The sequence below is a fragment of the Thunnus thynnus genome, chromosome 1, assembly GCF_963924715.1.
Source record: "Thunnus thynnus chromosome 1, fThuThy2.1, whole genome shotgun sequence".
NCBI classification, from domain to species: Eukaryota; Metazoa; Chordata; class Actinopteri; order Scombriformes; family Scombridae; genus Thunnus; species Thunnus thynnus.
The window spans coordinates 11,812,734-12,101,091 of record NC_089517.1 but is presented as its reverse complement, the minus strand read 5'-3'; the positions used below and the strand labels follow the sequence as shown (position 1 = coordinate 12,101,091).

General features: G+C 40.4%; 11 protein-coding genes across 18 annotated transcripts; 5 read left to right on the top strand and 6 right to left on the bottom strand.

Moving 5' to 3' along the window:
- Window positions 1-71,113: 71,113 nt before the first annotated feature.
- On the top strand, window positions 71,114-91,956 carry sema6d (semaphorin 6D). 5 transcript variants are annotated; one of them, XM_067584751.1, is made up of 20 exons: window positions 71,114-71,291; window positions 77,757-77,928; window positions 78,493-78,604; window positions 79,768-79,828; window positions 80,052-80,114; window positions 80,242-80,343; window positions 80,598-80,688; window positions 80,924-81,043; window positions 81,386-81,474; window positions 82,303-82,520; window positions 82,616-82,747; window positions 83,399-83,554; window positions 84,124-84,297; window positions 84,655-84,795; window positions 85,044-85,121; window positions 85,246-85,304; window positions 85,898-85,954; window positions 86,485-86,667; window positions 87,730-87,971; window positions 88,067-91,956. In XM_067584751.1, the coding sequence occupies exons 2-20, from the start codon at window positions 77,805-77,807 to the stop codon at window positions 89,195-89,197; spliced, it is 3,333 nt and encodes a 1,110-aa protein (XP_067440852.1). In that variant the 5' UTR covers window positions 71,114-71,291; window positions 77,757-77,804; the 3' UTR covers window positions 89,198-91,956. The 5 variants fall into 5 exon arrangements, with proteins under 5 accessions (XP_067440852.1, XP_067440868.1, XP_067440877.1 ...); XM_067584759.1 differs by lacking the exon at window positions 71,114-71,291 and adding an exon at window positions 71,968-72,271; XM_067584767.1 differs by lacking the exon at window positions 85,898-85,954 and having other exon boundaries at window positions 71,115-71,291.
- Window positions 91,957-111,359: 19,403 nt separating this feature from the next.
- On the bottom strand, window positions 111,360-114,326 carry LOC137179775 (RING finger protein 148-like). Its single transcript, XM_067584726.1, has one exon. The coding sequence runs from the start codon at window positions 113,842-113,844 to the stop codon at window positions 112,780-112,782; it is 1,065 nt and encodes a 354-aa protein (XP_067440827.1). The 5' UTR covers window positions 113,845-114,326; the 3' UTR covers window positions 111,360-112,779.
- Window positions 114,327-118,410: 4,084 nt separating this feature from the next.
- slc24a5 (solute carrier family 24 member 5) lies at window positions 118,411-125,221 on the top strand. Of its 2 annotated transcripts, XM_067584807.1 has the most exons (10): window positions 118,411-118,610; window positions 119,417-119,464; window positions 119,800-119,979; window positions 120,986-121,069; window positions 121,351-121,454; window positions 121,699-121,799; window positions 122,374-122,657; window positions 122,810-123,016; window positions 123,968-124,069; window positions 124,492-125,221. In XM_067584807.1, exons 3-10 carry the CDS (start codon window positions 119,898-119,900, stop codon window positions 124,812-124,814), a joined length of 1,287 nt encoding a protein of 428 aa, XP_067440908.1. In that variant the 5' UTR covers window positions 118,411-118,610; window positions 119,417-119,464; window positions 119,800-119,897; the 3' UTR covers window positions 124,815-125,221. The 2 variants fall into 2 exon arrangements, with proteins under 2 accessions (XP_067440908.1, XP_067440900.1); XM_067584799.1 differs by lacking the exon at window positions 118,411-118,610 and having other exon boundaries at window positions 118,617-119,464.
- Window positions 125,222-125,815: 594 nt separating this feature from the next.
- On the bottom strand, window positions 125,816-135,443 carry myef2 (myelin expression factor 2). The gene is made up of 17 exons (XM_067584818.1): window positions 135,254-135,443; window positions 133,583-133,785; window positions 132,770-132,822; window positions 131,768-131,775; window positions 131,579-131,672; window positions 130,990-131,181; window positions 130,730-130,883; window positions 130,589-130,638; window positions 130,441-130,501; window positions 129,457-129,558; window positions 128,729-128,773; window positions 128,518-128,613; window positions 128,317-128,415; window positions 128,058-128,102; window positions 126,895-127,079; window positions 126,420-126,471; window positions 125,816-126,198 (listed from the first exon to the last, which is right to left on the bottom strand). The coding sequence occupies exons 1-17, from the start codon at window positions 135,361-135,363 to the stop codon at window positions 126,035-126,037; spliced, it is 1,713 nt and encodes a 570-aa protein (XP_067440919.1). The 5' UTR covers window positions 135,364-135,443; the 3' UTR covers window positions 125,816-126,034.
- Window positions 135,444-139,393: 3,950 nt separating this feature from the next.
- Window positions 139,394-142,627, top strand: ctxn2 (cortexin 2). The gene is made up of 2 exons (XM_067584738.1): window positions 139,394-139,678; window positions 140,664-142,627. The coding sequence occupies exon 2, from the start codon at window positions 140,733-140,735 to the stop codon at window positions 140,976-140,978; it is 246 nt and encodes an 81-aa protein (XP_067440839.1). The 5' UTR covers window positions 139,394-139,678; window positions 140,664-140,732; the 3' UTR covers window positions 140,979-142,627.
- A 4,006-nt stretch (window positions 142,628-146,633) lies between these two features.
- On the top strand, window positions 146,634-160,170 carry slc12a1 (solute carrier family 12 member 1). Its single transcript, XM_067584696.1, has 26 exons — window positions 146,634-147,095; window positions 148,623-148,763; window positions 149,177-149,252; window positions 150,835-150,930; window positions 151,358-151,497; window positions 151,600-151,710; window positions 151,800-151,911; window positions 152,045-152,172; window positions 152,437-152,521; window positions 152,797-152,957; window positions 153,043-153,150; window positions 153,297-153,420; window positions 153,635-153,736; window positions 153,961-154,116; window positions 154,217-154,316; window positions 154,445-154,556; window positions 154,915-155,055; window positions 155,675-155,781; window positions 155,904-155,986; window positions 156,557-156,679; window positions 157,413-157,541; window positions 158,020-158,131; window positions 158,346-158,432; window positions 158,562-158,697; window positions 158,836-158,903; window positions 159,002-160,170. Exons 1-26 carry the CDS (start codon window positions 146,838-146,840, stop codon window positions 159,132-159,134), a joined length of 3,129 nt encoding a protein of 1,042 aa, XP_067440797.1. The 5' UTR covers window positions 146,634-146,837; the 3' UTR covers window positions 159,135-160,170.
- A 920-nt stretch (window positions 160,171-161,090) lies between these two features.
- On the top strand, window positions 161,091-164,141 carry dut (deoxyuridine triphosphatase). Of its 2 annotated transcripts, XM_067584708.1 has the most exons (7): window positions 161,091-161,277; window positions 162,023-162,176; window positions 162,456-162,547; window positions 162,697-162,741; window positions 162,859-162,933; window positions 163,802-163,872; window positions 164,007-164,141. In XM_067584708.1, the coding sequence occupies exons 1-7, from the start codon at window positions 161,154-161,156 to the stop codon at window positions 164,061-164,063; spliced, it is 618 nt and encodes a 205-aa protein (XP_067440809.1). In that variant the 5' UTR covers window positions 161,091-161,153; the 3' UTR covers window positions 164,064-164,141. The 2 variants fall into 2 exon arrangements, with proteins under 2 accessions (XP_067440809.1, XP_067440815.1); XM_067584714.1 differs by lacking the exon at window positions 161,091-161,277 and having other exon boundaries at window positions 161,315-162,176.
- Window positions 164,142-164,490: 349 nt separating this feature from the next.
- On the bottom strand, window positions 164,491-230,626 carry fbn1 (fibrillin 1). Its single transcript, XM_067584685.1, is given in 68 exon segments — window positions 164,491-166,147; window positions 166,590-166,773; window positions 166,852-167,083; window positions 167,693-167,812; window positions 167,909-168,037; window positions 170,675-170,791; window positions 171,392-171,514; window positions 171,745-171,870; window positions 172,997-173,203; window positions 173,924-174,049; window positions 175,007-175,138; window positions 175,679-175,801; window positions 175,888-176,007; window positions 176,169-176,288; window positions 176,367-176,429; window positions 176,515-176,667; window positions 180,169-180,294; window positions 181,061-181,180; window positions 181,277-181,402; window positions 181,520-181,636; window positions 181,734-181,859; window positions 183,186-183,308; window positions 183,457-183,582; window positions 183,674-183,745; window positions 183,852-184,010; window positions 184,138-184,260; window positions 186,182-186,307; window positions 186,424-186,492; window positions 187,827-187,994; window positions 188,123-188,245; window positions 188,484-188,606; window positions 191,601-191,726; window positions 191,832-191,954; window positions 192,452-192,574; window positions 197,417-197,542; window positions 198,142-198,267; window positions 199,231-199,353; window positions 199,473-199,598; window positions 201,189-201,314; window positions 203,339-203,467; window positions 204,765-204,890; window positions 205,016-205,243; window positions 205,396-205,521; window positions 205,629-205,679; window positions 205,783-205,920; window positions 206,370-206,489; window positions 206,610-206,735; window positions 206,849-206,974; window positions 207,132-207,185; window positions 207,726-207,878; window positions 208,928-209,050; window positions 210,216-210,338; window positions 211,161-211,286; window positions 211,372-211,491; window positions 211,586-211,738; window positions 212,481-212,687; window positions 212,789-212,941; window positions 214,124-214,249; window positions 215,913-216,038; window positions 217,139-217,336; window positions 223,464-223,559; window positions 225,403-225,498; window positions 226,378-226,476; window positions 227,977-228,059; window positions 229,841-230,101; window positions 230,103-230,127; window positions 230,349-230,432; window positions 230,435-230,626. Coding segments are annotated over 68 exon segments (8,961 nt in total). The 5' UTR covers window positions 230,532-230,626; the 3' UTR covers window positions 164,491-165,760.
- Window positions 230,627-245,537: 14,911 nt separating this feature from the next.
- On the bottom strand, window positions 245,538-259,475 carry LOC137189312 (SHC-transforming protein 1-like). Its single transcript, XM_067599096.1, has 12 exons — window positions 258,915-259,475; window positions 256,128-256,198; window positions 254,166-254,226; window positions 253,935-254,054; window positions 253,064-253,117; window positions 251,744-251,795; window positions 251,500-251,626; window positions 250,458-250,650; window positions 249,396-249,468; window positions 246,955-247,045; window positions 246,488-246,635; window positions 245,538-246,384 (listed from the first exon to the last, which is right to left on the bottom strand). Exons 1-12 carry the CDS (start codon window positions 259,473-259,475, stop codon window positions 246,256-246,258), a joined length of 1,680 nt encoding a protein of 559 aa, XP_067455197.1. The 3' UTR covers window positions 245,538-246,255.
- A 1,902-nt stretch (window positions 259,476-261,377) lies between these two features.
- Window positions 261,378-278,272, bottom strand: secisbp2l (SECIS binding protein 2-like). Of its 2 annotated transcripts, none has more exons than XM_067584663.1 (18): window positions 278,017-278,272; window positions 273,552-273,763; window positions 271,321-271,648; window positions 271,030-271,168; window positions 270,150-270,373; window positions 269,254-269,278; window positions 268,976-269,091; window positions 268,157-268,267; window positions 267,958-268,068; window positions 267,693-267,860; window positions 267,340-267,481; window positions 266,792-266,967; window positions 266,481-266,622; window positions 266,210-266,372; window positions 265,091-265,311; window positions 264,755-264,909; window positions 264,329-264,548; window positions 261,378-264,226 (listed from the first exon to the last, which is right to left on the bottom strand). In XM_067584663.1, exons 1-18 carry the CDS (start codon window positions 278,035-278,037, stop codon window positions 263,607-263,609), a joined length of 3,294 nt encoding a protein of 1,097 aa, XP_067440764.1. In that variant the 5' UTR covers window positions 278,038-278,272; the 3' UTR covers window positions 261,378-263,606. The 2 variants fall into 2 exon arrangements, with proteins under 2 accessions (XP_067440764.1, XP_067440774.1); XM_067584673.1 differs by having other exon boundaries at window positions 268,976-269,088.
- A 2,931-nt stretch (window positions 278,273-281,203) lies between these two features.
- Window positions 281,204-287,990, bottom strand: cops2 (COP9 signalosome subunit 2). The gene is made up of 13 exons (XM_067584647.1): window positions 287,827-287,990; window positions 287,219-287,332; window positions 287,035-287,112; window positions 286,815-286,940; window positions 286,618-286,707; window positions 286,445-286,522; window positions 285,980-286,154; window positions 285,685-285,863; window positions 285,389-285,441; window positions 283,851-283,948; window positions 283,662-283,744; window positions 282,674-282,732; window positions 281,204-281,838 (listed from the first exon to the last, which is right to left on the bottom strand). Exons 1-13 carry the CDS (start codon window positions 287,878-287,880, stop codon window positions 281,694-281,696), a joined length of 1,332 nt encoding a protein of 443 aa, XP_067440748.1. The 5' UTR covers window positions 287,881-287,990; the 3' UTR covers window positions 281,204-281,693.
- Between the last annotated feature and the right edge of the window lie 368 nt (window positions 287,991-288,358).

The window sequence follows — 288,358 nt, the reverse complement described above, 5'->3', positions numbered from 1 at the left end:
CTGGGGTAGAATTTGTGTTTATAGAATTTAAATCATGCTGTTAATCACATTGTACAAAGTGTGAGCGCCAGCAGTGTTGATGCACCACATGACCAAGCTGCATTTGGAGCTCTGAATAGCTGTACCCTGATGTACTGATCTCTCAGGGACTGTCTATTATCTTAGAGTCAAACAGACAAAGACGCACACTCTGTCTGGCTTAGACTGCCAATTTCTGTAGCTGCACTGTGTTTAATGTTGAATTTTCACATGGAGAAGTGTGCCACACCACACTGTGAGCAACCATGATCAGAACATGGGATGATTCCAGTGTGATAATGATGACAATAAGTCGGAGGTTTGAGGTTGTTTAAATTGTAATAAGCATTTACTCCTCTTCATGCAATCAGTTCACCTGGGACTGCATTTTCCTTTAATACCTCTCAATATTTTAAAATGAATATTCTCACCACTGTGACAAAGTCAACACTAAAAGCCTGGCAGAGGTTTTAATATGAATCAGTTGCAGAAATGGTGAGACTCCTCTATGAGGATGAAGTAAAACACAGAAAAACTGCTGAAGACTGAAAAAACAGCCAGTTTTCAAGAAATGGTGCCTTCCCTTTCGTTGGCAGGATGACCACACTGAGCCTGTGAGTTTACAGTTACATTGACACCGCTCAGCTGATCTTGGGAACGTGTGCGGTTAAATAGTGAGTCAGTTATGGTTACAACCTGACAAAAAAAACTCATCCTAGATTGGAACATGATGAGAAGAACTGAGCTGAGCTGGTGTGGAAATGAAAAAGGGTGATGATGCTGAAGCACAAATTGAGAAAAAAAAGAAGATGGACATATATAAGCAATGCTGTTAGGGAAAAAAACATAGAGCAGACTGATGAAAACTGCTTAGAGAAAAGGAAAGAAGAGGAAGAAGCGATGAAGAGGAGGACAGGTGATTTAATTGGCCATTACAGCAGTGATACAATGGGGACATATTAGTCCAAATTGGTGTTTTTCTTCTTTATCAATGACCTCTTAGTCCCTCAATCAGCAACTGATGACAGCCTTACACAGGTTTGTGTGCATAACAGTCCGAGTGTGTATGTGTGTGTGTGTGTGTGTGTTAGTGTGTTTTCATGTGTGTGTGTGTGTGTGTGTGTGTTTTAGACAGCTTGCTATAATTGGATGATGCCTCCTAACCACAGGATCTAGTGGTATTCTGAAGAGTTATTCATTATTGTAAGCCAAACACACACACACACATGCATACACACACACACATTTGTGTACTTCATCATCAGTACAAGACGAAGGACTGAAATGTATTACACATAGGGTGGTGTGACAGAATGAGGACCAGGCCACAGCAAAATTGAGCAAGACAGATTTCTACATCCTACCTCCATCTCCTCACCAACACTAATTATACTGACCCTCAGCATGCACGCACACGCATGCACACACACACATAAATACAAGTCTGTGTTTGCCAGATCCCCCAGTGCTGAGCATGGTGTGTTTGAAAAAGGCAGCCTGTTAAAGTGTCTGATTAGACCTCTGTTTGAACAGAAAGAGACAGCGACCTATCAGCACACGACAGGGACCAGCCAATCATTGCAACGGCTCATCTGCTGTGGGCCTCTGCATTTAGCAGGCTCACACACTTACATCATGCCTGCTTACACAAGGACGAACGGAGAGACACGCTATCTGACACAATAAGAAAGATATCTAGACAGAGAGGCAGACGGACACACCCACACACCCAGCAGGTTTCCACCCATAATGCATTTAGCTGTTCTCAGATGGGTGCAGAGAGAAACACCCAAATTACAATGATTCGATTGACAATGACCTTCCCACTGTGTAGCAGGTGCAGGTCACCATGGAAAACAGCTGGCAGGCAGGGAAGTTGAATATTGAATATTTTGAATATTTCTAATCAATCTGCACAGATTTTTTTTTTTTTAAATCAGTTTTTTTGTTGCAATCAGACTAATATTGAAATGAGGTACAAAATTAAATCCCAAAGCATGCAAGCTACAATTTGTATTTGAATGCTCAAAATGGAATTTGTCCAGACAATAAAAAAAATCTTACATTTGAAACAGCTTTCAGAATTTTAGCACCCATGGCAGCTTGGCCTGTGTCCCAGACTCATATGTTTGTCATCATGGAGGTGGCAGCAAGTAGAGCAGATGAGGCAATAGCAACTGCCTCTGACATTTTTGTCCCTCTTGCCTGTGCTAATGAAGCTCTCACTAATACAAATTAATCAGCATTCAAATGACATAGACTGATAATATGCACAAAAACAGGTGACACCTATTGTTATTGTCTTTTTGTTATTCCATGTGGGTATTTGACATGGTTTACATCCTAGATTGGATGACAAAAGTCATAATATATTACAAGCATAATATAAGCAGTAATTTTTGACTGAGCAGTCTTTGCCATGTGTTCAAATGCAACTGTTAATAGAAATAAATTAAAGGTGATGTGAGGTGGTGCAACCTCTCCAACAAAAATGTTTATATACTGTTAATTTGCTTTGCCAAATACTTTTGGGATGAATCTGACATCCTTATTTTGCAGAGGACATGAGGAGGAGCTCAGGGGGATAATCAGCTGTATAAAGCACAAGATTTTGACACCACAGACTGGGATTCATGTCCTGCATCTCACATGTTTTGAGGCTTAGGCTACTGAAATAAAGTGCATCCTGTTTGGTGCTGTCTCTTTATTTTATTTTATTTTTTAAGCTTTTTCTTTATCTTGTCAATATTATGCAAGACCATGATCTTTCCCTTACCCCTTACTAAGTGCTTTTATTTGCTTAAACAATACCATAAAAATGTTAATCATGCTGCATTGCGTCTAAGTAGTTGTATTTAAATGTAGTTTTTAGGAGACAGGGCTGGACATGAGGCCATGTGAGGCGGGGCAAAGCTTTTGATCAGTTGGCTTTGGGTAGCAAAGTTTCTTTGAGAGTGGCTTTGCGTGTCAGGGCCCCTAAAAGGCTGCCTATTGTCTGCATGAGCCTTGGGAGGAAGAATCCGAATGTTGGGGGTTGGAATGACTTCTCCTTGACTTCCCCCTCCATCTTTGACAGTCATCTAGACCCGCGGCTGAGTCTCTGTGTGTCCCTAAACTCCTTAGTGCAGGGGAGACAGACAGTCTGTCTGTGTTAGCGGATGCTGCTCCATTCTCAGCAATGACCCTTCACATTTAGACAGACCCTTTCTCAACCCCACACCATGGACTTTTACCTCTGTGCCCCTCTCACCTCCACAAACACACCCACGTACATACCAAGTTGCTACTCTGTCCACTGCTCTGCTCTTTCTTTTCCTGTCACAAAGTCACCCCACCCTTCCCTGTCACCCTTGCCTGTACCCTATTGTTTTTTTTTTCCTATCTGCCGCCACTGTTCTCCCCCTCTCACTCCCTCACTCTCCTCACGTAGCCACAGCTACATAATTAGGTGTCATTTGACCAGAATGGAATAGCACTAACAGTCAGTGTGTATCCTTTTCTGAGACTCTTTCAATCTTTATAAATGGAAAATCACTCACTTATTCAATTTGTGCGATTGTCACTTGAATTGCAGACCCTTTCAATGCTAAGGTCATAGTGCTTGCAGTTTTTGCTGAGCCATTTTTCTTTAAGGTAACTGATCACTCTTAGTTCACTGGGGTTGCAGGGGTGGAGAACTAAGCTAATGACTGATAGAAATCCCTTTGTTTTGCTCTTGTAACAAACTGGCTTCAGATGCAGGAGGAGGGATGGCGTGATGAGGACCAAGCATTGCTTAATAACAGAATGATTGACTATCAGTGGGAGAATAATCACTGTGCTTTATTCAAGTCCTGCATTTACAGGTCATTTAAAACTTTATCTGATGGGACTAATAGACAACAGGCAATGGAGGGGTACTAATTTCATTGAATAATGTGCATAATTATGTTTTAATAAGGAAACTCTGCACATAGAGTTGCTGAGTGATTGCAGTGCTTTCTCTTTTGTTATGCACATACATTAGCCATTGCCTCCAGAACTAGACATTTTGACAAGTACCTCTTGAAACATTTGTCTTAACAAAAGGCCACTTATCATGAGTGCGTGCCTAAATTTGACCTCGACTGGAGCAGGCTGCAGCTGGGAGGGAGTGACAGACGAGAGAGCAAGCAAGGGAATTCTCTACAAAACCTTGGGGTGGACTGCATTTACACCTACTGTCACAAATCAAGCCTTCATTCTTTTAACTGCTGTTCTCTGAGTTCATAGCATGCCTTGTTTTTGCTGAGTGATAGTTCTCTTTTAAAAATGAAAGGGTTGGTTCATCTAAGTTACAAAAGAGCAAGCTTTCTTATTCATCTCTAGTGGCATCTATGCCATGCAGATAGTTTAGATTTTAATTGCCCAGATATCTAACTGAGAATTCTGTCACCACCCCTGCACAGTGGAGGTTTATATCATCTGTGTTGCTCAAAGAATTGAAAATTGACATTAAAAAATCTGCAGCTACTATGTCTCCTCCCCGTAACTGTGTTCCTGTTACTCTAGAAAATCCACAGAACACAGTAAAAAGTTTCCCTGGGGGACTATTTCTTCAGTAGAAAATACTTTGAAAGAAAACTTTTGACAGTGTGTTCTGTGGATTATCCAAAGTAAGCTGGAGATTCTTTTCGAGCCTGTGAGCAACAAAAACAAAGTTCCATTCACCTCCATTGTATTTGGGTGGCAGCAAGACTCTCAGAGACAGATCTCTTAAAACCTGGGCGAACAAAACAAAAAAATATCCCATACCTGCAAGCAGTCCCGATTTTCACGGGAGTCTCCTTATTTTTAACCTGTTCTCCCGCTGTGCTCCCAATTGGTAATTTCTCCCATCTCCTGATTACAAAGTGATACAAATCAAATGGGTGTTTCTCAGTTTCTGTGTGGGATATGTGTCGTAGTACCTTAAACCAGTGCGCTGTGGTTGTGTAAAACAAACCAGCAGTGGACACCACTAGAGCAAAGTGAGACAATATGTAGTTTGGTTTAAAGGATAGGTTCACAATTTGTCTGTCTGAAAACAGGTCAGGTCAGGTGTCCATATTAACATTGAAAGAGGTTTTGCTCACTGTGAGCTTTCCTCCTGCTAATAATGGCCGTTAAAAGTTTTATTTTCTTTTTAGAAGAAAATTGCCTCCTTTTGTTTACCATGACAGTATTTCCCTGTTGAGTTGCAGTGGAAGCATAGTAACAAAGACTGGGAATTTGGCACTAAAAACAGTGTAACTTTGAAAGATATCCACTTTTTAGACACTTTACTTTTTTAGCTTTGGATAAACTTTTAAATCCAGTTTTTCACTGAAGGAGGGCTGTGAATTTTGACCCCCTTCACGTACATTGGAAGCACATTAAGAAAGGATCTCTTAATGGCTGGTATAAACAGGACGAATGATTACAGTAAGAAAAACCCATTTCAATGTTCATTTGGGCACCTGAATATTGTTTTTAGACATGAAAAATTCTGAATATGTCCTTTAAAATAGAATATATTAGACAAATATAACTGATGAGCAAAATATAGCTGCTGTAAGCACTGACAGTGATCACACTATCTGAACTCGTAAAGAAAACAAAAGAATATGTGCACTGTGAGTGTGATCTTTACACTCGCCCCCCCAATCACCACCAGCCACAGGCGAACAGAGGCCGACATTGTGTACCAGCTGCAGCTGCTCCGAGGAAGGCAGTCTTTTTGTATTTCTCCTTCATCAGTAAGAAAGAGAATTTGATACTGGTTCCCACAAACACTGACACACTCCTGTTCCTGAGTCTCTTTCAACCGCAGCACATACCCCACCCATGCCCCGCACTAAATATCCTCCATTTCCTCAGCTTGCATGTCCCTCCCACTCTCATCCTCCCTCCTACATATACCCTGCACATGCCCTTTTCTATCCCTCCCTGTGGTCATCTAAACTGCCCATGCTGAGGAGTTGGAAGCATCTCTATATTTACTCCATCTCCACCCTGCTTCCACCTCGGCAGGCAGTGCCATGCATCTTTCATCTGCAGGGCTGGATGACCTATATTCTCAGTCTGGCCCCATGCAGCCATAGTTCACCGCTGCTCAGCTCTGTCCTGCTGCTCTTGCACTGGCCCCAGGCAGCAGCTGTGGGTGTGGCAGCCAGGCTGAATTAGAATGGGCACTGCAGGCACAGGCTGACTCCCATTCAAAGCAATCTATCTTGGCTGTCTGGAGCACCATGAATTTCAAAACCAAAATGACAAAACAAAACCATATTGCACTGTGAAGGAGACCAGGATGGTGGAATGGGCCCATACTAGTGGTGTGATAAATATTTCAAAATTCAACTGTTTGGGAAGAGTTGCTCTTTTAGATACTCAATGCTACTGAATATAGGTCAAAGCAGCTCTTACTGCACATGACCCAGTTTACCTGTTTTTGCAACAGCACGATTATTGTATGCTCGTATATGAGTCAACTAATTATCCATTGTAATAACGTTTCTGTAGACTTATAAATACACAGGCAGAATAGTTCAAACAGAGCATGAAGAGGATTCTGTAATGAAGCTCATTTGCTATTTAAGAATGCATTCTTGATTCACTGCTTATTGTCCTTGACACGTAAAGTTGTTTTTTTGTTCATCAGTGAATATGCAATCATATCCCCACTAATCCGGGTCAGTAGGCTGAGATTGTTCTGCGCTGCTGCGGAGATAATGCTGCTCCACAATACCTAATCATTGTTATTACCCTTTGTTCTGGAATGGATCTGAATACGCTCAGTTTTACACAATCTTAAAAGGTACCACCCACATCACTCAATAAAGCAACAGAGTAGGTGAACTATGAAATTCAGGAAATTTACTAAGTGAGGCTGGTGACATTTGAAAGTGCATTAAATGCAGTAATCATGTTTTTAAATGAGACAAAACGTATATCCCCACTGTTTTCTGTTCTGCTACCTGACCAAGATCCTTGGAAGAGTCAGTGTGAGCACTGACACACACACACACACACACATATATATACACATGCTGATGCATAAGCTTAACTTGTTTATCCATATGCTAACAGGGTTTAATCATTTACTGTTAATCCACAAAAGCTGTTTAGAGGGTTTCTCTTTTTTTAACAGATGTCACCACACTGTGCCCGCTTATAATTCTGTCACCACATAACTCAATGTTCTCTGTTCATACAACCACTCATCCATTCATCCATCCATCCAACCATTCAAAAGCTTTCCGGTGAGTTCAACCTTGTGGAAAACAAGGGAATCATGTAAAGTGGTCACTAGATAGCACAAACGACTGCAGGCAGGCTCCATCTCAATGGCTGAGTAGCACAAAACTATTTCTTAAGTGTATACCGTTTCCACATGAGGAGATGAAATTGCTGTTTGTCGATTGTGGTCATGATGTATTCAAAAGCTGCTGATGAAAACAGAATAAAATCAATCTCCAGGGTAACAAGTGTGAGAAGCCATATTTATTTATTAAGAGTCAATGTCCATACAAAGTAACGCCATGGCACCAACAAAAAAGGATGATCGCATTCTCTTTTCCCTATTGTATGAATTTGTATTGCTAATGTAGCTGCCCTCTGCAATGGGCATGCTGAGTCACGGTCGTTCCCATACCCCAGGAAAATGACCTCTCTTTGAGCTGGAGACAGGTGTCTGCCCCTTCCCCCAAAGGCAAGACCCCTAGTCGGAGTGTCACAAACTCAGCACACATACACACACATACACACACACAAATACAAACACACAAGGCTGCTTCCAGGTTATAGGGTCACTCTGACATGCACAGGCCAAGCTGTCATGTCAGGCTTTATTAAGAGCCTGAGTGTCTGGGAGATTTAACTAGCTTGGCCTGTATGAGGTAAGTCCCTTGTGCTGAAGCATGCTAGGGCCTGGAGTAAGGTGGGTTCTAATAATATGTCTCTGACTGGAGCAGATCTAGAGCCGAGGCATGCTGGGTTAAGACTATGAGCGACTAGTGACCTACTGGCCTGGCTTTCCCAGTCTGGATGTCTTACAGACCACCAATGGCCAGATAGGGATGGCCAAGAGTTCACGAGGCAAGGTGTTACTATGTAATTGTCCGAACAAGTAAGGCTCAGATGTTGATGAAAGTTAAGACAAACTCAGTGAAATACTGTATATTGAGTATACTTACTTGTTAACAGACATGCAGCCATCCTTTCAAAACACACTGAATGAGCAAACAGATAAACAACAATTACATTTCTTCACTGTGAAACAATAAAGTTTCCTCACTACATGTTAGTAGACACTAGTCTTGCTAAATAAATTCAGCCATATTTTTAAAATTTCATTGACTGGCTAAAGGATTTGTTCACCCAAATTACAAAAATCGTATTTCTTTATTTACTTCTGTAGCTGTGCAAATGTAGTTTTGGTTTTATTTCCCCAGGAAACTGTCGCCATGCCAATACAATGGGGGTAAATGGGATTTTTATTGCTTTGCTCACAGCACTAAAAAATTGCATTTTAAATATTCAACAGTATATCTCTCTGGAAACAATAATGTGATTACTCGGTTCCCCAGTGGTGAAAGGAGTTACCAGACTCCATTCGATCCTCAGAGTCCCTCTAGATCTTTAAGAAAAAGACCCAGTTCTTTTGCGAACACCTTTGCACCTGATGGACTGGGAAAAAAAATATTATCTGCATCTATACACTCTATGCATTGCCTCTATGTGCTTCCTGTTGGCACCCACATCCTATTGGACCTGAACTTAGCTTTATGGCACTTAACTCGCAACTCCCAACTAAATCCTTCCTTCTGTAAGTGTAACAAAAGTGTAAGAAAATAGTCACTATTTTCATGACATTTCCTGAGCATTATAATGGAATTATAATCAAAATTTTTAAAATAAATGTGATATTGCACAAAAATCAAAAAAATCTTGAGGGTCTCAGTCATTTAAGCACAGCCTTAAAGACAAGCAGATTGACCCAGTGGAGATTATACAAATGATAAATGATGAATTCTCCGTCCAATTTTCATTGAAACTGATTGGCCCAACAGTTCACATATTAGTGCATTTTGTTTTGGTGGTCAAATCTGAAAAAATTAATGAAATAAAAATCAAAATACATTTTTGTGTCAAATCACTATAGGTGAACAACATTAGCAGTAGCAATAACATTTTAATACTGGTATGTCCAGAGATTGTGGGCATATTCCAATCCTAGACTTGACCTTCACCTTTTAGCTTCCTTTTATCTCATCGAACATGTTTTCTGGCCATTAAAAGCTACATCTTAGTGCATTTTGGTTGCAGCTCCTGCCATTCTGTTCCAGCTACCACAATGATATTGTACAACAGAATGTGTTATTGCAGGTGACGTGTCTGAGTGTATAACACACGGCTCTCCAGAGACAACTATGTCTTTGATGTAGCTGCCAGCCAGCTAGTTGGATGACTGATCAGCTGTTTCTGAAATTGGGACGAGAGGCTATCAGGGATTTTAGCTCCACAGCCACAGGCAGATGGTGTTGTGTACACACACAACACACACACATACACAGACACACACACACACATACACAAACACACACATTGGCATAGACGTGCATTTCGAGAGGCTGCAGAACCAGTTACAACATGTATGCACGAGCACTTGCACACAAAAGCATACAGAGAGACATACACACTCCCATACTAACACACACACACAACACAACATCTCTGTCAAGAGGCAGTAGGTCCAGCATGACTAATTAAACACACACACACAAAGACAGCACCCTCTTAGACATTATAAATTACTGTAGCAATGATTGTATTACTCCAGTAAGTAAATTAAATGGCTGCATGCTTGCAGGCTCAGCGGCAGGACAAGGCACAGGTCTCTCACCAGTTAGTATGCTTTGATGCTGGTAGCCCTCCCATTCCCTGCCATGTTGTCGGCCGCTCCACTGTCACACACCATTACCTGCAACTAGCTACCATCTCACAGACACACCTACACATGCATACACACTCACACGTACAACACACACAGACCCTTGTAGTTTGTTTCAGAAGTTTATTGTACATTTTCTTAACTGTGTCAAGATGTAATTCAACAGCGCATGTATTATTCACAGCTCTTTGCCAGCTTGCCTTTGTTTTTTCTGCTGTAGCTACATACAACTTACTGCACAATACCTGAGAATACTAAGTAGGCAGCCATGCAGATACAGTACAGATGGATAATGCTATAGCAAACTTGCCTGTTTGTTATTCTGTAATGTCTACACACAAACACACACACACACACACACACACACACACACACACACACACACCGGCAGGTGAATGGTAGTAAGCATAGACAGCCGGGTGTAGGTGTTGTAAGCTTTATCTACGTCAGAATCAGGAGTCACATCACGTCAGCGGTGCTTCAGGTCACAAGCTGAGGGGCTTAGCCAGCTGGACACCTGTGACCTGTTAAACAGCTGATAAGCCCTCTCAGCAAGTAACCTGGTGAGCTTTGTGCCCCTTACAGACAAGATTGTTAAGTATGAAAACTTACAATTATGTTGCATTTTTCAAAAGCCTTGAAAGATGGACAAAATTTAACAAACTCATACAGTCATATGAAATTTAATACAACAAAACTGCATTACAAAATACAAAGTAATGTATTGCAATGCATTAGACTGTACAGGTGTTCATATTGTTGTTCAACACTATGCAAAATTAACTAACCAAATATCTGCAAATTTACTGTATTGTGCAACATAATAAAACACAGAATATAGGCACAACAGTCAAATACAACATACTGTATTAGAAAGACATATTAGACCTACCTCAAGGCCCTATCCTTTGTCATACCTAATTGAAAAATTTGACTCAGATTCAAATCATCCTGATCATAACTGGCACCAACTGAAAGCTGTGAATTAGCCAGTTCACTTCTAAAAACAGAAATGAAACTAGTTGCAATCAATCAACAGGACGACCAATTCACAGCACCTCTCAGCAAACATCTTTTTGTGCCACCCAATAGATAGAACAGGGTGAACATATTGATTTGAAAATGGAGGATAATGGTCGGAACTAATCAAACAGAAATTGAGCTTTTCGGGATGGGGGGTTGAGCTCAATATCGGGGAATGAAAGCCATCTATATCCAAGGAAAAATCCATACAGTAGGTAAGCTAATGGGAGCACATCGACGGTAGCCCACATTTCTGCTGTCATACTGAGTTGAACAGAGGTCATGGTACAAGAACTGTCCAATCCCATTTAGTCACGGGGATCTAGGCTACAGACATTGTCAATGCACATGAGCTGGAATTAGATCAAACCAAGAAAACAGCCACAATTACCACCACAGCCTGACTTGGCATCCCTCCGGATGATTATAGTGCCATCTGATGCAGCTTGAGGACAAACAGCAGAATATATTTTGTCAGAAGAAGGGAGTTGACTTGGAAATAAGCCAAAAAGTATTGATTGAATGAGGTGGTATTTTGAGATGTGGCAGCTGGGAATAGCTCGCATTGTTTTCAGCTAACTGCTACCTAGGAGTCATTATATGTTGTCTTGCTAATAGACGTTTACACAGCAGCAAGATCAAAGAGAAGGGCTTTCTATAAAGACAGCCACAGTCCAGGAGATAATATTTAGGGGAAATGATTGCTAAACTTTACTGAAAACTCTATTCTCTCCATGGAATCTCATTTAAATTTTTCTTCTGGATTGTCTCCTATGGGGGGATGGAGTAATTTATGCCTCTTGTTACTGGGCTGTCTGCTCCAGTTTTGAACAGAATATGCTGTTGTGGTGTCACTTTCTTCCTACTGTGTGTGCGCGCGTGTGTGTGTGTGTCTGTGTGTGTGTGCGTGCATGCATGTGTGTGTGTGAAGCATCTGAAGGTGTCTTAATGCCTGCGGCAAACTGGCACACTCAGCAGATGGGAGAGAGACTGATCCCCTGTTTGTTGACAGTGCACTTAAATGCGCATGTTTGTGCATGTGTGTGTGTTTGTTTGTGTGTGTGTGTGTGTCTGTGTGTGTGTGTGTGTGTGTGTGTATGCATAAAACCTCGCATCATAAACCAGCTCCGGTGAGTAGTAAATAAATCATAAACAAGTCGCTCAATCCCAAAGACCAATCAGATCCTCTCCCTTTCTTATTTGTGTGTGTGAGTGTGTGTGTGTGTTTGTATGTGTGTGTGTGAGAGAGAAAGAGAGAGACGGAGAGAGAGAGTATACTGTATGTACGGGCTTTGCTCTTCGTAAGTATTGAGGTTAATACATGGATGAATTATTAACTTCCATTGGCAGCATTCAATCTTTAGGAGTCAGAAAAAAAGAGAATCTGATTGGCTGTAAGGGTTAACATACACACAGGTGAGTAATTTTAGACGCCTGAAATTCATGCTTCTACCTACCCAGTCAGGCACATAGAGAGATGGAGACAATGATAGAGACACAGAAAGAAATGACGTCGATCATAAATGTTTCATAAAGCTCTCAGAACTGTGAAGAATTCATCAAATCCAGAGGGAGGTCTCTGGCCTTCGTACCACTCCCTCCTCTTCAGTTCCTGGCATCTATTCTCTCTCTCTCTGTCACTTTTACACACACACATACATACAAGAAGGTTATATATGGGCATAGATAGAATCAGCTGCAGAGTTATCATCATCTGGCTTTTCATTTACCAACCCTATTAGCCCCATTACCCTCTCAGCCAGACCCTCTGCTTGCCCTTCTGCTCTCTTTTCACAGTAAAACCATGATTATCCTTCTGAAACTCAGCTATTCCAAATGTATTCAGCTGCTTCCCGCGACTTGAATACTTGGCTAAATGTGTTTTCCACTGGCTGACATGCTTGTTTGGTTTCTGGCTGGCTGCTGGACAACATGGCTTGCTGGTGGCTACCTGGCCCGTTGGGTCATTCAAGGTGCCTAAATTATGAATTCCACTCTGGATGAGGAGCAGGCAGATGGCTTGGATGGCTTAGATGGCTTCCAACACCATCATGCGAGTGTTGGGTGGAGGAGGGACGTGAACTGACAGAGGGCTTCTATATCACTGCGCACCAGAGCTCAGAGCAGCGTGCAACAGAGCACGGTCCAACACACATACACGCATAGCATACCCATACAAACACACACACACATACAAAACAGAGAAGAGATTATGAATAATTATGTTCGGAGGTCCTTCATGTAGATCAAAGCAAGCTGACACCAATTTGGTCACGTTCATTAATAGCCATGTTTAATGCATGTCAGATTTTTTTTAACAGCGCGGTATGTTAACGAAGTGCTGCATGTTTGGACTACTGACAGGATACGGCTAATTATAATTTCAACATGTACAATAAAAGTGTGAGTGTGTTTATGTACTCAATGATATGTAATTTTAATCGAGCACTTCAAATGTAGTCTATTTCATATTAATCACATGTACTAGTGTTTGACAAAGAAAACACACCCTAAGTGTAATGTTGAAGTGAAAGTGAGGAACAACAGTGGGATCTCCCGCAGCTGTGATGAGACTGATGTCTCCCCTGACAATAATGCTGTTAACTTTCAGTCTGGCGGTGTAATATGCTATTGCTCAACGAGCTTTGCTGACACGGGTTTATGTAGCAGTATGTTTTTTTATCCTGCAACAAGAAATACAGAAAATGGAACATTTTCAGTGTGTTTCTGACAATGTATCTAAAGAGAATGTAGTTAAATATACTCCACAAGCCTGAAATTGGCTTTTCATTTTAGCCAAGTATCATAACAATTGGTTAGGATAATTGATATTTGTTTATATTATATGTACAGTATATTATGCCCAATCCCAATGCAGGAAGTAGTGTGACCTACTGTATATGTAGGGAGGCAGAAAACAAGGGTGGTGTGTAGCCATTCCAACTTTCATACAGAAGACTAGAGCTTGTGTCTCGTCACAAAACTGCAGCTAATATTTCCTTTTAATGAACCTTACCTTAAAGATCCCCTCCAGACATGTATTAAGACATCTCTGCTTGGAACAATAAAGTGTGTCTGATTTGGTATGGATATGGTTTCCCACTCTAAAGTATAATTGCCATTTTAAAATCCTTAAAATTACACCTCCTCCTTCTCCCTCATTGAAAAACCTAGGATCTATGAGTATATAAATATATTTTATTTCAAAAATGTAACTGCTGGACACAAGATGTGTCCTACGTCATTGAAAAGTCCATTCTAAGTGTATGTGCACTGGAGGCTTCAAGTTTCCACATCACGCTTGTGTGATGTTGAATAATATTGGGTCAAGATTAGCTTCCAAACAATAGTTGTGATGTCACAAATCATGCTTATAGGCCCACCCTTAAAAAATACGTTTTCAGTGAGCACACAGAAAATTTCCCCTTTCAGCAGATCAATGAGAAAACAGCCTTCTAGTGTCAAACTCAGCACATACATCATTCTGCAAAGTAAATCTAAAACATCCAACTGTAGGATTAAAAAGAAAAACCTATTTGTGAGTGGAGGTGGACTTTAAGGGTTTTGTGTGCCTAAATATGCCTTAAAGGAGAGGGTCGCATCTTTTTCATTTATAAAATGAATGATTTGTGTCATGATCCCTTTGCACAGCTCAGCAAGGAAAGGAAAAAATGGAATTGCACATTGAAAAATGGTAATTTTGGAAGATGGCTAAGCCTCAAATTAGCCTCAGCTTCTGCTGAATGTGGACTGATTGATTTTGTCCCCTATCTCTTGCATTGGAAACCCATTTGGAAGGGATTACTTCACAGCCAGTATGGACAGGAGAAATTACTACAGTGACCAATAACTCTTTCAGTGTAGATATGGGCAGGTGAGTATTATGTTGAGACAGACTTAGAAATTGTGTATGTATGCTTTAACCATAGTTCACTGCAATCTTTCCCTGACCTTAACCATACTCTAGTTGCCATGTGCAGGAAAACAAGAATTTGAAAAATGTTGGATTGCATGGAATAAAAGCAGAATGTTGGCATTAAATGTAATCAAGGGTTTTGTCAGTGTACTTGTCTGGTGAAAGAATTGTTCATTTTCAAAGGAGGCTTCTCTCAGGTTTAAGGGTATAACATTTGCTGTCTAGATGTTGTGGTCCAAAGTGAGTGGTGTTATCAAAGTCAAGCCGAGGGAAGTGATATCAGATCAGAAACAATAAAAGCAGTATGAAAGCAGCAAACACTGAGAAACAATAGGACCATGAAGCAAATACACGGACAATAAAGCCTACATTTCCAAAACACAGGTGACCATCAGAATTGACTTTTTTTTAATATTGTAGAGCAGGTGTGTTCACCATCTGCTTCACCTGTAGTGGCTCTACTGCATGTATCCTGTGTAAATCAGCCCTGGGCAAAAATGCCATTTCAAGGTAGACAGCTCATCAAGATGATTGACAAGTATTAAGACATGAACTTGACCATCTGAGGGGGAGGAGGTCAGGAATAAAATTACACAATTGTTGCCTCAAGGCAAAAAGTTGCATATTGTACCCTTACAGTATGTGCACACTTCCTCCACGGCCCCTGAATATTCCATGTATCCCTGATGAGAGAGGATATTGAAGAATGACGGCTCAGGGCTACAAATGAGAAGAGGACATGACCTCGGGTAGATTTCACATGCAAAACAGTGTGAGAATGTGGATAGAATGCTCTTGTGTTGCACGGTCAATTAGGATCCTGTTATGTAGGCAAATAAATACACTCAGTTAAATCTTTAATGGAGACAAGTACAGTTATGTTGCATGTGACTACCAGATGACCAAGACCATGTTGTTCCCTCTGAAATGAGCTATATAAACATTTAATTTAACTAAACATTGCCTGTCACCCCCACGGCTGAAAACCTATCCTACAGACCAATAAAATAAGCCAAATGTCTTTTAAATGACACAGGATGCTTTGAAGGACAATAATAGCCTCCTTGAATGTACAAACGGACAAGTCTGATGGAACCTGGAGATCAATAATAAATTAAAGACTGCCCCAGCCACTTCACACTAAAATCACTCCCTGGAGGTGATGCCAACAGAGTCTCTTTATCTCTCCTAAGGAGCTACCCTCTTGATTTTATCTTTCTTTCCAATAAGCTGTATTCTTGTGTGCGGAGACTTACAGTGTTGGAAATGTTACAGAATACGGCACTTTCTCAAATAGCGGCAGTGATTGCATGAGCCATCTGACTGACATTTCTCAAGGTAGTATTTACATAAGCACTGCATAAAATCATCAGATTAAGGTGTCCCATTTAGCTACTCCACAGTAAAAAGTCAAAAAGAATCATTCTCACAGGCGGACTACACTGACTCCAGCACTTCACCACAGGAAAATTTTTGAAACAAGATTGACCAGCTGCGTGCTTGTGGCACTATTATTGCTTCACTGCTGTGCTTTTTGTTCTGAGCCAACAGTATTATCAGAATATTTTACTCCCAGTTATTAAACAGAATACATTTTCTTTATCTCCCAAAACCAGTAAACATCACCTATTGAAAGATGGCTCCCCTGAGAAAGACATGCAACTCAGACAAAGTGGTAGAGAGCGCTAGTAAATGACAAAGAAAGAAAAAGTGGTGCATCCTCCCAGGGGAGATTCATGTGAGCGAGCACATGTTGAAATAATACAGATTTTCCTAAAAGAAAAAGCAATCAGAAAAGAGTGTTGACAAGAATTGGCATGAAGTTCATCCTTTGATGGGATTATAAAATGGAAAGAAAGAGAATGAAATTTCTTTTGAAACAGCCACTTTGTTCAGAACTCGAGTCAATCAGGTATTTTTCTCATGATTGTGCTCATATTAAGATTATTGGTGGAATTAGATTCTCTGTTTTAACTCAGCACATGCCTCTGACACATAAAATATATTTCTAAAGCAAATATTTAACCTGACATTTTGGTTATATGTTGTTCTCCCTTTTCAAAATTTTGAACTGAACTAAATTAGTGTTTTGAGACGGTACGCTGAATGATTTAAAGATAAAGAAAAGCCAACTCCCTGATGATGTAGTTAAATGTTTACTTATTCAGACACCTAAAATAAATCCCTGACTCATTTGCTCTCTTGTTCATGGCCACTTTATCTGCTAACCATTCTCAATCAATCAATCAAACATTCATACAGATTAGTGCAATTCAAAGTGCTTCACAGATGACTGACAAGCCAGTAATAACACAGAGCAAATGTAGACAGTAAACAGTAATAATGTAATAAAATAAAACAGATTTGAAAACTATAATAATAATAAAATAGAGTGAAATGAAATTAATTAAATTAACTAGATAACAAAACAAAGACAAATAAATCAAGGAGTGAAAAATAATATTTATAATAAAAAATAAAAGATAAAATAAAATTTTACAACATGAATACAATAAAATAAGTGAATAAAATAAAGTAAATAATGTCTATAAATCATTTTTAATCAAATCCCAGGCTAAAGAGGTAGGTTTTAAGTTTACATCTAAAGATATCAACCCGTCAGCTGCTCTCACATCCTCAGGCAGACTGTTCCAGTGGCTCTGAGCATAAAAGCTTCTCGTGCCAGAGGACCTGAGGGGCCATAATTGTTCATACATTGTAAGCATGTGAGACATGTAGGCCGGTGCAAGACCATGAAGTACTCTGAAAACAAGTAAAAGAATTTGATAATCAATGTGGAAACTGACAGGAAACCAATGTAAGGACTTTAAAACACGTGTAATGTGTTCTCTCCTTCTGGTCCTGATCAGCACTCGGGCAGCAGAGTTCTGCTTCAGTATGTTTCTCTCTCTTCTTGCCTGTTTTCTGCTGTGGACGAATGTATTTCTTTTATGGTCTTTGTGCAACTTGTCTTGTCTTGGCTGTTGGCCTCCCTCCAGGTCAAGTCACTCCCTGAAGATGACAACAGGATTGCAGGGTAGAGTGGATGCGGCCAGGTGGCCAAGCGAGCAGGGACGAGCATCTCTGAGCAGGGCTGAGACAGGGGCTTGCTCTGTTATTTGCCAGACTTATTACTGTGGTGTTCGGCATGTGGTCATGCCAACAGTTTATTGTTCACACGGGTCAAGCAGGCCACCCCAGTCCCGTCAAGTCCCTGCCAGCTAAGCATGCCACATCTACATGAGGCTAGAGATAAGACAAATGACAAGGGAGGTCATTAAAACAGGAACAACATTGCTGCTCTCACTCAGGCTGAATATGAATCATGCAGCCAACTTGGATATGCGAATGTGCAGACATATATAATTCTCAAGAGAGGAAGCCTTTGCCTGTTGCTTGACGCTTTGGCTCTCTCTTTTCTGGCAGGAACCATTGAAATGCAGACCAAGGGGTATGGATAATGGACTGTCCCACAGTGGCACTGCGCTCCACACACTCTCAGCCATTCCCTCAGACAGCCACTCCTGCTGTAGTCTGCACTACACACCCCCTCTTTTCAACCCCAGGGAGGTGCTGGCTAGTGGCCAACCATCACTGAGTGTGTGTGAGTGAGTGAATATGTGCGCGTGTGTTTGTGCGTGTGTTTTTGTGTGGGAATGTAGGAAGCACTTGCTCGCCAAGAGCCATGCTTATTAATGCCCTACAGACTAAGTGCTCTCCCTTTTCTCTCTTTTGCTCTCTCCTCCACTCCTCCCCTCCTCTGCCCATCTCTCTTGCCTTCTGAGTGGTCATTGCTGAGAGAGAAGGAGGAGGAGATGCTGGGGGACGAGATGGGGAGCTGGAGGGAAGTACACGAACAAAGCAGAATATGAGAGGAAGTACACTAGTGGGCTTCGTCAACGCTGAGCCCTCCCGCTGTCTCCCAGCTGCCGTCTCTTTTTGATGCTTACAGCAATCAATATACTCTACTCAGAGCTACGCCTCAGATTGTCTCACACTAACCACATACATAACTCACCAACTTTCACCATATCCAACAATAATAGAAAACAGGACCACTGCCAGGCACACCTGGTTACTTCTATTCAAATACTCATTTCACACACAAGATAACATGAATGAGTCATAAACCTTCCCACAGACTGCAAGTGCTTTCTTTTTTGCATCGGTGGGATTTACCAAAGGATCCCTGCAGTTTTTACACATAACTGATATTTTGTTGCATGCATTCACACATAAGTGCCTCTATAACCTTGTGACAAGAACAGAGAGCCAAGACATAGAGAATTTCTGTGGTTGCTTTTGTGCTTGGGCCTAATGTTATTCGAATAGTTCAGCTTACACCAGCTGAGAGTGTCATAACTCTATATGAGTCTGTTCTCTGAGTGTGTGTTAAGGTGGCTGTGTAATGAGACACCTGGGATGAGGCATAAAGAGGCCCATAGCTCCTGTCTGTGAGACGGAGGGCAGAGAGACCAGAGCTAGTTTAAGCATATTTAAGGGGACCATAAAGAGAGCTGGGCCTCTTCCATCTTGTTGAAATACAGTGCAGGCAGAGTCGTTGTTGTTTTCCCTGGCTTGACTTCCATCCTCTCTTGCATCTCCCTTTCTGCCACATCCATTCATATCTTCCTATCTCCCTTTCTGTAATTCTCTCCATTCTGCTGGGCATGGGTGGCGGCGTGCCACTTTGCCCTCTAGGCCTTCTTGTCTGATTAAGGAGAAGAGGTTTTTGTGGCCATGGCATCTGGCAGGGTCAGCCCACATATAAGAAACAATGCTGTATACATTCTCCAGCGCTGAGCAAACAGAGAGAGACGCTCCTACTGGACCTTACTGAAAGAAGCACATGAATGCAAACAGACCCAGTACTGCAGAGTGAACCCCCTGAATGAGGGGTCCTGTTTGATTTAATCCCAGCAATGCGCCCTGAACCTCACGCACACACAGATTTCACAGACATTACGCGGGGCCGCTGTTTGCACTGAGGCTATAGCACAACGCAGAGAGGTAACCCACTGAGGATGCCAAAGGTTTGGATTTTCCCATGATAGCAACCACTTTCACTGGATAGAGGGTGAGTAACCAGGAAGGAATCTGTCCCTTTTCAATGGCCACTGAAAGGAGAGCTGTGAAATTGTCAGAAATTTCGCTGTGTGTAAACAGAGGACTGAGGGGGGAACCCAGAGACCCTGCCTGGGCCAGACTAAACTGCTTCCCTGGACCCTTTCTCTATCTCTCTTTCTCTCTGTCTGTCTTTGCCCCTCCTCCGTTTTTCACTGGCCGTTCCTGTCTCAAATTAATTTTCTTTCTGTCTGTCCCCCTCCCCACTGTGAACAAGTCCCACACTGCGAGGACACAGGAGCGTTTTTGCACGCTATTCTCAGATGGCATTAATTAGTTTTGATCCTTTCTTATCGAGAGACAGATGCTAAATACTTAAATAATAGACAGAGCGCAGACTGTTTACCTCCCAAAGCAGAATTTTGCCTTATGAATAGAGATCAAGGAATGACAAGACACCTGTCGACGATGTACAGTATCTTACTTTATCTGACACAAGTGCTCTAAAGTGTGAGTCTATTGCTCCACTTAAACAACTAGATTCGTCTTCAGCTTTGTGTGAGCATGACCACACACAGGAATTTCCCTAAACTTTTTGCTGGTTGCTAGGTGACCGCTTCAGTTCTTGTGAGCATGCCGTGTGAATGAGGAGGGGGTGACTAATGTCCTCACCCAATGGCCACGCTCTCAACAGACTGCTCTTGTCCAGTTAAAAAAAACATTATGCTACTTCCTCAATGTAATCAAACACAGTGCAGTGCGCACACTGAAAAGCCCTAATACTCAACATGTGTTGTCAGATGTATTCCAAAATGAAAAACTCTAACAATCCAACAGCCCCTAAACATGGAAATATCAAATGAAAGTGCAATCAAACAAAGAAAACATCTTTTTTAACAAATCAATTAACATTATTTTGTCATAGTTTTTAAAACAAATGAAAGAAATTTGCCAAAGCAGTCAGTTTCCTACACAGATTAAGCTGTTTAAAGAAATCAGAGGTTACTTTCTTGATATTAGTGATACAACAAAGAGATCTTAGAAAATAACTGCAATTGTATAGGATATAATTGCCACATTTTGCACAATGAACAGAGTTTGGCTTAAGATAATATGTGATTTTACAAGATTTTATGGACATTTTCCTAACTCAAGGACAAACAAAGAAGCAGAGAAACACAGAGGAGCATAGAGTGATATTTTCTCTGACAGGATGCAGTCTGTGGACTGAGGTATAGTTGTGTGACATAACATACCACTGCCAGAAGGCCTTTCCTCAATGACAGGATTTGATTACTCACACACAACACACGCAAACACACGCACGCATACAAAACAATCTCTGCCCTCTAACATCCAAACCTGCTCGCAACATCCCCCCTGGTCCATGGCTCACTGAAGTCATCAGAGAGAAAAGGATAGAGCTCAGAGCAGCAGAGAGAAAATGGCGCAAATCCAGAGAGCTCACTGACCTCAGTGACCATCATGGTCTCCTACCATCATCCTCCTCCAGTTTAAAAACAGCTAAGACCACTTACTATCAGTACAAGATCTATGGCGCCACAGATGCTCGGAAAATGTGCTCTGCTTTTAACTCACTCCTCAATCCGCCTCCTCCTCTGCCCTCCACTCTGCTCACTGCAGACATGTTCGCCTCGTTCTTTATTGATAAGGTCTCTGCCATCAGTAGCCAGTTTTCTGAGCCTGACAAACCCAGTCTGAAGCTGCCAACTAACAGGGCCACACTCTCCTCATTATCCCGTGGAGGAACTTCTGATGGACTCTCATCCCACTACCTGCTCACTGGATCCAATACCATCCAATCTTCTACAAACCATTTCCCCCGCACTTAACTCCACAGTCACACACATCATCATCTCTTCGCTTACAACAGGTGTGTTCCCCAGCACATGTAAGAAAGCTGAGGTCACCCCATTGTGCAAAAAACCTACACTCAACTCAGCCAAGTTGAAAACTACAGACCAGTTTCACTCCTGCCCTTCCTATCAAAAATACTTGAGCACACAGTCTTTAACCGAGTCTCTGAATTCCTTTCTGAGAACAACCTATATGATCTGAACCAGTCTGGCATTAGACTAGAGTCTAGACTCTACCAAGACTGCACTCTTGTTAGTAATGGAATCATTGCGTTCAGCTAGAGATACTGGTCAATCCTCAGCTATATTGCTGCTGGATCCGTCAGCTGCCTTTGACATGGTTACCCACCAAATCCTCCTTTCCACACTCACTGAGCTTGGTATTTAAAGATCTGCCCTCCGCTGGTTCATGTCCTGCCTCTCAGGGAGCTCTTTTAGAGTATCTTGGAGGAGAGAAGTGTCCGAACTGCACGGCTTACGTATCCACAGTGGTTCCTCAAGAGTCAGCACTCGGTCCCCTTCTCTTCTCAATATACACCACCTCACTTGGTGCAATCATCCACTCCAATGGTTTCTCATACCATTGCTATGCTGATGATACCCAGCTCTTCCTATTGTTCCAGCCGGTAGACCATACAGTTGTCATGGACGAAAGAATGCCACCATCAACTTAACCTCTGTAGAACCAAGCTCCTTGTCATCCCAGCCAGTCCCTCTATACAACAATAGATCAGTGTCCAGATCGAATCAACCCAATTCATCCCCACAAAATCTGCCCGAAACTTGGGTGTCATGATTGATGACCAGCTAACATTTAAGGTTCACATGGCCTCAATTTCTAGGTCGGGTTGATTTGCCCTGTACAACATCAGGAAGATCAGACCCTACCTGTCTGAGCATGCAGCACAACTCCTGGTAGTGGCTTTCGTAATATCACGCATTGACTACTTCAACTCCTTACTGGCAGGCATCCTTGCATTTTCGTCCAAACCTCTGCAGATGATCCGGGACGCAGTGGCACGGCACGCTGTTCATAACTCTGCCCACATCAAATTCAAAACCCTGATATTCGCTTACAAAACAGCAACTAAAACAGCTCCCGCCTACCTGAACTCCCTCATGCAGGTCTACGCTCCCTCCCACACATTACGCTCTGCCAATGAAAGGCGCCTGGTATTACCACCACCACAGGGCCCTAAGTAGCTAGCCAGACTCTCTTCTGTAGTTCCGTGGCAGTGGAACGAGTTACCAAACTCTATCTGATCCGCAGAGTCCCCGTCAATTTTTAAGAAAAGACTGAAGACCCAGCTCTTTCGCAAACACCTCCGTACATGATGGACTGAAGCAAACAAAAAAATCTGTTTTACCTCTGTGCACTGCCTGTTGGCACCTACATCCTATTGGACTGGAATTTAGCTTTATGGCACTTCCTTGTGTTGTTATCTCCTGACTAGATCCTTGTTTGTGTTATATCAACTCTCAGATGTACGTTGCTTTGGATAGAAGCATCTGCTAAATGAAATTGTAAATTTTAATTGTAAATTGTAAATACAGTATGCTTACACACATTCTGAAGATATACACAGGCTGTGAAAGAAACTCCAAGGAGTGAAACAACTGGATTTCAGTGAGAGGAATAAAAATACCTCCCTGCCAGTGTGGTATAGTGTCTGCTATCAGGCTGCCTCTGCAGAAGCTCCCTCATCTATATTCCTGACAGACCTGATGTTTCGCCCATTTGCTTTAAAACATACATTTGTGTCAAATGAATGACGCTATAATCAATCTCTCTGCCAATGTCAGAGCCAATGACAAAACCATCCACTGCCTATTTCAAACTCTACTATTTACCATCAGAGAAAGGGATTGCTAAATAACCACTCATAATTTGAAGCATGGCAAGGCACCCCACTACTCAGTTTATTTCCTTTAAATGCATTTAATTCATCTTAACGGAATAAATATGGCAGGGAATACGAGAAATGACTCAAGAATTAGAGCTGTGCTTCACAGCTAAATCATATTTTAGTGCACTTACAATACCTCTAAAAGCCTGGGTGATATGCCCTCACAGCAAGAGTGATGGCTCGTGGGACTGTGGGGTAGAAAGAACAGCTTGAGACTGCTATTTACAAACCTTTAAACCAACCTAAAATACCAGATGCTCATGCTAAAATCCTCCTTTAAAGTGCTTCTGCCACCACTTTTTTGTTCCAATGCTCAGATGTCTGGCTGAGAAATGTAATATCCATACTCTTAAGTTAAATATACCTTCAAAAAGTGAATGCATTAATGAATTTTGGTTATACTGAATGGACAACATTTCCACTTTTCTGTGTTTCGTTTTTATTTCGAAGACAAAATACCTTTTAAACTGATGAGCAGAAAATGAGACATAAAAACGCTCCTGGAATTCTTTGTTTCTCAGCATCATTTGGATGATAGTGGTTCAGTTTGTCTGCTATCCAGTCATTTCATTTATTTTGTCAACTACAATTTGTCTGGGCCTTGTGCCAGTAATCGTCGATCCTAATGGCTTAATGCAGCTGAGAGCATGAAGAGCAAATGTGAAATGTCAAGATTGCCTGTTCCACATATCAGATTTACATCTTTTTTTTTTATTGTGTTGTCATTTTTGTGACTAGAGATAAAATAACACATGAGGTATGCCAGTTCAAATCTTAGTCACTCTTAACAATTACAGCCATTTATTGCTACATTGACCAGTTAGCTATATATTAATCTCTTGCCTTGCCATTGCATAAATATTTGGAAAATCTGCCAAAACAACAACTACTGCCACATCCCCTTTGGTCGGTTGCAGTATAAGGTTTGCTCTTCTTTGTACCTTGAGTGATTTTTCAACAGTTATTTTGTGGCAATCCAGATGATCTAATTCAGATATCCAGCAAATGACAAAATGTCATGAAAGAAAGGGGCAGAAATATTGTCTCATTACAGGTGTGGATGGCTGTCATCCTTTAGCTCTAACATAACCCAAATAATGTGGATTTCTTAATCAACATACAGCAACAGATATCAATAAGTATAGTGTGCCTTTCACCATCTTTTAGTCTGTAACTCAAAATAAATCATATTTAGAATGAATATTTTGGATTAGACCTATCTTTTCTGCATTCTCTTTCACTTTCTTAAAGAGGATTTTCCCATTTTCTCTTGACAAAAACTGTCAGAAAGAATCTGAAGACTGGTGATGAACACACATTCCTAAGGGACTAATGTTGGAGCTTATAAGTAAGGTTGAAGTGAGTGTCATTAGATATCTCTTCAAATTCACACTGTGAGCTGTGTCAGTTCATTTTTAGAGGATTTAAACGCCCAATCAAGGGAACTGTAGACAACATGGTTCTTTTTGTCATGTTGGCTGTGAGGATATAGCCTATTGATATTGCATTTGCAATACTATGTGAACTCAGATGCTTGTTTGTTATAACTTGGTTTAAGTGTCATTGTCTGAAGTGCTAACAAGGTTTGTCAGTATCATCCTAACTTCTGATTTGGTTGCTTAAAGCTCTGATGATTCTACATCTCCACACTAAAACATGTCCTCCGAGGGCTAGTATGGTGGCCACATCAGCTTGACTTTAATCCAGACTCCTCCTCTAACTTCTGATACGGTTATTTTCCCTGCTCTTATCTGAAGAGTTGTTCACTATAACAACATTTTTTTAAAAGGCAGGCATTAAGAGGCTTAGCGGCAGCAGTGCTTTAGCAGCCAAAAGGTCACTTTTGCAAATTGGGTTCATTAATCTTCTGGTGTATGGCAGCCCCAATGGGACACTCTTCATACACAGACGCAGATTAAAATGGGGAAAGCGCTCGTAGATTAGCCTGAAAAAAGAAACTCTTGGAATGATAAAGACTCTTCAGAAGTTGAGACTTGGCTCTCTAAAGTCAGATTGCCAGTTTCACTCATATCAGAGAGAGAGAGAGCTGCACAGTCGTAAGAGAGGGGGGATATATGAGCCTGGAGTGGAGTTTGACTGAGCTATGATTATACCATCACAGATGATTATAGTTAGGCATTCCTCTGACCCAGTACATGACAGAATCTCTCACTTTCCTCTCTCTCTCTCCTCTTTTTTTTCTCTGCAGATCTCTGGGTGTGTGCCAGCTCTCCTACAGCAGAAAAACACCTGCTCAGGCCTCAAGAAGATGATATGAGCCCCTAGCTGGTACTGCGCAGTAGAGGTAAGGATATCTTCTAACAGACCTACTATAGGCTGCAGAGACAGTGCCAGGCCTCGGTGTATTACCTCAGGCACAGTGACATCACTCTGGTGAAATACAGACCAAAAGAGGGAGAGGACAAAAAACAAAGGACACCAGAAGCCAGTTATATGGATAAGGTTAGAGCAGTGGTTCCCGATCCTTTTTCGTCTGACGTTCCCTCACATCCCTATCAGGTGAGCTCAATAACCCCTGTGTTAATTTCAGTTAATTGTATCATGGATGTTAAATAAAACTACATGGAAGTGAACATTGTTACAGTAATTGTTTTATAGAATTGAACTGTCATTGTTTAGGTAAGCTCCTTCAATCATTTACCTGCTGCTTTTAGTTAAGTATTTCAAATATTTATCCATCACTTTTTTTCAACTGTTCATAAATTACCTTTATCTAATTATTTTTGTTGTTTATCCATTCATTTTGAACTTACTATTTCAGCTGTTTATAAATTATTTTTGTTTATGTATGTAACCATTATTTATGTAACCATTTAAACCATTTACCCATTAAATCATTCATATCATTTCAGCTATCTATTTTGACTTCTCTGCCTCCTTACTAATTAAACATTATACATTCCCAATGTCAACATGTAGCTTTAGGGTATTACAGCTGATTCAAGTTTGTATTGTTCAGTCTGCCATATTGTAGCTGGTAGATTACTGGTTATTGTGACAATAAATCCATTAAAGATCAGCATCACACCAATTTGTTATACTATTTGGTTGTTTATTTTTGTTCATAAAAAATATGTGGATATATTTTTTGATCAAATCATAGTTTCTATTTTTCAAATTAGTTAATTGACCCACTCTACAGACTTTCCACATATACCCCAGTATCTGCAGAAATACCCTGTGGGGTACAAATGCTCCTGGTTTGGAATCACTGGGCTATAATATGAACCAACTCACCAGCATTGTTGTTATCGCAAGACAGAAAAAGATTAGTAAAGATGGTACTCTCTCTTTCATTATTCTAATAAACCTAATCCAACTCTATTAAATCTTTACTATATAATAAAAGTGACGCACATTATCATAATATTGTTATGACTATACTTTGAACAGAGTAGCTCAGAATCTAAGAAAGCCTGTATCTGCACCATCCTGCCAGCATGCTAATCATGGTCTTGAACCCAAGCACTCATGGGGAAATGGAAATGAATGGCTGTGTAAATTAGATCTAGACCTACTAATAAACTTAATCAAAATTTCATTTATCCATTTTGTTTTGACAAACCATCCTCATAGTCCAGATGGCGTTGTGTGTTTTCAGTCTCTGTTCTGCCATCATGATGCTTATTAATAATTTATGTCTCATAAATGACTTAATGGCGCCTTCTCCACTCGTCTTTCCTCTCAGTTCCTTCCTTCTATGTTATGGTCCCTTGCACGCTATGGAGCGTTGGCCAGCGTTGGTCCCTTAAGCCAATGAAAATGCATGACAGTCCGGCGGCTATAAAATTCCAACTTGGTAATAAACCGCCGGTTTTGTTGCTTGTGGTAAGGCTTATGTTAGACTGGTTATGGTCACGCACCTGGATTTTATGTAAAGCCACGTTTAAGATAGTCAGCTAATGTGTTTTCTGTGCACATAATAAAACAAGATTCAGGCTATCACAAACTAGTCATCACTCACATAATGAAAATGATTCTCACCTAAACATTGTCATTAAGAAGAACTTTAAAGGCTCTAATGAAACTAAACTCATAAAGACTTCCTGTAATGATCAGCGAGGGTGCAGATGGGATTTGATGCTGCTCACACCCCCCGCATACACACGAACACACACACGCACACACTCAAATTCAGAATTCGTATTTCATATTCTATCCACTGGGTGTGTAATGACGCCCGTTATTAAAGCGGGTAATTGTCTTACAGTGGTGCTGCGTTATTGGATCCGGGGGCAGTTCTGCCGACACAATCGGAGGCAACTGGATGTAAAGTTGCTGAGCAGTGAAATAGGGAGCAGGGCTGAGCAGACACACAGAAGATGGTATCAGCATCAAAGGGAGATGCAAGCATTGTGCTGTCTGACCCTTGTGAATGGCACTCAGCCCACCTGTTACCCTATCCCCCCTGAGACTCTTACTGACTCTGTCTCCTTGCCTCCTGGAATCAGACACTCGGTTTACTAGAAAATCTGATAAAGACCCTGCACAGCGAGATTCAACCATCAAAGACATCAGGCACAGAGGCACAAATACACTGTACCTTGGAGCAAACTGGTCCATGTGATTACAGCAGTTTTTCCTGCTGAGGTCTGCGACAGATCATACCCGTACAAAGACATCTAAGGATAAATAGCTAATCCTCTCTCTTGTTGTAAGACCAACCCAAAGTACAGGTCATTATTCACAAAGGAAGAAAAATGCTCGTCTTCTTTTCCAACAGACATTTTTCATGATTTTTTATGTAAGTTGAGTACTGAGGCTATGTAAAGAAGAATATATCCCCCTGCTTTTAGACAGTGCTTTTAACTCAACTCTCCAGTCCGCCTGCCAGATTTGCCATTAGGCTGCTGTCATTACATTTATAATCTTCTCTGCAACACTTATCCTTGTGTTTCACATCTCAGTCATTTAAAAAAAAAAAAAAATTCAGCCATTTTCACACTCCAATACAAACCTGCTCAGAGCATTCATTCTTTCAAAACAACACAGTGAAAACTAGAGTGGAAAATGGAGATTCAGTTATGAAAGGGAAATGCAATGTCATATTGTAGATACCTTACACACACACACACACACACACACACACACACACAAATAAGATCAATAACAAGTTCTTTAAGTGCACTAAAGTAAAATGAGATTAAGACAGTAAAATTTATAAGCAACATAAAAAGAAATCTGAGAGTGACACAGGTAAAAGGACAAGATAAGACAAGTAAAAATATATAATAAAACCAGCCATGAAATCATAATTAAATATAATACAGTGAGGAGCATATGATGATGAAAATTAAAAGCAGAATTTTAAAAAATCATCACTGTTTGTCCCATCCCAGAACTTTGTTTATAATTAAAATGTGAAAATATTTAAAATCAAAATGACGATAAAGGTTTTATGCATCATAATTAATTAGTTTAGAAAAACATACTGAATAATATGTGTGTGTGTGTATATGCAGGTACAGTAATGGAATTCTCCCTAAAAGGGGTTAACTACAGGGTAAATCAGTGGACAAATGGATAAAACGCTTTCTAAAATGCAGCAGCTCTAACCAGCAAAATGCTGCTCCTCGCAGACAAATGGGGTTGTGATTTATGAGCATAGCATCATCTGGGATGTACTGTAGCATCATTTAATGCTACGACTGCATTTCTTATTGAACTTTGTGTTGTTGCCTTGTGCACAGATAAACTAGATAAGAAATGAGTTCAACTTAATCTGTTGCTCTGATAATATATGCTGGAGGAAACCTGTTCACTAACATAAACAAATATGGGTACTATTCATAATGGAATATAGTGACAGCTTTTGCAAAAAAAACATTGCATTATAACTCAGGTGTAAGTACCTTAAAAATGCCTGAAAGTACTATCTCTGTGATGATGAAGTTTTACAGTTGGCTGCTAACCAATCAAGTTCACTAGTCATACTTAATTTTCAGTTTAATTAAAAATTATATGAAATGATGTTAGACATGCTCAGCTCAAGAATATATCAAAGACAATGTAATGCATTGATGAGGACCTCAATGGTTCAAGCCAGAAACAAAAGATAGCATCCCTGGGAGGATGTTGTAAGCATGCCAAAATATACCTTTCTACTTAACTACAGTTGCAATTACTCTGATGCAGGGCAGAGATTCACCGTCGCATTCAGATCTGGCCTCTCACTGCCTCTTTGGTTAAACAACAACAAACCTATCTTCCTTTATAGCGCCATTGAACTCTCGTTTAACACTGGCCCCACAAACAACATTAATCTAGTTCCTGTCCAGCTGTGCACAGTGTGAGGCAGAGCTGGCAGGAGAAGGAGGAGGACTCAGACAGTCCCAATACCCTGCGGCCTGCACTCTAGCCAACCAGCTGGTGTCATTGGAGCTCTCCTGACTTGGACCGCAAAGGTGATTGCTCAGTAGGGGCTGGGCATTGGGATAATAGTTTTGTATCTTAAACACAGCTCTTTACTGGAGTCATTTTTATCAGCAGGGTGCTTTCAGAAACAGAGTCCATGGGCATATTGTTACGGGAACAGTTCTCCTAAGGCACAAAACCACACGTGCGCACACATACAAACACACACAGACATAAAACAACATATCTATAGCTATATGTAATTAGACCCATCATACTAGTGTTAGGAGTCCATGAGGAGAGTAATTCAGTGGAGAGCCTGATGGTGTCATATTCTCACTTTTGGGAGGACATGGGGCAGGAAGCCATTATGCCTGTCAAGGTCTGGCCAGCAGACACTTTTGAAACACCACTCTTCCAAAAGTGTGAAATGTGCCCAGAGGTAGCAAACACAGCATCCAATACCAGTGGAAATTTAGAACTTCTAAACATATTATCCAGCAGAACGTGTTTAATTCTCTTTGAGGGCAAAAACCTGGGTGTGGATTAGCTGTGTATGCTCGTGAAGTTAAGCATGCACTGTAAAAACACCATGCTGTGTTTTGCTAAAGCACAGTGGCACACTTCTTCTAGTATTTACATAGCAACTGGAAAAGCCAAGCTATTTCCTCCTTTGCCAGACCAAAGGCAGCCAGGACAGAATAAACAGGCCTTTCAGCCCATCCTGTGGGAATTGTTTTCCTTTTACCAACCACCACATGGATTTTAACATAAAAAAGTCAAAGCCAGGATTTTCTTTTATCCGAATAACTAAGAGAAGGGAGTTTATTTGTCTGCCTTAATATATGCAAAGCCTTAAATAAGACAGAGGAGAGGGGAGAGAGAAAGAGAATGGGGCAGGTTATCAGGGCCGAAAATCTGGATTGTGCAAGGATCAGTAGAAAGCAAGTGTCTGTGTGTGTGCGTGTGTATCTCTATCCAAATATAATGTAAATTGTCAAAACATGTCTGCTACATGAACAATTACAATTGCATATGAATTATTTATAATCTACCTGTGTAGAAGTATCTATCCGTGCACTGTGAAGTTTTCAGGAATCTATGTAATTTTGTCTGCAAAGTGTCTTCCCATATGCTCCATTCACCTCAGTCACATCCTTCACATCAAGCCCCCATCTCTTGTCTCATGAAAGGCAGTCCATTACTGCATATTAGCAGCAGAGAGAGGCAGGGAGATAAGGGAGGCTGCTGATCAAACACACAGACAAATCGCCAGTGACAGAAACACACATTTGTTGCTCAGCGTTTAGCTTTGATCTCTGACTGCCAAGAGCCAAAGAGAGAGGCAAGTCTCAGCCTTTGAACTGGGGCTTTTCAGAGGAGGTCTCTCTCTCTCTCTCTCTTTTGGAGATCTGTATGTACACTCTACATAGCCATCATTTGCAATACTGCTCCATGACTGATAGCGCCTACATATTCAGCAGGACAGTGAGGGGATGGATACAGTACAGGGTGGAGCAGAATATCCACATCGCTGACAGAGTACATGACACAGGTGATGTTGATGCTGATTATTTGAGATCCTGGGCCTCTGGTGGGCTGACAGAGGTCTATTACTGTGAAAGGATTGTCCAGGGTTTAACAGCAGTGTCCTTAAAAAGCCTTCATATACTCCCAAATCACAATTGACTCAGCAGTGGTATCAATAAGTAGTAATTGGAAGACTGAAACATAGTCACAACTCAATCACTCACATATAAAGGTCTGATTAGCCTTTACTATCTTCTAATCTTCTGATCTCTGATTTGTTTTGATATCACACTTCATTTTCTTTATATCCGTGCAATCATGTGCAAACACATGCATGTGTGCGCATACACATACCCACACACACGGGAGAGTGAGATTGTTTTTGCAGCACAGTAATAACAGATAAGTGACTGTTGTGTGTCTAAGCTGTCAGCCATGGATCATCTCATTTCCTGACCAGCCGGCCACGGCCCCCTGTGTGTTATTACAAACAGCCCAGATCATGTGACAGGAGAAGGAGGTTACTGGAGAAACTAATTGAGGCTGCTCTGTGTGTTCTCTGGTGGAGAACAGTGGGGTGACTGTTTGGCCAGGCGGCCTGATATTCGACCCTCCTGTGTCCCCTTCAACCACAAAATGGCCTTTACAAACAATGACCCTGTCAAAGCCAACAGACCTGGCCAGCCTGTAGTGAACCAGATTGCTCTTTTGAAGCTTGGGGATTCCCCTTATCCTGTAGGGGGTGTATGGGTATGGAAATTAGTAGAGCATCCACACACCTGGCTCAACATGTCATCTGATGGCTCAGCTCTTATTTGGTGCAGGTTTTCGGGTTGTGATTAGGCAGGAAACATTCTTTTTGATGTGGTGGGAATCAAACATAAAGCACAAAGAAATATTTTATGGATCTTGCTATCCCAGTGCTGTATAATATATATTCACTGATGTGAAGTCAACCTTGAACACACCACTCTCTGCTTCATCTTTTCCCCCATCCCTTGACCCAGCTACATTATTGATAACGCATGTTGCTGTGACTGCCGTGTACAACAACTGCCAGGGTCATAGCATCACCAGTACCATTCAGTGGTATTGTTGCCTACAGTACAATGGAGCTGGAGAGAGGCCACCAGCAGCAGCTAAAGCCCATTGGTCGTCACACAGGAACAACTGTCAGCTAGCATTTGCTCTGAGTGGAGCAGTATGGCTGTCAAACAGAGCTATTATTATGATACAGCCCTGGGTCGAGCTGGGGCTCCAGGGTGAAACAAAGTGATCCTGTGTCATCACTTTCAGCCCTGATTTTCCATATTACAGAACACTGTAAAGCCCCAGTGAAGACACATTCACATTAAGAGCCACACAAAATCCCTTTTGACAGGATGATATACACATAAAACCATGAAAAAGAAGATGCACACAGACAAGAAAACCATAAAGAGTTGTGGAGGGTATACAGGCACAAGACCTTCTTTTTCAACAACACTTACACAGTGACCTCTAATACACACTGCCCTCACATAGCATAAACAATTACATACACACTAGCACTTATCCGCACATTCCCAAACACACTTCTCGCTGGAGAAGATCCAGGCCCAGGCCAGTGAAGCAGACAGTGGGGGATGGGATCGTGGAAGGAGCAAGGGATTATATTTCCACTCAGGATATGGTCCCTGTGTTTTTATGTGCAGTCGGCCCCAGGCCCAGCCCAACTCCAGCCTAGCCCCAGTGCCAAGGCTAGCAAAGGCGCCGTAGCTGGCTGGACAGGTCTGATAGCACTTTTACTACTGGGAATCTGAGAGCCACTGGGCTTTTAAGGCTTGGCTACTTGTGCTGCATCTCAAATGACATCCTCTTGCCACCAATAAAGCAATAATCTTGACCACTTCTGCAGCAAGTGGCTCTCTGGTCATAAGTAATGCACTATGTGTGAGACTGGGTGATTTGATCAGGGCCCTTGGGAGTGATCACCCTTCTTGGACAGGATTCTGGGGTTCCTAGGGGTGAAAATGGTGATTGATCTCTTACAGTGCAGGTCATCAGGAGTGGAAGCATTTGCTGGACAGCTGACTATTGAATGGTGGCCTCATAAGTAGGAACAAGCCAGTCAGCCTGGCTAGACATCAGCTCTTGTGGGAATCCTCGCTTTGACTCAGTATCTTGTGTTCAGCGGCTGCTGAATTAGTTCCTTTAGAATCCATTCAGGCTCAACTGATAAAAAACTGAACAAAACTGAAAAATGATAAATCTCTTGCTGCACACTGAGCTGCTAACTTTACAAATCACACTGGAATACATTTTGCTGACATTTTTGTTTTTCTGTTTCTGTGTCCCAAATTGTGTGCACCAAACATACTCCCTAACTAGCATTCCTGCCAACCTGGCAATTTGGTGATTTCTCAGATGAGCATAATTATAAAAAATGACCTAACAACATATATAGTGACTGCTAGTGGAAATCAGCTAATTTCCTCTGCTCGCTTTGGCTCTCCAGTCCATAGAATTGCTGATGATTATGCAAGTTGAAAGATACAGGTTCAGTGGACCATATAGTCATGTGTCTGAACCATGAAGCTGTGCTGGTCCATGCCGGCGTGACCAATGACCAATCACTGATATCCACTGTTTGTTTAAACACTGCCATACTTCCCTTGAACTGCCATGACTACACTTCCCTACACTCACACTGTTAAGACTAAACTGATCATCACCAATAACTACCGTATTTAAAGGAGTAGTCCAGTAATTTGTTTTTGCACTTCCATAAAGTTTCGGGACTTGTGAAAGGCAGAATGTTCTTGAAGAATCATCAAAATCAATGCAGCAGAAGCTGAAACATCCTGAGTAGTATGGGTCAAGCTCAAAAAACACTTCCCACAATGCAACTCGATAGTATCTGTCATTACACCCTGTGTAGTAAACATCCATGTCTTTCAAACTCCAAGGCCTTAATTTTTAACATAGGCTTTCTGTTAACATTTACTGCAATAACAATAATATGCAGTTTAATGTTTTAGTGTTTATATATGTACTAGCTACCTTTCACTGAAAAAACTGGCAACACTCCTTGGTCCTTGTACTACTCCAGATAATGTTTTGATTCATGTCACCCAATACTCCACCCAACAATCTCTCACAACAAAATCTCCACCTCCTCCTTTATAGTTTAGTCACGCAATGCCTTCCAGTCTTTCAAAACAGAGTTAAACTCCGGAGCTGCTTTTGTTGCTCAAGTTGGAGGCCATGAACAGAGAGGAGAAAACAGTAGCACATCCAGGGATAATCCCTGAATGTCATGCCACTCCCTGAGTTGCAAGACACCCACAGTTTTTCTGTCACGCACACAGAAACTGTAGTCACTCCAAAACACCTCATTGGTATCATATAATTTCAAATCAAATAATTTCTTATGTGTGGTGTCCACAACACGTTCATCACCATGCCGTGTGTGGTTTTCTCTCAACAGCATCAGCTGAAAAGGAACAGAACTGACAACAGACGACTTTAACACTGCTTAAGTCACCCATCCATTATCCTCTCCACTCAAACCTTCAGAGCTAATTGGTGAATCAAAAAATCAGAGTTAAAAGGCTTGGAAGACACATTCACCTGCGTTGTGAATAATGTTTCCCTCTTACAGCAACATTAATGCACTGCTCCCTATTCCTGACCCCTAACCATTGTTCCCTGGGGCACTTTCATTATCCTATTGATGTGATGTGAAGGGGTTGCTGTTTTACACAGATTGGATGTATTAAAACCAGCATGCTTGTGGATGTGGCACATAAGTGACAAAGGCAATTAGAGCAAATTCACAGGTACAATTCTGATTCATTATGGAATTATCATTGTCATTGACCATTCAGCGGTGCCATAAAAATAATCACACCCCATTGTGAGCAATATTGTGGTGAAGCTAGTTAGTATGCCAGAGCGTAGTGAAGTGAATTTGTTTATTTACGGATGTCTGGCTTTTGATTACTCAACATTTGACAAGAACAAATTCACAGTCATGCCAATTTTCTTCGGAACCATCCAGCGTGATGAAGACAACAGGGCTTTGATGGATTCTCTCAGGGGACTGATCATGTCAGCCAGATAACAGAACACTTGCTAAAAGACACATACCACTTCTTTTGAACACATTTGATTAGGTTTGTAAATTACTTGCATTCCTAGTGGAGTTGCCTTCAGGATACAGAACAACTTGATGTGCAAATGGAAGTCAGATTGTGATTTCATCTTTGCATGCCATTACAGTGACTTGTGTATCTCCTTACTGTAGACTTTTAGGAAAACTGGCATCACTACCAAATACAAAAGTGTCTTATAATGCTGACAAATAAACCCCGCTGAAGTGAAGGCAAAACTAGCTGGTTTAATGGAAGAATCATACAGCCTTGATGTATTATGACTAAACAGCATATGAATCAGGGAGGGAAATAGAGAGTGAATTAGCATTGGGACAGCTCTCCTCCCCCAGCCTTCCACCAGCCTCCCATCATTCATTATGATGATCTATGGCTGCTCTTTATGCCCTGACTTGATATTTCAGACTCATGTGAGGTGTGGATCATTAGGGAAAGCTTTTACCATTAATAAGCAGACGTTGTTTACATGACTAATACTGCAAGAGGCAATGAGGTTGAAGCATTTAGAGCAGGGCATTCATCTTCTCCACACCAGTAAATATCAACCACATGCTATTGATATTTACTAGGGTATAGAGAAAACGACCAGAATGGACAGACTCCATCATGTAAGGCAATGTTTGAGGAAGGAGGGGATGGAGGGAAGCTATAAAAAAGAAGTTTTAAGTTAAAAGAAAGATTAAGCCAGATTTGTTTGTTTAAATCAAAGTGCACACCAAAAGAATGGATGAAACAGCAATCTCAGTACGTGACAAGTGTAAAGTTATCTGAGTATGTTTGAAGTAAGGAGTGACCTCGCTTGGGCTGTTTGCTCAGGGAGTTAGTCTTTGCTGTTGTTCTTATCAGACCAATTAATATCCAACCAGTGGTAAACAGGCCACAGCACAATCAGCGCACTAAGGCAAACTGTTCAGTTGGCTCATGAAATAAACACAAGCACAAAAAACATACTGTATATGCTGATCATATTTTATGAAGAATTACAACTCCAGTTGGATCAGCAAGAACAATCACAAACAGAAGGCTGACAAATTAAAGAAATTCCTGAATAAATGAGTAGAGGCAGCAGACAGCACTGGCTGAAAAAACACAAAACCCCCCTCATTCACTTCAATGAGAACACTATATTGGCATAGCAGATGTCCCGACGCAAAGGGGTTGAGCAAAAAAATACAGGGTTGTCAAGCAAAAATGCTGAACCTAGCTCAGCTTTGCACCAATGCAAGGCAATGTCATTCAGCAAGGCTTTGCATTGCCCAATCAAATGCATTCAAGCAGACATTCCTGGTAAGTTCTTTTGTAACATGAATAGTGTATTTCTACTGTCTACCTTTACTGGGTTGCAACAGAGGATAAAATGCAGTTTTATAATCCTTCTTTATACAGTAGTATTATGAAACACTGTGCCATGTTTTGGTCGCAAAAAGGATTCAGATTACTTTAATTAGCCTTTATGAATCATACTTCATTTTCTCACCAGTACCAGAAACAACATGTCACCATCAACACAGCCCCTTGTGTCTGGGAACAAATCAGACGCTTCCATGCAGGGCATAAGGGAAAACTAAATTGCTTGATGAGTAGGAATAATTATGTGAATAAGTTGCTATGGGCTTTGCAATCACTAGATCTAAACCCAATTGAACATCTATGGGAGATTTTGTGTTAGACAGCGCTTGCTACCACAGACATCAAAACACCCAATGAGTATATGGAATATATTTAGGAAAAATTGCGTTTCATCCCACCAGTAGAGTCCCAGAGAGTTGTTGAATCAATGTCAGGGAGCATTGAAGCTGTTCTGACAGCTCGTGGTGGTCCATGTTGGTTTTTCCTTTAATTTGTCACCCATCTGTACATGCACATGCACAGACTTACACGCACACATTTACACAAATTAAGCCATATGCTGAGTGATTCTGGCACTAATTAAAAGCTCTTGGTGAAAGGTTAGGGTAAGCAGATGCATCACTTGACCTTTTCCAAACATCATCATATCGTAATAACAAAAAGGGAGTGTGAGTAAACAGACAGAAACATTAGCTTCTTCTGATGGTAACATGGAAGAGATGTTAGAGATGTTGATGACAAACTGAGTACTGACTCAGACTCAGCCAATTAAAGGAAAGGGTACCCCTATAAACCAATTTACATGTTTGCAACACAAAAATGTCACTAAAATACATAAAGCATATTCCAAAAAGCCATGTTCAACACTTTCATAGTTCAGACATACACATATCAGTGCTTGCATATAGGTTGTACTATAAAAGCCATGGGAGGAGGCCTTGAAGACCAGGGACCATGAAAACACAGTCATCAAGCTCCCACAAGACACTCATATCTCCTCTGTGTCTGTAACTGTGTTAAATTGCAATTATGTCCTTGTTCATGCTGTAATAGAGCAGGGCATAGGGGAGAGTGAGGGTAGGGCACTGAGGTTGGGGGAGGTGTGGAAAGACCACAGAGGTGAAGCGCTGTATAGGGACATAGTTAATGTTTCCTAATATTCCTGTAGTAGCCGGCAGGAGATGGAGACAGTTATTTTCCCCTAACTGATAGCTGGAATCATCGATGACTGATGACAGTAGAGACATGTCCTTCTACCCTATGGATTATTGAGATTAGCTTTTAGGCCCGCCCCTATGCCTCAGACCCCACCAGGAAAAGAGAGTGGCTTAACTTGTCATCCCTTTAGAGAACGATGTAATTAACAGGCCCTGATGAGCAGCTCAATCTCAACAGACAGGAGGAGATTGGCCTGGTTTTGGAGAAGAGTGTGTGTGTGTGCATGTGTGCAAGAGAGAGGAAGAGGGAGAGAAATAAGCGAGAAGGGAGCCACACCTGGAAAATATGTGCAACATCCCTGATGTTGACTTATCCTTGACTGCAACCTTGTGGGTTTTCTTCTGATTTCTCATGTATTTCTCATTGATTTACCAGTTTGAGTTATCATTTCATTCATCTAAAATTGTAATTTGAGGGTAGGATTCAATATAATGTAAAATGAGTGCAGGAAATTTCCTAGATATCTACCTGTAAAAAGCTTACCAGTGCCAGTACAAACATTTTAAAACGTATTTGACGAATCTGGAAAGGACAAGATCGCATTAGCTTGCTGACTTGTTGGAGGGATAGAGAGGAATGGGAGAGTGCTATCATCAGGACTCCTATGGTGCCAGAGAACAGTGCAGCACTTCCTCCTGTGTACCCTGGGGATAAATATTTGAATCAGATTATCTGCGTTATTTTTGTCTCTACCGGTGACGTTGGCTTTCAGCATCAGAGGAAACACTTTCACACACGGAAACAACATTTCATCTGGAGCGATATATTTCGAAACAGCTGTAGTGATGGAGTGCTAAAGCAATTTATAATGCATGGTTACACAATACATACAGTATTTCCAACCAAACCACGTCATCAGACATGTGTGCGTTGAGGGACGATTTTATGAGCCAGTAAAACATGTCTACTGTATGTGTTCCAGTATATAGAAAAAATACAACTACCTAATAAGCTAACAAATACTGCTAATCTTTCAATAATATCACAATAGTTATATTACTGTACTTAAGAACAATTTTGAGGGGCTTGTTCTTTACTTGAGTATTTCCATATAATGCCACTTTGTACTTGTACTACTTCACAACAATGCAGTTGGAAAGATTGTACTTTTTGCTGCTTACTTTATTTATCTGACAGCAACACTTGCTAGTTATTTTACCAATTAAGATTTTTTATATGAAGTGTGTGTTCAGCTTATGTATTGTTATTGATTAACTACCCAACAATATATAAAATTGCTAATATTACCACCTTGACATACTACATCAAAAAAGCTGGTTACACATTAATACATCAGTTATAATAATCTGATTATATGTGAGTATAACGCATTTTGCTAATAAAACCTGTGTACTTTTACATAGGTTACATTTTCAACGCAGGACATTTCTGTGTAATGGAATATTTTTTACAATGTGGTATTGCAACTTATATAAAGGATCTGAATATGTCTCTCACAACTGACTGTGTTTAAACTGTAATCAGTAAAAAAACAAATGGTGTTGTAGATGTGAAAGAATTTTTAATAAACATCTGGTTCCTGCGTATTAATATTGTTAAGCTGTAAGCAAAGTAGCAAATTGCATCACAATCGAAAAAACAAATTTATAAATCAGAAAAATGTTATTTACTAATTTTACCTTCAGCTGTTTTCCTTCGCATATACAAACATGACAAAATGTTCTAGGATTGGTAGTGTGCTCCTAAAATTCTGAATTTGAAACTACTTTCCATTGAAGACAAAGTTCCTATGAAAACTACTAATGCTATGTGTGTTTCATGGATTACCTAGAGAAACGCTGCCACTGCTTGTGGAAAGAGATGTGGCTTTTGAATTTTTAAATAATATATTCAATGCTGTGAGCATTTCAAAAGAAGTCCACTTCATTTCCATTTCACCTGATGCATGCTGTAAATACACAGTCCACCATGACCCTGAAGGTAACTAATTAGTTATACCAAATAGATGGATGAACGGACCTTGTATGAGCAGCAAGAGATTCTGAGCAACTGCATAAAAGTCAGTTAATTACTGGAAATACTGTGTAGCTACTAGGTCACCATTCCTCCAATTGTCATTTTCAGAAAAACATCTTAAAATTAGCTTTTTGCATTTTGTGATTCAATTTGAAGAATGTCCCTGAGACTGATGATATAATTTATATCCAACCTCACTTGAAATTTTAAGAGGATGGGTGGGCCATTCCCCTTAATAATCTGTCAATATTGAGACAGTGAGAGAACTTAGAGGATGACACAGTTGGGAAAGTACAATAGAAAGTGTTCTAGCAGGGCTTGATCTTAAGTCAGGTCAAACACAATTGCTTCCAGTCATGAGACCTTAACCTACCATGACACTTGTAGTATGAGGAACAACTTAATTAGATGTTCCTCATACTACAAGTGTTGGGGGAGTTCTCATCTTTCTAGACTTATTTCCCTTCTCCGTGCACCTTGGAAGTCGGTGAAGTTGTGCTAGAGACCCTCACTCTGCATCTACAACTTAACCTACCATGTCATTGCTTGTTACTAACTTGCCTGAAGGATTTTAAGTTGTTGTTAAATGGAATGACTATTTGTTACAGCTTAGGCACAATGTGCAATATATAGAAATCCCCTTCATAACAGTGGCTCAGAGGCTGAAGCATTCAATCATCAGTGGTAAAGACCACAGTCAGATATCTGAGTCTGAGCCAGACAGCCAAAAAGGTAACCAAAAGTGAAATGGTTGCTGGGATGAAATAATCTGCACTAGACTGTGTAAACATCTCATAATTATCATTGTCTTTTTGTCACAGTCTTTTTGTTCCTGCTACCCTTAAATCCCACAGACACTTATATACATCTAGGTGAAATATGATTCAGCAAGTTAGAGGACAGGAAGCAAAGAGTAAAGTGGATGTGTATCCTTTTGAATGCAAAGTCACAAAATGCCTCTGCCATTCTCACGACACAAGCCATATGTGACATGATTATTTTTTTGCAATGTGTAGGCAATGTGTAGCTTTTATATAATATATAATATTTATATATTATTTTCCATATTTTTGTAAGTGGATGGACTCCTATAAATTAAATAAGCTATAACTCCACACCAGCAACAGATGGACATGAGCCTACTTTCAAAAAAGGTACAGTGATAAATCTTGTTTTATTGAACCAGTTAAGCTAAAGAAACTGTGAAGGGGTGTACACTCTTGATACGGCTGTAGAGCATCAACTGAACACTAAACTTTATGAATAATGTTTTGAAATAACAAAACCTATGAGTGAGTCAACCCAAGAATTACTGTATACAGTGATCAATTAAGATAATATCATGTTACTGCAAGGTTTCAGTGAAGGAGTAAAACTAATCTCTTTTTTGTAGTCCCATGAAACAAGATATTAAGACTGCAGTAAATAAAATTGTCTCAGAGATTTAATATATGATTAACCAAGTCAGACAAAACTGTGGATTATATTTAATGTTGACATTATCAAATGTTCAGTGCTACTGTTCTTAATTATTCCTACAATATGTGAGCATGGCAACTATAGTATGATTAAGGGATGGCAGACAGGGCAGGGAGGTGATATAAATTCCCAGATTCTCTCACTCTGTTCTTCATTCTCTCTCCTCCAATTTAACATCTTATTACTCCACACTTAAATGTTCTATCACCATCTTCAGAAACAAATAAGTAAAGTTAGCCCGCAGTTAACTGCAATCAAGTTAACTTTCCACTCTAAAGTGTTGTTCTTTCACACTGGGTCCCTGTCCACTAACATCCATCTGTGTCTATACAGCTGATAGTGAGGAAGATGAGAATGTATTTAGTGAGAAAAGACAGTGTGAAGTGTGAAAGAATGAAAAAGATTGACTCATCCGACCTTGAAAGATGTATTCAAAGTCAAGAACAAGCAGCATGCGTAAGTTCAAAGCCTGAAGATCACAGTATACAAGTTGCAAAATCAAAGCCCAAAAAGATTGTTAACAACAACCAACACTTTTACTGATGAAACAAACCTCCACTAAAGTGTCAAACTTTGTTGTATTCACAAATTCACGGGGTGAAATAGTTTCAGCTTCATGTTTCAGCCTGTGATGCACACCTTTATGACAAATTAACTGCTTCTAAAATCCCCAAAAGCCTTTTTTTTTTTGCTCTTTCACCTTAGTTATCATTGTCGATGTTGCTCTCTGAGTTTTTTATATTGCTATTTCTGCTTTCCTTGGGTTGCTGTTACCTTCTAATCTTTGTGCACCCACAGTGCGCTCTCAGTGCAGTCTAAATTTGCAAACAATGTGGAGTTTACACATTGTACACAAATACTTTGTATGAGTTGCTGTTTTTGACTATTTTTATGGGCATTATTTTAGGGCAGGAAAAACTTTTTGCTGGTATCACCATCTTCACTTTTTTCTTCCCAACTCTCTCACTGAGAGCTCTGGCTTTGGGTAAATAAGAGTACGGTAGTTAAATTGGAGATTATATATAAACTCTCAAAACAGGAATTACCAAAACATGACTTTGTCATTCACTTGCTGTGCCCACAGGTTAGTTAATGTTCTCTACAGTTTCATGGTAGCTGAACAGATTATATGTGTGATATAATACTGTAATCTATTTCTGTGCTGTGCCTAAAGCAGAGTTTACATGTACACTGTCCCTTTAGTGGCTATGCGTGTAGGCTTTGCAGTTACATCAAGCCCTCTAAAATTGTGACCACATGTTGGGGCTGCAGCAGCAATGGAGATACCATGTGAGGACCACAAGAACTGCAATTGGCTGCTTGTGTTTTCTCCTCTTCTGATGCTGGAGATGAAGATTGTTGAGATAAAGGCTTCTCTTTTTCAGTAACACATATCTAGCAAAGCTATTGCACTGCAGACCTTTGCTGTGACTGCCGGTTTAAACGAACGTAAACGCAGCGATCACATTATGGAGGTCTCCTATTCAGCTCTAAATCTGTGTGGCAAACTGTCACTCTATATCACAAAGTATTTCAACATAGTAACTATGGGGAATATAATTAAAGCAGAGTACGGCCCCGTCATGTACAATACATGCTTCTAGTGCTGCAGTGGGGAAATCTTTTCAAATATTATCAACTGTAAATTAAAACCTACAGCATTGGTATGTACGGAGAGATTAGCGTTAACTCCTTGCATCAACTATAAATTCAGTTTAGACTGTTTAAAATATAAAGGTAAAGGATATTGAACAATTTTTCAGTTCACGTCCGATGTAAGACCTTGTTAACCCTCCTCCTCCATGACATCATCCTGTCTGGGAGGGAGGTACGTGATTGACCTTCAGATGTCTTCAGACATTACAACATACTCCAGACCCATTCTTCTTATCTTCCCTGCAGTACAACCCCTATGAAAAACCAGCATCAAAAATGATAATTCATTTATATGACATTTTTCTATAATACACGGACAGAGTCCTTGCTACAACTCAGCACTTTCTAATGGCAACATGGTTTCAATCCACCTGGTCTCGACTCTTTTTCCTCTCTGGATCCTCATTGTAGGGCTGACCGTCCCTTTCCACTGAATGCTGACGAAACATCTTCAGTCCTCTGTCATGAATTTAAAACCCATTAATTCAGAAAATGCTTCAAAGATCTCTACTCCTCCTGACTGTTTTTTACTACTTGTAACTGATTTAGTTATAGTCGTATCTTTTGTTCTGCTTGGCTCCCTTTTCTTTACCAAGTGCATTTCTAGTGTATAACCGTCTTTCAAGTAGAGCCGCAGGAATATGTTTTATTTATTTACCATATTTTGAGCTCAATATTCCTCTGTTGATAGAAGATTAGCTTAATGTCTACATTGTCAATATAAGTGGAATATAGGGGGCTAAATGTAACATTTTATGGATGAGTAATCCAATTATGTTATTATGAAAAGAAAGACTGAGTTTTGTTTGTCATACAATAATAGTTTTTAGGCAAATGTAAACAATTGAGTCTAACTCTATGGAGCTTTTAGCATCAACACATGATGGTTATGTGCTCACATTAATATGTTGTTGCAGTAAAACAGAGAACTCTTTCAAAAAATGCTGCACTAAAGGTGTGTAGGATTTTATTAGCCAATGTCCTTCGGTTACCCTTCATTCACAGATGTATCACACTCATTTCAAATCATAAATTTCATGATGCCAGAATTTTAAAATGCTGTTGTTTTGATAGAGTTTATGTCCCACACACATACACACACACAAACACGCACATACTCATACTGTGAGAGTGTACTCATTAGTCATTCTGTCATAAAAGCAATGTCAGCATGAACAATAAACACGGCTCATCCAAAACAAGGCTTTTGTCTGTCTAAAAGAAATAGTGTTGGCAGGCAATGCCTCTAACAATGCAAAAACCAAATAGGCCACACAGACAGTACAGTACTCCATGTAATACAGCAGCACACAACACCTTTAGGCCTGTCTGATTAGGTGATAAAGCAGCGAGAAATTAGCCTATCTACCAGACTATCTGAAGCTAAAGCAAACAAGGAGAAGTAGGACAGAGACACAGGGGGAGGGGGTAGATAAAGCATACAGAAGACCAATTAAAGAGAGATGAGAAAGGATCATCAGAAGAAGGTGGTGGGAGATGAGGAGGAGGAGGAGGAGAGCGGGAAAAGCAGTAAAAACATCAATATTTGCCTACTCCTCCATACAAGGGTGGCGGGGTGAAAGGCATTGCTATACAGGTCAACGGGAATATATTCATAATGTATGCTAAATATAATAAATAGCAAGAAAAACATTGAACTACATGGACAAAGTAAAAGGATGAAGAGGGTGGAAAATTTGCAGTGAAGGAGGAAAGAAAGAAAGAAAGAAAGAAAGAAAGAAAGAAAGAAAGAAAGAAAGAAAGAAAGAAAGAAAGAAAGACGGAGCCTGAGAGAAAAAAAAAAATTGTGGTCAGCTGGCCAACATTGCTCAGCCATGAAATCCTAACTCGGGGAAATATGGACATTTCACACACCTATGAGCAGTGGTGAAGTATCCCATGCTCTGATGTTCACACAAAGCACAGAGAGACAGTTCAGCCTGAGACCAGATGGTTCAAGATTCTCACATACACATGCACACACATACACATACCCAGCGACTGGTGAGCCTGTGATGCTTGTGAATTTTGGGGGTTTGCATGTCTAGACATCACCTAGGCAGTGGCAGGCTGGTTCCAGTGGCAGGCAAGTGTCTGGATGCATAATTAACAGGCGGGTTTGGCACCTGACAGCCTCAGAGGTCATGGTGTCCTCTCCATTAGCTAGGCGCCAATCAGCCTCTGGATCACCTGAGCACGTCCTTGTCCCAACAGCATATTGCCCAGAGGACATCAGTCACATTATACAGCCCAATCAGGGGCTGGGACTCACACAATGGCCTGAGCACAGACAGCTAGAGATAGAGTACAGTGGTGATGTCTCCCAAATGAAGCTGAGCTGCCACTCAGGGCAGATGGGGCACAAGACCAAGCACAACCTGCACAAGGATACGACCTTCCATATGCAGACACATTCTTCCAGTGGCACAGATCAACACAAGTGCAGACTGATGGACACGTACTCATTCAGCCTGACTGATGTTGCCTGTGGCAATTAAATTGGTTTCTTTACTCAGTGCTGGATATATTCATATGTCTTTTAAATCGGATTTGCTGCAGAAATTCCACTGATGGGTGCAAATGTGTTTCTTTTAAATGTCAGTCCCTCGCAGGTCAGTATAATTGTGTTTCTGAAAATGCCACAGCAGGTATCACCAGCTTTAATTTATCTTGGACATTTTGTGGCATTTTGTTGAGACGTGTTGAATAAGTTTTGCGATATCAATAAAAAAAAAAAAAAGATTACATGAACTTTTGTTTGAGCACCAAGACCCAACCTCCGCCTGCGACCAGGTGATAGGATTTAATGCGGGGACCGACGTCTCTGTCATCACAGTCATATTAGTTCTGCTGCAGTAATACTAAATACTTAAGTCAGCAATACCTCCAGTCTGATGGAAGTTCTAAAGCTACTTCAGACCGCTCACCAAACAAAACATTTGTTCCCACTCAGAGTGCAGCTCTAAATCTCTCGGCTCCCATTGACCTGGAACTGGGCCTCAACACAATACTGAAAGACTCCTTTGAGAGGGCCAGTACGGCAGGCAGGAGTAGGAGGGGTTTGAGGGCAGGGAAGCCGGGCTGGGGTACTGTGAGTTGAGGGTCCCTTAGCTCCTGTTTCCCAGCTTAGAGTGATAGGCCCAGGGAGATGAAAGACCCTTAGACTCTGTGAATTGAGCTCTAGACAGGTCTCACAAAACTAGATGGTAACACAGGGCCTCCTTCAAGACCGTAGAATGACTGCTTTCAATTGACAGGCCTATTGTCTCTCTTTAGAAAGCCGCCATTTGACTTCTGATAGGCAGCAATGCAGTGGATATGTGCTATTGTTGTGGTTCAATTGAAGGCTTCATTTGGGAAGTTTGGAGCTATAATGAGATTACAAATTCAACTTCTGTCCCCTTTCATGCTGTTATCTTTGCTTTGAATCAAACTGATGTGACCACAGAAAGATCCCAATTCCAGATTACAATTTCAGTTAAAGTTACTACAAGGAACTTTCATTTTGTGTTGATTTTTGCAGCCCATGTGGACAAAAGTGTTAGTATTTCCCAGAATGAAGACTGCATTTCCCATGAGCACCACCTCCTTGTGTCATAAAGATCTTGAGCTGGCTAGTGCATGTATTTGTTTTGGAAGCGAGCAAAAGAAAGACACAACTTATTTTTATTACTATTTTTCTTTTTTAAACATAGCTGTTTGCAGGATGCACAGCAATCAGGTAATGTGGTAATGTATCTGTTTGTGACTATGTAAGATTAATAATTGTAATATGACGATGGTGAAGCAAAGTAAAACTTTGTTTTAGTACAGTTTATACACCTAGGTTACATGTAAGGCTGCATTCACACCAAATCTGGCGATGCGGCAACTTCCGGTAGGGTTGTGCAGAGGTGTGGGCATGTTTATATTTGCTTTAGAATGTAACCACCATGAAACAATCGGAAAATAACGTTTTATTTCTCTGATTCACTAATTTGTTCTTGCTACCGCTGCTCCCTCTTGTCATTCACTCTTGCTCTTGCTCTCAGCTCATCACACTCTCGCTCTCTTTTTCTCTCATCTTTTTTAAAATGAGTCGGGAAGCCAACAACAAGTCTAACATTATTTTTAACATTATCAAACAAAGAGAAGTGTCTTCCTCGTCCTCCCCTCATCCTAGTAATGTCTTTGTACTCCCTCATGCTATAATGCTACATGTAAACATAGACTCTTCTGGTCTGCGTGCTGTAAATCGTTTCATCTGATTTCACGAGTAATCTGTTCCGGTGGCAGACTTTTAGAATAACTAGATAGAAATAGCCAATCTTCTCACTGATGGTCTTGTTTGCTTAAGTAGGTCATATAGAGACATCAGTATTAAATTGAGACTGTTTCATAACCAGTTAAAAATTCCTTGTAGTTGCTTTAAGAGTCTTTAATGAAGAGGAAAATTTCTTAAAACAAAAAGGGAGCTTTAGGTTCAGTGAGCCCATAGAGGCCCAGTTTGATGAACCAAACAGCTGTCATCAAAGTTGAAAAGACTTTTTTGTACCTTAGTCAAGGGTGAATTTTTCTACCTATCCTTATTACAGGCAGAACTCTGGTAAACTAGATGCTTGGGTGGTGTTTTCCTGTTTCTTGGCAGGTCATCTGTAAGCATTTTGTGCTACAAGGGGTAAGTAGGAAACCAGACTAATATCTTTCTGTTCGTGCTGTCAAGCAATGCTCTCGCTACTGAAGCTAGAGACACTACCATGCTACCTACGAGCTGTATCACCCATTAGCAGAACACGGGGGAGGACTGAATGGTGTGCATCTAAGATCACGTCCCCACTGAGCCGAAAACCTCTTATCTCTTTCTGTGACAGCTCATTGATCAATGTATCAATGCAGCCGTAATTCCTGTTTGCTTCATTAGCAGTAGCATTTACATGGCTTTCTTTGTAACGTTAACAACGCATTTACTGTTTACCTTGTGATTGTGTAAAATCCTGTATTATAAATGTGTTTAATGTGGTTAAAACAGAAATGTCAGTAAAGCAGTCTCCATCGATCTATAAATAATACGGGTGATTCTTGCAGCATCTGTTGTCCACCACTGATTTATACTGTATGAAAACCTTCTCCTTCTGTTCATTAAGTCTCTGCAGCCATTTGAAGGCAGCCAGACAGATATGTGTGATAAATCTGCAGCTTCCAATTTGAGAAGTGCCTTGCTGGAGCACAGTACCATTACGCACGGCCGTCTACAGTGTTTTACTTAATTAAATTACCTGAAAACGACACCAGGCTGCTACAAAACAACCCCACACACCTCTAAAGACATTAGACTGCTAAGTCATAACTTGGTATTCTGCCTTTTTGTGAGACACATTGGATTCATTCAGGGCTCATTGATCCTGTCATCCCTGTCTTATTTTCAATTTTATTTTTAGTAAATGTTTTATATTTTATTCTTCAAATGCATTACGGTGCAAACACTGATGTGTCAATTAAACAAACTAAGCATTTACGACATGACATACAGTACAATTCAAACTGAAATCTAACTGAACAATCATACAAACAGCTCAACTAACATTTTTTGTTCATTTCTATTACAATTTACTGTAAAACTAAGATGTTTTTGGTTTTCAGAGTAGAGGGCAATCTTGACCTGAAAACCCTAGTTTGTCATTTTCACATATAAACTGTGTTTTCAGATTTATCCGCCTTTGTGTGGATGTAGTTTGAATCCATTTGCATTTGAAGGCTTTTGTGAGCTAAAGCTCATCTTTCAGTGACTACCAATGTAACAACAGCACTATATGGCATCCCGTTATGTATCCTCACCTTTGTGGTGGCAGGAAAATCGATTCTGGACCTGTCATTGCCCACATAAGCAAAATCATCACTGAGCAACAAAGCAGAGTGGACCACACAGCCCCTCTGGCCTCTCTGGCCTAGTTTCCCTTCACTTTCCCAGCCAAGAGTTCTTCACAGAGTTCTTCACAGAGCTCTGCCCACGCTTCCATCCTACTTGTCTGTCAGCTAGCTGTGGAGGTTTTGTTTTTAGTTTGAAAGTGCCTTTAATCCTCTCACAAGTCTGAAAGCAGTTGGCTGGTCAGTCTTGATCATGTGATGAAGGGTCTTTTTGTTCCTCTTTGAAGATATAGATGTGGGTTAATCGTAAGTACAGCATAAAGAGGTTGGCTGTTAAAATTTACGTAAAGAAACTGATCTGAAAGAAGGATATGCTTCACTATAGAACTTAAACTATACAATTTGCACAATAAAATTGTGTTTTGGTGGTGACAGTTCTCTCCAAAAGACCAGGATCTAAGTTAAATGAATAGAGACTTTACATCAGTTAACCAAGTTTAGACATCTGCACTTAGTTCACACGTTAGCACACACACACACACACTCACACACACACACACACACACACATTGTCAAGTTAGTTGCCGTAGCTTTTGCTATTGACATTCCATCAAAGGCAACTGTCACTCTGTAAAATGGAGACGCGGGATGATCTTCTGTCTCAACTGCCTTCTCCCTTCTCTCACTCTTCATAAATAAAGAGAAACAACACACACTGAAAGACAGATACATGCATTCACAAATGCACACATAATAAAGAACAAAGACAGTAAAAAGCAAAGTAGCTAAAAAGCATAAATACTCCAACAATCAATACTCATTTTGCAACACTCATCAATGCTTAACACATTCCAGAGAGACATTGACACAAGTTAAAGCAACTCTTTTGTTAACTCTTGCATTATTCAAGTTCAGTACTTCATAAATATGAATTAATAGATTTCCATAACAAGTCAGAGTACAGAAACTGCGATTTAGGTCAATCAGTATTCTATATGTGTTTGACGGAAAAATAATATCACAGCCAAAGTTCAGACATTTGTATCTATTTAAATTGAGCAATTCAGTGATAATAACAGTCTCATCTATCCAAAGACATCAAGGTTTTCATTCTAAAATTACATAAAAATGTGGACATTTTCTATATATTTTTTTTTTTACAAGCAGAGATACTGCTCAACCCCATTATGTATTTCCAAAGTCGCCGCCACCTTGTCAAAGCAATTTTAAAACAATTCCAAAAGTGCAAATATCAGAGAGAATCTAATATCAGACAGTAATGGAAAACCAAATGCCTTAACTTTTGTAGATGTGTGATTCTTCAGTCAGACCCGTCCAAAAGACAGAAATGAATGGTAACAGATGGAGAAGATGAAGTAAGTTTTTAAATATGAAAAAGATTTAAAAGAGTTTTAAAAAAAACAAATCGACAAAAACTAACTAACAAACAAAGGTACAAAGTTCATATTAGATCCTATTTGGATAACAACGTTTTATGTGGTTGAAGATTATTTTTGCTGATACTTGTGTTGACAGTCACTCTTGGCTGAATTAGGTTCCTGATAATGAGAACACTATTAAGCTAACCCTAGTTTATCATTGACCAAAACTTTTTAGTTTTGTCAAAGTGAAACTTTTAATGGAGAGCTTAATAATATTCAGTAAGAAAAAGTGGACTGCTGTGATGATAAAGTGGCTGAAATGTGCATGCTGGAATAATTTATAAACTGTCATTATAATGCATAAAACAACTTACTTTTTTATTTTTTTTATTTTGTTTTATGTTTTTGGCCTCCCAAAAACTCCTCCTGCCATAAAAAGGATGAGCACAGTTTGATACCAACATTGCCCCATACTCATCTGCTCTGTGACATGATTGTAGAATTCCTCATTTATTTCTCTATGTGTGTGTGTGTGTGTGTGTGTGTGTGTAGCTGTATGTGTGGCTCTTCTGAATATATGTTGTGTCACAGGATCACCTCCTGGGCCAGGGCTTTATTTACTGACCGAGTTCGGTGTGTGTAGTGGGACCACAGACGCCACAGATCACTACACGACCTTAATTATGTTATCAGTCAACTCCGGGTGTAAATATCCCAGAGAACGTATTGGGCCCAGTGGGAAACATGCACACATCACAAAAACACACACACACGGCTGGTCACAAACTCTGTCAAATTCATCCAGTCCTTTAGTCAGCATCAATCACATTCTATTTCTGCCATCTGACTGATATGTGTGTAATCAATATGTCTAAGGAGGTACAGTTCTTATTTACAATCTGAGCGTCTCACCAGGTCTCAGACAAAGAAAGGGGAGGGCAACAAAAACCTCACTGCAAAGGATAGTTACAAGGAAGAGGGTAAGACAGAGACAGATAGACACACACTGGGTGAGGAAAAGGGGGAGATATGGAAAAAAAGACAGTTCAATCATTGAACACAGTAGCAGCTCCTCAAGGACTGCTCTAGGCAGAGCTGCTCTGTCACAGATTTAACATTTATCACACATATACAGTACACGCACACTCACACATGCGCTTATAGACACATCTTGACATACTTCAGTGCAAGTAGCAGGATTGTCAGAGTCAGTCCTGTTTATCCATGTTGAATATATGAAATATGGAGGATGGCTATAGAGCAATAGAGCCTGTATCAGTGGGATAAATAAACGTCTTGTGCCACAGAGTTCAGGTTTGTTTTCAAAGGAGTCTCCAGCCAACACTGTTGTTTTGGCTCTAAAGACCTGCCTGGACCCATGCTGCAATAATAACTCACTCTTGAGATAACTTTCAATATTTTCACCTCCACTGTAGAATAGCAAACAAATGAGGGAGCCGAGTATAAGGTATCACAGCGCGCTTGCCATTTGGTGCTCCTTTGGAAGTCAAGAGTTCAAACCCCATTTTAATTTAATCCATGTCATTTATGATTTATTCCTCAAGTCGATCAGTAAACTCCATTCCGCAGCTGCTCAATAAGAAAAAATGTGCAGATTGAATGATCTATTCGTTGCACCTTCTTTATGAATTTTTCAACACATCACTGGCTTCTGATATCTTACCTGACACAAACCACCACTGACTTCCTCACAGTGTCGACATGCCTGAAACTATGTATTTGTCTTTGTCTTAATTGTGCGTATATTTGTCTCAGTGGTGTGCTCGTTGATCTGTAGCTAGTATTTTAGTGTCACTGGTCTCGCTGCGGTGACAGAGTAATTACTATGTGTGTGACCCTCTCCCATCCTGTGCTGTCCTGCCTAATTGTGGTTGTCACCACGACTTCCATTTACCTCCAGATAAGAAGCTGCTTGATGCCGGTACATGCAGACTTAAGTCCCTTTTCACAGAAGGCACATCCTGAAGAGAAATGTGTTTACTAATAAGTCTTTCGTAGCTTCTATTCAGGCTGTTCAGTACCTGCTGGCTGGTGACTCATTCTCATCAGCACAGGACAGGCAGAGGTGTGATATTACAGTGGTGTGTAGTTTGGTATATACAGTGTATAGCTTGTAATAAAAGAAAGTGATAGAAAGGTTTTGTGCATGTTTTTATGGAGACAAATTTGACTTACAAAATTGTGTAACCATGCAAAAAACTGATACTTGAGATCATTATAGCTTCCAGTCACACACCAGACAGTATTCACTGACTGTGTGAAGAGGGCCGAGTTGTGTGTAAATGCATATGTGTGCTTAGAGTGATGTATGATGAGTCCTTTGACCTGTTATCACGAGTGAGCTCTATCAGCAAAATGCACCATTGAACCTTGTGATTATATAAAGAGACTTACATAAAGCCCGGACCTAGCTAAAAATACAGAACCCAGTGGTCTCAAGACTATATATAGGTCTACCAGTGAATAATTCAATACAAGTGAAGTCTGACAAAAAAGAAAATACACAAATTTACGCAACAACTCAACTCAAGTACTCTGCTTGCCTGCCTGCTGAGATTTGAGGTCACCACTGTAAAGTGGTTTGAGCAAAGTTTGCAGCTGTAGTTTTTAGTAGGCATTAGAAGGCAGAGAGAGGTGAAACAGAACTAGAGATAAGCTGAGATGTCTGGCTGTGAACAAGAGATAAAAAACAGATTCATGTTTTGTTTTCATTTTTCTGTTTGGTTCACTTTGCACTTGGTAAATTTAAGCGTTGGTGGCTGTCTGTGATGCTGTCGATACAAAAACGCTTTGCAGTCCAATCTGTGACCCCTGTGTTGTCTGGAAGAATGAAGTATACATGTTCAGTTTTAGATCTTCTTTTTGATCTTCAGAGAAATGGACAACAGCAGAGGGAGATATGTGTTCTCAAAGTAACTGCTCGACCTTGCTGCACTGGTGAAGAATACATCAGCTGTTGGCATTTTCTCAGCAGGAGCTTTCTTTTATGCAAACGTGAAGCTGTGCCTACAGGCCACCATGCCACACAATGCCATCGACTCATAAACACACAAACACACACACACTAGAAAGGAATCATTACATAGTTATTGGAACAGGTGAACTATTAATAACACAAACATGTTATCCTTTTATCTTTCACCCTCTCTCTCTCTCTGTCTCACACACTCACTTATGCAAATATTAACACAAAATAAAAGAAGGCCACGCCTGTCCCCACACCTTTTTTTTTTGTTTTTTATTCAGCTACTATTACAATTCAATACCCTTTCTTAGTCTAAACTGATAACACTCTACCTTAGCAGGAAAGTCAAACAGACACAAAACCCCAACTAGGATATCCAGACTCATAATAGCAGGAGACCTTTTACCTCACAACACTGATTGGATAACAGCTTGAGTTAGTGTTGTTTATGGGATTGAGAATGTTTTTGTGAACAGTAAGCTGACTCTGGATCTGTGTCCCATACCCAGAGGGGAGCTGATGGATGGGTTGAGTAGTAGACCACTTGGCCAAACTTGAAAGCCTTCTTGTTTGGACCCTAGTGAGTCTGTTTGTCACAGCTCAGAACACTCAGTTTGACTCTGTTTGGACGTACAGTATGAGTTTGAATGTGTGTGTGTGTGTGTGTGTGTGTGTGTGTGTGTGTGTGTGTGTGTGTGTGTGTGTGTGTGTGTGTGTGTGTGTGAAAGAGTGTTTGTGTGCATGCTAAGATCCTGGCATGAGTTTCCTTATAACCAAAGATTGTGGATTTGGAGAGCTCCTTTTGATCTGGTTTGTGGTGGTGCAATGAGACATCCAGGGGAGGGTCTGGGAAGGAAGAGAAACAGTTCTCCTCTTCTCTTGATATGAGTGACTCTGCAGGTAATGCATGGTCCTGATAGTCCGGTCTTAATGGAGGCATCTACAGTACTGTAAGTCTTGATACAGCAAAGTGAAATGACTATTTGATGTATAGATTTAACTTATTTTAAGTCTTACTATTAACAGTAGTAGGAGTACACAACTTGCCACAGTGAGTTAGCCTCAAAGTGTACATTGCTGTATAAAACTATCTTAGAACACAAGAGACTTTGGGAGAAAGAAAAAAAAACATTTTGGGAACATTTTAAGAACCATAATAGTTAGCAGAATGGGCAATTCCACTGAAATTTTCCATCTGGATCTCATCACTGGAAGGCAGTGAGTGGCTTGCTCTTACTGCGGTGACTGAAATTACCACACATACACACACACACACGCACCCATACATACACACACACACACAATGACTCATCCTTGACAGGAAAGGGAAGTGGTGTGCAGCTAAAACATGTATAGCTGTACCTAAAATTAATTGTTGCATTCTAAAAACATAATTCAAAAGTCCTAACCATGCATGTACATTCCTCTGTCGGGCATGGCCCCACTGATATACAGCGTGGCTACCATCGTATGCCATGCAACTGGCAAACAAGTACCTCATTCATATAGTCATGAAAGGAAACCTAAGTTCAGTTTTTTTGTCCAATCTGGTACTGGTGAGAGAAGATGTTCAAATCAATGGTTGAGGGCATGGATAGCAAAGTGAAATATCCCCCTTTTCAAGTCTCTCAATTAATAAGATTTCTTGCCTCTACTTTACTCTTTCACTTCATCCTTTAACATCCCTGGCTTTGTACCTCTGGCAAAATTATTTCTACCTTAATCCTCATTAAGGATTTTTGGAATATATCAATTATACCAGAAACACGGAAACACACTTTGGTTCTCTCCTGGTGGGATTTTACCCTCACGGATCACTGTATGCTGGCTGGAACCATGAGATCCAATGGTTCTGTAGCAACCTGGCAATTTATTGACCACCTGTTATGCTGGCTCCACACGAACAGGCTCATATATTTTAATGAAGATTATATTTGTATTGAGAAAAATGTGTTTTGTCAAGTAAAAATTACAGGCAGTTTAGTTTTTCATTTCACCAGCCCATAGCATTTGAACAATACATTGTAGACACAAAGTGCAACATGTTTACATGTCCATGTGCATGCACAACACATATAAAAAGTGGCTAAATATAGATTCCACTGTGCATTCCTCTGTGATCTTGGAATGAAAACAATTTGTCCCCACTCAGTTGCAGCCACAGAGAGGAATAGCTGGTATAAATCAACATTTATCAGGAATAAATTAGAGAACAGAAAACAAGACAGGTGGAAAACATCACCTCTATTTGTTCTTTACCCAGCCACTTGACTTCAGACAGCACACTCTGCTCTCTTTTTTTATAGAAGGCCCCTACAGAAAGATAAGAAGGAAGATAGCGGGGAAAACACTACAATAAAGCTGGAGTGCGGGACTTTTACATATAAATGAACATCCGTTAAACTCAAGCCCTTGCCAAATGAGTTCACACAATGCTGATTAAGCCTATCACTGCGAGGTAAATCTCTCTGTATTTCACAGTATAGCACAGTTTTGAATCTGGTGTCTGTGGTGACATTCCCACACTGGCGCAATGGTTGTGATGTGTTTTACATCAACCAGCAATGATTGGTTTGCCAGAGCTGAAGGGTGCCCATAGAGCATGCACACAAGAGACTTCTGCCAGCCAAGCCAGCTAACTTCTGGTTTAGCCCTCCTCTAACTTGAGCGATAAAATAGTTCAATTGTGCAGCTCTTCCAGACCTTCCAAATGTTATCGTACTGAATGGATCAAATTCTGATAGTGAAACAAGTCATTTCATGGGGGTTGTGATGCTCAAAACAACTTATCCGCCATTTTACAGCCACAAGAGTAACAATGGGAACCGGCTCGTGCATGTACTCGTAAAACTGTAGTTACATCCAGGTAACTACTATTTACTCTCACTGCCAGAAGGGGGAGACAGAAGCTCCACACTGCAGGTTTAATTTTGCAAGGTTTTGGTCTATGTAAGTAGCAGTGAAATACACCAGAGAAAGGAGAGGAGGAAAGATGCTGACCTCCTCAGCCACAGTTTTTCCCTGACAGAAATATAATTGTATGTACCATCAAAGGGTTCCTTCCCACTCACTTCCTGCTTGCTATAATTAGACCTGTGCTGTCTCTGGCAGCCACAATCAACTTTGGAAACCCTCTCTGTCTGGAGCTGACACAGACACTGGTCTGGGGTCAAATTTAGATCTTCCCCTCTTGATGATGATGAATTTCTTTAAGGAGAGAGCTCTGATCGAGCATCTCATGCCTAAGGCAGGGAGTAGAGTGGAACTAGCTAGTTGATGGGAACCTGGGGGACTCCAGATCAGCACTGGCCAGCAGTCATTAGGAAGGTAGGAGAACTGTAGTGTGAGGTGGAAAAACACTCAAAAAACACTCAGCTAACAACCACATGGCCTCAGTCACACAGATCTGATCCAGCAGCCCTTTCTGACCCCTCGTAATTCATGCATCCACTTATACAAACACACACACACACACAAACACACACACAGTCTTAAAGAGGGCATAACTGCCCAACAGTTTGGAAAAACAACTGTGTGAGCTGCAGCAGAGTAAATTCTCATGTATCGAATGTGAGTCTGTTTGTGTGTGTGCATGTGTGTGTGTGTGTGTGTATGCGCGTGTACGCAGGCATGCACTTGTGTGTGAGAGAGAGGGGTGGAGTTGAGGCTTTTCTATAGAGCGAAAGCAAACAGTCCATAAAGAGGCCCTGCCACTCTCCCATTTCAATGTAAATGAGTCTGACTCTGTTAGGGGGTTAAAGAACTCTCTAGGGGCCTGGCGACTACCACCGCTGGGGTCACACATGCACATGCAAGCACACACATACACGCAAACAGAAACACACAACACACAAATGCACAGGCACAAACATGCACGCACGCACACAAATTCTGAGGCGAGAGGCCCAGATAAAGAGCTCAGAGAGCCTGTCAGAGTGTCAGCTCCCATTAGGCCAAAGGCTGTTGTGTGTGTGTGTGCAGGCAGGCGTACTGCTTTTTACATTTCATTCAGCACACACATTCTCTTTTTCTCACACACACATCCTCCCAGAGCCGCCCCGCCTGGCTGACATGCTGTTTCAGACAAGACACACAAAAGACAACGGAACCCGCCTGAAAAGACAAACATCTCCTACATTTCCTACATCACACACAGCAGGAAAAAGGAGAGGAAACAAAACAAGCTTTAAATGATTTTAGATGAGCAGAGGTTGTGCTGGAAAATGTGGAAGCTTTCAAGGATTCCCTGCATGATTAACCTCTATAGCAAATAAGAAAGGAAACTTTTACAGCAGTGCCGCATTTTAAGTTTCCAGTTTCAAACATCGGAGTGCAGTATTTATTTGTCATGGCAATGTAAACTGTGATGTCATGCATTATTATACAGTAACTGAGTGGAGAGCAGAGAGTAAACCACATCACAGAGATGGGGGCGGAGGCAGAAAGGGTAGAAAGACTCAGAGAGGCTGCATAACCTCAGTGACCTGCACAATTAGCGCTGCACTCCCTGGGCTGCCTGTGGCCAGCAAGGATGGGACTGTTAGGACACAAACACAGAGTACAGGAGGGCTGATCTCCTCCCACAGAGCCTTCAGAAACATATTACAATCTGAGGAGGAGGGGCGACGACAACAAGCTAGAGGGGGAGAAAGATAAAGAAATAGAGAGAAAGCAAGAAGGAGGAAAAAGCTTTTGAGCCAATGTTCAACCCAAACACTCGTAAATAAAGATGTACACACCCACATGTCTCCAGTCGCGTGTTCACTGACTCAGCTGAGTAACACGCCCTCATAATGAAGCAACCACGTAGGTCGATTGTACGTGCGCTCCAGAACGACCCACAGGAGTGTTTTCTAATATGTCACCTCTATCTGCAGCTATCATAAAAAATAATTATGTAATCCTGTAAGAAGTCGACATTTTATGTTTCCATGCTTTTATTATGCATCTTTTATGTTCACTGTTTCTGTTTTTTTCACTGTGTATTTTTATTACAGATTGTGTATTTCTCTGTATTTCTTTGTGGCATCATGCTCATATAAAGCACTTTGTGACTAATGTCTGTGAAAAGCGCTATATAAATAAATTTTACCTACTTACTTTACTTACTTTTATGCTGTGGTAACACTGTAGTTAAGGTTTGGTTAGGTTTAGACACAAAAAACACTTGGTTAGGGTTAGGGAAAGATCATGGTTTGGGTTGACCACTTGAAACATGGTGTGGGTTAAAGGTAGAGTCAGCAATTCTAATCCTATACCCTATTTGTCAAATTCAGTGAATATCTCCTTACGGTCCACTAGCTGTCCCTTCAGTGTGTGCACTGAAAAAAAATCTGGTGTCCATACACAGCACTGGATCTGTAAATGGGTATGTAAACATGGTGGCTCGGAGCGAATCGCACAACACTATTCCAGCCAATCAGCAGGGGGCATTTGAGCTCGTGCACAAGACAGGGAGAAATCATCAGAGCAGTTGTCTGTGTGAGGACATGACAGTGGGGGAGAAGGGCTGTGGCATATTCACGTAGAAAGTGTTTTCTCACGGAACAGATATGCTTCCATTTTATTAAATGTATCAATCCACACTGGATGCAAGACAGTCTCACATAGACCTTTGCAACATATCTATACATATCTAGCCATCCATCCAACCTACCTCCTCCTAATATGAAAATGTGTCACTTTATATTGATGTTATCTCAATTGCATCACTTCCCTGGGTCATAATTACTACAGCTACTAGATGGCGTCTGTCATTCAAATGTAACAATAGGTCGTTATAGCCGGCTGAATTTTTGACCTATATTGTCATTTTCCTAGTGAATACGGGCTAGTCAGGTAGGTGTGTCAGTGTGTCTGCATCACTTCCCCAAGTTATAATTACTACAGCTACTAGATAGCGTCTGTCATTCAAATGTAACAATAGGTCGTTTTAGCTGACTGGATTTTTGACCTATATTGTCGTTTTTCTAGTGAATACGGGTTAGTTGGGAAGGTGTGTCAGTGTGTTACACTCTAAAGCACTGACATGCTCAGGCAGCAATATCAGCTCTACCCTCATAATCAAAAGTGGCAATGGTAAACAAAATAGCTGGAATGAGCTGAAGTCTCTTTGTACTACTTTTTTTGTTTGGACTCTTTAGATCTTGCCCTTATTGCCTTCCATCTCAGTCTTTTATGTCCAGAGTGCAGGCTGACAGCTGTTACTAAAAACAGTCATTTGAAAACAGTGTATGTGATCTAGGGGGAACTCCAGCCACCACAGAATATCATCCTATACTCACACACGGCTAGTCATGCTACTGACACATAGCGCAGTCTGCCTGACTAATCACTCCTTCTGTTCAAAAGCTTGAAACCACAGCCCAGACCCCCTTAGGCAAGAGACTGATTCGCAAGCATACAGTCAGAATCTTTCTCGTACACAGGCTCAGAGTGCTCATTACTGACTTCGCTTTTCACCCACATTCATCTTCCCCAGACTAGGGATTGGCCGTGCATCAGTCATGGCCCAACATGTACACACAGGCTCAGACCGGTGGGCACACAGAGAAACAAAAACACAAAAAACAGTCTCATACAAACAGCTTATTACGGAATCTGCTGACTACATGTTCACATGGGCTGAGCAATACGCGTGCATGTGATGCATTGACTTATCAGTACCCCGCAGGTCTTTCTCAGGATACACCCGAGAGCTCAGGAGTAAGTCAAAGAGGCCATGTTTGGCCATGCTCGCTCATACTGATTCAGTACTACAAATAAAATAGGTATTTGAAAGTGTTTTCGCTTTCCAAAGTCTGGCCTCGAGATCAAAGAGCCTACAGTAATAAAGCTGGCAAGAGCTCACATAAAATCTTTAAATATAGCTTTTCAAATTTAGAATTAGAAAACATGCCAATTTAGGGTTGTGTCACAGAGTAGAGTTGAATGTATCGAAGGAAACATTTTATACATGTAGAGAAATGGGAGAGCGGTAACATAGATTTAGATTTATTTTAAAGTGTATTTTCAGATGAGATATTTATAGACTTTGAATAAAGTGACGCGTGTCCATTTTATCTGCTACAATTTCTAAAAAAAGAAAATGGGTTGAGATGGGTTACATGGGTGATTTATCTTGGAATGCATACCTATCATACCTATGTCAAATATAGGTACAGTAAATACATTTGGCCCAAACATATATTTATGTGATTAACTTTCTAAATCTGCCTGAAATTCTAGTAATACACATGCTTTTTTTAATTCTCCTCCCTGTCCACAGTCCTCCATTCTGCTCTCCACAGTGCCGCTGTGCTAAACCACCTCTAAACCCCCCTGTCACACAATACCTGTTGTTTCTGCTATTTGGCTGCAAACACAAGGACCAACTACAGCAAAAAAAAGGCTTCCATTCAACTCCGTTCGTAACAAGGGTGAGGCTGTTGCTGTAAGAAAGCGTCAAGTCAGCAACATTTACCTCTTAGAGAAATGAAAGCCCGGGGCACTGGCCACTGGCCCAGGAGCCCCCTCGCCTATGAAGTATAGATAATTGTTTTGAGAGCCCCTGTTGAGAGCTGCTGCCTCATTTTCATATCTCCACAGTGGTGGATATGATATAGTAGCGTGGATACCATGATCCACTGAAAGTGGCAGACTGTATAATAACCCTCTGACAGCTACATGCTGGTTAGTTCTTCTCTATCAAACAACAGATGTGGGAATTAGCAGGATTTCAGAGAGATAAAAAGAAAGAGAAAGTGACTGAAAAATAAAGAGGTAAAAAAAATGCAGACAGACATAGAGAAGGATGTCAGAAAGGGAGACAGATAAATGGAGAGAAGCGCTGAATATAAAGCACGATTACCTAGGATAAGGCTCATTGGTATGACTTATCATCTGCTAGTATCCATGACTGCAGCTGTAACCTTTGGTAAATGACTCTACTTAGTCCACGACACGGCCACCAGCACAATGGGAGATAAAATTAACATCCCACAGCAACAGTGCACAGTACACACTTAAGTGTCCCTGCAGAGATAAAGACACACACATAACATACAGTATACAGGGAAAATATTCATTATTTGCCTTCATCAGAGAGAATATTCACTGTTCCCTTTTAATCACCATACTCAACAAACTGGGAGGACATATAGCATGATGTAGATTACTGGGATACTATAATTTAAGAAATGATCCCATTAACAAAGCCTGGATGAAGAGAGGGGAGGAGGCAGAGATATGAAGCACGCATGAAGACTTGATTTAACTTGAGGAATGAGGACCACAGAGGAGGGGCTCAGATGGGGGAAAGACTTTATTTAACATGCAGGATACCACTTGTCTATAGCCCCAGGTAGGATAGAAACACAGAGCTAAGCTACTTCAGCACTCTATCCACCAGGAAAAGTGCAGAGAAAGGGTTTTCCCTCTAATGGAAGCCATTAATTATCATATACCCTTATACTTTGCAGTCATCACTATGTTAAGTTAAATCCTTTAGAAGGGAGTGGGTATTGTCAAACATAGCGTTTTTCTGGACTGCAAAGAGTCTGTCTGTCTGTCTGGAGTACATTTAATGGCCTGTACACGCTGGAGCTTTCTTATGGAACTGCTTGATGTTATCAACAGATGAATGGCCATACAGGTCAAAGGTCAAGTCCAGCTCTGTTGTTTTGACTCTGAAACCCAGTGCGTTCACTCTGCTTCCTCTCCTCTAATCCCCACCAGCTGCGTGTGTGTGTGCGGACATGCACTTATATGTGTGAGGCTAATACAGAGATAAAATAGGAAACGGCAGAGTTGTGTGATGCTGCTAAAGCCAGAGGACTTAGCAGGGAAATGAGCTAAGTTTACTTCATTTAAATATAATCTATCGGTGGGAGACATAAGACATTATTTTTATTCAATGACAGCTGGCATCCAGCAGGGGCAGAGAAATCTATCAAAATATTCATTTGGCGCAACAGGAAAGAAAAATCAATCCCATAAAAACAGAGTACTTAATAGAGTTCCATTAAACCAACTCTTAGAGTCGTACAGAAATGGCCACACCACTGCAGGGAGGGCACTCAGAGGCCACGCAGTTTTCACCAGGCTACAATTTAGATTGAATAAAGTCATGCTCCATTTTCAGCCAGTCCTGACAACTGTTTTTTTAAATGACACCTGATACCCTCATACCCTCGATGCCCCCCTACCACCATTCAGCTGGAGACACACTTAAAGAGGGGCATGCGTGGGAGGGGGGGATGAGAAATGGATGAGTGGTGTTTTGGAGGCATGTGTGAGGGGGTCAGACGCCAGGGTTGCACATCTCAGTCCCACCACCGCACACGACTGTCTCCACGTGTTTGTGGCAGTGTGTGTTTCACATTCCACCTGGTTGGTGACAGTCAGAGTGAAAGTCTTACACATATTTCCAACCCTTCGTCCCAGTCGAGAAGTGAGGCCGGAGTGTCAATGTGGAGCTGTCAGCTCAGTGTTAGTGAAACATTTGATAAATCTGCTTTCTAAAACCTTTCAGAGAGACTGGTCTTATTTTCATAGTCTGATTTTCGGGGGTTATTTTTGTATTTTTGGCCATCATTCCTATAGGTAATATTAACACTGTACTTACACCGCTATGCTCCGGGAACACAGACAACATCATTAAAAGAGGTCGGACAGATCATTCAGGTTTTTTCTACAAATCCCCTGGTTAGACAAATTTATTTTAGAAGACAAAATAAAGGCAAACGGTAAAGAAAAAAAAACGATTGTTAGGGACTTAAGGTGTGTTCATTTGTTTTAATTTATCTGTCTAAACTGTTGGCTTGTTTACAATTTGTATGATTGTCTAACTGCTCGTTTCTGGGCCCATGTGACTTCACTGTGGCAATGTCACCAGGTCTCAGCAACTACTTTGGTGAGTACTTTTGGCTGCTCTTATTAGCAAAAGGTTAATTAGGGCAGCCAAAGGTGCAAAGATAAGACCAAAATAAGTAATAAAGGGGTTTTATCATTTAAAGTAGTACAATGGAAGTGAATGGACCTTTGTTTTTGGTGCTTGCAGCATTGAGAAATTTCCATAAACGATGTCCTCAGAATAACCCACAGACCTGACTGTGAACAGTTTTTGTTAGACCTCCAAAGAAATGGTCTCTTTGAAAAGTATTGACTGTGTGTTTTGCAGTGGATAGGGATACGGTTTCGGTTTCCTTGTATGAGTTCAGTGAACTTACCCTTTCATAGCAAGGCTGATTTTAAAGAGCGTGTGAAAACATTCGGTCTTAAAAGAAACAAGATCGACATAAAACAGCCACACACAATCAAGCAAATTTCACAGGAAAAAAGTAATCCTGCATCCTGTCTAATCCCATCTACCAGTCATCTATCTCTTGATCTGAGGAGGTGTGACACAGAAGCCGGGAATCAGGAGCCGAAGCATGTTGGAGCTGGTCAAAACCCCAAGTGTGGAGGCTGGAAAGTATTAACCCTGCAACGGCTGGCTGGAGAACTGGGTGTGCGCTGCAATATGGGTCTGGGAAGGAAAGATTTCCCTGTTGGTGTGTGTTAATTAGGCTAGAGTTAGTGGGGCCTGCTACAGCTTGTCTGATGGCTGACCTGGAGAGACGGGATTACCTTCTCCAGCTGCTCTCCTCCCTGCTGCCTCTCCTAATGCCACCTTTATTAAAGGGACAGGTGATTCTGCCTGTATCTCTCAATCATCACAATTGGGCTATTTGGTAATAAGGTGAGTCACAACCAGCTGGATGTAGAACAGGAGCCAAGCCACGTACTTCAAGTGAAATGAAAGAAGACTCAGCATTTTTACACAATATTCCCAGATAATAATCACAATGTTCGTCAATCAGTATGTCACAAACTAACTGGACTCTGCCTTTACACGCTGGATCAGGTAATGAGCGATAGTGCAACTGATAACAGTATAATAACAGTAAATGGAGAAGATACAATGGGCAGAGTCCATAGTGAGGGATGAGTGTTTGGTATGAGAGCTTATAATCAGCCATGATGTGGGTGTGAGCATAAACATTTGCTCTGCAGTTGAGAGTATCTGCATTCACATGAACATGTGATAAGAGCTGAAGACGGTCCATTGAATTCCAGCATACTGGTCCTCCTTGTAAAGCCCAGCATTTGCTATTGTCATGCAGGCGAGGCCATTCTTGTCATTTCCTCTCTTACACATCCATACACACAAACACACACCCCGGCCCCCAGCTGACTATGTGTGGACACCTGGTCTGGATCTAGAGGCCAATAGCATTCCCAAGGGCTGGGAGCTTAATTCCTCAGATTAGCCTATACAATCCACCCAAGGGTTAACCAGCATGTGGCACCAATGAGACCTTTGCACACACCCACACACATAGAATTGCCTGCATGGATATGAAAATGTATGTTTACAAACAAAGATGTAGCATAAAAATAAATAAAAAAGAACTATAAAGAGAATATTAACTTCAAGCTCCACAGTCCTTCTAAAGATTCATTTCACTCATAAACTATACGCCGTGTACTTGCTCTCCCGGAAAAGTTTGCTTACCACCTTTGAGAGGCAGAAAAGATGCCATTTGCAGCATTTATGGTGTTTTGCTGACATGAGACATTTGCTCGCCCCAGCCTGTAGAGAAAGTCCCTGGATAAAGGGCTTTTCCTTTAAATCCCTGATAGCCTCCGAGCTCCAAGGAGGACTTAGCTTGCGACTGACAGCCAGGATGGGAGGTAGGACCGGGTGTTGATGCTTGAGCTTTAGACTGGAGCTGGGGTTGGGGAAGGGGGTAGGTAAATATTTGGGCCAGCAGTGGTGGTAGAAGTGCTCCCTTTGGCAGTTTGTGGGGCTGGTTGGAGTCAGAGTGAGGGTCACGCAGCTCCAGATATATGGCTGTGGGAGATTCCTTCAGTTTCAAGATGGTCCCACGGTGTGTTGGTGCGCATTGTTTGGTCTTGTTTTGATTGTGAATTCAGTGTTTTGCTACAGTACCCGGAGCTCTTTTACCATAGAGCTCATAAACATCCGAGAAAACATTCTTTATCGTAAAATTTAATTTATTTATACCACCCATCTTTTGTGGTATTTGTAATTTTCCTCACTTTGTATATATTTGTTTTTCTCTCTTATCTTCCATTTTTTGATTGTTATGCACCACTACACTCAGACAAACACCTTGTATGTGAAAACTTGCTTTGCAATAAATCTGATTCTGGTTTTGGGATGTGCAGCAGAGGCAGGGTCATCTTGCTGTGAACCCAAAGGTAAAATATCATGCTGGAGACAGTGAGTTCTGTGTGGGTGGCGCAGTTGGCTTTGAGGCCCTTGAATGGCACCTTGCAGCTGCCCCAGACCTCTCTGTGTCTGTCTGTGTCAAATGCTGCGTCCGGTGGTAAGGTCGGAGAATGCAACAGCTACCTCCCAGTGCGCCCCGGACAAGCTCCCACACACAGCTGTTCAGCATACAGTCAGTCCCACACACAGCACCTGTCTGTGTGTGTGTGTGTTTGTGTGTATGTCTGTCTGTGTATGCATGTGTGCTAGCCCGATCGCACACAAGAATAGACCCATACTTCAGAGCGTGTGAACGGAGCAACCTCTACGGCTCTTCCTTTCCTGGTCACACTTCAACCTCAGCCTGTTAAATCCCACTTCTATCCTCTTCCACCCTAAATTAAGTCATATCCTTCCTTCCTGAAAATGTCGACTTCTCAGTTAGCTCATTAACTTCATTACTGGGAACGTGACAAGGTCTTGGATCATCCGCATGTTTGACTGCTATGTTTGGAGCATTCATTAACAGAGCTACAGTGATGGATTTTAGCAGAGATGTTATGGGATCAATGCTGTAATGAAGGGCATAGTGTGTGGGAGGAGGCATTTATTATCATTATCAGAAGTAATAAAACTTTTGCCCCCTAACAATGGGCTCCCTCCCACACAAAGTGAATGTCAGTGTTAGGCCTGGGCCAGGAGTACGATCCTTAATTGGTAGAAACATTGTCCTAATGGTGTCAAGGTGGCATTGCATTATAGGTACATCGTCATTCATTTCATACATAAGACAGAGGGCAACTGTGTCACCCATCAGTTCAAATCCAGGAACATTTCGTATAGCTCTCCTTCGTGAGCACTTCGATAGCCAAGCAGATTAAAACATTTAGATGGGAACTGAAATGGGATCAATAAATAATGAGTCGAAAATGTCATGTGTGTCACTCAATCATCAGCAGTTCACATTGATATGGCAGCTTATCGCTTGCTGCAAATTACCCACAGCGCTGGCTATGAATATGATTAGCATTCTCATTTTCCCCAAGAAAACCCTAATAAACACAATTACATTATATCAGAATTTATTTCATACCTTTCCATGCATTTCCTTGAGTAAATGTGGCAGTCATCAGGATTGCATCAAAGCAAAGTAGATTCTGTAATTTCCTTAAATTTAAAACAGAAAACAAGTTATGACAAAATAGATTTGCTTCTCTCCTTCCCTCATCTACAAAATAGTCTCATAAAAAAAAAAGGAAGCTGGAGGAGCAATATGGGCAAACAGAGCACAGGTCATTTCTCTGCAAATTACAGTTATATGTTTTCCTACTACATCCTGTGTTTATTAAACCACTGGCTATAAACTTGTCACCTTTCTCTGACCTTTGGTTAAGATACAGTTTCTATAAAAGCGGCTAATGAAGACAGCATAATTGTCATATTTACAATCTGTGACAGCTCACCTCAAGAGCGGTAAAAAATGTTACTTTGACATCTGGATCCAAACAGTTATGAACTGTAGTTAAAATGAAATATGAATTTTTGTGCAAGTCAAAATAAACTAATGATAACCTGCTGCAGCTGTTCTGTTCATTTTTCCATTTGTTAAAAAGAGAGTAAAACACTTTTTGGACATATTAGTGGAAACAGCATCTAAGCTTTTCTCATGGAAGCAGTTTAAAAACATTTGAGGGTGATATGCTATCAACTTCTGTGACACGCCACTGACTGGAGCAAAAACCCTGTATAATATAATACAATAATATAATAAATATATAATACAAGGTGTTTTTCCTCTTTTTCAACAAGCCCATGTACTTTTATGTTCTGCAATTTATGACATTTGTTCCTTTACACTCAACATTTGGGCGGACCCATCACGCTGTATAGTTTGTGTTCCTCTTTCTACATGGAAGGTAGTTAACCTAACTCGCTAACGTTGTTTACTCATTCCCACTTGACATTACTTTTCATTCATGTTAAATCAACACGGCCTGAGTCTTTGGCAGCTCCCGACACTCAGTACTCAGTTCCACACTACACAAAAGAAGGGGTCTGGCTAGTGTTAGCTGTCTCTCTTTTATGGGTGCAGTTGTGGTGTCCAGACTGTCAGAACTCACAGCAACGAGTATTTCTTAACCTCAGTACTCTTGTTTATTACCATGTATTTCAAATCACAATGCGGAGTAACTATTCTACAGAATAACACGCTATCACAGCAGAAGAGTAAATACAATTTTTATTTCTTCAGAGACATATACATACTGATTTCTTAGAAAATATACATATAATTTCAGTTAAAAATCCAGCAACCCCAGATAAATACAGTAAGATATCACTTGCAGAGAAAGTATTTCATGAACATGTTATAGTATTAAGTATTATTTTATCATGCCATTTGGTGTTTACTCTAATCCAAAAGGCGGAGCACCAGAGTGAGTGAACAGATTTTTGACATGGGTGGCCCTAGTGGATCCGGCTGAGTTGGGGATTTAGCGAAAAGGTCTACATGTAGATTGGAGGACAAGAAGCTTCTCAACAGGGCTGCACAGTCAGGTGACAAATGGTGCCCCAGGCCAGCCAAGTGCCAGAAATGGCCTCTTAATCAATCAGAGGTCACCATGAAGGCTCACTCCAGACTGCTCCCACCCTGAGAGGCAGCCATCTGATGGAACACTCAATGCCAAACCACAAAGCACACAACCTTTTCTTCTAGTTAGCACACTGCTGCTGATGCAACTGTCATCTTCTCATTACTTCTGAAAACTGGAGCACACGCAGCAGCAGAGATGTCTTTCTTTTGCTTGATCATTATGACAGACAGGTGTAGTCACTTTATCTTTCTTTGGCATGATGTGAGATGGAAATTGAGACATGTTTAAATTCAACTTTTAATCTTTATTCTAGACAAGAGTCCCCTTAACTTGTCCTGTCCTCTGATTAGCTGGTGGGAAATGGGGATGTTGCAGTAAAACATCAAACCCTTTGGTTCTCTGGCCACAGACCCATCCTTAAGCCTGCAACCCCCATTCTTGACACATGGCCATCTGTACTGGCATTTCAGGCAGTAAATAAGGGAGTGGAGGGTGATGCACTCTCTGGTAGGCCCAACCTAAGGCCAAGCCCTCACATTCTCCTCCGCACCCCAAGGCCCACCCTCGCACACCCCCTGGGGTTGACCTACACACTGCAGGGTCCCCGGGGGAATATATCAGGCTCAGCCCTTCTGTCCTCTGTCTACCCCCCTTACTGCATGCATATCACTCTACTCCCACCATCCATCTCTCAATCTTTCCACCATTTCCAACATCAATACATTCATCTGTCCATCCCACTGTCAATCCAAACAGACTCTCAGACCTTTGTCCATCACCCATCTGTTCCGCTTGCACTACTGTTTGTAACTGTGTCTCCATTTAATCATATATTCTCTTACAACTGTTTAATAGATCTTTTTTTTTCAATCAAAATATTTTTTTTAATAAAATTAACAATAATAACACTTTAAAATTCCTCAACCTTGCAACTTCATCCTTTGGTTTTCTTATTTTCTCTGTCTTCCTTAAGTAATTATCATTACATCACAAGATGGGATAGTTTTGGTTGTCATATAAACTGGAAAATCACACAGACTTTGTGATTTATTCTTTTATTAATTTCCTTGGGTCAGTGATAATTGATGATGAGTGGCAAAAAATTACATGACAAGTAGATTAAGAATTGTTAAAGCCAACAGTTGTGCACCAAAACCTATTAAAACCTAATGAAATGGTGTCACATTTCCATTACACCCTTAATAAAACTGCCAATTCACTGGAAAAAAGACAATCAATACAACCACCAATCACCAGACATCCACAGATCCATATATCTAATCACCCATCCTGACACTCAGTACCTGCGTCTGCGCAAACCTTCGACACATTGATCTATCCATCTTCCCCCCTCTCCCACTAGTAGATGCTCGTGCTGATTCAGTCTCCACAGGATACAAGGGCAGTGCACAGAAGTAACCCAAGACTGACAGAAACACTGAGTGGCATGATTGAAGCACAAGAGACAACGTGAGAGGGAATGAAAGTCACATAAATGAAGGACTAAAATCCATCAGCTGAGGTAACCCTGATGAGATTGGAGAAAAAAAATAGAGAATGATAAAAGGATAGATTCTCTCAAATGAAGAGATGGGATATTGAGATGCAACTCAAAAAAAAAAAAAAAAAAAGAGGAAGAGGGTGGGACATGCAAGAAGTGCCAAACAGGGATCAGGCAGATCAGCAGTGCAAACTAGCGTTTCCTGTGCAAGTATTGAGATGCAGATCCCACTTTCTCAGCTCATAATGGAAGCTGTCAGGAGGGTGTGCGAGTGGGTGAGGATGATCATGTGGGAGAGATTCTCACACATCTGCTAACCTGCAGCTCTAATGGGGTGCAAATGGGCCTCCTTTGTCCGGCGTTTTGTAGACCTGGTTGGAATGACCTGACACGTTCGATGACGACTTCGGCTTAGCCTGCATACAGGGACTCACCTATTAATGTTTACATACACATGCACATGCAGAATGCCTGATGCCCGCATGTAGATACAGCTGAAAAAACAAACAGGATAACAATCATTTAACAATCCCACGGAGATTTATGGTGCCTCTAAAGCTTTGGTTTGCTTAGAAATCTATTTGTAGTATGAATGTATATATTAAAATAACAATTTGAAGTTTACATTTCTGTATGCTTAGGTTTGTTTAGTTTGTTGTAATAAGTGCAGAATAAAACTTTTATTCTACACTTTTATGTCTTAGTCCTTAATAATGACTCCACTTTTAAAAGGAAAATCCATTTCATGCTGCTATGCAGTATAATAGAAGGAGATCTGTGCTTAAACCGTCTCCCTCTTAAATCTAAACATTTCTAAAGCAGCCACAACTCAGCTGAAATGATTTTAACTAGGCGCTCTTGCTGACTTGGAGTTGGGGGATGGGGTTTAACAGAAGGGGGGGCAATACGGGGTCACACAGAAGAAGAACTAGGAGGGAGGGAGAGAGGGGGGGTCCGCTTTTCTTTCTCTCCGGGCTCTAGGAAAGAAAGGAAGGAAGCCAGAGCAAAGCAGAGAAGCCCAAACCAACTGAGGAGAGATGGATGGTGGGGGGAGGGACTGGAGCAAGAGCGCTGCTTATTGGTAGGCTGTGGATCTCTCTCTGGATGGATTGACTTAGCACGGGTCGAATTACACCATTTGCCGTGCATTAGTTTGTTTTTCTCTCAGCCAGGAGAAGTTGATTCACTACGACGCGCATAATATTTTTTTGGATTACAGCAACACAAAGGGATACAAAATAACCAATTCAGATGAGGTGAGTTCCTTGCAGATATGTATATGTACTTTGTTGCGCCGCATTACGCAGTGAAAGTCGAAGGGGGGAAACTAGAGAGGAGAAGTCTTTGCTGGGAAACAAAATATTTCTTCTGACCACGTCGCTATGCTGCTCTGCAAAACTGATGGTTGCAGGACAGAAATAGTTCAGGTCTGCACTATTTTTACTTATGCTTGAATGTAACAGACTATGCATTCATTCATTCTTCATAGGACTGGCAGCGTTCATCTGTCCGGTTCGGAAAGCGTCTTTCCAGCGCTTTCCAGAGAGTGAACCAAATCTAAACTGTTTACTCACCTCTTTATTTGCGTGACAGTTTACCCTCCTATCGAAGCTGTCAAATCTTTATTGTATTAAGTTGTATAGTCGCTTTATGAAACCGTCTATTAAAATAATGAATGCAAAGTTGTGACGATATGCCTGTAAGTATAACAAACAGAAGAAGCATTTGTGTCACTTGTAATTTTTTTTTTACACTGGTGGATATGTGCTGTATCATGCTCTCCTCCAGTTCACACGCCTTCTATCGTTTTAACCGGCATTAAATCAATGATTGTACGTGAAGTAAATGCGCGGTGTAGCGAGGATAGCGCGTCGTTAATGTTTATGTCTTTTCCCTCTGGTTTCCAAAGTTAATAGTAGTGGAAGGGGCTGGTGTATTGGGTGTATGAGGGAGGGGGCTGTGTGGTCGTGGCTCTGCTTTGAAGATCAGTCATCAGAGCTCAGGGGCCCGAGGACGGAGACAGAGCAGTCAGAGTCAAAATGCTCCTATGTGGCGAGCGGAGCTGAAATCTGTGCGCAACTGGATAAAAAGCAAAAAAAAAAAAAAAAAGTGGGTCCGGATGGAGCTTGAAATAACAGGAATATTACATGCTGGGTGTTTTTTCTTAAATGGATTACCAAAGGAATATGACATTCAGTCGGATTGCCCCATTCATGAGTGAATTCAGATACTCAAGGTAGGTGTCCTCAGCGATTTTTAATTATTGATAAAGTGTATTTTTTTTCTCTTTTTAGCTCTTTTTTAGGATACGAGCAGTGATGTATTTTTAAGATACATCTCGGATTTAATAAAGGACATTTTACTCAGGCTTCTGTTCTATCCGGGGAGATACTTTGTGATCAGAAATCTGTAAAAAGGAATCGAGCACATAGATTTCGAAGTAGCCTAAAATATATAACATTTTAGATCAGAAAAGTAAACATATATGACGAGTGACCGACAGTAAAATCAGAGTTAAACCAGTGCCGGACCTTAACAGACCTTTCATTTGGAGAAGTGTCCTTATTTTTGTTTCAGTTTCAGTCACAATATCGCACCTCTTTTATAATAAGGTGCTTGCGAGTTGCGTTAAGTGGTTCAGGATAAGAATTAAAGTGTTTTCTGACATTTCGGCTTCATTAAAAATTAGAATTAATGTATTAAACTGCACATGATTGAGCGGACCATGCGGGCAAACACAGTTTTAATAATAAAGACGAGTTGAACGGGCAGTTTGACTTAAATGATTTTTGGATGTCCTCTCTCTGATGCCTTGAATCAATTTTATATATTCCCGATTTCATTACGGTATACCTAGCTATATTGGATAATACAATGCCTTTTAGAGGCAGAGCAGCCCAACCCTGTGTATGCATTTGTGCTGTGGAGGCAGTTAAACGCAGCCCCATCACTGTTGTCACTCCATCGCTGTCCCTTTGTTGTCTTTTGTATGAGTCCTACATGTGGACTAAAGGGGTCTGAAAAGATTTACCACGGATAAAACTTGAATGCCTTTACGCCCCAGTCCGCACAATACAAGCATTTGAGCCCGGGCTGCAACGTGGATTGTGTGCGTAAAAGAGAAACGGAATATGTCAACGCAAAACTTGAAAAATTATCAGCAAGTGAAGTAAGAAAAAACAGGCGAATAATGCAGAATAAAGAAATAGAAATCAGAATGGTTTATTTGTTTTATAAGGAGGTGTATAGGTTAGAGTAGTTTTAGGAAATGTTCTACTGTGTCTCATCTGAGAAAATGAGCCAAATCAAGGAAAATGAACAAAGGGAGATGAACCAAAACAGAAATCAAATGGTTGATTCTAAAGTTGTCACTATTGACTGACCTGGTGTGCTAAAATATTTGTAGAAATGAACAAAAGTGTACAATTATATTTAATTTCAGTTAATTTAATTATTGGTGCCATTTTCTCAAAGGCGTAAAGACTGATCCCTTTACAGAAATGAAGACATAGCTGATTTATTTAAAAACTTGCACCACGTGTTTACATTTCCCTGGAAATGTGGGGTGTCTGAACTCTGTCACACAGATAAGAGAACCCCAGCCTAGTTAACTGAAACTATAAACTTGGTGTTGGCAGGAGCATGCCGCTCTAGCCAGGTTAAACATCAGAACCAAGGTGCATTGACAGCACAGCTGGCTGATGTGTCTCACTTCGCCTCACTGGCCACAGGGTCAGAACTCAGCGACCAGAACGACCACCGTTAACCTCCACTACAGCCAGCTGTAACCCGGAACAACTGCCATTAAACCATACAGTGATCAGTGTTAACCCTTTTACAGCCTCATGGTTGCCCTAAACTGCTTCTTGGAAATCAGTTTATTCAATGCCGAAATGGTTGAGTAATAAAAGTTTGACCCTTTGTGCAGCATTTGGAGTCAACATGTTTATATAGTTTGCTTTGTTACTCCAGAACCCCCTTTTAGGAGCCTCTGAACAGCGCTCCTAAACATAGGGCCACTGACCGGGGGTGGGGCTCTATTGTGTTGACTTGCCCAAAGCCCCTTTTGTTTCTTGGTCACACCTGCAGCTCAGCCCCTTTGTGCTTGACTAAAGCAGAACTACTGCTGAGAACTGCCTTTCTCCTGTTTCACTCCTCCTCTCGCCAAGGTAGAGAAGAAAGGGAGGGAAGCACGGTTTAGGGTGGCACAGCTCTCTGCTTCAGCCAAATCTCTGAAGCAACAAGTCCAACCAAGCCCCTCAGAAGTGATCCTTAGGTAAATAGCAAGCAATTAGGGGTAGTGGTTATTATTGAAGTGGGAAAAGGAGTAGTAATCATTTCTGGGCCTGTGTGGTGTCTGCTCTAATCATCTGGCTGACTCATTCTCCAGTGTGGCTGAATCTTGATTACTTTCTCAGAGTTAAGACAACCGCGTTATAGGACATATCCAGTTTTGGACAGACAGTCACGCATGCTTACACATGCATTGACACATACATACACCAAGTGTGAGGAGTGAAATGTCTGAAACTGAACTCCTGGGCTATCTGATTTCCTGTGCTGTTAGGTTTACAGCTCAGTATGGTGCAGGATGACAAGTCAAGCAGCCTCAAGCAGCAACAGCCATTGTTCTGCTGGGATTACATCCACCCATCACATTCACACACAATTTACAAAACATCACGCACTACTGTTGTTTGCCATCCTTTTATTAGCTCCAAATTCTTCCTAATGGGACTTCCCTGCAAAATACATCCAACATTGCAGTCAAAGAGAGTTTGTGGCTGACATATGCCAGTGAAAGCACAGCTAAAATGAGACTATGTGTGTTAATCTGTCATTTTAAGCTTGGAACACTAAATCTTCAGCTTTAACTACCAGAATTGGGCTACAGACCCCTACACCCACCAGCAACAGAAATAGCAATCCGCCAGACCCCCTTCCCCCCACTTCTCCCATCCCCCGTGTTTAACACCATGGGCCTGAGCCAACAACATCAGCAGGGAAAGTGCGTGGTTGTAGGACATTGAAAAGCCTGTAATAACAGAGGTAGAGTGAGGCAAGGCTGAATGGCACTGAGTTGCGTGACAAGCCCAGCGTCTCTAGGCTTGTTGAGGCCTATATGTACATGCACGCACACACACACATACCCACCCACACACACACAGTCACACACTCACTGGAGGGCAGGAACCAAAGAGCGCAAAGGAATAGTCAATAGAAAACATGCTGGGCTCACTAGAGATTGAGAAGTAATTTTAGATTGCTGACCTCTGGATGTCTTCTGTTTCTGTTTTACATTAAAGTTTCTGAGGAAAGCCTTCGCCTCCGCAGTGTGGCTATTACCATGCAAGGAATCATGGGAGATTGGAGCTGAGCTTCTGCCTCTGGTTGGAGTGTTTTTCTCTTGAATTGTTTAGTGGGAGAGAATAGCAGGAAAAAGCGATGTGTATTTCTGTGCTTAAGAAGAGGCAATGTAGAGCAGGACGCTAAATTCTGACAACCACGGAAATGATTTACCTGTGAACACAGCCAAGTTTGGGCTCGGAGCACAGCCTGCAGCCTGTATGATAGCACTATAGAACTGAAATGCAGAGCTTGGTTTATTTACTTTTCATAGCTCTCCTTTTTTCTATTGTTGTGAGTTTGGTATCTATTCCTGTCCCAGCTTCTTGTAGAAACTCAGCAATTTATTGCTTGGGTTTTAACACAGCACATTTCTTGGTGCGAGTGTCTGAACCAGGCAGTAAAAAAACAGCTGCGGTGCTTTTAAGGAACACCACTGGCTCTCTTTCTAGAGCAGTATCATCACTTCTCGTTTAGATAAAGTTGCTGACAGTTGTTCTTCTGTATAGATCTTCCAGCCAGTGAGCACATATCTGTGTCCAGAGATTTATTTATATCCAGATTAGAGTATAATGACTGCTCCAGCATCATTGATCTTTTCAGTCGTAGGAAGAATGAGATATTCTTTTACCCTCATACAATCTTCCTATTTTGCCAAAACATCAAACCCCTAATTTAACTATTAAGTGGACTAATTGAGATGAAGCACCATTTCGTCCAGGCCTGCATTACTCCGTCATAATGGCATTGCTCTTTCAAAGGCCTCGGTATCCCACAGAGTACTGAATAGGCATGATTACACACAGTTGATGACTAAAACACTGCACTTACTCTGATTCTATCTCACCATCACTTCCATTCTTCTATGTGACACATCATCGTACAGTAACCATTTTGACCAAAATTGGATTATTAGTGCCTGGGAAAAATCTTGCCTGCTTTATGTCAACATGAAAGCTTTGAGGCAGTGGGGCCAATTTCTATATTATGTAATCCACATTTATAGACAAAAGGCTGACATGCTGATATATACTGTTCATGTCAGGTAAATACCTCATACAGGCTTATTTTCTAGTTGACAGCCATGTATGTTATTGATCATTTAATTGTGAAAATGTTTAGCGTTTTACAAGAACAACGTGATCAGATTTGGAGGAGTTTTCACATGGCGACAGTGACGTGACCCATAGATTGCCTCTGCTGGCTGCTGATCTGCCACACTTCCTGTGTGGATCAATCAAAGCACTAATGGCTTGGCAGGCAGGGCTCACAGACAGCACTGGAGCAGGTGTGCTTTGGGGCTAATTGAAAAATGAGTCAATACTGTGTGTGCGTGTGTGTGTGTTCATGTGCGCGTACATGCATCAGTCTTTGCATTACACCATGTGAAAGAGTGATTATGTATGTGCAGCTGTGTGTGTGTGTGTGTTTGTGTGTGTGTGTGTGTATCCCAGTGTGCTCCCAGCTAATCCATCCCTTTGCCTGTGTGACGTCTCCCAGTAAATTGTTTATATCCGTTCAGGCTTTGCCTACATGAATAATTTGTTTGCCTTATAAATATTTGAATGTACACCGATCATTAATATGCACAGACCAGTCTGTCTCTAAAGAACTCCTCCACGCACTCACGTACACACTAAACCCCTGCCACTCCCACAATAAATTGTTACCAATGTAGTTGCTGGTGTATCATGTCTACAATCAGATGCTATACAAACTATTATCAGCAAAAAATTACTACTATGTCAAAACAACTGTCCGCAGCTAGATTCTCATAACACAAAGATGAGTGAATCACTGCACTGCAATAAAGCTCACTGGCCCCAAGGAAAGGCTGGAGCAATAACAGCCAACAGAGCGCTAATAGAAGTCGGCTAAGGTCAGAGCAGAGGCTGCACTAGTGATGGTGATGAAGTTGCAATGTGCTGATTAGTGTTGAGCCTGGCCCAGGACAAACCAATCAGAGCACAGATGTACAGAGACAGCAGGCCTGCCACGTTTCTAACAGAGTGGACTTCCGCTGCATCCAACACACAGCGAGACACCCCACCGGTCAGTTGGCTGACCTTCCCTTAGACAACAGATGCAGGGAGAGGCAGAGGGGAAACGCCAAGCACTGCCACTGAGAGCTCAGTCATCAATAAGCCAGAGAGGGCATTATGTGTGCATTATGTTTGTATTTTACTAACATAGTGGGTATCTGCGAACAAAGAAAACATGGAAAAGTCACAATTCACTGTGGAAATTGGTCTTTTTTTTACAAAAGGTTATGATTTGGCACATAAAGCTACAGTTTTTAGCAGTATAGGACAAATATAACCTGGAATGTGATTACATGTTAAGCAACAAAAGCTTGCATTTGTGTTTGTTTCCAGGTAACATCTCCACTAGTGTGAAACAGGAAGTGTCGTCAGTGAGCAGCCATGGGCCAGAGAGCTGCGCTTCTGCTCAGTGAGCTGCTGCTGCTGCTGCTGACAGCCTCACGCACTCTCCTCGCAGTCAGCTTCCCCGAGGACATCGTACCCCTCGATGTCGTTGACGCACACTGTGAGTACATACATGCAAATTAAGTCAGCAGAGACAGGGGCAGAGATTACAATTACTGTAACATCACTAAAAAGTCAACAACTATCCTTAGTATACACTTTCTACTCACTCCAGCAGCTATGGTGTTTGGCGCAATACACGTAGAATAAAGAGAAATACAGGCAGCCTCCTTTTTGTTGTGTCAGCAGTTCAGACACTAGTGTGTCATATCCATAGTAAAAAAATCAATCTGCTGTATGGTCAGTTGATGCATTAAGTGGATTTCATTTTCATCTCTGTGATGTATTAGAAGAACAGAGAGATGTGCTGACATAGGCAGCCTAATGCACAAACCCAAGACAATGACACACAGATATAATTATACAGAATAAAGATATTTGTACTGTACCATTACCTTAATTGCGGAAGGATTTGTATAAAGCACATACACAGCATATTTAGGTCTAATCAGTACAGTCGAGTTTAATGTAGCAAGAGGTGACTGTGGCTTATCCTTGCATTGGTGTCTGCTGCTACCATTGGCTTCCCATTAATAGTATGTGTGCCCGTGTGATGTTTTCACAGTTTCACGGAGGTACCCTGTGTTCAGAGGCAGGCCCTCTGGCAACGAGTCACAGCATCGCCTTGACTTTCAGCTGATGACCAAGATACAGGACACTCTGTTCATCGCTGGCAGGTAAACTTAACACAGACACACTATCCCCCCCCCCCCCCCCCCCCCCCCCCCCCCCCTCTCTCTCTCTCTTTCTCTCTTTTTCTTTCACACATCCCCCACACCAATATACTCAGTCACTCCTTGGCAGGTAAACAGTGGTGCAAGGGGGAGGAAAAAAAGCTCTTAGTGTTATTGGATCTGTGGCTTCTAGGCCTGCATCTGATGTATATGGCCAGTATTGATCCAGGAAAGACGTCTATCATCCAGGCCTGACGCTCTGTCAGGGATTTCTTGGCATCTTTACATGTCTTTTTGGTATTTATGGGCACTTGGATTAATCTGACCGCCAGCACTAATATTGTAGCAGGAAATCACCTTGACATCTACAGTATAAAACTCCCACCCCTAGAGCCCCTGTAATCGCCACCACATGTATCATTGTTGTCAGGTGAATCCTCCTAGTGCCAGTTTGGGGTATTCGCATGTGTTTACTGAAAGTGAAGCGATATATTGTTTTCTAGGGATTGACTCATTTTATCCCCATTGGGTGTGTTAACTTTTTAAAATAACTGACATATAATCAAAACAGTATGTAGCTGCCGTGTAAAATAGTGTAGCAGAGAGGATATTCAGGTAAACCAGAAGTCACTCAGTATCAACCCCCGCAACACCTTGTTTGTTGTTCATACATTATATTTTTGGCTCATTATTGTCAGTTTTTATTGACAAAAACAAGGTTTTTGTTAACAGAAACCCAAATGCTGTGTGTTTCCTGATGCAAGAAGAGGCTGAGAACATAGTTTACAATAAATGAGGTTCTCTTGTGATGCACACAGCTCTGAAAATCTCCCTACAATAGTGAATAAATGGAGAAATGGGAAAACAATGTAAATGAGCTGCTGATTATGCACCAGGCTCATTTTAAGTATGAACAAAACAAGAAATTGTTTTGGAAATGGTTATGTTTGAATTTGGATCTTAACCTGGATTTTTTTTGTATCATTGATTTCTTAATCCAATTTTTACACTTTTATTACTATTCAAATTAAACACTGATAAACGCCCAGATTTTTGTTTTTGAAACAGATAAACTGACAATTATGAACCCTAATTACATTTTATATACAGTAAGTTTATTCGTAGTTCTGCTGTGTCATGTTTGTTTTGTTACTGTCTGTCCACAGAGACCAGGTGTACCTAGTCAGTCTGAGAGAATCCTACAGAAATGAGATCATTCCTTACCGGGTAAGATTCTCGCCACAAGCTGCTCTCTCAATCCACAAACACAAAAAGGGCTCCATAGAAAATACCGAGCCATTCATCACAAACTGGACAGGTTGTAAAATGAGAGAGTGGAAAAGGGAGGACTGTGTGCGTGTGTAAGTGTGTGCTTGTATGTGTGCATTTAGTGTGTAGTGCCGTGCATGTGTCTAATGCTCCATATTGCTTTTTTTTTTTTTTTTTACAGAAGCTAACATGGCGATCGGGCCAAGCTGACAGAGAGATGTGTGCCGTCAAGGGAAAACACAGAGTCCGTATAAAAATAATTCACCTTGCACCTTTTCTCTCTGTTCCACTACGTGACAGAGACTTAAACTGTGAGTAGGAAAGCTGGCTGGCTCTCAACACGCTGTCCTGTGTTGTGTCTCTGTTTTTAGGACGAGTGCCATAACTTCATCAAAGTGCTGGTTCCAAGAAATGATGACCTGGTCTTCATCTGTGGTACCAACGGCTTCAACCCCATGTGCAGATACTACAGGGTCAGTATCCACAGCCAGGGCCTGCCACATTACTTTAATGAGACACAGATTTGCATGCTTAGATGTGCACATCGGCACACACACAGTAAGACTAGTATTGTGTTAAAAGTCCTTAAAGTAATTTGGGTAACACACCCTAAATTTGACTAGACTAGTTTGACTAATTCATGTGCGTGCTGATGTTTCTATGTGTATTCCTTGCGTCCCTCGACAATCCTGCTTTAATGTGTGGGTGATTGTTATGTTCCCTTCAGCTGGATAACCTAGAGTTTGATGGGGAGGAGATCAATGGACTGGCACGGTGCCCGTTTGACTCCAAGCAAACCAACGTAGCCCTTTTCGCTGGTAAGGGTCAAACACACACACACCCACACACATAGTTAGTCTTGCTGAAGAAGAACTAATGTGTTCCTACTTATGCTCTCATTATCACCTCTGTGTCTTTGCCACTGTAAAACTGTGCCTGCAGCGATAACAACTCAGCCAATTAAGCCTTATAAAATAAGAGAAACAACAAAGCATCTAACAGCAGTGTACCCTAGTTTTTGGTGACTGTGCTCCTTGTCGTCTTGTTTCTTAGAGGGGAAGCTGTATTCTGCCACTGTAGCTGACTTCCAGGCCAGTGATTCTGTCATCTACCGCAGTATGGGTGATGGATCAGCCTTAAGGACTATCAAATATGACTCCAAATGGCTGAAAGGTGAGCAAATGCTTCTTCAACAATCTCAATCTTTATTTCTCTCTCCCCTTGCCTTCCTGGAGATACACGTCTACCTGCCAGATAGCTAAATGCCCATGGTGCCATTGCATGGTGTATGTCTGTATGTATGTATGTATGTGGCTGTCAGAGCTGTTTTTGAAGTGATAGAGAGCTCTCCTGCCTTGCCAATCTCCATGGGGATATGGCCTGTTCTCTCCCAGGCAATCTAGGTCACCCCCAGTCATATACAGTCTTGTACAAATCCCTGAAATATTCAACATGCACAGTGGTGGTGACGGTGCAGAAATACACTTCAACTCTCTGCCTCTGTCTCTCCCTCAGAACCTCATTTCCTGCATGCAGCAGAGTATGGGAATTATGTGTACTTTTTCTACCGAGAGATTGCAGTGGAGCACAGCAATCTGGGCAAGGTAAGACAGTCCACCTGCAGTTTATAATACATTACATATTCTGCACAGATGCAGTGTGCAGGACGTTATCCAAAAAAAGGCTTACACGTCCCTCAGTGCATGCATTTCTGCCACAAATGGCCCCAGTGGTAACGGGGCGATGACTGTACATCGCATTAGAATACACGAGAAAATTTCAACAGTCAGTGTTTGCTGGGAATGTTCTACTAATGTAAAACCATTACACAGTGAGAGGATTTGTCACCCAGAGATTGCACGCTCTGTGTCTGCCTCTCTCTGCAACACATACACACATGCAGAGGGCATTAGGATGTTCTGTGTTTGAGGCCAACTTCAGATTTGACCATGCCTCATCCTGAGCTGGTCTGGCTAAGCCACAGAAAGCCACCCTCCTCCATCAGCCACCACCTAATAAATATTTCAACCCTACTAATGCTGGGGTGACACCTGGCCTCTGATGGAGGTTTGCACTGGTAAATTATTAAAATTGTCTAAGCCAACTGCTTCACACACTTAATTTATACTCTAAGCCTTAGTAATGTGTAGAATCAGACTCACATTCACATGGTGTTGCATTAGGCCAGTCAAGGCCAGTCGGTGTCTTCTGTCTTTAAATGTTTGCTTTAGTCAGGGTGAACAATCTCCACACACAAAGCTAAAGATGAGAGCATGTGTGTGTGTGTGTGTGTTTGTTAAGTCGTCTGTGCCGAGTTGCTACAGGATGGAGAGATGCATTATTCAGTGTGTTGAAGTGTTTTTAGTGACGTTCACTCAGCTGCCTTCCTCTTCCACTCGCTTCTGTCCTCTCTTAAACCCTACTCCTCGCAGGTTGTGTATTCTCGTGTGGCCCGGATCTGTAAGAATGACATTGGTGGGTCACAGCGAGTGCTGGAGAAACACTGGACGTCATTTGTAAAGGCGAGGCTGAACTGCTCTGTGCCAGGGGAGTCCTTCTTCTACTTTGATGTGCTTCAGTCCATCACTGACATCATCAACATCAACGGAGTCCCCTCAGTGGTGGGGGTGTTCACCACACAGATGAACAGGTGAGCCATTGCTGCTTTTAGCTGACTAATCCCAGGATAGCAATAAGATATTTAGAAGTGAAACATGGCCATTACATTGCTATACTTCTCCACAGTATCCCTGGGTCAGCAGTGTGCGCCTTCTCCATGGCCGACATAGAGAAAGTATTTTGGGGTCGGTTTAAAGAGCAGAAGACTCCGGACTCTGTCTGGACTCCATTTCCAGAGGAGAAGCTGCCCAAACCTCGGTAAGGATTTAACTTTTCTTTTCCTCAAAAAATTTCCAAATTCAAAATCTTCCAAGGCAAGAAGTCAAAACAAAACAGCATCATTAGAAAGCAGCTTTAATCTAGAAATTCAGATTTTAAACTGACTTGACTGCAGTGACTTTTCTTGCAGCAGGTGGCACTTGACTCAGCAGCTGTTTACCACCTGTCAGTTTGCCCCTTTTCTTAACCATTCTTTGTCCAGGTTAAACCCAATGAAATTAAATCTTTTTAACTACTAAGAGACCAGGTTATTAGCTATGACCCAGCACACACATTCACCATCTGCTGAAGATTAAATAATTAATTTGGTATAATTAGACACGATGCATATTTAACCTGTTTACAGTCAGCACGTATATTTGTAGCCCTGCCCTGTGTCCTAAACAGAAAGTCCATGAAGCACCTCATTACCCTAGTAAATCATTGATGGAGGATAACTATGCATATGTATATTTTATGTTTCCAGCTGAGGCCTTTTTTGTGATCCTAATAAGCACCTGCTCCTTTCCCCCACCCTCTCGCTGCACTTTCCGTCCATTTCAATACGCATTATTATTACTCCCTGGTGTGTGATCATATGGGCTGCTCTTTGACCTTTTGCCCTCTGTGCGTGTGCACCTTCCATCTTAGACCTGGGAGCTGTGCAGGTCATGGTCCAGCTGCGTCCTTTAAGAGCTCCATTGAGTTCCCGGACGATACCCTTCAATTCATCAAGTCCCACCCTCTCATGGACACGGCTGTGCCTTCCATTGGGGATGAGCCTTGGTACACCAAGACACGAGTCAGGTAAATGGAGAAGTACATGAGAAATTGGTATCGATACTGCTAAAGTAATACCTGAGTTATGGAACTGATACTTACATAAATACCTTAGTTTGAGGAATATAAACGTGTTTCTACAAAGCCATTTTTACTTTCTACAAACATCTCTCACTGCATGTTTAATCATAAGCACCTCTACAAGAACTTTGCCTAAATAAAATAGTGTAAAATTTATTATCTGAACAACAGTAATAATAAGATTAAGTAAATGCAAAATTTCAATACTCAATGCTGACCTTCAAAAAGTATTGAGTTTCAATACCCAGCTTTATATAATGGCTAAGCAGTTAATTATTTACTGCAATTTGTCACACATGAAAACATCAATATTGAAACATGTCTCCTAGCTTACATTGTCCACTGTAGATATATTGTCAGGATGTTGATGCAAAATGCAACACATGGAGTAAACAAAATGTTTGACTTTTAGTAACTGAAAAGCTGAAGTGATTTTTGTATTCAAATGGCTTCTCCTATTTTGCATGGGATAACCCCTGCTGTGAGTAAAACAAGCCTCTCTGCTGCGTGTGAAGGTACAGGCTGACAGCTCTGGCTGTGGACAATGAAGCAGGACCCCACAAGAACTACACAGTGGTTTTCATTGGGGCCGAGTCAGGGATTGTCCTCAAGGTTTTGGCCAAGACCTCCTCTGTGTCCCTGAATGACAGCCTGCTTCTAGAGGAGATAGACGTCTTCAACAGAGCCAAGTAGGCATCCATGCACTTCTTACCCTCTCTGTCTGCCTCTGTTCTCTTTTTCTCTTCCCTTTCTGTCTTCCGGCTGAGGAGTCTGCAACTCTCAACTTAAAGTTTCCTGGAACAGATGGCACAGTCTGTCTGCTTTCTGTGCATTCACCGTATATTTGTGATTTTTTGTGTGTGTGTGTACGTGCTTATTTGTGGATGTGCTCTTGCATGTGACAAAGGTTAAAATCCTGTTAAACTGTGAGAAAAAAAACTTTATGTGACTTCTCCACCTAACAAGTGATTAAATCTACTGAGACTGAAACAGTAGACAGACTTATCTGATAAACATCTGATCGGGTTTCTCTCTTCCCTTTCCAGGTGCTTGTCTAGCCGTGAGGATGACAAGCGTGTCCTCTCATTGCACGTGGACAAAGATGCACACAGCCTGTATGTCGCTTTTTCAAGCTGTGTCATCCGTATTCCCCTGAGTCGCTGCGAAAGGCATTCTTCCTGCCACAAGTAAGTGACGCACTGTTGCGCACGTAGGGGGTTAAAGTGTGTTTTGTACCGACAGTCATAGGTTTGTGATTTTATTGTTTTGTTTTTCAATAAATGTCATAAAGGTAATGATAACAGTTTTATGTGTTGTGGTTAATGTTCAGTCAGTCACAAATCATTATAGTGTTCTTTCCAGAATGATTAAACCCAGTGTTCTAATGGTGTTTGTGTGTGTGTGTGTGTGTGTGTGTGTGTTCGTGTGGCACCAGGTCGTGCATTGCATCAAGGGATCCTTATTGTGGCTGGAAGCCTCATGGAGCCTGTGAAAGGATAGAGCCTGGTGTTTTGTGAGTTCAAGCCTCAGCTCTAATATAAAGTGCAAATATAGATGAGAAAATGAGATGCCAAGATTTTTTTGCAGCTTTTTGATTAATGTCTTTGTTTGTCCCTTGCTCTCTCTCTCTCTTTCAGGACTGGCTATGAGCAGGACATTGAATTGGGAAACACTGCCCACTTGGGAGACTGTCACGGTAAGACTCATCTCCATACCATGCCATCAATCTTCAGACACATAAATACACACACACACAGTTACACAAACACTGACACACAAATGCACACATGTACGCAAATGAAACACAAACTCATCTTCACATACACCATGAGCCTGCACACTCACACCAGTAACCACTCCAGTAACTTGCCCCTACATAAATCTATGTGCAGTATTAACACACACATCTACATACAGTACATGGCCACCTGTAACTAATGCCACATGCGAGGCAGAAACATGGACATGTACAATTGACGGTCATGCTCAGCCGGTGCAAATGGTAGAGGTCTTATAATATCTGATGGCCAGAAAATGTGCCTTTACTGATTTATCTTTAAAACGTCTGTCCCTTCATTTGTACCAACTAAACATGACCCAAGCTGAACCTCAGTATTGATCAGAACCAGAGGGCCTCCAGTGACTCCAGTGAGAAAAGGACACTGCTAGCGAGTGCTTCATATGTTTATTGTTAAACCAACTAAACTGCACTCTTAGTGTCTCTTAGGGATTTTAGTTTTTACCTCTGAATTCCCTTATACTGATTTCTTGTCCTTTTAATTCTTTTAGCGTTTTTGGGCACTACATCAGCGCCAGATTACAAATCATTTGGCGACCCTACCTCTGGTTAGTTTGATCTTTTACTCAAATGGTTTCTTTCCTTGAGTTCAGCATCTCCAACCCTGTCTTTCCACCACTCATTCATCTGTTCTTACCAAACACCTCCTGAATGCTAATGTCACCTGCTTCATTTTCAACGTCACAAACAACAGTTCTACGAGGCAACATTGGTGCTCTATCACAGCACGGATTCACTTCTCCTTTTCACTCATCACTCCCTGTTCCGATCCACCCTCCCTCTTGCATGCCCACTATCATCCCTTGGCATCCTTACTGTTGTGTACCAACTCCTCTTTGAACCTCAGTGTCCTCTTTTTTTCCCCTTTCCAAATTGCCTAGACAAAAACCAGAAATGTACTTGCATTGGTTTGTGAACACAAAATTTTATTTAAGGTTAATAATGATAAGTTTTATTTATTATACTTTTGGACACTAACCTTTAAAATTACCCATTGCCTATGCCTACTAACTGGGATGATAACAGTATGCTTTACCCACGTTTGCACCATTTGTTAACAATTTGTTTGTCACCACAGACATGGAGTTTTCATCAGCGCCAGTCACTGTCCAGCCCAGTGAGCCCATACCCCCCCCAGTACTCATACCCACTCAGAGCCCCAGCTCTGGGCCTGGTCCAGAGCTCTACGGCTCAGGCTTTGTGCAGCAGGATGACCCAGCCACCTCCCATTCTTTAGACTCTATCCCAGGGGGCCAAGAGGGTAAGGCCCGCAGGGAGGCAGCCAGCATGCTGCATTGAGCCCGATCTGATAGCTGCCAGCAACTATCACTAAGCCACACAAACGAGAATCCACACATAGACTCACATATACAAACACACACTTTCACACTATGGCAGCTATTTAGAATTTCCATTGGATAACATGGCAGATTTTAATTAAGTATCTCAATCTTTCTCAAATAGACATTTTTATTTATACTTTCTGTTATTATACATATTATATTTTCATGTTACCATTGTTTTCTTTCCTTTAAATTGTAATAGTGTTATGCTCTTTCTTTCTTTTCTTTCTTTTAATTTCATTATTTTCCCCAGTTCTAATCATTAAACCTTCAACACCACTATTGTATTCTTTCTTTAAAAGCTTTCGTTTAGATTTAACTTCTGTCTCTGCCAAGATAGACCTTTTAACCAAAGCTCTAGTAACAGTTTACCCTGGCTGGTAGATCATTGGCTGGGCCTGCTCTGCCACATCTTTATAGTGGCTGCACGGTGGATGACTAATTCTTTCAATGTCTGTGGTTACTAACAAACCTCCAGTAGAGCAGCAGCTATCTCAACAACCGGAGGGCAAATTTTGCACCTCTTTACTCTGACCAACTTCCTGCTGGTTGATCTCTTGAGCGAAAAGATTGATTCGGCTCTCTGTTTCCGATAAGAATGCACTCTTAACCCTTTGGTACTGGTTAAACGCATGACAGAATGCCTCTAGTGGAACAGTTCTAGTCCTCCTTTCTGGACTAACATAGCACTGCTTCTTATAGATGGTGAAATGGATGTGGGTATCTAACAGCTTCTGCCAATATTCACCATATTTCTTCTTCATCTGGGATTAGATGAATAGAAATGTGTCAGTATTTATGAAATTTGGTTGTGGTTGACTGGCTACATTGTATGAGGGGAGGTGTAAGAGCAGAAATTCATGCATGGTTGTGTTCACACACAAACACGCACATTTCTGCCATTGAATGGGGAGGGACGCTTCACTGAGCGATTTGACTGTTTTCACCAGGGGGTTAACCAGTGCCTCAATGTGTCGTAGGTGTGTGGGATATCCAAGCAGGTGAGACCAACCAGATGGTCCACATGAACATTCTCATCACCTGCGTGTTTGCTGCTTTTCTCATGGGTGCTCTGCTGGCTGGTCTGATTGTCTTCTGCTACCGAGACTCATTCCTCCGTAAGCCAAGACATGTCCACAAGGATGCAGAATCCGCACCATCCTGCTCAGATTCTACTGGAAGCTTTGTCAAACTCAACGGCCTCTTTGATAGCCCTGTAAAGGTACAGCCCTCAGAACTTTTATGAAGAAGAGTGATATAAACATGATGTGAAACTGAATTTAATCTTACTTTTTTGATTCATTGTCATGTACATAGGAGTACCAGACCAACATGGACTCTCCCAAGCTGTACACCAATCTGCTGAGCAATGGCAAAGACCTGAATACACCCAACGGTGACACCAAGACCATGATCCTGCGGGATGGCTGTCAGCCTCCTGAGCTGGCTGCCCTGCCTACACCTGAGTCAACCCCTGTGCTTCAGCAGAAAGGCCTGCAGCCCATCAAAAACCAGTGGGAGAGGGCTCATGGGAAGGCCAGTGGTCCCCGAAAGGAGTCCAACTCATCAGCCATTAGTCCTCAGTTCCTTCCTTCTTCCCCTGCTCCTCCTAACTCCAACTCCCACCACCCTCACCTCGCCCTGGGACACTCCCATATCCCTAGTGCGGTTGTCCTGCCCAATGCCACACATGACCATCCTAACCTTGACAATGGAGATGATACACTGCCACATTCGTCTGAAAAGAAGTCAAAGAATCCAGATTCTAAAGGAAGTAGGAAAGACCAGAAGAGGTCTGTGGATGCTAGAAATACCCTAAATGACCTTTTAAAACACCTCAATGACTCTGTGGCCAACCCCAAGGCCATTCTTCAAGAGGGATCAGGGCCACGCCCGAGACAACAGCTCACACTGGAGCCCATGGAGGAACTGACTGAATTACCCCCCAAGGTACCCAGCCGCGAGGCTTCCCTGTACTCTCCTTCATCCTCCCTGCCAAGGCACAGCCCCACCAAGAGAGTGGATGTGCCCATGCCCACCACTCCCACCACACCAACGGGCAGCTTGAGCATGGGGGACACCCTGGAGAGGCAAAGAGGGGGGTACCAGCTCCACCGGAGTGCCTCTCACAGGCACTCCTTATCCACCTCACCAAATGGGGTAACCATGGGGGTGTCTGTGTCTCGTCAACACAGTATGAACAGAGGGGGTTACATGCCCCCAACACCCCCCTCCAGACTTGACTCCCATGGTGGATTGATGGGGGCAGGAATGCACTCTGCCCATCCATCCTCTGTATCCCGACAGAGCAGTTACAGTGGGCATGGCTCGCTCCCTCGCACAGGGCTGAAACGGACCCCATCGCTAAAGCCAGATGTGCCCCCTAAACCCAATGGGTTTTCACCACAGACTCCACAGATGCGAGTGGTCAATAAGTACAGTTATTAAAAGAGTATGGACACTTCAGAGTGAGCTCTTGGCCTTGACTGTAGAGCTTTGAGCCCTGAGGGCTTCAGATGGGGTAGGGCCCGGTGTGTGTTTGTGTATCGACTTGAGGTGTGTTCCCCCTTTAAATGATATGCACATTCACTCACACTAAAAAGGGAAAATCACATATGTGGCCAAAGATACTCCTTGTGGCTTTTTCTCTCCCTATGTTTCCGTCTCCCTCCCTAGTCATAGTAGCCACAGGATCTGAACAGTGGACAGTGGTGAATCTGCCGCTACCCATTGTATCTGTGCTTGGGTGTCACCCGTTCCCACATTAGGTACGAGGTTTACGGCACCAGCAGTGGCCACTATAGCGTCTGTGCGTGAGGTACCAGGTCAAAAACAGTGGAATACTTGAAGAATGGGTCTCATTTGTTATTGCCCTTGAGCACTGTCTTCCCACTAATGTGAACTGAAACAGAAAGGAGAGGTAGACCATGCGTTTCTTAGTAAGATGGCTGGGGGCAGAGGAGAGGAAACTCAATAATTACAGGGTGAGCGTTGCTTAAGATACATATGACCATAAACAGCTGAATCAGGCAGCAAGAATACAGAGAAAAAGAGTGTAAATGATTGTGTGCGTGTGTTTGTGAGTTGGGTGATTGGAGAGCAGGTTTGTATAAAGGCAGCACACGTGTTTGGCCTTTACAACTGATAATCAAGAGTGGGGCCACATGCAGAGGATACACGTTAAGACCTGTCTAAGACCTATGTCACTATCTCTCATTTCAACTGTGATGTTTCTTCGGTCTTTGTTTTGAACCTATCTGAACCAAGCCTGTGTCATTTTCTGGTGTTTCCGGTAATTAGATTAGGCTGAGGTGAAATTGGTCACACTGGGTGTAGGCCTATACTGGGACAGGGACTTTGTAACTCACTGGGAATTTTTCCTTAATACATTTGCTGCTATTGGTTTTAGACATAGCTGTTTGTCTTCGATGCATCTATTTCTTTACCAGACTGGGACAGCCCTGATATAGGTGTGCAGATCTGCTTGTGTATGTGTGCGTGTGTGTGTGCATGTTATATTGCAGAAGCCAAGAACTACAGTTAAAGCCACCAAACACACTGTTAAAACTGATACATGGTTAAAAAATTCTTCTCTCCTGGACTGAAACCTCTGCCCCTTTGTAGGAATTATACTGGTGGCTCAAGACTTCCTTCTTTATGTAGCAATGGTATTAAGAAAAACGTACATTTCTCATATTATACGATAAATTAATTTTGAATAAAATGATTTGCCTTCATAATGTTTTACTATTTTATTTAAGGAATTTACCATATGAAACTAAAGCAACACCAATGGTTTAGCCCATGTACATGAATTCAACATTTCAGGGCACTTCTGTTCTGTTAAACTTGTGTGTCCCCAAATAAAAGAACACTAGAATTTTCCTCCTACATTAATCCTATTAAAGGTATATTAAACTGACCCTAGAACAATACATGGATGTAACTGCTCTGTCATCTGTCGTGCTGGTTCTGCAGCCCGTGTTCCCTGTGCAGCTTCCCTGCGAGTGGCCAGTGTACAATCAACACAACATTTACCAATGTGTCCAAATGAGTCATGCTGGGAATGACAAGATCCTGTATATACTTAAATACTATAAATAAGGAGTATAAATATTTTTAGGCAAGTGAACCTGAATCTGTGCATTGTGTGCCTTATTCACAAAATGATCTACTACAGTATATATATTGGCAATGTCAATTGGTTCTTTGTATCTTATTGTCATTTACTATATAAACAATGTTTATATGAGCAATTTTAAATTCTGCAGGATATGTGTTGAAAGATCACTACCTAATCTAAACTTAAGTGATGGGGGAAACAAATTGACTGACACATTTTCCACATGTGAATGATAGTCATACAAAAGAACAGTCAAAATAAAATTTGGGGGGTATAAATTGATTTTCCCCTTTATTGCCGGTGTTGAAAAGAATGGTGTTAATCCACCATGTAGAGTTGCCATGCAGTGAATGTATTTTCTTGACAGTGGGATGTAGGGTGGTTATACCTTGCACTGTGGAGCAGTCGGCTCAACGCAGCACATCCTGCCCACAGCCAATGTATTAACACAGTGTTCACATGAAAAGCCGTCTTTTGGCATGGGCTGCGGTCACGCAGAATCTGTAATTCCCCAGGATTGCAGTGACAGGAATTGTTTCTCTTGGCCAGTAGGGACGACTGAGGGATGATTTCTCTTAGCAATGGGTGCATCATTTGGGTGACATCTGCAATCTTATCCGAGTGTCAGTTGCCTGTTTAGCCCAAAGCCACATTTTGTTTACAAGTGATGATTGTATGTAAAGACTTTCTGCCTGTCATCTAACCAGTGTTTGGGCTCTCTTTTCTACTAGACACATGCACATTGACATACACAAACATACACTGCTCAACTGCCTTGTACATTGCAATATGAACTGGGTCTTTCTGTTGCAATCTAAATTGAAGCCTTTATATTTCAGTCTGAGCTCTGTGTATGTGCAGATGAACCGGATTTTGTCATGTAAATTTGATTTAAATACTGTGCAACATGGCGATGCAAGGCCAGCTATATATATGATCTCCAGAGTATTTGAGCTTGTAGATATGTTGTAAAGTTGTACTGTGAATGTGTAAATAATAATGATGGTCTTTGTTTCATGATATTTTTTGTTGATTTTTTTAACACGGCATGTATAGTTGAAATAAAACATTACTGCACAGAAAAGAGTGGTCTTAAGGGATTTTGTTCATGCTATGGACATATATTTCAACTTGGCTGGGTTTCATAAGTCGATTCCTTATGTTATGTCATGTGTTTCTGGTGTGAGAGAGCATAACGAATAGGTGCCCAGATTTAAAAATCAGATGCTCAGTGCCTTGTATATCCAGCCTAAGAGCCATGAGATTTATACGGAACTTACAGCATGACTGGGGTGACGGTAATACTGCTTGTGTCCTAGCTGAGCTCTGTGAGCTGACTATCAGAGACATTAAGAGTCTGCAGAATGATTATGAGCTTCAGACTATTTTTAGAGCTGGGTTGTTTTGAAGTTTGGGGCCAGCAAGGAGTCAACCACACCAGAAAGCATGTGGGAAAGTTTCCAAAGTAGTATGTTCCTGTAGACACCAAACATCTGGACTAACTACTGCTCAGGGCATAAGATCTAAGCCACCAATGAGCTGTGGAGGAATGCACACACACTAGCACATGCACACATTTAGATGCATGCAGCATAAACATCCAGAGCACAACGTTATGCACAGATAGGGCTGTGATAAGATTAGTTGTCAACAACAAAGAAGAAAGGAGAGATGGTTGAAGGATAATCATTTTCATGTGTTTCCAATTACTCACTGATGAATGACGATCTCACTGCCTGCTCAAAAAGACACAAACATACACATGCAAACACAGTGTTTTTATTTTTTTCAGGCATGTGCTTCATAGCGCAAAACATCTGATAAGCATCCATGTAAGGGCCAGGTTATGCTTGAAAAGAACTTCTTTGTACAATGTATTGTCAGACCATGTCAGGCGGTAAGTGTAGCCGGTCAGAACAGCCACACTCGAAGGCAGGATCATAAAGTGGATTTACATCCACCTATTTTTATGCACATTCTGTCATTTGAGGTTTGACTAGCACTATTTTAATTACATAATTTAGTTGTGGCTTCTTCCTCTGCAATGGTTTAATGGTATCTGACCGAAGAATTTGTGCCAACAACTTTTTTCCTCCATGCATCCAACTCCTAATATTCACATAAAAGTACTGAATATTCACATAACTGTAATGGATGTAAACACATATTAATGCAGATTTTCTTTTGCCAATTTTTTGGAAATTCAGTTGCATTTGCACTACATTTGACTATAGAGATGAAGCAAAACACAATAATTTTTTAAATATCGGGATAGCAGTGCACATTTTCAGATAATCTCTCCTGGAAGGCATTCATAGTGTTGCACTCGATTTTACACATGAAAAGTGACAGAAATATTGTGCCAATTGCTTTGTGAAGGGGGTGTGAATGTCAGATTTTCAGTTTTAGAAAAGTACAGAGATTGTCGAAATTGACACAGCCCCCCAGATTGCAACATCAGAAAGGTGTGGGGAGAGGGGGTTTCTGAAGCTATTCAACAAACTGTCAAGCACTTCTTATGAAGCATACTGGCGGCTTAAATCCAGAAACATGCAGAAAAACACAGTGTGAAATAAGACTTGGTGATAAAACATGGAGACAGGAATGCAGATACATCTGTCCAAATGGTTCAAAATCACAAACACTGGATGTCATGATGGCTTAGCGGTCTAACACAGACACCACATAACAGCAACATCCACAGTTCGAATCCGGCTGGGGATCTTTGTTGCATGTCATCCCTGTCTTTGTTTTTCCCATATTCACTGTGTGCCAAGCCAAAAACGCCAAAACATAATCTTGAAAAAAACAACTTTTGGCCATCATATATAATCACTAGTTTGGGTGATAACTTCCTGCAGCAGTTCAAGTCAACAACATCGGAAACATTCAAAGTCAAATGAAGGAATATAAGATCTGTACATAAAGAAGAAGTGCAGGAGGGTTTTGAGGGTGAGGCTCTTGCTTTTTTGCAGGGAGGTGATGCAGCCTTTTGGATGTTTGGCCGGCAGGCTTTGTGGCTCATCACTGCCGTCAGAATGTTGACACAAGTGCTCCTTCATTTGCTTTCAGCAGGACCTCCTGAAAACTCACACCTCCTAGCAACCCGGCTCTCTTTCTCTCTCTCTCTCTCTCTCTCTCTCTCTCACACACACACACACACACACACACACACACACACACACACACACACACACATGCACATACACACACAAGGGAAACAGTCTCCCCTTTGGGTGTTCTAACGGGGGCTGGGGTGTGATTTGGTTGGGAATGGGGAACAACAAAGAGGTGCCTCTTGCTATTCTGATGTACATCCCATCCTCTCAATTTATCAGATGGTCTCTTTGAATTAGTGGAGGCAAATCAAACACAGCTAGTGATTCTGTAGCTGTTTCATTCATTTGTCCATCCGCCCAGCCACACTTAGTCTCATTACTAGCACGAACTGTTCCCACACAAAAAGCATGTGTGTGTGTGTGTGTCCATGTGTGTGTCTGTGTGTTTATTTCAGATCTCAAGGGACAGAGGAAGTGGATGCTAAAAAAAAAACACACATCTCTTAGTTAAGTGTAAGTGGAACACGGCAAGGTCACTCATCTGGATGCAAGAAGATGAAAGTAAATTGCTTAAATAGAAAGTAGAGATTAAAATGTGCTTTGAAATGGCAACTACACACACACCACATATACTGTAGTACATACTAACAGAGAGAGAGAGAGATCTGGTCCATTTCTCTGCTTTTTTGGCTTCCTCTGCAGCATCACTTTAGAAATTTAGGGATGGTGATTAGACTGAAAATCATCCATCTGTACTCCTTCCTGTCCTCTTTTCTTAAAAGCCCGGAGGTGAAACCAGCAATTACATTTACAAGCCTCAGTCATGTAAAGGTGCTTAGAGGGTTTCTTTGTGGGCTTTAGCAAGTGCATGTGCTCTCTCTCAGATGCATTAAAACCTGACAGTGTCCGGGCGATGCTTCATTTTAAAAGTGGAATTAAATGACAGGGAGGGAGCCAAAATTGCTCCGAGTTGGATTGAAAAAAAGTTTTGAGGCTTTTGCAGAACAGCCTCTACAGTCGGAAAAGCCATCAAAATCTAATCCGTGTGTCAAAAACCCTTACATTGACAGTTGGTTAATGGCACACACTGCTTTGAAAAGTGACTTAAAAGGCAGGCAAGTGAAAGCAAGGAAGAGAAAGAGTCTGTTGAAATATGAGGAAATGGAAGTGCAGACATGAATGTACTAGTATTCCCTATGCCTTTATGAAAAGATACAAACATTTGGATTGTGGATAAACTATAAACAAAGCAGCTTAATAAGGGACAAAAAGCACAGCACACTGAGGGACTTTTCCCAGTTATCCTTTACTGAGGCTCGGCCAAGCTCTACAATCAACTGCATTGACACCGAAGAGAGAGACAGTGAGAGAGATGGCAGGAGGGAGAGAACTAGGCTACAGAGATTTTAATTCATCAGTATATTATATAATGGCTGCTAAGATTTCCCTGCAGTGAATGGCTGCTGTGTTCCTACATAACCTTTAGAAAATAACATGACAACCTCTTCTTTCGTCTGCGTCTGTTTAATCAGAAGACATTATTATTAAGGAAGAATGTGGAATGGGATACATATGGAAATAATTAAGCGGACTCCACAAAGACAAAGCATTACATTACGTAATGAAGTCCAGAAATTACTTACAGAGAAAAGAACATCAAATCTATTACTCATCATGTTTTTCTTGCACAGTAATACAGTAGCTCTGTTGCCTCATGTTAACAAAATAAGCATATTAGAATAATGAATTTTCTTGCTTCTTTTTCACACCAGCAGTTGAACACAGCACCCTGCCTGCCAGGCCATGTTTTCTCTTTCAAGTAAGATTCATTGTGATGGATGCATCATCGCATGTTTCATGCTTGTTAAGTTTAAAGTGTCATTTACACACAACACTAAAGTGGTGTGAAATCACATGCTGCCTGAGAGGAAGGGAAAGCCTCCAGACACTAAGAGCAGTCTCTGTTCTGTAAAATGCTCCACAGTACGACATGACTTTGTAGTAAACATGGAAAATGTGTTTCTTCATTAATATAGAACTGCAATTCTGCTGAATAAATATTACATGCTAAATATAAAAAATGAGATGTAACAAGATAGGACGTCTTGCTGCCCTAAACATTAGCATAGCATGCTAGCCACCAGCTAAATGTTTACATGTTAGCAAGATAGGCTAATTTAGAAGCAGTATTTACAACCAGAGGAAGAGAGGTATAGGTGTTACATAAGGTGAACACATCTATTCCAAATACTAACTACACAAAAGTGTGTTGAGATAACTTAACCAAGGTGTCAATGAAACCCTACTTTTAGTTTAAGTCATATTGGACTTAACTTAATTACCAGTCTCAGACTTGTAAACAGTGTTCAGGTTAACACCCAAGTCATAATTATGACTGGGAAACTTAGATTGTTCTGAAAGCCCCCATATATCTGGCTTAGCACTTAATAATACAGCGGCACTTGAAAAGCACTATCTAGCTGGCATCGAGCAACAGCGGTGACTTCAGTACTCAATATGTTTATGATTCCGTTATACAGCTTTGCTTGTGCCAAAAAATCCCAAGGTAATTTTTAACTTTTTAAGGCCAGGATAACGGATATAAGATAAAGCAAAGAGGAGAACAGAGCACAGCCATGTTTGTAGGTATTTTGAGTTAGTAGAAAATTGGACTAGCTTTTATCATTCCAGGCAGCCTGCAAACGGCCCTGACATCACCGATCCCTTTAAAGATACAACCTGCTTCGGGAAAATATATGTAAAGAATAACCTTTTGACGTTTTCCCCCAAGTGTATAGCGTATGTGACCAAATCACAGAGTAGTACACAGAGTGTAGAAGGGCTATAGTGCCAGTTTTAGCTTCTGAATAACTCTGGAAATTTAAGTGACAAGGTACTGAGATCTAGATCAATGTCATTCGGTATTATAATGCATAGCGTCAACCCTGCAATACAGGCCAGTCTGAGAGAAAGAGTCAAGAGACACAGATAGAACAGCGTTAAGAGCAGGAGGAGAAAGTGAGATGAATATCTGTCCTATGTGGTTCTTTAAGATGCACAGACCCTGCTCCAGCACCTGCAAGCAAAGGTGCTTTATCTGTCAGATTTCATCTGCTCACCCTACCGTGTGAGAGTAAAGAGAGTGTTTTGGAGAAGGGGTGGGTGAGTGGGGCCAAGTAGCAGCAAGCCTATCAAGCACACATTCACTTAGAGAGACTGTAAACACCTGACAGAGTCTCACTCTTGTTGTGAGGGTAACACATGTTCAGGTTAAGGATTATCACAACAAAGTGTCCATCTGATAGCTACATAACCCGCAACCTGCTTAGTCTGGGTGGAAATATATAACGTTATTTCTCTCCTTGTCTTTCTCCTGTTTTTCTTTCTTTCCGTTCTCTTTATCCGCCCCCCTATGAAGTCTGACTAAGACCCTTTACAGTGTGGGTGTTCTGGGAGCTTTGTTGGTAAACCTGTAGATTATCCCAATTGCTTTATGACTAAAGCCTAGCCTACTATTACCCTGCTTTGTCATTGGGAAATCATATCTTCCCAGACACGCACCCTGGGACACACCCCGACACACACACCCTACCCCCGAGGGGTGACGAGAACATACACATTGCAGCCAACAGGGCCCTCATCACCTGCAAACCCCGAAGCCTGGGAAAGCCCCAGATGCACAAATGCATACAAACACATATAAACTGTTTCAAGTGTAGACCTGCCCCCAGGCAAATAGCATGGCAGAATGAGCAGGATGCTGTAATAATGATAAAAAGCTTACACCATTTGGGGCAATATTTCTTCATAAAACAAAGAGCCCTTTTAATTGCTGTTCAGATCTGCAGAGCACACCTGCATGTAGACAGACGACATGAATCACAAAAGTACTAAAATATAACTATGTCTCATAGATCAGATTATGCGGGGCAGTTGTAAGTGCAGTACGCTGCCGTTGTTACCAGGCTTAATTGAACATAGCTTGGATCTGACATTGGCTAACAACATGAAGTTAGCTCCCTCCTGCATTAGTGCCAGAGCAAATTAATTCTCCCTACAGATCAATGGGCTTATAGTCTATACACATCAGCACAGAGAGATTTTACAAGCAGGCTGCTGTATCAGCTGCCTAATTTTCTGCCTCTACTCTACAACCATCCCCCAACCAACCTTGTTTATCATTGAGAAGAAATCAGTGCAACACGCAGAGGCCAATACAGAGCCAACAACTCTCTCTTGTTGTTTCTCTCCTTTTCTTCTATATAGATACAAACATGTACGTGGCCTCGCTGCCCTACACAGAGTCCAGATCAATACGTAATGGGCGTCACAGTGAGCAGATGAGCTCTTTCTCACTCTTCCCATCCTGACTGAACACTGTCTCTTTGTGTCGGTAAGGCGCATCTCCAGTCTCGGAGAGAGCGAAGGATTGAAGAAGGGTGGCTGGAAGGAAATAGAGGAGTGAGGACAGAGAGTGACGGAGGGGAGATGATGGCACGAAAAGGAGGGAAGAGCTGAGTGCCAAGATGTTGCACAACAACCCCTAGTCTTTCCAACAGGCAGAATTATCATTCAGGGCAAAAACACATCAACAACGATCCAATACCCTGGACTCACAGGATACAGCTTAGCACCGCCCCCATCCCCAATAGCACATACCCACACATAACCTAAAAGAAGCTTTCAGTCATTTATATGTCTCTATATACAGCTAAAAAATTATATTTCATAATATTCCTATAGAGGTTATAGTAAACCTTAAATCATAAGGTTGGTGTTATTTTATATTTTTCATATTGTGAACAAATCCCATGAAAACTCTTTCCCTACCTTGTGCATGGCTGTCAGCCCCAAGCCTGTTTGTTCCTACTGAAGACGTAAATCTTTAAAAGCAGGTCAGAAATATCTATAGTGTCATTTTTTTTGAAAAATGAATGTAATTTCTCATAACAACTTGGCAACTTGTCATTTTAGTATATGTTACTCAAACAGGACTATATAGTGCATTTGTTGTGAACTATCTTCAGTTGCGGATTAATACACACGGTGCGTTAGTGAGTATTTACAGCAAAATTTCAAAGCAATTTCAAAATAAACCACAGTGCCCATGTTCATCATAACATGTCACCCAGTGCAACAGTGAGCCACACGGATGTGTTTGAAATACTTTTAGATAACAAAAAAGGTCTGTGGCACAGAGAAATAAGCTATATCAGACTTTGGCTACCCAGCAATACTGTTAGAAGAACTGATTCATTGTTGATTTTGGTTTTTTTTTGTTTGTTTACAATAAGAAAAGATATAAAATAACACAAGTCTTTTCCTTTAAATATCAAATATAAAACTAGTTGTACCTCAATAACTGTAGATTTGCATAAACGATTATCTGAATTTGTTTCATTTCTACAAATATGATTTTTCAAAAAGGGTTTTGGAATAAAAGCAAAGGTACAACACTATACAAGGCCACCAAAATTATATATATATTTATATGCACGTACTGGCCAAATTGCTATTAATAACATCAAATGAAGGTAAAAAAAAAAGGTATGGACCTTGCTTCAGATTCAATTTTCTCTCAGAAATTAGAGACCTTAACCCAATTTTAGCACAGGGAAACTGTACCCAGTCAGAACTACCTGCTTTCACAATACTTTTTAAAGCTACATCTTCATGCATCAAGTGCTTTTAAAATCTACATCATGTGGGGAAAATGGCCAAGAACATTTAGTCCCTGACAGTCTGCCCTAGAGTGCTGTTCTTACAATACTGGCTAGTCAGAGTAGTAGCCTTAGCTTAGCGGTTGCGCCTCTGCATGATGTGGAAAGTAAAAAGGCTGTCGTCTGGCCTTAGGAGCACTTCAAAAAGCCCAAAGCAGTGTGAGCTGCAGCACAAGTGACAGACACACACATGGGGTCAATGGCTTGTGTGTGTGTATGTCTGTGTGTACCGTGTGCGTGTGTATTGCTGCATAGGTGCACGTGTGTTTGCGTGTGCCAGTACAAGTGTGTTTATATGTGTGTTGTGTGTGTGGGTGTGTGTGTGTGCTGGGTGAGGGGAGGCCTATTAAAAAGCTGCCTGAGGAGAGGGCTTTCAGTAAGGAATCTATGGGGGGCAGAGAGGATGGCAGGGCCATTGTGTGTCAGAGTTCCATCCTGAGAGCTGGAATTAGAGCCTTTCTCCTCTGCTCGGCTGGAAGACTCTGTACCACCACCGACCCCATGTTTAATTAGAGCAGCTCTAGAGAGACAGCCGAGAAAGAAGAAGAGAGGGAGGAACACGAGCCACAAGAATAAGAAAGAGACAAATGAAAAAAAAAAAAAAACATAATCATTGGGGGAAAGTGGGGGAAAGAGAAAGAAAAATTGGATTCACACCGTTTGGCAATGCTGTGCAAGTTTGATTGGAAGTGTAATGAGGTGTATGATAGCAACATGATGTGAAATATGATAAAAGTTAGCCCTGGCGGTGTCATGACAATCACTGTAGCATGCCACTGATTGGAAATAACAGCTAATGTGACTAACTTTCACAGGGTGTATTCGACTTTCAATTCAATTAGCTTCCACTTTTTCAGGATTCCTCACGTAAACAATGTTGAGGAGCGCACGATATGCCTTTTTGGAGGTTACAGTCCAATCAAATTAGGTAAACAAACATTAATGGATGATAATGAATGTGAGCATTATCTCCAAATAGAGTGGCCATTAATATTTATGATTGTTTTTATCCCACAGCATTGCAAACCAAAGCAACATCAATATTTGTCAAAGCAAATGAGTGCGAGAATGTACATTTATCAGTAATTGGATAACTAAATGGATAGATGGAGGAGATAAACACAGGCTGTTGTCTCCTCTGTTGATGATCTATCCGTTTAGGCTTGTAAGGTTCATTTATGTTAAATGGGTTGATTGTTATGGGAGGTAAACAAGATGTCAAGCTTTATTCCAGAACAACTCATTCTGCTTAACAGTTAATGCTATTAAGACCTGCTGGTAAAATGGTTTGTCTTTGAAAGACCTGCTTGTTTTTTAAACTGGCAGGCGATCAAACCTGCTGTCCAACTGAAAAGACAGATAATACTGCATGTCAGTATGAACGCTGTTTTTGATTTGTAGGTGTGTGTGTGTGTGTGTGTGTGTGTACCTTTAAACTCCCACCTGACAAGACTCCTCACAAAGAAAAAAAGGTTTAGTGATGTTGATGATGGATTTTGTGTGAATCCCATGTCATAGCACTGTAAAGCAATTAAACGGGAAAAAAGGCCTATCATGGGACATCACAAGACTGGGTTTACACACACACACCCACACACAAAAACACACACACTCCCCTAGCGTGAGGTGTGTGTTGACCCTGTCTATATTTGGGCTTTCTCTCTCCAGTGTGTCTTAATCCTGCTGTCTGCTGTGTTCCACCTGATTAGTCTGATCATTCACTTCTGACAGGCCCATTTCTTAACCCTCCACACACACGCACACACACACACACACACAAGGCATACACATTCACACAAACACACGATACATCACACACGCAAACACTCTGACTCGAAGGGCAAGAAAATAAAAAGCCTGAAGAAAATGACGTGTTGGCCAAATCACTCACAAGGAAAATATTCCATCATAGCCTCCAGTTACCAGTGTCACACATCACTTCACATGGCCAGTCGCAAACACTGGCTCATTTAATGCGAGATGCACACACGCGCACACACACAAACACATAATTAAAGCTGATCAACGTATATAAATCCCTTAGGAAAAGGTTTTCACATCAAAATATGCATAATGAACCCACGTCTATTCTCCTCAGGGATTTCAGTGCAGAGAGATAGAGAGGTATGAACTCAGGAGGCTCAAAACGAATGCAAATGTGGGGTAGGACTGTGGGTAGAGGCTACGCTTCCCATACAATGCTGAACAATATTGTCCTTCACCTGCTGAGATCTAAAGCAGCAATCAAGAGGCGTGGAGGGCCATGGCGACTATTTCTGTGCAGGGGCCCTAGATGACTGTGACTGACTCCCTCAGGCTGGAGATAAGAGTCAGCATAGTGCATGTGTGTGTGTTCATGCATGTAGGTGAAGGAAACGTATCCTACCCCCTCTGTAAAGCCATCTCCCTTCCTCTCTCTCTCTCTCTCTCTCTCTCTCTCTGTCGTTCTCTCTCTCATTGATCCTGTATTTCGGGCAGTTCCTCGATGACCAGCCTGCTGCTGGAACTGTTGGTTTGTAGTTGAGGTTGATTTAGTCGAGCTTTCCGTGCCTGAACTCTGAGGAACCATTCTGTTCAGTGGCTGTAAATTACATTTATTTACAAGGAGGATCAAGAGAGGGAGGAAAGTGTGTGTGTGTGTGTGTGTGGGTGGGTGTTTTATCTGTGTTTATGTTGTACGTGTCCAAACCAAGACGGTAGCACATTCTATAAGGCACCTGTTCGAAGTTTATATAAGTTGTATAAGGACTCTAGAAAAATGGATCAGTTGTAAGTAGAGATAAATTATTATTTGATTAATCCATTAGCCGATTGACTGGCAATTATTTTGATAATCGAATAATCATTTTTCAAGAAAAAGGCCAAACATTCTCAAAGTCCAGCTCCTCAGTTGAATTTGCAGCTTTTTTGCGTTCTGTGATAATAAATGGAAAGTCTTTGGGTTTTGGACTGTTAGTTAGAGAAAATTAGCAATCTGAACACGTTCCCTTGGGCTCTTGGAAATTACAATGACCATTTTCCACTATTTTCTGACATTTTAACAAATGATGGATCACTTAATCGGGAAAATAATTGCAGCCAACTTTTGGGTTTCCTGGTTGTGAAATATCCCTTTGCTTGGTGTTTATCCTCCTCCAGCTGGAAACTAGATTTGTCTTTTTAGCTATTCCTCTTTATCTTGAAAAAATTCCCTCCAATGGACAGATCAAACACTTACCCACTGGAAAAGAGCCGCAGAGCATCTGGACCAAAATCCATTTATTAACAACTTAACATTTACAACTGATGTGATGGACTGTTTTCTCGTTTCTCATTTTCTAAAAAGTCATCACGCAACATTAACAACAATCCATCAAGTCTGCAGTTGTATAATACATTGTTAATAAATGGATTGTGTTCCAGATGCACTTCAGTGTTTTCCAGAGTACAACACACACAACAGAGGAAAAGCTAATCACATCTGACAGAACCAAAACTAACAAACATTTCATAAAAGGTTCCTTATAAGATAATGGTACCACTACTTGTAACACAAAGCTCAAACTTTCATGCTATTCCCCTGGTGACATCCTAACCTAACCTAAACCACAAATCCCAGCTCAGTCTAGACCACACAGGAAAACTCTCACAAAGAGCTGTGGCTGCGGTTTGGAGAAGGTGAACACAAACAAACTTTGTCAAGTGATTCCCTCTTTCTCGCTCGCTCTCATCGGTGTAACAATCCTCCTTCAGCCTGGGGCCAAGATCCTCTTTGTTTACGCAGTGTCACATGGTGTACTAGATGACCCTACCTGAAGCTAGAGAGTCATATCTATTTCTCAGCTCCAGCTCCACATCGTCCCCCCACCCCCCTGCTCAGGCCTCAGCTCAGCCACAGACCAGCTATCCCATTGCTTGGACAAAGGAAGCTTCACTGGGATGTAACTCATGCTTGCATATATAGAAAGTCCAGACAAAGCCTGCTATTCTCCTCTAGCAACAACAACACCTTTTGTTTTCTCTTATAAAAGAAGGTACACCCTAAGCATTTGCCAGCATGAACTAAAAGAGTTATAAACAGCCTGAACATTAATTTTAGTTAAATTACACACAAAACACAAAAATAAGCCCTAAAACAACCAATAAATTATATCTTCTTAAATCTAATTTGATATTTTCTAATCCAACCATAGGGGCTGATCAGAAGGACGATGTAACCACAGCTGATATTGTGAAATTTGTGCAAAAATTAGGCATGAAAACCAGGTGAAAGAAAGGTGTACTGGTACTTAAAATTGTGTACTGTACTGTTTGGGGACATATAATATACATCACATAACCCTTAATGTGTAAATACACAAATTATAATTGTTAAAAACTGTTTTTTGCAAGAAGAAGAAAGATGTACTCTTACATGTAAGATTTCTAGAATTAAGCAATCTTATCTCAGACTTTAGTTTCCCTGCTGCTCATTTGGTTACCATGTGATTGCTCTAAAATGTTATTGCACTGCATAAATGTTAAGGTCACAAGGAACAAGTATGATGATAAAGTTGTTATAAAAAACATATAAACAAGATATGGAGGTTGGGCGTAAGATAGAGAGAGGACAGAAGTGTTGTAAAATTGCATAAGCTGTCATAAATTTATTATTTTTGACTCCAGCCAGGAACAAAACTGTTTATCAGTTTGAGAAAACAGGGATTTTGAGTTGACTGGATTTTTTTTTTTGCACACCAATTAGTTAGCAACCAAGAAAAAAATGTTGGAAAACAAGAATATTGGCAGAAAGAGAACGATGTAATTAAATAAACATTATGTCATAGCATGGAGAATTAACAAATTTTTCATACCATTGTGACCCAAACTACAATACACATACGCAACTAATGAGACAAATGATCCCTAACTTCATGAAACATAGTGCCTTCTAACTAAATACTGTGACATACACACACACACACACATACACACACACACACACACGCATACACACATAACCCTGGAGCATCTGGATTAGATGCTTTGTGAGTAGGGCTATATTTGTATGATGATCCCAAACACGTGCAGTGGTAAAGCCTGATATTCTCTATAGTGGAGACTCTGCAGAAAGTGTTGATCTGTGGTTTGGTTCATCAATCTTTTAAAAATCTAAACCACCTTCCTTTAGATGCTACCTATGCTGCAGCTTCTTTTCATTCCTCTCCCATTACCGTACCATCCTCCCCCACCTCTTTCCATTTCCCAACTATATCATTTCACATTGTGAAAGCATCTGCTGTATATACCAACTTAAGCCAGCGGACATAACCCACCCTGGCGTGATGACTTCGTGTGAATACAAATGCAGGGAAACCTGGTCTTGCAGAAGCAAACACATGGCAGACACAGAATACACAGATAGGAGGGTGTACAAATGAATTAAAACACAGACTGGGAAGGTGTCTCACAGTGGTGGCTGGTTTAGTAGCAGACTGCTTACAAAGTCAGACAAAGGTAATCCACCTGGTATGACAAGTTATATTGTTCCACATTACTTATTAACACATTAAAACCAGATGCAACATTTGCATGTATAATACACCAAACATTTCACAGAAAAACAATGAAAACCGATTAAAAACTTAAATGATGAGTCTGTTCTGTATTATTTAGCTCTCATTTAAAGAAATGTTGTCACAGTGAGATAAGGTATAACAGTAATTTCCCTTTTTTTCTTTCATTTTACATTTTAGTATAAATTACATTAAAGATCTTACACGGAGAAGACTTCAACACCTTGACATGACTGAGTAACATTTCATGTGTATCAAATCTATATAACTTTTAGCAACCAACTTTTCAAAAATCCCACCATAGCTGAGCCATGTGCTAGTACTGACCCTTGATGAACAATAATTAGGACAAATCGCCAAGTGACTTTTATTGATGAACCAAATGGCAGCCACAGCTTGTGGACAAACTGTGTAGGAAAGACCAGGCAGGCCTGTGACAGATGGTCAGAGTGACTGGGTGACTGTTGTCAATGTGTGCTGTGTTCAGGAACGCACATTCAGCACAATGACACAGAAAGAGAAGTGAACAACCTGAAGCTTCTGTTGTGCCACATTAGACACATATAAACCCACACACACAATGGATGGTGACAGAGACACACACACACACACAAGCAAGAAGCCAGCAGGACAGAAAAATACCATGCTAGCAGGGAAAGACAAGCAGGGACACATTTGCTGCTAGCGCCATGGGAGTTCTGCAAGCTATATGCTATGCATGCAACTGACATTCATTTTCCAACTCACTCTCACCTGCTCTCTCATGTACAAATCCTAACATAAACATCACATCTTATGCAATGTCTCTTTTCCTTTTCCCTTTGTCCTGCTAGCTCTTTGCAATTAAGCAAATGGGTCATTAATTAATCGCCAGAGGCAACAGGCCACTCAAGGAGTTAATCAGACTGAATGGATGGACTGCTGGGAGAGAGCATGTCACACATACACAAGTACACACACACACATAATCACATGCCCACTTTCACAAACTATTGACATTTCTGAAAAAAAGCAAGCCTCAGTAAGATATGCATGAATAAAATTACAGAAAATGGCAGGAGTTGATGAAAAGCAGCTTGATCATTGATTCATGTTGTCAAACTGTGCTGAGTGGCAGTTTCTTCTAGGAGGAAACTTTGGTTGAAACCTTGCCTCAGGCCATCAACATTCAGAGTGAGACAAGAGGATGTTTTTTCCAGTGTATGATGATACACAGCTCAATCACTGAGTCTGAAGACTGCTGACAAATCATTCTCATGAAGTATATACAAATAGGGCTATTGATGGGAAAACCACAAAGGATTCATACAGGCTGGATTTATACTAAGCAAATTGGTTTGACGAGTGCAGGGTCGGTCCCAGACAGGTGCAGGCTCAGTGCTGAGACATCACTTTAGCTGTTGAGACAGAAACTGATTGTGAATGCAGACATGTTTCTCAGACCTTTTCTGCTTTAAAGGTGTGTTTCTCTTGAGGCACATATAGCATCTCCTTTTATCTGTCTTCCTCTTTCTCTGGTACTCTTCCTCTATCCCTTGAATCTGTGTGTGTGTGTGTGTGTGTGTGTGTGTGTGTGTGTGTGTGTGTGTGTGTGTGTGAAACAGACATGTTGAGGTTGAAATGAGGTTATAACATGCAAAAAATGTTGGGAATGTTTGGAATCTTAACAAGATTCAGAGGAGAATAACAAATGTGTGTTGCACCACAGAGCAGGAAGTGCAAAAATAGAGGCAACATCTACTACTATTATTTACTATTACTTAAATCAAAGTGCGGCTGCCACAAGCAATCCACTGATTATTTTCTTGATTTATCAATGAATCATCCTGTTTAAATGTCAGAAAAGAGTGAAAAACACTCTCTCATTTCCCAGAGCTGCTAACAACTCAAAACCCCAAAATGTTTTATTTGCTGTCATATAAGACGGAGAAAGGCGGAAAATTTAAGAGGCAAAAAACAGGTTTGTTATTTTTACTTGAAATATGACTCAAACTATTAGTCGGTTATCAAAATAGTTTTCAGATTAATTTTCTGTCAATTAACAAACCGCAAAATCAACTAAACGTTTCAGCTCCAAATCTATAAGACACATTACAAGCATCTAATGACCCCACTTTGATGACCACCACATACACAAAACTATATAGACTTGCATGTAGCTCAGTTTCAGGAAGAGTAAATGTAAGACTCATGTGTGAAAGACTTTGGGAATATCAAAGACATCCCACAATTTCTTAATAAAATCATGAATGAAGTGTTTTTCTTGATATCTGTTCAACATAATGCTGTATTTATACTTGTCCAGTTGGTGGCAGTATTAATGCTGTATTAATATTTCTCCAGTTCATGGCAGACTTACAAAACAACCCTAGCCAACACACATAGCCAGACAAACAAAAGCACATACATCATCAGAAACAATAACAAATATCACTAACTACAGGTTCAAAGTTTAAAATTGGCCAGATATTCATATATTCAAGTTTAAAATCCTCTGTAATTCATTTTATTTATAAGGTGCAAAGCAGAGGAGGGCAATCTTTCCATGTTCAGTATTTACCTGAGGTGTAACTGGTCTGGTGAGCAGTAATTTGCATTTGAGAGAAGTGATATACTGAGGCGGTTCTTGCAGGAGACATTTATAAATAAAAATGATAGAATGTAGTTCCCTTCCTGTTGCTAGCGAGGACAAGCCTAGTTTTTCATACAGTGATGTGTATGATATTTATCTCCTGTAATGAAACGCAAAGCACGATGATAAACTGCATCAAGCTGTTTTAAGGTAGAGTGAGCAGCATGACAATAAAGGAGAGGTTTAAAACTTAAAATAGATGAACGGCCTAGTTTCTTTACCTAGTGTGGTCATCTGGATCACTGAGTGGGACAAAGATAACCATGTGACATGTACTTCCTTCCCTGCCATTGAGTTGGGAAGGGAAAAGGCATTTCTTCCTTGGATATCCTCTGTTTTTTGTTTAACCTCACATGCCAAGCTGGATGCCCTTTTACAGTCAGCAGGAAAAAGAGAGCAATGGAGGGTGAGCTGGCCGGTGTGTCAAAAGACAGGACAAGACAGGGCAGTAACAACAATGACACACAGGATGAGAGTTGTTTTGTCCCGTGTATTTAGGAACACTCAGCACTATCTGATGTGTCAGGGGGACGACAGGAAGGAAGGAAGGGCAGACTACATCAAGCAGAAGTTCTGACTCTCACCTGGATGAACCTAAATCACTATTACTGTGAGGGGGATATTAAATATATGCAGACATTTGAAGTAGACTTTTCCTGATTAGATAATACTGGCAGACATTCCAGCATGCTGTGGCATTAAAAAAGCCACTAAGCCACTGACTGAGTCTCCCTAATAATGTGAACATAAACTGATTGGCCAAAAGACATAAACCCTGCAGGGAAGAAGGGAAGGAGAGAAGAAGTTGTGGCTAGTATACTTAATATTTGCACTTCATCACTGAGCCATTGAAAGGCTAAAGATGTGTAGAATGGATTATATATATATACCAGGGTATTTGATCTAATAGTCTGAGTAAGCAGTAAGAGAAAAATGTTTTATGTGGTGCTTGCTGACTAAAATTGATTCATTTGTTTCTTACTGCACTTTTGTAATCAAATTTTCCTCCTTCATTAGGATAATTACTCTGACAGTCTGGGACAAGAGTGCCAGAGACAAGACAAACCACAATAATCTAATTACAAAGTCTTTCCTTACTTTCACTCAGCTGGCGCTGCACATCTGCAGCAGAGACAAAGAGACAGACAGACAGACAGATAGACAGGTTAATAGATGGATAGATAGATAGATAGATAGATAGATAGATAGATAGATAGATAGATAGATAGATAGATCTGTGTGCATGCGTGTGTGTTGAAGATTTACAAGGGGCCAAAGATGAAGACCAACAGAACTCTTAAACTGGGGCATTAAAGTATACAGCTAGTGAAGTACTCTATTTCATTATGGCAGGATTTATTACTCTGTACATCCCACTCAAGCAAGAAATTGATCCAGCATCTGAGACCAAAAAATAAAAGGATGGGACTGTCTGGTGAAGAGTTTTATCTTTGCCAGGACTGAATTCAAATTCAATGCGAGTGGTGTTATTGTCCACCAGGTGGTGTTGCAGGACCATCATAAACATTCACTTGGACACACTGAGTCACAGCATTAAGCACAGGCCTTAAGCTTAGGCATAAAACAATGTCTTCTTGTTTATTTAACCACAAACACAGACCGACTCCTACTCCAGGTTCTTTCCCGCAGAAAGCATGAGATATTTATTGTGATTAGACTGTACAGGGGTAGATAAGCTCTCTGACCACTACAGTAGTTAATTCCAGTGTTTCATTCTTTTCTGGAACTGAAGGTCAAGTGCGGTGTTAGAGTACAGCCACAGACTAGTATGCCATTAAATGAAAACCTTCTGACTCAATTTTCTCTTTAACAACTTCAATAAATCAGAGGAGCGCCACCGCTGAGCAGAGCGTGCCTCTAACCCAGGGCTTGCCAGTTGTTCCCAGCCTGGCCAGTTAGTTCAGTATTGATTCTCTGTCTCCCTGTGATACTACTATAACCATCTGGCCTATGAATGCTGAGCTCACAGCTCTGGCCTGAAATCCAGTACACGCTGCCCTCAGAGGGGAGAGGGAACACCATGAGAAAAAAGACTCAGCTCACCCTCTGATCTCTAGACTTTAGTGCTCTCTCTAAAAACTTCTGCCTTCAGCTCACGTCCAGTTAGTCTATACTCGCTTTAGCCTTTACACCTTTTCCCCCCTGCCTCCCCTCACCATGATGTCTCACATACGTTAGGTGCCAATATGAACATCAAACGAGGTTTTGCTCTCTCTAATCATTCCTCCAGCTAATACTTGCCATCAAAAGATCCCTCCTGAATGGGCTGACAATGGAAGTCATGGGGGACAAAATCCACAGTCCTCATTTTTAGCAAAAATTTATCTAAAAAAGTTTCTTTTTGTCTTTTTGGTATCAAATTCCCCCTTTGCGTTTCCCCAGATAGTATTTCCCTGTTGAGCTGCAGTGACAGGACTGAAACCAAAAGGGGGAATTCTGAACTAAAAATGAAAATGAATTTAAAAATGAATTTTGAAAGATATCTGCTTGATTTGACTAATTTGGATTAATGAGCTTCATATTAGCTTCAGATAAACATTTACATATATTTTGCACGGAACAAGGACTTTTGCACCTCATAATTTACATTCAGAAGGAATCTCCTAATGATCAGTATGAACAGGAGGAATGATTACAGTAAGAAAAAACAATTTTAATGTTCATTTGGGCACCTGAATATTGTTTTAAAACAGAATAATCTAATATATAGCACTTGATTCTGAGTAAATAAATGACAGCACATGTAAAATAAATAAGGAGAGTGACATTATGCTCTAGTGCAGTGGTTCCCAGCCCGGGGGTCATGACCTCTCAAGGGGTCCCGAGAACATTTTAAGGAGTGACAAGATACCTCTAGTTACACATCATAATGTATATCTTTCCTGATGGATTCATACACATCTTCAGGCCTCTGAAAATCCTTTAAATGAAGCAATCTAAGATGGAAAATAACTTTTTGTTTAAACTGCTCACTCAACTCGTGTTAAGACCATAACTTGTACTGAGGTGTCACAAATTCACATGCTTTATTTTATGAAGGTCACAAGACAGAAAGGTTGGGAACCACTAGTCCAAAGAACAAGCTCATTTTACAGTGTATCAACTGTTTATAATGACACTAACTCAATCTGCTCAGTAGCCTCATAAAACTCTTAGAAAGTCTTGCAATTTTGTTACATATATTACTGTAGATGTACTTCTAAAAGGCATTCATGTAAAAAATCTCTCCATTCCATTGCCATGCAGCTGCATATCTCTACTTGCTCAGTCAGGCCCTTCTACTTATGTGATATGATGATTATCCAGCTCAAGCTCAAGGTGTGTGCAGATCTGCTCCCACCTGTGCAGAGGTAATTACACTTTCCCTCCTCTCCAAGAGTCATAGCTATAACCATACATAGACCTGCCTGACGTACAGGAACACACCTGTCTATTCACACACGCTCACATATTCTCAAATATAATCCTACGACCGCCAAACACACAGACAGAAACACCATTCTTATAAGCACATATGCTCATAAAGTTGGCCTCATTTTGAGGGATTTATTGCATTCTAATAAGCATCAATGTGATTTAATACAGCAAGTAATATTCATTTTTACAGAACAATTTAAGACTCTTGGAATCTGTAACACAGTAGTGAAAATGATTCAATATAGAAAAATATATTAAGTACCATTATCAGCATATCCCCACCAGCAAACAAAGAAATGAAACAATTCTATAGCTTTATCATTTACCAAGGGACACACTTTATCACAGGAATTGCAAGAATCGTTAAACATGTGCCAAAATTTACCTATGGGAGAGTTCAGAGGTAGACCACAGGGACTGAATAAACTCCATTCAAAATAATTCAAAGAAAAAACCTGGAAGACCTGCTCGAGAATAAGAATTTGTGCATACACATGAAAATCAGCTGTTTAGAGAAAGAAAGAAATATGTATATTTAATGTATAGCTTTTATATTAACAAGTAGAACTCCATGATTGATAAATCCATCTCATTATAAGATATACATCATTTCAAAAAACAGAACACATAAAGACAATGTTCCCCCATCCAACAAATACAAGTTTTTGCAGTCATATGATCTACAGTTTCATTGATATTTACTACTGTGGGACTTCCTATTTCTCAATAGTAGCTACAAACCCATCATGAAGGAACTAACTACTCTTACTTCATATGTGGTATAAAAAAAAAAAAAAAATTCCATGGATCATGTGTCTAAAGAATCCCAGGCCCTCGGGTGATACTATTTACTCATCGCAATGCAATGTGTGTCATGCTGTATTTCCAGTAAGGGGTGTGTTCATAAGGTATGTTTGTAAACCCAGCCTAGGAACCTGACAATTAAAAGGAGAAAAAAAACATATTCCAATTTAAAAAGAGTAGAAATAAAATCCAAAAGTCAAATTGTTGCTAATTATGGGAGTAATAATAATAATAAATTCTGCTCTGAATTTTAAAAGAAATTGTTAATTTTGAGGGACTGTGACTATCTGTTTGAGGAAACTGGCAACGATTTCAAACTGATATGCTCTGCAGCACTTCCTCCATAACCAGTGTTGTTTGTGTTCAGTATGCAAAACAGTAAACTGATACTGGCATCAGTCCATTACTGCTCACTTAACAATCTATTTTATGAGTAACTTTATGAACACACCCAATAATTGCACACATGCACCAAAGATGGACACAAATAAAATGTAATGGCATCTAAGCTAAATACACAAAGTCCATTAACATTTACAAGTCTGTATTACAAAAGGGACATTGTTTCTCCTGTTAGGACATCATAATTAGATTCCATTGTGGTGGTTCAATCATTGTATCCCAGAAAATATTGATTTCAAACAGGAAATTTGACTGTGTCCTGGTTTGATGTTGTTTAGTTCCCGTTGCTGTTGTTCACTCTCTCGCAGCCTATGAGTCTTACTCGAAGGCCCTGTTCTCATAGATATGCTGTTGTCTCTCTGTGTCAGGGCTCTCTGGGTTAGACAGCGGGACATCGTAGATGGGTTCTCCTCCTGCTACTGTGATCACAGTGACCTCTGGTGGTGATTCATCAGGAATATTCTCTTTTGACTCCTCCTCAACTCCCAAGGCCTTCAGGATGTCGCACTTACACATGGGGCAGGTCCTTTTCTCCAGCAACCAGGGCTCGATACAGGCTTTATGGAAGATGTGATCACATGTTAGCACTGTCACCACATCACCTGGCTTGTAGGCATCAATGCACACAGCACACAAATGGGAGTCAGAGGTAGTTTCCTCATCCCCTGTCTTCAGTTTGCGCACTTGTAGACGCCCAATCGCCTTCTTAGCCTCCGATTTCAGCCTTCTCTCATCGCGCCTTTGCATGCGCAGGTTGTAAAGACGGTTTGCAGAGATAAACACAAAGTAAGCAATCGAGGCCGCTGTCACAATGAAGAAGGCAATGGAGAGAAAATAAATCCAGTAGCTGTCCATCCAGGGTCCGTGAGGGCTGCCTAGATCAATAATCATGTGAACATCTGTTCCATTCTTCACCAAGTTGACAACCTCCATGCCCTGAACGTTGCCAATCATGATGGCCACAATACCAGCTGCATCCGAGTGTGCCATGAAAGTGGTGCTGTTGCCACTGCCATCCACATTATACACGACCACACCTGATGCTCCTTGACGTTTGGCAGCATTTATTTTGTCACTGAAAGTACAGTTGCCCCTTTTAACCAGGGCTATCCAGGCTGGTGAGCTGGAATTGCGGTTGTAGACAGGATCCTGACCACAGCCTTTGGGGTCTCCCTTTGGAAGTGCAACAATGCCTGAAGCTTTCTCCAGGGGAGAGTTACGGCCATACACCCCACACTCACAATACCGGTCCTCAGTCTTATTGTTGCTGTTAACATAGCTTATTTCCACCATAGCCGTCCAAAATAGCACCGCTGCTGAACAGTGAACAAGTCCTGACAAACACAGCAAAAGAAACAGACCATGTTGTGTCTTCTTACCCATGGTAACGCTCTTCTAAAAAAACAACAGGAGGCACTCTGTTAGCTTCTTTAGCTTCTTTAAAAATCCTTTGTTAGACCCAGTTCCTGGTTGTTTGAGCCACAGCGATCTGAATACAGCTATGGTTTCACCCAACCAGCTGTCAACAGTAATCTGATCTCAGTCTTTGGTAATATAACACGAGCTATGCGTCAGCCACTCACCTCTCGTTATCTTCCTGAACCTTGAACACTGAGCACTCTGCGCAGAGGGCAGAGCGTTGGTATTCAACAAGTTGAAGTGCACAAAACACATAGACCTGTGCTGTTTCAAGAGCCAAGGAACAATATTCGAGAAGGAAAGACGCGATAAGATATGATAAGGACAGTTTCATGTGCATGTGTCAGCAAAAAAAGAGTAGTCCTTCTGAGTTCCCTTGTGTAATGATGACTGAAGCAACTAAGCTGGTTTTTCTCGTTTGACTTGTTTCCTTCCCCTATATCTGTGACCGAGATCACTGCTGGTGAAAAAAGCAAACTCACAAGTATTACTCCACTACTTTGTGGTTAAAAGACAATGCAGTCTGCTTTCAGTTCACATTTTAACAGACATGCACGGACAAATTAGAAATTTGTTATTTAAATCGCACAGGATTCACACAGAATCACATGGTAAAAAGTTTCCTGTGTTTGGATTGCTACAGGCTCCAGGTTAAAAGCATACCAGTGACAACTGAGATGGAACAGGGCATTGTCAAGTTTCCATTGTATCTTCTTACACACAAGTGAAAGCCCACACACACATACACACACACACACATACACAAAGACAGAAAGGTTTCCAGTGACAAAAGAGATGGAGAGGTTTCTTGCCAAGCTACTTTACCTTAGTTCTAAACACACACACACACACTCCAAACTACAGTACTCAGGCTTCTGCAGAATGTGCTGTTAAATAATTTATCTCAGTGGAACAAAAATCTGTAAATAAAAGAGAGCCTGGTATTTATTCTTAGTATGGGTGCAGCACACAGTTCTTGATAAGAGGAACAATGGTGCTGCAATGACCCTTAGATTCCTGAAACTGAAATACTTGTCTAAGAGGACACAGTAAAATGCATGAAACTCACTAATATTGTATTAACTAAAGAGGAACAATATTTCGTTTTTCTCCGTACCATGTTAGCGTGAATTTAGGGATCTTATTTTCATCACAAAGATACTTAAGACTTTCTGCTCCTATACTGGCATCTACTGGTTGGTTAAGGGTCTGAGCAGAAGCAATAACAAAGTGCTGCACTAAGTGAGGATTATTTTTAACAGTCATTTGAAAAAAAATTACTCTAAAATCTAAAATCTAATCCTAAAACACTGGCAATAATAACAGCTGAAAGGTGTACATCATGAACATGGATAACTTCATATAAAATATATTTTGAAAAATAAATATGTTGATGAAGAATGTTGGTAGTATTATTCTAGGGCTGTAACTACCGATCTTTTTCTCAATTCATCGATTAGTATATAAAATATATATAATATAAAATGTCAGAAAATGGTGATAAATAAAGATCCCTGTTTCCCAAAGCCCAAGGTGAGCCCAACCTCTAATTTCCATACCAGGGCCGTTTTTGCCTATTTGCATTAGAAGCAACTGCAATGGGACCCTTAACCACCAGGGGGCCACAGTGGGGTGGTGCTTTTGTTTGTTTTTTTCACAGACAGAGGGCTCCCTTAAATGGCTAAAGTGATATATTTTATATATCACTTTTATCCTATATTTAAGGTTAATCCATCTGATCCAGACTGATTTTGTTTGCATTAGTTATCATTGGTTAGATAGTGTAGCAAAGGTTCCTGTTGGAGGAAAAACAATAAGTCCCCCCCCCCTCCCCCCACACTTGGCAGTAAGGAAGAGTGTGGAGGGAGTGAGAGACTCTGTGGATATTAAAAAAGTAGAGCTGCAATGATTAGACGATTAATTGATTAGTTGGCGAATATTAAATTAATTTCCAACTATTTTGATGATTGATTAATCCTTTTGAGTCATTTTTAAGAAAAGAATGTACAAATTCTCTGATCCAGCTTCTCAAATGTGAATATTTTCCAGTTCCTTTAGTCTTCTATGACAGTAAACTGCATATGTTTGGATTGTGGACAAAACAAGACATTTGAAGACGCCACTTTGGGCACTGAGATACAGTGATAACACATTTTTTTACTATTTCCTGACATTTTATGAACCAAACAACCAATCAATTAATCAAGAAAATAATCGACAGATTAATCAATGATTAAAATAATCATTAGTTGCAGCACTATTAAAAAGTTAATAAATGTTATGTAAAACCAGCAGACAAGTGGAGGGACCGAATGACCAATCCAGTGACCTGCGTGCTGTGAGTTATAACTATTCTCATTAGTCATGGTGAGTCAATTTTTCAGCTGAGCTACCATAGCTAACTCTTGCACTCTTCAGCATGAGACAGTCGACATGTGGTACTGCAGGTGTGTGTGTTCTATGGAGAAATGTGTGAGCTACATGTATTATATTTTACTGCTGTGAGATATTACAGTGTTGACCTTAAGTTAAAGGGAAATTTCTGTGGTGTTTACTATGAATGAAAAATTTGTTATGTAAAATGTAGCACATTTATTCTATTTTGCCAATTGAGTACTTTTGCGCTGAGTCATGATGGCATTATGTGTATAACTGCATATTAGTTCTAGTTTCATACTGCTAGTGTGATAAACAATTTTATTTGTGCATAAGAAGATAATATAGAAGTAAATGTTACTGCTATTATAAAAACATGAGGTGTGTAAGAAATTAATAATGTGTACTGTACCTCAGTTCATGGTTAAAATTCAATATGCGAAATGTTATTTCTAAAATGTTAAAATGGTTAAAATATGTAATCATAATTCATGATTGATGTTAAAAACAGGAGAATAGATCATAAAAGAAGATACTGTACAGCTCTCTCTCCCTCTCTCTGCACCTGCCCTCGGACTCCAGATACTGATTGAGTCCTTTACTTATCTTCAACCTTCCCTACGAACTTAGAAACTGGTCCAATATTAATTCAACTACCCTGTGGTAGTTAAATGAATGGGGGATATACTGATACTGATACTGATAGATATTCAGTTTACTATCATAGGAGACTGAGTGAACCAGGAAATTTTCGCATTTGAGAGGCTGGAATCACAGAACTTTTTCTTAATGATTCAAACCAATTAATCAATTAGTTGGCAATTCATTTTCTGTCTATAGACTAATCATTGCAGTTCTGTATTACACATAGTATGCCTGTGTGGTGATAACTTGCATTTTTTAAAAATAACATAACAGAAAACTGTAGCCAAATTCTATAATTAGCAAGAATGTTTGCTGTAAATAAATAAATAAGACATTATTTTGAAAGGAATAAACTTATATGAATGAATACAGAAAAAATATATAGTATAGTACAACCATGAAATGCAAAATAATCCGACAAATTTTAAAAATCAGCTAAAATATTATGTCATTTTTCCACTTTGCGATGAAACTGAGAGCAGCATTATGAAATAAAATGGCAATTGAGAAAAATGACATTGTGATATGAAAACAGACTTTGAACTCAGGAAATAAAAACAGCTGGAATTAAACAAAAAATACCTGCAATAAACCCTGTTATTGTGAAAAAAAAGCATGAGGAAATAACATTTCATGCATTTAAGCTGAATTTTGAAAATGTACTGGCTTATTTCACAACTGTTTTGTTATATTACACAACGTATTTGCCTGCGTATTTGCGTGATTATTTATTTCATGATGTTTTGTTTCCTTTTAAACGCTTTGGGTCTCCACAACATACAGGATGGTCATGCAAAGCTTCGCATTAACCAGTGTCTAAACTAATTATACCACACAGGGGCGCCATTTACTTAATGTTGTCTTACTTGACAGTAAAATATTGTCCTGAATTACTGTCATCCATCATAACAAGAGAAGCAGCTAATTTGGAGAATGTGCCAGGTAGGCTTTTGAGAATATCCCCCTGAGTGGTACCCTTCAAAAAATCTTATCAAGTGTTTTGCATTTATATTACCTGTTAGTTATCAGCACATACAGTTCTCATCATTAACACAATAAATAAATCAACTTACTTGTTTTGTGGGTCCTTATCTGCAGATAATTGACTGACAGTAAATTTAATGTTTCTTGAGCGCGTGGATGGCTTGAAGTGTGCACAGAGAGCGCACGTGCGGTTCACCGGACTGGGGACTTTGAGAAAACTTGGGTCGTGTCTGGATGGTAACCCCGGATTTGCGATAAATCTCGCGAGAGTGATTATTTTAACCCAAACCATGATCATTTCCTAACCAAGTGGTTTTTGTGCCAGCTTGTCCCAGCCAGACCTTAACCACAGCGTTGTCACACCATAAAACATAATTATTTTGTTTGTACAATGACAAATATCGCGCATAATGAAGGAACAACGCCTACAAATCTCGCGATAATTTCGCGATTTATTAAGGTTACCATCTAGACACGACCGAAGAGTTGAGGCATGTCTAAACAAGTTCGACCCCCCATCAGTCCCTACAAACAAAAACAACACAGACACCCGTCTACCTGTAGGTGGTGTAACCAGACTGTGTTATATAGTTTACACTACAGCGAAATCATTTGCCCATATCTGAATAGCTGTAATAATTGTATGTAGAGGATCAATATACCGGTATTGATATTGATTTGATGATGAAGACTGTGATATCCGTGTGAAAGCTCGTAAAAAGCAAGTAAGTGGGTCTTTGATTTGAGATTATTTTGCCACATGCTTTGTTTTCATGTTTCCTCAGTTTCTTTCTTTGCATATTTCCAAAAAGATTTGCAAAAAACATTTCAATATACCAACACTGTTAAAATATATATACATATTGGCTTAGTTAACTAACTCCTGAACTCCTGCGTTCATACTGAAACAACCAGTTGTGAATGACATGTTGTGAATTATGATCTCCCTCCTGTTGGGGGTATGATCAATCAATCAAAGTATCTTACATAGCTGCAGGTCTGTAAATGACGTATCTACTTATTCGAAAGCTTAACTTTTACATGCATGTCAATTGGTGTTAGTTAGGCTAGGTTTCTGAAAAAAGAAAAGAAAAGAAAAGGCAAATTTTCCACATTTAAAGCTGTGGTTGGATCGTGTTAAGGTGGGTTTATCCTGCATTACATCCCTGAGGCGCCTCAAACAGGAGTGTGCTCAAGTCGACCGGAATGACTCACAACTCGTGATCCCCCATTCATGGTAACACCAGGCCTTAAAAGATGCTTTCTCCCCCCCAATAATCTCTCTCTTTGCAGCTTGTAGTTGTAGTGTAGTGTTAGATGCAGCGCTAACACACAGCTTCAAGCCACATTTAATCTTTGCATGCTTGCCTATGACTCCTTAGAATAATTCCTAATTTATCTCTTTTTTGTGTGTGACTCACCATGAATAAGGTTACAGCTCTGCAGAAAAAGAAAAGAAAAGATTTTATTCCTTACTTCCTGGGATTTGTACTATTTTTATATTGCACGGTCCATCTTGTATCATTCACAGCAAAAACAGCTCAGGAAACCCACTTTGTCAGGGTGCGTCGGGCTCTCGGTAAGAACATTTGTCTGTGTTTGTGATAATTAAGTCTATTTAAAGCATTTTTAAACCCTATATATTTCTACAGATTGTAAGTGTAATTGTATAACCTATTCAATGTGTAATTATACATGTCACGGCTCATTTTTGTGCTTTACAAAGTGTGGGTAATCAATTGTGGCTCAGCAACTGTGACAGTGTTTTGCTCCACTAATTCTCATGTCTTATTGGCATGAAATACCATGTAACTGCCATGTAAGAGTTTTAACAATACAGTAGGCTGGTTGTTTGGGATGACAGGTGTTTGTCATTGATGAGCACTGAGCAATATGTGTGTCCTGCTGTTTCAGAGAATGAGACAGAATGCATCTTACCGCAGTCCTCTGAGTTTCCTGACGGCTTCTTCACGGTGCAGGAGAGAAAGGATGGAGGGCTTGTCATTTATTTTATGCTTATTTTCTACATGCTTTTGGCTGTCGCAATAGTCTGCGATGATTACTTTCTGCCATCCTTAGAGGTGATCAGTGATCGTAAGTGACATGAAATATAGGCTATTTGATGTCTGTGTGTGTGTGTTTTAAGGGATTGTGGGGAAGGGTCAATGCATCATTACATAAACTATAACTGTAATGTAAATTGGCATAATAGGATTTAGCCTATAACTTGTATTAAATCCTTAATAGTTTTATATGTATATTCCATTATAACAACTATTAGTCTAGGCTGTAGCTGTTTTAATAAGGGATATTTTTCCAGACTTAGTTTATGTTTTACAGTAGGCCTGCGACTAATGATTATTTCCATTATTGATTAATCTGACCATTATTTTGTTGATTAATCTATTAATTATTTGGTGTATAAAATGTCAGAAAATTGTGAAAAAACTCTGTTATCATTTCTTCGAGTTCATGGTGACATCATGTGTGACATAGAAAAGCTTTAAATCCTCACACTCAAGAGGCTGCAACCAGCAAATTTTAAGCAGTTAAGCTTAAAAAAATTATTAAAACGATAATTCAATTATCAAAATAGTTGCTGATTAGTTTTCAGACAACCAATGAATAGACTAATCGTTGCAGCTCTGCTTTACAGATGCAGTAGGCAGATAGACAGTAATAATATGTAGACAGATTTTGTAAATTTATAGTTATCATTTACTATATTGTATGTTCAATAAAAAATTGAATTCCTGGAAAATACCTTTCACCAGGGTGTGGATGGGTTGTTTCTACCATTCTACTCTGTGTTTCTATTGTTGCTTTAGATGAGGATGTGTGCAGGCTACCTCTATCAGTAGTTATACTACATAAACTTAACTAATAAACTGAGTGGGGGTGAATAAATAAAATACAATGCAGTCTCATACAATAGACACAGTATAGACAAAGCTTTAATTATTTTCAGTTGATGATTTTGAGGCTTTAGTTTGGTTTGTTCTTGTGTTGGATTGTACAGTATATCATCAAGTGCGTTATCTTGTACATGCTGTGTTTATATAGTCATGTGTTCTTTCTGTTTTTTTTGTGTCTCTCTCAGGTCTGGGTCTGACCCAGGATGTAGCAGGAGCAACATTTATGGCAGCTGGGAGTTCTGCACCTGAACTGGTCACAGCCTTTCTGGGTAATCATGCATTAGTATGATAATTACAACCACCATTGTTGATGATGACACTGGCATCATCATCACTGTCGCTGTCTCCTTACCCAACCAGATGAACTGTGACTTCCAACACCAGATGGGAACAGAAAGAGAATGTGGCCTATGATTAGGACATATTTCCTCTAGACACCTTATTTGCTCCCCAGGCCTTTCCTCGTCCTCCTCATCAATGCTGCCAAGTTGTCTCATTGTCTACTGTGCTAAGATGTGTGTTTTTTTTTTTAATGTGTGTGCCGTGACAGGTGTGTTTGTGACAAAGGGAGACATTGGGGTCAGCACCATTGTGGGGTCAGCAGTCTACAACCTCTTAGGAATCTGCGCTGCATGTGGACTCTTGGCCTCTATGGTACATTCTGACACGCACACACAAACACATTCATATTGCACTCATATAAACTACCTGTACATACAATAAAAGAAGCACCTTTACTAGGTCAAAGCAGAAGAATCCTTGTTACAGTGTTTTATTTACTAGGTCAAAGCAGAAGAATCCTTGTTTACAGTGTTTTATTTACTGGGTCAAAGCGGAAGAATCCTTGTTTATATTGTGTTTATATGCTGTAAACCATTTATTTTGTTTCCTTCATTAGGCAGGGCGTCTCACCTGTTGGCCTCTGTTCAGGGACTGCCTGGCATATGGTATCAGTGTTGCTGCTGTTATTGCTATAATATCTGATAACAAGGTGTACTGGTGAGTGTGGGCTGTGACTGAATATGACTTACCTGTAAAAGTGGTTGTAAAAGACAAAGTTGAATACAGCTGTTTATTGCATCTTGTGACTATGGACAACAAAACAGCATAAAAATAGATCAGAGGTAATGAAAGAACTGTGTGGTACAGTGCTGTGACTCACAGACATTTATTGCACTGACAGTATAATACAGTGCAATAATACCATATCATATCATAACAAGCAAATCAGTGTTTATGACACGCTTCCACGTGTACCGGATCAACATAATTTTGGTGAGAGCAAAATAAGACACACTGTTAGCTAAAGAGTAATGTTTTATTATGATCAAGATATAGAGTTTTGTAAAAGCTAAACTAGATATTTTGCTTTAAAGTAAAAAAGAGATCTAATTGAACTGTAATAAATGCACAACAAACAAATTGGTTAACAACACCAAAAAGTAGAACATGTTTGGTTTAATAAAAGAAGAAAGAGAAATCATTTTGTCTGAATATATTGATTTTTAAAAATCACCTTGTTAGACATACAACACTCCTCAAAGTCATTCATACATGTATGTCTTGTTTACAGGTATGACGCTGCCAGTCTGTTGCTGGTCTACGGTGTCTACATTGTGGTTCTGTGCTTTGACCTTCGCATCAGCGAGTTTGTCCTGAGGAAGGTGAGTCCTTGCTGCACCTGTCTGGGCAGAGGGTCTGGGGAGAAGACTGAGACGCAGCCACTGATGGGCTGGAATGACGACACAAGTCTACGAGTCCACAGTCGCTCCAGAACAGACAGTGGGATCTTCCAGGACGACTCCGGATACTCTCATCTCTCACTCAGCCTGCATGGCCTCAATGAGATTCCTGAAGGTGAGATGCACCTCGCAGCGACTATGCACTCAGTTTTTCAGCATTTTCAACCTGATGTGTCCAGCTGTTGACACACACACGCTTGACTTTTATGACCCCCTGACAATATGATAGGACCCTACTCATAACCTGTTTGTCTGCCTGCACCCCAGAGCGTAAAAGTGTGTTTGCTGTGCCGGAGAGCGACTTGAAAAGGATCCTCTGGGTTTTGTCTCTACCCATCATCGTTCTGCTTTTTCTGACCATCCCTGACTGCAGAAGAAGGTTCTGGAAGAAGTGGTTCATGATAACCTTCTTCATGTCAGCTGTCTGGATCTCAGGTTTCACATACCTGCTGGTGTGGATGGTCACTGTTGTCGGTAAGCATTGTTTAGCTAAGCATTTCAGTGATGAGTTTTTGTAAAAGTCTATATATTTCCTTAAGTCTTTTAAGTGATCAGCAGGTGTAGATCAGCCTGTCAACTCACTGAGGTATGGAGCCTTTGTGGATCACAAGTGTTTGAAACTTGTGAGAAAAATGTGTGATTTGCAGAGTAGAATCACATGTTGGTCTGCTGGCTAATTCCTGAGATGCCATTGTCCTGGAAAGTTAAGAGGGGGGTTATTGTAGCTCCAGTGGGCCATGTGCCTAACCAGCCACAGCAGGATTACAGCCTGCTTCACCCCTAAGGAAACACAGTCATGTGAGCTCTGGGTGTATATGCAGAACTACCCACAGGCACAGGTCCAAGAACAGCTTCATCCCCATGTACAACTGAGATGTAAACTATAAAGCTGACCTAAGATCAGGCTAAAAGGGCAGCTTCATCATGTGACAGTGGTAGGTCTACTGAAGTATAATGAGATTATTATTCCAAAGTCATAACATAGGCTCAGATGGAGGGAGAGTTTAGTCTTATGAAAGAGCAGATGTGAGCAGACGTGAGGTTGAGCAGATACAACGCAAACATTCAGTATGTGATTGATTAGGTTTCCCTGTGGCTCTGTTCTGCTCAGTGATAACTCAGTAACATCATACTGCATGATTCAGAGGTCTCCTGAAAGTCTACAGGGAGGATGAGGATTCATTTCAAGTGTTGGTTCAAAACAGCGGGTTAATATTTGGGTCCTAGTTGAGCTTAAGACTGTGGGTGGGGCTCTTCTGGGTGAATGGGGTTTTATTACGTCAGTATTTCTAAAATCCTGACTACAGCCCTGCCTCCAGTGACAATTTATTAACCCTATAGCCACAGTTAAGATCAGCGGTTGTTCTCTTTGTGGCCTGATGATGTTGGAGGAGTCTGACCTTTGTTGGTGTTATGTTAATATAGGTGAGACACTTGACATTCCTGAAACAATAATGGGACTCACTCTGATGGCTGCTGGAACCAGTATACCTGACACCATAGCCAGTGTGATGGTGGCCAGAGAAGGTAACATCAGTGTCGTGTTTTATCAGCTACAGTTCACAATGTTCCTGGTTATAGTAGTTTGAGGACCCCCATAACAAAAAAAATATGAAAATGTTACATTACAATCCTTTACTTCACCACTATTGAGGAAAACTTCTTTAAGTACTTCGTTATGAGCAACACTCCTGATTGATTCTCACAATTATATTTGAATCTGGTAACTGCCTAAAATGGAAGTTTTTAATCAGAGCTTTGCTGTTGAAGTATTGGAGTCTCTTCTTGAAACACATTAAAGTGATAACCATTGACTACTTATTCAGTTTTCTAACTCAGATTCCCATCTGGCATTTTGAAAATGACAGTAACAAATGTAACTTTAATACCCAAATTCTGGGCATGTGCAGAGACTTAAAACCAAACTTATCATTTTCTCTGCTGAACAGGGAAAGCTGACATGGCGATGTCCAACATTGTGGGTTCAAATGTATTCGACATGCTCTGTCTCGGCCTGCCTTGGTTCATCAAGACTGCATTTGTGGACACCAACAACCCTGTAGAGGTCAACAGCACTGGACTGTTCTTCATTTCCTCCACACTCCTCCTTTCAATCGTCTTCCTTTTTGTCGCCGTTCATGTGAACGGGTGGAAATTGGACTGGAAGCTGGGAATTGTTTCCCTCATCTGCTACATCCTCTTTGCCACTCTGTCCATCCTGTATGAGCTGGGGATTATTGGCAATAATCCCATAAGACTGTGCAGTGACTGAGATCTGACCTTCCCAGGACCAAAGCCATATTTACTGAGACTCTTAACAGTCCAAAAACACAAGAAAAAATGTTAAGTCTGTAAGATCTTCAAATGTCAAGACAAGGAAGCATGAGCCCACTCCAACACACATTTAAAGATATTGTGCCACAGAAGACGTGCTGGTCACATCTCAGGAGGAAGATAATCTCTATTATAATATATTTTTCACAAAAGGTGCAGATGTGCCAAAGATCTTGATACTCTTGTGTATACCTATCAAGCCTATGACCTGGATTGTTACACAATGAAGACCCATTATCCATTAAATTCTGACATGTCCTACTAAAGGCACATAAACAGAGAATGTGTTGTCATAGGAGTGAACAACTGACCGGATTGAAGTAATAAAGGTGTCCATTGAACTCATTTCACCTTGTCTTTCCTTCTAAGCAGGCCAGTAAGTCACAACAACAAAAAGAGCATCATCTTCACAACTCTGATAAGGTTTTATGGGCAAGTCCTTATTGCCTGCAAAGGCGACGGCGGAAAAAGCCATAAGTAGTAAAAAAAAACACAAAACTTTCCACTTGTCTACTCTTACCTAAAAAGTAGAAATAGAATTACTTGTTTTTAATCAGCTAGCAACTCTGCAAAGCTTACATGGACATCACACACTTCACTAATGTGTACTGAGATTTGTTACAATGCCAGTATCATCAAAAAGTGGTGATCCTATCCAACTTTAACAAAAACTACTACTGGTCCTGGAGCACTGGAAATTTAAATAGCTTGCTGTCGTTAGAGTTGGAGACTATGCCTGATAAAATTCATGTCCATTCAGTTCTCACTCTTTTCCAGCTGCTGCCTTTGTGCTTAATGCAGAATTTCACCACTTCCAAGAGGCCACTATATGGCAGTGTTAAGCAATAATGTGTAATGGATCAACAGCTCTGGTTCATTTTACACACTATGAAGAACAGCTTTGGGACTTTGATCTAAGGAGATTTTACAACCACCAGGTTTAAAAATTAAAAAGTTTATTTGTTCAAATAAACTGCCTGACAAATTAAAAAGGGTTTACAAAACAAAGATAAAAGAGCTATGTAGTATATATAAACAAAAAATATGAAACAGTGGACACATGGAGATATGAAGTAATAGTGTTTTTAAAACAAAACAAAAGATCATTGGCAAGAGGGCTGAATGTGAAAGTGTGTTAGCTTGACTTCTACAAAAGATCTAGGCGTTACGATCAATGCGGACATCCACCTCTCGGCCGTTGATCTTGGTTCCATTCATCATCCTACAGGCTTTCTCAGCGCTCTCTGGCGAGTCGAATCTCACCGTTCCACAGCCCTTTGACTTTCCGTTCTCCATCTTGATCTCTGCGAACATTACCTGACCTGCAGTTAACATGAACGAGCAATTAATGAATTCTGAAATCACAATGTTTCACAGTGTAGATACATTTTAAACCTGAAATTTTGGCATCCTTGTTTAACTTCCAATCAATGTGTCAACATAAGAGGACGTCTAATATTTGAAGAGTGTGTGGTATGTAATCTTAGAGTTCTGCTGATGCATCAGTCGTAAAAAATTAATTAATACAGAGAAAAAGACGTACCGCAGTGACTGAACTTCTCTTTCAGCTTCTGCCATGTAAGATCGTAGGACAACTGCAACACAGAAATGGATACTTCAGTAAGTATAATATGTACAAGTATGAATCTGATATTTGAGCCTTGGAGAGAAATATTCAAATCAAAAACGAATGCATCAATAAAGCATATGGAACAAATTCATCATAAACAGATGGACTCAAAGGGAAAAAATCCTCCAACTGTTAAAACCCTACCAATCATCAACTACTTATTTATAGCATCATTACAATGTATATGAATGCATGGCAAGCATTGATTGTGCCCCATTAAAACCTCAATCAGTAGGAAGGCATCGATGCAGAAAGAAGATTTATTCATCAATGAATGACTAAATCAGTTTTTGGCAGGTCACAGAGATGGCTTTAATCCTATTTAAACACACAAATTCTCTATTCTAGCAAAGTTGCCACTTGAATCCAATATCTAACTCACACTTACATTTCGCACAAAGATCTGACAGCCTGCTTTGGACCCAGAGCCTCTGTCAGACATGCCTCCACCCATGTGGCTCGGTCCCCCACCTCCGTAGCCTCCAAAGCCACGGTTCATGTCCATCCCTGACATGCCCATACGGTCAAAGCTGGAACCCATCCGGTCCATCGACATATTTCCCATTCCACCACCTGCAATTAACACAGACACAAAATGAGTAAATGTAACAGGGTACTTACTATAAGGAGGTCCCAACACTGCTCTAGCCCTGCACAGACTGATCAGGATGATTAATATCAATAAGATTTTAAGACAATACTTTTCTCCTGATATCAAAAGAGCTGTAAAGAACTGGCTACATTTATGCTGACAGCTGTCACTTAATTAGTCCAATGATGAGTCACTTAAGTGTGTATACACACTGTAAAACTCTCCCATTCGTGCCAGTATCAGTATTTCACCAGAGCAAAACATCAGGTGTCAAGAGTTCAATGTCACTGTGACATTGTTTGTGCAGGAGAAGCATGCTTTGTTCCAGTTTGTATTCTCAGTCATTAAACCAACTCAACGAGGAAAAGTCAACAGAAATGACGTGAATTATCTTGTGAACACTGACATTCTTTTTCCATTTTGTACAATGTGTACAACTGGATGTGTCCAAGATAATGCAGTATTATACATAATGCTGCTGACATAATAATCACAAGACAATATTATTAACAGTATTTCAAAACTAACAATGAAACTAATGTTCATACATATTAAATAACTGCCGGTCTCTAAAAACATGGGAATTTCAGCAGTTTTCTTGTATACTGGCAGTAATTCTGAGGACAAGACCTCCAATCTAGGAATTTACATGGGACCAGGCTGAAATTAACCTGATGCGCCAGATGGTTGGTTACACAGAACCATTTGAGAAGACGTCCTTGGAAACTGTTTGGAAAAGGGCACGCACTTTCAAAAAATACTTGGCAGATAATTGGATGAACCATCTGTCTATCACCGTCTTACCTTGCAAGGTGGCTACAAAATGCTGCTCATCAAGAGAGAAAACTGTAGCTTGCAAAAACTTTAACAGCTAGTGTGTATTTAAAGGGGAAGATAATATGACATATAACTGATACTGGATTCAATCAGAAAACCTGTAGAAGGAATAGCTCATGTACCTAATCCAGTCCCCATGTGCCCCATGCCTCCTCCGAAACCACCACCTGAAGAAAAGAATGTAAGTTATGTCAGACCATGACACAACAATGTCACAACAGAAACAGCCCATAAACAAAAAACAGCACGCGTTACAAAAAGCAATCCCTAAACCACAAACTCGACACCAAACTACAGAGAGGAACGTGCGTAACCTCCACTGTGTCTTATGTTAAAGTATGTATGGAATTCAGAGTTGTTTGAAGTCAGAGTATGGCTTACCCATTCCTCCAAATGAATCCCCAAATCCTCCTCGATTCATGGGCATGTCACTGTGGCCAAAATCGCGATCCATTCCACCCATTCCTGACCGGTACATATCTGAATAGAGAAATAAAATGCAACCTCAGACGTTTTTTTACAGTATAAGATTAAAGAACTGAACCTCATCTCAGCGCACTAGGAGTGAGTACACTTTCTTACCTCCCATCCTGCCAACTGGTGCCATGTCTCTCCCTCCAAAGCCACCCATGTTGCCCATGCTATCCATGCCCCCAAAGCCTCCTCCGCCACTCATTCCTGTCGAAAGCAACACCAAGTTTAATCATTACTTTCTGTTGAGGGAAGGAGAGAACACACAAAGGTCCCGCCACACCAATAATTCACAGAAAAAAAAACATTAAAGAGACCTAACCTGCTCCAAGTCTGTTCATTCCACCATAACCTGGAACATCCATACCTATGTTAATAGAGTGGACAAAATATTAGGAACACCATTCAATATACGCACCCCATTACACCACCACCACCCACTACGACCTCAATAACAAACATTAAGTAGAATTATCACCTTTCTGAAAATGTCAACAAAAACAGAAAATGTGTAAGCTTTGTAAATGTAAAATGTATAGCAGAGCTGTTGTATTGGATTGCACAGGTGTACCTAATGAAGCGGCCAGTGAGTGTATATATAATGGCGACATATCCATTGAAAGATACTGTATGTAGCCTGATGATGAAACACTGTAGACAGGTGACTTCAGGGACGATGTCATTTACATCCTGAACAGTGTAGACATTCAGTGTTTCCAGTAATATCACCTCTGCTTTTCTTATCTCTTTAACCCATATTGAGACAGCTGCAGGGTCAAAAGATGACCCATGTAAATGTAAGCCAAGACTTAACAGCCATATGGTTCACACATTAACTGTGTGAAATGCGTATAAATGGTGTTCAGTTGTTGCTTCATGCTGTGTTGTGGTGCTAATGTGTTGACCAGCTAGTGGAAATGTATCTGATTTCTTTCTGAGAAACATTTGCCTCTAAAGACAGGTTTGCAAGACAGTATGTGATGTACTGTCTGTAGCATGTGTGAGCAGATCCTATCCAACATAACTAAAAATAACTACAAGGTAACTGACCTCCAGGCCCCATGGAGCCCACACTTCCTCCACTGTTCAGACGGTTAGCGTTTATAGGCTGCCCTCCTGGTCCCAGTCCCATGCCAATACCACCTAGACCACCTACACAAGAAAAAAAAAAAAAGGTGAAGAGTTTATGATATGTAATTAAAATACTAGCAGCAATAGCTAAGTGGAACGACATTCATGACAGTAACATTCTCATTGAGAATGTTGTGCAATGAAGACAGTCTTTTAGTGAAACAATAAATGTGTCGAGACATATCTTTACATGGCCCTTTACTGCATCTGTAATGCACCAACCCTCACGGTTCGTACTGCACAAAGCATACTTAACTTTAAGGGTAAAAAGACACATTAACCCATATGTCATGTTGTTCATTTAGTGTAATATTTCTGCATCTTATTTGTTTGTTGTGAGTCTTTACTTTCAGTGCAACATCCATTCCATAAATATGCAAGAAAACCATAACATTGGTGCCTGCTACAACTCAAACAAATTGACTGGTATTTCAATTCAAGAACCTCCACTTTTCACCTTAGTAATGTTTGCAAAGAATAAAACAAGCGTACATTTTGGAAAAGTTACAAATAAAGGAACGAACATGCTGCAGGTTATGAAAGAATGAAACTAATCAGCTCTTTAAACACATGAGAAGCAATTCATCACCATCTAAGTTTTGAGATACCCCATCTCCTGCTGAACTGCTGCAGCAACCACTTCTTATTTTATAATGTCTGTTCTGGTTGCCTTTATGTGTGAAGCAGCACATATCCTGCTGGTAGTAAAAAAGATGGAAGCCACTTCATCTTTACTGTTCCAGCAAAAAATCTTTGCAATTTTATTAACATATGCCATTTGTTCTCAGTGGGCATCATATCTCTGACTTTGACAATGTTAGTGCTATACTCAATTCACTGAGCTCATTACTACAGATATGAGTTTGATATTAACAGCTGACAGAGGGATAACAGGGTACTCACGTGGTAACTGGGGTGTTTTTTCTACTTGACGGAAATCATCAGGGGGAAGAGATTTCTCATCCTGTAAAGCAGCGATAACAAATGTAAAAACACATTTTCACAACGCCTGTACAACTTCAGCACAGTGACGTAACTAAAAATAACATACCATTTTTACGTGCATCTGTCTGTCGAAGAGCATCTGCCCGTTGAACATGGCTGAGTCCAGAGTCAAGAAGAAAGTCACTGTAAAACTGTAATGCATTGCTGTGTGCTTTTTGTTTTATTTCTATTTTAGTGCCAAGGATACATATGGCCTGCACAGCCTCCAGTGACTGCTCAAAAGTCACTGTTCCCATCCCGCGGCTCTTGCCATCCTTATCCTCCTTCACATCTGCTCGTTTCACCACCCCTGCCATGCCAAACACCTCCTTTAACTTCTTCCAGCCCACCTTGAAATCAAGCTGTAAAACAAAAGGAAAAAACACCACCATGTTTAATAATCATTAAAATAATGATTATCAATCATCACTAGCTAGATTTGGGAATAGTTTATTACTATGTCCTCACATTGGCCACAAACACTGTGTTGCCCAGTCGTCCGGCTTGCAGTGCATGGATGACCTCAGGTGGGATGTTGGGGTTGTTGGCAATGGAGGGTGGGATGTTCATCCCACCAGGCCCCATGTCCTGCCCGCGACCTCCCTGTTGTCCTCCTCCCATCCGCTGCAGTACACGCCGGGCATGTTCCCCATCAGGGTCCTTGAATAACAAAAATATTACAGTTTACGTCTCATTTCAGATATCGCAAATGTCAAATTAAGATCATCACAGGGAAGCTGTCAAGTAGGTGCTGTGCAACCAACAGTAAACAACTGTACACTGCAATTACAGTGTAGGCATCTGTGAAAGGGAGGTATTTTGGTTTAAAGTAACATGCAGATTCACATCGTTTAGCTTAGGCTTATTTTATTCATTTCGTTAATTTTAGAATTACACACCACAATAAGAGTAAGACAATAACGCTGAAAAAAAAAAAAACACAATCTAGCTGCTACGAGAAAAATGAGGTGCAAAAAATGATGCCAAAATACGTAGTTCTGTTAATAATATTAATAAGTCAATTTTGCTGTATTCATATATAGCAATTTGCCCTCACCTCCTTGATGTTGAGGGGTCTTCCATTCAGGTCATGCTTATTCATAGTTTCTATTGCCTTCTTCACAAACTCTTCATCTTTGAACTCCACCACACTGTTGAATCAGGGACAGACGCATCCGATGAGTCCATGTAAGTTTGAGATTACTAAAAGAACATTTATGTTTGAAAATGAATTTAAACTTCTTACCCACAACCCTAACCAAGGGTATCATGGGAGTCCAGGTAGCACACATATCCAAAGCAAGGAGAGTAGACAAGATACAGTTAAAATCAAGACAAAGTACATGAACATTGTAAATTTAATGTATGTACATGCTTCTAGTATTTTCTATAGTGCATGTTGGCCATATTTTGTCCACTGGCTTGAGCCAGTAGGTTTATGGTTGTGTTCAAGTGTATTGCAAACCAGATTTAAAGGCCAATGACAGCTTAGTCTCAATCATTATTCAAAACAACATTGGATAATCTATAGTTTTTAAATAATAGTAAGAAGAATGTATCATTTAGAAAATCTTAGGTGCAAACATTTGGAATTATCAGGCACTTAATGCATTTTCATTTAATTTAACTGAAACATTTTAATGTTTTGAACTGGTCATTAATATCAAGATAGTTAAAAAAAAAAGCATTAATAAACGTATTAAGTACATCGTTTAGAATTAACTAGTTTTACCACATCAATAAAAAAATGTGTGGTACACCTATACATCTATAGTATGCATGTATTTAAAATAAAACCATATTGATAAAAAAAAAAAAAAAATACTAGAGGACCTTACAAGACTGTTTTGTTCCTTTGAAGAGAGAGCTGTGCCATATAACAGAATTGTAACATAAGATTTTGAGATGTGAGGGTCAATCAATAGACAAATCACACAATCCACATTTCCCTTTGGAAAATAGCCAAACAAACAAACTTTTACACCAATTGAAATGACAACAACAAAAGCAAAAGTGTACTCTTGGATGAGTTCATTAGGCTACTTTTCCAAAATCAACAGGACATCTCCCTTTCAAATGAATATCAATCATTAGCCATCTACCAGGCTCTAAAAACAACCTACAGTATCTCCAGTTCAGTAACATAGTAAGACCCAAAGGATCAGAACCTAAAAGAGCACTTAGAGATTAATGAGAGCCTGCTGAGGGCGTTTAAAACCTCGTGCAGCAAGTTGGCCACATCACTTACCCTTGACTTTCCTTCTGCATCCTTAAAGAGCTCCACGTATGTAACCTCACCAACTACATGAGACATACAAAGGAAAAATACCAAAAGAACAAAGGAATTTAAGTCACCAATTCTTCAAGTCGCCGTCGGCCTTGGCAATGCCGCTACAGATGGAGATGCCCCATTAATGATCAACAGTCAGCCCAGACCAACATCCCACCAGACAACACCATGCCTTTCTGGGCAGTGACTGAGACACCCAAAGGCCAAGGCCAGAGAGAAACACAGCTACATTAAACCTGGGAAATTCAAAAGACTTCAACATTGATCAGTTGGTCAACAGATTCCATTCATAGCAGTTGAGTTTTTAGGCTGTCCATTCACCTTTCAGGCCTCTAGAGACCCCCATAATTCAGAAAGTAGAATAGAACAATAATTTCATTCATATAATCAAAGTTCACCTTGCAACAGATGCAACAAAATCATACAACAGTCAATTCTACTACAGGTTTGAGGTGACATTTTGAAGCTGACAATGCCATAAAACAAGTGACAAAATAACTAAGTTCATCTTCCTTTTCTCACAGACATATCAGCCCAAACTAAATTAGTGCCCATCCAAAAATAAAAGATTAAAACTCCAATAACCTAATATCACTATGCTGTTTCCCTACTATGTGAACTAGGAACATCCAGAGAAAGGTGTGAACTAAGTGACTACTGCTAGAAGCAGGATGATCCATCTGGTAACAAAGGAAAAGAGGTCAAGATCTTCTATTCACCTGAAGACTCAGAAACAGGGGGAAACACCAACCCCACCACTGGAGAAATTACCTTTCTCACGCATTAGATCTTTAATTGCCTGCCACTTCATATCATAGGGGATATTGCTGATGAACACACGGTTCCTGTGAGCACCCTTCTTTTCTCCACCATGTTTGTCTTTGTAAGGATGGTAGCGGTTTCCTCTTCTGCTTCCAGAAGACTTCTCCTTAGCATCATGTTTTTCTTTTGGGGGCTTGGTTTCCTCAGCATCCCTACAAAATGCACAAAGCAGCAAGTGATAAAAGCCTTATTCAAAATAATGTAGTCTGTACATTAAAAGACCTGTCCAAAAATTTATTAAATAAGTAAAATAACAGGTATTCTCGCCCTATTGTATATTATTTATTTCAGTAGTGGGGCTATACTTTCAGTACATTCAGTTCTATGAATATTACATTAATGACACCACTTTCCTTGAGGACTTACTCAAAATGATCGTTGAGTAGCATAATAAAATATTATAACTTCTATATTTCTATGTAGAACTTTGTATGGTTAAGTCTCAGATACCATGTCTGGTATCTGAGATAAGTATGGAAGCTGACTGTAAAGGGAAGTCACTTAGTGAAGAATGTGACTTTATTATAGTAGTAGAGTAAGTTCGTAAAGGAAAAACGTAATCGTAAAGGTGGTTCTGACAAGCAAACACAAAAAACTTCTGATTCTGATGGTGAGAAAACCAACTACTTTCAGGCTGTACAATGACTCTCCTCTGTGTCGGGAGAAGGGGCTACTCTGACAGTGAAGACAGACTGCTCACCTGGACTTTTATTTTATTATTTATTACATCGTCAATCACATATGTTGTATTTCAGATTCATATTTTCACAATTTTGGGTACTGTCTGTATATGCTGCTGTTATCATATGTATATACTTTGTGTAGATTCTTCAGGTATCAATATGTATTGGGGGTTTTTTTGTTTTGTTTCTTTAACCTCATTGTTGGCTGCTGTAACATCATAATTTCCCTTTGGGGTTAATAAAGCATCTGTCTCTTCCTGAACTAATTGTAACGAAGGTGAACTCAGAAATCAGATAAACTGTTTATGTCGAAATTAAGACTATGTACATCCGTATTTAACATACTCTAGTGTCTTCGTGTTTATAACTTCTCATCTAAAGACTTAAAAAGCTGCCCCGCTATAAAAATTGACGTCTGGTCAGGTGTGAGGGGCAAAGAAAATACTACGTTAGCGCGTTAATTCATTAGCTAACAGTACAGTATAACGGAGCCAGCTGAAGCTAACTTCACGTTGTTGTCACAATGAAACATGCACACCTGAGCTGAGATTGGCTGGGACGCCGTTTAAATGAAGACTAGCCTATTTGATTCATGTAACCAAAAGGTTGCGCTAAATTTAACAAGCGTTGACTTTCAGACTTATGTTAGCGTTAGCACTAGCAAAACATAATAATATTAGAGATTAACAGTTGTGCTAGCTGCCCGTAAAGGTTGACCTATATACCTACAGTGCATCATTGTGAGACTCCAGTTAGAGAAATAATAGCATATTTCTGGCGTCAAGATGGGTATAAACCTATCAACTACCAAAAAGGTCCTTACAACATGGTTTACGAGGCTTCTTGGCTAACAATAGCTAGCATATGAGGACTCCATTTTAGCTAAGCGTGCTAACGGCTGTACACACGAGCAGAACAAAGCGTCATTTACACTCACGTTTTTACGCCATTGGGCGTTTCCTCAGATGTCTCTTCGGTGTCGGACTTGATGGATGCAGTAGATTCCTCTTGCTTTGGCTCTTCGTCAAGAGTCACAACATCTGCCATGTTGAGGTTTGTTTGCCCAGCACAACACAAGATGCCCCTGATGATGCTACGCAGTTTGAAATGTGCAGTGGTGATTTGTGCTGCCAACGCGAGATTTGGGAGCTGTTGCTAGGCAGCCTGAGTGAATAGAATATAATAGAATAGAATTTAATAGAACAGAATAGAACAGAAAAGTGGTCCCCAAAGTGGGGTCCTTGAGGGGGTTACGGAGGTCCCCAGCAAAAAGGGGAATGATTTATTTTCACTATAATTACATCCATAAGTTACACAATGACAGAATTTATGACTATTTTGGTCATGCGTTTCATACACTTTCTGTAATAAAACACCTAAAAGCAAACATTTTTTTCAGATGGGGGACACTGGGACAAAATCTTATCAAATTGGGGTCTATGGTTCATTTGTGCCAGTTTAGGGGTCCTTGACATGAAAAGTTTGAGAACCACTGGAATAGGATAGAATAGCAGTTAGGTAGTTGAGGTTAGCTAGTGAATAAGCACAAATAAAATGGGCATATTTGACAAGATTGTGCATGTGATTCCTCTGTTAGCAGACAGTTTCAGGAGACAGCAGGTGAATGAGAGAAAATGACTGACAGGCTAATTGGCTAATACATGACAACTTCTAATGAGTATGTGTTCCTGAACAGCGACCGCACCTAAGAAAACCACATCTAGCCCTGCACAACCCACTAAAGCAGTTCTGATCAACGCATGTCAAGTATCTCCAGGAATCAATAAATCCTAGAACAGTCTGCAAAATTAATTATGCAAATGATATAGTGCAACAGTACATTGTGTATTTGTTTTGTGATTTGAGTCACTGTAATTCACTGAGCAGTCCAAGTAATACCTGTAACCTACAATATTCCAGGCAGCTTGCTCACAGTTTCAGACAATATATGGCTTGCCTTATTGATCATCATACAGAGCCAAGTCAATTCATCATTCCTGAAACTATTGATTGATGCACTTTTACGCTAGTGGGGTAAATAATTCAATTTTCTTCATACAATATACTTTAATATTTGTAGAGAATATGCTCAGCAAGTCTGTGCAGATGTCACCACTAAAATAAAAACACTTAGAAATTCTAAATCTGGCTTTTCAATATATCACATGAAGTTGAATGTACTCCAATAGAAACCTTTGTCCAGCTCCTAACTGTTTTGAAATAGGACACAATAACCTTTTGATCTTGATAATAATGTTCAAACCATAGTTTTAGGGTTATGTGTCATTTAGACACCTGCATATATTTCCATCTAATAGAAGGTAAGAAAATAATTCCAGTCATAATATGAGGGACTCTAATGGGACAGTTAAATACCAAGTTTCATTTAAATCTTTACATATTCTTTCCTAATGATCTAAGTAAACATTTACAGGTGTTGCTGACAGCTCAGGACATTATCAGGGTCACTGTCACACTCCCAACAAGTTTACACTAAAGCCACATGATTCAGATTGTGGTTTTATGAGTCTGTATCTACAGTATCAGATGCTTGCATTTTAACTATGTTTAAATGCATGTTAAATGTACTGACATTGTGATTTATTTGCTTAGGTGTCTGCAGTTACTTATATCATGCTAAGTCCCGTACCATGAATGGATTGCAACAACTTTAAATTACAACCACAGATCAGTTTCACCTGTGGCATAGAAGGAAAGTTATTCTTTAACATATTGTGCAGTACATCTATTACTCTGTCAATGAAAAATCTGTTCCATAAACTGATAATTCATTTCCTTGATAGCTGTTTTCATGGCAAACATCCAACAGATGAATGCTGCACAACTCATAACAAGAGAAATGACTAAATGACAGTCAACCCAAGTTAGTGCAGAACATTTAGTTAATGTATGAGCTTCAGTTATAAATTTAAACTGGAATGTGACTCCTAAATATCTGAGCAACACTGACGAAAAGGTTAGGTATCTCGCCAGCTTTTTATCTTTTTTTTTTTCGTAAATGCAGTGTAAGTCAATGGATCATATTTTTCACAGAGTAGGTAGCTACTAAAAATACCTCTTTCTAGCGGCTCCCTTGGAAACTCTCCAGACTAAAAAGTTATCCACTCTTTAGACACGTCAACACCAAACAAAGTCACAAACAGAAAATAAATTTCATGCTTTCTCCAACCAAACATAATATGTCAGATGCTATAGCTACTTCTGACTGCAGTAGGATATACTTGTTTGTGGTTATGCTTGAGGAAATGTAATTTTTTAATAGCTTTATTAGAAACTACAGCCCTATTTCCAGGTCAAAGGTGATGATTTTAATACCAATATTGTAGATAATGTTGTAGATGATTATAATAATTGTAAATAGTCAGACCCCCCTTGCAACAGATCATGTACATTTAATTAAGTTGTGGGCCCCAAGGGGGATTAGTAATTGCTGCAGTCAGGCTAATGGGAAAGGTATTTGAAGTCTTTGCAATTTTACTGCATCTGTCTTTGTACTCTGTCATACATATCATATTATGACACTGTAAAACAAGGTGTGGTGTTGAGTTCATTAGCATTAAAGGGGATAGTGTGAGAACAGTTCACAGAATCATTAGTTTACAGTTCTCAATATCAGTTTAGCACTTGGCTGGCTAAAGATAAAAGTCGAACAATCTTTATCCCCGTGTCCTATGGACAGTGGATAATATTTTAAAATGCTGTATGCAACAGGTTTTGATTGTCTCAGCAGTTCTTGTTGTAGACTCAAGTAAGTCCAAAGCACAGCAGCACACGGTGACACACAATTAAAAGCACATAAAAGCTTGTTCCAACTGTTATATAATAAAGACAAATCAGAGGCAAATGTCAAAATGTCTTTGAATGTCTGGTAAATTCAATATGAAAATGTTTAAGCAATCCTTTGTTCACTGTAATAGATTAATAATAATAATAAACTATTCACAGTGTCTTTAACTTGACTTCATCACTGGTGAAGACACACTTTTGTGCTGTTGGCCGCTAGTTTTACATTTTGACCTTGTCTTTGAAATTGACATAAAAGCGATTTCATTGTCTCTTCAGCGTGACTTCTCCTGATCTCCTGATTTATAAGAACGGTCCTTGAAATAAATGTAGAGTTGTGTCATACTAGCTCTTTATAGACAAATACAGCCAAGTATTAACAGCACAGCAAGACTAGAAATTGCTACTAACCCAAGGCAGTTGAAAAGACACTGCAGAGGCTTAAAACTTTGAAGTGAGAGTCAGTGTGAGGGAGGTAATTCACCTCTGCGTTTACATTCTCTCAGGGAGAATTTTGTGCTGTTTACAACTAAAAAAGAAAAATGGGGCTCCCTTTGCCACTTGTAAGCCATGAATTATTGTCACATCACACACCAATGATGACCATCTCCCCTGTGGCATGCCTTATCCTTAGATGTGAGTCACTGCACCACTGTGACAAAAACTACATAGCTGATATGAATCTGCACTGCATAACAACATAACAGATGGCCAGACGCTTCACTGCTGCATTTTGTTACAGTAGGCAGATGACCTGCTGTGTGTTTTTCTATACATTGCTGCTTTCAAATTCACTACAGTAAAAACAGGCATATAGGAAATTCTCTTTAAGCACCTTTCTCATCTGCCTCATCATGTTCATGGAGCTTGCATTTGTAAGCCTTTAAGCAGAGGGGCTAATTCAATTTGACCACAGCAAACTGCACCAATTAAAAACACATCATCAAACCAGGCTTGGAGAATAATGCTGTGCTGTACCAAAAATACCTTTGCAGCAGCATTTACTGGCCAGGAGCAGTGAGAGGCAGCATTTCTCCTGCTGGCTAAACCATGATATTCCTGTCACATTTTAGTGGAGTCATTTTGAGAACAGCCAAATAAGCCAGGGAGGGTAGAAGAAGGGAGAAGAAAAAGAAGAGGCAGATTGCTTGTTTATGCTGCTGCATCCGTCCTGGTGTTGCTGAGGGGGGGAATGTTGTGAATGACTGAGGCAGCAGAGCAGCTGAGTGAGACTAACAAGTGGTTGCCATGCAGCAGGAGCAAGCGTGCGTGCTTCTGGAGGGAGAGATAGAGAAACAGAATGATAATGAGTAGGAGGCAGCAAGTAAGGGAGCAGTATCTCTGAGAAGAGACACATATCATAGCTTGATCCAGCCTCTCCCTTGCCTCTGTTTCGCTCTTTATCTCTAGCTTTTTGTTTTGATGAGAGATTAGCCTAGCACATTCAATATATCAGCAATGGATGGGTTCATGGATATATGTCTGAGGTCTCCAAGAAAGAGGAGTTGTTCGCAAGAAACGGCAGCAACAGGTCTGTGAAGATGGCACGATAATGACGGTGAGACGGCTGCTTTTCTTGCTTAGACATCCACAACAGAAAATCTGTTAATGCAGTCTCTCTCTTCACCCCACCTCACTCCCTCCCTCTCTCCTCTCTCTCTCTCTCACCATGCATACTTGTGCAGTGTCCTCCTCATCATTCTACTTCCTTCTCCCTCGTCTGTCTTTCCCAATTCTCTCTGTTCATTCCCCTGTCCCTGTCTGTATGTACCCTCCCTCTCTCATCTAACCCCCTCCCTTCCTTTCACTCGAGCCACCTGCTGCTTGTGTTCATACGAAAGATTTGGGAGGAAAAGAATGACAGAAGCAGACTTCCACTTGTGTGACCATGACAATTTTGTGATCATGTTTTGTCAATCACCGTCGCTTTCTTGTCTAATGGAATTACACTGTCTGGCAGGCATCTGCTCACACGCAACAGGTAGAGCCTTTTCTTCTAAAACCCAACATACATAACGTCACGTCTTCGTGAGAATGAGTTTTCATTGATACCTTAATGCTATGCCTATGTTTAACAGCTGGCTATGCACTGCGACACATTGTAATTCTAACCCGACTTAAAGAAATGTAGTCATGGCATTGCCTCGTATTCCTGCACAGATGTCCTTTAATTGTTGTGACTAAACCCATCTTCATGCAGTCTCCCTCACTCTTCTGTTCATGTTTGCCTTTTGTAATTTTCTGCAAAATTCCCAGAGGGGAAGAGTGAGAGAGAGATCGAACGGACATCTGTTAGATACCCCATTCAAAAGAGGCTATTTATAGATACCTGTAAACCCTGTTTCATGGTCAGTTCATTTCACAACACTGAATTTTTGCTATTTTTATATTTCTGCTTCCGTAACTGCACTCTTATTTCTCAGTGCATACGCACTATATGTATTAAGTGTTTAGTAATATTGAAGTAGGTTGATTAAATTGATTCTCTCTGCACAAGAGACAAGACAGCACTAATCTGAAGACATCATATAATCTCTGTCCAGGTAACATGCAGGCTTATAAACGCCTGACCCTATCAGAGGAGAGATGAGGCACCTAGATGTTGGTTTACCATGTGTAGCGTCCACTACAACCACTCCCTTGCTGCCATGAGCGGAAACGACATGATGGCGCACTCTTTGACCCTGGAGCAGAAGACAGCATTTGCCTTCGTGGGGATGTTACTGGTGTTCCTGGGACTGCTGATAGTTCGGTGTTTCAGGATCCTGCTGGACCCCTACAGCAGCATGCCTTCTTCCAACTGGGCTGATGGCATCGAGGGGCTGGAGAAAGGGACGTTTGAGTACGCCCTTACTTAACACAGGGACACACACATCCATAGATGCAAACAGAAATGCCTATAGATACACACATGCATTCACATGAACACTAACACACTTGCACACATGCACACACATGCAAACAGACAAAGGCCACAGCCCTGCACAACTCTTGCACCTGACACTGACACATCATTAAGACATCTCTCTGTGACGGACCGAACTAAGACACTGAAGCTGTGTATGTCGTTCAATGTCTTTGCACTGTTAGTTCAGAGCCAGTGTAGAACCTCTCTACTGTATGTGACTATATGTCTGTTGTTGTGTGCGTCTGACTGAGTGTGAGGCAGATGCTGTGTCATATTCTCTGCCCTTCTGCCAGCGGGTGTGCATTTCAGCTCATCAAATTACATGGAAATGGCTGAAGCTCCCTTTAACCCATACCTACAAGTTGAATGTCTGTAGATGATAACAGCAAGAGGTGGACTCTGGTGCGACAGGGTGTGGTGCAGTGGGATTATTCAGAAGTAGTTTGAAGACTCAGGGACAAGATTCCTTATGTGAACTAAGAATGGGAAAAACGAATGGTTGCCTATCTGCACAGCAGAGCTGTTCTGCACAAGAGTGCATATGGCTGGATACAGGGTATTATGTCAAACTAGTGCTTTGTGTGGACTAATCAAACCCAATCTGTTGGTGATTCAATGGGATGCTGCTGCTGCTGCTGCTGCTGCTGCTGCTGCTGCCGCTGCTGCTGCCGCTGCTGCTGCTGTGCGTACAGATTGGTCCTTTCCATGGTGTCTTGGTTTTTGAAGTCATGCAATGAAAGGCAACTGAACAAACTGTGATTTACATTACGGTGTTACTGTTTCTAAATGATGCAAAAACAACTCTCAGAGTTTGTACTGCTGCTGTCTTTGAATGATGGTATACTGTATGTTGCCAAAATTCTATGTCTGAGTGAAAGAAAAAACACTGTTTAAAAAACTGTTTACTTTTTGACACTGTCTGTCTGAGAAGACAAATGATAATGTTGATTTATGGACTGTCAGTTGTTCCGTCTGTCAAGCATTCTGTCTAAAGGTTGGCTGATGCGATCAAGCCAAAGAACTTTTAAGAGAAATAAGGATTAGAAACTAGGAAAGACTCTCTCTCTCTTAGCGCTGCTAGTTTTCTAAAGACAAGGAGAAACTCTCACTACCTGTCTGCAGAGGAAAAGGTCATATGGAAAATAGAGGTGGGATGTCTGTCAGCACTGCACATGAACATCTTTCTCCTCCTTTTCTCAGCCATCCTCACCCGTCCTCACCTGTTCTCTTCCTTCCAGACAGAGGACAGAAGAAGACAGGACCGTCCTAGACAGAGATTCTGTAACATGGCAGACTGGTCAAAGTCTTTAGTGTTCCTTTGCTAATTTTTACGGTCCACGGTTTCTCCTTATTGCTGTGAATCTGCCTTACTGTGACCTTCAATGGGTTTATGTGCCTTCATCTAGAAACATTAGAGCACCTGTTTGTGTGTGTATGTGTGTCTATGGGTGTGAGTGTGTACGCGCGAGTGTGTGGCATATCATGATGACAGATAGTGCGTCTCCTGACCTGTTGCTTGCTCAGCTGGTGGTAGAGATTTCTCATTGATATAGATTTGATTCAATAATGTGAAATAAATAGAATTTCTTCACTTTAAAATATTGTTGGTCAAATCTGTGCTTTTTGGGTCTCTTATTGCAATCATTGAAGCATATGGAATAAAACAATAATGTTTGTGAGATCCGGTTTACAAATACGTTGGATGACAAAGCAGATGCTTTTAAAGTGTGGCAGTCCTGTCTAGTCGTCCAACATCGCTGCTGCACCGGAGAGGGGTAGAGATGGTGTTTTAGACCAATACTGGCAGAAAAAGAGGTGAATCAAGACTGTTAACTGTAACACTGGGATGAGTCAATTCTTACAGGAGTTTGTGATATGTGTGTGTAAGTGCGTCAATGGTCTAGAGAGAGAAACGAGCTAATGCAGCAGCAGAAAGCAATACACACCGGCATCCATTGACAGTCTGGTAATAAGACAGGCTCTGCAGAGCCTACCAGTCTTTCCTCCTGTGGCCAGTTCACAGTCAGAGTCCAGGCCACTGGGCACACCTCTCTTGACACACATCATTTGTCAGGAATGCAATCATTATTGCATCATTATCTCTGTCACCTATGTGACATCCTTATCTGAAATCTATTTTTAGTGGAAAAAAACACTGCCCCTTTCCTCTTCAGCCTACAAGCCCACTAACCTTAAAAGAAAAATCAACCAAACTTTTAACAAGGGTTGTAAATCAATCACATTTTAACAAATGTGTCTACCTTGTATTGTATTTTCATATCTCAGTATGCAGTAAGGTCAGGTATGTTGTCCTAACTGCATACATATGTAAAGTCTATTTAGAATACCATAAATCACTTTCCCCTCTTTTGTTGCAATGAAGGTAGACTACTGTGCCCAGTCTTGTCTTTGGGGAAAAATTTAAAACTGGGCCTACAATTACATTGTGTATATTTCCAGTGATTCCCTTAAATCCTTCTTTACCTAATATTTTTTGGCAAAATATGTGTAAAGCTTGCTGTGACTGGATGAGTTGAGCACTGGACAGTAAACAGATATAATCAGGAATAGTCAAAATGTTTAGAAAAGTTTATCTTTTGGTGATTTTTATTTAATTTTGGGGCAAAGGGGAAATTAGGACACTTATGTAATTACACTTTAGCTGTTGGATTTTACATAAAATAGGACCTCAGTGCTTACAGAATGCTTGTTATATAGTATAGGGGTCAGTCTATACTAATGAGTCAGTCAAATAGTGAACCTTAGCTTTTGGTGATTATCAATCATCAGTTTTATTACTTGTGGTCTTCGGACCTCACAAGCTAATGTCCTTGTGATAAGACCAGAAGATACAATAGCCTTTCTATTACCAAAGCTATCTACAGTAAACTGCTTGCTGTAATGTACAATTAATGCTATGCTATTTTAAGTGCAGTAAAAAATAGCTTGAGACAGTCGAGTCAGTGAAGTGGTGAATATTGTAGCTTATGTGTTTTGTTATTAATTAAAAAGGCTCTGTTTTATGCCTATGACTGTATTGTAGCGTAATTTTTTTTTGCACTACACAAATACAGTTTATCAGTGGTTCGAGCGGAGAATTCTGCTGCCGCTGCTGCTGCAAATACTGATGATGAAGGTGACAAGATCACAATACTCCTCCTCAAATGCCTGCATTGGTTGCTTTCTGTTCTGAAATAAGCTGGAGTCAGTCTAAAATCTTGAGTCGGAGCCCTCATGTCAAATCTGAAGCCTGAGATTTGTCAGATATGACATGAAGGTTCAAGTCAAATCTAATACCTGAGTTAAGGCCGTCTTGGATTTTAGCCTTGAACTTAACTATAATGATCACCTCCAGACGCCTTTATGGATGGATAGGTCAATGATTACCTACCGTGACATGAATTAATGTTTTATAATAGTTTTTAATGATTATAAAGCTATAATGTTTAATAATTCACTTTTAAAAACTGTACTTACACTGCGAAATGATCCTCTGGATACCCGAGAAATATTAAAATTTTCAATTCAAACTTTCAGCTCATCATTTAAATTGAATAAATTAAAAGAAAGTGGGATCAGCCATATTCAAATATCTTATTTACTATGCACACCAGAGAAGTATGGCTTAAATGGTGAATTTGAAACTTCCTCTGGCAGAGCAGACTACAGTTCAGCAGTTAGGTCTTGAGTCCAGAGCCTGAGGATCTATATGCAAAATCTTAGTCTTGCACCTTTTCTCTTGTAAATTTTGGGATTGCTTGTTTTGGTCTGAGATGGATTATTGTATTGTCATGTAAGCACAAAAAACAGTTGATACAATTCATTCGATGAAAGTTGGAGTTTAAAGTCCATATCTGATATTTTCAATACATTTCTTTATAACAGAGTATATAATAGATCTTGTTTGATTGTAGATATTTTGTTGTGTTTCTGATAAACATACGTTTATATATAATTACCAAGGATATATTGACTTGGCCAGCAGCTGAGGTGAGCTATAGGGTTTACCCACCCTTTTAATTATTGCAGCCCTTTAAGATGTAAGACTCCTGTCTGCTGCTGTATGCACTTTTGCACTTAATCACGTCTTTCACATTGCAGAGAGCAGAGCAAGGTTTGATAAATGCTGCAGAGGGATTTTTTCCTGCCTCTTCTGAGCCCTTTGGACATTAAGTAGAGTGCAGATTCCTTGCCTCTTCTTATGTAGTCCATACAAATTGGAGCATATGCACCCGCTGCTAAGGACTGACCATAGGGGCTCAACAGTTCTCTGAGGAGACCTGCAGAATTTACTCAAGCAGAGCAGACAAAAGTCTAGCACCTCTGATATTAAAAAAAAGGAATCACCTTAAAGTCCAGAGTATTGGAGAGTCGGTAGGGCCTGAGGATCTCTAACTGCACTAAGAGGACTGCAATGTAGCGTAAAATTAGATCTTGCTGTGTTTTAAAAACAAAATAAACTCTAAATCTGACAATGAACATGTCACAGGATTAATGTCACCATTAGCAGTTATATTTACGTCTTGCATTCTGAGTGAGATATAAAACAACAAAGGCAGAAGGGGAGTGGAGAGCTGTCATGCAGAAGCCATGACATTCCGTGTGGAAAATTTTCTCTCTTCAGCATGACTCAGTCGGTATAATTCTTGAAGAAAGTGGTAACAACTTTGAACCACTGTCTTCCGAATCTGATAAGCATTGTCCAATTGATAGCTTCCTTTCAATCTTCACATAACAACACGTGCCAGAGTATTTTTCTCAGCTTGCGATACAGCCAAGGTCAGATTTAGAGTCATTAGCCTGCCTTTCACTGTACACATAAATCACTGTGGTATATCAGTAATAAGGAAGTTTACCTGTTAAGAGGTCTTTAAAAGGCACTTCAGAAGTCATGTGGCTATAGAGAAATGCCTCAAGCATGTTCCTGTAATTCATAGTCTCATATTAACTCTCATTCTTCTCTTACAGCCAATCTACCAACTTTCTCTCTTAACACTTTGTGGCTAAGAGTATTATGAGAGATAGCATTTGTTTAATAAGATGTATAACTTTTATGGGCCCAGCATTTAAGTCACCATAAGATTGATTTTCAGCTTGTTTTCACACTGCTCCTATTGATTATATCTTGTTGATTATATATCCCTTATGAAATTTATATTTTTTCCACTTTATCTTTATTGATCAAAGTCATACAAATCATTATGGGTCTGTAACCTTGAAAACTTTCCTCCTTCACTATGTGAGCTCTCTTTAAGTGGGAACTTCTATATGGATGATATGATGATTCATCCAAAGGGCTCATTGGTCTGAGGAAATACTACACATAGCCCCATAAACTGCAACCACAGGACAACATGTGCTGATGCCCTGCACTTCAGACAATAATATTAGTAATCAATTCTCCAGATCTCAGGCAATGAGCGCCTTTATCTCTCGTTTGGCGTTTATGACTTGGTTAATCGTTAAGCAATGCCTTTGTGTCCCCTAGGATGGAGCAAGGACATATCTGACACCCCTCGTCCAGTTTTCTGAGGGTTGATCCAAAGAGTTAGCCAATAGTTGACAGCCTGTGTATGACCCTGGCACATATAAAGGTGGGCCATTTAAGACAAACTCAGTCTAAGCACAAGAAGCTCAGAGTAGCAGAGGAGATCTCAACTAGTCTACATATCAATAAACAAGGATAACCATACCAGTTGATGCAGTGCTCTGCTCTTTTAAAACATTGTTGGATGACTGAAGACTTAAGACCTACACTGCAGTTTCATCCTTGACTTTTTAAATCTGAGAATTTCCTTCAGCATTCCTGATGGAGAGGATCAGTTCTAACGGAGGGGAGTATGTTAACTCCGCTTATGATACGACACTGGATGGGCCTCCTGTCTATGAAGTGACGAGCCTCTCTAACGGGGAGAACCGGGCTGTCCGGTTTTCGGTGGTCAGTGCTTTTGGTCATGACACTTTGGACAGAGTGCCCAACATTGACTTCTATCGTAATGCGGGCAGTGTGAGTGGTCAACGGGCTGTGCGACCTTCCCTCCAGGAGCTCCACGATATCTTTCAGAAGGTGAGTGCATATGTGTGCGAGAGACACAAAGAGAGAGATTATGTTAAAGTTGGCAAATATGAGTTATACACATTCTCATCACTTATGTTCTCTTCTGGTTTTTCTGTTTTCTCTGTACTACAAGATCTATATCCTTTTTTTTCTGTTGTGTTGCACATGTTTGTCCTTCACCTCACCTTCTGCAGAAAGTAGTTTACACCTGATTTCTCTGAGTCCCAAATTCAATCTGCCAATTTTGTAACAGCGCTCTTTGCTGCAGCCTTCCCAGCTCCTGAGCTACACAGACTCAAAACAGAGTGAAATGAGATGTTTTACAGTTTACAGCAGTTTAATCATTCAAACATCATTCACACGGTGCCATGACTTTCAGTGTCCACAGGTCAGTCGTTATCTCTTTGGCTAAAGACTTGTGAAACTGAATAGGACACTTAATGTTATTTCTGGAGCTTAGACGCTTGACACACTTAAGACTTTTAGTGCTTTTTATTAGATCGTTATACTGCCTTGTGTTGCAAAAGAGATGGGGTTAGAGGTCATTTTCATTTTATAGGTGGAATTAGATTAGCATTTCTGAACTTCTTGTTTTCACAGTGCTTTGAAAAAATCACATTTTTAGCAGTCTTCACAGCAATAAATAAAAAGGAAGACAGGTTGCAAGATATGGTGCAAATGTGTAAGGTCTATCACCCAATCATCATTTCTCTCGACAAAAAGATCTTGACCAGTAGCTGCTGGTGATTTATGGGAAGAATCCTCAAATTCATCTGGAAGGATAGGAGACTAGTTGCAACACATTGCTGATGCCAAGCCCATGTTACCTAATTAAACTTATCTGACTCATACTTTTATTGAGAATATAATTAGTTTGATTTGAACAACAGAGAACAACCATGGTACATTTAATTCTGGAATATTTGTCTATCTACACTTTGAATTAATTTGTGATCTTGGCACAAAATTACAGAAAATTCAAATTACTCATAACGGTCATTTGCTGTAATCACAAACACCACGCCACTGCAACTAAAAGGCTACAACTTAGAAATGAAACGCATCTGAGAGGTTACACTACATCAGACGTCAGAGCATAAGCGTCAGGCTGGAGAGTCATTTAACAGTCAGTATTCATCTTCATAGAAAGTTAAAATTAGGTTTGTCTTGTTCTCTCCATTTTTCTCTTCAGTTTTCAAGGACAGACACACACCAGTGTAATCTGCACTGCAAATGTTTTATCAATCTTCATCCAAATCAAACCACATGGACTCTTCTCCCTCTCTAAGTTCTCATGTGTATTACAGAGAAAGCAAGAGAAAGCCAAACACATGTCCCACATGAAAAGACAGCTTGTATCTCTTGTGAGCTCAGAAAACACGGACTTTGCTCCGAAGAGTGAAACGTCATAATAATGACACTTTTTTTTTTTACAATCCAAAAATGCTAAAGGCAGATTCACATGGATGTATCCAAGCTTTTAAGACAAATTTGCATGTTTCTCTTCTCTTATATTTTCTTCTGTTTTCCCAACAGAATGGAGCAATCTCTGTGCCAGACACTGTGGATGACAGTGGCGATGGGAGTGACGGGACCCCCTCTGATGATGTGGAGTCTGCTGAGCCCATTGAGAACAACAGTGGAGCAGTAAAGTTTGGCTGGATAAGGGGTGTCTTGGTGAGTTATGTTGGGTCATGACGGGCTCCCTCTGCTTTATAGAAGCAGGGTCGCTCTGCATGACTGTGACCTGGCAAGTGGAGGCTCCATGTGTCTCGATAACACAGCGGGGCCAAATGGGGCTTTCAAGACCAGAGTCTGGGAGTAATTTGCATTTGCTGAAGAGCTGCTGGTTGATCATTTGTGCTGCTGGCAAGCAGATCAGAAAAGTCCCCAAATGATGTTTTGTGTTGTCTTTTTAATTGGGCTACAGATGCTCCGGTTTGTCATTTAAATTGTAACCGTGGTTTTGACAACCAGTTCAGACAAGTTTGATTTGAAGTGTAATCCAGAGTTATATCATTGGTATGCTACTATATACAATAATAAATAATGACCTTAACTGAAGACTAAATTGTTGTTGTCCTCCATAGGTGAGATGCATGCTGAACATCTGGGGTGTGATGCTGTTCATCCGTCTGTCCTGGGTGTTTGGACAGGCAGGCTGGGGTGAGTGAGACAGAGACACAGTACATCTTGGTCATTTGGGGCAAACAGGGATACAGTGTGAGCTTTGTATTTCAACAAACTGCCCAATCTGTCTGTCCATTTTTTGTACCTTGCATTCTCCACTTATGGCTACCTTCTTTCAATTATTTGCATGTGCTTAAAGGACCAGTGTGTAGAATTTAGTGGCATCTAGCGGTGAGGTCACAGATTGCAACCAACAGAATACCCATCCCTTCCAAGCATGTAAAAAAACCTGCGATGGCCATGAAACTCATGAAAAATGCAAAAGGCCCTCTCTAGAGTCAGTGTTTGGTTTGTCTGTTCTGGGCTATAGTAGAAACATGGCGGTGCAACATGGCGGGCTCTGTGGAAGAGGACCCACTCCCTATGTAGATATAAAGGGCTCATTATAAGGTAACAAAAACGCAACTATTCTTATTTTTATTATACACCCATGAAAACATAATTAGCATATTATATTCTATTTCTGCCAAGTCCGTTCCGCTAGATGACACTAAATTCAACACACTGCACCTTTAAGTTTTTAAGCAAGTTTTTCCTTTTCTTCCAATACAGCTTTGGATGCGTTGGGGACTGTTGCTATTATAGACCTTATAAAGCCAACTGAGATTCTATATGTGACAATGAACTACAATGAACTATATAACTAAAAATTATTTTCATTATCCAGTATTTTCATGATTCTCAAATCTTGTGTTTTGTCCCGATCAGCAGCCCACAACCCAAAGATACTCAGTTTACCGTCCTTTGTAGGAAAAGACTCAAAACAATTGATCGATTATCAAAATAGTTAGCGATTCATTTAATAGTTGGCAACTAATAGATTAATTGACTAATCATTGCAGCTCTAGAACTATACAAACACACTTGATTTGACTTGATTCAGTCTTCCTGTCAGCCCTGCTCCTTTCCATCATTGATGATTTTTTTCAGGTTGATAGTGTTGTCTGGGGCAACAGCAGCCAGATCCTGCAAGTCTGTATTTTGAGGACAAATCAGGGGTGCTGTTTGGCCGCTATTCTCGGGACTATGGACAATTAAAGGATTATAGTCTTCTGCTCGTTAGCAAGAAGTATTAAACTGAGGCAGATTCAACTGAGATAACTTTTCTGAGTTCTGTTAATGATCTAAACTTGCTGAAGTTGCTGAGCCAAACCTCTATGAGCAGTGCGTGTGTGTTTGTGTGTGTGTGTGTGTGTGTGTTTGTGTGTGTGTAAGAAGCAGAGAGAAAGAGGAAATTGTGTGAATGGCTTCATGAGTGTGTTCATTGCTTAATAACCTATCGATCAGCACCAGCTTTTGTTCAGGCGGCGTAACTAAATGGTTTTGAGAAGCCGAGAATGCCACAGGCAATAGGCAGAGCAGGTACAGCAGACGGCCATAACTTTAAGCCTCAAGGCTCGTCTGGGACTTTGACTCTCACTGTGTTTAAATGTGACTGTGGAGAGGAGGGATTCATTTAACAATCAAAATGTTTAATGACTGATCACCAAAATGAAACTCCTGAATAAATTGTAGTTTAGAAACAATTATTTTGAGCTGTTACGTGTGTGTATTTCAGGTCTGGGAATTGTGGTCATCGCTCTGAGCTGTGTGGTGACCACCATTACTGGCCTTTCCATGTCCGCCATTTGCACTAATGGTGTGGTCAGAGGAGGTAAGTCAATGCATTGTCAACTTACATGATAAGACATTTTCATATGCAGAAATGTAGACACTAAATAACTGAAGTCAAGTCTTGACCTACCTTTCTTGAAGGCATTTCGATGCAGCTACTCATAACAGATACTCTACTACAGAATCCCTGTCTGTCAGTGGTACCAACAGTTTAAACATTATTTATACATTTATATAGCCTGAGATAACACACATTCACTCTGACATAAAATCTTTTACTGAGAGAATGGAATGACCAGGAGGACAGTATGTGTAAAGACACAAGGTTCAAAACTGCACCTGAATGTCGCCTCTTAAAGCCGTCTATGTTTTACAGCCTACTTAACTTGACTTGACACAAAATCAATGAATCAGTGATGTGGTGATTAATCATCCACTGCTGTATGTATGTGTTTTGTCATTTTTAGGAGGAGCCTACTATTTGATATCTCGCAGTTTGGGACCAGAGTTTGGAGGGTCGATTGGTCTGATTTTTGCCTTTGCTAATGCAGTGGCTGTAGCCATGTATGTGGTGGGATTCGCTGAGACAGTGGTTGACTTGCTCAAGGTGTGCGACGTTATAATGATCAGGAATTGTGGAAACGTCTCATTCCCAGATATTTGACTAAACACTTACCCATTCCTCTTCCTTCCCTTCTGTCATACTCAGGAGCATGATGCCCTTATGGTGGATGAAATAAATGACATCAGAATCGTCGGATGCATTACGGTGGTGTTGCTGTTGGCCATATCAGTTGCTGGAATGGAATGGGAGGCCAAGGTTAGATGCAAATCATGCTAGTCTCTGGGATTGTTGTGGTAAAACTTCCAACCATAATTTTAATCCATTTAATTCTTTTCTCCCCACAGGCACAGATTGTTCTACTCATTATTTTGCTGGTGGCCATAGTGAACGTATTTGTGGGAACATTCATTCCTGCAACTGAGACTAAGAAATCCCAAGGCTTCTTCAATTATAACGGTAAGGATACTATTAAACTGTAAAAAAAACAAAACAGAAATGTACCTAAAAAAGATTGGATTCATTCACAAAGTTAACCTTATTTTCTCCCTTTCTCTTCATTTCTCTTCCTTCTCTCAATCACTTTTCACAGAAAAAATATTCTCAGAAAATTTTGCTCCAGCGTTTCGAGATGGTGAGAGTTTTTTCTCAGTGTTTTCCATCTTTTTCCCTGCTGCAACGGGAATCCTGGCTGGAGCCAACATCTCTGGCGACTTGCGGGTAACTTTCTCATACAGACATCATTGCATAGGAACCAAGCATAGGAATCATTAGCTGCTATTGAACAGAGGTTTCTAAACAATAGGCTGGAGGCAGAACTGAAACAACATTGTATTTTTTGTACTTCTTATATCCTGAGTGAATCATGTAAAGAAAACAAATTTACGCTCATTTATTTATTAATTTACAGTTTTGCATATATCTTAAACACAGAAACAGACTGGAATATGAAATCTTCTAACATAGATCTGTGTTATTTTACAGGATCCCCAAGCAGCCATACCTAAAGGTACCCTGCTGGCAATCTTAATCACTGGTATCACCTACCTGGCTGTTGCCCTTTGTGTCTGTAAGTACAATAATCCATGAAGTGCACCTCCAAAAAGTAACTTAAGTGATTTTACATTTGTGTTTTTCATATAAAAAAACTACCTCACTAAATAGTTACCTCGATTAGACACAGTTGACACACGATTAAGACACATTCAGCTGTGAGAGCAAGCTAGCTTGACATCTTGACATCACATACAAACATTGGAAAATGTTTTATTTCGTTGTTTATATCGTTGTTAGACTTTTAAAAATTCCTAATCCATGTGTCTGTTCTTCTGTCTAATTGTTCAGCTGCCACTGTTGTCCGAGATGCCACAGGAAACATAACTGACATCATTACCGGCAATAATCATCACTGCAATGGTTCAGCAGTAGCTGCTTGTGAGCTCGGCTATGATTTCTCCTCCTGTGAAGTAGATGACTGTAAATTTGGCTTGATGAACAACTTCCAGGTAAACAGCCTCGAAACTCTAATCGTAAGAGTTCTTTTTTGCCTTTTTCATTTTTAATGCTCTCCTTTCTTCACCTCCGGGTCAGGTGATGACCATGGTATCTGGATTTGGTCCCCTCATCATTGCTGGAACGTTCTCAGCCACCCTTTCATCAGCCTTGGCTTCCCTTGTCAGTGCTCCCAAAGTCTTCCAGGTCAGTAACTCCAGACATTTTTCTAAATGCAGTGGAACTGCAAAGCTACATTTTCAAATAGCTCTCCACTGAGATACAACAAGATTGTGGCTTTTAACTCCTGAAAACAACCAATCTTTTCTAACTCAAGCTCTGTCTTTCCTCAGGCACTGTGTAAAGACAACATCTACAAGGCCCTGCACTTCTTTGCTAAGGGATATGGCAAGAACAATGAGCCAATTCGTGGCTACGTCCTCACTTTCATTATTTCTGTGGGCTTCATTCTCATTGGTTAGTTGAGTTGTTTATCATGGCCTGGCCATAATATCCTTATAACAACTGACATGGTGTACTTTATAAATGTGTTTTATGCTTCTTTAAAAAGTAAAAAATGTGTTTATTGTCATCCAGTTAGCAAAAAAAATATATAAACTTTTATGCATTATAAAAAGTTGAATGCAAATGTGATTCCGATGTATTTATTATCATTTTTTTGTCTCTTTAGGTAATCTCAATGTCATTGCTCCTATCATCTCAAACTTCTTCTTGGCATCTTATGCTCTCATAAATTTCTCCTGTTTCCATGCATCCTACGCCAAGTCTCCAGGTGGGTCAGAAGTGATATATAAATGAAAGTGAATATATAAAAACAAGCTTCTAAATTTCCTAGAACAAACTGAGTTGCATTAGATAATTAGACTTCGGTTTGTTTTACAGTCAAAGTAAGATATTAAGAGTCAATACTACACCTTACTTTTAATGTTTTAAATCACTTTTACAACAGTGAGCAATCACTGACTGTGGTCTTAACTACTGTTATGCTTTTCTTAGGTTGGAGACCAGCATATAAATTCTACAACATGTGGTTATCCCTGTTGGGTGCGGTGCTCTGCTGTGGTGTTATGTTTGTTATCAACTGGTGGGCTGCTCTCCTCACATATGCCATTGAAATCCTCCTCTACATTTATGTGACAGTCAAGAAGCCAGGTGAGCTGTTTGTACATGTTCACATGTTTGGAGGTAAGCCCTACATTCATGATGCCTGTATCTTAGAACTCACCTGTTATGCCTCTTATGTTCTCACCAGATGTGAACTGGGGTTCATCCACGCAGGCAGTGACATTTGTGAGTGCAGTCAGCAATGCTCTGTCACTATCTGGAGTAGAAGATCATGTCAAGAACTTCAGGTAAAAGTGTGCGATGCATCAGTGCAAATATATAATTCAAAACAGTATTGGTATTATGATATATATATATAACACCAAAACATTAAACACAAGACATGTTCAGACTAATATTCCTGTTCCTTTCTCAGGCCTCAGATCTTAGCATTGACAGGTTCAGCACGGACCAGACCGGCTCTCCTAGACCTGGCTCATGGCTTTTCAAAGAACTATGGACTCTGTCTCTCCTGTGAAGTGTTTGTGGTAAGATAATATTGTATTTCCATGATTTGCAAATGCAAACCATGGATATTATCAGGGCAGAATATATAGTCTTTCACAAATCTTTCCTTAAATATCAACCTCCAATTCAAATTGAGATTTGCACAAGTGATTTTAATGTGCAGACATCACATGCAGTAGATATTCAAGTGAATATCAAGCAGGGATGAGAGAAATGCCAACTGTCTGGATATCTTGAGACTAAAGTTTAGGGTCAGTTGTGTCTTATGAATAGGAAAAGCGTGCAGGTAGTGTGTGGGATCTCTTTTTCTCTCATACACACTCACACAAACACATACACACAGTTGTTATAATATAATGTATATTTTGACCTCTCCAGGGCCCGAGATCAGAGGCCCTTGAAGAGATGAATTCTGGCATGGAGAAGAACCAGCTGTGGCTGAGGAAAACCAAACGCAAGGCATTCTACGCTGCTGTGGCCTGCGAAAGCTTCAGGGAAGGGACTGAGAGCCTGCTGCAGGTCAGTATGGTCATGATATATAACACTGTTCTTTAACTAAATAGAAAAACAAACAAACCAACTAACCCAGAAGAATCCAGTCCATTAATGAATAACCTGAGACTTTTAATGACAGATTGAAACACTGCAGAAACCGTTTTTATTGACCAATGCCTTCCTTTCAACACTGAGAATCTATTGCTGTGTTATGACTCTGGCCTGGACTTGTCTTAAGGATCTGGCCAGAAGAGGAGATAATTAATGAGGAGCAGGAAAACAGTCTTATGGCTCTGGCTATCGCAAACTTGAGATAAGGCTTGGTTCATTGTCAGGACTGCTTACTTCAAACAGCGCAGCAGATTAAAAGCTATAATTGATTAACACTGAATTGGATGAGTCCCTGCAGACACGGAAAGATCTGCCGAGTGATTGGTCATAACTTCTGGCAGTAAAACAGCTTCACAGTCTCCTTGTCTGGGACATTTTGAAACTTTTTGGAGATTTGTTTTTTTCTTCCCCAGTTAATGAGCACATCAGGTTTATATAACTGCAGGGTAGCCTGGTGCCTGCGTTTCTTCAGTAAACAGTTCATTCTGATTTTGAGTTTTATCTTTATGCTACGAGTGTTGTGCTTTTACAGGCTTCTGGTCTTGGTCGTATGAAGCCTAACACACTGATGATAGGCTTCAAGAGGAACTGGAGGACTGCAGGCACAGAGGCGTTGCTGAGCTATGTGGGAGTGCTGCAGTAAGTCACAAATAAATACTCACATAAATGCATACATAACAATTTTTGCAACCAATAATTAAACAAAAGTAGGAGATATTTGCTTTAAAGTGGTGTCCTTGTTCTTTTCCTTTTTTTGACAGTGATGCATTTGACTTTGAGTATGGAACAGTGATATTGAGGATGGACCAGGGACTTGATGTGTCACATATTATCGAGGCAGAAGGTCAGTATGAAAAATTATTGAGGCTATGTGCTTTAATCTAAAGGAGCTCCTAAATCATTATGAGGACAAAACACAACACAGGAAGTGGCTTTAAAAGAGCAGCCCTAAATAAATGAAGCAGCAAACATATAAACAGACTCACAATAAATGGATAAATAAATAAGAAAAATCAATTTGTAAATCTAGGTCTTAAGATGATTTCTAAATACAGAGATAGTAATAACTGACCTTAAATCAGCTCAGACTATTTTAAGTTGCCAAAGAATAACCAAATGAATTGTCAAAAACTGCACCACTGCTGCAATGTGTTAACTTTTATTCTTAAAACGACCCACAGTAACTCACTATAATAAAATAATTCTGATAAGGCAGGGCACTTTGTTCCGTAGATTACAAAGTATTTATAAAGGTCAGGTAGTTAACAGATAAGCTGCTAAAATAAAATACCAGTTTACTGCTTCTCTGTCTCTGCAGAAATCTTTACAATAACAGAGAATCCAAACCAATGTAACACACACTCACCATGATTATAGGTTTATTGTCAAGTGGAAATCTGATTGTGTCTTTCAGAGGAGATGCTAAGGGCAGTGAAAGAGCAACAATCACTGGAGACTGACCTAAATGGAAGGAAAGCTTCCAGAGGACTGTTCAGGAAGACCAGAAAGTCCTCGACACAAGTGCTCACCACCAGAGGTATCAACAGTTATTTCTCTCAGTTACAATCCTACCTTACATTTAAGACTGCCATCACAAGCTATGTAAAGCACAGAGATTCTAAAGGTTGCATCAATAGATTAGTATGATCTTGAAATATGTGCAAAGAGGAGGTATCTCAGTATCTCACTCACTATCCCCCACCCCACACACGCACACACACACACACACACACACATGCACTCACATATCCACTGATCCAAAGAATAAAATAACATACATTTAACAAATGAAACCAATAGCACACATCTTTTCTGGAAACTTCTCCACACTCCCATTGAGATATAATTAAATCAAATGCTCCCACTAAAGATGTCTCTGAGGGTGTAATCCAATAATATGGTCCCTTTCGTTCCAGTTTGAAGAGCATCTCTCAAGAGCAGCCCCTTAAACCAGACAGCAGAGTGTTCTTGCAACCTCTCACTCGATCCGTCTCTGTCTCTACATCTCACACACACACACACACACACACCACTGAGCTGCATCTTGGCAAGACAGGGATGCTTGTTAGTATGCAATCTGCGTCCCACTCATTGGAACATTAGACCTGAAAGATGGCTGTTCCTGCTGATGTAGAGTCAGCTCTTAATGTTGGCTTGCGCTAGTTTCCCCATCCAACTTAACTCTCCGTGTTCTGATACATTCCCTCCTACTACTCCTCTCTCATCAAGTTCTCATTTCTCCTATCTTTTTCTCTCTCTCTCTCTCTCAGTGTCAGTGTGCGGCCCTCTGCCCCCGCAGGTTGCCAAGATGAATGAGAGGCTGATCGAGGCCAGTTCTCAGTTCAAGAAGAAACAGCCTAAAGGCACCATTGATGTGTGGTGGCTGTTTGACGATGGAGGTGGGTGCTGCTTCCCCTAGGCGGCTTTCTCTCATGTACCTTGCCTATATATTCCAAGAGAAACCTACACAGAGACACAGCCTCCCTGATAATAATGCAGGCAACCAGCGGACTGAAGAATTCTGATAAAAAAAACAAACACCTGAAGAAATGAAACCCCCGTAAAAGGGAAAAGATGGTTAACTAGAAGTTGTTTGCAAAATGCAAACTGCTATTACCTCTGTCAAAAACTAAGTTTTTTCACAACTTTTAAAACATGCATTCAATTTGGCACCACCAGAACTGAATCAATTGTGTCCTTGCCAAAGCTTGATCTGTCCGCCAAATTTCATGGAAATGCATTGTTGAGATCTCCTGGTGATAGACGAGTAGAGATAAACTGGCATGTGCAAAAACATAACAGAGGTGAAATATAAACTCATAAAACCAGCATATCGAATTGGTTTTACAATAAAACTACTTTTCCACTATCTTTCAGGTCTTACCCTGCTGCTCCCCTACATCCTAACCACCAGGAAGAAGTGGAAAGACAGTAAATTAAGGATCTTCATTGCAGGGCAGCCTGAACGCAGTGAGCTGGATAAACAGGAGTGAGTATAAAAAGATTAATGTTTCAATATCAATTATGGCTTAATCAGGGGGAAGTTATATTAGGAAAATTAATTGGCAACGTAATGTGCAGACATGAAAATTCATGAGCCAACAGCATCACTTTAGAGAAACTGTTCTTTAGCATTAAATAAAAAATATTAAACATAAACATTTATGTTGAAGTTAATCAGTGTGTCGTTATCTGTCTTGCAGGATGATGTCACTGTTGGAGAAATTCAGAATTAAGTACAGTGAGATCATTGTCCTTGATGACATCCATGTCAAACCCAGTTCTGACAGGTAACTGCATTTTTACCAGATGGTACAATAGTAATAGTAAAATGTAATCACCTCACAATATCAGCATATTATATGATAAAAATAAATATTTTCTGCAGTCAGCTCATGTTCTTATCTCCTTTCCTCCAGCTTGAAGAAGTTAGAGGACATGATTGAGCCTTTCCGTCTGCATGAGGGGTCTAAAGACACCGCCCAGGCTGAAGCCCTGCGGAAAGAGCATCCCTGGAAAATCACTGACGAAGAGCTGGAGACATTTGAGGAGAAGGTAAAACCACAAACTTGCAGTAAAGATTTTCAATACAGCATTGATATTATTTTGTATTACTTTGGGTGGAGGTGATGTGTTAAACAACAAAATGAGGTTGAAATTCATTAATAAGAGATAACTGCTCCTGTTTTACAGACCAACCTCCAGGTACGACTGAATGAGTTGCTTCAGGAAAACTCCAAATCAGCCAATCTGGTCATTGTGTAAGTATAACTAACTGTTGCCTGAGTTACATTGAACCACCGAGCTTAATCCAGTGAGGGATGAAAAAGTGTCTAACATATTCTCTCATCCTCTGCAGGAGCATGCCAATTGCCCGTAAGTCTGTCTCTGATCACCTCTACATGGCCTGGCTGGACACTCTCACAAAGGACCTTCCACCCACCCTGCTAATTAGAGGAAACCACAAGAGTGTGCTTACTTTCTACTCCTGAGCACCTTGCAGGCTCAGTAGTAGAGTACTAGGTAGCGTGAAAGGAAAATGAAAGGTTGTACCATAATGATGAACCATGTTCATAAAGCGTACCAGAACCTTGGATGATATTATTCAGTCTTCCAGACCATCACCACTGTGTAACACAATCCACCATTTTTAGTGAAGTCCTGATGAGGGGATTCAAACTCCAAGTCTGATTGGAACAGCCAGTTGTAGTCGTCACACTAAACAATACATACAATACATACATACATACATACAATAAAATATAAGACATAACTGAAAGAAATCTTAAAAGTATTCACCTGGCTTAGCTGACTATGGTATAATAAAAACAAAGTTTCAGTCATAGCGAAATCTTGTTACCAATGTAAACTTTTAACTTCTCTGCTGCACCCAGAGCTCTCTATCAATGCTGTTAGTGATGAACAAGACTGGTCTAAATAAGGAAATATATATTTCTGACAATGAATTAGAGAATGTCAGACAGTCTGAGTGTGAATTTGGGAGCACAGGCGAAGTTTAAGCTTTTCGTAACAATGGACAGCTTCGAACAATAATGTTATACTAAGACAAGCTTATAATTTGGGGTTCAGGCAGGGATACAAGGCTGCTTTCAATGGTTAAACTGAGTGACTGCGTTGCCTGGTGCCGTGATTGTAAAATAAATGTATATAGTAGATGTTTGAACTCACTGCTGAATATTTTTTGAAAAAAAAAAAAATTTCATAAATGATTAACAGCATGATATTGGCTACATTAGTTTTTTAAACAGTGACAATAATGGTAAAATTATTTTGTAAGCTTTCTTTGATATTCACTAAGTTTAAAATACACTGCTATTATAAAGCTGTTTACCTCTTCCACATTATACTGTTTAAATATTGTTAAGGTTACTCTCAGTACACTTTTTGTTTGATGAAAACTAAAGCTTGTAAACTCAATTCCTCTGTGTGTTTTACCTTATCTGTCTTCCTATTTAAATATATAATTGTGATTTACTGATATTAAGAACGAATAAAAGTTGAGCTGTACTTGTTGTCTCATGTCATTTTTTGGATGAAGGCTCAATAAAACATGCCCATATGTTCAGCACTGTGTCCAAAAATGTTAAAAAAAAAATAGAGTGGAAAAAGAAAGAGGAATGTCAGACTGAGGACAGCCAAGAGTTTTATGCCTTTAAAATCAGAAGAGCATAGCGAAACAAACTTATGAGCCATAAATCAAAGTGAATAATGGATTTGGATAATGCAGTCAGCGTAGCATTAAGAAACTGTTATATCTATGTAAATGATGAAAATGAGCATTGCATGAAAATTTGATGGATCAAGAGCACCATTTTCATCTCTTCAGGTCGAAGGCAGAAGTGTAAGTGTTATCAATCAAAATACTTCTACTCTGTAGAAATTTGGTGCGGCCATAAATTAATCTGGACACTTTAATCACCAGCAAATACAAATGTATTTAATGTAAAATGATTCTTCAGAAGTATTTTGGCTTAGAGTGCATTTATAAAAATCTTGACTATGTCAATCTTAATTGTCAACATCCTAAATGGCAATGCTGGTTTATTTCCCATGGGGGGCAGCATGGACTTGACTTCTGGCTGCAAATGTTGGCTATTTGTGGGTTTGCCTCAAACCTGCAAACAGTTTGCAGTGAAAGTGAATAGAACTGAGCTCGCTGCACACTCGAATGGATTATATGTGCCATTACCGTTATTCTATTATTCTATTATGATTAAATCACATGATTACATTATGATCATTAAAAAATAGCCCCCTAATTAAAATGTGTTCCAAATCAAGTAAACGTAAAAAAATAAATAAATAAAAATAATTAACAAAATATGTATGGGCTGATCCAGTCGCAGGGAGGGTGAAAAATACATGCTTTTGTTTCAACATGAACCAAGGTTCTGCTGATGAGTGAAGAGCTGCATCACCGGGGGAGGAAGTGCTGCAGTCAGCTGAGAGGACGTTAGCATTTAGCCGTTAGCCTGCAGACGACTAACAATATGACACACACACGAACACTGCTCAGGCTAAAGAATCTCCAGCAACAGTGCTTTTCGTCATTTGATGCTGCCCCACGTTTCGTAGGAAGGGAATTTCACATTCGGATGCGCACTCACAACAAAGGCAAGCAAGAGCTGAGGATGGATATCGTTACCATAAACAAAATGTCAAGGGCTTGTTGACGTTATAGCTTCGCTAGCCTTTCTAGCATCTTGTAGCTGACTGCTGTCGTTACAACCAGTAGCATGTTGAATTGCAGCTTGTCTGTCGTGTACTGAACACACAAACAACACTAACACTACGCTAAACTTATACTGGTGCAAAGCTAAAGTAACGTTAAGGCGTATAACTCTAAAGATTTCTTCTATTTTCTGTGGTTTGTTGATTTTTTTTTTATTATTATTATTTTGTCGGACGTTGGTTATATCACTACCTATCGCGAGAATAAGACGACACAGCAACGCGAGTCGAAAGGGTTGCCATAGTGACAGAGCATCGTCACTTCCTTACTGATATCAAGTTTTAAAATGTATTTTCTCCTCAATACGCTCAATGACAGATGTGTAGCAGCTTATATAAGCCACTAGAGTTGACTTCGCTGCGTTTTGCGGTGTATAAAAACGTATTTGTTTAAAAAGTAGGCGGTTCGGAGGAGGAGCTAATTTGGCGCAACTTCCAGCGCGGGAAATTCGTTTGAATACACAGAGCGCCAAGAAACTGAGGCAAAAGCTTGGAGGGTTTTTCACCTGGCATTAGTCGGTTGTTGCTCCGTCTTTAGGTTAGCGAATAGTTGGTCTTTAGTCAGCAGAAATTGTTTAGTGTTCTGTCGGTTTTAACTGTGAAAACTTTGCCAACATGCCCGTCCTAGAAGTTACAGATGCATCTGCAATTTCTCCATCTAAGAGGGCAAGAACAGAAACAAAGCCTGAAGAGAGACCTGTCCTCAAATTCGCTAAACTTTCTGAGCACGCCACAACACCTTCCAGAGGATCAGCAAAAGCTGCAGGATATGACCTCTACAGGTTGGTTACACTTATTAAAAGTATGTTTGGGTTCACAAATGACTTGATGAGAGCAGCTTGCGTGCACTTTTTAATGCATTCTGACCACATTCTTTTAACTGCCTGCAAATACGAAATAAGAGCGTTTTATTTTAAATCCTGTTGTAAATTTCTGTTGTAAACTTATCTTTTGTTCCTACAGAGGCTGAATGTATTTACTGTACGTTGTATAGTAGCATCCGTCAAATGAATGTAATGTAATGCAAACTAGCTAACCTTAATTTTCTGAATTTTGCACAGTGCATATGATTATTCCATCGGTCCTATGGATAAGGCCATTGTGAAGACAGACATCCAGATAGCAGTTCCACATGGCTGTTATGGGAGAGTGGGTGAGTGTTTCTGAGCTGATGCAACCCTGCAACATACTCTTCCTGCTGTGTGTGAAACTAGTTAGTGCTTTCCACTGGTGCATAACGTTACACTATTTGTATAACGGTAGGTCATAACTAATGTATATTTTTGGCATATTTCCTCTCAGCACCGAGATCTGGACTGGCGGCAAAACACTTCATCGATGTTGGTGGTGAGTTTATTTGCATGTACCTTCTTAACTATGATGAGAATCCATATGGGTAGGTAATGTTTTAACCCATGTCATGTGATTCATTCTAATTTCTCTCATTCTTTATGTTCTCCTCAGCTGGAGTTGTAGATGAGGACTACAGAGGCAATGTTGGAGTTGTTCTCTTTAACTTCAGCAAGGACACATTTGAAGGTGAGTAGTGGCATCAGTGAAAGAAGCGTCTCCTCACACGCACCAGCAATAATTTTAGTTTGCCCAGAGAGTTTATTAGTAGGGTGAAACATTAATATAGAACCATAATGTTGATGCTTTTTTGAACCTCTTCTGGAGGAGCATGATGATGACAGTTAGTGATAATTTTGCCTCTAGTTAATGTAATAGTGACAAAGTGTCATCCGCAGTCAGGTTTTTGTAAAGATTTGCTATAAGACAATAACAAAAAGCCAACTCTTGCTGCACTCTAATTTGTGGCACACGTCATGTAAGCATAATATCTTGAGTTTGAATCTGCTCAATTCCAAGGGAAATTCCTTGTATGTACAAACCTACTTGGCAATAAATCTGTTTCTGGTTTGTCAGTAGTTAACTCTTATATCTATCACACCCTCGCCATCAGTGTCAATGGTGCTGTCAAGTAAGGCAAATATCCACAAAAAATCAGAACATACTGTATAGCAGATTCAATAGAGTATTGCATTATATTTTGGTCCTTGACTGTGTAGAGAGAAGAAATACTGGGGAAGAGAGTGGTAGAGGCTACTGGGGCGCCCAAGTCATTCTATCTATGACAGTAGAGCTACATACATACAAACCTCAACCTACTGCCTCGACTGAAATTTAAGGGAACACAAATGGCTAAAAGTAATCTAAGAATAAAATATCTGTTTAACCTTCACACTTATTGCACCTTGTAATTTTTCATTTCACCTCTAAATTAATGAAAAAGAATGAATAACAGTTCAAATATTTTGCTATCCATAATTGTTCAGAGCTTTTGCAACATTTACAGATATCTCATTTACATGTACTTATCATTTTTCTGTTCCTCTTTGTCTCCCAGTGAAAAAGGGTGACAGAGTTGCTCAGCTGGTGTGTGAGAGAATCTGCTACCCAGAGTTGGAGGAGCAAAAGGTAAGAAAGTCAAACAGAATACAATACTAGCATATACTTTACCTTTTTACAAATATGCTTCTGCAAACTGTCAACTAATCCATTCCTCTACTGCAGTAGAGTTCTCACATGTGTGTATGTCATCGTTCTTTCAGACTCTTGATGACACAGAGCGTGGTGATGGAGGTTTTGGATCAACTGGACGCAACTGAAAGCTCCTGATATTGTTGAGTAATGTAAATTTTAAGAAATAATCGTACTGAACATGTTAATAAAGATCTTTTCTTATACTCTTGAGAGTGTTATTTGTATAATGGGACATTCACACACATATTCTTGATAAAGTTTAGAGTTAAATCAGATAAACCTTCCTGTTGTCAGGCCTTCTGTGAAGTAAAAAAAAAAAAAAAAAAAAGCTCTCTAAAGCGCCACAAGGGGGCAGTGCAGGATAAGTTGCCTCAGCCATTTTAGTGACCTTAATCCTTCTGGGGTGTTGTGAGTTTCATGCTGAAACATTCAGAGATCATGTGGCACTTGACCAGGGTTTACCTGAAGAAGAGGTGGAGCCAATATGAGGCTAGCAGTCCACTGCTGAACTTAGTGATTCATTGTTGATAAAGGGGAAAGCACAGCAGCAAATACATATACACCAAAAATATGTTTTTATTGTGAATTTACAACTAAACCCTCACTGATGTGAACAGGAACACAGACTGGTGTCAGGCTGGTCCGTGGCAATGCAGCACTGATTGTACTTGTGAGAGAATGTGTGGCCACGAAGACCTCAGTGCATAATCATGAAGGCCCAGGTTTGGCATCATCAATGTGTATTGTGTGTGTGTGTGTGTGCAGGTGTGTGTATGTATACACAGTTTACAAAGGAAGTAGTTGGTCATTATAAGCACCATTACAAACCCCTCTATTCCAGGGGCTTCCTCTAGTTTACAAATGTTTCATAGATTAAAAGTGGCATTGATTATTACAGTATAAACACAATTTACATGTAGTATAGAGGAGAGCAGACAGGCTATGGAAGCTAGCTGTTACGGTTGCAAAGACATGAAATCTTCAGAATGGCCGATGGGACTGTATCTTGTTGACTACTGAGTTTTGTATAGTAGTACAGTGCATTCAGAAGTCTATGTGGTTGTGTTGCTAGCACCAGTAAATATGAATTATTCTAGTCAGTAGGAAAGATGGAAAAGCATAGTTTAAATATGCAGTAGGAGTCATTCAAGCTCAGACATGGCTACATCTCAATAGTCCATAGTGGGTTCCTTTCCTCTCCTAACCATTCTCATAATCTTTTTTCATCTTCACTCCATTAAATTAATATCTGGGGGAAGGAGAAATGTATTTACTTTAATGAATCCAGGTTTGTTCTGTCATTTACCTGAGGGGAGGAAATGAATTTATTTCAGACTATTGGGACTCACCCTTTTCATCCACCTAAACTGAGTTCTAAAAAACTCAGCCTTTAGAGCTTCCTGCAGTCCACATGCCTTTCAAAGTGGCACCTGATTCCACATATCATTATACAACATTAAACCCTACAATTAAAAACCTTATTCACACTCTCAATAGTGCTTTACACACAGCTTAAGTTGTGTGTCAGGGCAATATGTTCTTCATTTGACTGAAATCTTTCATACTGCCTCATTCAGCTGACATTTTCCACAGAAATTGTATCTATGATATGTAGAATCATCTTTGGCAATCGAATGATGCAGTCCATCCCCCCACCCCCTTCTTGTCTCTTTGGTGGCGAGCCCTTCTCCTTCTTGGAGCAAGCAGAAGTTGCCCCCAACCACTGACCCAGAGTCAGAGATGTTTGGCCTTTTGGGGAGTGTGAGCCTGACAATGGATTAGCAGCTGCTGGCAACATCTGCCTGTCTCAGTCTTGTGATGGTTAATGGAGGATTATCTGCACCCTCATCTTCAGTATGTCTCCCAGCTGTCCTGTGAGGTAGTCTTTATCATGTCTGTCCTCCAGCTCAGCCAGCTCCTTCTTCCTGTAGAGGGCCATACTGCTGATTTGAAGGTGGTAAGCCCCTGGGGAGAGGGCCTTCTTCTTGGTCAGATGCAGGTAGCTGACGCCCTCTCTCTGGTTGATCTTGAAGTAGCCCTCTTCATTTCCATAGTCGATGTTGTAGCGCACATGGTCACTGAGGGTGGATAAGGCTGGTGTGAACTCCAGGATGTGGTCACGGTTGCTCAGGTCGCTGATGTTCAGATGGAACTGCAGGGTGTCCTCGACGTCCACACTGGCCAAGCTGACCATCTCCTTCTCAGTCAGCTGCAAAAAGAACATTATGTCAAATGTAACTTAGTGGATATAAGACATATAACCTGTGTTTACTGACATTAATTTAGAAAAGGAAAAGGACAAGTGGTATAAGGGTGTAAAGATACATACAGACAGGGCTGTTGCCAGGATTTCAGAAAAACGGAAATCCTGGCCTTCAAACTTTGACCAGAAGCTAAGGAGATATTTTTCGGGAGAAATGCTGAAGCCTTTACTTCTTTATTATTTTGTTAGCCCAAAAGTAGTACATTTTAAACAGATTAAATTTATTGTCAAAAAATACTGAAACCAGCTTATAAAACATCTACCATATCTAAGTTTTTAATTGTTTACTGTGGGTCCCCTCAGGATTGATAAAAAAATAAATACAGTGGATACAACCTCAGTGTCCTCAGTGGTACTGCAGCTACGGCCCCACATATAGACAGATTACCTGCATGTCTTCCAGAGGATCCTCCTGTGTTGAGTTGGTACTACGACGTCTGCGTCCCTTCTTAGGATAGCCGTTGATCTTACATTCATAACAGGCCTCAGGAGACAGAGAATTATCATCCACCTCACCTCCCTGTCCAGCACTAGAGCTGCCGCTACCAAAGCCCAGACCTGAGACACAGTGCCTGAAACAATGACAAGGCCATCAGTCAGCTAGGAACATCTACAAGCAGCTTTTTACACACAGTCATCCCCTAACATACCCTTGTCCTGCTCTGAAGTATCCAGGTGGACAACCACAGAGGTAGCCTCCATCTGTGTTTGAACATCCAAACTTGCAGGGGTTCTGGCTGGTGGAGCACTCGTTGACGTCTGAGCAGCCTCCGCTGGTCTGCTCATAGTTGAAGCCAGTGGGGCAGAGGCAGCGGAAGCTCCCCAGGGTGTTGTGGCATGACGCTCCCCCGCAGATCTGGCTGTTCAGACACTCGTTCTCATCTGGGTCACAGGAAGTTGATGGGAAGTAAACAAAAAAGAGGTCATTCCAGTTAAAAGACACAAACAATACTGGGAAAGACTGCGGTGAATGTTATAAATATGTGGAGAGATTCAAACTAAAAATACAAGTTTTACTGAGAAAAGCTTGTTATTTTCAGGTATAAACAAACGCATACAGGCATGCAGTACCACACAAGTACTTTGCCTATGCCTGAGCTATTTAAAATTATATTATGTACTGTATTTCCTATCTCTTTTTGTTAATTTTGTGTGCATACATAATAAACAAGACATATACTTAAGGGTTGTAAGTAGGTGTTTAGCATTCAGAATTTAGTTTTACCATAACATTTTCGTTTCTCATGACCTTATCACAGTAAGGTAAGGGTTGAACTTCAAGAGGAGAGGAAAAACATTTTGTACATATTTGTATTTTAAGAGGGTCAGGAAAGATGAGAATGATAGATAACTTGTGGCTGGACTCTAGCTAAGCACATCAAAGTTGAGTGATACGATTTGGCAACCGAGTCATCAGGATGCCCCAAAAGGAAGGAATTTTTATATTTGTCGATGAAAACAAACACGAGAGAAAGCCAGCGCTTTACTCACCCACACATTGGTTCCACTGGTAGTGCTGAAGGTAACCTTGTGGACAGCTGCACCTGTATCCGCCAACTAAGTTCTGACAGCCATGCTGACACCTGTGGTTACCATCACACTCATCCATATCTGTCAGAGGCATACACACACACAAAACTTACTGTAAGAGCCTTTCTTCTGTTTTTAATCAGCTGATATTGAGGTTGGTATCAATTGTTTTCAGACCTTCACAGTTTTGTCCATTGGGATCTAATGAGAATCCCCGCTGGCAATCGCAATTAAAGCTTCCCGGAGTGTTTTGGCAGACACCATTGGAGCCACACAGATTGGGGTCTGTTGCACATTCATTGTTGTCTACACAGAGAGGAGGGAAGGTTCAAATGAGGATAAAACACAAAACATTGATATAAAGGCTGATTATGAGCCTATGACTATGTAGCGTCAGCATTGGTCAGCAAAAAATCTGGCAGGTCACCATGGACTGTTACTTGCACACTGGCACATGTTAGTCTCATAGTTTGCAGGGTTTAATAATCTCTCACCTACTGATCAAACCTGAGACCAGATGGAGCCATTGCAAACATGTTTGGTTCTTGTGACTGGAATCTACAAAAATCTGAACATGATAATGTAGTTTAATCTGGTTAGCAAATAAGATCTGATCTCTAAATGTCAGTTCTTCAATGTGTGATATTGGCTCTTTGCACAGTCTACTGATATTTTGATATTATTCTTAAGTGTTCCTATTTTAAGATTTCTGCTTGGTTGAACACTATCCAGACAGTTCATGTCAGACGCAGTGTCTCTGTCATGCGGTGTCCGACAGGGCTCTATCCTGGGTCCTATGTTGTTTGCTTTGTATATGCTGCCTTTTGGACAGATTATTAGCCGTCATAGTGGCATCTCTTATCATTTTTATGCTGATGATACTCAGTTGCTTTGCTCTTTTAAACCCGATGAAAGTAACCAATTATCAATTTTAAATGATTGTTTGGATGCCATCAAGATTTGGATGGCTGACAACTGCCTTCAGTTAAATGCAAATAAGACAGAAGCTCTTATAATTGCTCCTGTAAATTTTATTCCAAACATCAAACAGTATGGAGTTGTTAAGTGTTTCTGTTCAGCATAACCTTCAAAATTTAGATGTCATCTTTGACCAATCACTGTCCTTTGATAATCATGTCAGCCAGTAGTATGCACTCATGTTTTTTCCAGTTGAGGAACATTGCTAAATTAAGATCTTTGGTAACTAAGGTTGAGATGGAAATGATTATCCATGCTTTTATTACTTCTCGTTTAGATTATTGTAATGCTCGGCTTTTAACTAGAAATAACAAAAGATCACATATGACACCAATTTTATCCTCTCTACACTGGCTCCCAATTAAATTTCGATTCCATTTGAAAATACTGGTGCTAACCTATAGAGCCTTGCATGGTCAAACACTCCAGTATATTACTGACCTCCTCCTCCCTTATACGCCCAATCGGGCTCCTAGGTCTGCTGAACAAAAATTACTGGCTGTCCCTCAAACCTGCTATAAAACCTGAGGTGACCATGCTTTTCAAGCTGTTGCACCCAAATTATGGCTGTGATCTCTAGACTCCTGTGACATCTTCATGAAGCAGCTGAAAACGTTCTTCTTCAGACAGGCTTGTGGTTAGCCTGTCTGGATAGTGGCTTATTTTCTCGTCTGTGTTTTGGAACTTTTGTACTTGTTTATGTGTCTCTGACCTCATTTGTTTGTTGTTACTGTGATTTTAACTTGTCAGGCCTGCACTGTCTGTTTATCATTGCTATTTTTAATATTGTATGTAATTGTGTATTTTTCTTTAATGTGAAGCACTTTGTGATTTTGTATCTGTGAAAGGTGATATACCAATAAACTTTACTTACTTACTATTGTGTAAAGGTGAGAATCATTCAGTCAGAGAGTTTAAACCTTGATTAAATTGGAAAAGAACACATACCTTCCCCAGCAGCTTGGAGGAGCTGATGTATTGGGAGGAATGAGAGGGTCTTACTTATAGTGTTTACAATATGCCTGTTGGCCAGTGCCCTGCATGAGTTTGGTGTCCAACACTAAGGCATGTTTTTATTCAGACAGGCTTTTGGTCAGCCTGTCTGATTTGCTGCTTCACTTTATTTATTGCTTTTTATTGGCTTTTTTCCTCGTCTGTGTTTTGGAATTTTGTACTTGTTTATGTGTCTCTGTCCTCATTGGTTTGTTGTTGCTTTGATTTTAACTTGTCAGCCCTACGCTGTTTATCGTCATTGCTATTTTTAATATTACCTTTAATAGTGTATTTTTCATTAATCTAAAGCACTTTGTAATTTTGTATCTTTGAAAGGTGCTATACAAATAAACTTTTACTTACTTTACATTAATAGTAGTTACTGAGGTATAACTTGAACAGGTGTTTTTTGTCACTCCGCACCTTCAACCTCCAACCTTCTTGCTTTTAAATTAATAATACCTCCACACTACTGTATGTCATTAGCCTGGGGCTATGCCTTCAGTCAAAACTGATGGTTCCCTGCCTCTGATTTGATGTAAGGTCATGTGAGCTGCTTGGGTCTGGGAAAAAAAGCTTGTGGTAGTCATGACAATCCACTGCAATGTTCCATAACAAAGCATTGCTAAGCTGCCATGACTACACACCAGTCTAGCCTAATAAGATCAGTGTGATATCAGCCAGAGTCCATTAACTCTAAGAAAGACTTCGTAAAGGTTAGACAAGAGGATGCTTGAGGGGTCTTTTATGAGCTGGCTGGAAGATACTTTTAAGAAATTACACTGTGAACGAACAAATTGTGTGTGCATTGGGCACGGGGTGTACGGTGCGTGAGTTGAGTCCGAATTTTAAAGTGTCATGACACTATCTGTCCCATTACATCTGGAGATACACAGACAGCTGTATAAAGAGCATTTGTAATTACAATTTTTAGATGTGCAGTATATCCATGTTCTGCATGTGTGTATTTACCAATACAGGCTGTATGATGCTGGGTGAAGCCAGGAGGACATTTGCAGGTGAACCCACCGATGGTGTTAACACACAAGAACTGACAGTTATGCTGTTTGGTTGAACACTCATCCAAATCTGAAAAAGACAAGGAGTTATATGATATGAGATCAGCTATAAATGACAGTGTATCAGAAAACTACTTAGTACATTTAAGATACTATGGCTGTGTCAGACCACTGTATGTACTACTATATGGGGGCTGCTCTTTTCTGAGTTAAATTCCAGTCCTTCTACAGTCACTGACCTACAAATGAACTACAAATGAACCAGACACCGGAAACACAGAGGGGCACTGTAGAGGGGGAAACTAACGCTATGGTAAATAAAGATGAAAAGAGGCCTTAAAAACTCAACACCAGCAGCACACTTGTTTAGACTCACAAACAAGCCTGATAAACAGAGACACTGCCAGATGCACTGTGTCACAGGCTCTGCACACAGGGTACACGTTCATGAACAAACACGTGCGTGTGGACACATTAGTCCAAATGAAGCGTCTTGGGACAGTGAGCAGAACACTGGCAGATGGCCCAGCCCACTCAGCACTACTGTAGCTCTAACCTGGAGACTAAGTCAAAGAAGAACAGCCTTCCACTGAACTCGAATGGATCTGAGTGGCATTGGGCATAATATGGGCTACTCTTGAATATTATAATATGTGTGTGTGTGTGTTACCTCTGCAGCTCTTCCCATCTTCCTGTAGGATGTATCCGCGGGGGCAGGAACAGAGGTAGTGTCCTTCTGTGTTCTTACAGATGAAGTTACAAGGTTTTGGTGCCTGTATACACTCATCCACATCTAGAGGGAGAGGGTGAGGGTGCGAGAGAAAGAGTGAGAGTTTGATCTTGTAGCCAGAAATTCCAAAAGGGGAGATGATGAGACAGACAGACTCTGGCTGCATTTTTCAGAGGAGTGTGTGGGCAGTCCACCCACGTAGTTTCAACTCTTTACTAGACTGCAGGAATGACAACAGGAGGTAGGCATGGTAGGAAAAGAGTCTATAAAGTGCTGGTGAAATTAAGCCTTACCCACACACAGAGAGCCACTGATGTCAGTGGTGTAGCCAGGTTTGCAGGTGCAGCTAAAGGAGCCCAAAGTGTTGATACACTGGCCATTCTTGCACAAGTTCCCCATCACACGACACTCATCAATATCTGGACAGAAAAAGGAAACGTTAGCTTCATTTAGACTTATCACAACTGAGTAAGAAGTTAACTACATTTAAGGGTACAACAGTGTATTCTCTCTTTGTTCCATTCGGATAATCATTTCACCAAGAACTGGATTTTAATAGTGAATAACAGCTGTGTGTCCCAGTTCTGCACAACCTTAGGGAAATATTGTTCTATGTGTTTAGTTATGCCTCAGTGATGTGTCAAGTATAAAAGTATTGATTTGTACTTTCTGGCTAAGTAAGAATCAATACTTTGCTAGTGATTATATCAGTCAACAACAACCATCTGTTAATTTAACATCCATCTGTGGTAATTTAAAGAACTGGTGGTTCAGTGGTTTAATGTTTACATATTACTGCTGACGAATTTCCAAAGCATAACAATTAATATCCTACTTTTCAGGCAGCTGTTCAATCTGGATGCTTTCCATTCATGTCAGTACACATAGTAACATTGACTTGCAGAGACCGGAAACTTGCAATAATCCATCACACTGAACAATTCATTTCCTTATCATGGTTATAAGAGTTGTGAGAAGGAACCCCTTATGAAAACATTGCCTGTTTGCGCTGACCGGCACTAACAGTAGTGTTTAAACCTAAAATTAGATCAATTCATCTCTTCCATGTTTGCTTGTTGTCTTCAGGGTTTGTTCTACTAATCTCATAGCTAATCATAGCTCCTGCCGGCAAGTCTCAAATCTTGAATACTGTAACATCCTTGAAAGCTTAATCAAGAAAGGTTTTCAAAATGAGACCTGCTTCCTATTGCAATTTCCTGAAATGATTAGAAACCAGTGATTGGCTGGCAAGTAGGGCATTAAAGCAAAATAATAATTCTAAAAATTAGTCATGTAAAGTACTTGTGACTTGGAGTTAAGAGCTAAATTATGCACAACTACCAGTATGGCCATTTAAACCATTTTTGATTTGATATATAACTTTCGAAATCCAGTGAACAAAATATTAAGTCTTTTCAACACAAAATAATATCAGAGAAATATTTGCACTTATAATTAAGTGAATTTGCTGTCGATTATTGATTGATTCTTCAGGTTTTACATTCACATTTAATCTAAACTCAAGTCTCTTCAGCGGTAAGATACCTCTGCCGTCAGTGGTGTACCCAGGTCCCAGGGGACACATCTTCTTGTATTGGGTGGTCCCAGGGAGGGGGCAAAGCTCACAGCTGGTGCCCCAGCCCCTGCCTCCATCACAGCAACACTCTGACTTGGTCACCAGGTTCCTGTTACTAGATGTCATCTGACACAGAGTAGTCAGAACCTCAGTGAAACAGAAGCCCTCACGGTTATCTAGATGGTGCGAGAGGGAGAGGAAAAGGAACGTGATAGCGAGACAAACAGGCAGGCGGACAAACAGAGAGGTGGGTCAGAGGAAAGCAAACCACCCAGACAGGACCTGGCCTCAGAGAGCCAGACGTAAATAGATAACCCACAGTGCTCTATCACAACTGTCTGTAAGGGGAAAGATAGCCATAGAGCCTCAGTCTTTCTGGAGTTTTTCTCACAGAGCTCAGCACATCATGTCTCTCCAAAGGTTTATATTTAGATTTGGGAGGAAGCCTTGAAAAATATTTCCTTGCCTATCTTGACAGTAACAGACACATGGTTCTTAGCAAGGGTTAAAGTCCCTTTGAAATATGAATAACTTTTTCACCTTGTTAGCCAAATTTCAGTCACACAAAACATTTCAATTTAAATATAACTGACTCCTGCACTGCCCATCACAGCATTATATCCTATTCAAACATCCTATTTCAGTCAGAAATGCAAGAAATACAGAAGCAAGACGCCGCTAAATAAAGATGTTTTCTGGTGAGTTTAACTTTATTACATTTCCGCCAGGCTAACTTTATACAAGAACTGGCGCGAGCCCAATTAAGAAGGCTGCAGGAACACAGATCCTAATATAAACTCTCACTGGGGTAAAATAAGTTCATCTGAGAGGCGGTTAGAGAGACAGACATACAGGTGGCAACAGAAGAAGACAGAAATAGATAACAGTGTACGTACCAATACATTCAGTCTGCGTGGGGTTAGCAACGAATCCCTGGTCACACCTGCAGCGGTAGCTTCCCACTGTGTTCTCGCAACGGCCGTTCTTACAAATGCCTGGTTTGGCTGTACATTCATTCAGATCTATCACATACAAGCACAGTGACAATGTAAAGATAGAGTGTAAACATTTGTTCTAAAGCACATTTTGTTAGAAAATGAAAGTTCAATCAGTTCAACCAGTTTGTAAGGTTTGAGGACCACGCCTCACAAACACCTTATATTTCTTATGGCCTTTTATCAAATTCAACATTCTAGCAACAGTTGTTTGCTAACATGTCAATAAAATTCCCTTTTTTTAAAAGTTTAGTCCCAGTCATTAATCAAATCTGTCTGTTTTCCATGTTTCCCAGGGCCACTACTAATCAAATCATGTCCTCCCTGTCAGTTATTATATGAATATATGAATATTTCCCCATCTGCTCATCATTTGTGGATCATAGTATCAATGTCTTTTCCAACTCCTCCTATATTCCAAAATGTACTGTGTTAGGAACACTTACATATATAGTAAGTAATTCATCATTTTAATCATGTTGGTTTAGGTTTAACTAACAATGTATTGCTTGCAAAGACAAGATACAAAACAGTGAAATCATCAAGGTAGATATTTGCCAATATGTATTTTTAAGAGCATTTACTAACATTTTGTGCAAATATTCAGAGCTTCACAGATGATTTACATGGCAAGGTCAACCTATAATTCTATCCTTGTGAGTTTCCAAACTCTCTGATAGAATATTAAGTTTGTATTTAAGTAAAGTATGTCTACAAATACCCCAAATAATGAAGGATTTGGGGGATTAGCAGTTAGCAGTAAGGCAAGGTGATCTATTACACAAATTCAATATAATACAGTACAATATACAGCTTTGTATATGGTTATACAAAAGTATCAAATGTGAATGAGTATCAAATAGATTTAATCCATGCAGGATAAAGCCCAGATTTAAGGCCATAAATTAGAATGATGGGTTATTATTTCCAACAGTAGGACATTACACATTGAGACTGTAGCACTCAGGACTCGTGATGTCTTACCCATGCAACCCTCTCCGTTGGGCTGGCGTGTGTATCCAGGGGAACAGATGCACATATATGTACCAATGAGGTTCTTGCAGGTCATGCCTCTGCTGGCGCAATCATCAATACCATCTTCACACTCATTCTGGTCTGGAAGACAGACAGCATACTATGAATTCACAAATGTACAGAGAGACATTATGTGTATATGCATACATGTGCAGCAATTACACCAGTGATGTAACACAGACAAAAGCACACACTGCACCACTCTACAGTTTAATCTAACCGCCCAATCTAACATGGAGCTCTGTAGTGCTAACAGGAGTGTAGTAGAAGAGTTGGTGGTCTGTTTGGAGCTCTAATGTAAGCAATGACTGTATTGACACTGACAGGTTCCTCCTGTCTCAGCACTTCCCTCCAAATACAGCCGTTGCTATGGTGCCCAAGCTATCTGAGACAGCGGAGGTGTAAACAGTGACTCGACTGGTTACAGTTTCCAGAGAGTGTTTTACTGTAAGTTCATCTGAGACAGAGAACCCTTGTGGATCTCACAGAGATAGTGTGTTACGTAACTTTATGGAGGAACCAGCATGTCTCTGTGATATACTTCGTTTCTACCAACACTTTCAGTAAATGGACCTTGACTGAGAAAGTTGCATGTAGGAGTGAGTCTTTCACTTGTAGTACCTTTACACATCCTCCTGTCCTCACGAAGCACGTAGCCTGTTGGACATTTGCACTCGTAGGAGCCCACCACGTTAACACAGCGGAAGGCACATAGCAGAGGATTCTGAGCACACTCATTGATGTCTGTGCAGGAAGCAGAAGGCAACAAGTTAGAGTCATAGTACAGCAGTTCAAAGACTGTGTGATGGAAGTGACAAAATTTCACATACCTTCACAGGTCATCATTGGGCCAGGCTCAAAGCCATCCTCACATGCACACTCAAAACCTCCGATGACATTAGTGCATGTGCCGTTGCCGCAGGGATTACCAATGTCACACTCGTTAGTGTCTGCATTGAAGACAGACACATTAAATCAATTGATCATGTTAGCCTTTCAAGGGGAATCTTCACAAGTACGTAAGGATGTGTGTGAAATAATGAGAGACATCAAGGAGGATGATGATATAAAGACAGAGAGAGAGAGATAGCAAAACGACTAGAAAACCTGCCTTCACAACGGTGTCCGCTAATGTCCAGTCGGTATCCCATGGGACATTCACAACGGTAAGAGCCGTCTGTGTTGATGCACTGGCCGTTTTCACAAGGGTCATTGAGGCATTCATCAATATCTACAAGTAAGAAACACTGTTAATTAGATGCCACCACTATAACTGAAACTGAAGATTCAAGGTAGATGCCAAACGTACCTTTCGGATGGTCATCTGTTCCCTGTTGATATCCCTCGTTGGGACAGAGAAGAAGATATGCCTCTGGAACCATTAGATGTAAAAGTCATAAATAACGTGACATGATGCTAATAATTTCATGTATGAGCCTGCATGCATGTGTACATACCCTCTCCCTTGCTGGGGCAGATTTCACAGGGGTCTCCCCAGCCTTGACCTGGCATTCCAGTACAGCAGCATGCTGCCTTGGAAATGTTCAGAGGTTTTGGAGCCAGGCAGCGCCCATTTTCAAACTTCGTATAGCAGTAGTTCACACGTATATCTAAGGGTTAACAGACACAAAGAGGAATAAGTAGTGAAAAATAAGAGAGAGACTGAAGGAAACGACAAGGAAAAGTGCAGAGGAAGAATGAGAGATGGAAGGTGCAATTGGAAAGCATATACATTTTATTTTGTTTATTCCACTACTATTACTTGTCCCAAAGGAATAGTTTGGCCTTTTGGGAAATATGTGTCTTCGCTCATATTCGCTTGTGTATTTGTTAAATGAGAAAAATTATACCAATCTCATGTCTGTCCATTTAACATGAAGCTACAGCCAACAGCTGGTTAGCTTAACTTAACATAAAGTCTGGGAACAGGGGGACAGCATGCCTGGCTCTGTCCAAAGATAAACTGCAAGTAGGAGAACTATTCCTTTAAGACAATACTAAGACTTTAAGAATGTTAGTTAGCCCCATGTTAATTAAATTATGACGCAAAAAAAATGTTTTGCTGTTTTAAAACCAAAAAAAGACACTTCCCCATATCTCCTTCCCCTCTGTCTTCTTAATCAAAGTGGACAAAAATTGACATTTTATTATTGTCTAACTGTCATTGAATGTAATCTACGATAAACTTTTCATATCAAGAGCTAGCCAGTTACCACTTCATTCAATTCTTGGTAAAGAGGAGGCATACCAGATTGCAGGGTGTGAGTAATTGGAAGAAAAATACTGCGTTTTTGCACCTGTGTCTTATTGTCAAACTTCTGGCCAATGTAACAATAGGTCAGTGTGACAATGTAATTACCACCATTATAGAGATTAAAAGGGGTTTCAAACAAATTAGGCTCATGTTTCCGTGGCACAATAGGACTCTGTTGTGAAGCTGTGACCAGCATAGCACTCGTTCCCACAATCTTGATAATAACAGGGATGAGCACAGTGTTATGCTTACTTGTAGGTACTGTATATCGGCCAAAAGTACAGCAATAAGATACAGATATAAAAAAGTAGGTTAACAAAGTATTTGTACTGAGGAGGGAGGTTGGCTAATTACTATATCTCTAGTCAGATATCGGTGTGTCACTGTGTCAGTCTCTCTCTCTCTGTCTCACTTCTGAGGGCTGTGGTTCTTTCTGGACCAGGCACTTACTTGTAATGAGAAGCATATGGTTGCGCTCTCCTGCTAGCACTGGCCTTCACTGAACTCAACACAAATAAGCATTCTGACCACCATAGATCACACACACCTGGCTCTGAGGCAAAGATCACATACATGAACACCTGGTGCTGTGAGGAGAATGTCAAAGTGTGTCATGTTACTTTCCTCCATGAAACTGATTTGTCAGCCTTTCCACAAAAGAGATTTATGGTTCTTTGGTGCACAGCTGTTGTGCAAGTGTGTGTGTGTGTGTGTGTATGTACATCTGCACATGCGTAAGTCATTCGTATTTTACATATAATGAAATATATACAAATGTTGAAGAATTATGTTTTCTTAATTTTCTCACCTAAAATTCAGATAACACTGAAAAATAACATAACATAGAAGACAAATAAAAAAAACATGAATATTAGAAAATACTTAGACCACAAGAGGTCTGACAGTGTTGACACGAATGTGATGGTGGTGACAGATATTTAATGATAATGATTATGGAAATTTTCAAAACCACTACAGCATTTTAATTTAAAACATGCCATTAATTGGTGATCCTGATGGCCCAGTGGTTAAGATGCATGCCATATAATGTTATTGCAATAGTTCAGTTCCAGTTTCAGTTCCATCCTCCTTTTCCTCCACGTTTCCCTCTTTCTGTACTATTGCTGTTCCTATACTACATAATTAGACTAAAATTGGATTGTCTATGTCCTCAGCAAATACTTGTCTTTCGTGTCATCTTTTGTGTTTGTGTTATTAAGGATTGTTATCATGATAAACAAGACATGTTAACATGACTTTTTTTTTTTTTTACAAAGCAAAGGTGAAGTCATTAATCAACGTCCCTCAATGTACTGCCAATGTACCCGTAGAAATTCTGGGTCTGCATGATGTACAGTATGTGTGAGCCATTTACTTTCACCACAGTTTCTGTTTTTATATATTAACAAATAAATGCATTTTATGATGCTTGACAAAATGCAGTATACTGTAAATACAGTAGTTCTAGCATGTAGTACAAATAATGTTACATTTACCAAGGACTATGTAACGTTTTAATGAACATTTTAAAGAAGAAATGGCACATTCTTACTCTTAAAAAGGAAAACTTGAATTTATGAGCAGATATTTTGGAGCCACAGCCTTGTTTGGTATGGTATGATACTTAGCTTATGGTGGCTAATGTTTACATAGATATTTCTGTGTAATTGACATTACTGTATCAGTTTGATGACTGTATGACTCTTCTCTACTCTACTGTTATGCTATTCTCACACTACATCATTTAACCCATAATTTTCATTTGTGGCCACAGTGGCCGCTGTTCAACAAAAGCTATATAGTCTCTTTTTAATGCATTCATGTAAAAAGTGGCCTGTAGGGATAACAAGTGGCTTGGCTTTCATCACTGTGGGTCAGTTCACTAAGCTTTTCAGAAAATCTAAATAAGTTAATGGAGTTGAAAAGCTTCAATAGGCAGAACTATGAAGAATATAAAGTGAAAACTTCACTGTATCTGTAACTGTCTTGTTCACTGCTCATGACTGTCTTTCACATTAAATACCAATTTATGTCTTCTTAGTCTTTGTGGAGATGGGTTCCTATAAGTTTTAAGAGTGTAGATGTGATATATAAACAGATTCAATCCAAAATATTTATTGTATGAGTACGCATAAATCACTGTTTCCATCATGATTTTATCAATTCTCGTCATTTTCAACAAAAACAAGGCTTTCACCAGTGGGACAGAGGTTCGTCCTTGTCAGTAAACCTTGAACTGCCCATGTTGCTCACTCTCCACCCAGCTCCTCCTATTTATCCCTCAAACCTCAGTCAGTACTTCTGATGCTGGAGAGAAAAGTGAAATGCAAACTGTAAACTGCCTCAATGAACTGATGATGTCATCACTTCAGTGTTTGGAGAGGGAACTCCCTAACAGAGGACTCAGTGCGCCCCCACCCTACCCCAAAAACACACATATGTACACAAACACACACACACAAACACACACACACACACACCACACACACACATACACACACACACCACACACACACACACACACACACACACACACACATACACACACACACACACAAAGTGAGGAAATGGAAAAGTGATCTGTTCAGAGCCACCCTTGGCCTTGTTGAGGCAGCAGCAGCAGAACCAGCTGGAACACAGTGTGCTATCTTGACAGAGCAGGAAAAGTCTAACACCACCGACTGCTGCTTAGTCTCCACCAGCACTCAGGGACAGACTATACAGATACACTAGTATTTACAGTTTGCATTTTAATCTTGATGCATGAGATAGTTTCATAGCCTCTCTTGTCTCCTTGTCTCACCCCCATCCGCCCCCAGACCCTGCCCCTCCCCCTTTCCCACACACACACAATTACCTAAACATCTGAGTCCAGAGTCAGAAAGCTGGAAGCCTTCAGGACACAAGCAGGTGAAGCTTCCCTCGGTGTTGGAGCAGGTTCCAAACGTACAGATCTCGGGCGACTGGGAGCACTCATCAATATCTGACACACAAAGAGGAACAGTATCAACCACGTCATCAGCCTACACTGCCAACATCATTCATGGGAACCTCACTCCTAAAAAATCGAATCAATTAAAATCCATAATTTGTACAGAAATTCACACTGCAGTGTTTCACTGACATACTGTATAATTTTTCCTTGAACTACTGTCAAAGCTGCAGGATGAGATCATGCCAGTACGTCATAGTCTATCCAAATGTGATAAAACAGAACGTAATCTCACTAATGGATAGTTGGATGAAGTCGTATTATCTGGAAAAGCCTCTGTATCACGTGTTCGCCCATCGCAATGACCAGCTGCTGCTGCTACTGATGCTGAGAATTCAGTGCTGTTCCTCCCTGCTTCCAGGAACAGAGCCCTAAGCAGGAATTTGTTGAAGTCTGCCGAATATCTCTTCATCAGCCTCACTATATAAACAATCCAAGTGTTCTGGCTTGGGCCCACTCCCACGTGTGAAAGGGAGAAGAGGGGTAGTCTGTAGCAGTGAAATTGATGATGAGCAGCAGATGCAGCACTTTATTCTCTTTTTGCACCTAAGCAGAGCTGGTCTGAGCTATAATTTGATGAGTGTGTGTGCACGAGCATGTTGCATGTGAGCAAGGTGTTCCTAGTGCTGCCTGAGGTGAGATTCACCCCTGCGTGCAGATATTTTATTACTTCAGAAATTCCGGTTTTTATTTATCAAGTTTTGGCTTATGTTTATTGACCATGACGCAAGAAAGGACTGGTTTTAGGCTGCAGTACCTTCACAGGTATCCTCATGGAGATAGTAGCCAGGTGGGCAGATACACCTGTAAGAGCCGTCCATATTCAGACAAGTGCCTGCGCCACATGTGCCTGGACGCTCTGCACATTCATTGATATCTGAGGAAAAGGGGATATATGAGGGACAGCATGTAAAACATACAGTACAGATCACATTCAGAAAACTAAAAAAAATAGACAATTCCATCTCTGTACCTGTACACATTCTGCCGTCTAGACTTAGTTCATATCCAACATTGCACGAACAGGTGAAGGAACCCACAGTATTTAAACACTGCCCGTTACGACACAGGCCCCTCTGGGTCGAACACTCATCGATGTCTGATCAAAACACAAATAACACAGCATGTGTTAGTGAGGTTATGGTGCTCTTAAAGTCATATTGATACCCTTGTATCTTTTACTCCTTGTCACGCACACACAAACAAATACACGCACCTATGCAGTCACTGTTGTGTGAATTCTGAAAGCCGGGGTAGCAGAGACAGTTGTAGGAGCCCACTGTGTTTTTACAGGTCCCGTTGCCACAGGGTTGTCTCTCGCACTCATCCACATCTGAAACCAGAGAGCAGTGTTACAGAGTTACCTTAAACAGGACAGTACTCCACATGTCAAAAGCCAAAAATAGCTGAGAGGATCCAACACAGCTTACCAACACACATTGACTCGTCCCGGGTTGTTTTAAAGCCATTGGGGCAGATGCAGCGGTAGCTTCCCAAAGTGTCAATGCACTGACCAGGATTGCATATACCAGGGTTCTCAATGCATTCATTACGGTCTAAAAAGAGGACAAACAAAACAAACATTTAAGATCCTGTATGACTACAAAGTGGTGGAATATACAGCCCCATAGAAATAATACGTTTCTTGGATGTTTTTTTCTCATTGACACACAGGACATTGGCATGGGATTTAACACAAGATGGGTTAGTGCAAATGACTAAATCAATGTTGTAACAGAGTCAAAGTAAAAATCTGTTTTTCAATACACTTGATTAACAAGAAATCAAGTAATGAAGTACAAGTAATGAAGCTTAAAGAACTCTGGATTCTTGGATGTTTATCAGTGAGAGATGTAGTCTAGCTGTTCAAGACTATAATTCGGGGAGAATCCAACCAGCCTATCACATCATACAAAATCTGAAGCTCTTTTAGGGGATTCACTGATAAGTTGTGTTGATATTCATGATAAATAACTGATTATTTGGATATTGTTGCAATCAAGAAACAAATATTCTTATGGGCTGCTTATTTGTTGCTTAGCAATCAATAAATTGCTCTATTGGATAGGACACTGGCCATTTGCATTATGGCAGATTATCATCATGATAATTAAAGTGAAAAAAATGTAATTTTTTAAACACTCTAAATACTCCCTTTTACATTATAGCTTTCAGCAACTCTGATTTTCTTTAAAATTATTGTAAATCACTGTAAATTTAATTTTCATCATTGTCTCCATACATAGTTTTAAATTCTCTCTCACTGGGATCTGGCCATGTTTTATTGTTAGGACTTGCAAGAAAAGCAGGAAGCAAAACAGGATGTTGATTTAACATTTGCTTATCAGTGAAGGCTCTCCAGACTGACAGCGACATGTTTCAGATATACTGCAGCACATGCTCAACAGTTAAACACATGCTTCACATTCTCTCTTCCTTAATAACAAGCCCACCATGAAGAATTCCTCCTTAGCTCTACTGTCATCATGCTGCCTCTGGTGCTTTATCTTTGGCAAATAAATGGCAAGAATGTACAGTTCAAAGAGTTTCATATAACCGAGTTTGATACAATAGCTTGGGGAGGCAAGACCGCATCAGGCTACAGGAAGACACAGAGACATCAGCATCTCCCTCATGGACAACAGCAGACTTTTGGCTGCTTCCTCTAATCCTCTCTCTAATCCTGCCTCATGCTTCCACCAATTCTGTATAATCTTTACTAAGGTCATTAGAAGTTGACTGAACCACTGTAAGTTGAGTGCACTGTAACAATCCTGCATAAAACCAGGCACAGTCACTACAAAGTTCTCATATAATGTACTGTATAATCTGAAACCTTTTACCTCTTCAAAGACCATAGCTCATCACCATCACAGCCTTACCTAGACATTGTCCAGTGGGGGTGAAGCGATATCCAGGTTTACACTCGCAGCGGTAGCTTCCTGGCAAGTTCAGACAGGCTGCATTCTGCTGGCACACTGGCCCATTCTGACACTCATCAATATCTAACAACAAAAGGAAAAGGTGTGTTCAGAGACAGTCATCTACTAGTGACAAATTTAAACTGAGTTGGTTTATAAACCTGGGAAGCATTTACAACATTCTTCATTTTGACATCTGTGGCAGAGAGCTTCAGTGGAGTGCAGGTCTTACCTTCGCAAATAAGCAGCTTGTCGTTGTAGATGAAACCAATGGGGCACTCACATCTGAAGCTACCAATCATGTTGATGCACACTCCATTCTCACACACTCCTGGGATTTCCCTGCACTCATCAATATCTAGCACACAAGGAAGGAACAGAGGGACAAAATACGAATAAAACAAAGTTTCCTTTTTGTCACATAAACCTTTGAATGACAAAAGTCTTACCAATGACCCGTCCGGTTGTGATGTCAATGTAATATCCTGGTCTCTCACTGCCGCACAGGATGGCAAATTCATCTGAGTGGACATAAGACTTGAGTTTATAAAAGCTCACTTTTAGTTTCTTACACTTTCAACATGTGCATGTTTGCTAACGTGTGTGTGTGTGTTTACGGGACCTCACCGGTACTGGGTACAGGACACTGCTCACAGGGTTTATTCCATGCACGGCCAATGTTGTAGGAGCAGCAGCACATCTTTTTGGTCATGTTAAAGGTCAGCTCTCCATCACATGTCCCGTTGTCAGAGTAAAAGTTCCTGTAGCAGTAGCTCTTCCTCATATCTGCATTTTATAAGAAAGAGAGAAACAGTTGGATATGGAGGATTCACCACAACAATGTCACTGCATGATATTTACTACTATTTCACTATTTAACACAGTCCACTGAGGATGAAGCATGCAGACCTACCCATGCAATTGTTGCCTCCATTGACTTGCATGTAGTCCACAGGACAGATACAGGTGTAGTTCCCGATGGTGTTGTAGCACTGGCCTGGGCCACAGATACCTGGTCGTTCACACTCATTGATATCTGCATACATGGTAAAGGACAGACAGGAATTAGTCAGTTCTTTTGGTAAATTTAATGTTCGATTTAAATTCCATTAGCTATGTATCACGTTAAAATTACCTGACCAAATCCAGTGGATTTCATAGTTTAACTTTAACAGTTAGACAGTTTGCTGTCTTTTCGAGAGTTAGATGTAAGGCTCAAAGCCAATCTTGGTTAGCCAAGCTTGGCAAAACGACTAGAAGCAGTGGGAAATAGTCAGCCTAGCCTCCAGCACCTTTAAAGCACTCTATTTAGCATGTTATATCTGATTTGTGTAATTTGTACAAAAACCAAAGTGTAAAAGGAGTTTTGGCTTTATGTGTGTCTATGTGCTGGGCTATTTCTTGGCCAGGGGCGGTGACTTCCTAACCAACAAGCTAACCATCTCCTGGTGGTAGGAAGTACTGTGTTATAGGGAAACCACCAATTTTACACATCAAAGTCTGTTGACAGGACTTGGGGAGTACTACTACATATGTGAAAAAAGTTGTATAAACCTTTTGTGGCTCCAGAGGGAGCTGCACAAAATCTGATAATTTAGTTAGGGCTGAAGACTACAAGTCTGAGAATGAAAAAAATCTGGGCGTGTGGAGTTAGACAGAAGTGAGGTTACCAGACCTCTGTCGCCCATTCCTCATCTCTGCTTGAGGCTAGCGGCTTGAGGCTACATTAGCTGCTACTACCATAACCCACCTGAATTTGTACAGTCAAGTGAATCGAGTCAGGTTGCACTGTGGCTACTGTAGGATGCCACGATTTGACAAAAAAGAAAAATGCTTGGAATAACAAGATTGATATCTCTGGTTCAGTCACATGTATTTTAATCCCTTTTGTTAAAACAATCCATCATGAGTCTGACAATGTTATAGGAGTGCAACGCTAAATCGGTGGAGTACTCATTTATCTTCTCGTCTATCTCTCAGCAAGACAGACTAAGCATATTTCCCTTAATGTCAAACTATTGCTTTAAAATCAATTTGCTGTAAACTGTTCTTCCTCTGGGCATCTGCTTATTCATTTACTTATTCCCTAATGTCATCTTATGTGATCATGCTGTAAGTTCCACATCCAAAACAACCACTGCCACAGCTGCAACAAAATGTAATTGCTTTTTAAAAGCTTGTCTGTTCATATCAGTTTCTCTCAATTTTTTTCATAGCTTTCCTCGATTCTATACTTGAAATACTTTCTTTACCAACATTATTGCAAAACAGCAAACAGAGCGCTTGTTCCTTCCAGCCCAGCTAACAGCTGAATTGCTGATTGATTAGAGACATCGTAGATGTAGAGTCCTGGACTTAACAGAGCCAACACCAGCTTTTGTTCTTCTGGCCAACAAACACACGCTAATTAAAATGCCGCCAGCCACATGTCATTGTCTAACCCTTCACCCTCTCCTCGTTTCTCTGTTCCTGTTTCTCTTTTCTAAACACGCTTCTCATTTATCTCTTTCTTTCCCCCTATCTTTCATTCCTCCATCTCTCCCTCCCTCCGTCATCTCTGGCCTGTCTACAGGGGACTCAGTGTACTTCCCTGAGGAGAGGGCTGACCACATCAGAGCCTAGCTCCTCTGGACACAGTTAGGCGCTCAGCTGTCTCATCATCCCGACTGAGCTTTGCTGGGTTAGCAACAGACGGGAACTAGAGCAGACACATATTGAGCTAGAATGAGCTGCAGTGTTGTCTACAGGACAAAAGGGCCCAATATTTCTTTGTCTTTTTGCTCTCATTGCTTTTCACTCTCTCTCCATGTGTCCTCGCTGAATGAAGGCCTTGACGGCTGGACTCAATTTCCTTCCCACTTGAACATCCCAGGGCAAGAGCAAGAGAGGAATAGGTTACCTGTGTGTTCATGCGCCTATTTATGTGCATTGGTGTTTGGTGTGTGTGCATCAAATACCTTCACAGACTCTGGTCTCGATGTTGAGTGCGTAACCTTTTGGACATTCACACTGGAAGCTGCCAAAGGTGTTGATGCACTGTCCTCCCTGGCACAAGCCTGGTAGCTCCTGGCACTCGTTGATGTCTGCCAGAGTAAGAAAAGAAACACTCAGTGACCGTGTGTGTGCGTTATCTCTTTTGAGTGTTTCTGTATACATGAGAAACCTCACACAAACACATGATAGCATGTTGTTGTCTGACCTTCCAAGATGACAGTGATGGGGTTTGGTCTAAAGCCTTCTCCTCCGGGACACAATGTCTTGTACTCCGCTGTAACACAGAACAGCACCAAATCACATTAGCCAGAAATGAGACAAGGCACAAACCACAATCAAAGTTGTTTTATTGCAAAATTTGACAGTAATGATAGTAATTACTGGTCAAACTGGTCAGGTGCCTGACATTCAGAAAAGACATTTCTGGTCATCATCTCGACTATATGTTGTGCTTTTTCTGATCTGTCATCACAGATTTATCCATACAACCCAGCAGACCGGACATGACTGCAGCTACTCAGAATTACAAAGCGAAAAGAAAAAGGGTTTGTTCTTGTCATAGAAGCAAGCATTTCCTTCAGCTGAAAAGGATGAGTCATTCCCTGTAATGTTTTGAACCATCTGTTTACAATTTCCAAGTAAGTTGCACAAAGCTGTCTCATTTTTACCAGCACCAACAATTACAGCAAACACACAGTCATTGCATGACAAGAGCAGGCTGAACGAAGCCTGTATGTTGGCAGAGTGGCTAAATCACAACACTCTATCAGGCCTGATTTACATTTTGGTATGTTTATACATCGGTGTTTTGGTTATGATTTTTCATGTTACTGCTGGCTGCATTAGTAACAGAAAACCTTAAACCACTTCAAGTGACTTAATGGCAACAAGTGCCAAGATTGATTTCCTCTCCCATGGTTCAAAACAACTAACAGATGAATTGAGTATGGTTGTTGATCAAGGCCAATGACACATAAATTACTTTGCGGTAGGTAGCTGGATTAAAAACAAAATTTTCAGCTACTTTTCAAAACAGAGATTCCCTCTCCACTCAAACTTCAAGACAGTCTACAGTCTCTGACTGACTCAGGTACACACATTAAAAAAGCAGCAATTTTATCAACTCTTTCTAGTGAGAAAATCTAACTAAAAAGTGTTGGGTTGGTGGGAATAACTTCATGAATATTGTTGCATCTCTTGGGCTAAAAAAGAGAAAGTCATGTTGTTGGTGAAGGTCCGCTCAGTAATGTTGCACTGGCAAATGAAAGGTTTGAAAAGGCAGGTTTATTTCTTAACTAACTTCACTAACTTGAAGAGGCTTTTATCAAAGTAAGTAATGATAATATTAAAATGCTATAACTCCCCACTGCTAGCTTCTCATGCCCTATCATTTAATTATCACTTAACATAGTGGAAAAGAGTTGACCAGATGGCATGGTGAGTTAATTATACATACTGTATATTCACATGTTCAATGAAGTGATAAAAATATAACACATTATAAACATCCCCTGTATATCTCTGGCTGATAATTACAAACTTTGTTGTTCAAATGACAAGTGAAAAGAAACATGCATGCAAAATCTAGGAAACTACAGGTTGACTCACTTGAGTTAAGAGAAGGGCATGATTCACAGGGATTTCCCCAGCCCTGGCCCTGGGAGCAGCAGCAAGATGCCTTGGAAACACCAACCCCAATCTCATTGGAGCAGTCCAAGCTCTCTGACGCATCTCCACGGGAACGAACATCCAGATAGCAGCTTCCCGAGCGAGTGTCTGTGTACATAAACGCAAAAACAAAGGTATTGAGGTAGACAGTTGTGTTTGCATTTGATTCAGAATTAGTTCAAGGATAGTTACGATCAAACACTGAAAATGTGTAGTGAGAACTTGTTGAGTCTCACCTACACAGCCCACCCGAGTGGGGTTGAGTTCAAAGTCTGGTGGACAGTTACAGTGGTAGCTTCCCGGGATGTTAACACACATTCCATTAATACAGATGGTTGGGTCTGCACATTCATTGATATCTGAGAAAGAAAGACAAAGTAACAAGTCTTTGAAAATGGCATCTCCACAAAAATACATGAGTGCAACAGAAATTAGAGTTTGTCACAACAAGAAACAACAGGAGCCACCACTTTATTTGTGTAGCTGAGAGGAGATGAGGGCTGCACACCATTGCTTTTTACGCTATTTTAAATTTTCTCTGTCAAAATAGAGCATCATTGGGGCGGACAGCTGGGCTGGTGTTTTGACTAGTCTTACCTGTGCAGTTGCCTCCACTCCTGTCCAGTTCATAACCACGGTTACATTCACATCTGAAAAGGCCTGGGATATTCTGGCAACGTCCATTGACACAGATGTCAGAAAAGGTACATTCGTCTATGTCTGTAAAAGAGAAAGAGAGAGAGTGATAAAGGGGGGGGGGGAAGAGAGAGAGAGAGAGAGAGAGAGGCCCAGCTGTGAGGGATTAGTGGATCATGGGATCATGGTGGAAAATTGGCAGCCAGCAATAGGAAGTGAAGGCCGCTCACCTCTGCTAAAGAATGACAGTTCTGGGGCAAAAAAATGCCCAGACATATCCAGACAGACACACACACATACACTATCTGAGAAGCTGCCAAGGTTATGAAATTGTGCTCTTCCACATCATTAGACTCTGCACAAGTCATTACTGTCCAGTTGAGGCAGGGAGGACTGGACAGGTTATTTCAGGATGTCTGACACATCAGCACAATGAGGTCAGTCTGTTCATTCAATTGGATCCAGCACTCGCCTTATCACTTGAGATATGAATCACACTCGTCTGCTACCAGTCATACGTAAATGTGTTCATGTATTGACTCTACAGTAGATCAGGATCTCATACAAGATCCCTTCTCAGTTATTTATGTTTACATGTGATCTTACGTTTTCTTAATATTTCGAATACTTAATATTTCGATTACTTGTACTAGTACTAGTAACCTTATTCTATTCATGAGTTGACAGTTTAAATTTTACATCCCTATTAGGATATCCCTGGATGGAATGTGAGTATAACTGTGTTTATTTCTAAGTTTATTTGTGGTTAAAGGATTATATGTTGGTTATTTATGGAAGATGCATGTCAAGTATCTGGACTCAGTTAATGTAACTAGAGGGTGTCATGCATTTGCGTGATATTAACAGCATCTCTTCTAACTCAATGTTCTTAGCGGAGAATACCAACTTCTGCCCTCTAATAGGTGATTTAGAGTCCCTCAATTTAAACACAACAGACTGAAGAATTCTTTTATACATCAGTCTGTCCTGTTGCTAAACTAAGATCTGTGTGCTGCTAATTGAGATCTAAATCCAGAGGATATGATGTGATATGATTGTAATGACTGTTTGGTGTGTTTTGTACATCTATGAAAAGTGTCATATGTTTATCTGTATGTTTAATCTGCGTGTAAACCTATTAAACAGAACTGCCTAAGGACACAAAATGAACTTCACTGACAATAAAGTCGTATTGTATCTTTATTGTTACTCCATAACATTGTCTGTCTCAATGGGGTTTAATTTTTCCTTAACCAGTCACTACTGACTGATGTGTCCAGCTGCTTTGACGGCATTTTCAGTCAACACTTTAAGAGAGATTTAAATAGTGGCGTTTACAACTGATTCAACAATTAATAATGTTTAATGCTCTCTCCTGTGTCTTTGTGTGTTCTTGAGTGAACAAACAAAAAATTTCCATGACAACACTCGGTCTGCATTATCCACCATGTTAGCAGTTAAGTAAGTTTATAGAGAATGGAAGTATACATTGAGAATAAATGTTTATATGATTTTTATGATGCAAAGTAAGAGTTTCCTTCACCCAGTCCACTGATTTCCTGCATTAGAATGCCTCAAAGACCTTTATCACTCTTATAACATGGATACTGTCCAAAGAAAGCTATGTTTAATTAACTTAACACAAATACTTCAAGCACTCAAGAAGATTAATTGTCATCTCAGACTGCTTAACCCAGTGTCTTCAGTCATTAAGCAGATGGTCGCTGGCTAAGTTGACTGGCTAAGGTTTGCTAATTAGCTTGATAACTTATTTTATGGCACCTGCACACTGTGAGATTTAAGCAATCTTATGAGTTTATTTCAGGCCACACTGTGTGACATGGATCTAATAAACTTGGGTACAACATCAAGTTTGATGTATGCAGACTGTACGATGATCACACCTACTGAATTGTAGGCTATCCGCGTGCATCATCCATCGAAGAATCGAGCCCTTATAGTGGTATTTATGTGTATGGAAAAAAATCCAAAAAAGAGGAGGAGGAGGAGGAAGAGGAGGAGGAGGAGGAGAATGTGGACCTGGTCTTGGCAACAAGATTTTGTTGGAATTCCAAACATTTCGTTTTGCTCGTTTTACCTCCATCATTGGGTTTAGCACCAGTGTCGCGTTGGTCAGTGCGTCATTTCATGCCGCATTCCTGTTGGTTGGTTAGTAGAGGTAGGTAGGTTGTAGCAGCAGTCACATTGAGAGATGGTTATCCTAAATTTCTGACACTGTCAGAATGTTTTATCCCAGGCTATCTTTGGTCGCAAGACTGTGACAACGGCCATCTTTGAACCTCTCTCACAGTGCGACGTAGGACCACCGTTTTGGAATCACGACCAAAGATATTGCCACGTTTCTTTCACGTTGGTCATCTTTCGTCTTGGACAGCCCAAAATCATACAGTGTATACCTGGCTTTAGTTCTGCTCCCACCTTAAGTCTGCTATTTTCTCAAGGAATAATTATTTTCTGTGATAACAGGAGGAAAAACAAGATAAAAAGAAAACAGAGACTGTATGTAAAAAGCTAAATAAAAATCTTTACATACAGTCTATACTTGAAACAGATTGTAATGGCAGTTAACATGTTAGCCAACACAGCTAACTAGCAAGTGTTAGCCCACCTAATAGCAAGGTTGTCATCAACCAGCGTCTTACAATGTACTCTACTCAGAAAACAACATTTGATTGACCCACTGATGTGATATTACCAACTTCATAAGTGGAAGTCTCTGATAGCCCAGTTCAAAAGTTGTGTGTACTGTAAGTTAAACTCAGTGACCTTTTTCTTTTTTCAGTGCTCAAAGAAGTTATTGTTTTTAAAAATGTCATTAGCAGGGTTCTCATAACTTACACCGCTTGAATGCTGAGAATATTGTGTTTTTGAATTCCCATGTACAAAATACTATCCCATGAGTTTCATTTGAAGGCAGCATCTGTTTGGAAACAACCATTCACCAGAGCAACACCAGACCTTTTTGAATCACTAAACATACTGTAATTCAGGATGTGGGCAGTGATTCAGAGGTCTGGTTCCAGCATAGTCAGGAATAGCAGTGTTGTAATGTCTTACCCTCGCAAGCCTTGCCGTCAGGAGTGGCGATGAAGCCCATGTCACATTCACAGCGGAAGCCTCCCGGTAGGTTCAGACAGTGGCCATTGTCACACAGGTTGCCATTCTCTGCACACTCGTCGCTGTCTGTAATGGTGAACAGGCACACACAGAGTCTGTAAACACACAATCCATTCATGTATCTATTAGGAGAGTCTTCTGTATTTAAGGATACTGGCTTATAGGTGTGACCTGAGCAATAGAATCCATCTCCAGAGAATCCCTCCTTGCACGCACACCGATAAGAACCCATGGTGTTGAGACATTCAGCGTTGTTGCTGCACATGTGTGTCCCATTGGAGCACTCGTCCAGGTCTGAAACATAACAGAAGCAACATCATGTACAGTATACAGGGTAGAAAAATCAATGCATCACTCCTTCTCTTAATACTTTTGTGACTTCTCTGCCTTGTCTGTGGCACTTTCCCCTTTGTTCCTATTGAAGACATAAATCTTTAAAATGGCTCACAAGCATCTCATTTTTTTTAAAGGCTAAGTAATTGATTAAAACAGTAGTTTTTAACAAATGTAACTCAAACAGGAGTAAACATTGACTCAAAGTAAAATACAGTGTCCGTGTTCAGTGCAGTGAAGGGCTGTGTGAGCTGATACTGTTTGTTTTGGCTGTTGAATTAATTTCTTTACCAACAAGGCTTTATCACCTCAGTTTTCTTGGATGCTGAGGAAATATTAGTGACACTGATTGTTTCCAGCCCTTCTATTTTTGTGAATCATGATATGGAGAATATATATTCTTTTGATTATATACTGAATAAACTGTCTAAATGGAGCCACTAAGCAGCACTTTTTACCTGTGCATTTAAGGCCGTTGCCAATCCACCCTGGAGCACAGTTGCATTTGAAGCTGCCGGCTGTGTTGGTGCAGGCAGCATGTCTGTCACAGTTATGAGCGCCGATCTCACACTCGTTGATATCTGTCAAAGAGGAAACAAACAAGAAGTTAAGTAAAGAAAAATTGATGCTGCTCTGATGGTCCGATGATTTGGGTCTGAATTCCAGTGGGGTTCTTGGCACTGTGGAGTGAGTTGAAGCCTGGTTTGAATTGTATAAAGACAGCAGCAGGAGATGACAGAACTAAATCTTTCTGGCTCACTGTCTTCATCCATGGAGAGCTGCATTTCAGAGCTGAAGGCAGCAAGACATTCTCATGATCTCTGATACTAATAGCCTTCCTGCAGAGGTTTAATGAGCAAACCCAGTCTCTGGATTTTCATTGTGCAAGTCTGTCCAGAGTTATAAAAACGGCCAAGAGGGAGAACGATATCCTAATGCTATGGCCTTGTTCTGTCTGCTCTGTCTAAATTAGCCTTCTTGAGGTTATTTTAGGCAAAGATATCCCTCTTCACCTACAGACATTGAACCTCTCAGGCTTTTATAACAGCCCATTACAGACTCTCTTTAAATGCTCATGTTTGGTATACTCACCCCCCCCGCCCCCAGATGTCAAGTTTGGAAAATGTAATCTTTCACAAATATAATTTCTATAAAAATGTGATGTGGTAATGTGCACACTCTACAAATAAACTTTTCTTCATGGCAAAACCTGCATTATAATTGTATCCACACTCTGCCAATGGATGAAATATTTGGGGCACTTAGTAGATGTGGTTGTAAAAATACCTCTCTATATGAACCAGCCTTTTGTAATGTGGCACTAGATTCTAATAAAGGAGAACAATTAATGTGAACAATCAAACTGGCTACTATTACTAAGATCTGCCCTGACCATGGAGCTGTTTACATCCTGTAGGGTGTAATGAATAAGGATCTCTATGAAGCAGCTTGTGGTGATACAAGTGAACCTGGCTCTGCAGCGCTTGTTCCATAAGCAGCTTTGACATGATCAATTGTATAGTGCACAGTGGAAAAAGCCTTTATGGGTCTACAACAATGGTGACTTCTAATATGAGCCAAAACAACCCTGTGAAACACTGACCAACACAATACCTGGCCTTGAGCCTGCAAACTCAGTGTTACAGCATTGATAGAGGGATTGTGCAAGTGTGTGTGCAAGTGTGTGTGCATGTGTGTGTGCGCCTGCACATCAAGGGAAGCCATGCTATGAACTCAATCAAGATGTTAGGACTTATCAGCCAATGAGACACACTCCTCTCTGTGTGTCTCTCTTTGTGAGGGTAGTAATTCAAAACACTGTCAATTAGAGATCAGTGCTGCTGGTTTACAGTCTTCCTGAGGAGAGGGTACAGTATATTTACACTACATTTGATGACGGGGTTAATATGAGGGCTGGGAGGGAATGAATCTCCCTGGATTACAGACGGAATTAAAGATCATTTCCCCCGTGCCTTTGATGACAGAGAGAGCATGACAAACACACACACATTCTCATGTGGAAATGTAAAATCCAAACAGGGGTTGTTGCATGCAAGAAAGCATGTCAGCGGTCACAGCTGGTGTCAAAGAAGAGGTTTGATTTAACTGGGCTAATGTTTGACAGATGAAGGGCAAAAAAGGATGAAAAAGGGTTAGCAGAGAATTACACATCTGCCTACCTGGCTGTCTAGCTGTCTCCGTGTTTGTATGCCTGCCTGATTGATTGTCTGTTTATCTGATTGCATTTCTGTCCTGCTATATGTCTAAATGTCTGCTAGTACGGCGGCCTTCCTGACAACCTGACCCTGTGGTAATAGCTATATGCTTAAAAAAAAACAAAAAAAAGGAGGGGAGCCATGAAGAAAAGTGAGACAAATTATTATGTCTGCCAATCCAAGCCTTATTTTCCCCATTTTTCCCCATTTAGCATCTTAGTGTGTTAAAATGTTTTCCTTTTTTCTTTGTATTGTCGTTGACACATTTGGGAAGCTTTTTGCCTGTATTTTTGTGACAAGCTATATGTTGTCATCTTCCCTATGTGCCACTTTGGACACAAGCAGAGTTTTGAGTCTATGTAACTTTTGATAAACCGTGATGTCTGCGGCTACAAGTGAAAATACTGTAACAAGATATTGTAAAAATGCAGTGTAAGCACAAGTAGAGTCATTAAAGGACGGCCGCACAATTTTTCAAGTCTGTCTTATAACAATTGTCAGGTGCCCAAATAAACATTGACACATTTTTCTTGCCATAATCATTCCTCCTCTTCATACTGGTCATAGGAAGATCCCTTCATAATGCACTTACAATATAAGGGATTCACAAGCCTCCTTCTGTGCAAAAATGTATTTAAAAGTTTATCTGAAGCTAAAATGAAGTTTCAGCCGTCCAAATTAGTCAAATCAAGTAGATATCTTTCGACGTTAGTCCCTATTTTTGTTACTACACTTCCACCACAGCTCATCAGGGAATCACTGCCCAAGGAGACACAAACTAAATGTGGAAGATATCCACATGATATGACTAACTCGGACTGCTGAAGCCTCATATAAGCGTCAGATGAACTTTTAAATTCATTCCTGCACAAAATGACTGTGTGGACACAAGTGTTAGGAATAACTGTAATTCCACTACACTACTTTTGGTGGAAAGTAGTCATGTAACTAGTTTTTCAGATTAAATAACGTAATTACAATTACTGAAATTTAAATGGGCTTGTTACTCCTTACTTTTGTCTTACGTGAAAATAGTGAACAGCTGCAAAGGAAAGCAGACAACATCACCTTACCGTGTCTAAGAGCCGCATTGTAAAGTCACATCATTGTAGCCATCTCATGGTAAAACATAAGCTTTGTCTCTGGAGTTATAATGTTAAATATTGTAAATAATACCTGTTACTGAACTGTCGCTGCTATTCTTGTTGTGAGTTGCGGTAAAACCAGGAGCAGACTTTTGAGTTGTCTTTGTTTTATGTTTGTGAAACTGGGTTGAACTGAACTGATTTGGGGTTGTGGGGAAAACAAAACAGACCCTTTACCAAGTGAACGGAACTTTTTGGGACGAGTTACATTTTTGTGTTAAAAGTAAGGCAAAAGTTACTTTCCCTAGTAACTAATTACTTTTTATATGCAGTAATTGGTAAAGCAATTCAAGTACTTTTTGAGAGAAGTAACTAATACCTGTAACTAATTACTATTTTTAACTTGCCCAACACTGGTGGACACGCTGTGGATTTCACTTTAAGTAAAAGCACATTTGAAGGGGATCTTTTAACAGCCAGTATGAATAGGAGGAATGATTACAGCGAGGAAAACTTCTCTCAGTGTTCATTTGGGCATCTGAATGTTGTTTTGTTCATTAATTTTGAATTAAGGAGGAAAATTGTGTTATTTCTTGTTTCAAAAGTTGCATAGTTTCTCGTTAATTTGCATTGTTTTACTTTTTTGTTACTCAGCAAAAAGACAATGAAGCCAATGTGTTTAACCCTTCACCCCGATTCTTTCTTTTAATGCTAAGACACTCCCCGGCTTTTGAACTCCACCAGTGAACCTCCACCCAGTCCAAACTTTCTAATACACGCAAAGATGAAAAAGTGCAAAAATCTACGCACAAATACTCACACCCTGCCCTTGAGTTCTGTGTGTTATTGAATAAAATAGAGAAATAATCCTTGTGGGAGCTTCATCAACAGCTGGATCAGATCTGGGCCTGAGAGCACCACTTACTCATTAACCCTCACACACACACACACAAGAGGATTTAGCCTATACATACTAACATGCCCACATAAGGCAATTCGACATTGACAACCAACTTCTTATGCATTTTTCTTGTCTTAATATATTAGAAGGAGATCCGTTCCAAAAAGAGTAGCAGGTCTTGTTTGCTTGTCTATAACAAGACGTCCTGCCTGCCTGAGAGGAATTAGCGTCTTGATTCCCTGATATTCTGGGGCTGAAATTCCAAACCTGTGAATCAGAACTGGCTGCTTTGCTGCAACCCAAGCTTTCTCAAAACAAGGAAAATACTGTATGGCCATTTTAATGGGATTAGAATGAGCAAGAGTGTGTGCGTGTGCCTGTGTTTGTATGTGTGAGTGAGTGAGTAAGTGAGTGGGGGGGGGTGGGGGGTTGAATCACACTTCAGACAGATCTGTTTATTTGCGTCTGAAGGAAGACGTGCTGCTGCTGACTGTGTGTCTAACTCATTTCGATCATCGAGACGAGGCCAGATAAGATCACTAGCCAAACTCTCGACTAGCCCTCAATCCGAAACTTTTAAGTGGCCTTATAAATCAGACTTAACTCTGGCTGGACGAGTAGTGAGTCTAAATTAGCAGAGGACTCTACCAGCCGGATGGACTTTGTATTTATGTGTTCTGGAGCCTTTACAGGTGATTATGTGCTGCAGAACTCTGCCAAACATCACGTAATGTTTAACTGACCTTAATGAAAGAGCAACACAGGAATAAACAAAGCTGCAACGTGATGCATACATCTGACCGAAGATAGTGATCTCACTGCTCCCGCTGATGTTGCTGCTAGTGCATACGTCAATGTACGCGTGTCTGCGAACGTGTTTCTTGTCAGCTCAGACAGGAGCTCTTGAATGAGGGTGAGTAATGTTAGAGCTGCTTCTGCTTAGCCAGACATTCTCCTTGCATCCTCTCATTTCTCACCTCTCTCGTCGACTCGCTCTCACTCCTGCTGTTCACCAAAACCAAACACACACACACACACACATGCACCTTGTCTTCACCACTTAATCAGTCGCAGCCTTCCACTGACTCACCATCCTTTCACTCCCGTCCATGTTCTTCCACTGACAGGACATTTTGTTGTGGGTAGGAATGCTTGTGTGTGTGTGTGTGTGTGTGTGTGTGTGTGTGTGTGTGTGTGTGTGTTTGCGTTTGTTTCGCTCACCTGTGCAGCCGGTGGTTCCCTTGCGTACTGAGTATCCCAGGTCACAGTGACAGATGAAGGATCCCTTAGTGTTCTCACAGTTCCCACTCAGACAGATGTTTGGGTTCAGCTCACACTCATCCACATCTAGACAGTGAGGGAAGAGAATTGTGAAACAGAGCAAAAGCAAGAATGTTAATGTGCTAAACACAACTAAAATAAAGAAAAAGGTTGACAATAAATAAAAGGGAATTAGCTTTTGTTGATTGGGCCCGTCAAACAGGGTTGATAAGCTGCGTTATGCGTAAGTGAGTCACATAGAAATTACATCATGAGCTATATTAAAACTTTAAAATGTGCTTTGATAAACACAGCAGTGAGAGAGACTGTGTTTATGCAGACTCATTTATAAGTCCTTACGTAACTAATGTCAGGTTTTTGTTTTCTCACTCAGTGGAACCAGACATCTAAATGTCAGGCATTCCTCCCTGCTCAACCAAACTAACACAATGTTCACTGTCTTATAAATCAACAACAACATTAGATTACTCTCTGTACTCTCACAAACACGCTCAGCGATCTGAGTCATTAAGTCCTATTCTCATGACTCATATCTTGGATAACATTTAAGATGATTATTACTTTGTTTCTCTAATCTCTAAGATCCCCCTGGATCTAATAAGCGCAGAGCTGCGGAGGATGTAGCTGAAGTGTTTCATTTTGGGCATAAAATGTGCATCCGTTACCCAGGCAGGTCTTCATATCCTCAGACGACATGAAGCCATCAAAGCAGAGACACTGGTACGTCCCTGGAGTGTTGGTACACTGGCCTCCATCACAAATGTCTGGGCTCTCCTCACATTCATCAATATCTAAAAAATGAAAGACAGACAGAGACATGGAGAGGCAGACAAAGTGTAGAGGACAGACAGGGAAAAAGGAGGAGGAACAGAGCTTATCAGCCAGCTGTAAAAGGAAAGCACCAAGTCAAATTTGTATGAGGCTAAACTTACATGTCAGTAATCAAAAAAACACCACAAAACCTGGCAGACATTCAGAAGAACACATCTACATTAGAAAGTGAAACAACGCTACTTCAAAGACATATTTCTCTTCCTATACAGGGCAGAATACAAGAGGGAAAAATTCTGGTTGGCAATCACAAGGGCCAATCCAGGATAAGGGTTGTGCAGCTGGCGCCGCACAGAAAACTGAATATTATACTGAGCAAGGGTAAAGTAATTCTTAGCTCTTCTTTTGCACAAATTACTCTCAAATTACCACTGTGCTGCCTTGATCTCTGTCTGTATATGTCTCTAGTATGGAATAGGAGTCAGTCTATGAACAAGACATGAAGCTTATATCACTGTATACAATTAACATGCTCTAAACTGGAAATGCTGGTAATATTTGCTAGATTAATCTATAAGCCCCATCTATCACTAGCTGGTAACATTTTAAAGCTAACAGAAAATCTTAAAATTTAGTGTTAACCTTTACCTCGACAGACCACTGTGTGCTTCCTTTGAACTTGTGCCAATCAAATCACAGCAGAGTCTCTCTATAAACAAGTTTTCTTGATCTGCTGCTTTATTCCTGCTCTTAAATCACGTCTCTCTAAACACAATCTTTGAAGTATTTATGTACTACCATATGCGCAATGTATGCAAAGTTCTGACGAGTAAAACCTATCATTGCAATTTGATTTAGTTGCCACATCTTAACAAATGAGGCACAAGTACATTTAAGAATGTTAGAAATGCATAATACTCAGACAGAAGATAAGAGACGAATTATGAAAGGCAGAGACAAGATATACAGCTACAGGTACTTACCAGTGCAGCTCCTCAGATCAGGCATCAGGGCGTATCCACTGTGGCAGCTACACTCATAGCTGCCCTCTGAGTTGGTGCAGAAAGTCTCACAGCCACCGTTCTCAATGGTACACTCATCGATGTCTAACAGCCATAAAAACACACCGTCACATACTGCTGGCATACAACCTTCAGACTACTCAATGAAAACACAAAAAGTATATCTGTGTATGGAAACAGTCGGTAACGTATTCAGTACGCACCAACGCAGTCCAGTCTGTTCTCCGTAGACTTGTATCCTGTGTCGCAGGTACACTGGTAGCGGCCGATCATATTGACACATTGGCCGTGTCTGCAGAGTTTGTCGCTCAACTCACATTCATTGATATCTGAATGAGAGAACAAAGCAATCAACAAATTATTACACATAAAATGTCTACAGTATAAAAATAAGCCACGCGTTTAAAGCTGGAGGTACCAGTAGCATGTTTGCATGATGGTTGGCAGTTAAATCCATTAACACAAATCTGGATGGAGTAAAAGGAGTAAGTCACTTGCCTTTCAATATGCCATTGAGCAAGGCCACTTGCACTATGAGAGCTCTGAAGTGTGATTGTGCGCATAAACTATTTAACTGAACACCTGCCTGAGACCAGTTAGCTACACTGGAGACCAGTAATCAGTGGTGGATTAAAAATTGTAACAGATGTTTCATGATGGATTGAGGCCTTAATGGTGATGAAAAGAACAAGAAGAGCGAGAAATCTGACATCATCAAGCATGCCGTTTTACACCAGTCTGTATGAAATTTGCTATATAAACAATATATATTATTATTATTATCATAGTAGCACTACAGCCTGTTAGTTCATCAGATATAATGAAGACTATTGTCTCAGCGAGGATGAGGTGCGCACTTTTCATTAATGCTTTCTTTGCTTTTATTACTTTGGCTGGCGATAAAGAAAATAAATGAGCTGAAGGGGCAGTGATTGAGCATTAGGTCACTGAGACCTTCACGCACCGCATTAGGTCATCAGAATGACACCCACTGAATAATGCGGGCTTAGTGCTATACACATGGGAGTTATGAAACTATAGACGACACTGGAAAAGTTGGCTCTTCCTTTGTCTTTGTAGAAACAGTGTTTTGTTGCTACTTCTCCAGTCAACTGGGTGTTCAAGTAACCAATGAACTAAATGTGAAAAATAAATTGTCAAAACTGAGTCACTGGAAAAGTCTGCTCTTCATTCACTCTGGAAATTCATTAGTGTCTTACAGAAGGGGTAAAAAAAAAAAAACTGGCTATATGTACGTTTCAAGATGGCTGAATCTTCATCACTTATCCAATGAAAACTAGACAAATAAATGGCCAGCCCCTAAAGGAAGCTGCAACCCAAACTTTCAGAAAAAGAAATAGTATTCAGGACATTTAAAATATTAAAAATTCTAATAAAGTGTCAAAATCACAAAGCTCTGTTTTGTTAAATAACTATAAATTCTCAAATGCTAAAGTCAACATTCGTCTTTCCACTAGGATCTCTTGTCTTTACTACGTCATGGTCTAAGTGCACTCTTCTTAGTGTGCACATTTAAATGTACATGCAAACACACACACACTGGTCTAAGAGTTCATATCAGCCCATATATCACATGTATATACATCCCACACATGCACTTAAACACCTCCACCCCTACACAGAGCCCCAGTGAGCCCACACACAGAGAAAGAAAGAAGAAACTGAGGCCGATTGGAGGGAGACGATCCAAAGCTCGCTTTTCAGTCACAATGTCTGCTCTATGACAACATATCACCCCTTACTGATCATCTTTCCATCCATTTTGTCTTTCTTTCATCTCTCAGGAAATTACATTTTGTTACACCAATTTCTCCAAGAGGGGAGAGAAAAGCAAGGAGGGAAAAGTTCTGAGATGAAGAGTTCACCCAACTCTCCTCTCCAATGACCTCATCACTCACCTAGACAGGCCGAGCCATCAGGTGCGATCTCGTGTCCCTCGGGGCACATACACTGGAAGCTTCCCTCGGTGTTTATACATTCGCCTCCGCGGCACAGCAGAGGATTACGCTCACACTCGTCGATGTCTGACAGTGGAAGAAGATACACACACACATACACAAGTAGACATATTCAGTATTAGAGCTCAGTCACACCACATATTTGTTTCCCTTCTGGTTAATTTCAAATGGAGCCTATTGAAAACTGTGTTTCCAGTTGTAAAGCGACTCTGCTTGGCAAATTTCTGGCAAATTTGCAGATCAGAATTCACCTTTGTTGAATTTTGATCTGCAAAAAAGTGATACACCAATTTGACTGTCATGTGCATGAAGAAGTACTAATATAAACAACAGCTCCGTGGCTGGCAGTGACTTCAAGGACAGGGACTAACAGTGACAGAAATTAAATATTTGCTAAAAATGGGTATAATTCGATACTTTTTGATTCTTTTGTTAGCCTCTTAATCCAGTCAGCAACAACCACTTAAGTTTACAACCCTGCCCCACATTTCCAGTCCTGCCTGTTTTTTTTGCCACAGCATGTGAGTAACTGTCGTCTCGCCAGTTCTGCTCTGACAACGGCTTTAGTCCAACATAAGTATTGAGACTCACCATTTTGTGTGTACGATTTCTCCCAAGAATTTTAATCAAACGACGTCAAAGGCAGACCAGAACAGAAATAGAGCATTAAGTATTTTCACAGATGGCAGAACATTAGGACTTGTAGTTGCATATAAAATCATTTTGCTGGGCAGCTGATTGCGTGTCCCTTGCATGAAGGTCAAGTATGCAATAAAGAACAATTATCTTTAAGACTTTATGGAGCCATTTTGCGAAGTGATTGTGACAACACTTGGGCTGCAGTGCAGTGCAGACTAGACCCTTTCAACACCCCGCAGGGGTTTAAGTAAAGTCAGTCAAACTCTGCTTCTCTCTCTCACACACACACACACATATACAAATGCACACAGCCTGAACATTTCAGATTACATCAGCCATCTAAACAGTGAGTTCCAGGTCTGGCATGTTAGCCTAAGCACCTCATCCAGAGCTTATGGCCCAAGAGGGAGCCTGGAGGAGATGGCTGGGTTGTGACTGAGACTGGGGTTGTGAGGCAGGAACTTCCCTACACTTAGTCCTGTTCAGACTGCCAGCCCAAATCTGTTTTTTGGCATATCCACATTGTATCCATATTGATTTTAGAAAGCCTGGACAGCAAAAAAAAACACATGAAATGCGATTTTTGCACATCGGATCCAAACCACATTTGGAGGTGGTTTGAAATGCGATTTCAGATTTCTACAGATGCGTCTCAGTCCGGATGCTCTGACTGCTCAAATTGGATTTCAAAGTGTCTTTTCTGTCACTCGCAACGCCAAACATGACGTCAAATCCAGAGCGAGAAGTACATCACAGCAGCAAAAAGGGTCTATCTGCAGTCTTGTAGACATACGCAACATGCCCACATTACCACATGACAGGCCCTGATATTGTTACCATAATGGCATGCTACACAACAACAACAACTAAGCAAGTGGGTGTGTCATGTGGTAAAGTGGGTGTGTCGTGTAGATAGTGCGAGTCTGCACATAGACCTACTTGAGGCTGAGCAGAATCCATACAGATGCTGAAATAAATAATCTGCTGGCATTTTGGGGGATGATGGATCTCTATTTCTCATGCTTCATGCATTGGAAAGCCACGTCACCAGCATACGCAGTTACTGACACCTACGTCATTAATACAGCAACAATACAGATAGGTTGGTGATGGCTGGACACACAAGTCCGATCTGATCACTTGCAAACAACAGTGCGGACAGTCTGTCTGAAGGATCTGATTTGAGAAACAAATCTGATTTGCCTGCAGTCTGAACAAAGCCTTAGAGACCGTTATAGGTTGGCACAGCTCTCCTCTCAGATGCTACCACTTTGAAAGGATGTGCAAGAGAGTTGTAAGGGAAGTTTCTCACTCATGTCCTCACAGACTAAATGATTTCATATGAAAGTGTTGTGTCTCTGCATGTAAGGAGATCAAATCATCTAAAGCTGAAGAGGTGATTCAATGTATGTATGTTTGCAGGTGTTGGTGTGAGAGGATTTATCACTCACCCATGCAGTTTTTCATCATCATGAAGCCACTCTCATATCCTTCAAAGCATTCACATTCAAAATCTCCTGGCGTGTTGACACACCTGCCCTGTCCACACAGGTCCGGAGAGATGCGGCACTCGTCGATGTCTACAGGGAAAAGAGGAATGCCACAATATTCAGAAACATAGAGTGTCTCTCTAACACATTCACACATGCAGACAAACTCATTTTGTGAGTTCTATATATTCACTAAAGAAATAAAATAAAAAAATAAAAATCAACATAAGATAAAAACATTTTCATGGTGATTTTCAAAACAGTTACAAAGTCATTGTCACAGAAGTGAGACACAGATAACTAAAAGTAGTAGTAAAAGCAATAAAGCTAAGGAATGTAAGTAAAGCAAACAAAGCATAAAAGTCAAAAATATTTTACAAAAGTTTAAACAAGCAAGACTATAAAATGGGTTTAGTGGTTGAGTTTCAGGATGATGCATATTTGGGCAGCTTAAGCTCTTCAGGCAGGTTCTTCCAAAGGTCTTCATCCCCTTTGTATTTTAATTCACAATTTTGGAACATTCAACAGAGACCTGCACTAAGACTGGGACTGGGATCTCACACAAATGGGGGTTAAAATGTCCCAGATATCGCTTACTTACAAGGAGCATATACATTATTTCAGAATAAAGCTGCAGTACTGATATTTAAACCTAAATGATGTGTGCATGTTTCAACAGAGCAATAATGTAGCTAACCAGACTACAGGGACCAGCTCCAACAAGCCCAAAGCAGCCAGACTCCCATTAGACTGAATGAGCTGGATGTAGGCAATAGCTTTACACCACTTTCCTGTAATTAGTGTTGGCAGAGGGATTCAGAAGGGGGACTGATGAAGAATGGCTAGACAGTGGAGCTATGCCATTGTCATAGCTGATGTTGAACAAACATGTTGGATAAAAAAGAGCAGCTAACATACATGTAGCGAGCTAAAATCTAGTCTTTGTAATCACTGAGGTAGCCATGGTACAGTTTATGAACTCTGTTGTACATACCAGTAGAGCTGCAACTAATTGATCATTATCATTACTGATTAATCTATTTTTTTATTTTTCTGTTAATCCTTTTATTGTTTAGTCTTTTAAATGTCACAAAATAGTAAAATATGCTCACAAATATGCTCACAATTACCCAGAGCTATAAATGGCATATTCCAATTGTTTGTTTTGTTAGACCAAATGCCCAAAACCCAAATATATTCAATATGTGATGATATAAAACAGAGAAAAGTGGCAAATTCTCACATTTGCAAAGCTGGGACCAACAAATATTTGACTGTTTACTTAATTAATGACTCAAACCCTTAATCAAGTTTCAAAATTGCTGCTGATTAATTTTCTTTCAATCAACTATTCCGCTAATTGACCCATTACTTCAGCACAACTCACCAGTGCAATTCCTTTCATCTGAGTCCAGAGCATATCCATTATCACAGCGACACCGGAAGCTGCCGATGGTGTTTCTACATCTCCCGTTTGAGCACAAGGTGTTTATCATCCTGCATTCATTTATATCTAAGAGGAGTAAAGGGATAAGGACAGGTAAGAGAAAGGACGTAGTATTCCAACAGTGTTCCTCATATCTTCAAATGTATGTAACCACTCAGACCATCGATGCAGTCAGTAGACGGTACAGTTACCTTTGAGGAAGGGCCTGCCGTTGATGAAGTCACCCCTGTGGGAAAAGCCAGGTCCACGAGGACAGAGCTGGGAGTATTCTGGAGTGCCCTTCTCCGGACACTCGTCACACTCAGGGCCCCAGGCCACACCCACTGAGCAACAACAGGCATCCACACGATGTTTCCCTGAGATAGGAGCCCCACAGCGCTCATCCTCATGGGTCAAGTAGCACTGCTCCGTACGCAGGTCTGGAAGTCACAGACACATCTTTTACAACAATTTGATGTGAGAATATAATGTAGATACATTTAATGCACAAGTACAGTCAGTAAACATGACATTTACGAGAGCATAATGACATCAATACCAACACACATGGACACAAATTTACAGTACCCACCAATGCACATCCTGCCGCTGACATCGACAGTCATTCCTGAAGGGCACTGGCAGATAAAGGAGCCTGGTGTGTTGATGCACTTGCCGTTGATACACACTCCGGGAAACACTTGACACTCATCCACATCTGACAGTCCACAGAGCAAAAACTCCATCAGTTTAAATTATTCACATTACTGGAGTGAAATGCAAATCTGAATTTCCAGGTCTTCGTTGTTTCAAAGCAGATCTTACCTTCACAGACATTTCCTCGGACTCTAGCGAAGCCCTTACTACAGATTGGATCTGAGAAAGACACACAATAGAAGTTCAGATGAGAATGTGGTTCGCTAAAAAGTGAAGTGTTGACCTACTTGACATCGACACTTGACATCAATCACTTTCTCACCTTTTTCACATTTGGCACACGGGCTGTTCCAGGCCTCTCCTAGTGTGGCACAGCAGTGCGACTTAAGTGTAGCCCCGTTTATGTTGACCTCACAGCGATTATTGACTATCTTCAGCCAACAGGTGCTCTTGGTAGTCTCTGTTTCATCAAACAAACAGTTACTAGATAGTTATGCAGGATAAGTGAACACATAAGTCAACATGAGCTGGTTTGGCAAAGTCAGTATATGTTATTTGACACTAAATTTCAGTACTTACTTTGTTAATCTTATATCTTATTGTCTTTACATAACCATCATAGTTGGTCTACAATTGTAATTAGTGCTGATTGGCTTGTTTGCCCGACAGAAAAACTGCTTCAGTGGACTTTCATTCTCAAGATTATTAAGATAAATTTGTGACACATTTCTTCTTAAATCTAGTTAATCACTGAGCTGCATGCAATGTTAAACTTATTTATTCTAATAGTTCCAAATATCACAGAGAATCACTGGATTTCATAAGTTCGATATTTAATAAATAATAAACATTTTTCCAATCAAAGTGCTGTAATTGTAATCAAACTCAAACAACACAATGCTCACTTACCGATACACTCCAGCCCAGTGCTGTCCAGCGAGCTGCCCGTCGAACACAAACACACAAATGACCCTTGGCTGTTCCTACAATCTCCGTTTACACACGGGCTAGAATCACACTCATTCACATCTGTGGGAGACAAACAATGTATTTTTTTTCAAATTATCCATCACTTATAAATCCAATAGATAGATACAGTATGTTCAGTGATTAGGGGAGATTGTACGACAGAGTGAAAGCATCTCTGACCTTCGCAGACGTCTGTGTCAGAATCAAAGCGGTACCCTTTGGGACACTGACAAGTGAAACTGCCTGGTGTGTTCCTGCACAGACCGTTTTCACACAGATGCCTGCTCATCAGACACTCATCAATATCTGAGGAAAAACACAGACAGACATGAATACTGTCCTCACACTGGATTTTGATTTAAGGCTGTATACTTTAAATTTTCAAAGATGTTGAGGACATTACAGAGCAGTTCACCTACCGACACAGTTTTTGCCCGTCAGGTCTACCTCAAAACCTGCATTGCAGGTGCATTTGTATGTCCTGAGCATATTCTCACACACTCCATTCTGGCAGATGTCGGGGTCAAGGGCACACTCGTTAATATCTGAGAAGGCAAAGAATAACCTGTTGAACATCAGGGTAGGAAAAACCCTTACTAATAATAGTCTTTAATTTATATGGCCCTGTTTGGCTCCTGCATAGTCTACACATTACACACACACACACACACACACACACACACACACACGTGCATGCATTACCTCTTCCATCACCAGTTATGCCGGCGCCATTTGGGCACAAAGCCAGGAACTCAGCTGCAAAAAAAACACATAAACAGCACAGTTTGGTTGATAAAAAAGAAGAAATAACAGTGTTTGAGAAAATATCACATTTGCCAAAATCCAAGAAATCTCAAAGCAAGACATTTAATAGCATATCATTATCCATTTCCATGCTTTCTCATTTAGCCTAGATGTAAATAAAACCATCTCCTTAATGTGGTGCAGCTCTGGCATCTTTTGATATAGAAACTTTAATTGGCAGGACTAATGAGAAGTGACTGAATGATATGTGTGTGTGTGTGTGTGTGTGCGCGCGTGTGTTTGGAAGCTGCCACTGTCTCATAACTGTGGGCGTCTCTGTAAAACAACTTCATCACCACTATTCTGTCATTTATGAAATCCAAGCTGGTATGTCAGAGCTAACAAAGTGTTTGATCTGGTCATCCTGACTTCGATAGGTGTGTTTTGAATTAAACACAAGTTGTATGTGTGTGTCTGTGTGAGTGTATGTGTGTCAGGCAGCAGGAGGTGGCTCCATATGTGTTAAGGGTGGAGTGATTTGAATATTCGTACCAGAGCTTTGTGGTGGGCAGGGTTGGCAGGGCTCTCCGTAGGCGTACTCGGTGCTGGCGCAGCAGCACTCAGACTTGGTCACAGCTCCAAATAAAGGCCTAACACACTGCCCTCGCTTGTAGCCACCATAACACGTACTGCGCATATGTGTGTCTGTTTCATATGGACAAAACAAGACAGAAAGAAAGTGTGTAAAAGATGAGGTAAAGAGATCTGGAAAGAGGCTAGAGACAGAGTGAAAGAGAGAGAAGTTGAGGCAAGAGTCCGTAGCTCCAATAAACAACAACACTGGCAAAACAAACGGTTGTTCTCTCTTCATAATATCCAGGGATTTGAGGCATTCTCCTGCACTGATATCATTCTGACGAAAACTCACCCAGACCGAACAACAGCATTTCAACACTTCTCAAACAATACACAAAGAAATGTCATTTGGGGGAATGTAGGAATGTTGAAAATAAAGGAATAAACAGATCTGCTCTCCATGTGCCAGTCAAGGAGAACTGGAGCATAAGGAGGAGAAACTAAAAGAAACATGCGAGTCATGATCAAGATCAATATGTCAAAAATCAATATTGATCAACACATGCTCTCAATTGATAGTGACTTCACTATTGATAGTGAGCGTATGGCTGCAACAAGTTAACACGATAAGTAAGTTATAAGCAATTTTTTGCAACTCTGACTTTTGCTTATTTTATCACTGAATTGGAAAATGATTGTGTTGTGGTTATACTGATTAAACGATGGGTGAGACTAATCAGTTTTGAAAGGATAATCACTCTGTGCTTCAAGTGCTTAAAAAGTGGGACCAGCATATATTGACAAATGCTTTGTCCAATTATACCTGTGGGAGACAGGCACATAGTAGCCTGCATGGGTTGTGCTTGCAGAGGGCTCAATTCTTTCCCAAAGACAGGTTGTACTAGGTTAAAAAATAAAACTAAATATTGCTAGATATATTGAATGGTCATCTTCTCTTTGTTGTTGCAGAGAAAACACATGCCACACACAAAGAGGGTGTATTTGTTCCCTTCAGTAACTCCTGAAACAAAATGCGTGCCTACATAGCTACATGTACTGTATACCTATAAGAGGATGTTGCTCCTGAGCAGATTAATGAGAGATAACTGTTTGCCATAGTATCCAAAAGGGAACACATGAACCATTCCTGAAAACAGACAACTCTTAAAGTTACTTACCAACACAGACCCGCCCATCCAGGCCCACCGCCATTCCAGCCATACACTCACAACGGAACGATCCCTCTGTGTTGACGCAGTGGCCGTTCATACACATGCCCGGAGTCTCACATTCATCAATGTCTAGAAGCAGATACAGGAAAGCACAGGGATTCAGGGAGTGGAGTAGGTTATATCACAGACTCATTTCTTCACATACGCTCCTTCAGCAAGTGAAAATTATTCAAATAAATCAATTCCAAACTAAAGTAGTGTGTACACAAGTCCTCAGGTATTTGATTCACTGAAAAGTGAAGCAAAAGTTTCAGTTTTATGACCTCAGCTAAGAAAACACACTTCCCTTTCCCCTCGATCCCATCAGCGTATTACAATAATTATCATAATGAGCGTAAACAATAATATGGCATGAACGCATATGTGTGTGTTTTTGTGTGTGTGTTTTTGTGTGTGTGTGTGTGTTCTGTCTGGGTGTGTTGGAGGACAGAGAGACATTTTTCCTCGGCTGCAGATAGAGACAATGAGGCTCCAGGGCCCCTTCAGACTACACATTTCATTAGTGATTGCATACATCAGCACACTTTACCCACACCCTACTCGTCTATTTATTTATTTAGCTATGACTTAACCGGGTCAGCGTCTCTGAGATCAAACGTCTGTATCCAAAGACACGTGGAACAAAATGGTTGCAGGTTTCACATTGAAAAGACATTTTGTTAGGTGGTACTGGTTAGCTTAATTGACCTTTGTGGTATCTCTTCTCATCATTATATTAATTCATTGTAATTTTCTGTTTGATTTTTGTTTACATACAGCGTTGGATAATGGAAATATACAGTCGATCAAATAGCTCGATACTGTATGAGACTTATAAGTCACGTGTTAAATGGTAGCGATTTAACTTATCCTGAAGCACATTTCCATCTTCTAATCGAAGCCTCTTCTGACATGTTTTATCAATTTTTTGAGAAGCCCAAATCTCCTTTCTCCTTGCGCTGAACATGTTTAGGGAAGACTGTCTGCTAGCAAATCTCAGAACAGGCGGGCCCCAACTATCCACATGTCCAGCTGGCCTGCCAGGATACTGAGGGATTTTTCCAAGGCTTTTAGGGGGATTTTTGCCCTGTGTGTTAAGACTCACATAAAGAAACACTAACATGCCAGAGTAGTAGCCAACTTCCAAACTAGCTGAAAATGAAAGTCAATAATAATAATCGTGATGCAGCCAGTGAAAAAGAGAACGTGGAGATGTGATGATCTGACAAGGTTGCAGGCTTTCTGACAAACACACCTACACACATGCGTCCACTGGTGTCCAGCAGGAAGCCATGTTTACAGATGCATTTAAAGCTGCCATCTTCGTTGATGCACATTCCGTTGAGGCACATGTTCCTGATCAGACACTCGTCCTGGTCTGCGGATGAACAGAAACAAATTGATGGATTTAAGTGCGCTTAAGGAAGATCTACTGCTTAAAGACTCCAACTGGTGGTTTTGTATAGTTAAGTCAATAAATAACAAATTGCAAATACTTCACTGACCAGAGATTAACTACAACTATGACTATTTTCCTAACCCTGCTCATTAAAAGACACTCATACATTGTATAGTTGATTTCCAAATCACTACATTTATGCTATTAATGCTGACAGAAAATAAAGTACAGAAAACAAACACTAAGCAAACATTGACATCAGCATAATCTTAAAAATGTTGCATTTGAGCAGCCAACTGTTCAATATTAGATCAAACAAAACAACTGGCAGAGTTTTCAGAACACTCCATGCTTAAAACGTCATTACAATGCGTCTATAAATCTGACCAAAAAATATGATGGCGACAAAATGTTCCCCGTGATGGATGACTTATCTAAATCACAGTTCAAGACTCTGCTAGTTAATTTTTATAGCGTACAGAAATGAATGGAAACAAATGGATTCCTGTAAGGTAGGAAGTAAATATTAATAAAAGTCCTGGAGTCCTTTGGAAAAAGGTTGGTAGAAATATAAAGTATACATATTTTGTAGTTAATGGGCTGAAACACACAAAACCACCAGCACGGTCTTTTAATATCCTGTCTCTAAAAGCACATGCCTCCTTCAGGCATTGGTTTTAAATCACCACCTCTAACAGATCCACGGTCCATTAAATATAAATATTACACATACTGTGTTCAATACAGAAAACTACCCTTTAAATACGTCCCCATAAATGTAGATTTCTGAACTTGACAGACCTTGACAGTTTTTGCCATCTGCTGAGATCTCGAATCCAGCGTTGCAGACACAGTGGAAGCTGCCCTCAGTGTTCACACAGCGGCCATTGTTGCAGATACGACCATTGGCCACACACTCATCCAGATCTGGCAGAATCAAATAGAACCGTAAACACATACATCTTATTTGTGTGTGTGTATATGTGTGTGTAAATGTGTGTGTGCGTGTCACCTCGACACTCTGTCCTGGTCGCAGTGGTCTGGAATCCAGCAGGACACTGACAGATGTAAGACCCAGGGGTGTTCACACACTCTCCATGTGTACACGGGCTTCTCTCACATTCATCATCATCTGAAGGACAAACATAGAGCGCATAAACCTTCTTTACCTTTACGTACGTCCAAACTGGTGCTTGAGAAACATCCCCAATCTCTCAGTAACTTACCGATGCACTCTCCCCTTGCATCCAACTTGAAGCCCATGTTGCACTCACAGCGGTAACCAATGCTAGGCATGGGGATGCACCTGCCATTCAGGCAGAGGTTGCGGAAGGCCTGACACATGTTGGTGATATTCTGGGGTAGGATTAGCGGAGGACCTGATAGAGACATTCACACACATACTTTATATTACCAGTGGATCATAAAATGCAGCATATTCCTTCAGTAACGGGATGACTAAATGGAATTAAGTATATCATCTTAATAAGATATTTGTTTTAACAGAAATGATAGGTACTAAAGGTACTGCTAATGTATTAATGTAAAGTGTGTAATCTTGCATTGCCAAACTTATCTACATGCTGTGTGGCCAGCTCTGGCAGGACCCACGGTCATTATCACTAAGGTAAAAAAAATGCTTGAATTTCTTGAGAGAAGCCTAAACTGTGCCAAATGCAAAATAGAGGAAGTTGTTCCAGAGGAAGTTGTGGAAGATTGTGCACATGGCTAATTAAACTCTTGATATGGTCTGACTCTGGTCAGAAACATTTACTGTTACCTTTTAGATACGTTTTCTGCGTATATTCTCTGAATATCTTTACAGCAATACTCAAATGAAACAAGTAGCCCTGCCTCACAGAACAACTGAAGTCTTAGTCAACATTTTCCATCATTAACATGTAGCTCATTAGTTCTAGGGTGCGGGTTGTTATTGCTCAGAACTGGGACTTTGAACATGGCAACACAAGGCTAGTGGGTGGTCGAGCATTGCACATCCACTGAATCAGAAGAGAAAGTGTGACTTATAAGCTAATATAGCACAAATCAACTTTAAAGACCTGCCTGTGTGGAAGTGTAAATGTGTAAAACAAACACAGCAGACAGAAAACAGCAGCACACCTGGAAGAGGCTGTATAGGTAACATGCCTGGATATGGGACTGGTCTTGGAATTTGGGGAGGGCCTGGAATCTGGATGGGAATTTGACCAGGACCAGGAGCTGGACCAGGAAATGGAATTGGATAGATTTCCGGTATCTCGGGGCCCCCTGGGACACGACCTGCACCATTCCTATCAGGTATCTGAATGCACAGTTTCTGGTACTCCTCTAAAATGAGCACATGTAAAAGAGTTAGCTGTGTATTGAGACATGAAGAAACATAGATGAAAGCAAGAAATTTCAAGCCATGTAAGTGTGAGTGACCCCACCTGTTCCACGAATGGGACACATTTCAGGGGTGGACCCATCCGACCAGCAGCGTCCACTATCACAGCAGCACTGCATTTTGGTCAACAGCTGCGAGTTTTGGTTGGCGCAGCGCCCGTTCAACAGGCTAGCATAGCAGTACCCACCACGAGCATCTGTGGGAAACAACACAGCATAAGGTCAGTTGAACTAACTGTGGTGTATGGAATATGACATGTGTTGTCTGCATGTTGAGCAAATTGGCAAGAGTACAATCAAAAAATGGTCGCTGGGGCTTCAGATTTTCCATCATTTGGAAGATGGAAGCCACTTCCAATAGTCATAACTTCCTATTTATGAGAACCTTTCCTACATCCTGCAGTTTCTGGCACTGTACACCAGCATGACTAATACTCAGGTTCCCTATTAACATAAATATATCATGTCTTGTTTCACACCCAGTCCATCCAACGTATTCGTATGGTGAAACTGACAGGCTCCACTAATGATTGCTTGGTTAAGTTCGACAAAATGTCAGGCAAGCACAAAGTTGGTTGGAGGAAAAACAGTTGGGACCTTGAGGGGCCAGAGTGGATGTTCCTACGTGGAGTGTTGCTGCATGGGAAACAGACTAAAATGTTTGGCGCAACAGTTTTTCTGGAGCGAAAAACTCAGACATTCCTTCCTCACAAACATCCTCTCCTGGGGGGGTAATGTGAGCATGAGTTTGCATATGTTTGTGTGTGTACGCATGCACATGTGAGTATGTGCGCGCACATCTAATGGACCATTCTGACCCAAATTCCTCCCTGGTCTGTTTTGGGTCAAACTGAGCTGAACTTGCAGGCTTTACAGGCTCTTCTAGAGATGGTGTGTATGTCTGTATGCGCACACTGTTATGTGGACTGGACACACTTCACTGTTCACAACTGACAGACAGACACACACACACTTCACTTCCTCCAATCATGATGTCAAAAAACAAAGTCACCTAAGTGAGTAAAAATGGGCCTGACACACAAGAGCAGTCCACTTCGCTTCTCTCATCACTTCCCCTCCTCCGTTTGAAGAAAATATAGCTCATTGTTGTGGAACTAGAAACAAGCAAGTGACTACTGACCTAAATTCTACCAGCTGGAACATTGGACCCATTTCAGTACTTTCTGCTCTCATTGCCAGGCAAAAAGGGAGAAGAACCAAAATGGGGTGGAAAGGAGAGAGAGAATGAGGCAGCACCTTTTTTGCTAAAATGCTTTCTCTCATATTTGATCTATCCTAGAAACAATTAACCAAAGTAAATACAAAATAGTCAATTATCTTTTGGGGGAATGTGACATCCAGTATAACAGAGGACTCACCTACACACTTGGACCCGTCCACTGAGGTGTAATATCCCTGGGGACACTTGCAGAAGTAGCTGCCAACAGTATTAGAGCATTCACCTACGCCGCAGAGACCTGGGATGTTTGAACACTCGTCCAGATCTACAGGAGAGGAGAGGAGAGGAGAGGAGAGGAGAGGAGAGGAGAGGAGAGGAGAAGAGAGGAGAGGACAGGACAGGACAGGAGAGAAGAGGAGAGCAGAGGGGAGGAGAGGAGAGGAAAGGAAAGGAGAGGAGAAGAGAGGAGAGGACAGGACAGGACAGGACAAGAGAGGAAAGGAGAGAAGAGGAGAGCAGAGGGGAGGAGAGGAGAGGAGAGGACAAGAGAGGAGAGGAGAGGACAGGACAGGAGAGAAGAGGAGAAGAGAGGAGAGGACAGGACAGGAGAGGAAAGGAGAGAAGAGGAGAGCAGAGGGGAGGAGAGGAAAGGAGAGGACAGGAAAGGAGAGGAGAGGAGAGGAGAGGACAGGAAAGGAAAGGAGAGGAGAAGAGAGGAGAGGACAGGACAGGACAGGACAAGAGAGGAAAGGAGAGAAGAGGAGAGCAGAGGGGAGGACAGGAAAGGAGAGGAGAGGAGAGGAGAGGAGAGGAGAGGAGAGGAGAGGAGAGGAGAGGAGAGGAGAGGAGAGGAGAACAATTTATTTCTCAGTTTCTCATCTCTCAATTCCTCCCTGGTTGTTTGTTACCATTTAGTTTTTTATTGATTCTATGCTGCTAAAAACTGCATAGTAATCATAACTGTCGATGAAAGTGATTAAACTGGAAACTAATTTGAAACGTGAATGTCTGTGAGAGTGACTAGAGCATGTGTTGGCAAAGACAATGGAAATAAGACAATGTCACAGGATATTAAATCCAGGAGCCTCAGTAGCTGCTCTTCTGTTAGCACCGTTAACCACCAAGTGCACATCATCAGGCACAATATAGTGTAACGCAGACCCGTTTAAAACGTCTTTTACACAGTCCAGAAGTTTTCCGACAATTATTTCTGGGCATAAAATAGCACATATTTTACTCTTCAAATGAATGCCACAAAAACCCTGCTCAGTCTGTTTCACTAGATTCCAGCCCAGAGTTAAACTTGGTCTGGAAATTGTCATATTCATGTCTTAATGAGCCAATATTTTTCAGTCGAACTGTAGGTCTTTATTTGTGGGAGAACAGAGGTGATCCTGAGAGAAGGATTTTATTAAACATTTTACAAGTAAGGAACACTAGAAAATATTGTGAGTCTCTCAGTGGTCTTAAATATAAAGTAGAAAATAAGACAATATTGTGATTTAACAATTCTAAAAGCCAGGCACAAGTTGACAATTAGGCACTCCAGCCTTATAGGAAAAAAACGTTCTTTCAAAATTACATCTGGCTGTAATCTTCATTGATATACCTGGCTGAGAAGCTGTTTTAACATAAGTATTGGGGAAAAAACAAATAAACTCATTCAAGCCTCACAATTAAGTGTTATAATAAAAATTAGTTTGGATCAAATTACTGAGAGAAAGAGTGTTGCTTTGGTTTAATTAACCGGATTTTAAGGGATGGGCAAAGAGGCTTACGTGTGGTCTTTCCCCCCAAAGTAATAATCAGTACACCACGACTGAGGTGAAGGTAACCACGACCCAGCGGATGTGGCTCCAAACTCTACTTTCACATTGTTAATTAAACTTGAAACCCGTGTATTTTTTTGTCTACTCTGTCATTCAAACTAACACTGAAAGTCAGACACTTCACAGTTTTACTATGACTGCTCCAGGCTTGATTCTTACCTTCACATTTCTGTGAGACCTCGTTGAACTTGTGCCCAGCGGGGCATTTACATTCAAAGGATCCCACTGTGTTGATACAGTTTCCTCCTTGACAGATGCCAGGGATGGCCTGGCACTCATCCACATCTGTACATACAGAGCATATGATTAATACTGACCTTTACACACACACACGCACGCACGCACACGCGCGCACACACACACACACACACACACACACACACACACACACACACACACACACAAGTAAACTTATACACATTAGTACACAGATTCCTTTCGTCTGCAAAACAAAAGAAATGACACAGAGATGCTAGAGTAAACTCAGCACAGGGGCAAGAAGGCAATACACAGACTAACACACAAATCTGCACACGCCTGGATGTGCATAGATTGACATTAGGTCTGTTTTAACAGTCTGGCTCTGACTTTCCTGCGATCAACAGTGACAAGGGAGAAGAGAGAGAGAGAGAGAGAGCGAGAGAGAGAGAGAGAGAGAGAGAGAGCGAGAGGGAGGAATGTCTCCTGCAGGAGGAACAGAAATTGAAGCCAAGTCAACCAAGGAAGAGATAGAAGGAGGGAGGGAAATACAGAAAGGTCTACAGTCAAACAGATGGTTATAGTTGTGAGAACATACAGTGACTAATCTATATGACAAAGTAACTTTGTGATTTATATTCACAATTGAATTTAACTTATTTAACAAATTTGACAGATCAAAATGTAAGTCTCAGGCTGAAAACCTCCAGGAGGCTGTGACCTGATGCAGTCTCAGAGTACTCCATGTTCCTCTGGGTCCTGGCTCAGGTCCGCATCCCCTGCAGTGGTTCTGATGTTGTTGGGTCTGGAGCAGGCAGGCAGAGGGCCGTCTTACCAGAAATGAGCTCTCCCACGTGGCACCGCCACTGACCCGTGTTACTGACTCTGACAGTCCCGCCACAGCGGGTGTCTGCGGGCATTCCATACACATGTGGGAGGCACTGCCACCCACCCCAATTTAACCCAATTAGAACTAATCCTCTGGAGAGGGGATGGTGGGTAGAGATGAGGGGATGACAGAGGGAGAGGGGTGAAGGCAGACAAGGAGGGAGAAGGAGTTAAAACAGGCAGAGAGGAGAGAAGCGGCACTTTTCTCGAATAAAGCGAGGGGATGGAGGATGACAGAGAGAAAAAGAAAAGAGACAAAAACAGAAAAAGAGACAGAGACACAGAGGAACAGACTTTACCTTGGCACGCCCCGGTGCGGTGGTTTGGTATGAACCCTCTCCGGCAGGGGTGAGGCTGGGCTGGGCACATCTCACAGGGGTGACCCCATGCCCGTCCCACTGTGGCACAGCACAAAGTCTTTGTGCACACAATGCCTGTGAGCTGGCCTTGACACATCTGGTTATTCACCGAAGCAAAGCACGGCCCAGTGCGGTAGTCTGCAGAGGCAAAGCAGGAATGAGTTTATGTGCAAACTTAACTTTGTCTCTTCATTTCCAAACTAACGCAATTCAAAAAAAAGCTAAGTTTAGAGCCAGATGAACACCCTGACAGAAATTTGAAAAAGACTTGTTGGTCTAAGTGTGTCATGTTTAAAAAATGCAAAACCGTATGTTTTTGAAACATCTTGACCAAAACTGGGATAAATAAAGCTAAAACCGAGGTTGAAAAACCTACATCCTGCACTTGATTCTGTGACTGAATAACTGCCTGGCACACACAAAGAGAAACACTCAAATGGAATGTAATTTTGCATGACATCTACAACTCACTTACATTATATGTGATGAAAGTGCTGCACAGCGGACAGTAACACACTCCATAAAGAATGCATTGTCTGTTCCTGGCATTTTAATCGGTCTGGCTCTCAGGTGCATTGTACGAGCATGTGTGTGTGTGTGTGTGTGTGTATGTGTGTAATACAGGAAAGCAGAGATAGGGAAGTGGTCTGGAAAACCTTTTAAAGTTGTGTGGGCGGCTGCAGAGAGCAATAGACACTAGCAAAAGTAAGCAAGAGCACTCAGACAATGAAAAATCAGTCTGGTGCACATATTATATGATCATCAGTTCTTTAATTATCCATATTATGTTTTTAAGGTGAAATGTCACTTTTTTAAGATATAGAGTGCTGCTTTTTAGTATTTTTCTCATAACACACAATCTAGGGAATAGGTCATCATCCCTGAAGCTGGCTGAGGCTGACTGACAGGGCGTGTCTATGGAGCACAGTAGGTGATTTCCACACTAGCTGCAGTAATCTAGAATTAAAACGAAATAGCTTATAATAAATACGAGCACAAGAGTGTGAAGAAAGTCCCTCTGTCGAGATTCTTCATCTCTCCTCCCCCTCTAACTCGTTTAAACCTCATTCCCTTGATCCCACTGCTTGCATGCATCTATCCCCTCACTTCATCCTCTCTCCAAACACCACTCCTTAGTTGCAAACTCCCTACAGATTTAACAAAATTACAGAATCTTATCAGGTGAAAGATTGGAAGACGGTGAAACAGAGATAGGGACAGAGAGAAAGAGAGAGGGAAAAACTCATCCCTCCCAAAAGAATCTGGACACGATCCAAAGGCAAAAATCATTTCCACATTTCACGGCAGACAACAGACAGCGAGAGGAAAGAGGCAGACCAGTTCCAACAGCGCAGTCGTTTAAAACAAACGAGACATTGTGCGTTTCCCGTGTGGACCGGGGCCCAGCCCAGACCCGTCACGTGCACCACAGCCTCCACGGTCTCTCTGCCTCTGGCACCAGCACTGTGTAAAACAGAACTGGGTCATCTCTCCTTCTCTTTCTCACTCCCTCCTGCTCAGGCTCTACTGGATAACGAATGCTTTCGACTCCTAAATCTACTCCCTCCTTATAACCAGAGGTAGAAAGTAACTACGTATATTTAGTCAATTACTGTGCTCAAGTACAGTTTGGACATACTTGTACAGTACTTTAGTATTTCCATTTTGCGCAACTTCATATTTTACTCCACAGTTCAGAGGGAAATTTTGTACTTCTTAATCTACTACATGAATTTTATAACTATTACAAAGTTACTCACTACTTTTAGGTTTCATGCTAAACTCAGATTATATGATGCGTTGTAACATAACTACTTGAAATATGTAGTACTAGTATAATATAGAACCAGCTGGACCAGCTACAACATTAAAGACATAATTCAACATTTTGGCAAATACACATATGTGCTTTCTTGCGGAGATTAAGATGACTGATATCACTTTCATATCATATCTGGCAGTTAAATACAAAGCTACAGCCAGCAACCGTTAGCGTACCTTAGGAGAACTGGAAACAGGAGGAAACAGCTAAGACTGACTCTGTCCAAAGGTAACAAAGCCAGCCTACTAGCACCTGTAAAACTTCACTCATTAACAGGTTATATCTTGTCAATTTAATCTGTACAAAAACCGAAACGTAAAAACAACAATTTGTAGTTTCACAATGTTGTTTCTATACTTTACACTTTTACACTTTAGCATAAAGACTGGACACAGGGGAAAACAGCTGGCCTGTCTCTGTCCGAACGTAACAAAGCCTGCTTACAAACACCTCCAAAACTCACTAATTAACATGTTATATCTTGTTTAATCTATAGAAGAACTGAAATGTAACAGTTCATAGTTTTACATGGGATTATGCACCACTTTTACACTTCAATTCACAAGCTATAACGTGTTATTGGTGAGCGTTAGAGCTACTGGTAGGGGAACTTTGCTCACTAGCTGTTTTCCCCTGTTTTCAGTATTCATGCTAAGCTAAGATAACCATCTCCTGGCTCAACAGACAGATATAAGAGTTATAGTGATTAGCATATTTCTCAAAATGTCCAACTGTTCCTGCAAAGGTCAATGCATCAGTAATTTATAAAACTCTCAAAATGAGCACTTTTCTCTTGTGATTCTTAAATATATTGTATTTTATGTAAATCTCACCAATGATGAACTTTAAGACAACAAACTCATCCAGTTGTATCTACTGTATCTTACATCAGCCAGCCAGTTGTATCTACTGTATCTTAGATCTTACAGTATGTGCCTTAAATACATCTTATATATAAAAGCAATTATGGGAACTACGGAAAGTTTTTACATGGCGCCCATATAAGCTGAGTACAGCAGACTGTGTGAAGAAGTCAAGTTTCTCTTTTCATCAGATTAAGGTTTATGTGTTATTACTGTCGGGCTGCCACACATAATCCATCTGACATAATACCTGCTTATTACAACTGTTAGTGGAGGAGAGCAAATGCTAAAAACACAAAGAACTGAGCATGATCTTTGTGTTTTTAGCAAATACAAGTGCAGCACTAACAGTCAGCTGAGGTAAACAGGGAGAGGCTGACAGCTGTAGGGTGAAAGTGGTGTCATTTCATCCGTCATCTTACTGTCTCTCTATGAACTGCGTACAGCTGGGGGATCCACCCATGTCCTGTACATCTGGGAGCAATCGCACGTGTTCACACACAAACGCACTCAAACACACACACACACACACACACACATACGCACAATCTGAGCCAATGTCCCAACCCCTCATCCGCAGTCTAGCCAGAAATGATCTCAAAACAGACCAAAACTTACAAAAATGTTGCTCTTACTTTTGCTTTACTGCTCTACTTTTGGAAACATTTGCATATCACTGCAGCTGTCTCAGTAAACATGCATCTTAATGTGGGAGCAGATAGTTTGTTTTGACTCTCATTAGCAAGCGATTTCATGTCTACAGAGGTCCAGTTACTTTGGAACACAATAGAAATGTTGGCTTCCTCAAGGACCGGTGAGTTTATGAACAACAACAGCCTCAGTGTGAACAGGAGGGAAGCCCGCCGGGAAGTGGGTCAAAAGAGTTTCCTGGATTAACTCCAAAATGTTTGTACACACACACACAAAAAGCTGTCCACCTTTTCCATATCCACCCTTCCTCAGTCTCTCAGACTTTGCTCACAGCATCTTTACATGCCTTAACATATACATGATTTTTGTGTACATGCTTCCATGTATATGCGCGTTTGTGTGTTTTGTGTGTGTGTTCCCATGTGTTATGGGGTCTTATATCTGGGTGGGGTCTTCCCTACTGGCCTGTCAGCAGATTTCTCCATCCTCTCAGGACTAACAACTAGAGCACACACACAAACACACACACAAACACACACTTGGTTACCTATCTACTGTGGTTTGCATTGGGCTAAAACAAAGCCTGATAGAGGAAAGTAATAGGGGAGAGGCATTAAGAGACAACAGAGTCCCTCAGCTGACTGACCGACTTCCCCGTCGTGCTCTGGTTGCTGACTTACTGACTCACATGTTGCCACGTTTCAGGCCAGTCTTTCACCACCATCCCAAATGAACTCAATGGCGTCACACTGAAAGCTTGACTTTATTGCTTCGTAGCTAAACGAGTCTACAACAGGAGCGAAGAGCCCTGCGTGCAATCATCAGCAGTGGGGCTGCATCTCACCAATCCCACATGCCAGCGTAAATCACATTTGTAAGCAACAAAGAATACGTTGATGTACCAGGCTGAATTTTCAATGCAGTCAGCTGTGCCTGTTGGTGGGAGCACCAGTCAGCAGATCACCACTAGCAGCATACAGCTGAAAGTCACACAGCTCTACAGCAGTTGTAGATATATTCATGTTGAGGACTTACAGCACCAGGATCTTTTCACATCCAACCTCTCACAAAACCTCTGACTCCTGAGTGCAGCTACTTCTCCCCCGGTCAGATTACGTGTTTGTGGAAAATCTTGTGTTCTCGGTAATGTGATAAGATCATGCCATAATGGAGCACGGTCCTGTAAATTGCATTAAAAACTGTTTGTGTGCACATGTACTTCATGCATGTGCTTGTGTTTGTGTGACAGCGCAATGGCTTTCCCTTGGGTGGTGGTAGTGGAGGTGATGGGTACTGGCCAAGGAAATTTCAGTAAAAATAACCCAAAATGCCACCATAACCATTGGCCTACTTTCTCTACCTCTCTTGGTGCAACCAAATGCAAGATGAATGACCGAATATCTGATAAATTTATTGGCCCGGAAATGTATATTATTTCATTTTTGAGCAATCTGTTGATTACTTTTTTGATTAGGCAATGAATCGTTGCTTGTTTTCTTTAACCAGCGGTCCAAAACCCAAGCCATTGAATTAGCAATGATACAAAACAGAAAAAACAGCACATCCTCTCCTTCGAGAAGCTGGATCCAGACTGTAATTTTGGATAATAAACGACCTACACGACAATCCTCAAAACTTATCGATTTATCAACTTCAAGCACTGTATTATAATTAGACGCAGTACCGGCTGGTTCAGGCATATCTAAATCTTGGATGTCATGGAGACATGAACTCACATGGATACCTTGACTACATTTTTAGTATACTGTGTTGCTGTGTTCTGTTCTCCAAGCAGCTGTTTCCAGACACACACACAGACAACAAACAGCCTGTTTCACTCATAGAAAGAGACCATCACTATTGAGCAAACAAAAAACTACCATTCATAAACCAGCAGACAGTGAATGTGGTCAGTCTGCATGCTTGTCACATCAGATAACAAATCGAAATTTTAAAACAAGCTGTGGTCCAATCATTAGCTAGTATATCATGCCTTTATCTGAAATCACATAAGACAAAACGGCAAGAAGTTTATGAGATTCCTTGTACTTCCCTACCTTCGCTGAAAAATATGAATCCATCTATCACATACTGCGTGCTCAGAAGGCTCCCTCATTTGAATTCCTCAACAATCTCACAAACCTTTTGGCCAAGCTTACACAGGAAAGAGTGGAAACCAAAGTCACAACATCTAGAAGTGTGCTTCAGCAGATAAGGCCTGGCGCTAGCCCACCAGGCAACCAGATACTGTCTTATTAGTTGCAGTGTTGAAGAAAACACTAAAGGACAAATCCTGAGCCAGATCCATCTGACAGGCCTCTAAAGCTTGGTCTCGTTAAAAGGGACAGTACTAATTAGGAGCTCTGCTGCCAATCCAAATATTAGCTTTACAAGGTCACCACTTTGACCTCTATAGGTCATCACTGCCACAGACCCCCAGCATACACACAAAACACATACACATGCCCGTATACACGCATGTTTCAGTCAAAAACACAGCGCAGTCTGCACTCGCTTTGCGTGTGCTTGTATATTTTGGAGCCTTTGCTAACATGTGCCAGAGAGCAACCACAGGAGGTTGGGAGGTCTTCAGTTAACAAACAGCGCACATTTAGAAAGACATTACATTCCCCAGAGCCTCGTTTCAGAGCAGATGTGGAAAATAATGGTAATTTCTGAGCTCAGGCTTTCATGCAAATGTTCCACAACAAACCACATTCCTGGAGCTGGTGGCATGACTAAGCAGGAATTGTCTTCAGTCACAAAAAACAACCGCCATTCAACATCGAGTCACGTTTTCATAAAAGCAGCACCGTGGCTTTGAAAACCACTTCAGCAGTAGTGAGTAGTGAATGTAGAGCACAGAGACAGTGTGATGTAAGATGAGTGAGAGAAATGCTGAGTAGCCTACTGCAGTGGCGCTTATTACCTCTCTCACACTGAGCCCCGGTGAAGCCGTAGGTACACACACATCTGTTGGGAGCCACACACCTTCCTCCATTAAGACAGCCATTTTCACAAACCGCTGGAGAAGAAAAAAAAAGAGAAAAACAAACAATGACACAATACTGAAACTAGGACACTACGGAGAGCTGCAAAGAATTAAAAAAATATTTTTGGTTTGGGGAATATTTTCCCCATCAGTTATGTTACCATTGTAGTCACCAAATTAATTGCCCTAGAAACACAGCAACATCAAGAAGAAGTCAGATGGAGAATGGAGCAATCGTTGATCAGATAGTATCTAAACCACTTCATTTAGAGGAAAAACCGTAAGTGAGCTCACTTGAAATGTCGGTAATAATCCCTCATTACACAGAAAAGCTGTGCACACTAGGGATGTGCAGAAGTCCCGGTATTTGTATTTGTATCTGTATTTGTTGAGGCAGCACTATTATTTGTTTTCAAATAAAAGTGGAAAGAGGCTTAAAAATCCTGTGTTTGTTTTTATTATGCTTTTAATTTCGGGAAATTAAAGTGTTATAATAAGTGTTCATGAATAAACTACCTTAAGAAGGAGGTCCCCACACTGAGTCTCGAACTGGAGTCTCCCAGATCATAGACGACTGTGCTGACTACTGAGCTAAAACTTTACTCATCGCCTAATTGCAAACAGACCTCTACCTATTTATACACCCATAACACAGAGACAGCTCATTATTGCCTATTTTTTACAACCTAACTTAGTGGAGAGGAGAAAGGGAACAACAGGTTATGGAGAGTCCCGTGGGAGCACTTTGTGTGTCAGTAGCTCAGCCTTATCTCTTGGGAACACCCTCAACTCCGGGAGATATGTCCAAATTAGGATATGTGTGTCATGTAGCAGGTGGATGTGACTCCCCTTGTTGAAACCTACTGACAGGCATAACAGCGGCACAGAGGGGAGAGCCTGAGATAGTGATGTGACCAACCTGCGCGCTGATATTTGACATGTTTTTTTTTTCTTCCTGAATACAAATAGTTTTTAAAATATTGTATATATTTATTAAAAAAACCCTATTTGTGCTTTGCCGAATAATGTATTTGTATTTTCGGGCACACCCCTAGTGCACACACAACTACTGTAAGTATGCTGGGTCAAAGTTGAATCAGGAAGTTCAATAAACTGTGATAGATGTTTAAAACTGACACTTTGAAGTTGGTAAAAGTTGGTAAAAGTTTTACTTTTTCCCTCCTTTTCCTCTCCCAACTAAGTACACCAGAACCTCCTTATTCCTTATTCATAAATGCAAATGTTGTAATTTTTTTCAAAACCACGTTGCCATGTTTTAATAATGACAATTACCAAAAATCTAACTTTGTAAGATAGCCTTACTCAACAGTATGTCCTTTAGCTCATCAGTATTTCAACATGTAATATCTTTTTATAGTCCTTGACGCTCGTGGGTTAAACATCACCAGCAACTTGACAAAAACAGCGAGACCATGAGCAAGTTAAGGAGCCATGGCCAGTTAAAACATTTCATGACAGCAGACTGAGCAATGTAGATGTTTTTAGACAACAGAGGTGACACCTAAAAGGTTGGAAAGATGACATTGGTGGATATCATGGATATGGTAGGAACTGATATATGTAACGGCACATGAGGACACACTCATTTCTTGTAAATGAATCAAATTTAACTCTGTACACTCTATACACCATGTTCCCAGATCTCAGCAATGAATTGGTGACTATAATGTTATTAAGGATTGATGGCCGAAAATACAAAAATGAGACCTAAGTTTTAATAAACCAGATTTATCTTTTAAGTATTAATTAACTGGAGAAAAGCCTAAAAAAACATGAAGAAATTGAGGTTTATAGTATATCTTTGTCTTAAATAAGTCTAAAAGTGGTCTTGTGGTGTTTGCAAGGTGATCCTTACGTTGTCCACAGTGGTTTCCCACGTAGCCTTTCTGACACAGGCAGTTGTCCTCAGCACATGTTCCCCCATTCATACAACGAATATTACAGTGCTGGACTGTGGGCAGAATACAAACACACACACACATATACAGACAAACAGAGAGTTAACATACACATACACATAGATTAGATTTACAACATAAACAAAATGCAGTCTGAACCATGTTTCTTGAAAGTCATGTTGAGATATAATTTCCTAGAAATTTATGGTGCGCAAACAGATGAGCACATTGGGTAGAAGCGATGTGAGCTGCAATAGAGCAACATGGAGGAGATGTTGATTGTGGACCTCTTCCAAAGCACACACACACCCATTCGGCTCACACACACACACACACACACAACAACCCACAAGATTGACCGCTATTTGCAAGAACGTGATTGCAACATACTGTATATCAATTGTTGCAATCTTGGGGCAGTTTCAGGGGATGTTTTCAGGAGATTTTTTGGCTTTGTATCTCATATTTTTATACCATGCTAGTTAGTGCTCATTACTTATGATGAGGAGAAGACTAACAGAAGGGATGTGTCATTTGTCTGAACAAAAAAAAAAAAATTACAATTTCTTTAGCTTTGGTCCTAAATAAAATGATATGACAAGATAACATTTTTTTGTAATCTATCATTGCTTATCTTTATTGTTACTGTTCGGTTAATGTTTTCTTAAGATTACAGCTCCTTTACTAAAAAAATGCAAAGACAGGGGTGTGGTCCTTGTCGTGATTTCCAAGAAATACAAGGTTTTGACATACACCCCTATTTACATGAACCATACCATGAACCATTAAAGTGTTTATCTATTGGCTGAGTACCAGTTCCCCACCCATCTATGCACACTATATACAGTAATAAAAGCCATGAAGCTGATGATAGTGAGTTTCAAAGGAGTTCACTGTGTCATGTTGAGAAAGGGGAGGTGCTGTTAAACAACCTGACTTGGATCCACAGGACGGGGCGATCTGGCCGTTGGGGCAGGTGCACATGTTGGGTCTGGAGCAGAAACCATCTCCACATGAACTCCGGCAGATAGCTGCAAAGAGGAACATGAAACCTTTTCAAACAACATAAAAACGTCCACTGTAAGGTGCAAGATTAAATAACTCTCCCATGCTCACTTGGAGCCAGGGCTTGTCCTTGATTGTGCGTGAGAGAAAATTCAAGTTGTGTATCTGCTGCGTGTCAGCCTGTCTGCGGCAGGTTTTGAATTTCAGGTTAGAATTTCATATGGTGCAACTTAGGCCGTGATCTGAATCTCGTCCTGAACTCTCATCTATAATATTTCAAAATCTCAAACAGACCACAGTCCAAATATGGCTAAATCTTCTTTTTAACCCTCATCACGGTTAAGTTATAGAAGTCCACTGGGTAACAGCACCAAGCTATTTTCTTCTTTGAGTTTTAGTGCCATAAATATGTACCAGTGTGTGTTTAGTTGGTGCTGGCTGTTTTCGCTCAGTCGTTCCCTTTCCCACAGCCTGTTGTTGGCATGGGCCCCCGCCCCCAGCTCCCATCAGGTAGAGTCCAGCCACTGACCCCTACTCCCTGAACCCCACTGCTAAACAATGTCATTAGAGCCGCGACAGGCATCCTGCCAGCCGACCAGCCAGACTGCAATCACACAACTCTATGGCCTCTCAGACCTTCCTGTCTACTGAGGGGGAGAGAGAGAGAGAAGAGGTAGGGAAGAATGAGAGCAGAAACTAGAAAAGGAAACCACTGCCAGAATGCCGGTGTAAATGAACCAGAATTAAAGACCAAGTTCCACCTAGTTTAGGCCGTGTTTTCTGTTCATCACCAGAAAATTATTAGTTGCACTAAACCAAAACTAAACTACGGTGGACGAGAGTGACAAAGTGAGTGTCCTCGACAAAACACGGAATGTGCTTGATTAAGAGGATTTTTCTCTAATTAGTAAACGTAATTATCAATGTAAATTGAGTTCCATTAATTAAATAAATGGACAAAATTAAAGCCTCAAACTTGAATGTACATGTGACTGATCAAGAAAATATCTGTTTTGTATATCTTTTTGCACCATCTAGTGAGCATCTACTAGTTTTTTAAGATTTTGCATTAGATAATGTTTGCTGTTTGTATATCATATTTATTGCACTATGTTTTGCAAATTTTGAATTTATTTTCTTCAGTAATTTTGAGCAGGTGAATCATAAGTGGGAGCTTAAACATGACATTCAGTTTTACCTGTTTGGACTGAATGCAACAAGAGTTCATTCAGAAGTACGGTAAAGAGTCTTTTGCTGATTTGAACTGTAGATAAAACAAACTCACTGAACAAGTGAGTAGATTTAATTCCTGCTTTTAATTCAACAGCAGAAACTATTTTCTAATGTTAAATGTGAATATTCTATCGTTCTTAAAGTTAGAAAATTGCAGGTAGCACACATTCACTTTGCATCCCAGAACTGTAAAGTAACTTAAATGGCTCCAATAAAAACACTGCAGGGAACCTTAAAACCACTGCTCATAGTGATGAAGAACATATTCAAAAAATAATTGAGGTGATACTTACGAACAATGCACTGGTTTCCTCCAGTCAGAGTCTTCCAGCCTGGGCAGCAGTAGGCGTTGTTCCTTGAGCCGCACACATTGGGTCTGCGGAGACACGCCATTAGAAAATCAACCATCCATGTGCCATATATTTCAAAGCACTCTTGAGTAAACTCCAGTCAATTTTATTCACATAGCTCAGCGTATACGACTATACTTAGACTCTTGTTTCCTCTCTACTGATGGTGATTACTGATCCACATACTGTCGGAGCAATTCTCCTGTTTCTTCGTCCTGACTGCAGACAACCGGAGGCAGCAGGAATATGGCGCTCTGCTCAAGGACACTTCAGCAGGGTAGCGATTTTCCAACAAGCGGTTTGGTCCAGTTAAAGAATAAAAATTCAGTCATCACATACTCACCTCCGTGTGAGTCAAAACTCCAGTAAAGTTTGCAGGATTAGCGAACAAACAGCGAGATAGTCTCTCCATCTCAGCCCTCTCCCAAACTATTGAAATGATCTTTTCACACATCCAAAAAAAAGCATAAAATATCCATAATATTTCCAGAGTCATCTTGTACAGCAAAATTCAGCTGTTTAGTAGGCGGATAATGCACTGTGGGTCCAAATGTTCAATGTGTTCACTTAATTACTACAGATATACAGTATTTGTCACTGATCTGGTCAGGAGTGTTTCTTGTGGAGAATTATAAGGCACATCAAGCCTCGCAGCCCTTTATAGAACAAAATATTTTTGGAGATGTGACAATAATGAAGCAAATATGACACACCATGTAACAGTTTGACTCCTCGACACCTGCATTATGTTGCACGAGGTGTTCGAAGAGATTCGATGCACCTTCATCTGATATGAAGATGAATGCCTGAGCCATCCTGCCACCTACAGGTCTATGTCAGGTCTACATATGTGAAAGTGTAATCATCTACTGGACCTATATTGACCCAGGTGTCGGTGTATAAACTGCACTGTACCTCCAAACAGATCCATGAGGTGAGTAATGAAGGCTGGACGTCTGAAACATTCTTATACTGGTAAGTCAGTGTGACACAGTATGCAGCCTGTATGCACTTCCTGCCTCTGAACCCAGATGTTCTGATAAATTAACTTAAAGCATGTCAAATAAAAATGCCTGTGGAGAATGCTCATTGAGCTGTCTACTGTGTGACCTTCGTCAGCTGTTTGCTGTCATCACTGGACACAGACGTTCTTTCCTTTTTCTTTTCTTTCTTGCTTGCTTTTCTTCTCTCTCTCTCTCTCTCTCTCTTTCTCTCCGATTCACACACACACACACACACACACACACACAACCTCTCCAGCAGTGACCCACTGTGTACAGCTGCAGATGTGATTTATCCACAACTGGGGTGTGGTGTTTTTGGCCAGAAAGAGGATTAGGCTGTTAGTCAGTCCCTCTCTCTCTGTCTTTCTCTCTTTCTCTTTCTCTCTCTCTCTCTCTCTCTCTCTCTCTCTCTCTCTCTCTCTCTGCCACAGCCACACACCACGACCAATGGCCTCCTTTGTTTGGATGTAATTTATTATTGCAGGCAGCAGGAATGTGATATTCTTGCCAGTATTTAATTACTAAACTTTGCTCCAAACTTCCCATCACAGACAATGTCACTCATGGGTCTCATTCTGCCTTATTAAAGTGTTTTTCTGACCTTCAATGATCATGAAGGAGCAGAAAGTTACACATGAGATGAATAGACACCTGCTCATAGTCAAATAATGAAATACACACAGAAAGATGCTCATTTAAAATGTAAGGAAGAAAATAATTTGATACTGTGGAAGAGTGAGGAAAAAACAAAGGAAATTGTTCCCAAATTGGTCTAATCGTTTAGGGATTATTGGTCACATTACCCTCTGAGGACGTCCGTCCCTCCCCTCCTCTTGGCCCTGCTGGCTCTGGAGTCGGTCTGTTTGGTCACCAGCTCGCTATCCCCGGTGTCCACCACCTCTGCAGCGTCTCCAAGCTCGACGCAGAGCGACAGCAAGGCCACCAGAGCCACGGCCAACTGCAGCAGCCGTCCTTCACACTTACTATCCGGCATATCCACTCTCAAGTGTACAACTCCAATGCTCGGTAGAATAAAAGTCTCCTTAACTAGTTTCCCAGCCCCGTCGACCTCTGCAGTCTGGAGTCAAAGCTGCAAAACAAAAAAAAAAAAAAAAAAAATGGAAAAGACGCAGAGAGAAGTTCAGGAGATGCTGCGCACAAAAGAAAAACAACTCTGCTGCACTCAGAGAAGCAGCTGGTCTGACATGATTTCTACCATTATTAAGTTGGAAAATCATTCAGCTCAGAGTCGCAAAGGCATGCATTGTAAAAAATGATAATGTGCAAGATTGCGCACGAGTGTGTCGTTACCTTGTCTCCTGAGCAGGAGATTCGCCTCAGACCCGACAGAGGACTGCTTCACTTTTACTTGCAGGTATTGCTGAATAAACGTTCAGAAGAAAACTGCGGAGGAGAAGAAAAGTCACTCAAACCTTTCGATAAGCTGCTATAAATAGATGCGCATCGTAACTTTTGGAGTCTGCCAGTGCGCATCCAGTTGTGTTGATTTTGAACAGATTAGAGGTTAGAGGAGCTGATGCATTCCAGAGGATGAGAACGGTAAAACTCACTGTGTCTCTCCCCCTTTCCTCATCCCTACTCTACTCAACTTTCTCCAAAACTTTTTTTTCTCCTGCTCTCGCGATACAAAAGCTTCGGTGCAAAAATGCACAAGTTAAGCTCTAGACTTTTGGCTTGGATTTTTTACTGATACAGTGACAATTTATTCAACCCAGACATGCTTGGAAGACAGAAGATAAAGCTTTTAATACACCTCTCAATCTTTTTGATCAGAAATAGTCTAGGTTACAATGACATCTTTTTTTTTTTGTCTTTTTATGAAACTATGCACCTGTTCACTCTTTCCTCTAAAATGTGTCTTATTAGGCACGTTTTGTAAAGGGTTTACAAGTTGTAACAAATGGCTTTATTAATGTTTATAAACAATTAACTAATGTAGATCAGTGACTGATCATTTGTAGATCAATTATAGGCTATTAATAAGAACAACTGTGAGGTTACTAGGCTGTGAAAAATCAGTTTGGCTGGTATTTATCCTTTGCATTTAAATGTAGGTAATCCTTTAATATGCGCTCATGGGTTTTTCTTACTTTCTAATAACCCATGAAGTCTGCAGGAGTAAACATTAGTAAGACATCAGTAAAGAGGATTTACAATAATCCATCAAGTTGTGAGTGTGTGTAAAAGTCTCATAAAATTAGTTTTGGTCCAGTTCCTCGTGGCTCTTTTCCAGAGGGTATTCTTCCTGATGAACTAAAAAGCTAACAGGACAAAGCAAGAGTCTTGCATCCTGCTGGAGGAGGATAAACAACAGAAAAGGAAAGTTTTCACAACCTGCCAACCCAAAAGTTGTGCTTATTAATAGCTTATAACAGATCTATAAATGGTGCCTTATTAAGAAAGTCGTATTTTTTAAATGTAGTAGTTAACCTTAATCAAAAAGTTATAGCCAGAGAGTGATGACAGTTAGTTTGTTTTAGGCATTACTGTACCAGTAAGAGTATCATTTGTCACCACCCATAGGAGTTCTCAGATGTTTTTTAGTCAAAAATAGACACACATTAGTTCACAAAATTCCGTTTTTTTTCCCAGTGAATACAGTATGAAAACTTTTTTGTTGCTCTTCTCTCAGTATTGAATTATACCCTGTTAATATTGACACTACATGTTTTGAGGAATTTTGTCCAGTGCAGTGATAGTTTTCACACACACTGCTTCATGTCTGCAGCCACACCCAGCAAATATACAGTCAGCCCGGCTCCTCTCTAAAGTAGGCTATCACTCTAAAACTAAGAGAAAACTCTTGACACTGTATATTCCACTAAATTTGTTTCCACTATCACTTCCACTTTTTTCTTCCACATTTTCATCCACTAGATACTTTTCTCTTCTCACGCATGTCCTAAAACATCCTCCGCCTGCACTTATTCATAGATTATGTGTTGATTTTGCACATTTAGTTTTGATGGAGACAATAGTTACATGAAATATGATCACTGCTGAACGTTGCCAGTGCTAGGTTGAGACAAAACACTGAATTTTCCTTTTTTGTTGTTCCACTCCATCTCGTCTCATGCAACTTAAGCTTATTTTCTTTAACCTCTTCTGTACAGAAAATGGTTGTGACCTGTCTAAGCTAATCCAGCAGACGTCTCATTTTATATAGTATTTCATGTGGTCAACAGGATAGTATATATATCATTAACTCAACTTCCACAACTCTTCTTTTCCATCCTCTGACACTCAGGTTGAGGCACGCATCTCTACTAGCCTTGCTGACATCTCCAGTTGGATGTCTGCCCACCACCTCAAACTTAGTCTCAACAATACTGCGCTGCTTTTTTCCTCTGGAAAGTCCTGCCCTCTGCAAGGCCTCTCCATCACCGCTGACAAGACCACGTTTACTCCTGAACAGACTGCCAAGAGTCTTTGTCTGCCTCAAGACAACTAACTGTCAGGCAGCACCCAGAGTGCAACTAAAAGTGCAATCCTGCAGGTTTGTTCTCTTTGACCCCCAACAACTCAAACTTTTTCTAATCACTTTCCTTACAGAGCTTCTTTATTTTTTCTTTAGTTATGTCCTGTTTGGGCTTCTGCAATTCCCTCTTAGAAATCCTCCCAAAACACACTCTGTTAGCCTCCAACCCACCAAAAACATTAGAGGTCACCCCATCTTCGGTTTCAAAAGTTTCTCTGTTTTAATCACTTTGTAAACTTCCTTCCCTGGCTGTTTGTGGCTTCTTGTCTGTACTTGTAATGTCAGTGCTTTCTTATAAGGCTTTGAAGAGATGTTCCTCCAGACTTCCAGGTCATGGTCCTTACTACTACTACTACTCTTTTAGCTACTTGACTTTTTTCAGCAGGGGTGCTTTACTTACTCTTTTGCATATGAATGGCCTCACTTCTGATGATCTTTTATATGCTGATGACACAGTAGTTCACTAATCTGATCCAAATGTTGGGACAAGAGAGTGGCAGGTCACTATCAGCCCTGTCCTGGCTGATCACTCAGTCTTTAGTGGTCTGTGGTCAGTCGGAATGTGACGGAAACATGATTCATGAAATTGATTTCATGGAGCAGAGGCTTGTGAATTTTACTTTCCTTTTTTCCCCCCGAATGTTCAGTTTCAAAGACGACTAAATTTTGTTGAAAAGTTTAGTAGATTACAACATTTATTTTAATGCCATTTGATGACATGTTCAACATATAGTCAGTTCTATAGGATCTCCTGGACAGATTTCTTGGCAAAAGTGCTTAAAAATGGAAATCCTTTATAAACTTGAGTGTTATTTGTGAGTTACAAGTGAGGTGCCACTGAGTGATGGTGACTTGTCTATTTCCGCCTGCAACCTGGATTCGTTTACCGTGTCCCATCCCTTACGGTTGTAGAAAATGACAAATATCTTGACCATCATCTGTGTCAGCTCCATAAGATTATATTACCAAGAAGCTCAATCAGAAACTGTATGTGTCAAATAAGGCAGACCTTCTCTCTGGATTTATCAATGTATTGCATTGCTTAAAAACAGTCAAACCAAATTATATACTTTGTAATCTTTTATCAAGGAAAGACAGGAACTCATCAGCAGAGTCATTGGAAAAGCACTTGACGATGTGCTAGCTTTCAGATTTTTCAGATTTCATTGACTTAATTAAAGCCATGATAACATGTTATGGGGTTAATAATAATCACAGTTGCGCTTAGATCTTCTTATTCTTTACTTGGTCTTTTTCCTCTCTGCTGCTCTCTCAGAGTGCTCTATATAAAATCCATTCCCTCTCTTTTACTCTCTTATATTATTATTACCTTGTCACTGAAATATTATTTGAGAGCCTTGGACCCATATCCCTGTGCTCCACAGTAATGGAAGTAATATAATAATGAAAGTACTGGTAAGTACATTTGGTGCTATAAAAATGTAAATGAGAAATTGAAACATATCTTATTACTGGACTCTCTGTAAGATAAGTACATCATTGTACTGTAAATGGTATGCATGAGTACCGAGGGATGTTGGCAGAGGAGGAAAAGGTCCAGAGGAAAGGATGAAAGGTCTTCTTGAGTCAAGGAATGGGAAGGTTTGGAGGCGAGGCCGAGAGCAGAAGTGACCACTGGTGATTGGAGTGGATTGTTTTGACAGTGAGACAGCCTCTCCCTGGACGTCTTGGAGCCTCAACTCTTTCTCCCTCTGAGAGCAGAGCTGAGATCAGTCTCTGCAACATAACTGTGATCTGGGCGTGAGGAGCTGAAATCAGGGTGAATAGCAGAGTGCAAAAGCATGAGGTGGTTTTGGGGTGTGTTGGTGGGTGTCTTTGACACGGAGACTTGAGGCCGGCATCGAGAGGCTTCTACTGGTCAGCTGTGGAAAGTGCAAATATATTTTGAATTTTTTTATTCTTTTATTATACAGTAGCTGATAGTAGCGAGATGAGTGGAGAAAGAGATTAATGGGATATGTCCCTTGTCAGATGTGAACTGGAACTGTTGGCTGTTGGTCATGTTTTGGGAATGCAGCTCTGTTTTCAGTGTTTTGCTAGCTTGTTGTGCTACATATCACAACCTCTTGACTTTGTACTACACTGTGCATTGTAAATTTCTCGAATGACTTTAGAACAAAGTCAAGAGTTTGTGATATGTAGCACAACAAGCTAGTTAAGCACTGTTAACAGAACTGCGTTCCCGCCCATGCCGAGTGATGTCTGCCTTACATGGAACTATTCTCCTGAGACTGAAAACGTGATCGCTGTCATTCGTCTTTGGAGCCGTTCCTAAACAAACAAACATGACCAAACTGTTAGTGATGAAAGACCATGTCATCCAGTGCAATGGTGCGACTGTTGTTTTTAATAGTTTTTGAACAAAAACAGAGGTCTATGGCTCAGAGGAATAAGATATATCTGGCTTTGGATACACACTATACTTGTAAGTTGGATCAATACATTGTTGGTTTGGCTCTGCACATGAGATTTGTTAACAATAAGTTAAGTATAGAAAATCAATTGCCAGCCTTATCCTTCAAGTTGGGGGACTCAAAAGAGAACGATTTTTAAAATTATGGTCAAAAACAATGCTGCACTTGCCATGATATTACTCATGGTATTACTCCCTGTGATTAGTAAACTGATCATTACGTGTAGAATTGGTGCAATGCCCTTTAATGCGTCACACACACACACACACACACACACACACACACACACACACACACTCACACCATATTGTAACCAGTGTCGTCATTACTGAGTGTATCTTCTAGTCATAGTTCTCGTCAACAAGATGCAGTGTGGGAGTAAATTGATGCCAAGCAGTGCAGGGTTGCCCTCTGGTTTTCCTTGGCAAAGAGGAGGTGTCATTTACAGTAAGAACCCACCTCCCCAGCCCACCCTCCTTCTCTCCCCCATATACCCATGCACCCACCCACTCCTATGTCTCACCCCATCCTTTTCTCAGTTAATCTCCCTACTGTTAGTAACTGAGCGTGGGTTTCATTTTAGGGAATGTTTACTCCTCTGGCCTAAAATGGCTGATCTAAAAAGCCTGAAATAGCTAGACTGAAACAGAGGTTAGCTAAACATTTTTATTTCAGTACCAAAACAATATCACTGACACTACAAATTTATTTTCATTTAATAGCAACACAACAGATTCCGTACTCATTGTTTCTTTATTGACAGATCTGTCTTTCTATCTACGTCACAAATATTCCTCCAACAATTCATATTCTTGCCTGTGTGTTTCATATATCCCAAGGTAGTTTTTTAATAGCTTAGATTGAGATTGTCTCTCACTGTGCTGCGAGCAGTAACTGTAGCGAGACTTTCTCACACTGTGTGTTGTCTTTGGCTCCAGCAGCCACGGTTCATTTCCTTTTGTCTTCTGCAGCACAACTGCTGCCAATATTCATGTGAAATATTTCAAGAAAATGAGCTGCAGCAGAAATGAGTCTCCCTCCATCTCTCTCTCTCTGTCTCACATACACACACACACACACACACACACACACTCTCACTCCCTACATGTATGTGTGTAATGGGGTTGCTTGTGATTCGGGAATTTTGCCACTGTTGCTTTTTTGTCACAGGGATAATGTAATGATGGAATTCTATCAACTGCTTGGGCTTGGTCGTCTATTATCACATATGGTCTCCTTCACTAACACACACTGCACATACACAGTGCACTGCTGCAGCACGAAATCAAACATCAACCACAAAATAACTCAGAGGAATCCCTTTTTGCCTCCAAATGGATCATTTTCTTTGTGTGTACCTAGGCGCTGCGTGAACTCATTTCCCTTAAAATTTGTTTCCCCAGAAGAACAGAGCAGAATTTTTCAGATCGTAAAAAACTGTAATTGCTGATCTTCCTCCTCTCTTTCATTGTGAGGATGCTGCTTTTAAGCAACAGTGATGTAGAGGAGGAAGAGGAGGAGGAGAGGAGGACCACAGGGATGACCGTGTGAGACATCTCTCTGACTGTCCTGGGAGCAGAAGTTTAATAGCTGGTTTACTCAGCCTGGATGTTTTTCAGCCACACGCTGACTCTGGCGTCACTCTTGATTTAAAAAACAGGACATTGCATCAGAACACCCCCCATGAAAGGAGAAAAGTAGTGACAAAGCCCCTCACATCACACATCCTCATTCTAATCCCCATCCAATTCATGGGAGCAATAAACACTTGGGAATCAGCAAATATAAACACACAGAAGTATATACACATTAAATTTGGGTGTACATATGTGCCTTATGTACAAATTAGAAAGGACTTCTAAGGAAGAGGTTGACATTTGTGGAAAAAAGTAAATATGAAGCCTGCAGCTGGTTAGCTTAGCTTAGCATAAAGGCTGGAAATAGAGGGAAACAGCTAGCCTGACTGTCCAAAGGTAAATGAATACACCTACAAGCACATGTACAGTTCATAAATTAACATGTTGTATCATGTTGTATATTTGTTTAATCCGTACATAAACTGAAGTGTAAAAGCGACAAGTGGTTTTATGGGCTGGACTGTTTCCTGACTGGAAGCAGTGAGTCTCTAGCAACAAGACTATGGATTGAACAAACAAAATAGAACATGTTAATTAGTGGAACTGGATTCATGGTTGATGAATTGGGTTAATGGTAGTCCTGCCAAATTTTTCAGCATCAGATTTCCCCCATTGATAGATGCATTGTATGTGATTGGGTTGTATCATGCTTTAATAATATTCCACACAGTAACTATGTTTACATTATTTCCCTTACTTTGTGATACAAGCACTGTAGGCTATGACTTAATAGAATTGGTGTCACATTCAGGTAATTTTTCTTTGTCTCATTACTGAATAAGAGACTACTGCCATGCAATCACTGTGTTGATGATCCTTCATTCACTGTAAAGATCGCTGATTGCACTGAGCAGGAGGTTTGCAGTGGAGATGGTTTTGTTAGATGTTCATCATGTTCACTATCAACAATCTCCACCGGCACTGGAAACTTGTTGGAGAAAACACAAGCAGCCCAAGCTGAGCAGTCGTAGTATCTGCTCAGGTGCAGCAGCCCCAGTATGTAGTTGCATTTTTGAGATGGTACATATCAGCTTAGGTGGAGCCTATAGCATTTGGAACCTATTCTATAACCTCTTTCAGCTGTAACCTTAGCTTTAGAGGTGCTGGTAGGCAGATTTTTTAAAGTCTCCTTCCACTCAAAAGTGTGTTTTTATCCTTGTTCCTACAGTTGGATGTTTGAGCTTCACTGTGCAGAATGATGTACGTGCAGTTTGACACAAGAAGGCTGTTTTCACATTCATCTTCTGAAAGTGGAAAGTTTCTCTGTGCTCACTGAAAATCAGCCTATGAGCATGATTAGTTTGGAAGCCAATTGTGGTCCAGTATTCAACTCACACAAGTGTGATGTGTAAACTTGAAGCCTCTACTGCACTTACAATGAGAGCGTTATAGTGAAGTAGGACATTTCTTGTGTCCAACAGTTCAACATTATTTGCATATTCATAGATTCTGGCATTTTTAATGAGGGAGAAGAAGTAAGTGTAATTTTAAGGATTTTAACAAGATAAACTATTTTTGTGGAAAAACCATATCAGGAGGATCTTGAGGGGATCTTTACACTTTTGGACAGAGACATGGTCGATGTTTATCCCTTTTTTCAGTCTTTATGCTAACCTAACCATCTCTTGACAGCAGCTTTATATTTAACAGACACATTTGGTTTGGTTTTGGTTTTATTATCATTAAAAACAACCTACACATAACACACTTTTCCTAGTATTCACCAGAAAAACTAACTAACAAAACACAGATTCAAAACATAAACATAAAACACATGCAGAAAATCAAAACAAAAAAAAAACTATAAATAACACATAAAACAAGTGTTGTTCATAAAATTGAGGCATGACACAGATAAAAACAACAAAAGTTAAAAATAACTTATTTCCATAGTGCTACGAGAGTGGGATCAATTTTCCCATCAAACTCTCTGCAAGAAAGCAAATACGCATATTTCCCACAATGCCAAACTATTACTTTAATGAAGCCTACTGATGAACTAATACCATAAATTCATGCTGTACTTTGTGATACTGAATTGCATTACATTATACAGTGTTCATGTTTTGTCCACCCGCGGTATCTGTGTACATAGAGATTTATTCAGGGTCTGTCCCCTGTGGGGCACAGTGGATAGTATTTTTGGCCTGAGCCATGCATCCAGCCTGGTCTAGCAGCCCACTTATCTCCCCTCCACATGTGATTTACACAGAGTCAGTGTCCCCCCACACAAATCTGACCATCTTAGGGATGGAAAACATTCCCTGTTGAGTTTTCCCGCCAGGGGTTCACTGCCACCATCTGTAAGAGACACTCAGCGCAGATGTAGAGATCCATAAACACACTCCATGCAAACAGACACATAGAGAAATATACTAATATACACACACTGCACCTATATTAATGTGATTCTTTAAAACTATGACATCAATTAAAACATTTATACATACCAACAGAAGGTGAGGTAGTTAGGTTTGTCTACAAAGATACAATAGATAAGAAGATGTATGTGGTGGAAAAGAGAACGCAGAGGTTAACCCTGAGGTTCCTTTTTGTTTGAGGTCCCACAGATCCCAAATGAATGTGTGAAAATGATGATAATAATTGCAAAATCAACCCATTTTTTTTTCCTTCAAATGATCTTTTTTTTCTTCTCACCGATATGTAGAAAAGTATTAAAAGTTGTGACACTTCCCTTTGCCACAAACTAGGTTCCCACATTTAATAAAGGATGAGATAAATGAGAATAAAGCATTGTTATTACACCAAATAAGAAAATATTTAATTATTCATACATCTAATTCGATACACACCAACAAATGTAGTGTCCTTTCATTCACCAGAAAGGCTTTCACAGACACAGAAAAGTACAGTATGTCATCCAACACAGCAAGATTACTAATGTTTTGGGTCAATTACAGTAGATCCGAACTTCCTGTTAGACCACAAAAGTCAAATAACAGAAATCAAAATAGATTTATTTGGGCTGCGGGAGTAAAAAGTGCTCCAATCACAGATATAGAGCATATGAAAATCCATTGTATTAAAACATGTTTTACAGGTCTCTGAGACTCCATACAGACCTAAAGTGGAATTTTCTCAAACATGTCATCAGTTCAAAATCATTTTTATGAGCAATTCTTGTAAATTTAGGAAAAGCCATGAAGTATCAAACTAATAAAACTATGTTATGTGTATTCTTTGAGCTCTTAAAGAGGATTCGAGTTGTGCAGGACCCCAAAACACAAAGTCCAGCATGACAAAGATTCACTGAATCATCCCTCCCGGTGTTTGCTAGAATCCAAGTTTTGATCTCAGCCTCTGCTTGAAATCCAAGGGAGAAGTGTGAACTTCTGGCCAAAGCATGAGGGAACGGCAGAGGAATGGAGAGCGAAGAGAGACCAACGCTGGAGGAAAAGTCGCCTTTTGAAGTTGGCCAACAGAAAAGTTTTGATTCAAGTCTCCCACATCTGTCTGCTGCCTCGTGCAAGAATCCTGGAATCCCCCACCCCCTCATCATCACTGTGTCACACACACGCACATGCACACACATACGTACACACACAAATGCAGAGTCAATTCAAATCCATTGGCACAGAGCATGAAAACAAACATTTTGAAGGAAGTTCTAAAGCCAAGTGGCAGATAAGCATGGCTGCTAACTGAACATGAACATTCACACACACACACACACACACACACACACACACACACACACACACACACACACACACACACACACACACACACACACACATGGACACACAGTCGTACACTTGGAGCAGAAGCTAATGGCATGAACTGACACTGACCTAGTTTCCAATAGCGCAATGATAAAGAGAGAGTGGAAAGATGAAGATTTGGAAGAGGTAAAGGAACTCCAGGGCATGTTGTGCTTGAGGACAGAGTGCGTTGTGCATGTGAGTGTGTGTGTGTGTGTGTGTGTTTCCGCTCAGAGATGCCTGCCAACAGCCAACAGTCCACACACCCATCAGAGCTTCAGAAACAAGCCGTCATGCTAAGCCGGGGTAGAGGGCTGAGGCCTGAGAGCAGAGGGAGGTAAAAGCTCAAGTAGAGCACTGCTGAGGAGTGAGGCGATCACTGTGGGGGTTACACACACACTCATCTATTCTGCACCGACTCAGGCCAACAGCAACTTACTGTATACTCATTTAACCGAGACTCTTGGCCCGCTCCTTTCCGCAGCGTGCCCTCACTGGTTCCTGATTTGTGGAAACAGGAAGCAGAACCGGGCACAAAAAGCAGTTCATCTCTTTGTTTTTGTGCATTTGTTTGCAAACCTCACGTGACTCTGTCTCCTCCTCTGCGCTGTCTCTGGAGGAACATACGTGTAGATTTTGGCATGCCTGTAACTCCTGCAACATAGCCCAGTCAGTGGCCAAGTCTTGTTTTGTTTCCTCCCAGATCTGAACTCTGTGTGACTCTGATAACATTGAAACGAGGAACAATTTCATGCTCTTGTACTCTGGGCGCTTTTTATGACTTTAATTGTTCCATTAAGGCACTTCAGGGTCTGGGAATGCTTTGTCATAAGTGCAATGTGTGTGTGTCTGTGTGTGTGTGTGTGTGTAATGTTAATGCCCTCAGGCTCATCAGCACTCAAGTTTATTCTATAAAGGAATTCAAAGAGATCAGGCTTTTTAATGCTCTGGATCTGAACCAAAGCCACAGAACCTGAAGATTATAGTGAATGTTTATCATTTCCTGTTTCACAGGCTGTCATGTCACTGGCTGGGTTCAAGGAATGCACACACATACAGTAACAAATGTACACACAGCAAGGTAAAGGTAGAGTGTCTACTGTAGTTTCAGCTACAGACTTTTAATTTCTTAGAGCCTCTAATAATCAACCTGCTGACCAAATGATCTTTTATCTGAAAGCTTAGAAACTTCTCTTGGTATATTTTTGTAAAGGTGGAACAGGGAGTTCATATGCAATAATGTCTGCATTTATTACTGGTAATGATTAATTTTATTAAGAGTGTTTTTACAACTAAACACTGGTGACTTTGTGGAAACTATTGGGCATTAGTTAGTGAGTGTCCTTGGTTTTTATATGATTAAAAGACTTGTATATACAGTTGTAATAGATATTGTAACATTTAATATATGTAATAGCATTTTAAATGTTTAAATGGTTTCAGATACTGTATATAATGTACAAAAATGTGTGAACTTGTGCAATGGATTCTCCAGTAACAGTTACTGTATACATCATTTGATTTAATATAAGTGTTGTAACATTTGTACACATTTGCCATTAACCCTCTTAAAAGAAGTTTGAAATATAGCTGGAAGGTAAAATAAGAGAAGATGGAGATTGTAGTGTCAGTTCAGCTTCCCTAATAGACTTGCAGAAAATTAAACGCCTCTTTGGTACTCAACACAGAGTATATTGACAGCGTAAGTGAATATTGAGAGTGATTTCTTTGAGCTGATCTGAATTTATGACTAATTTATTTCATAGAGGTGCCAAAATTAATTCTAAACCAAAAAAAAATGATGTTGCGCTGACTTTTTATCCTGCAGATAACATCTGGAAAGATTGTTGGATCGGCTGTTGCCAAACATCAAAGGTTAATAGATACTTTCTTCAAATTGTCAAAATGTGTTTTAATGGTACAACATAAAGTAACTGCCTCATGAAAGTACTCATTTACTGATTACTTTTTAACGATAATCACTTCAATAATCATCCCACCTTGTGTTTCTAAAATAATCCTCCCAAAATTGCTTTTACAGTTAAACCCACAGGTTGACAGCTGCTGCTCTGAGGGGTCAAAGGTCAAATAGTGACCTCACAGGTTTGACAACATGTGACCATCAGCAGGCCTCACAAGTCTGAAAGAATGGCGTCATTCCTTCTGTATGACTCAGAGAAAATCCAGAGGGACATAATGACGCTGGGAAATAACTTCACTTTGCTTGGAAAATCACTTAATTTCACACTTATGATAGCTTTCATGTTAACAGATGACTGTAATGTCTGATTCATAGTTTGGCAAGAAGACACTTTCGATTTCTGTTTGTTTTCTGACTGAACCAGATAAGACAGTGATAGTATTACTGTATTTAACTTTGAAGCGTGAAAGAGCACAGATAACATTTTCTGTTTTTCGTAACAAAACGAAAGAAGTCCTCTTTGATACCCCAAAAGTTGTGGATTGTGGGAAGTTAAAAAAGCATGTGGGTTGTGTGATTACATCTGACAGAATTATCAGAACAGAAAGGTTTTCAGTGTTGTTTTTCTTTAGATATCCTATCAGTGTTTATCTTTTTTGCATCGGTCCTCAGCATAGCTGCTTCTTTCACCATTAGCTGCCAGCGGTTCCCTGAGCCTAGCCTAATAAGCTGCGCTTAGGGTGATTAATGTGGGCGAGACCCTCGAAAAGCCTCTCTCAGAGGACGCTGAGGGCCACAGCCCGAAAACAGTCAACTGCATACTTTCAGCACAAAGTCATCTTTTATTTCACCAAAATGTGCAAGTGACAGACTGTTGAAAACCAAGGGAGAAGTGTTGCAGCAACTATTATAGAATGTTTACTGTGAATCATTTTCACTGCTCCTTCAGACACACCTGTTTTATTAACACTGAAAAAACCAATGAAATGCAGGATATCATTTAAATCTGTTGTTGAGATAAATATTTTCCATATTGCATAAACATGACATGTATATGATTCTGGAGGAATGCAACAACCACATAAACAAGATAATTTTAGGCAAAGAGTGATTATTTCCTGGTATTTGATCTGTCAGGAAATTGTGTCTTGGTGCATGTTGAAGGTGAAAGTGAAGACTGATAGCTCCATCTTGTGGCGTAATGAATCCCGGCTGTTAAAAAAGTTTATTTCCTGATTTTCATAGTGATTATTTTTCCAGGTGTGGACTCAAATGAGTTAACTGCACTCATGGTGAGATCTTTATGAAAGAAAAAGTCAAAACATGTCTTTTTTTTTTAGCTATCAATGATGACCATGTGAATTGTGAGTCATTAGATATTACTTTTAAAATCACAATATAGAAAAAGGAATTTGAAATGACAAACTGGAATATAAAGTAATGGAAAATAACAACAACAGTTTGATGCAGAAAGAATTGAACATTTAAAAAGTGAGAGCATTGTGCTATGTAGTTTATCCGAATTTATTATACTTTATAGAGGTGCCAAAATTTAAATAATAAACCCAAAGCAATTATGGAGATTTAATTTTTAAATACTATAGTTATTTACAGCTAAACATCAGTGACAAATGATTAGATTCTTAATACAGAATGTCCAATAATGTGCTAAATATATAAGCCAAAATATTTTTTTATCAGAGAATTTGATTGTGATACTTAGTACTACATTTATACTTTTGTCTCTTGGTTTATCTATTTATTTATCTTATCTATTTGATTACTGGCTGATTTTCTGCTGTTATCTCAGGAGATAATGGCCTGTACTTCACTTTTAAGGGTGGATCAAAGAGTCTGAAAGTGTCTTGCAAAGCATTGTACCTTATCATGATTATTCTTTCTCATTTGTTATGTTCTGTCTCAAATGAAAATATCCATAATCAACAGTAAAGACCAGGAGTAGAGCTCAAAAAAACCCCACTAAGATTATGTGAGAGTGCAGAGGTCAGTCCTATTGTGAGGGTGGAGAGCCAACGCCATGGAGCATCTACAACCTGCAGCTGTTAATTCCATCCAGACACTACAGCGGAGGATTTAACAGTTTGACTTGCTCTGTTTTGTGGTATGTGATTCAGTAGAAACACTCAGGATTTCAGAAAACCTGAAACCTCGTGTGCCTCTATTGCCTCAGTTCAAGATTCCTGCTCTGATGTGTGAAATTTGCATGAAGATTGACATTTACATCTACGTACATTTACATTTACATTTTGTCATTTGGCAGACGCTTTTATGCAAAGCGACTTACAAGCGTGGCAAGACAATCAAGCTTTAGAGAACAGGGACTCAAAAAGAGCCGCGGTACAAGTTCTCATGTACTGTAGCTGACCAGGTACAAGTGCAATGGGAAATAGCATTAGACAGAAGGTTGTTTTAACTTTGGCTATGTTTCCAAACTCACAGTAGATTTAGCAATAATGTGATTTTGATCTCATGGCTCACTCACATTTTGTGCTGAACCGAAATTGCTCTCAAGTTGCAACATGTGCCCAAGAAGTAGAAGCACAGTAACATGTATAAGATCACACCGTCTCCTGTCCGCAGTTAATAATGTGTGCATCTTAGCCAGAGTGCTTTGGTCACATTGATACCAGAGTGTAAATACAAAATTATCTCCAAAATCAATTATTATTTTCATTCAGTTGACTCATTTTTACTTTTTAAAATGTTTCATGAGCAGTTTTTGAGCTGAAATAATCATGAAATTTGGAGGACAAATTAATGGAAATTCGTATGCAGTTACAACCTCACTGGAGACGGCACCGTGAGCACATTAGAGTAGCAGTTAAACAAGCCGTACTAGCCATGGAAACTTTAACATCTTCAGAATAATGTAAATGCCTTACTGTCAATGTGTTATAAACAATGCTTTGCCAAAAGGTACTCTGTTTGTTTTTTTTCATGAATGGAAATGAATTTCAGATACTAAATGTCTAGATGTTACACAGATATGAAAGTTTGTGCCTTGTTTCTACAGGAAGAAAAAAAAAAAGAAAGGAACACATTTAAACTTTTCCAGTTTTTCATATAACAGCCAGTCACATACATTGTGTCTTGGTGAACAGCATGTATTGTGGCACTCATTGCTGGACTGGTAGCTGCCATAAAGAGTGATTAAAATTGATTAAATCTTCTTAATTAAATAATGATGTAAGGTTGTGTTGTCATCTGACTATTCCTTAAAGGATGTCTTGGTACATTTTATTAAGTAGAGAGCAGGGATTTGAAACAGGGTCGTTCACTGGTATAGGAATGAATAAAGTTGATTTTCTTGTGATTGAGGGTTTAAGAAAAAAGACATTACAGATAATGCAGAGGTCAAATAATTAATTAAACTGTAAAAGAACTGAAGATGTATTTTATTACCTTTTATAGGGAGCAAAAATCTCCATTTGCATGTTTGCCACTTTATATGAGAAAGAACATTTTAGATTCCATTTTTAGACTGCAACAAATGACAGGAATGAAAGGCTCTTTTCAAAAGTCAAGCATGGGAAAAGACAACACAGAACGACAACAGATAAGACAAATATGACACAAGACAAATTTAGCATGTAAAAAAAAACTGATTCTGAAAGTCTGCCAACATTCTCGTAATTTCCTCCCGACGCCAGTGATTGTGCTTAGACTGTGTAAGCACCAGCAAATTCAGCCTGAGAAAAAGAGACAGGATGTTCTGCAGGCCAGAGGCTGTTCTCAACTAAGTGTGACTTGTGAATTTACGCAGATGTAGACGCCAACTTATTACATCCACCATACATATACTGTATGGTGTGTGTACTTGATGGCCCACACGTTGAGAAGACTTGGTTGATTTGATATTTTCAGGCAGCTAAAAATGTTGAAAAGTTTAGAGTTTTGTTGCTTGGCCACATTGCGCCTCAGCTCCGGAAATGTTAAGGACAGCTGCTGAAGGCTAAGATATGCAGCCTTTGAATATTTGTGTGTTAGTGTCTCTGTAGGATGGGCTGTTTAAGACACAGCTCACTGCTCCCAGAAACGATGGGCATCTGGCTCTCCATGTGGAAACGCACCAGGTGACCGACGCTCAGGAACACCTGATCACGGGTCCGTACCTGCTCGCACAAAAACACACACACAAACAATGAGCTTAAACTTTGAGTCCAGCTGCTTTTCTCCTCTCCTCATGCATGCATACATGTATAGTAAAAATCCAACCTGTCCATGTGGATCAACCAGCAGTAGATGCCGCACGATGGCTCCCTCCATACCACTGAGGACGTATTGACCGGAGGCGGAGCTGCTCTCTCTGACCAAGAAATCTCCACTACATGTGAGAAGAGACTCTGCCTGCTCTCTTCCTAACCTGGGATGAAGGACACAAAGTTACTGAGAAAGGAAGATATTAGAAGTTACTTTGGGGGCTGTATTCTATGGTGCTGTTGAATTGTACTCAGGTATATACTGAGAGGCGGTTTTCTACAAACTACAGCCTCCAAAATGACCATAAAGTTGAATTAACACCTTTAGAAAACAATTTCAACAAAAGCTTAACATCATACATGCTACAAGTGTGTGATATTATAGCAAGGCTGTTGTTTTTCTTATTTACTACTTAATAATCTGGCAACTGAGTGCATATTCAGTCAGAGACACAATTCATTGATAGTATAATGATTATCCACCTGCCATGAAACCAGCCCTCCTCCTGGATCAGGTCCTGGATCCGTCTCTCAGAGTGAGGAGAACACTGTTCAGCACTGAACTCAGATTCCACTGATGGAGATGCAATAGAAGAAGAATATAAGAATACACCAAGGAATATGAGTGGGTTGAGATGGTCTAATAACAAAAATGGCTGCATTTTGACAAAATTAGCTTGTTGTCTGTTGGCTTGATAGGGGTAAAAACTCAATCAAATGGAGTTTTATGAATATTCTGAATAATCTTGAGGCAATAGAGGTGGCGAAAAGAGTCAACAGCTAACTCAACACAAAATTCAAAGCTGCAATCAAACATCGGAGTGAACCATGACAGTGTCTAGGTCTCTTTCTTTTCTTTCATTCGCTGCCATTATAACCAGTTAATGCTTCCTTGCAAACACTCTGTTGTAGTGCCAATTGTATTAAGTAAAAAAACATGGTTTTAGTTCATTTGTTTTTCGATATAGCTGCTAGGTGAGGTAGCACAGTTCTTGTTATGGGTGATAATTTCCATCTGGAGATAATTTCTTCAGGCCTCTACTGTTTTGAAATGTGGTTTAAAGTGTAAACTAATGTTCAACTTTAGTTTAATTAACCCTTACATACTGTTCAAGTCAAAGTTAAACCATTTTATATTTGAGAGCAGTAAAAACACCCTTTTTTTTTATCCTCAATATTACCCAGAATATTCAAAAATGGAAATATGCCTGCTCTCCTCAATAGCCCCACTACAATTAATAAGTCATACTTTAGTAACAGCTTTGTAGTTGGCAGTACTATAAAAAATCTGGAAGCAGATAAAACTCATCAATCATTCTTTTGTAGGTGGCCTAGATGATACTGTCCTCTCCATTTGGAAACTGAGAGGTATCTGTAATATAGGTGACCTATATATTAATGGGAACTTTGCCTTATTTGCACATTTACGAGCTGTTTACAACATCCCTGCATCAATTTCTTTTCAGATATTTACAAATTCGAGATTATGTCAGGAAGCATATGCCTCACTTTGAAATCTTGGACAAGCATGTGTGCCTGGAGGCAGTAAATAAATCTGATCCTGTTGCTCGTTTCCCTTTTTTTTTTTTTTTTTTTTATCAGATCTTGCATAACAGCTCTGTTGAACACAGCAGGACATAAACAGGCGTGGGTGGACGAGCCGAATGTACAACTAAAAGATGAGGTCTGGGACGAATGTTTAAAGAGTATACGTGATTGTTCGGTCAGTGTCAGACATAATCTTACACAGTTTAAATACTACACAGACTCTATTATTCCAGAGAAAAGTTACATCGCTTTTTTTTTACTGATGTTTCACCTGTTTGTAGCCAATGTGAGTCTAACACATTCTTTCTGGTCAGAAAACTTTACACATATTGGAAAAACATCATTCATTGTTTCTCTGAGGCTTTTGGGAAGTTTTGGGAACCTGATCCACTCGTAGCCATTCCTGGGGCAACAAGCTCCTTATCTTTTGCCAATAGCTATGAAAAGGGGTCTGTTTTGTTTGGAATGGTGATTGCAAAAAAGTTAATCTTGCAAATGTGGAAAATGGAGTCTGTACCCATGTATGATTTGTGGTTGAGAGAAATGGCAAACACATTACATCTAGAGAGACTAAGAATTTATGAAGACAGAGGAGGCGTGTTTGATGAGATCTGGGACCATGAAGGCCGACTGAAATATTTTCAGAGTAAGGACTAATGTGTTGTGTCCAATGTAAAGCACCTTACTGAGTATATTCCTTTTTATTTTCATTTTTTACTATGTAAATACACTTTTATATTTTTTAAAGTAGAACTACTGTGTATTTAATTTAATCATGACTGTGGTCATCATTATTACCAAGGATGTGCTGTGTTTGTTTGTTTTTGTCTTTGTTTGTATTCTTGCTATGCTCTCAAAAACAATAAACACTTTTTTTTAACAAAAAATTGAAATATTTCAACTTAAAATTTTTTTTTTTGTACAGCTGAAGCACATTTTTGTAGACAGTGTTTGACCCATATTTATACACTCTCTCAGCCCTCTGAAAGCTTCATTAAGGATTAATCATTCATTTATCAATGTGACTGATTATTAATGATTTATTAATGATGACTGAGGAGGTATTTATGTATGAATAATAGATTTGTGGTTCATTTGTTGTAGAGAATAATTATGAATATGGGATACTGTGAAGGGTCAGATTATGAACAGTATGTCAGGGTTAATTAAAATGTATTAAACCATTATTTAATTCAGTGTAAATTGTTCAACACAAATGGGATTCAGTTTAAATTTAGGAGTGAAGCACTTTGATAATCTTAACCCATAATTGAATTCTTGTGCTCAGAGCTACAATAAGAGGCACAGTTGTGTAGTTTCATGCTCTCAAGTTGAAACATTTCAACTTGAGACGGCAGTGTGCTGATAATTTTTACCTGCAGGTGGAGCTGAAGTCTCTTCTGTGATGGAGCAGTTCTCATACAGTGAAACAGGCTGAGACGAACAAACCTGCAACATCACCAGATGAGTCATTCGCACCAGACAGAAACCCGTGCATGTGTATGTATGTGCATGTTTGTTCAGGGGCAGTGATGGCCTAAAGGTTCGAGATGCATGCTCATGACAAGAAGGTTGCTGACTCGAATCCCAGACCAGCAGGAAAGGAATATCAGCGTTGTGCCTCCCTTATTACCGACCACTGAGGTGCCCTTAAGCAAAGCACTTCAAGCTCAACTACCTCTGCTCAGAGGCTAACTGAGCAGAGGTAGAGGTAATCTGGATTCTAGGAAAAGAGCATTTGTACTCAAGGAACCTAACCTGAATTAATAAAGGAAGTAAAGATGTTATATGCAATGTATGTGGCTGCCTGTGACAGATTCAATTATAATAATATAATTATGACACACAACATCTATTGCATGTCTGTACAAGAAGAGGGATCCCTCTTCTGTTGCTCTCCCTGAGGTTTCTTCCATTTTTTCTCAGTTAAAGGTTTTTTTTTTTTTTTAAGTTTTTCCTTATTTGAATTGAGGGTCTGAGGATAGAAGATGTTGAATGTTGTACATATTGTAAAACCCTCTGAGGCAAGTTTGTGATTTGTAATATTGGGCTGTATGAATAAAATTTGACTTGACCATTATTTTACTTTTCAAATCATCTTACTGTCATTTTAAAATTGAACAAAACACACAATCTAAAACTGAAATATAATGCAGAAAATATAAAACCATTATAACATTTACAACTCCACTTCTGTTGAGTAAATAAACGATTCACATCCAAGAACTCACTCCAATCACTTCATGTCATCTCAAGAAGAAGGCATCAATGTTTCAAACCAAAACAATTATCAACACAAGGACCTATCTATCAAGGATCTATCTATATCTTGTGGTCTCAGGCTTGCTCGGTTTTTGGTTTAACTACTGTTTCCAAGGTCAAGAATTGATAACTGCCTAAAATATTGTCTGTGTTATGGTATTACAATTCACTCTTACCCTCTGTGTGCCTGCATCCTGTTCATTTTCTCCCTTTGTGATCCGCAGGTCCACTATTCCACCAGGAGGTGGTGTCTTTCCTGGAATCACGTTATAGTAATTCTGGTGCTCGTTGACTTCATCATCCCATTTGTCTTTCTGGTTTGTTATGGTCTCTTCTGGGCTCCAGTTGCTGCAGATTCTTACCGCTAACCTGCACAGAGAAGATAACATGATGACATAATTCACATGCATATATGCATAAAAAAATCAAATCATTGTGTTAATAAAATGACAGAAAATAATGAAAATTATTATTGTGTTGATGTGTAGTTGGGCAAAACTAATTCCTTGTTTTGTCTTGCTTTGTTTTCAACTACTGTCTACTTAAGAAAAAGAACAGCAGCAAATTCTCACATATGGGGAAATGGAACCAGGAAATATTTGGCATTTTTGCTTAACAAACAATTAAAGGATCAGTGTGTATGATTTAGTGGCATCTAGTGGTGAGGTTGCAGATAGCAACCAACTGAATACCCCTCCCCCTCCCCTTCCAAATGTGTTGGCCACGAAACTCGCAAATAATGCAAAAGTCTCTCTCTAGAGCCAGTGTTTGACTTGCTGTTCTGGGCTACTGTAGAAAAATGTCGGGCTCGGTGGAAGAGGACCCGCTCCCTATGAAGATATAAAGGGCTCATTCTAAGGTAACCAAAACTCAACAATGCTTATTTTTTAGGTGATTATACACTAATTAAAACACACTTATGAATATTATATTCCATTTCTGCCAAGTCCGTTCCACTTCACTAAATGCTACACACTGCAATAATCAATTAATCAACACATTTTTCAGCTCTACACAAATATATAAACAAAAAACCAAGTAACACGGTAATAGGACACCCTGGATCCAACTCTTAAAGTTCAACATTTGCATTTATATTTGAGACAACGACACTGAACCCCTGATCAGATGAGTGAAATATACAGTCCATTCAAACAGGACATGTGGCACTTTATTGTGTTGCATCACACCAAAAGGATAACTAGACAGAAGGCTGACCTGGGATTAGTGGAGTGGAGTGACGGCGTGTGGCTGAGAAGTTGGCGGAAACGAGTCTCAAAGGCCTGACCGATGGTGTTGATGACCTCGCTGGCCCGACCCTGCGGACACTCCAGGATGTGACATGCTGACAAGAAGAGAAAGAGAGATGATTATTGTCCATAATAACAACAGTAAAAGGTTGCATGTTTACATGATGAAGTGGTACCCAGCTCATCATAATGAGCACAAATATGTCCCTTACCTCTCTGGTTGACCAGGTCCTTAGCAACATAAGCAATGTAGTCTGCCATGTCCTGTAAAGAAATTGAGAGAAAAATTTTTAAAAAGCAGGACTTAAAGGTATTCTCAGTGTATACAGACATAAAGAGAACTTCCTGACAGTGTTGTTGTGTAGCTGAGCTTATAATCGGTGCATCTGGTGGGTTTCGGATCTGTAGTCAGCCTTTTGATTAATATTTTTTGGGTGGCGGTACATTTAATCATTAGAAAACAAAGCAGACATTCCCAGTTAATGATCATCCATGTGTATCCTCTGTATTAATTAATTCTTTCCCTATCAGTGGTTCCCTGATACTAATACAAGAGCAGAGTCAGCTGAATATGATTCACCATAGAGCCTCAGTGGCAGATTTTAATTCCCCTCCTATCTTCCATGTGTCCGAGCCAACTGAGCCGAGGCTTAGAGCACACTACAAGATTATTTGAGCTAATTAATTAAACAGCGAGCTATAATCCCATCCATAGCTTTGCCAGGGTTGTGTCTCCCAGAGAGAAACGACTTCTCTGTTCTACCTAATCTTTGGCCGGTGCAGCCTAGCAGTGTCAAACTGGCAATGAAATATTACAGTTTATACCCAGCGTTTTTTTTCACTGTTTTGAGTTGCTAACCAAGACATAAATAACAGTTTTTGTTAGTCAAGCAGTTTATTAAGTGACATTTGACCCAGTCAGAGGCCAATAACGGACATGTCCTGCTGGCTGTTCAGACATTAACAGTACTGCATTGATTTTTTTTTTCTTCTGGCTATTGTATTCATTATCGACATCCAGGCTACAGTGCAGGAACTTTTAAACTCAGGATGAATAACCCAAATTCTGTCAAATGGAAATAATGTGGACACGGACAGAAAGAGAGGGGAAATAGATAAGAGAAATTAGTTTGAAACAGACTCAGTGAGGTGCAAAGATGATGAAAGCGCATACTGCAGAGGCTTTGATGGTTGTATTAAGAAAGAAAGGTTTTCATGATTTGTTACTTGCAGTAGCCATTATCTATATGTGGTTAATCATCCCATGCAGTCATGTATCTTCAGCACAGAGTAAACGCTGGTGGACTGCAGAGCTGACCTCGCACCACCAATTAAAAGTAAAGAAAGGATCAAGAGTTGGGGTAGGAAATAATTCAATCCTCCACAAAATTGCAGCAAACCAAGCAGTAATCAAACTAAATCAAATTATGCGCTGTGTATGTGTGTGTGTGTGAGACAGAGTGCACATGCTACCCTGTTTGTGTCTCTGTCTGTCTATGAATATGTTTGTGCTTATGAGAATAAATACATACTGGGTCTCCTCCCGAGGCAAATGAAATGGCCTGCATGGGGTGGTGGGCAATCTTCTGCGAAAGAGAAGAGGAGAAAATAGAGTTAGGGGAAGGTTTTCACTCAATGCCTCAGTAATTCAGATGTGTGATAGGTCAACAGTCATAATTTAGTTATAGGATAAGGCTGGTGATTTTCTATATTTTTCTTATTGTCAACAAATCTCATGTGCAGAGCCAAACCAACAATGAACTGATCCTACTTACAAGTATTGTGTGTGTATCCAAAGCCGGATATATCTTATTCCTCTGTGCCGTAGACCTTCACCGTTGTCCAAAAACTTTTAAAAACATGTCAATGACTCACATCATTGCACTGGGTGACGTGTTCCTTCGCCCTGAAGACTGAGGTTACGGTATTAGAAACAGCTCCAAAGACTATTTACAGCAATTATGTTTTCAGTCTCAGGAGAGTAGTTCTTTGTATGACAGACACAACTTTGTACTGAAGTTTTTTGAGATATTTACAATGTAGTGCAAAGTCAAGAGGTTATGATATGTAACACAACAAGCTGTAGAAGCACTGTAAATAGAACCGTGTTTCAAACTGCATGCACAGTTTGCGTCTGCCATACAAGGAAGTACCCTCGTGAGACTGAAAATGTCATTGCTGTTGTTAGTCTTTCGAGCCATTTCCAAACAAACTATCATAACAGTAGTCTTCGGGCGAATTAAACTGTCACCTAGAGCAGCGGTGTGGACGATGGAGGTCTACGGCATAGAGGAATACACTTTGGATACATGCACAATACTGTAAGTAGAATGTGTTGGTTTGGCTCTGCACATGAGAAAAATATAGGCCAGTCTTATTCTTTGAGTGTGTTGAAACTGTTACCTGTAAGGAAGAGGCAGTGATCAGAGTCATGCTGTCTGTGGAGACAGTGAGGATGACCCTGCTCCCAGAAAACTGCAGGTTGATTTGACCCAGAACAGCAGACAGTCCCTTGAATGCAGGCTGACGATGACAAAAATCAGTTATTGTAGTTGTTTCTGCGTTGATTGCATTTGTGTGGGTGCATGTGTGTGTGTGTGCATGTGTGTGTGTTTGTGCGTGTGTGTGTCTTACCCTTTTAATTTTCACTGCTGTCTTGGTGGATGTCCTCTCACACAGTCTGCTGATTGCCTCTCTGCATAACATGCCGACACACACACACACACACAAACACATAGACACACACACACAGGGATTATAAACAAACACACTCCAAACACAGAAATACCTTTGTAAATATGTGAGTATCCAGTACGCCCTGCTAACATGTGACTTGCATGTGAAATTATCAGAGGAAGGAAACTACATTACAAAAAGCTCATCTGTAGTAAGTCATTATTTATTAAACAATGTATTTGGAGAAGTGTGATATGTGTGGGTTGTTTTACAACCAAATAAAACCAAAAACACATTACAAACATAATATTCAAAAGTAGCACTATATGTAGAGATGGAATGTACTTCACTTCTCATTTTATACTACTTTATATTTGTACTACATCACATTTTAGAGGGAAATATTGTACTTTTCACTCCACTAGATTTATCTAAAAACTACAGTTACTTGTTACTTTGCAGTTAACATTCAAAACATGTGATTTAACTACCCTGCAGTCTATAAAGTGGTCAGAAATAGCTCCACCTCATCCAGCTGCAACAGTTATATGATGCTTACACAGTCACGCATCCATAATGATGATTCAATATTATAATTATATAATAATATAACACTGACAGCAGCCATTCTTCAGCGTAGATTTCTTTAGTGCTGTTAGAATATTTTGATGATGTTATTTCCCTACTTCTACTTTTACGTTTGAATGCATGATGTTTACTAGTATAGGAGTTTATTTTTTACATTGTGGTGTTGCTACTTTTAGCAAAGTAAATGACTTCTTCCACCACTAACTATAGCCTTAAACTCAATTATACTAAGATTACATTTAGTATACACCTCTACAAAATAAATGACTTCTTCCACCACTAACTATAGCCTTAAACTTAATTATATTAAGATTACATTTGCCACAGAAGTAGAATAATCAAAACAAAACTGACGGCAAAATAAAGTGCAGCATCTGCACCACCAAAGTACTGACACTGAGCATTATAAGGAAAGTCCTTTAATGGTGGCAATTTTTAACATTGGGGATATGTAGCTGTGTGTACACACTCTACTTGACAACAACTAGCAAAATGATATAATTGAATCTGAAATTATTGTTTACAAATATTAAAAAATACAGACATTAGACCAAAAAATACAAAAACTGCCGAGACAGAATTAGAACAAAACATTAATGTTAATCTAAAAAAGTCTGACTTATCACAAAAATAATCCTGATATATGATCTCAAATTGAGGCTGTAATTCTACAGAGCTTTGCTAACATGCTTATCTTCAGAGAGATGACACTTGGGTCAGAGAGGTCAACCTCCCCCCCCTCAAACACCCACACACACAAAAGTAACATCTCACTATATAGCAAGCAAGACTTTTTCCAGGAAACGCTTTTTCTTCTTCTTGAAAACAACTTCTATGTAATGGATTGAGGACTCTCTCCCTCTCTCTCTTAATAAGACTATGAGATATCATTCGGAGGAAATTCATCTAATTGGATTTTCTGCCCCATCATTCAGCAGTGCTGTTGTGAACAGAGGCTGCTGTGTACATCTGCGTTGTTGCATCCTGCGCTAGGATGTCAATATCAAATGATGAGGAGAAAGCCCCGCTTTATGAAACGTTATACATTTAATTTGATTTCCCCCTTTGAAACATTTTTTAAATAAGCCACACATGTCTTGCTTGGCAAATATATATTGTGTATGAAGTCAGTCAGTCCAGTTAAAGCGTTTTTCACTTTTCTTTTTCTTCTTCCATGCATGTGCAAAACATCAGCTTCATTCATGCATAAATTTATTTTGAGACCATGTCAGCAGTTAGATGTTCATTCTATGTATGTGCATGTGTCTCTGCATGTGTGTGTGTATATGTGTGTGTGTGTGTGTGTGTGGTGGTAGTGGAGGGACCTCCTACCGTGTGACTTGCATTCTTGTATCAAAGTCGAGGGTTCTCATGGACTGGGTCACCTCTACACTACCCATGTACTAAGAAAACACAACAGAATAGCAGTTACAAACTCATTCAAATGTAAAATAATATGTGTAGAAACAGTTCAAATTCCTCAGACATAGTGCTGATGCAGGCAATGTTTCTGTCCTGTTTTCTGTCCTAGTCTTCCTCAACTTAAGTGCCTCCCATTGGGGGAGGATAAAGCTATGAAAAAAACTGTCTTCTACTCAAAAGCATTTATTTTGTCTGACTTTTTTTTTTTAATTCATTGTTTTTTCAAATTTATTTTCTTTTAATATTTTCTTTTTTTGTTTTTCTTATTTTCTTACTGTTTCTTCCTTTAGTAGTAAAAAAACAAAAACATTGTGCTCAATTAAAGACATGGGGGACATGCGTGTAACCAAAGTCAAAGTCCAAAGCACAAAAAATGGGTTTGCACACCCAAATCAATTACATATTTTCTTTTTATTTCATTTAAATTGTCTAAAACAAGCACAGGAGAAAAAATTGATGTTTTGGCTATGCCTTTTTCAGCGTGCAACCTTCAGCAGAGGAAAATCACTCTACAGTAGTAGTTGAAGTATTCATAACCCGCATACATGTTGAATTTGGCTTTTAAGGGGTCACAAGCCAAAAAGCCTGTAAACCACTGGACCACATCTTACTGGTAAATAGGTTGAAACATTTTGGTCCCTGAAAGGCCCTGAACTGATCTCAGGCTCAGCTGACATGAAGAAATTTTTATGTTGATATTGATGTACATGTTTCAAATACCCATACGGTGTTCCTCAAGGTTCAATACTTGGTCCTGTCCTTTTTCTCTTATTCTCTTATTCATGCTTCCAATCACTTCCAATCGGATAAATTATACATCAGTGGACTTACTCACACAGCTGTGTAATTATGAAACTTCATAATTACACAGCTTTCACACCAAAAGCACAAGTTCAATAGTATGCAGACCAAGGCCATTATTTCCAATGAAGCAACATGAGCAACGCTGATTTTCATCCAAATTTATGACAGCGACAATTTTACAGTAACTGAAAGACTGGTGGAAAAGTTAATTTTGTGCATCTCTGAATCCCTAGAGCTCTTTACTCTCCTGTCCTACTTGGACTTGAGCAAAAAAAAAAATCTCAAGCATGACAGAAAATACCAGAGAGGACAGAAATACAAAGTTAGAAAATAAATTAATAGTAATTATTTACCTTATATTGTGATTTGTAGCATTCTAGTCAGCTGCTTTATAGGAACATGTGCCGCTCTTCATTTTGCGATCTACCCCGCATAAATAGTTTTTGCATTTGGTCTGAAACAGTAGTTATGCAGATGACACCCAACTGTATGTATCTGTAGTGTCTGATGACACCAACAATCTAAACTGATCCAATGGCAACAGGTTCAATATACATCAAATAGTTTAGGGATCATCGGCTTGCTCTTTGTCAATGAAGAAATAACAAGAATCTAATCAAATCTTGTGTTTCCCAACGAAAAAGAATCTTTTCATGTTTTGACTATTGCAACACTCTTTCTGGACTACCGAAGAAATCATTCAGAAAGACTGTGGCTAGTGCAAAATGCAGCAGGCAGAGAACACGTCACAACTATATTTGCTCCTTGCGACTTTCAGAATTTTAATATTTTATTACCAGTTTAAAAGGCTCTTACTTTCGTCCATAGTTGATTTTCTCTTCTTCTACACTCTGAAAGTCTGGTTTCAGTTTTAGAGCACTTTAGTATGAGTTTATGGACCAAACTGTGGAATAGCCTGTAAATAGTTGTCAGACATGCAACTTCTACAAATTCCTTTAAGAAACAGTGTGGGACGTCTTGACACATATTTCGTTGTAAAGATGAGGTGAAGAAGATGGAGGAGCAATTAACGCAAGCAGACACTGTCTCATTCGGGCCATGTGCTCGGATACACTTTGGGCAGTCCTACTTCTATTGGTCATGAGCTTCAGCAGAGCAGGCCCTATAAGCTGGAGGCAGGATGAGTAAGTCCACTGATGGAGACCAGACTTAAATCAATACATGTGTGTGTGTATATGAGCGGGCGGGGTGAGTGGGCGGTAGTGTAATGTATGTGTGTGCTTGTTTATGGAGGACAATCAGACAGTCCGTTCTCATTTCCAGCAGTGGTCAGCTCACAAACCCTGCTCCTAATCACCCATGCGGACACACCTCCGGTTCTAGGACAGCATGAGCTCTGCTGATACCGGATACATTCATACACATGCACTCACTCACACACACACACACACACAAGCACACAAGCAGAGCAGATCTAGAGAGGAGCAGAGAGCCAGGATGAGTCACTACTGCCTACATAGGAAGCTCTATCTGCGAGGGAGGGGGTGAATATACGAAAGTGAGTGTGATGGTGTGGATAGAGCACAGGGAGACAGAGCGTGTGTGTGTGTCCTGTGTTCACATGTGTGAATTTGTATTGGCACTGGTAGGAATTAAACTGCGTATCTCAACTGTCAATTGGGACCCTAGAAAGGAGGTTAGCTGCACTTTCCTGCATAGTTCTTGTCATACAGTGTAAAGTGAAGAAGCTTTCCACACGACACAACACTGATATTTTAGTAAGGTTTCAATACACAATTTTAGTCAAATATTCAAAGTAAAAAACATGAAGAATAGAAAGGCAAGAAAACTCCCACTCACTCTGAGTTGGAGTCTGCTACACAACCAGTCAGATTTCTGTTTGTGCACTGTAACATGTGTGGTGACAGGTACCTTGATGTGATGGTGAACTGCTCTGTTTGTTGTCCCCACAACTGTGCAGTCCTCTATTGCAGAGAAAGTCTTCAAACAGCACAGACCACCTTTGTGTTGGGAGCAAGGAGGACAGCCCGGGGTCCAGGGGAGGCTGGCCATCCGATGCAGGGTGATGGGTCTTTTTGTGCGGTGCAGAGCCGAGTGAGTTAGGTTTTGGACAGTGGATAGGGGCGCATGAAAGGAAGGCTGGCTACAAAATCTCTGATTATGTCCTGAGCCCCACTCTGATCTGGACAAGGGTCTGTCAGCATGTCCGTCAATGGTTCTGTCCCTGGGTGTGTTTGTCTGTCCCCTCAGGCCCCGCAGGGAAATAGGACTTTGTAATCGGATGTTGGCCACACGGGGGATGAAGTCCCTCAGGGTGGATGGCCCGTGGTGTTCAGGTGTCCCAGGATCCAGCTGAGCAAAATCAGAGTCTAAGCAAAGGTCCCTCTTCAGGGGCAGCATTTTTTGGGGCCGGTCCTCCAGAGACGTCAGCGAATCGTTGCGCAGACGACTGTATTTGGTGCGCTTCAGCATGCCTGTAGAAGAGTGTTACAATAAGATATGCAGCACAGAGATTCTCATGCACTGATTGTATGTCTGTAATGGCTATAAAAGTGATAAGCTACCTGGTAAGAGTCCTGTCTGTGACTTGAACCTGGGTAAGGTCTGTTCTCTCATAATCAGGGAGCTGGACAAAGCAGAGCACTGGGACAAATTGAAAGAAAGAAAACCTTCCAGGAATTAGACAAAGAATTACAGTTATAACATACAGAGGTTATGCTTGATGAAACTGATTTCAGGAGAGACAGCAGAAAAAAAAGAGAACCATAAAATGCATTAAGTTGATAAATTTGGTCAAATTGCTGATCAGCTGACATTTGGGAAATTATCTTAGTGTCTGACAGTCTGTCCTCAGCAGATTATTACATGGTATGGCGACTGTCCATTACACTAGATTCAACTCACCAGCGTGGGACAGGGGATGTCCTGTGTAGTCTAAAGTCCAGTCAAGCTGAGAGCAGTCCCATCACACTGACCCATACACTTTCTTGCCAGGTTTTCCAGCTCTTCTTCACCTCTGCTCCACGCCACATCAACTTTCCTTCCCTTTCTCTTTCTTTCTGAGGCGCAGCAGAATTGTGCAGCTTTTATGAATGAACTTTCTCTTTTTTTATGAATGAGAGGCTCTCGCTCACTTCCTCTCTCTCTCACTCTATGACGGTGCATGCAGATGAATGTGTGAATGGAGCAGAGGAGAGATTGACAGACGGCCCCTAAGGCTCTCTCCCCCTCCCTCACCTATAAACTACCATCCAATCACAGGCGGGTAGGGTGACTCATGCTGTACACACACACACATACACACACACACACACACACACATATACACAAACACAGACACACTCACACTTATACACTGAAGCAGAGCCAATACAGTATATGAGTGCTCTATTCCTCTCTTCTGACATCAGTAGAAGCTCAGAGATGCTGTTGAAGTGTGTTATTAATACATTTTTATTTTGGCATTTCCCGCTAAAAAGTGTTTCCTCATGTTCAGAAATGAGAGTTTAACATCTGTTCTCAGTGTAGAAACAGCTAAGATTGACTTGATTGACACAATAAAAGACATTCCATAGTGTAACTGAGGCATGTGATATTCAAATGACCTGCAGGAACACACAAGAGGAAGAGAATTAAACAGAAACATTTGCATTTCCGTCTGATTCCAATCAGAACAATATACCAGGCGCCGATTGCAGAGTGTTTTACATACTGCACTTATTCCTGATTAAAATATTATCTTTCAAAAGCAATAAGCATGCACAGAGTATTACAGTACTGTCATACTTAAGCCTGGAATTACAGAATAAATTCAAGAAATTCAGAAGAACAATTTTTTGTCTTCAGGACTTTTTTCCAAACAAATAATTTCATTAGAAATAACCTGACATCTGAATTCTGTCTGTAAAAACAAAATAAAACGACCTGACCGTTTTGAGTGCAGAAAATACAGGAGAGCTTTGTCCCTCCCTAGTGGTTGTTCTGTAAAAGTGCAACCTAGGGCTACAACTAACAATTAGTTCTTTTTTATTATTTTCTTGATTAATAGATTCATAATTTTGTCTAAAATGCCTGTTACAACTTCTCAGAGCTAAATGTGACTTATTTAAATTGCTTGTTTTATCTGATCAACAGCCAAAAACTAAAATATATTCAATTTACTATCATATACAGTATGACAAAGAAAACCATCAAAGCCTTAACCTAAGTATGTGGTATTTTTTCTTGAAAACTCCCTAAAACGATTACTCAAAATAATAGCAGATTCATTTTCTATCAAATGATTAATCAACTACTTGTTTCAGCCCTCCTGCAATTTAACTGCGTACATGTTGATGAAATGGACATTTGATAAAAGAGGAGACATCAGTCAAATTATTTACTTAAACAACATTTTAATGATGTTAATCATCAGTCCATATAGTTTAAGGGTGATAACAGGATTATGAGAAACAGCCTCTAACAATGTTGCTAGTGATGTACAGTCTGAAGGAGACAGTCTTAAATATCCATATAAAGACAAGGAACACGCTGAAAAAAGTACTTCATTGAACCGTTTTTTTTTTTGTTGTTTTGTTTTGTTTTGCTTTTTTGTTCACATTAGTTACAAGACCTTTACCAGTACTGTATTTACATAGTGCAAAAAACACACTTGCTGTCAACGAACATACTTCAAACACTTTGATGGAAGTGATAGCAACACAAAGCCTACATACAGCGTACCTTTTATCAAACCAGAAATACTTTCATAATCCAGAGTATGATATTCAGTACACTGTCATCTCCCATCACAGGGCTTCACATTGCATACAGCCCGACATACTGCATTAACACGCTGCATCACCATTAACTGGCTGAAATCTCACCATGATTCACTATCAAATACCGTTATCAAATTGGATTCCAACTGATAAAATGTTAAAAACTATCAAATGGCTTTAAGAACAGGGTGATTGTATTTTTTTTAATACAATGCAAAATCAAAATCTCTTTTGTACACTTGTATTTACAAGGAGTTATCATTAATATGTATTTGTGACGAATTGTTTGACTTGAGTGGTGACTCTGCCCCGATGAGGGAGCTCCTCTGCTGTGGTGGACTGACTTTAGACTGGCAGTTGTAGCTGAATGCCTACATAAAATCTGGAAAACCGCTACAAGGATTCATTTCAGTTAATATTTTTTGGTCATTGGGCATTGTGAAACTTCATGACTACCAGTAAACACCTGTTTGTCTATCGGTTACTTTGATTTAAGTGGCAAGTTTTAAGACAATAGAGTCAACTCTGGTAAAAAAACTGACTGAAAACAGTTTGTGGATTCTTTCACAATGTTGTAAACTACTCAGAAAGGCTTAAGTGCTCTCCAATTTAGCCACTAACTTTACTACTAAGGTCTGTTTTCAACAGCTCATTTAACAAAACCCTTGCAAAATAGCTATTTGGATGAAAATACTTAAAAAAGGGCTCAGTGTTGATGATAAATAGGCTTCTAAAAATGGTATTAGGTCATTACCCAGCCTTGTTAGAGACAGCTTGAGAGCCCCCCTTTAGTAGACAGACCATCAGAGAACAAACACCACCAGAGAGAACAAAACAGGTGCACTTTTTATGAAACACACACAGCATCTGGGAACTCAAGACAATTCCTGTCAGAGGAAAATAACCCCAAATAGTTTCACACAAGGCAAGATCAATATGACAAACTATTACATAGCAGAACCACCTAGACAGGTTATATACACAAAGCTTGTTTTGCTTCTTAGAAGTTAAGTCATTTTAATTATCTGAATACAGAATGGGACAGGTTGTTATTTGAACATTAAAAAAAACACTCTGAAGACTGATGGGTAGGAGTGGTTTTGGTAAGAAAGACAGAACCCCTGACACTGTTATATTCTGTGAGTAAAACTAAACTGAAATGCATGTCTCTCCTTCCCCTCGGTGAGGTTAAAGAAAGCACACACATGAACACATTATGTACAAAGATAAAGCTAATGAACACAGCAAAATAAATGCAAACTATGTGCCTGTAAAAACACACACAAGCACACAAATATTCGCAGAGCTGTAAACCGTCTGAGCTCTGTATGAAGTAAGATGGGAGCTGAAAGGTTCCAACCTTCTTCCTCTGTGAGCAACAGACCGCAGTTCTCTATTTTTTTTTTTTTAAACGCTCAACACTCGCTCCCAGAAACGTCCCTGACTCTAATAGAGTTCAGCCTCGGAGGAGGAATATCAAAAACATTCCTCTGTATTCAAGTGTAGCAGGTTATGGGCCGAAGAGGTGAGGGCATCCTTTTAAATTACAAGATGAATGTTTGTTTGTTTATTGGCGAGGGGTTGGTGTCGGTTACTATTCTACAGACTATGTTAGTCGTCGTTTGGTCTGCGACCCTGTGTATTTGCAAGTTGGTCAGTTTCTCTGTAAAATATTACTGGTCTGTGTGTGAGTGTTGGCCAGTTGGTTGGATACCTGAGATTATGTCTGGTGTCAGGGGTTAGAGACAAAAGGAGAAAGGCTGCTGGTTCCTATGAAGAGGGATGTATGAGAGAAACAGAGGACAGAGGGAATGAGTAAGAACACAGAAGGAGGAAGAGGACATCAACCTGTGACCTTCTTGGCCTCCACCTGCTCTTTGCTCTCCACCCTCGTCTCTGTGATGTCCGCTGAATCGAGGCCCTCCTCTTCCTCACTCTGCCCTCTCTCCTCTTCTTCGTCTTCATCTTCTTCCTCCTCCTCCTCCTCCTCTTCTGTACTGTCCTGGCTCTTTCCCAGCTGCAGGTTCTCCAGGGTCTTTGACACCCAGGATTCGATGCGGCTGCTGAGGGTGGGCACCTCCACAGATATAGGTTCAGGAGTGTAGTCCTCCTCCTCCTCTTCCTCCTCCTCTGCCTCTTCCAACATCCCCGGCACTAAGGTGGAGGTTGTGGAGGTGATGGAGGAGTTCAGCGGGCCCCTACAGCTCCCATCCAATGAGCCCGTCTCTGTGCTCTGCTGAGAGGCCAGCTCCAGCCGGTCGTCAACACGGACCTCGTCTTTCTCTCCGTTAGCCTGTGTCACTAGCCCCAACCTGGGCTGGGGAGCAGTGGAGCTAGGTGGGGCGGTGCTGACGGTGGCCTCACTGTCTTTCTGGGGGGCTGTGGAAGGTGCAGGGCGGCTCGGTTCAGCCTCTACAGGCTCCAGGGCATCTGAAGTCTCCACCATACTCCTCCAGTTGGTCTCTGAAGGAATTAATAAATTTCTTATCTAAGCAACATTACAGAAACCCCAGAAAAAGATATAACAGAGATGAAATGCAGAGAACCAGAAACAAGGGAGCTTACCGTACTCCTTTTCATTGACCTCTGAGATAGGCTCAGAGAAGACAGAGCAAAAGGAGATGGCAGAGGCAGCGGAGTGGTTTCGGGAGTGTCCCATGTGGTGTGGGACTTTCTTGTCGTTTTTCAGAGCCTCCTCGGCCTGCTCCTGCTCCAGAGCTGAAACCATGTCCTTGTAGGCTTTCCTAGCTTCTTCTGTCAGAGACACTAGTCGGTTAAACAGACCCTGAAGGAGGCAGAGGGATTTAACCAAGTTAGTGAGAGGTAACAAAAAAGAACAAAAACAAAGATGAGCCAGTGTTTCCAGTCTCTACTGCTCTATACTGACAACTACTGACATACAGTCTATACTTTATTTAATCATTCATTCACCCTAAATAGCTAATGAAGTATTAATAGTAATTTGTAACAATCAAGATAGGACTGTCTTACCTCGGCACCAGAGAAGTTGAAGATGCCAACCACACTAACAGGCACTAGTTTGTTAACGCAGCGTCCCAGAGCTTTTCTGCCCAAGGCAAACACAAACGGGATCTCCTGCTCCCTAGCCATGGCTATTACATTGTATAAAGCTTCATCCAAACCACCTGCAACAGAGTAAGGAATTAGTGACTCAAATGTATAAAATTCGAACAAAAATAAAAGAACATAAAGTACAGACATTACATCTAATAACTTGTTTTTTCTGCTTGGTATCTACAGTGAAGCTATGATCCCCATAAATTTCATCAAATACGGACTGATGTTGGTGACAGTGTTGAAATTTACCTTTGGCCTGGATCTTCTCACAGTTGGGAGAGATGATGACACACTTTATCTTATGCAGTTTCATGTGCTTAGTGACCTCTCGGAGACCCATGACCAGGCGGCGTTTGGACTTGGCCTTGGTGGGATCCTTCTGGTAAACCCGCTCCTGGAAGCGAACCAGCTCCTGTAACAAGAGGGTCACGCTCTCGTCGATCTCCTTGCTCAGCACTTGGTTACAGTACCTGCAGGAGGAGAAAAAGAAAAAAAGGAGGTTACAGATGTTCAGAAATGCATGTTTTTATATTTTGGGTGACTACCAAACAAAAACCATTAATGTTAACTAGCACAAATAATGCTGTAAAATGCTTGTTAGTTGGAGCTTCTAAATGCAAGCTTTTCTTGTGATGATTTGTTGTTTGTCTTGTGTGATCATTAATTGAATATCTTTAGGGTTTTGAATTGTTGGTCCGACAAAAGAAGCAATCTGATGACATCAACTTTAAGAAATTGTCAATTTACAATGAATCAAGAAAACGCAGATTAGTTGATGACGAAAATAATGCTTCGTTGCAGCCCTGAAAAGGCTTTAGTCTTTGTTGTCCTCGTTCAAAATGACTCACTCAATTTTCTAAATATGGATAAGCCTGAAAAACAGACCCATCAGAGAACATGCATACTCCCAGCAGCTTAGGGGTTTAGCCAAAAGGTCGACGTAGTGTGGTCTGAGGAACGAGTGTCCTGGTGGTCAGAGCTGAGAGGAGGAGCTCGGCTACAGAGGCCTTTTGGAGGCTTTAAATGAAAAATCTGTTAGAGAAGGGTGGGCTGGGACAAAAGGCCTACAGCAGAGGGCACAGAAGGACAAAGCCGTGTTTGTGGCACTGGCATACATTTTTGCTGAGAAGGGACAATGTGCCAGGCGTCTGTGCCATACTCTACAATTCTTTATTGTACAGTGCCGCCCTTAAAAACACCCGTTAACTTTCTGAGTACATGTCTCACAGCCAAGGCTCTGTGATTTTTGGGTGGAATAAATATTTGCTTTGCTAATGATTTTTTGTTACCACATCATGCATTTCTTAGACATGCCAATTCCAGGGATTCCTACAAAAGGTCTACCCTGGTCAAAGAGCGTGGACTTACTCTCTGAAACGTCGGCTGTGGATTTTTGTGATGGCATTTGAAGCCATGGGACTCCCAATACCGGAGCTGGCGGGAGAACCCTGGGATACCGGGGTGATGCTGTATGGAGAGTTCTGACTGGCCGGGGAGAGGGATGCATCACTGGGCATACTCAGACCGTTCTCTGTGGTACAAACAGCAGACAAGAGATAACAATTAGAAACTGGATCATAGATTAAAAATATGGGGACTTCTGAAATGTTTTCACCTCTTAACAATGAATTGCCCTCACCTTCTTGGGAGGCAGGCTCTCGTGCAAGATCATCAGTAAAATGTAGACACTCATCCCCGTGCTCCCCATGCTCCTCTTGGCCTGAAGACTCTTGTTCTACACTTGTCTTCCCTTTCTTACCTTCACGCTCCTTCAAGATAATCTATAGAAACACAGAACAAAAATGTGAAAAACAAGGGCACTTAAAGAGAACCGCAGTGTACCTCCATGGTTGAATGATCTCCATTCCTTTTACCAGTTTTTAATATACGCTAAATGATGTCTTCCTCCCGCCACTCATAACTCATTAACTTCAACCTTATATCACTTACCTTCTTAAGGGCTGTTGGTCGTTTGACTTTAGGGATCTCTCTCTCCTTCCCTCTCTTGACACGAGGTGCAGTGGAATCCAGGGCATTATGTGGGCCTGAGTATGGCTGCTGATGACCCTTCAACATGGACGGCAAGTTGGTCGAGGCTGAACTGTGGAATGGAGTAGTTGTTCCAACTGGAGAGAAGTACAACAACATTACCATACAGGCAGAATGTGAATATGTGTTAATTTATGTTCACAGGGGGCTTATAATGTTTGAGTTGTGTTGAGACTTAATAGGCTTTGACACAATGGAGGCAACAATTCAGGCAGCGACTACTGTCAGTCACAGTTAACAAGTCTACGAGTAGACCAGCATTTATATGAATGAAAGAAACTTATCATCATTATTTTCTAACAACACTGCATACTATAGCCTCAAAAATGAGTATTGAGTTGAATCAACCCTCTGCTTAAACCCAATAGTGTTATTTACTGATGGCTATTGTAACTTTTTTTAAAAATTCTTTACACCCCTTGATAATTTCTGAATGAATTTATGTATACCTGTAAAGGACAGTGGTTTGGTATTGGTGAGTTGTCTGGCCTTCATAGCCTGCTGATGTTTCTCCAAAGCTGCCAGCATGTCTCCCAGGTCGAGCTCGACAGGGGTTTTGCTCTTCTTCCCTGCTGCTTTGGTGAGTGCCTCCTGTCAGGTGAGGAAAGAAAAGGCAGAACAAGGTCACATCAACGAACAAGTCAAATCCTACTGAAGATCAGAATGCTAAATGGGGTCCAAGCAGTGGTGGGGATCAGAAATGATGAAAAAAAAGGTATAAAAACATGTGAACAAGCTGTAATATTCAAACTGTTCAGTCTGAACCCAACCCAAACGACCAGCAACATATTACAGTTTATACCTGTAATTTCTGCTGCTCCATGCTGATTTCAGAGTACTCCTGTGCAGTGGCCAAGGCAGCAGCCAGAGCCTTCTTCCTCTGGCTCTTGGCCCTTTTGGGAACAGAGGTGGTAATAGGGATGGGTGTCTGCACAATGTTGATGGGGGAGTTTTCTGGTAGGTTATCCAGCTGTGGTGAATGTAGAGACACAAAATTTAGCTTTGCGAACAGTCAGTCATCACACAGACCCTCCAGAAACGTCGTCTAACAAAGCACTTTCTCTTACCAGGTTTTTGGGGAGTTTGGGTTGCGTATGCGTCTGGGCTGGAATAGATTCTGATTTGGCGCTGCGTTGGGCAGCCCCCCCAGTGGCTAGATCAGGGAACTCCTCTTCATCCTGACAAACATGTGGAAGACTTTTTAGCACAACAAATTAACTCTGTGATGGTAACAGTGCTGCTATGTGAATTTATTCCTTCTCTCACCTCAAAGTAGAGGGGCTCTGGGGTGAGCTCAGTGCCAGTGACCACTGCTGGCTGTAGTCGTTGTTCTGATTGATTGGGCAGCACACGCCCTGGATAGCCACTGTGGAAATCCTGAAAGGCAGAGATTGCCAGATAACACTTAAGTGAGACAGGATACCTTTGGTATTCAATATGTTTTTTACCCTTTGTGTATTTGTGCACATATTCTCAACTGAGGGAAACATGGTAGGATAGGAGGCAAGCAAAGCAAATTCACACAGACAGCATGAGTGACTCTGCATCTTATCTTTTTTTTTCTGTCATAAAAGTTTCTGCATCGATAGGTGGACTTATAAGTCACCCGATGACTAATAAATTGTTTATTGACAATGTGTGACTAACAACTGATGTGCATGGTGACGAGTTTCAGTCCTGTGCTTGAAAAGGCAAAGTCCAACTGACTTCATTTATATCAAATAGGGATGGTAATATTGCACATCCCTCTTTTTGTGAAGTCAAAATTAGGATAAGAACATGTTGACACCAACTGTCTAATTCCTCTACTTTCCTGCTCACCTGGCTATTAATTCTGCTGATACCACTGTATACAGTTTTTGCTACACTAATGCTTATCTGTTGTCTGTGTGGATTTTTTTTACCCTCCACCACACCAGTATCCACATGTAGGCTCTTTTCTCAATAGTTACAATAAAGATTTACACTGATGCCGCCCCCCATCTGCTGCTCAGTAAGGTTGAGAGGCTTACAGGACAGTGCTTATAACTTAATACACAAGTTACCCGCCTGACTCAGTGTCTACACCAGTGGGATCTACTGCACCTGTGAGAAGTTTCTCTGTTCGGGATTCTTCCTCTGGTCTGCTCTGTGGAACTGGCCGTTCCTGTCCCCCCAGGACTTCTGGGTACCCTGAGAGGCTACATTTACCCAGGTACCTGCTAGTGAATAAAAAAGACAACAGTAATTCTCAGGTAAAGGAAAAATCTTTTGTCATGTATTGTATACAGGATGCATAACAAATACTGAAGAACAATGTGAGGATGTGAAGGAGAGGAAGGATTTCTAAAACCTTGTTCAAAAAAGTGTTGCATTAAACTTACCTGTCATGACACCAGCCTCTACTCCCTATACAGGACAGGAAAATATGGAAAGGGGAGAGAGAAAAAAAACAAGTTCAGATATATACAGTAGTATTTGTTCAATATTCTAACAGACAAAGGTAATTTAAGGACTATAGTGCACCTTCTCCACTAGCAATAATGCTACATGAGTGGAGTTGTGTATGTTGTGAAATGTTTTGGTTCTTCTTTCTGGGTTTTCAATGACCTCTACCATTGTTACTGCAAAAAACCTCCATGACCAGAATATATTAGCACTTTTGTATGATAGACAAGACAAGTGTTCAGGGTGTGATTTAAAAATGCACTACACTTGTAAATTAATTCAGCTACAGTTCAAGTGCGGTTTCACAATTTGTAACCCCATTTTGCTCCAAAATTCATACCTGCAATCACATGCATTTAAAATTATGTATTGCAGTACAGCATTCCTTGGGGTTCTGCTTGGGGACCTGCTATGCAACTATTGCAGAAAAAATTACATTTGCTAGTTTTGCAAAATCAAAAGAAGAAAATGTTAATGATCCATCAAATCGATCCATTTAAATTTCTTTATTTTTTTTGGAACAGTGCTCAGCCATAAAACAAATAAAGCACTACCTGTGTCAGGGCAAAATATTAACTCTATAATGTATAACATTCACCTTCCTACTTCCTGGCTTGCTATCTGCACAGTTATCTTATTTTATGCTTCAAATGTTGAGTTTCAAGCCTCTGCTTTGACAGCACCAGAGGGGCTGCACAGAGCAGCACTAAATCAGAATAAAAGGAAGCATTTTCTGAACTACGACTTTCCCTAGTCATAAGTTAAAAAAACTCTACAGTCACTCGAAGTCATGAGTGTTACATCTGGATCTGATGGCAAGTAGCCAACATACCGTGGATGCTGCTGCAGTCTCGGCTGTTCGTTGTGTCACTCCTGCTGCCTGGTTGTGTTTGGGGCTACAGTAGCCACTGTCACTGTCTATATCTGCCTCACTGGCACCCTGCTCATTGTAGTTTTCAGCTGGATGGGATGCTCGTCTTCTCTTTGTTCGGTTCTTCCATAGCAGGGGACTAGCCCGCTCAGCCACACACCGCCCTGACACCTCACCTGGAAAATCTGAGAACACGATTGGAGTAACTTAGACCTGAAATGAACTGGTTGCTTAGTGTTATGAAGTAGAATGAAGTTGTACCACCGTCAACGTACAAGTGTTAATTACAAAGGACTATAAATACTGCAGAGGATTCAGTGGAGACTCATTGAGCACAAATTTGGACCAACCTTACTTTGAGTTGACAGTATGACATTTTTCATGTGACATAATCACAATTATTGGTAGCCAAACTATTTACACTGGCTCATCAACTTTCTCAAGAGCAGAGATATCACTGGTTACATCCTGAGTTGCACACATGTTAAGCGCTCCAACTGGAAAATCTGCATTCCTTTTCTTTCAGAAGTTAAGCATGAGCATCTTCACCATCAACCTGTAAGACCAGACACTGCTCTTACTGGAATTGTGTCCCACTTCCTCACTGATAGGAAAGATTCTGGTTTTTATGAGCAGCCAGTCTGGAATGTTCTGAGCCTCGGGACTGAAGAACATCACCGACTTTGACAACACACTTAACTGTAAATTCAAACTGAGAATTTCCCAAATGCTACAGGCTTCTTATCTTTGGTTTGCAGACTTTTTGTTCAATAGGTTATTTTTTTCTGTATACACCCTGCAAGACTTAAATGTTTCTTCACAATTGCTGCAGTATTCTTACCAGTCTGCTGAGCTGCATCTACCAGCATGACTGTCTTGGTTCTACCATCAGGCCCCATGGTGCACACCTCCTTCTGCACAGCAACACTCCTGGTTGGAGGTCGGCGACCCCTTGGAGGCTGGCAAACCCCCAACTGTTGCTGTAGGAGAAAAACAAAAAAAACAAAAACAAAGAACAGGCATGGCATGCTCACTATATAGATTGTGGAAGAAGGGTGACACTTTTTAGTGATGCAAATAATATAGAAAACCAGTGTGAGAGTTTCACAGTAAGACTTTTGACCCTCTGTACCTTTGGGAGAACATTAGGTCGGACCATGCCTCTCCCCCGCTGACTGGCCATCCCATATGTTGGCCCCAGAGGCAGTGGCCTTTCACCGACATCAGCTGAGACAGGGTTGACCACCCCAGCTTGCACAGGCCCTGCATAAGTGCCAGGGAAGGGCTGGTAAAAGCCCATCACAGGTGGGCATGGAGTAGGCATAATCTGGTAGTAAGCATAGTCATTGGAGACAGGAGGCTGGGGGGAAGACAAGATGGGGTAGGCCAGGTACGGACCACCAGGGCTAGGGTTAGGCTGCTGCCAGCGCAGCTCCCCTCCATTATACATAGGATGTTGTCTGTAAAGCAAGAGAGAGGTAACACATTCACTGACTTCTGAAAGTCTACCTCTTTCATCTCAGAAAAATCACAAAGATCAAAGTATTTATCACATCTATTTCAGTTCTGAAAAGGCTTTGGAAATGCTGGTTGGTCAAAAACTGTACTTTTAGTATTTTGTGGCAGCTTGGGATTCAGAGAGACCATTCAAATCCAGCTCAAAATGTCCTACTGCAACATTTACAGAAAGACCCTCCTCTCCTCTCTCAGTGGAGGTGACCATTATACAGTATATCATTCTTGATAAATACTGTATAAATCTTAATGTGATCAAAATGTGTCATATTACAATATTTACTGTATTGTAACATTATGACTGCATACAGCAACATAGTTATAACTTCCCTGAAAGAGAAGGTAACATTGCTGCAGGCTCCACTGTGAAGGAGCAGGTTTCAAACAGGGAACAACCTCAGCCATGTGGAAATGGTTTGTTAATGTAGCCTTCAGAGAAAAAGAGCATAGGCACTACACACAACATACTCCATCATCTATTAACCATATTGACCGTGAGATGACTCGTGTCAGGACCTGATTCAACTCAGATGACAATTATTGACCAGTCATGAGATTTTACATTTGCATTGCGGTAATCAGAGCGGTATGTCACAACATCCTGAAAAAGGAAGTTTTTACAAATTTACAAAAGGAGAGCAGACAGTGCCACCAGTTAAACAGCAGAGTGAAGTTAGTTTGAGAATCACCAGCTGGGCACACATTTTACCTAATACTGTCTGTACTGAGTTGAAGTTGGTTTCACTTTCCATATTATTCATCAGCAAGACTCAGCTAGCTACCATCAGTATAGCAGGTCCGTTTACATCAGTGACTGATCAGAAATGTATTTAAAAATCAGAACACAGAGCCACAGCTCCACCATTCTGCCGGCTTCTCCAAAAAGCCTGTGAATCCTTCAGATATCACAGAGACAGAATACAGAGTCTGACTGACCACATTATCTGAAATTATGCTATTATAATGATATTGTAAACATATTTGTAATCATATTTATATTACAGTTCTATTAGTCGCTATTAAAAGACCTCAGATCGGATGCATGTGACTAAGACAATCTTAATTTATTACAACACTGAAAATTTTCTTTGGACTTGGTTTCCTTTATCCAAAAACATTCACTGTTAATATAAACAGGCAGCAATGTCGAATGGGAATAGAGCTGAGGAAAGAGGTGATGCCTGGGTTAATGTCCATGATGCCACAGTGATGTGCATGATGGTTGGTTTGTTAGAGGGTGTGTAAATTGTATGCAGAAATGTTGATAAAGATCCAGATGACATTTTCACAGCCAGCTTTCTATAGCGGGCATTTCCTTGCATTCAAATAGGGGGGAAGGAAACAAAGGAGCGGATGTGTGCAGGATACAGCAGATCACTCTGGACAAAGAAAGAGTCACTGGCAACATAGATTGTGGTTCCATGTAAACTCTGGAACTCTTGGGAGGTTTCCATTCATAATTAAGCAGTCTTAAACTACGGAGCGGTCTAATGGCTTTAACTCAATACATTGTTTAAAAGGATCTGATCTTGAGCTCTTTTGTGAAGCACAACATCAGGGACATGGTGTTCTCTTCTCCTTATTGTAGTAAACAGTGGAATGAATTAGTTATTCTGAAAATAGAAAGGTCCAGATTGTTCTTGGGCAGTTCAAAACGGGGACAACAGACTTCCCACAATGTCACAGAGAATGGCAATATTTCTGCCAAAGTTGACAGCATTGGCAGCATCCATAATTATCCTGAACCAAAACCACTGGTGCCGTTAAATCAGAGTGAAGTTGGGTTGAAGAGAGTAAGCCCACCTCACACATTCCTCCATCTCCCCTGCTGTGACAGAGTAACAGTACCTGTTGGGTTGGTTCTCCTGGACGAAAGGGTAGCAGGTGATGAGGTAGCTTGGAATGGGAGTGGTTTCCACCCCTCCACCACCTCCTCCTATACCTCCGCCCCCTCCTCCTCCGCCACCCGCCTCTCCAGAAAGACTCATGCTGACTAGGGATCCTTCTAGACCTTTCTTCTGTGGGATGAATGGTTCCACTTCGGCTGAAAGCTTCACATCCTGCACAAAGACAAATGAAAAGCCATTACTGTCACACTGTGTGAGCAACGACAGCCAATTAATGACTAAGTGGTGCATTTGACAGAGGAATAGGTCTATGCCTAAGTGTATAGACCTATTCCTCAAATTGCTCAAGTACAGTTGGCAAAGTCAGTAACCACATTCTCCGTTTGTGTTTTATGAAGTCCAGTATTTGCCCTCTCCAAATTTGTTGAATTTACACAGCACAATAGATAATATTATTTTATTGTTGTTATATAAGTTATATATATATATATATATATGTGTGTGTCTCATAGAGGGAGTCATCAGCTGTACACTAGCAGACTAACCAACATCTTATTTGTTTAGTGGCAATCAAAGCTAAGCACTGTATTTCTTCAGACTGTTCCAGTTGGTTTACAGTCTTGAATGACTACCAGCATCAATAAAAAGGTTTCAGGCCTTAACACAAGGATATAAAACCATTTTTAGTTCAAAGATGATGTAACACACTACTCCCAGAGGATCCAGGCAAAGTACACAACACGTCAAAGAAGGACTCCAGCAATTTTTGAGAGTCAATTTCTTATGTGACTATGACAACTGCAGCTGGATAAACAGAGGTGAGGAATAAAGACACTGGACAGCTTATTTTTAATGCGGTCTTCATTCAGGTAAGCCAGGACCACCTATGTATCTCAAAGCCAATATGAGGCCCAAAATGCTCCCTCAAAGCCTTTGACTTACAGGGACAAAGATGACACCAAACTCTCTACAACATTGTACAATATTTTACATTAATACATCAATTAAGAAATATCATATATCATAATGGTTATACAAAACTCAGAAAAGGACCCTTAAGCACCACTGTTGCCATAATTTGCAGGCAGCATAGAGCTTTGTTGCACTCTGGCAAACGCCCATTTCCTGTGTACAACTTACCAAAAGATAAACATACATACAAGTTATATAAATCATTCAATTCCGTCAAAACTATCACGTATTTATAGCAGCCAATGGCACGATACACTTGAGGCCTTCTTCTAGTCCAATTGGTTTTATAGGTGTCCAGATTTATGGCCCAAACACACCAAGCCAATAGTCAGGCTGTTGTGCTGTAGGAAATCATACAACAGACCACAGAAAGGCCAAAGATCAGAGGTCTGGGGCATTGGGAGGCTGGCGTCCAAGCTCTCGCTGCCACTGGGGACACTTGTTCTGTGGAAAACTGGAGACACAGCCTCGAATGATGACACCAAATGACAGACAGGCCAACGCATCTCCTTAATAAATTAAGAGTGCAGATCTAATGAGGAAACACGCCATTGTTTAATGTAGGCTATGTGCTGTATACTGCAAGTAAATACCAACAGAAAAATGCTTTCTACACTGTAGTACACACATAAAAGAGTAAGTTAAGGAAAAATGTAATGATCTCCATTTTAAAGCCCTATAAACATAATATCAAGTTTGTTGTCATGCTTGTCAGAGGTAAGCCATCAAGGAATCTTCCTGAAAATGAGCAACTGACAAACCCTGTTACTAAACATATTATCTCAGTTTACATGTCAAAGACTCATTGCAACCCTGCTAAGTTTAATGAGTGAAATAATGGAAATTAGCAGATTTGTTGCGAAACCCCAAAAATGTTTTCTCTAACTGACAAAATAAGATAACTTTCCTATTCTGGTCCTGTCCTTCATTGTCTTTTTCCACTGCTGACTGCAAGCATCTTTCACATCGAAATGACACTGGTGTAACCCAAGGTGGCAGATTTGTCCCAAGAGGCCCCATTAAAAATAATCTGGTATTTTGCAAAGGATGACGAGAGTTGATAGGGTTCAGAGTACAAAGAGGCTCCCTCAATTCTCTGAAACAGTGGTCGGGATGCATGAATAGAGTATCAGTGCGGCCAGTGGATGTCATACAGACAGCTATTGTCTCCCACGAACACTGACTGTGGGTGGTTTTCTCACTTTTCCTTTGGTAATCTATAGGTCCCATCCTATCTAAACAGAGTTGTAGCAGATGAAGCCTGTTCAGTAAAAACAGACCAAACTGCTGTCATAAAGATTTTGAAACTCAGGAAGCCCCAAAGGGTGAGAGCACCTTAATGCTTAGACTGATATGGCTGCAAGGGTTTAGGAGTGGTAGGTCTAAACCTATATGATGGTGCCATATAACTGATGGAGGGTTGTTATAGGATTAAGTTTCAGAGGATAAAGTAGGGACAGTACCACAGGATAAGCTAATTATATAGCAAGCCACAGCACGGAGGAGTGCATCAGTGGTGAATCTTGAATTCTGAACACGAGTGTAGATATCAAACTATTTAAAAAAAGGTGTGTAGGAAGCCAGAGTGGTCAGAGGATCTATCCCTTGATTCACCCATGTGTGTCTTTGTGTATCTGTGTGTTTTCTTTAGTGAGAGGGTGAGTGAGAATAGCTGTGATTGTGAAATTTGCAGTGAGGTCAGACCCAGATGTGTATCTGTTGGGGATGACAGAGCTAGTAGTGATTAGACTGGGGGGGCTACTGATCTCACAAGCCTTTGTTTGTGCAAGCATTTATTCTCACACCAGTTGCTTTCAAACACTACCAGACAGCATCTGTTTCAGCACTGAATGCAGGGTGGACTATGCAGAGAGAAGCAGGCCATATGCATTAAAGCATTAAAGCTAGGTTCACAGTTTTTCAAGTATGCCTTAAAATAAGTGGCGGGTGCCTACATAAACACTGAAAAAGGTTTTCCTTGCTGTAATCATTCCTCCTGTTCAAACTGGCTAATAAAAGATCATCTTCAAATGTGCTTTCAATGTGAGTGATAGGGGCCAAAATCCACTGTGTGTCCACACAGTCATTTTGTATAAAAATGCAGTTTATCTGCAGTTTATCTGAGGTTTCTGAGTTAGTCATATCAAGCGGATATCTGTCACATTTACCAGCTTTTTAGCATAAAATCCCCCCTTTGTGTTTCCTCAAACAGTGTTTCCCTATTGAGCTGCGGTGTAAGTATAATAACAAAAAGAGTGACTTTGGTGCTAAAAAGACTGTAACACTGAAAGATATCTACTTGATTTGACCAATTTGGATGGCTGAGGCTTCATATTAGCTTCAGATAAACTTTTTAAAACATTTTTGTACAAAAAGAGGCTTGTAGATGTTTGCATTGAAGCATAAGTGCATTATAAAGGGATTTTGTAAATGCCAGTATGAACAGGAGGGATGATTACAGCAAGAAAAACCTATTTCAATATTAATTTGGGGACCTGATTGTTGATTTAAGACAGCTTTGAAAAACTGTGAACCTATCCTTTAAAGCTTTTAAGAGATTAAGAGGACAGATCTAATGAATATCACAGCACAGAGAGTTCACACTTTCAGATCCTGTCATGGAATCATTTTGACACATTTGGCCCGAAGAGGAGCCCCATGTTGACGTCAGCCAGAAAACATCATCGTTCAATGACATAAAAAAGGTAAAGGTCTAAAAAGGTAAGAACAATACACGTTGGTTCACCAAACGCAACCAGACTAAACTTTCTGCATAGCAAACAGCGTCAGAGGAATGTCATACATGCAGAAGAACCAGACGATCACCGAAACCTCTCCGCCTCTCCTGACAACAACACCACTGTCCTGTACACATTCCTGCCTGACGGAAACTTTCTTTCTGAAGTGCGCTTTTTCCAAACCATGTTATTTCAAAAAGAAAAATACTGCTAGCTTGTATCTGTCGCCCTGATTAAATTTGACAAGCGCCGTCAAGTGACAGCTGAGATGTTTAGCTTTAGCCAGCTAGCCGAGCTAAGATTAACATAGCCTTTCTTTCTGGGCTTAACGCGCAGGAATATATGATAAAAGCATGTCACCGAAAAATATATCGGTTAATTAATGAAACGACTGACTACATATCCATTGCGACAGATGACAAGAAATACATTATCTGCTATCTTCTGTATTGAGCTGCGATTACCGTTAGCTCTGTTAGCTTACTAGCCAAATGAGATAACTGTTTCCCTTGCCTGTGACTAAAATACCTAAAGCTATCGTGCTGTAAATATGTACAATGACCCCAAAATAGCTCATTTAAGTGGCCGTGAATCAACACAGCTATTTTTTACATTAAGATAACGGAGCAGTGGCTTTTTAATAGCGTTAACAAGACTCCGTTTTTGGGGCCTCGGTAGCACAAAACTAACGCTATATCCCCTCTACCACAGGCTAAGACCCCGACAAAAAGCACATAATGTTAAAATAAACGCTACCTTATTGTCATTTGCGTCCATGTCAGTCACCGAAGCCGCAACAGAGCGTCATTGACCACAGTGTGGACGTCAGGATGTTGGCCTTTTTAACTTCTTCATTGTAAATAATAATAATCACTGAAGGCTTTAGTGTGACTCACACCCAATTCCTACTAACTGGACCCTTCACTTCTGCGTCAGCTAGCTGCGCTCTCTGCAGACTGGCTCGTAGCTTTGGCAGAGCGAAGCAAAACGCTGTCAGTGTGGAAATAGGAGTCACCTGGAACGGAAGCCCCAGAGGACCAGAAAAGCGTTTGCTTTTAACTGACTGGAAAATGCAGTACGTCATGAGGTCATCCCCAACCATATTCTTGATAAAATTGGTGCTCTCTCTTGTATTTTAACATGTAATTACTAATCTAGTGTTATCAGCAATCACTTCTTGCTTAGAAGTTATGCGTCATCCACAATTTTTCTCCTCATAAAACTTTCTTATGGGAGAGGAAGAAGAAGAAGAAGAAGGAGGAGGAAGAAGAAAAAAATTGTATGGCACTTTTCAGTCACATTGGCAAATTTTGTCTGTTTTTAACAACTAATAACCAGACACAATTTTCCATTTTCCTTTTAAAGAACACAACTCCGTAATCAAAGCCATTCCTTCTGGATTAATCCATTTTATTAAGAGTCACTTATATTTTGGTGGAGGGTACACCCCAGATGCTCTATCTGCATTACTTTTGAATGGCATTAACATATATGACAAGAAATGTAATAATAAACATATTCATCAGAATTTTAAAACAAAATCACCCTGAGAGGAAAATTTTATTGAAACTCACATTTGGAAGAAATAAATGTTGTATTCCTAACCAAGTCAAATAAGTTAATTTCAAACTTTTACATAAAATCTATCCAGTGAAGTCTATGATCTCCAGATATGTAGATGTTTGTTCCTTTTGTGGACATGCTGATGAAACATCTATTAATTTATTCTTTCACTGTAAAATAACAATAAAATTTTGTTCTGATTTAAATTATCATGTTTTCAATACAACTAACATTACTCACTGTTTCACTCTTAAATATATAATTTGTTACTATTACAATATGAGTAACAAATCTCTATCAAATCATAAGAGTGACTGAGAGCGTCTCAAATGTGAATTTTGTAAAAATGAATAACAACTAAACATCTGTTTTTAGAAGGTCAGTACAATCAGGATTCTGGAAAAAAACAAAACAAACTCAAACCAACCATTCACTTAAGCTGGAAGCCAAGGATGTAATCCTATAATATAAAAACAAAACCAGAAGTTTTGACTGTCAATTTAGTCATTGTACTGGGAAAATTTCACATCCATAAACCCAAGTTCCTAAGATTTTGCCCATCGTTTGAACTTTTCATGAATGGATTTAAAAAGTATTTTGAGTCTGTCCAACTTATAAACAATGGGAAATATGCACACTGTTAGTATGCTCCAAGATTTTTTTTTTTTTTAAGAAATCTGATTTTATTGCCCACCATCTCTGTTATTTTTCTATTTTATTACTATTACCCTTTGTCCTGTTACCATGTTGACTGTATCAACAAACTGAAAGTAAAGTCATGTCCTTTATGATATCTTTATTTCTTTATGATGCCTAATTGTTTTCTGTTATTGTCTTAACGTCACTCATGTTATAAGTGATGCTTTCTATAAATAAAGTGATGGGGAAAGAGTGATTGAGAGAGTTTGGAATACTGGAAAATAACTCTAAATTGAATTACCAGCTATATATTACAAATCTTTTAATTTATTAGCTAAATTTCATATTCATAAAAGCAAAGTAAAACAGGTAAAAAGCAGAACTTTTGGTTTTCACAAAGGAGGTCAAACTACATTGACTCAATTCGATTTTCATCGAGGCTATAAAAACTATGAATGTCTGTTTTTTGTTTAAAATCTTCATATGAACTATATCTCCCCCTAGCTCAGAGTTGGTTTTTGTCTTTTACTTTTCTTCTGCAAACCGTAAGATGAATATTTTGTAATTCTGTATATGATCACTTTGTGGAAGAGGAAAATGTAAATGTTTTTTATGTCAATAAAGCAGAAGAAGAAAAAGAAACTGATTGAGAGAAAATTATTTCAGTGTAAAATAATGAAATTTTGGTCTTTCTCATGTTTTCAATTGTTACTCAGTTTTAATCTTAAAGAAATAAGTTGTTACTATGACAATATGAGTAACACATCTCTTAACTATGCTAACCTTTTTATTGGGAAAATTCTTTATTTTTTAGGTTCCTGACCTTTTTCCCTCTTTTTTCAAAGCTTAACTCTCTTCATAACATATAATACAAACAACAAAAGAGGCGACAAGTTCTTAGAATATTACAGAAATGTATTTGATGAAACCCCCTGAAGTCAAATTGCTCTTTTCTAATGTCTGTTTTTTTATTCTTATAATTATTTAATTTTCAACCTATTTTAAATATTTGTCTCTCATTGCATTCATTTATTTTTTCATCACTTATTTAAATATTTATAAACCATTTTCTGTTACCAGCACTGCTGTACTGTTGTGCACTTGTGCCTGACTTAATGTGAACAAATTTTTTGTTGAAAAGTTTTGTATTTACAAAAAGTGATTGAGAGAAGTACATTTAAAAATCCTACATAACATAAACCCCACTGTTTTTGTTTCATGTTTTGCTGATGTAGATGCTAGCTGTACTTTTTATAAAAATGAAAATGAATCACTCATCTTTTTTCCCAATTGTGACTTTGTTGTCAGATTTAAGTTGTAATTTCTATCATGAACATAATTTCAAACTTGAACATTATATTTAAAGTGTAAATACCCTAAAATTGACTTTGTTAATGTGATGATTGAGTACATTTTTTATTCACAAACATCTTTTTCAAAGAAATTGCTGTTCCTTCATTTCATATTTTTTGAACTCTTAAATCTCTTCAAAACAGAGAATATGTATATTTATAATAATTACATTTTTGAAACCATATAGAATTGCTTTTATTTATTTTAATATATCTTTTTATGCTACTTTTATCACTATATTTTATTGTCATTGTCCGTCTATTTGGTATTTCCTGTAGCAAGACTTCATTAGAATTTCAATTCACAATGATTAACATTTGGACTGTGATGAAATGGATTACGTTACCATAAATAAAGTTTGAAAAAAAAAAAAAGCCAAAGAAAGATGTCTCTATGTCTCATTTATGACAGTTAAAAACACTTTATTCGACTTTAACTCGATTAAATTCCAGGTTTAGCCCGTCACACAGTTCACACTTTGTAGCTAGTCAAAGGCAGCTGAATCCTTTTGGTGCTGAGAGCAATCTGTTTTTATTACCAACAGTATACATTAAAATACTGTGTACACGTTTTCATACACATTTGGGCTTTTTTTTTTTTTTTTAAACAACTGAAGCATTTGTGTGTTGCACATGGAAGGATCTGCCAATCAGGAACATGAAAAACAAAAATAAGTGTCAGTGATTTCCTCTCATCAGGACAAACAACACACTTTGAACACGTTCTCCGCGTTCTTGGAGTCTTCTTGAAATTGGTGGCATTCTCAAAACCTGTGCTGGGTCTCTTGTCTCAGACGATATACTTGAAGAAGCACAGTAGCATACTTTATGGATGTATTCAAACATGCCATTTTCCTTGTCTCTTGATTTTACATGCCATCATGTGAGCTTACTAACAATGGCTTGGTTGAGAGAGTTCAGCTGATTTGTCCATTTGTCTAAAGCTGTGTAGCGAGCCCCTCCTCTCTTCTGGTAATCCAGTTCTAGTAGCTGGTTGACTTGGTCAATTCGGCCGTGGATTGTGCTGAGAGAGAAACAGAAAGTGAGCAGAGAAGCTGAACAAGTTGCAGTATAAAAATAACTCAAATCTGGGACATCACACTGACTAAGAAGTCAGTGCATTAATGCCTCTACTACTTCTGTACTCTACTACTCTAGCTTTTACAGTAGAGCTTCAAAATGTTTCTAGCGTACTATTTTTTGTAGTTAAAAGATAGAGCTGGCAATATTCTATATTTCTCTTATTGTCTACAAATCTAATGTGTCCAAACTAACAATGAATTAATCCTACTTACTAGAATTGTGTGTGTATCCAAAGTCTGATATGTTGTCTTCCTGTTCCATAGAGCTCCGTTGTCCAAAAACTATTAAAAACACCTCAGTGAGACACACTGGGTTATATGTTCCTTCGTTCCTACCATAGTTTCCTTAGAAACATGGTTCTGTTTACAGAGCTTCGTTAGCTTGTTGTGCTACATAACACAACCTCTTGACTTGTGTGGCTCATTTATGTGTTTTTAATAGTTTTTGGACAACAGTGGAGGTCTACCGCACAGAGGAATATGATATATCAGGCTTTGGATACACACACACCACTTGTAAGTGAGATGAGTTTATTGTTGGTTTGGCTGTAAACATAAGATCATTTCCATCAGAGAACCATTACAGTTTGGATGTGAAGCTGTAAATAGCACATATGACAATCAATTACGTACATGTTTAGTTTCTTACTAACTGAAACTGACGATTCATTCCGCCTGATTCTCTCAAGGGTCAAAGCATGCAAACTATGAGGAACTATGACAATATACAGGAAGGGAGCTATTTTTTTCCCTCAACCACATGAGGATGACACTTACTTATCCAAGATGCACTGTACCAGCAAACTCTCCACATCACACACGTCAATGTTCAGCTCCTGAAACACAGTGTAAAAAAGACAGTATTCATCTTTACAGCTGTAAAGAAGTATGCCAACTAGTATGATTTAACATTAAAGGATGCAAAGCAGGTCAATGGGTAAATATCGTGTTAGACATGTGGCAAAAGACCTGTGGAGAAAATCTGTCAGGCAAGTATATAAACTAAGAATAAATACATACATACATACAGAGAACTGATTTGATAAAGCATAAACAGATACCATCTATGTACAAGAATTTGTAATGAATGTGACAGGTGTTCTGTACCGAGAAATACAGCTTGTGACATGAGAAAATACCACTATTACTTCCTCATATTAAAAATGCCTTTGTAGCTCTTCTTCTTTACTCGTTACTGTCATTTACAGTAAGATCTACCCTCGATTATGCCCTGCAGTGTTTCCTCTGTATTCCTTTAGCAGTGGTGCACCACCACAGCAAGAGAAAATGTTAAATCAAAATAAAGACTGTAATTTAGCCTTAATGTTATCTAAAACTCAAGTGTAGTCCAGATGCTTAAGAAGTGATTATATAGTGATTAAAAACATTTTTTACACTAGATCCTTAACTTTAAAAACAGATATGGGACAAAACTAGAATTACTGCCCAAAGCACCACAGCTGTTACTAAAATTACAGAGGAAAACTTGGTGATAAAGCAAAAACATTACCGTAAAAAAATAATAACAATTTAGAAGAACACTAATACAAAAATGAATTACAGGAAAAAATGTATTGAATGAAAAAAATACTGAGGCATGAATGTGAAATATCTATTTGTGCGTTTCCTCCCCCCAATTTTACCATTTTCTTTGTTGATATGACAGATTGGCTTTCAATGCAGAACAATTAATAATTAAAAACAAAAAAAAGCAACAGGTAAATTCAGAGTACAGGACATTATTGTTAAAATCACATGTTCTTACCTTTGAAATGAAAGGGATGTGTATTCTTGTGTACGGTTTGATGAGTTTGATAAGTACTTGAGTTCTAATGTTCCGCAGGAGCTCTGCAACACAAACACCACATTATTATAGCTACACTTTTTAGACAAGACAGTGTTTTTCCAGCGACATTCATAACACATGTGGACCCAAGTCACGTTCACCACTCACCCTCTATGTGCTCCCTAATGAAGGGGTCGTCCATTATGTTACTGTGATTGGTTTTCAAGATTTTCTCAAATTCAGTGATGTCATTGTTCTGGTAGGCGCTGGAAGGAAAAACAGTCAGTGTTATTATGATCTATACATTGTGTCAAAATGACCCACACTAAACTTCTCATCCTGATAACTGTCAAACACATTCCAAAATATTAAGACTTTTATGTAAACACTATTCTTACAACAACTTTTGGGTGTGCGTTCTCGGTTTCTTGTTTATGCAACATGAATTTTAAATATATGCATGGAACCCGACCAATTACAGACAGTGCTTGTTATTTATACAACATAAGGACAAAGTAGAGCAAACAGGGAAGCACAAGACAACTAAAGGCTTGGGGAAGACAATATTCATATTCCATGCTTTATATGAATACTATAAAATATACACTAATGTAGACAGAGCACTGCTTTGGAAACTGGTATACATGACATTATTAATTCCTGATAATGTATCAATTTGTACTAAGAGGAAACGATACAAGACATGAGAGATACTGAACTTTATACTAAGTATAAAGATGCTGCTCATACCAAACTGTTAGAACTAGAAAGCAATTGGGACGAGCTGAAACATACACACCCAAGGTTACACAGTAAAGGCATCTTGGCCCAAATGATAGCGACCCATTCAATACATTATGGGAACATTTTTCATTAATAGCAGTAAAGTGTCCATTTTAATAGTCCTGGCCATCATTTCTGTTTGTTACAATAACATTTTCTTAACGGACTTATTGTGGATGGATGTAAAGGTTATTTTCTGACCAACAGTCCAAAAGCAAAAGATATTCAGTTTTCTGCCATGTATGAAAAAAAAGCATCAAATTCAATCATTTGAAAAGCTGCAACCAGCAAATGCTTAGTATTTTTACTGAAAAAATAACTAAAATAATGATTAAAATAGTTGCCAGTTAATTTTATGATTAATTGATTAAACGAATCGTTGTGGCTCTACACAGATACTCTGGAGAATCTATTATCATACTGTACATAATAGGTGTTAGGAACTGGTGACAATAGTAGCCAATCTCATCCTCTGCTTCCTTCTCCTTTATTAGTTTACTCTCCCCATAAGAACATATTTATGTTTAGTGATGGAGTCGATGGCTTTGTGCCTGCAGTGACTCTGTCAGATACAGCCTTAAAACAGCCATTTAGTGATAAGACAGTGAAGTCCTCAGTTCAACCATAATTATCTTAGCCTATTATTTGGAATTTGAAAGGGTACAATAAAGTGCTTAACCAAAGTACAACATTTCAAGTGTTTCCTTTTTTGGGTTAAACAACTGCAAGTAGCAGGATTGTCTAATGTTTGCCCATTTGTACTCCTTAGTAAAGCTGTGGCTGCCAAGATAATGTAGATCTCAGGAATAAAATAGGTAAGTAAAATGTTATCACACACAGTAATAATGGCCAACACTACAACAGCAAGACTTGTGCTGTAAACAAAGAAGAGCATTTTGCTATTAACATAAATGCATGCTTACCTTACTAAATTTGTCATTGCTAGGATCTCCGGGTCATTTTTGTATGGTTTGGCCTTGAAAAAAATATGAGAAGTTAAGCGTGCCTCAAAGACTTAAGTACATTTTCACTGTACAAGTACAATAACCACAAAATACTTTAGCAAATCATTCTGATTAGACACATTCTAGCAGAACTTAATCACAAACTTATGTTGTCACCATGCTAGTTTATGTTTTACTCTCTGATTTTTCATATTCTTAAATTGAGTATATGCACAGTATTTAAAAGTAAATGTTTCAAAGTATTACTTCCACACCTCTTGAGAATCAAAGGGGTTGATTCCTGACTTCATCAGCATGTTGGCCAGGACCAGGTACTTCAGGCATGTTGTCCTTCTCGGGCTTCCAGACTCATCATAATTTTTAAAGGCCTCAAAGAAATCTGTGTGAGCTTTCTCAAACTCACCCTCTCTCAGATGCATTTTCCCACCACACTCTGGTCAGGACCAAACAAGCACAGGTCATTCATCAAAAAGCTTTGTCAGTACACAGTGTGATAGTCGTTAGGTAAATATCTCTTGTATGAATGAAGGGATATAAAACCTGTCTTACCTCGGATCACACCCATTATAAGCGGGTGAGGAATTGCAGACTTAATATGAAGTGACTGCTCATACAGGGCTTTCAATTTCTTGTTGTTTTTTTGTGCCGTGTACATCTGTATTTCTAGAGCATAGATCTCCAACAGCTGCGTGCCTTTCTTCAGATCATCTTCTCCATCATCTGTCTGTTATTGACAGAAAGATAAAACATCCAATTAGTGCCATCATGTCAATCTATGCCATTTTAATCACCTATCTATATCATTAAAGCAGCAGCTACACGTTTAGGAGAGCACTGCTTTGGTTCAAGAGTCTGATATTCTGGGAAATTGATACTATTTACCGATTATCACTTGCTATTAACACATATCGTGTGAGATCTCCAAGGAACTAGCTCTATTTTTATGTGTCAAGCCAAGGAAAATACATAATCAGACCAAGAAAAAAAAAAGAGATTAAAGATGAGTTTAATTACCTGACATGACTGGTGAAGTTGTCTGAGGATCTTCTGCAGTTTCCCATACTCTTCTCTCTCTAGGTACAGCTTCCCCAACTACAGAGAGGGGAAAAAAAGCATTTTCAAGCACCCACTTTACAGAGAAATGATGAAGTAAGACTACCTGGAATTAGAGAATAACCTTTGTATACCTTTGTGTTAGTTTTAAACCATAGTCTGTCATTTTTTGCATCTTTCAAAGCCTCCAATGTGGTTTCGTAGAACTCTTGGAGCAAGTCCATCTATTAACACAAGAAAGGCGTTTCAGTAAGACAGATTTAAAACACCCAGTACTGCAAATTCCAAGAACACAACATGTGTTTTCCTGTCTCACATTATCTATCCATACCTGTTTGGAGGTAGAGATGTAGTCCAGGATGGAGTTGATGGACTTCTCTGAGTAGTTCCTGGTGACAGCACTTCTGATGTATGTAAGCAGCTGCTTATATCTGTTCATCATCTCTGGAAAGTTCGTCTGCAGAGTTGAGACACACATAAAACCACTTATGAAGAATTCATGACTGATGGGATATGAGTAAACATATTTTGGTCAGCGTTATATTGCATACCAGCTTGAAGTTGATTTTTATCATCTGTTTCAGTGCTTTGAATCCCCATTCTCCTTTCTCTCCTTCTAGTTCCAATACCTAAACACACAAAAACAATAAAAAAAAAAACAAGAAGTGGTAGTGAATTAGTAACTTATGCAGAGATGCAGACAACAGACACCATTTTTATGGAGTACCACTCCACCTTCTGGAAACTGCTGAGTGCTGCTTTGGGATCATCCTCCTTCAATGCTTTGGAGTTGTAGTACTGGTTCTCCAGGTCCACATTTGGCTCTGAATTGCTGTCTTCTGAGTATTCCTAAGTTTAAACACATGTGCATGTCAAAGTTCAAATCACAAAACCCAGTGGTGATGAATTAGACGTCATTAATAGGTCACCACGTTTGCTAACAAAACAATAGCCCAAACGCAAGGCTGTGAATAGCAGACTGTCTCTCAATATTATTCTGCATTTATGAGCCTCGGCTAACGTTAGCCATAGCTTGCTAACTAGCCGTGTGGTTGGCTTTTAATAGCTGGAATTCAACCCCAGTGACAACGCAATGCATAGACCCTTAGTTAGCTATCCAGCATAGTTATTGTTTATTAATATTAGCCGGCTGTACGGCTGCTAAAACTGGCGTTATGTATCGGAGCTAACGTTAAGTCATCCGCTGTCAGCTCCAGGCTTGCTATTAGCCAACAAGCTAACTAAACAGCTAACATTAGCTTGCCCGTGCTGTCGGCACCTCTGGGGTTTTTAACAAACGGTTAAAATGTTCAAGGAAGCTCAATAATTTCAGATGCGAATACCAGGTCGTAGTCTTCTTCATCGTCGCACATGAAATCGTCTTCCATGTCAGACATCTTGTTGGTCTTCCTCGTCCTTATTCAGAGACAGTGAGTCGCCCGGCCTGCGCTGTGTTTTGCAGCGGTGGTGTGTCAGGGTGGCACGGAGCAGCAGGGACTAGTTTCCGCCGATAGATGGTGCTGTTGGATCGCCTCAGATACACCAAAATAACCAGGAACAAGTTTTTTTCTTCCCCAACTGCAGTCGTCTGCATGATGTAAGAATAGGAATAAGAAATACTTTATTAATCCCGAGGGAAATTTAAGATTCACAACAACACCGTCAAGCGCACATCATACACAACAATAGAATAAAATAAAATAGTTAAACAGTAAAATTGAAAAGGTTATTATACATTGTGCAGTAATTACATACTTAATGTGTAATAAAATGGGAGGAGTGAGATAGATACAAAATAGTTAGTATACATTGTACAATGATTATATACAGAGTATATAATATATAATGAAATAGTAACACTGTGATACCACATTT

Coding starts and splice junctions, on each gene's coding strand:
- sema6d (XM_067584751.1), top strand. CDS start 77,805: ATGGGCCAGAGAGCTGCGCTTCTGCTCAGTGAGCTGCTGCTGCTGCTG. Junction 84,298..84,654: donor GACGTCTTCAACAGAGCCAA/GTAGGCATCCAT, acceptor TTCCCTTTCCAG/GTGCTTGTCTAGCCGTGAGG. Junction 84,796..85,043: donor AGGCATTCTTCCTGCCACAA/GTAAGTGACGCA, acceptor GTGTGGCACCAG/GTCGTGCATTGCATCAAGGG.
- LOC137179775 (XM_067584726.1), bottom strand. CDS start 113,844: ATGGGTAAGAAGACACAACATGGTCTGTTTCTTTTGCTGTGTTTGTCA.
- slc24a5 (XM_067584799.1), top strand. CDS start 119,308: ATGAATAAGGTTACAGCTCTGCAGAAAAAGAAAAGAAAAGATTTTATT. Junction 121,800..122,373: donor TCTGATAACAAGGTGTACTG/GTGAGTGTGGGC, acceptor TCTTGTTTACAG/GTATGACGCTGCCAGTCTGT. Junction 124,070..124,491: donor TGTGATGGTGGCCAGAGAAG/GTAACATCAGTG, acceptor TCTGCTGAACAG/GGAAAGCTGACATGGCGATG.
- myef2 (XM_067584818.1), bottom strand. CDS start 135,363: ATGGCAGATGTTGTGACTCTTGACGAAGAGCCAAAGCAAGAGGAATCT. Junction 133,786..135,253: donor ACGCCCAATGGCGTAAAAAC/GTGAGTGTAAAT, acceptor TGCATTTTGTAG/GGATGCTGAGGAAACCAAGC. Junction 130,502..130,588: donor GACAGATGCACGTAAAAATG/GTATGTTATTTT, acceptor GCTGCTTTACAG/GATGAGAAATCTCTTCCCCC.
- ctxn2 (XM_067584738.1), top strand. CDS start 140,733: ATGTGTAGCGTCCACTACAACCACTCCCTTGCTGCCATGAGCGGAAAC.
- slc12a1 (XM_067584696.1), top strand. CDS start 146,838: ATGGAGAGGATCAGTTCTAACGGAGGGGAGTATGTTAACTCCGCTTAT. Junction 151,912..152,044: donor AGGCTTCTTCAATTATAACG/GTAAGGATACTA, acceptor CACTTTTCACAG/AAAAAATATTCTCAGAAAAT. Junction 152,958..153,042: donor GCTTGATGAACAACTTCCAG/GTAAACAGCCTC, acceptor CCTCCGGGTCAG/GTGATGACCATGGTATCTGG.
- dut (XM_067584708.1), top strand. CDS start 161,154: ATGACACACACACGAACACTGCTCAGGCTAAAGAATCTCCAGCAACAG. Junction 161,278..162,022: donor GATGCGCACTCACAACAAAG/GCAAGCAAGAGC, acceptor TGCCCGTCCTAG/AAGTTACAGATGCATCTGCA. Junction 162,548..162,696: donor TGGCTGTTATGGGAGAGTGG/GTGAGTGTTTCT, acceptor ATTTCCTCTCAG/CACCGAGATCTGGACTGGCG.
- LOC137189312 (XM_067599096.1), bottom strand. CDS start 259,475: ATGCTGAAGCGCACCAAATACAGTCGTCTGCGCAACGATTCGCTGACG. Junction 256,199..258,914: donor CAGTTCACCATCACATCAAG/GTACCTGTCACC, acceptor GTGTTTTCTTAG/TACATGGGTAGTGTAGAGGT. Junction 249,469..250,457: donor AGGATGCAGGCACACAGAGG/GTAAGAGTGAAT, acceptor GTGATGTTGCAG/GTTTGTTCGTCTCAGCCTGT.
- secisbp2l (XM_067584663.1), bottom strand. CDS start 278,037: ATGGACGCAAATGACAATAAG. Junction 271,169..271,320: donor GACCTAATGTTCTCCCAAAG/GTACAGAGGGTC, acceptor TTTCTCCTACAG/CAACAGTTGGGGGTTTGCCA. Junction 269,279..270,149: donor AGACTGCAGCAGCATCCACG/GTATGTTGGCTA, acceptor TGTCCTGTATAG/GGAGTAGAGGCTGGTGTCAT.
- cops2 (XM_067584647.1), bottom strand. CDS start 287,880: ATGTCTGACATGGAAGACGATTTCATGTGCGACGATGAAGAAGACTAC. Junction 287,333..287,826: donor ATGAAGAAGACTACGACCTG/GTATTCGCATCT, acceptor GTTTAAACTTAG/GAATACTCAGAAGACAGCAA. Junction 286,523..286,617: donor GGTTTAAAACTAACACAAAG/GTATACAAAGGT, acceptor CCCTCTCTGTAG/TTGGGGAAGCTGTACCTAGA.